Source organism: Euleptes europaea, chromosome 9 (assembly GCF_029931775.1).
Source record: "Euleptes europaea isolate rEulEur1 chromosome 9, rEulEur1.hap1, whole genome shotgun sequence".
Lineage (NCBI taxonomy): Eukaryota > Metazoa > Chordata > Lepidosauria > Squamata > Sphaerodactylidae > Euleptes > Euleptes europaea.
In genome coordinates, this window is record NC_079320.1 from 1,593,436 (window position 1) to 1,881,793 (window position 288,358).

Here is a 288,358-nt window from a genome sequence, read left to right on the forward strand (position 1 = left end):
GTAGACAACCTCTGCTTTTCCAGGGGTAGGGTTGCTAACTCTGGGTTGGGAAATTCCTGGAGATTTCAGAGGTGGGGGGACTGGAGAGGATGTGGTTTGGGGAGGGGATTAGGGTTGCCAGGTCCCTCTTCGCCACCGGCGGGAGATTTTGGGGGTGGCACCTGAGGGCGGGGTTTGGGGAGGGGAGGGACTTCAGGTGACCTGATCTCTATCGGCTGGAGATAAGTTGTAATAGCAGGAGATCTCCAGCTAGTGCCTGGAGGTTGGCAACCCTACAGGGGATGGACCTCAGTGGATTATAATGCCATAGAGTTTGTCCTCTGAAGCTGCCATTTTTCTCCAGAGGAACTGATCTCTGTCATCTGGAGATCCGTTGCAATTTCGGGCAATTTCCAGGCCTCTCTAGGAAGATTGCAACAACCCTATCAGTCTGAAAGCAGATTACGCAGCAAGGGATTTTGCACCCAGCCTTGCTAAAGCAGCGGGCACAGCCGGGCACGCATCCCGAGCCAGAACTGGGATTTTTCACAAGCAGCGACCTTCCGTAGAGGAAGACCAGTCCCCAAAGATTCTCTCCGTGCCGGCAATTAAAGGGAAAAGGTGGCTGGGGGTTGATCCGGGAGCCGGCACACGTCTGGCCTGGCCCGCCTGCCTGTTGGCCTTTTATGCCCACTGCCAATTACCTTGAAAGTGCATTCCTGAGCGGGAGGAGAAGGGAAAATTACAAGCAGGCCTCCCAAAGGCTTGAGACTCGCCAGCCCCTGCCCAGGGTACCCGGAGGCAAAGCTGCTTCCAATTACGGGCCCAGCCGGCGCGTCTCTCCCTTTTGACTGAAGCCTGGGCCACAGCATTGACAAATGACCGTCCTGGCCGGCTGCGGCTAATAATGCTGCTAATGAACATTTGTCAGGAACGAATAAACCTTCATGGAGGTGGCGGAGGAGGAGGAGGCGGGGGCAAGGGGAGGGGAGGCTTCCCCCACAGCTGCTAATGGCCCTAGCTTCTGCCACTCAAGGCACACTGGTTATTTCAATGTTGTTAATTAAAATAATGACATCCATTATGTACACAACCAAGGCAACCAGAGATATTACATTTCCAAAGTGATGGGGGCTGTTTGGGAATTCCTCTGTGACCCTCCCAGTGCAGCTTGGATGAACTCCTCTGATACAATTGTCATTGAGATAAGGGCCTATTGGCTAGCACCGGTACCATGCTGTCTCTCAAAGTCCCAAGGCAGATTTTTAGAAACCTTTAAAGGGAGGGATTATGCTACAGTGAGGGGAAAAAGTATTTGATACCCTGCTGAATTTGCCCGTTTGCCCTCTGACGAAGAAATGATGACCAGTCCATAATTTTAATGGTAGGTTTATTGTAGCTGTGAGAGACAGAATAACAACAGGAAAACCCCCAGAAACCCAGAAGACAAAAGTCAGAGATTGATGTGCTTTATAATGAGTGAAATAAGTATTTGATCCCTTTGCAAAAGATGACTTAGTACTTGGTGGCAAAACCCTTGTTGGCAATTACAGAGGTCAGACGTTTCTTGTAGGTGGCCACCAGGTTTGCACACATCTCAGGAGGTATTTTGTCCCACTCCTCTTTGCAGATCCTCTCCAAGTCAGTAAGATTTCGAGGCTGATGTGTAGCTACTCGAACCTTCAGCTCCCTCCACAGATTTTCGATGGGATTAAGGTCTGGAGACTGGCTAGGCTACTCCAGGACCTTAATGTGCTTCTTCTTGAGCCACTCCTTTGTTGCCTTGACCATGTGTTTTGGGTCATTGTCATGCTGGAATACCCATCCTCGACCCATTTTCAATGCCCTGGCTGAGGGAAGGAGGTGCTCACCCAAGATTTGATGATACATGGTCCCGTCCATCGTCCCTTCGATGCGGTGAAGGTGTCCTGTCCCCTTAGCAGAAAAACACCCCCAAAGCATAATATGTCCCCCTCCATGTTTGACGGTGGGGATAGTGTTCTTGGGGTCGTAGGCAGCATTCTTCCTCCTCCAAACACGGCGAGTTGAGTTGATGCCAAAGAGCTCGATTTTGGTCTCATCTGACCACAACACTCACCCAGTTCTCCTCTGGGTCATTCAGATGTGCACTGGCAAACCGCAGATGGGCCTGTACATGTGCTGTCTTGAGCAAGGGGACCTTGCGGGCTCTGCAAGATCTCAGTCCTTCACAGAGTAGTGTGTTACCAACTGTTTTCATGGTGACTATGGTCCCAGCTGCCCAGAGATCATTGGCAAGTTCCCCCTGTGTAGTTCTGGGCTGCTTCATCACCGTTCTCATGATCATTGCAACTCCACCAGATGAGATCTTGCATGGAGCCCCTGACCAAGGGAGGTTGACAGTTAGGGTTAGGGTTAGGGTTGTCACCTTCTCACCAAGCTGCTTGGCAATAGTCTCGTAGCCCAGTCCAGCCTTGTGCAGGTCTACAATCTTGTCCCTGTCATCCTTGGACAGCTCTTTGGTCTTGGTCATGGTGGCTAGTTTGGAATCTGATGGATTGATTGCTTCTGTCGACAGCAGAACCCTAACCCTAATCTGGCTGGTTGATAGGGGATCAAATACTTATTTCACTCATTATAATGCACAGCAAACGGGCAAATTTAGCAGGGGATCAAAAAGTTTTTTCCCTCACTGTACCTCAGGGGTCCCCAACATTTTTCAGACTGCAGGAATCTTTGGAGTTCTGACAGAGTCAGGGGTGCTATCACAAAATGGCTGCAGTGGGAGGTGGAGCCACACTCACACCCAGAGAAAGTACAAGTGCTGTGAAGAAGAGGAGTAACCTAAACAATACTCTGGAAAAGAGAAGCATGAGGCACAATAAAGCTAGCCCTGAGATGGCCGAGACCACGTTATTTTCAGTTGAACAGCCAATGAAATCTTCAATGGCCAATCAGAAGCCTTGCCGGGCAAGAGCCCCACCTGGTTTCACCCACTGCCTGAAAACACTTGGCAGGCATCAGAGGCCACCATAGTGCCCACAGGTGCCACATTGGGGACCCCTGTGCCAGACAGACATAAAATCATATACGCTTCCTTAAAATATGTTCAGGAAACAGGCAATCGGCTACATGAAAGGAAGGGATAGACTGACTTGGTTGACCAGTCTCATGTTTGGCTTGCCAGCAAGGACAGCATGTCCACCCATCTGCAAAGTTGAAGCTGCAGGTAAAGAACCCTTGAGATTTGGAAAAATAAATAAACAAATAAATTAAAATTGAGATCACTCAGAGAAGAATATTATTTTGTACCCTTGGACTATGTTTAGGGACTCTTAGGCAGCGACCAATTTTATAAAAACAGCTGTTTCGAGATTGTTTTTCCATTTCAATATGCAACTGGGCTCCGCGGCATGCACGTGGCTCAGTTGTGCACCAACCAAGAGACTGCGCATGCAGAACAGCCTTTCTCCTCTCCCCTCACCTTGAAGCGATGCTCTGAATGGGTGAGGAAGCTCTGAGGACACTTCCTATTCTTTGCGGTTGTAAGGGACCACTGGATTAAGCCAGCAGGTGAGAAGCACAAGGGCTGGAACTGGGGAATTCAGACTGTGACGTTACCTCCTTCAGAACGCCCAGGCTCATTACGACCCATGCCCAAATCTCCACATTCAAGATCCACATTCAGCTCTTAATTAACCTGGCTTGAGAAATTCCTGGAAATTTTGGAGGCAGTTGAAGGGAGGGAGCTCAGTGGAGATGTGATGCCACAGAGCAGGGGTGGGGAACCTTTTTCCTGCCAAGGGCCATTTGCACATTTATAACATCATTCCGGGGCCAGGCGTAGATCTCCCGGTGTGGGGGGGGAGAGGCTAGGGTTGCCAGGTCTCCGGCCACCAGCTGGAGGTTGGCAACCCCAGGGGAGGCCACGCAGAGAGGGCCTGGAGGGCTCCCCCTGTCCTCCCCCCCTCTCAGGCAGGAGGGCAGCCAGCGGTGGGCCAGAGCAAATGAGGCGCCAGGGTGGCACAGCCCGCGGTCGATCGGCAAGGGAGGAAGGAAGGAAAACAGAGAAAGAGGAAAAAGGAGAGAGGGAGAAAGAAATGGAAAGAGGGGGAGAAAGAAAAGGACAGAGGGAGGCAGACGAAGAAAGAGACAGAAAGAGAGGGAGAGAGAAAAGCCTTCCCCCCCCCCACACACACACACCCGCCGGCCCCACACAACCTGGCCCCAGGCTCCATGCCCTCCCTGCCCCAGAGTCCACAAAAGGCCCCCCGAAGCCCGATTGGCTCCTGTGCGCATGCTCTGCCGCCGGGAGCCGCGGGCCTCTTCCCCCCCCCCCCGCCGCTCAACAGCCGACAGGCAGCGAGAGGGGCTTACGGTGTGCCACGGCGTTCCTGCACGCTGTGGCTATAGGGGGCAACCTTGGGGGAAGCGTCCCTCCCCCTCCTCTCGCCGACCAACAGCTGTCAGTCGGCGAGAGGAGGTCCAAAGGGCGCCGCAGCAACCTCAGGGAGGGCCGCCCTATGCCGCATACGGGGCTGCATACGGCCCCCGGGCCTGAGGTTCCCCATCCCTGCCATAGAGTTTGCCCTGGGAAGCTGCCCTTTCCTCCAAGAGAATGGATCTCTATGGCCTGGAGATCAGTTGTTATCCCAGGAGAACTCCAGGCCCCATCTTGACACAGGCAACAGGGTTGCCAGCTCCAGGTTGGGAAATACCTGGAGAATTTTGGGGCAGAGCCTGAGGAGGGCGGGTTTGGGGAGGGGAGGGACTTCAATGCCATAGAGTCTAATTACCAAAGCGGCCATTTTCTCCAGGGGAACTGATCTCTATTGGCTGGAGATCAGTTGTAATAGCAGGATCTTAACTCGACTATTCAACAAGTTTAAAAGTCCATTGTCATCAAAATTACAGTAACAGAAAAACAAAACTTTGTTGATATATTATAACATTAAATTTAAATTGCGTTTGACCTCCCTCCACCTCCTTCCATCTAGAAATAAAATTATTTCTCTTTTGTAAATGGTTACTCATCTTACATATTATTGCATTCACTAATATATTAATTACTTAATAAACCAATTGTAACATAACATTTTGCCCTTATTATAAATTTAACATATGATAAAAAGCTATTTTTACTAATATGTATAAAAAGATAAGTTTAATGAATACCCTCTAAACGACCCCATTTGAAATTCAGTTTCACAATAAGTTTTCCATGCCCCCCCATTCTTCTGAAAATTGCGTATTATCTTTTTGATTCATTAAAGCTGTAAGTTTCAGCATTTCCATCAGGTCCATCATTTTCTGTATCCAGTCTTTTTTATCTGATATTTCAGTCAGTTTCCATTTAGCTGCATATGTTAATCTTGCTGCAGTAGTGGCATACATCAAAAATGATCTTTGGGTAATTATAGTGTCCAGTATCATACTTAATAACATCATTTCAGGTATCTTTGGGATATTATTCTGTAAAATCAGCCTCATTTCATTATATATCATGTCCCAGAATTTTTTAGCTTTTTCACAAGTCCACCACATGTGATGAAATGAACCAATTTCTTTTTTACACTTCCAACATTGTGGGGACATTGTTTTGTAAGTCTTTGCCAGTTTTTTCGGTGTCAGATACCAACAGTACATCATTTTGTAAATATTTTCTCTTAATGATTGAGAGAATATGGATTTCATATCTCAAGACCAAAGTCTTTCCCATTTATGTATATCGTGACCCAACATTTGTGCCCAATTAATCATAGTGGGTTTGATTCTTTCTTGCTCACAATAAAGTTCCAACAATAACTTGTAGATTTTCGATACTAAGTGTTCATTTGTATCCAATATAAGTTTTTGAAAGGTCGATTTATTTTTTGAAAATCCCACTTTTTGATCTTGAAGAAAAACCGATTTTATTTGATAATATTGGAACCAAGTTAGATTGTCTTTAACTTCTTCATGTTCTTTAAGTGAGCAGTGTACTCCTTCCCACTTTAAAAGATCTTGATAAGTAATAAATTGGGCTGGTCTTAATGGTTTCAACGTCAACATTTCTTGTGATGAAATCCATAATGGGGTTTTTGTTTCCAGCAAATGTTTATATCTGGACCATGTTTTAAATAAAGATGATTTAACCATGTGTTGCTGAAATGATGTGTGAGTCTTAATTTTACCATACCATCAATATCCATGCCATCCACTTCTATTGTCAAAACCCTCTAACGCGTACTGGACAATTCCATCCAATCTTTAAGCCATACCTATCTGAGCTTCTGACCAAGGTATGTGTGCTGCGTGCATTGGTGTTTGTAAAATGGTACTGGGTGTTGCTTCTAAAATAAGCATAAAATGGCCTCGGGCTGTGGGTGCAGGAGCTCTATCACTTCCTAGTCATGAATGATGGCTTCAGCGCTAGCCAATAGGATCCATTTCCATGACACCAGCACAGCCACGTTTCAGCAACTCAAACCACAGGAGTTTATTAGCAATTTGAAGCTCAATTACTATAGATATGAATATCTACAATAAGGATCTCCTAAGGTTGGCTTTCACAGTACAAAGCAACCCCTGGTAAAAGGGCCAATGGATCTAGGCCATGGTGCTTTGACAGAGGGGGAAACCCTTTCTTTTGACACAGTTTTTGTGATTTAAACAACACCGCCAAAGCTTCTATTTGCTCCATGGGGCAGTTTTAAAATAGTGTAGTGTTTCCTCCCACTAGTCGAAATAGAAAGTTCAGCGGGACTTAAAAATCTGGGAAATGGCATTGGAAGATATCAACCTTCCTTCCATGAGCCCCAAGCCATAGGGTTGCCAACTCTCAATTGGGAAATTCCTGGAGGTTAGGGGGTGGAGCCTGAGAAGAATGAAGTCTGGGGAAGGGAGGGAGATCAGCAAGGATGTGATGCTTTAGAGTCCCCCCTCTGACATTGCCGCTTCCTCCAGGGGAACCAATCTCTGTAGTCTGGAGATCAGCTGTAATGCCGGGAGAACTCCAGGCACCACCTGGAGATTGGCAACCCTCCCTAACCAAGGCCTCCATCTAATTTGGGTGCTGCTGTGGCTGTCATGTTTTTTAAAAGCCTGGAAAAGACCCTGGTCATGTCTGTCTTGGTTGAGCGGTTTGAGAGCATGGAGGACAAGATACTCCTACGAGGGAGCTTCAGAGGGCACACTCCAGAGTATACTAAGGAGTCTAGGAGAAACAAACATCCTAGAGTGACTTCACATCCCTGATGAGCTTCCTCTTCTCCCTGCCCTAAATATCCCAAAAAATTCCCAAATTGGAGTAGGCAAACCTACCCTGACTGGGTGGAAAGGCAGCATTAAAATAGTTTAAATAAAAACTGAGTAAGTAAAATAGTGATCCTTATGCAGAACAAGTTTCCTGGGAAGACTGGATTACTCTTAAACCGGTCTATCATTTCAATAAAGACCCCCCCCCAATCAGTACTGAGTTCCACAAGGCAACTTGCATGTCCCACTGCATGCTCCGGCCCCCACAGCCAAGTACCCACATGCTCTTGGACGCTGAGCCCTGCCTTGTCCAGAGAGGGTTAGAGCTGCCCTCCGTAGCAAGCGGGGTTTGGATTCCGGCTTGTTGCTGCCCTGGGCTACACAAACACCAGCGCATCTATAGCCACAAACACAAAAAATGACTTCCATATGTGGACACACTGCCACATCAGTGTGCCTTCTCTGCCAATGGCCATGACACTTGGGGAGGGGCTGTGACTCAGTGGCAGAGCATTTGCTTGGCATGCAGAAGGTCCCAGGTTCAATCCCCGCCATCTCCAGTTAAAGGGACCAGGCAAGTAGGTGACGTGAAAGACCCCTGCCTGAGACCCTGGAGAGCCGCAGCCGGTCTGAGCAGACAATACTGACTTTGATGGACCAAGGGTCTCATTCAGTATAAGGCAGTATAAGGCTGGGACTGTTACGCCAGACGAGGGAGGGGGAGATGGTAGCTGGGACCTGGATTCATTCACTCATAATGGCTGTGCTGCTTGAAAGCAGAGAGAGGCAGGAAGACAGAACAATACCTTGAAGGTACAGCCAATAAAAAGTTACAAGCCATGCCTAAGAACCTGGAAACAATATTGCACTCGGCCGTAACCCACAAATCTCGTATAAATCATGCCTTAAAAAACCAAGACGGGCACATGTTTTTCTTTAGGACAGTGCACTATCTCCAAAGTCTAAAACACAAAAATCAGGTAACTGCTATCTAAACAGAAGGGGGAGGTATTCGCCTTTCTTCTTGGAGGAGTGCAAGCCCCAAATACCAAGACGTTTGGGTCACCAAAAGAAACTGAAGCTCATGACAAGAAGCATCCCACATTCCTACTCTGGTAGAAGCATGGATGTTGCTGCTGGAAAACATGGGCATGTTTCCATTCTGTATGGGGGCAAAATGTACACACGGTTAAACCTGGGCTTTCTGCAAACCCCACAGTCTGTAGGGTTGCCAGCCTCCACATGGGGCCTGGAATTGTCCCAGAATCACAACTGATCTCCATGCTACAGCAATCAGTTCTCCTGGAGAAAATGGGGGCCTTGGAGGGTGGACTCTATGGGATTCTACCCCACTAAGTTCCCTCTCCGAAGCCCTCCATAAATACCAAATATATAAATGCTAAACAAACATGTTGGCTGGACCCCATGGGCCAGTTTTTCCCTTTGCCCTCTTGTTCATTCCAACAGGACTTGCGCTGGAGAACTTCCTGTTGGATGGTGGGCCACGTTGATCTACGGTAGTTCTAATTTAATGTTTTGTGCTGCTTGATAGTCAGGCATGCTGGTTTTTATGAAACGAAGCCTGTTTTGGATAAGGCTGGCCGTGGCTCCGAGAGCGACCTGAGAGGAAGCAGGTCGCTGGAGCAGTTGGTGAAGCCACATGGGGGTGGGGGGTATTGTCTTCCCTAGGATTGCTAGCAGCAGGTTAGGAAATTCCTGGCAATTTTGGGGTGGAGCCTGGGGACGGTGGGGTTTGGGGAAGGGAGGGACTTTGGTGGGGTATAATCAGCCATTTCCTCCAGGGAAACTGATCTCTGCCATCTGGAGAGCAGTTGCAATTCCGGGTAAATCTGGTTGGCCGTTTTGTGTACATACTGCTGGACTTGATGGGTAGGGTTGCCAGGTCCCTCTTCGCCTAGGATTCCCAGGTCCCTCTTTGCCACAAGCGGGAGGTTTTTGGGGTGGAGCCTGAGGAGGGTGGGGTTTGGGGAGGGGAGGGACTTCAATGTCATAGAGTCCAATTGTCAAAGTGGCCATTTTCTCCAGGTGAGCTGATCTCTATTGGCAGGAGATCAGTTGTAATAGCAGGAGATCTCCAGGTGGTATCTGGAGGGTGGCAACCCTACTCTTTGCCACTGGTGGGAGATTTGGGGGTGGAGCCTGAGGAGGGCACAGTTTGGAGAGGGGAGGGACTTCAATGCCATAGAGTCCAATTGCCAAAGCGGCCATTTTCTCATGGGGAACTGATCTCTATTACCTGGAGATCAGTTGTAATAGCAGGAGATCTCCAGCTATTACCTGGAGGTCAGCAACCCTGCTGATGGGCCTTGGTCTGATCCAGCAGGGCTTTTCTTATGCTCTTATGAGAGCTCCAGGCTGCATCCGGCAACTGTAGTCCTCCCTAGGGTTGCCAACCTCCAGGTACTAGCTGGATATCTCCTGCTGTTACAATTGATCTCCAGCTGATAGAGATCAGTTCCCCTGGAGAAAATGGACAGTTTGGCCATTGGACTCCATGGCATTGAAGTCCCTCCCCTCCCCAAACCCCGCCCTCTTCATGCTCTGTGCCAAAAACCTCCTGCCAGTGGCGAAGAGGGACCTGGGAACCCTAGTCCTCCCTGGCCTTTGGAGCGTCAGCCTTGCTGTAACCAGAGCAGGACGCACGGGCTCTCCCTTCCTCGCCCTGCCTCATCACCCCCTGAGTAGACTCTTCTCCTCTTGCCTCTTTCCGACCCACCGGAGCTCTTCTGCCCCGTCCGCCTGGCAAGGTGAACTAGGCAAGCTTGACCTGGCAGCTGCGGGGGTGGGTGGGGGTGCAGTCAAGTTTGCAGTTTCATGTCATGTGTGGCCGGGGCGGTTTTATGGAAGGAAAGTCTGACTCACTCCTTTCCCCATTTGGGGGGAAGGCGGGGAGGGGGCGCCCAGGTCTCCCTTTCATCCCCGGCATGGCTCATTATGGCTCTCCACGACGCTGCGTGGAACTTTCCTTGACGTGTCACTGTGGCTCGACCCCCTCTTGGAAGCCGCTGTGGTTCGCCAGGCCAAAGCAAACGCCCCGGGCCACTGATGCGAGGGGGAGAGTTACGAGCGGGCATGAGAGCCCTGGATGGAAACAATTGACGGGTTTTAAAAATTTCTCTGATTGGGGTTTTGTTCTCAAAAAAGAAAGAAAGAAAGAAAGAAAGAAAGAAAGAAAGAAAGAAAGAAAGAAAGAAAGAAAGAAAGAAAGAAAGAAAGAAAGAAAGAAAGAAAGAAAGAAAGAAAGAAAGAAAGAAAGAAAAGGAGTCAGTTGTTTTGACCCATGTTCATTATTCAGCTATTCAAAGAGCACTTCTTTCATTTTATTTGTTCAATTATTTGTACCCTGCCATTCCTCTTGGCTTGAGGCTGCTTGGAAGCACCAGGTAAGAATCTTCTTCACACCCACAGCTGACACGTTTGCCCTCTTGCGATAAAGCCATGGCATTTTTAAAAATGTGGACACAGTGAAGAGGGAGCCATTTCGGGCAGGGGGTCTTAGTAGGGCGTGGAGGAGCTCCAGGCAAGGGGGTGGAGAGGCAGAAATGGCACCAGGCAATGCCGCAGCGTCATTTCCAGCCAAAACACTGAAAGTGACATCACGGCATCACAGTGACACTCAAGGAATCCTGCAGAGCTCTACGGCAAAACCACAGAGGTCTGTAGGATTCCTAGAGCGTCACTGCATCACTTCTGTTTTCTGGCCAGAACTGACATCATGCTGTATACATGGCACCAGCTTTGCCCTCCCCTTCCCCTCCTGCTGCCAAGCTTAGTGGCAGCATGCCGTGGAATGCAATGGCAAGCCATTGCCTGTCGCCTGCGGGCACTTGGCAGCCCTAGAGCCAACCTTTGTAAGTTCCTGGTGAACACATGAACACATGAATCAGACTGAATACTGAATCAGGCCCTGGGTCCATCAAAGCCAGTATTGTCTACTCAGTCCAGCAGCGGCTCTCCAGGGTCGAAGGCACAGGGTCGAAGGCACCTACTTGCCTAGTCCCTTCAGCTGGAGATGCCAAGGATTTAAATTAGGACCTTCTGCATGCCAAGCCGATGCTCTACCACTGAGCCACAGCCCCTTCTCTCCTGGTCTGAACCTTGTGACTGCTGATGCTCAATCATCGCGAGGGAATGTCAGCAGGCTGGTCGTGTACAAAGCCTGCCCGCTCACTCATATTTTTGGCTCCCTAATAGTGGTACTACAGGGTGGGAAACCTTCGCTGTGAAGTGACCGTGTCCCTTTCTCGGTGGCAGGACATTCCAAGCAGTTGCTTCACAGGCTGACTTGCACATTAGTCCAAGCCGAGTTCACAGACGAGATGCTGATCAGTTTACGAGCATCCAGAGTCCCAAGTAGTTGCAAAAGAGATGCAATTTCACACGTCAAAAGACAATGTTGTGCCTCTTCTTTTCTGTTTGTTCATCTGTGCTCCCTGCTTGAGAACAATGACTCACAAATGCCAATTATATGCCATTTTTCTCCAAAATGAAAACCACAAGTGGCCACGGAAGCCGAAACTGTAGGCGTTTCATGTTTAAAAGGTTATTTTGCTTAAAAACACATAGCCTGTCCCAGCTGCTGCTCCTCTGTCCCCCCCCCCAGAGGGGAAGTGGGCACAGGGTCATAGGAGACAATAAACGGAGGTGGGAGGGGAAATAGAGACACACACACACTAGGGTTGCCAACCTCCAGGTATTTGCTGGAGATCTCCTGCTATTACAATTGATCTCCAGCCAATACAGATCAGTTCGCCTGAAGAAAATGGTCATTTTGGCCATGGGACTCTATATCATTGAAGTACCTCTCCTCCCCAAACACCGTCCTACTCATGCTCCGCCCACAAAACCTCCAGCCAATGGCAAAGATGGACCTGGCAGCCCTAACACACACACACACACACACACACACACACACAACTGTACTTTGCCCCCTTTCACTCCAAAGGTTTGAACTGTGCTGCAGCCGAAGGCAACTCAAGACTGAGTTCAATAAATGAAGCCAGGTCCTGACTGCATAATTCATTAAAGACAGGTGAAAAAGAATTTGTTTGAAGGTGACTGGGGACTTTTGGATTAATGGTAGGAGACACAGAAAGATGCAGGAGGCTGGCTACGTCAAAAAATACAATATTGCTCAAGGCCATGGGTGTCGGATGAGCGGTTTCATTTTAGCCAGTAACATCACTTCCAGCACTCACTGGCAGTGATGTCATCACATTGCAGGTAACACAGGAAGCTCTTGTACTGGAGTACAAACTCTATGGCTTCTACCATAGTTAATGCCCAACTACCACAGCATCCCATGGCTAGGGTGGCCCACTTCCAGGTACTAGCTGGGGATCTCCTGCTATTACAACTGATCTCAGGCCGATAAAGATCAGTTCACCTGGAGAAAATAGCCGCTTTGGTAATTGGACTCCATGGAATTGAAGTCCCTCCCCTCCCTAAACCCCACCCTCCTCAGGCTCCGCCCCAGGAATCTCCCACCAGTGGCAAAGAGGGACCTGGCAACCTTACCCATAGCACCAGTGATGTGATGACATCACTACCGGTGTGCACAGGAAATGGCGTTGCTGTGTTGCTGGTGATATTGCTGCAACTCCAGCCTAGGCCTCCCCTCACTGCCAGCAAGGCTCCTCCAACCCAGCTAGTTGCCAGGAGGGAGGAGGCATCCTTAGCCTGGGCCCACGGCCATTGCTGCAGAAGCTTGGGGTGGGCCTGGCTGGTGGCAGCGCAAGCCCAGGAGGGGAGGGCAGTTGCCTGGGGGGCCATCAGCCTCCTCCTCACTCTGCTTCCTAACGCAACAGGTTGGAGGGCTAGGCTGGAGACCCAGCCCTGAGGCAGAGGTACCAGCAGCGAGGAGGCCAGACAGGGTGGGAGGCTAACACCCTGTCCCCCGCCCCACCAAATGGCCACCTGAAGCAACTGCCTCAGTTGGCCTCAGTCTAACACTGGCCATGGCTTTGAGGAACCCTGGTTTCCAGGAAAACAGGTTGAACGTAAGAACAATAGGAATAGCCCTGCCGGATCAGACCCAGGCCCATCAAGTCCAGCAGTCTGTTCACACAGTGGCCAACCAGGGGCCTCTAGGAAGCCCACAAGCAAGACGACTGCAGCACCATCCTGCCTGTGTTCCACCGCACCTGATAGAATAGGCATACTCCTCTGATACTAAAGAGAATAGGTAGGCAGCATGACTAATATCCATTTTGACTAGAAGCCATGGATAGCCCTCTCCTCCATGAACATGCCCACTCCTCTCTTAATGCCTTCCAAGATGGCAGCCATCACCACATCCTGGGGCAGGGAAGTTGGCTTCTTATGAAAATAATTAGTAGCTTTGGAGTTGAGAGGGAAATCTGAGGAATTCCAAAAAGTGCTCCTCATGGTATGCCAGGAGAAATTTTGCTAATAAGAAGTATAGACTTGTGACCCCCTTTTTAACCGTTTCTATAGCACTAGGCCCCCAGGGTTGCTGGCGAGGGGACCTCCACTTCTGCTCCTGTAAATGGAGGAACTCCCACCCGTTTTCATGCTCCCCTCCCGCTTTCCCCCTCCTTAACTTTTCCCCTCATTTGCGGTTTGTTGTCAGTTCGGTTCCAGATCTCGTAAAAGAAATGCCTTCTCTTGAGAAACGGCAAATTACAACATACAAATTAGCATAACCCCGATGTCCTCTTACTCGCTCTGTCTTTCGACTTTAAGGTGTGTGTGTGGGGGGGAAGCCTCCTCTTAGAACATATGTGAAATTACTTGATCTCACCTCCCAGCCGCTGGTCTCCAGCCATGTTGTTGGGCCTTTGGTTAAATGCCTCATTTTATTTTATGGAAATATCATAATCTCACATTTATGGTGCGTGAGAGAGGGAATAAAAATGAAAACCCTACACAATGAATGGGGGGGAGCGGTTCAGACTGGGCCCCGCCCTTTGAAGTGCCTGGCTGTCTCATAGAGTCCAATGAACAGACAGCGAGGAGGAGGTTAAGGTCAAAAGCAAACAGTTCTTTATTTAGCTAAACACAGAGCTGGGTGAGAACCACAGATAAGGCACAGGGTTACTCACAAAGGAAGGTCAGCATCATTTATGCATTAGAATGGGGCAGGCCCATAGCTGCTTACTAGCAGATTGATATTCAAAAGCCCCAATACACATTAGGTGTCTACTCCACATTAATTAGCATAGCCTATAGATATTGCCCGAAGACGTCACTGAGCAAGTGCTTGATCTTGTGAGCTAGGAAACAGAAACTACATTCCTAAGGTTAGAGGTAATTCAAAGGCAGCTTTCTCTCTACTGGTGAGAGGCAGTACCGGGCACAGTGTATGATTTGTGGGCTCAAAGCCTTTGGATGACAACTTCCCTAAAGCTTCTGTGTGTGTGCATATGAGAACATAGAGTTTTATACCAGCCCTTATGGGCACTACACCTTGAGTTGCTGTCTCCAAGCAGTGAGATTCTGTCTTCTTCCAAATCCAGCGGTGTTAATCTTCAATTGGCCGGCCAGTGTGGTTGTCAGCCAAGAACTGGCAACCGGCAGGAGACACCGGGGGTGGAGACAACAAAATTGGCATCATGCCAACGTGCAAACCTGGAAGTGACTCCACTGAATTGGGGTGATGTGATGTCAATTCCGGGTTCATGCCAGAAGTAGGAATGCCAGCCTCCAGGGGATGCGCCAGAATCACAGCTTATCACCGGACTGCAGATGTCAGTTCCCCTGGAGAAAATGGATGCTTTGGAGGGTGGACTCTATGGCATTGTACCCCACTTAGGTCCCTGTCCTCCCCAGGCTTCATCCCCAACTTTCCAGGAGTTTCCCAACCTGGATCTGGCAACCCTACCTACTCCCCATCCCCCGCCGATGGCCAGGTGGGACCTGGAAACCCTAGAAGTGGCATCACGGCATTAGCACAATGCTAGTTCCTCCCCGATGTTGCTCTTGCTGCTTCGCCAAGCCACTGTGGGAGCAGTGGGGGCCGGGGCCAGAGGTCCCCCACTATTGTGGAAGATGTGGCCACCCTACCAACCAGGCAGAAAGTAGCTCAGTTCTTCTGTCAGATCACTCAGATTAGGATGTGAAGTGCCAGCAAATTCTAGATTCTGCCAGGTTCCGCTCTGGTGCAACCTGACTTGACATCCACCGACCTAGCACCCTTTGGGGGTGGCACTCAGTGAGTGTGCCCTGTCTTCAGGGCAAGGGTGCCCCCCCACGCGCAGGGCATTAGAAACTCCTTGCTGCACCTAAGCGAAGCTGGGCACATGCGGCCCGTCTCCAAGCTCTGTGCAGAAGCTGCACAGAGGACATTTCCGTTCTGTCATCGACTAATGACGAGGGGAAACCAACCGCAGGCCCCATTAACTGGTGTTAAACCAACAAGCATGCCAGGACGGGGAGGGGAGGGGGAGCCCAGCCTCCGGGTGGCACACGGCAGCCTCTCTATCCCATGCCTGCCCCCCAAGCGGCTTTGGTAAAATGTGCCCGTGCCTGGGTTTGGAGCTCACGGGTTCCAGCAATTAATTTAAAACCCATCCAAACTATTTCAGGACTCTTATTTTTACCCCAGATGCACAAAGTCCAAGGAGTCTGCTACCGGGGGTTACGAGAGTTCAGTCCGCTTGTGGCATGGCAGCCCGCCAGCGCCTAATCCCCGTGGTCCTCCGGCTCGCCAGACCAAGCCGACACCAGCCCGAAACACAAAGGTATGTTGTTAAGGCCTCCCCTAAGGGCAGCCCGCACACTTCATAATTCCACCCTTCAATTATACATGACAGAGAGTTAAAGACCAAGGAAATAATATAAAAACAAGCATCACAAACCTTTGCAAGCAGTGGAACATTCTGTAATTAACTTTTACGCACACGCGAGAACACTGGAGGCCTGGCTCTTTTGTGCCTGCCTTCTGTGTCCCCCGCCCCCCGCCCCTCTCAGGCAAGCACACTTTCTGAAACAAAACCGGGGGGGGGGGGATTAAAACAAATCCCTCTAACCCAACTGCGCCTGCAAATATTCGGATTTATTCTCCCAGGTCAGAATTTTTCACAATTAGCAGCTCAATTTGGCATGCTAGAGAGACAGGTGGGATTGTCCTAAGCGAACCACGGAAGGGCTTTGCTGGCAGGTAGCAGCACAGACCATGCCCCAAACCGTCTGCGAAGCGCAGCCTCTGCTCACCGGGATACAGAGGCACAAACCGGACATCGGCACGTCCGAAACCAGAAACGCCTGGGTCTCCCACTGCTAATGTCGGGCAAGATTTCCCAGGCCTGTTTCTTTAAACTGGAGATGCCGAGGATTGAACCGGGGACTTCCTGCATGCCACGCAGAGGTTCTTCCACTGAGCCACAGCCCCTCTTCCTTGGAAACGTGAGACCTGCAGGCCACCGACTGCCTTGCGAGTCACCCTGGAGAGCTCTGCAGCCCACCTCCTCACCAGAGCCCCTCGGGCCCTTTTTTCTTCAAGCTTACCGGTCAGCAGACAACAGCACAAGCTGCTCAATGAACATCATGAGAAGGACGCTAAAAGGTAACATCAAAGAAATCAGAATCAGTCTGTATAAACGAAAATAATTAAGTAGAAGTGCAATTATAAACAAGGTTGTTGCCACTTCTACTTGAGTTTATTATTTTCATTTACAAGGACTGATTCTGATTTCTTTGATGTTACCATTTAGCATCCTTCTCATGATGTTCATTGAGCAGTTTGTGCTGTTGTTTGTTGTGTGATACCAGTCAGCAAAGGCAGTGCTGCAGCTAGAAAGGCAAATTAATGAGTGAGTGAGTGAGTGAGTGAGTGAATCAGAAGCCCAGAGCAATTTCAGTTCCTGGAGGCCTGGTGCCTACATGCTGCTCTCTTCAGTGCAGCTGCTACTAGATGTGCTTCACCACCACCAACAAACAAAAGGGCATCTACAGGGCAGGAAAAGACTGAAATGGGAGCACAGCTAATTATGAGCTAAGCCCTAACTTCAGAGGAAGCCGGGTTCAGTCAGCTACTACGGTAATAAGCACTGAAGTTCCAAAGTGGGAAAGTTCTGACAGGAGGGGCTGGGGTTCAGTGGCCAAGCGTCTGCTTGGCGTGCAAAAGGTCCCAGGTTCAATCCCCGGCATCTCCAGTTGAAAGGGCCAGGTGGGAGGTGATGAGAAATCAAGGGACCATGGACATGGACATGGGGAAGGGGGTCGCTGCTTTTCCTCACACTTCTGCCAAAGATTTAAAGGACAAATTCTGAGCAAGTGGGTGTGGCCCAATTAGCTTCCAAAGCCTAGCTCCTCCTCCCACCCACCATTTCAGCGTCTGTTTTGGCCTCCCTCCTCGTCCACTTCCTCCACCCCACCTTTCCTTTGGGCCCCTTTTGAAAATTCTTCCCTATCGCTGCCACATAATAATTGTCTGCCAAGGTTTCAAAAACTTCATTTTATGACCTTTTATGGTGGTATGTTCCGGCGTCGGCTGCCACCCATCAGGAGCTTTGGGGATAAAGCTAATCTGGGGGAGGAGAGATACAAATATCGTGTGGTTTCATATTTTCAGTGAGGAACTTGCAAAAGGCCTTGCAAAACAAGGATCTGATGGGAAGGGGTCAAGGGCATGAGGTGTGGGAAAGCAAGAAGAGAAGCTGGTACTGGAGCAGCAGGGCTATCCATGACAAAATAAGCAATACTGAAACACATGGACCAATGTCACCCCCCATATATGTTCACCTAGAGACCCACACAGTGGAGACAGGAGGGCAAAGCCCCATAAATGCCTGTTTGCTTCCCTTGTAAACAGAATCAGATGCTTTCGCTCTCCACATATTGGCTGGGGGGGGAGTTGTAACCCTTTTCCTCCCCCCACTCTGGAAAATAAAACACCACCGGCATTCAGAAGGTTTAATAGCATTTCATTGGTAACCACACTGCAACTGCAATATTGCTTCGAAAACCTAGACAGGTGATATGGAAAACTCCCAGCCGCCTCCCTTTCCAAGAGCCAGGGCAGCTCTGAAATGGCTTTGGTCCCGGCTTCTGGTTTGTCTCACTTGCAGCAAAACTCAGTCCCACAAAAGAGCTCTTGAATATTGCCAGATACAAAACTGAACGTTGGCTTGTTCTCTCAGGAGGGAGGAAGCTTGTCCTTCGATAGATGGTCCTCAGCACCCATTTCTGGAGGCAGAATGAAGGCTGATGCAAGCAACCCCTTTGGCAAAGGAGGCACCGGGGGTGGGGGAACAGCTGAGTGCGTAGAGAAATGCTGAATCTGGGCAAAGCAACATTTACTGGGTTGCCCACAAGTGCCAAGGGACAAACTGAATGACTGGTATTCGTGGGGCTGTCTCCTAATTAAAGAAACGTTAGTCAACTGATCACACAAGCTCTAAATGACTTGCTCCACATGAATTTGGGAGGGAAGACAGCACAGAATAGCCTGATCTCATCAGATCTCAGAAACTAAGCAGGGTTGGTACTTGGATGGAAGACCACCAAGGAAGACTCTGCAGAGGAAGGCAACGGCAAACCCCCTCTGCTTCTCACTTGCCCTGAAAGCCGCTTACTGGGGCTGCCAGAAGTCAGAGGCAACTTGATTGCACTTAGGTACTTACACAGATTTGCATATGGCCAAAACAGAAGAGGGGGGAACATTTTGTTTCTTTTTAGATCTCATGCATAGCAAATTCCATCAGAGAAAATGCATTCTCCCCCATCCTTGTTTTGCATCCTTTCCAAACTCCGTGACTGGAGTTATGCAATGGAATTCCAATTGGGGGAGAGAAAGATTCTAAAGAGGGGGGCGATCTACACCCCTTCCTCACAATGCAAGGCTTGCAGCTGTCAAGGGCTTCTATGCATAGAACAAGGACCCCCTGCTGAGGTCCAAAGAAGGAATGGCGTGTGGATGGCAGCGTCAAATGTTCTCCCTCCGCCAGGCCCACTTTACACTTTGCGAGAGTCAACCGTCAACCGTTGGTGGCAAGCCAACAGCCAAGCCTGAACATGGAGAAGAAGGTGGAAAGGGAAGTCCGGGTTTGGTACACCAATTCAGCCGGGTCACCTGAGCAACATTTGATAGGGTATGGAGGGCCGATGAGGGCAGACCTTCTGCAAGGAAGCACAACCATTGCTTTTCCACGTTGCACTAGAGTTGTGGGAGGACGGGTCACCTCTGTGGGAAGGCACTGTGCAGCGGGCACGACAGGCGGGCCTGGCTCTTCTGGTGCCACTTATGGCTCGGGTGGGTGCTGGCTCAGCTGAAGGGCTTCACGAGTTTCATAGCTGCGTAGTTCTGCAGGGAAGGGAGGAAAAGGACAGCCAATGGATTAAGAGCAAATTCAGACAATCAGATGTGCCAACACTTTTCTCAGGGTGTCAGAGGCTGCATCCTTTGGATCTTGTGCTCTTGCTGTGAATGTACATGAAGCTGCCTTCTACTGAACCAGACCACTGGTCCATCAAGATCAGTATTGTCTGCTCAGACTGGCAGCTGCTCTCCAGGGTCTCAAGCAGAGGTCTTTTACATCACCTCCTGCCTGGTCCTTTTAAGTGGAGATTCTGGGGACTGAACCTGGGACATTCTGCTATGCAAGGTGGAGGCTCTTCCACTGAGCCACTGCCCCTCCCTGAATACATGATGCTGACCTATCCTGAATCAGACCATCGGTCCAGCAAGGTCAGTACTACCTACACAATTTGGCAGCAGCTCTCCAAGGTCTCAGGTGGAGGTCTTTCACATCACCTCCTGCCTGCTCCTTTTAAGTGGAGGCGCCAGGGACTGAACCCAGGACCTTCTGCTATGCACGGTGGAGGCCTCATCCTGCTCCTAGTGACATCACACCCAGGAAGCTGCCTTATACTGAATCAGTCCCTCGGTCCAGCTAGGTCAGTACTGCCTACTCAGACTGGCAGCAGCTCTCCAGGATCTCAGGCGGAGGCCTTTCTCCTCGCCTCCTGCCTGGTTCTTTAAACTGGAGGTGCCGGGGATTGAACCTGGGACCTCCTCATGCCACACAGAGGCTCTTCCACTGAGTCACAGCCCCTCCCTGAATACATGAAGCTGCCCTATACTTAATCAGACCCTTGGTCCATCAAGGTCAGTCCTGTCTACTCAGACTGGCAGCGGCTCTTCAGGGTCTCAGGCAGAGAGAGGTCTTTCACATCACCTCTGCTACCTGGTCCTTTTAACTGCATTCCAAGCAGATCCTCTACCACTGAGCCACTGTGCTGTAACTATCATTTGCAACCAGATCCTCCTGCATAGACAAGACAATCCAATTGTCAATGGCTACTATAGGACCACAAGAGCACAAGATCCAGTCATGTGTAGGTGCAACCCCCGACTGAATTGTGACACCAGAGTCTGATAAGAAAACTGCAAAAACAGTCACAACATTTATTTCACTGGCATTAAAACTTCATGACCAAAAGCTCTGAAGACATTTGGAGAGACTGGACTTTATTTATTGATTTATTTTGTGATTTTAATATGTAAGGCTGTTTTTAAATATGACTTGTAATGACCTTCTGTTGCATGACCCTTTGGGGAATTTTGAGTTACGTTTGTACAGGAATTGTAGTTGCCTCAACCTTTGTGTTGAGTGAACAAGTTGAGGAAGACTGCCAGGATCCCTGTGTTTTATGGACCAGCCTACGGAGAATAAACGGAGACTCGGTTCTAGACCCTTAACGCAAAGAAGAATGGCACGCTCACCAGAGTGGAAAACCAAACGCTGCTGAGTGATGATGGCCTTTCTGGTGGCCCTTTGTGCTCAGATTTATTATACATTTGCTATTTTACGTCCTAGAAATAAGCCTAATGGATCTGAAGAGGAACAGACATGCAGCACCAAGCAATTGAATTCCATGAGCAACCGAATGGCTAAAGTACCAGATACCTCCAATTTGGAAGAAACTAGCCGAGATGTCCTGATCCAAAGCAACTTTGATATATTAAATAGTTGCTCAGAAACAGAGAGAGAGAATAAACGGAGACTCTAAATTTTCAACTGGGTTTGAGTCCAGTAGCACCTTCGAGACCAACAAGATTTTTGGTCCTTTGGAGAGTCAAAGCTTTAGAGAGCCACAGCTCCCTCACGGGGAAAACTCTTGTTGGTCTCTAAAGTGCCATTGGTCTTTTGATCCGGGAAACAGCCCGGGCCACTGTCTTCCCACACATGCTATTACATTGGGAGGCTACATGCCGTGACCCAGTCACAACCCCCCCCCCAAAGCTATGTGTGGTACGGCTCTAAGAGAGAGAGCAGCTCTCTAGAGGCAGGTACCCAGAAGCCTGGAGAACAGGTTTGCCTATAATTACCCCCCTTTCCCCCCATGCATGAAGGGGACAAGTAAGTGCAGACTCTAGAGACATCTTGTCCTCAGCAGCTCAAAGGGGCTCTTGTTTCAATGCAAAGAACCCCTCCAACATTTTGCGACCTTACAAAATGCCTCTCTGCTGTTTTCTTGACCGCCTTAGTAGAGGCCAGAAGGTTATTTCAAGCCTCAGACAAGAGCAAGGGACCCGGATGGCACTGAGGGCTCATGGGTTCAGATCTACCCCCTCCCTCTTTCTCTCCCACTCCCACTCCCAAAGGGGATCAGTCACATAAGAGAAAGAAAATGCTCCTCGTGAAGCTCACAATCAAATCACGTTCATGTGTATGTTTCTGCTATTTGGAAAGAGCTGCATTTCAAATAGGGTTGCCAACATCTGGACTGGGCCAGGGGTTTTTTTGGGGGAGGGGCTGTGGCTCAGTGGCAGAGCATCGGCTTGGCATGCAGAAAGTCCCAGGCTCAATCCCCGGCATCTCCAGTGAAAGGGACTAGGCAAGTAGGTGATGTGAAAGACTCCTGCCTGAGACCCTGGAGATCTGCTGCAGGTCTGAGTAGGCAATACAGACTTTGATGGACCAAGGAAGGGTCTGATTCAGTAGAAGGCAGCTTCATGTGTTCATCTCCCAGAATTACAACTGATTTCCAGACAACAGGGTTCAGTTCCCCTGGAGGAAATGGCAGCTTCAGAGGGTGGGCTCTATAGCATTATACTCCTCTGAGGTCCCTCCCTTCCCCAAAGCCTCCCCTCCCCAGGTTCCACCTCCAAATCTCCAGGAATTTCCCAACACAGAGTTGGCAACCCTAATTCCAAACCCACATTGCGTGTGACAGAGGCTGAGCAAGCAGGCAGTTTCCTTCCAAACACTGTCAATTTAATTGGGACAAGCTGAGAGCAACAACTTGGTAGTGGGGCTTGTACATGTGTGTGTTACAAAGCAGCTTTGGCAGGAGAACCAGAGGGGGGAGCGGGAAGTGCGGCCCCCAGCAGCAGAATCCCCGGGCATTTGCACCGGCTTCCAGGCCGGCTTCCAGGTTGGGTGAGCAGCCAGGCCTCCAAAAAGCCCCATAAACCAAACCGGTGCAAACTGAAGCACGGCCTCACACCCCATTAGCAAGCCCCCTCGATGGAACATTATAACCTCCTAATTAATTTCCCACCATTTATCTTTCAGGGGGCTTCCTCCACAATAGTGTGGCTGTTATTTTGTAAGGTTTGTCTGGAGGGCAGGGCTGAGAGGGATTCTTCCATCTGGCAGAAAGAGGAAAGCCAACAAGGCTTAATCACCCAGGCCAGAAAGCAAGCAGCAAAAGGCAGAGGGGATTTGCAGCGAGAGATTCCTGCCTGGGGCTGTTGCACAAGTTAAGGGCTGCCCCACAGAAGCGACACAGCAGCGCTCCGGACTCAGCAGGTGATTTTCTCCAGGCCACCTGAGGCTGCCCCGCTGGTGGAGGTCTATCTCCACAGTGGCATGGAGAAAGTTGTTCCCCTCAGGGCATTTCATGTCCATCCCTCTGTGGGAGTGTGTGTGTGCGCGCGCATGTGCACATGTCTGTGGAGGTAGCCAGTGGAGGACATCTAGCCTGGAGCCCTTCACACCCTGAGACCGGGATTTGCCCCGGCTGAAGATGAGCCAGCAGGCCCAGGGGGCCCAGGCCCAGCACGTCAACCCCTCTTCGCCAGACAACTGCTCTGAACACAGGGCTTCAGTCTGGCCTTCTCATCGGTGCGTCTCTGTCCCGGCAGCCATGGCTTTCATGGACTTGCTCAACCAAGTCGTGGACTGCAGTCTGCCATGTCCTTGATAACTACCCCCACCCCCATTTTTGCACCCCCAGGAAGGCAACAAAGCCACTGGGGTTATCAAGCCCCCGGGGGCTGCCACACCTGGTGGGTGGGTCTAGGCTTGCCAGGCTGTGGCTGCAGCGTGCGATGCGTGCACACTTCCAGGTTTACCCGAAAGCGACGTGGATCCTCTAGCGATCTTGGCTAAAATTCTATGGTTTCCATAGAGCTTTATTGAAGATTGCCAGAGTGTCCGCGTCACTTTCAGCATCAGCTGGCTGGCGGGCAGCCCGGTGGATCTGCGGGATTTTACCCGCCACCACCGGGCACTTGGCAACCCTAGGTGGGCCAGACTGCATCTTGTCCCCCCTCCCCCACACCAGGCCAGTGAGCTACTGGATTGCAATAACGCTAAATAACCCCACATTTTCTAATTTTCCATCTGCAGTCATTCAGCAGCAAAACACCAAATTGTTTCTCGGGGCCCTGCCAAGGCTCTCTGCATTCAGGGGGATCCCTCTTCCTCAAAGCCACACTAATTTTCTTGCTTTTCGCCACCAACCAGCATTACTGCCAAAGAGTAATATGTAACAGAACAGCAAAAAGAGCCCAATTCCAGGGTGAGACATTCAAGTCAGCAACCCCAAAACTGGGAGGACAGGGCAGGAGGGAGAACCATCCAAATAAATGAAAGCCGAGAAGTTCCCTGAAATGCCTCCACCGCTGTTCAGAAGTATGAGTCAGAGACCCATCCTCCCATATGCTGAGCAAAATTTCACTTCTGGTTTGCCTGGATGGCTTCAGGGTTCATTCCACCATCAAAAGAGCCAGGGGGGAAAATCACCCCAGGCGACAAGTCCGTGCAAATTTTCTACCGTATTTTTCGCTCCATAGGACGCACCGCTCCATAAGACGCACCTAGTTTTTAGAGGAGGAAAACAAGAAAAAATCTTGTTTTCCTCCTCTAAAAACGCGGGCAGGGAGCGGGCGCGCCAAGCGCTCAGAGCGGGCGGGGAGGAGGCGGGCGGGCGCTCCAAGAGCTCAGAGCGAGCTGGGAGGAGCCGGGCAGGAGAGGCGCGCCAAGCGCTCAGAGCGGGCGGGGAGGAGGCGGGCGGGCGCGCCAAGCCGCCCCCCCTCCGCTTCCCAGCTGGGAGGCGAGCAAGCGCACAGAGCGGGCTGGGCGCGCTGGAACGGCGCGAGGCAGCTTTCCCCAGCTGCCTCCCAGCGCGCCCAGCCGGCTCTGTGCGCACATTCGCTTTATAAGACGCACCCACATTTCCCCTCACTTTTGAGAAGGAAAAAGGTGCGTCTTATGGAGCGAAAAATACGGTAGTTCCATGTAAACCTGGTCTAGGGAGAGACAAATAGTTGAAGCATGGCTATTCAAACGTTTTGTTGACAGCCACAAAACTGTAAAGCAAATAGTCACCTAAAGGACCCGGAGGCCTTTTATGCACAGCTGTTTCCCTCGCGGTCACCCCTCCGACGACGTCACGTCTTTGTTTGGATTATGTGTTGCGTTTCTGACCGTCAGAGGTTGCCTCCCTCTCCCCCTGCCTTTCCTCGCATTTTGCCTGCGTTTTCAAATTCGAGATAAAACAGGTTCCTGAAAACGAGGAGGGCAAAATGTGGAGAAATGCAGGGGGAGATCGAGGCGACTTCTGACAGTCGGAAATGGCCTGCATAATCAACACAAAGACCCGAATTTGTCGAAGGGGTGACCGTGAGGGAAACAGCCGTGCATCAAAGGCCGGAGTCTCCCTCACCAAGACTGATACAAGTACCTGGATGATCAGTGGCTTCTAAGAGATGGATCCACTAGATCCGTGTTCATAATTGTTCAGACACCCTGTTCATAATAGGGTTGCCAGGTCCCTCTTCGCAACAGGCAGGAGATTTTTGGGGCGGAGCCTGAGGAGGGCGGGGTTTGGGGAGGGGAGGGACTTCAAGGCCATAGAGTCCAATGGCCAAAGCGGCCATTTTTCTCCAGGTGATCTGATCTCTATCGGCTGGAGATCAGTTGAATTAGCAGGAGATCTCCTGCTACTCCCTGGCAGTTGGCAACCCTAGTTGGACTAGATGACCCTGGTGGTCCCTTCCAACTCTATGATTCTGTGATTCTTCTTAAAGCTCCCTTTGTCAGATATTTGGGGGTCTCTAAGGCGCTAGTGACTTGAATTTTGTACTTCTAGTGCAGACCAACGTGGCTGCCCACCTGAAAGAACCTATGGTGGTCCACCATGTTCCTAGCCCATGTGAGAAGCCCTCCTTTTATTGCCTCCCTGTAATGTATCTAGCTGGTGCAAGGACTATGCTGAACTACTGAAGTATTGAACTGCTGAACTGTTGAACTCAGCTGTGCTGAACTGTGTTGAGCTTGAGGCTCTGCTCCAGGCTCCACCGTCTGTTTCTCCTACTGGACGGTGGACTTCGGCTGTCCAAGCACGGACTGGGGTGGTGGTGGCTCCAGATGGTTGGGAACTGTATATAAGTAGGGGTGTTTTACAGTTAAGTCTGTTCTCTCTTCCCTGTTAACTGAATAAAGTGGTTGCTGCTGGAACTCTGTCTCCAGCCTTGTGTGTAACCTACGCATATATAATAATCCCCATGCTGGGAATCACTCCGGCCTCTCCTGGGAAATCTCCCTACCAGCCACTCACCTAAACTGATTCATTCCAGCAACGGCGCACGCTTGCTTGCCGGAGCTCAGCCTCATGGTTTCTGCCGTCTGGCTGCTTTGCCTCGTTGGGCTGGCCTGGAAAGCTCATCATTTGAGACAGACTGGATGATTCCAGCCATTAACAATCTGGGGGTGAATTCTTGGCCAACTAAGGTGCTTGGGGTGACAGGGGAATGATCATGCGGGGGGGACGGACCACAGTGCTATGTGGGGCACCAAAGTATGCAAGAAATCTCCCCCCCCCCAAGAGCCTTTGCCACCTCGTGGGCGCCTCACCCGGCCACTTCCTTCTCGCTCAGACAGCCCCAACAGAATTTGTTACGTGTGGGACAAACAAAAGCAGAGGGCTTTCCTTATCAGGCCAGAGCTTGCAGGAGATAATATATCGAACACACAGCATGAATTATTTCAGCACCTTAAATGAGCGCCTGGGAGCCTCATCCCGTACTGAGCTGGACGGCTGGGATTTGGATAGGAATCAGCCTGACTTTTGCAAATGGAATTTAAATTAGGAGTGGTGGTGGTGGAAACACTCCCAACCTGATTAACGAGGCTGCAGTTGCTTCCCCCCCCCCAACTTCCGTGCACCAGAATGGTGGGGGGGGGGCGGGATGCTCACTGCAAGCTCCGATAATAAACGCCGGATCTGTATGAATCCCTATAAACTATCCTGCTCCATATTTAAGCGATTAAAGCTTAACAGATTTTCCAGGATAATCTTCCATATACTTGGCACGATGATGGGACAACTTTCCATCCTGCAGCTCTCTCCTTCAGGCACTTCGGCTCCAATCCTAATGTTGAACTATCATGCTAGAAGGTTCTGCCTCCTTTCAAGCCACTTTAGGGTGGCTCTGCAGGATGCGGTTTTGGAGGGCATCTTCCGCCCCCCGCTTTCCGCACTCAGTACCTAGAGGAACAAAGCAGTCATCCGTGTGTTGACAGAAGGCCGTTTTCTCAAAATAAATAGCCATAGAGTTTTTTGTGCCTGAACCCCCCACCTCTACCCTCCCCCTTGGGGACTCTGACCACATTTTGAGCTTATGCTCCTAATCAGCAGCCACAGTGCTCAGACAACCCAGAACACGTTGGCTCCCCGCCACTGGCTAGCAGGTCACGTTCCTCAATCACCAAATTTTGCTTTGCAAGCATTTCCACTCAGCCACAGAAGCTTGTTGAGTGACCATGAGCCAGTCACACAATCTCAGCCGTCCCTACCTCACAGGGTTGTTTTGAGGATAACATGGAGGACAGGAGACCAAGGTAAGCCGCTTTAGATTCCCACTGGGTAGAAAGGTAGGGTATAAATGAAGCCAACGAATACATTACATAATTAAACTGTGGCTATTTCATCACCCAGACAATTGCTGCTGATTCTTACCGGGAAGGCGTAGATGAAGATCCCCAGGAACAGCAGAAGAATGAAGAGGAGGAGGACAATGAGGAAGACCCACTTGAATCTCCTCCACAGGATGTACTTCAGAGTCTTGTACGGAGAGGTAAACCACAAGAAAGAGGTCTCCGGGCGCCTGCAACCACAAAGGACCATGAGGAGACTGGATGCTAGACATCCCCAAGCGGTTCTGTGCCTTTGGACACAACAGACCAGGATTGACCGAAGGAGGGCAGAAACCTCTTTGCCTTCTGGTGGGAAAGAATGCCTGACAAACCCAAGTCCTGACAGCGTGGGCGATGTGGAAAGGTGGGACAGAAATTTTTTAAATCAATAGAGCCCGGGCCTCTGTGACCATACAGCTGAAATGATAGGGAAGCGGTTTTTTCTCCCAGGCGAATTTATCTGGCGTGCTCTTTAGCCCCCCCTAGAACCCTGGTTGCAGCAGGTAAAACAGGCTGGGGCTGAGAAGGAATCCCAACAACCCCAGGATAAGCGGTGCAGTGGCAGCCAGGGGCCCCCATGACGGCTTCCTCTCAGCGCTCTTCTCCCAAAGTCCTAAGCACACTTAGAGAGCGTACAAGAGACCCTCCCTTGAACCAGCCAGCAACCACAAACTCTTTGCCGTGGTCTGCACGAGCAGCAAATGAGAGGCGCTGCGAACACCCAGGACAGGCAGCCTTCCATGAGGACGGTTTTAGAGGGGAGCCATGCTGGACTACAATAGAAGAGCTAGATTTGAGTCCAGTAGCACCTTAGAGGCCAACAAGATTTTGGGGGTATGAGCTTTGAAGAGTGGTGTCTGACGAAGGGAGCTTTGACTCTCAAAAGCTCATACTTTGAAAATCTTGTTGGTCTCTAAGGTGCTGCTGGACCGTTGGTGAATGAAGCCGTCTCCGGAGCTGTGCCGTTTCCACCAGAGCCCGTTTCACTGGCTTCTACTTGTTTGCCCAGGGACAGATGGAGAGTTCAGATGAGCACTTTGGAGTCAACGGGACACGCTACGGCTGCCCAATATGCTCTTACTTGGGGTCTTCCAGCTTGGGGTTCATGTTCGGTTCGTCCCGACCCAGCCCAGCCGGCCTCTCATCCCATTCCTGCTCATTGACAATCTCCAGGGTCATTTCCAGCTTCCCCTGCATAAGACAGAAGAGCATGAGATGTGCAGGAGGACAGCAATGGAAAGGCCCAAACACTGACTGAGGAAAAGAATCGTTAAGGGGGTTCTCAGCTTTGTGCAGTCACTGGGGGTGGTGTGTAGGCCCAGGAAGAAACACACAATGCATAGTTAAATTGTGGAACTCTCTCATCATACCAGAACATGGAGTCATCTGCTGAAGCTGGAGGGTGAGCGATTTAAAACTGATAAAAGGAAGTCTTTCTTCACACAACACATAGTTAAATTGGCAGCCATCACCAGGTTGTGGTGATGGCTGCCAACTTGGAAGGCTTTAAGAGGGGAGTGGACATGTTTATGGAGGAGAGGGCTATCCAGGGCTACTAGTCAAAATAGATACTAGTCATGATCCACACCTATTCCTTCCAGTGTCAGTGGAGCAGGCCTACTATACGAGATGCATTGGAACACAGGCAGGGTAATGCTGATGCAGTCGTCTTGTTTGTGGGCTTCCTAGAGGCACCTGGTTGGCCACTGATAATTTTTCTAAACTCTCCGGTTTAGACACATCATCACCATGGGAGGGTGAGATTTGGTTTAAGAACATAACAAAAGCCCTGCTGGATCAGTCCAAGGCCCATCAAGTCCAGCAGTCTGTTCACACAGTGGCCAACCAGGTGCCTCTAGGAAGCCCACAAACAAGACAACTGCAGCAGAACCATCCTGTCTGTGTGCCATGGCACCTAATAGAATAGGCTCCTCTGATCCTGGAGAGATCAGGCTAGGCTGCAGGATTTTTTCTGCCAAGTCCCCACCTTAAGCATTTGGCCTGTGCCCATGGGATCTGCCACTCCTGGGGCTCATGCACTTGGGCACGGACAGGGTGCCTGAAAGAGTAACTGCCAAATGTAGAGGGTTTTTTTTGTCTTTCGAAAGCCATTCCCCTTACAAGAAAAAGGATGGGCAATTCTTTCTGCATACACCTTCTGGGGAAGAGATGAAGTTACTTCATGGCTGGATCCACCCAACCGGCCCCCGACCCCACCTCTCCACGGCCAAGGGCTTTGCCTCCAGAGACCCACCGCAATTATCTTTTTCTTGCCCTCTTCTGCCACGCACGGCCACCAGCCCTTCACAGTCTTCTGCTCAAAGAGAGAGACGAGTCTCGCTGGGTCATCCAGCATGTCCAAGGAGCATTTCTCAGCTGTCTTGGCAGGCTTCAGCATGCTGTTGAGATCCAGCTGGATTGAGCCTGCAGAGGAGGAGGAGGAAGAAGAAGAAGAAGGAGTTGTTTTTTATATGCCGACTTTCTCTACCACTTAAGGAAGAATCAAACCGGCTTACAATCACCTTCCCTTCCCTGCCCCATAATGGACACCCTGTGAGGTAGGTGGGGCTGAGAGAGTGTGACTAGCCCAAGGTCACCCAGCTGGCTTCATGTGTAGGAGTGGGGAAACCAACCCAATTCACCAAATTAGCATCTGCCGCTCATGTGGAGGAGTGGGGAATCAAACCCGGTTCTCCAGCACTCCAGTCCACCACTCCAAACCATCACTCTTAACCACTACACCACGCTGAAGTACAAACTAAGCAGGTTGACTGGATGAAGGCAACCACGGTCACTTGGCTGGATGGACCTGTATACAGTTGAAGCAAAGGTCCACAAACAGGAGGTCTGCGTTTGGGGACAGCTATCTTTGTGTGAAAGAAGACCAGCATAGAGTGTCCTCCCTCCTCCCACAGGTGGTAGGGGAGAGTGCCATCAAGTCGCAGCTGACCCCAGAGGGTTTTCAAGGCAAGAGATGATCAGAGGTGGTTTGACATTGCCTGCCTCTGCCTAGAAACCCTGGACTTCCTTGGTGGTCTCCCATCCAAGTACTAACCGAGGTCAACCCTGCTTGGCTTCTGAGATCTGACGAGATCAGGCTAGCCTGGGCCATCCAGGTCAGGGCATTGTGACCCTGATTGGTACAAAGTTTTATAAAGTAGTGACTTTTGTTTTTGTTTTAATGTACTTTATTTTATGTTTTATCTACATTTGTAAGCCACCTTGAGCTCCATAAGGAAGAAAGGTGGCTAATAAATATTTTCAATAAATAAAAACAAACAGCCTTACAAACAGATCTGCTCAGTCTCCTGCTACCCACCTGTTAATCATTTGTGGCTCAAATGAAAAAGAAAAACCAACTTTCAGAAACGTTGTTCAGGTCACCTGGAGGAAATCCTTGCTCACCGCAGGTGACCAAAGTCACTGCATAATTTGCAGACAAAAAGTATGGGATATGGCTTGTTTGGGGGCTCTCGGTGTTGTAGCAATCCAAACAGAGGGAGGGGCTGGGGCTGAGTGGTGGGAGAGAACCTGCTGGGCTGCAGGCAGCCAGCCCCTGGCTCAGTTCAGAGCACCACCACGTTAAAGAATTTTGGTCAGCAGAGCTTGGAAAGGCCTCCAGCGTGATGCGCAGAGACCACAAAGAAGAACAGTCTGTTCACCTTCCTCGTGTACCTGTGTTAGCTTTAACAAAAAGCACAAAGGGCTCTGCTTGAACCTGTTTCATGGGTGGGCGGCCAACAGGATGGAGGCCACCTAAAGAGCAGTTAGCAGGGTCTGCCAACAGAGCAAGATGGGCAGCACACAGAGAATCACCCCAGATCAGAGGGTGGTCTGCTGGACATGCATCCCATGGGCAGCCCTGGCACGCACACTAACCGAAATGGTACATCACTTAGCAAGTGTGTGTGTATGCGCGGGAGCTGTTGTTTTAGAGGAAGAGTGTCTGAGATGAAGGTCAAGGGCCACTATGCAAACTGAAAACTAACAAGCCTCATAGTTCTAGACAGCACACACACCCAAAGGTGCTGAAAGAACTCAAATGTGACATGGTCTGTCTGCTATCCACTACACGTTGCTTGTCACTGCAGTCAGCCTCAATGACGGATGAATGGAATGTTGGAATTTCAGACTGCTCATAGCGAGCAAGTAGATGGCTGTCATCTGAGTGACAGCCAGATGACAGCTGGTGTCACGTGACTGCTTATGACTTAGCAGTAAAGCTGGACTGAACTGGTTTAAGCAGGGTGAGATCTGACCACTGGGCAGCTAACTGTTGATTGGCTGCTGGTCAGGGCCAGAAATGTATATATGTTGTACAGAGCTTGTATATAGCGTGGGTTGTGGATTGTGGATGCCAAGCGGAGCACTCTGTCACTGTGAATAAAGAGCACTTATTTATACGTGCTGAGTCTGCTGTGTTCACTCGACTATTGAGCTGTATAGCGCTTCTAACGCCAATATGGAAAGTAGCCAACGCCATGTAAAAATAGAGGTGCGCACTACAATATTGTGCATGCTGCATATATAACAATTCCAAAGGTACACCTGTGCTGTAATACGAAATCATCCAAATAACAAATACAGCACGCTGGCTATACAACGAAAATTAATCTTGTTTACACAAAATGTGTTAAATAACACCAAGTCAATGACAATGAAAATACAGCTGAACTAGCTCCAAGAATAAACAAATAATGTGCAATTAACAAAGCAGAAACCAAGTTCAGGAGTCCAGGTCTTCCGTAACATACAATTTTCTCTTCTTAAACAATCCAATTGCAGGACAATGTTCCAATAGCAGGTCAATCTCAGGTAAAAAGAAAAAAGTGGATCATCAGTAAGAATCAAGATAGTAGTGCACTACTAAGATCAATCAGATGGAGATTCTGGATATAATTTAGACAGCAAAGCTTCATCCGTCTTGACTCCAGGTTGTGTCCCCACCACCCTGGGTGTGGGGCTGCCCTGTCTACCATTGTCTGTTACGGAAGACCTGGACTCCTGAACTTGGTTTCTGCTTTGTAAATTGTACATTATTTGTTTATTCTTGGAACTAGTTCAGCTGTATTTTCATTGTCATTGACTTGGTGTTATTTAACACATTTTGTGTAAACAAGATTAATTTTCGTTATATAGCCAGCGTGCTGTATTTGTTATTTGGTTTATATAACAATTCCAACATCCGAAATTGTTACATTTTACTGATTTGTTTAACTGTGTTATGCTTTTATTGAAATCTTATGTATAATGTTGACTGGACCAGTGATTGTTAGCTGCTCTGAGCCCGGTTTCGGCCGGGAGGAAAGCGGGTTAAAATATAATAAAATAAATAAATACATTCTACAGCAGGCGACGACCCACCAGCAGAACGTTATTGGAGCTGAAGGGGGAACATTTGCACCCCCTCCATCAAGATGCACAACACAGGAAGGCCCTCCACTCACCCAGGTAGTCATCAAAAGAAAACTTGTCGTTGTCCCACACCTGGAGGACCAGCTGGGGGGCCACTTTGTTCTCCGTCTTGTCCAAACTCCAGAAATGCTCCTTTATTGACACACAGAACAGAGGAAAAACTTCAGGGAGAAACCAGAATGTCATGATCTTTGCTGCCTCATCTGTCCCCTGAGCTCCCTCAAGACTGAAAGCAAAGGTAAATTCTGGAATGTCAGAAATCTGGAAGGTGAGACGCCAGTAGAGCATCTCCTCCCGTCTCCTTTACACTCCTAACCAAATAAGGGGGAATGATCATCTGCAAGGAAAAAAAGGGGGCGAGCCAAAAAAAAAATGAAGGCAAGAACACCCACAATAACTGGGGCAAGAGAATGATATTTTAATAAATCCTGTGAACCCCTACGCGTTTTGCACAAGCTTCTTCAGGGGGATCGTTCTCCATTTCTGTGGAAGCTATGAGACAGAGCAGGATTTGATCCTGGGTCTCCTCAGTACAAACCCACCTCTACACTCCATTCAAGCTTCTGAGAGCACAAGACCGAGAAGATGGTGCGTTTTTGTTCAATGCAAGAGCATCCTCTTCCTTGGGTGGGACTGACTTGGCCTGTTCCTTTCTCATGTGTGACCAATCTAGAGAATCCCAATAAAGACTTTCCAAAATGCAGCCTTCATTACTGGGGGGGGGGGGCGGCAGCGTGGGCGTTGGGGGCCGTCCCTCTGCAGCTGCCCCATGCCTCGAGGCACCGTTCCTGCCCCACCTCTGTGGAGCAGGTGTCTCCGTGGCCACGCAGTGTTTCAGTTTGAACTTCAGACCTGCGGGTTTTCTCTTTTTATAGCTGCAAGTAATGAATCTGGACTTCAAAAGGCATATGGCGAGATCAAAAATTGCCAGAGAGGAATGTGTCTCCCGGATCCAGAGCACAGCTTTTCATTCATTATTTCTACCTTTGCAGGGACCTTTTACAAGCTGTTTATTTTCTGATCCAGCTCTGGCAGACACGTGCGGGGTGGGGATAGGAATCAATATTGACACAGCAGAGGGGGCTTTCTCTGAGACGCTAACGGGGAGCCCGGGGCTTTCTGGGAAGGGACCTCCTGGCTGAATGCTCAGTGCACTGTTCTCGGGAAGTGGCTCGTGTAAAAGGTTAGTCAACCATAGCTGGGGTTTTATTGGCACAAGCGGATCACCCGACGTACCAAATTCTGAATTCTGCACTAAGGGAACACTTGAACACAAGCAGCCACCTGACACTGAATCAGACCCTTGGTCCATCAAAATCAGTCTTTTCTACTCAGGCTGGACCAAGGCCACCCAGTGAGTTTCCACAGCATAGCGGGGATTCAGACCTAGTTCTCCCAGGTCCTGGTCTGACCCTCTAAACACTATACAGGTAGAGTGTCCCTTATCCGGACATCCCATATCCAGACTGACCCAAAAATGGGACCCTTTGAGCCGAAATGCAGGCAGATCTGTGCTGCTGGCTTTCAATGTTTCCTCTCGCCCCCACAAAAAATAAAACATAGCGTACCCTGTGTTGTAGGTAGAGACCATAAGCCTGCCGTTGTTACTTTGTTGTTGCTCTTGTTTAACAGCTGATACAGGTATTCTGGTGAGACAGTTATACCTTTGCTTTCTGATGGTTCAATGTACACAACATTATTTAAAATATTGTTTAAAATTACACTCAGACTATGTGTATAAAGTGTATATAAAACATAAATTAATTTGGGTCCCATCCCCAAGATATGTCATTATGTATATGTAAAAATTCCAAAATATTCCAGTATACAGAAAGATCCGAAATATGGACCACTTCTGGTCCCAAGCAGTCTGGATAAGGGATACTCAACCTGTACCACACCAGCTCTCTTAAAGTCTGACTCGCCAAATTAAAAACTCTTTAGCCTGTTCCTCTCTCACACACGAAATTGGCCATATGTGGCAGTGCTCCTAAATGGGACGTGTGTGTATTAAGTGCCGTCAAGTCACTTCCGACTCATGGCAACCCTATGAATCAACGTCCTCCAAAATATACTATCTTTGACAGCCTTGCTCAGGTCTTGCAAATTGAAGGCTGTGGCTTTCTTTATAGAGTCAATCCATCTCTAGTTGGTCTTCCTCTTTTCCTGCTGCCTTCAACTTTATTATTGTCTTTTCCAGTGACTCCTGTCTTCTCATAATGTGACCAAAATATGACAGCCCCAGTTTAGTCATTTTTAGCTTCTAGGGTCAGTTCAGGCTTGATTTGATCTAGAACCCACTGATTTTATTTTGGCAGTCCACGGTATCCATAACACTCTCCTCCAACACCACATTTCGAAGGAATCTACTTTCTTCCTATCACCCTTCTTCATTGTCCAGCTTTCACACCCATACATAGTAATAGGGAATACGATGGCATGAATTAACCTGATCTTCATTGCCAGTGACACATTCTTACACTTGAGAATCTTTTCTAGCTCCTTCATGGCTGCCCTTCCCAGTCTCAATCTCCTTCTGATTTCTTGGCTGCAAGCCTCCCTTGTGGTTGATGACGTACAATATATTAAATTACTTTACACTATATTAATGTACAATACATACTGTACAATACATAGTGTATGTATTAAGTGCCGTCAAGTCGCTTCCGACTCATGGCAACCCTATGAATGAAAGTCCTCCAAAATGTCCTATATTTGACAGCCTTGCTCAGATCTTGCAAATTGAGGGCTGTGGCTTCCTTTATTGAGTCCATCCATCTCTGGTTGGGTCTTCCTCTTTTCCTGTTGCCCTCAACTTTTCCTAGCATGACTGTCTTTTCCAGTGACTCTTGTTGTCTCATGATGTGACCAAGATACGATAGCCTCAGTTTAGTCATTTTAGCTTCTAGGGTCAGTTCAGGCTTGATTTGATCTAGAACCCACTGATTTGTTTTTTGGCAGTCCACGGTATCCGTAACACTCTCCTCCAACACTACATTTCAAAGGAATCTATCAATACATAGGGTACAATATAGTAAATTACGGTACAATACATTGAGTTAGAAGCATACAAATGGACTTAAATTTTCGCAACGGAAATCCAAAGTAGCAGAATTTGCACGGGGGGAGGGGGTCACAGCAGTTCTACAGAAGTGTCACTTCAAGCACTGTTGAGAGACGTGGAAACCGGCGGCCCCCGTGTCTCAAGTCGCCGCGAGACTCACCTTCTTAGCCACGCAGCAGACCTGCTCGGTCGGGAGGTAGTCAAAGGGGAACACGAATCGCCAGTTGAAGTTCCCTTCGCCCCCCATTGACCTGTAATGGACATCTGTCTTCTGCTTGTTCTCCTCGTAGCCAACCAGCCACCTGCAAAAGGAACGGGCCACAAAACCACAGCCGCGTGAGTGACGAGGAGGGAAGTCGCCTGCAGAACACAGCAGGCCCGTCATTTGCACATTGCAATTCAGGGGTCTGGCACCGTCCAAAGGACCCAAAGGAAGCAAGAATAAGATCTCTTACGTTTAAGAGATCCAGCGTGGTGTAATGGTTAAAAGCGGAGGTTTGGAGCGGTCGACTCTGACCTGGAGAACCGGGTTTGATCCCCCACTCCTCCACATGAGTGGCAGAGGCTTATCTGGTGAACAGGGTTGGTTTCCCCACTCCTACACATAAAGCTAGCTGGGTGACCTTGGGCTAGTCTCAGCTCTCTTAAGAGCTCTCTCAGCCCCACCTACCTCACAGGGTGTCTGTTGTGGGGGGGGGAAGGGAAGGCGATTCAGTTCTCCAGATCAGAGTCCACCACTCCAAACCATCACTCTTAACCACTACACCACACTGGCTCTCCGCAGTGCGTACATGTCATGGAAATCAACCTCTGCAGGGAACATCCTTTGCAGAGAGGAATTCTCATAAGAGCAAAAGCAGTCCTCGGTCCCTTGAAGAGGCAGGGCCAAGCGCCCCTCTGTCTTCCACCAGGAAGTGTCCGGCCACCTACCCTTTCACGTAGATGTCACTCATCTTTTCGCCCGTGATGCTGAGGTCATCAAGGAGGACGTCTTTGGCATTCCAGATGATGCAGCGCAGGTAGAACCTGCAAGCCAGAGGCCAAGCGTGGGGTCAGGGTGTGGACCCAAAGACACGGGAGGGCAGGAGATGTGGAAGGTGGGTTGCCACCTCCCAACCTCTCCAGGCCCTGGCCCTTGTAAGGCCTCCGTTCCTGTCGTCTGCTCTCTCCCCTCCCCTATATACCTAGAGCCAGAGGAAGGTCTGCCACTCAGACCACGGCAGCGCCCGAAGCTAGGAAAGCTCAGCTGCCCCCTCCACTTATGTGTCTTTGCAGGACATTCTCCCACCAAGACCTGCTGACTCGAGCCCTTCCCATTCCCGGCCCTATTCTGAATGAGGCTAGGCTCGCCCTGAGCTCCTGACGTCACCTGAGCCCTGACGGATCATTCAGCAGATCAGCTGGGAGCTGGGATCACTTCATAGAACTTCCAAGTATAGAGGCAGTATACCTCTCTTTAAGTATTTGAAGTGCTATCGCTTAGAGTAGGGCAGGGAGCTGATCCTATTGACAGCAGAGGATAGGACTCACAATAATGGGCTTAAATAGCGGGAGGAAAGGTACCAGCTGGATATTAGGAAACATTTTTTTACAGTAAGAGTTGTTCGAACAGTGAAATCGTCTACCTGGGGAGGTGGTGAGCTCGCCCTCACTGTCAGTGTTTAAGCAGAGGCTGGACAAAGACTTGTTAGGGATGCTCTGGGCTGATCCTGCACTGAGCAGGGGGTTGGACTAGCTGGCCTGTACGGCCCCTTACAACTCTGTGATTCTATGGATGACAAATCCTGCCCATGGCTTTCCCCAGAGGCCTCTTTCTGGCCATTACTGGAAAATAACAGAATGATGGACTTTTGGCCTAAAGCTGCAGGGCAATTCTTGCACGGACGCTCGGGGGAGGGGGGACAAGACACGTTTTAGTTTAATTGCTGATGTTTTCTTAATTCAATGTCCGCCATTTAATTTCCTTTGTCAGTCACCCCCGGTGCGTTTTCAGTAGACAGGCAGGACAGAACTCTTATCAACCAATCAATGCAATGCGTCACCTCTTTGCTCTCCGCGGGGTCACGTTGAATGGTGGGCCAGGTGCACCAAGACATTTGGGGAAAAGGTCCACCCACAGCTGAAGCTTTCCCTGTAACAAGAGAAAGAAGGTGTGGGGCATATTTGGGATGCCAAAGCAGCCTCCTTTCCACGGCATCTGAAGGAATCCCTGAGCCTGCTTTTGAAGCCTAGCGCATGTGGGGCATTTCTCTCATCATTTACACCACTGGTTCCCAACCGGAGGTCCACGGACCCCCAGGGGTCCGCGAGAACTAAATTAAGGTCCACGAAACAAAGTTATAAACCCATAATAAATTAATCTTTTCAATTAAAAGTTTTCTATTATAAAAAAACATATTCAAATATTATTCTAAGTTTAATGTTTAACTAACAGTTATGATTAAAGTTTATTTTCAAATTCTTGGAATTTTTATTTTGAACCTTGGGGTCCCTGCATCGAACAAAAAAGTCCTAGTGGTCTCTGGTAAAAAAAAAGTTGGGAACCACTGATCTACACAGAGGAATCCTGGAGCTAGACGGCGCCGGGGGGTGGAGGGGCAACATCCCAAGATCTCCCATTCCAGCTCCTGTCTCTGGTGAGAAGTCCATGAAGCCAAAGGCAGCATACTGTAAGAGACTCCTGGGACAAGGAAGCCAAGGACTGGTGGGTACGTTTTCATTCCATCCTCCTGGCAGGGGTGCATATACAACCAGTCCCTTTGCACCCTCAGAACAAGCCTTTGTGGCTTGTGAACAGGGCTGCCAACCTCCAGGTGATGGCTGTAGATCTCTTGGGTTAGCAACTGATCTCCAGGCGACAGAGATCAGTCCACCTGGAGAAAATGGCCACTTTGGAAGGTGGACTCTATGGCATTATACTCCTTTGAAGTCCCTCCCCTCCGGAAACCCTCCCCTCCCCAGGCTCCACCCCTAAAATCTCCAGGTATTTCCCAACCCGGAGCTGGCAACTCTACTGGTGAAGCTGACCAAGCAATGTCTGTTCCCATAGTCTCCTGTTGCATTTGATGCCTGAGTAGGGACTGGATTCTGGGTCTCCCTGATCCAAGGGCTGTTGGCAGTGTAGGCTAAGTGCGCAGTGAAGAGCAGTCTCACTGATTGAAGTTAAAGTTGCTTTTATTGAAGGAACTACATTTAGGACAGGAAAGCTCAGAGACAGAGCCTCTAGCTGGCTATATAGCTAAGGAGGGAGAGAGAGGGTAGAATAGCTTCCGAGAAGAATGAGGAAATTGCCCCTAAGAATATCAGTCTAAGGACAGACAAGAGGTGTGGAAAATAGGTGGAAAGGTCTCTAATCCTACAGGCCTATCTAACTGACCACTTGCCCCGCTCCCTGCTGGGTCTTCTTCTCAGTTCCTTTGCACGCTAGACATAGCAACTCTTCCAACAAGGGCCACGCTTGGACAAGACAGCTCCCTCTCTAGCCATTCAAAGTATGAATAGAATCAGGAGCCCACCACCACCACCACTGACTCCTTCTGTCCTCAACACACTCCTGTATTTCTACCCCTAAGGTGTTTTCCAAACAGGGACTGGATTGTGTAGTTTCTCCATTATTGCTGTGGTTGTCGATACAGCATAACCACAACGATGCTTCCATGTGGCAGGTTTTCCCTGCAGTTTCCCTGCCCCCGACCCCTCAGCAGCAGCCATTCCTCCCATGCCACCAGGGCTTTTTAAGTTTTTTTATAAAAATTGGCAAGTGGATGTCAGTATATTGTTATAACAATATAACAATCTTGTGCATCAGGTTCTTTGAATTCCCAGCTTTGGTTATAAAAAAAAAAACTCTAGCCCCGTTCTTTGTGGAGATAAACCTTTCCCCTTATACATCCACAACAAAAGGTGCTGCAGATACACTGTTTAAATAAATGAAAGGTGGGAATTTAGAGAACCTGTTACATATATTGTTGTAACATTATACTGATATAACAATATTCGGTTGCCAATTTTTTAAAAAAAGTGATTTGCATTTTTAAAATCCGGCTTTGGTCCTGAGTCTAATGGTGCAACCACTACATAACACAGACTCTTTGGGCTTTTCCACACCCAGTTTTCACTCCACCTTGCCTTCTTAACCGCATCAATTTATCCCCTCCCATACACACAGTATCTTTGGGGGGGGATTTTCTCTCAAGTTCTTTCAGGCCACCATAAATGTGGTTTGAAAAACCACAGGAAAATCTGAAAAAGTCCAAGATAGCAGTGACCAGAAAAAGAATTCTGTGTGACAGGGAGAGGAAAGAACAATGCAGTTAAGAAGCCATGCGAGAACCAAAACCCAGTGCAGACAAATTCTCTCGTTCTTATTTTTTCCCTATGCAGGCAGACAGCAGATCACTAAACCAAACACCCATCTTCAGTTAATATCTATTGATCATATCCTGCAAGCAAGTCTGGAATGCACCGCACAACAACCCGGCAAGGTAGGTTTGGCCAGGACAACAGCCACACAGGAATTTGAGCCCCAGTTTTAAAAGCTAGATGCCAGGCCACAGGATCACAACGACAAGTCTGAAAATGCATAGGCAATCCTCAGTGAAATTTCAGGAGCCAGCGATTTCTGATTAGGGGGTGATATTTGGAGGATTAAGTTCCTTGTTCCTTGCTTGCAGAAACAAAACGGTCTGTCCAAATGAAGCTCATCATACAGAAGGTTTTCATCTGCATATTTGATCTGAGGTAGCAAACCATCACTTTCCTTAGGAACGAAATCAGTGTTTTTTGGTTGCTTGTTGAAGTGCAGAGGGGGTGTGGGGGGGCTCTGACGCGCGTGGGGCAGGAGATGCTTCTGCAGAGCCTGCGGCAGCTCCCATCCTTACCTGCTCAATGTCTGGCTGCAGTGGGCTGTACAGCCGCCTAGTCTCGATGTGCTCAGGCACCAGGCCTTGCTTCTGCAGGGCATACAAAGCCAGCCTCTCCTCCACGGGCCCCAGGTGCGGATTCGGCAATTGGCCATCCTCTGAAGCAAAGAGAAAAGCCATTACTGCCCAATGCTCTGCCCCAAGCCCAGTTTGGTATCCTGCGTGACCAGATGATGTACAGGTAGGATTTGTTGGAGGGTGGGGGAGAGATGGCAGCTGGATCCTCATCCAAATTTCATACCTGCCTCACCCTTCTCATTCAATGGCCATTTATGCCTGGCTGTTTCCTTGCGGCCCCCCTGCCGACTACTTCGGGGCTTTGCTTTTGATTATGCTTGCATTTTCCGACCATAAGAGTCTGCCTTACCAGGGAGGGAAGGGGCAATCTGAGGTCAGAGGAACAGCTATGGAGGGGGCAAAGGCCCCTTTCCCATGGTCCCAATCTAAATTCCTTCACCCTGGCTGGTAGCCTGGTAATAAGAATGTACTGAAGTTCCATTTGTGGCTCTTCTAGAAAAGAGGAGGAGGAGGAGGAGAAGAAGAAGGAGGAGAAGAAGAAGAAAAGCTGGGTTTTTATATGCCGACTTTCTCTACCACTTCAGGAAGAATCAAACCGGCTTACAATCACCTTCCCTTCCCTCCCCACAACAGACACCCTGTGAGGTAGGTGGGGCTGAGAGAGCACTAAGAGAACTGTGACTACCCCAAGGTCCCCCAGCTCGAGCGGGGCTGTGGCTCAGTGGTAGAGCATCTGCTTGGCATGCAGAAGCTCCCAGGTTCAATCCCCGGCATCTCCATTTAAAGAGACTAGGCAAGTAGGTGATGTGAAAGACCTCAGCCTAAGACCCTGGAGAGCCGCTGTCTGTCTGAGTAGACAATACCGACTTTGACGGACCTTGATGGTCTGATTCAGTATAAGGCAGCTTCATGTGTAGGAGGGGAGAAACCAGCCCAGTTCACCAGATTAGCCTCCGCCGCTCATGTGTAGGGAGTGGGGAATCAAACCTGGTTCTCCAGATCAGGCTCCACCGCTCCAAACCACCGCTCTTAACCACTATGCCACGCTGGCTTGGGAAGCAGAATTCCAATAAGTGGTGGAGGGTCTCCTTCCCAGACCAACTTGGGAGCCTTTTTCTACTTCTCCTGTGGGAGAATAGACAGCTGAGCTGTTACTAAGGGGACCCAGGGTTTGCCAACTCCAGGCTGTGAAGTTCCTGGAGATTTGGTGGTGGAGGCTGGGGAAGGGAGGAAGGGATCTCAGAGGGCATAAATGCCATAGACCCTACCACAGAAAAGAACAGCAGCCCCTTAAAGACTAACAACAATTCTAGCAGAGTATGAGCTTCTTCAGATACAGCTAGATTGTGAGTCCATCTGACCTCAAGTATTTACATTCTATTTACAAGCTATTGCCATTGGGTGTCTGAATTCACTCTTCTCTGCTTATTGATTGTAAGCCACTTTAGACTCCTTAAAGACTAAGTGTGAGGGTCTCTGTCTTTGTGTCTCTGCTTTCCATCACCTGCTGTGTTATCAGTGAACTCGTAAAAGCAGTTCACACCTTCTGGTCTCAGGCGCCAGGCCTGATGGCCCATGTATCTTCCCCCCCCCCGCTGTTCTTCCTGCCAGTACTCCCTCAGGCCGATGCGGCCTTGGAAGTGTGATAGCCGCCCAGACTTCCTGGGATCTGTCTGATGTTTTGTATTATGCCAAGCTTGTAACTTCCCATAACAATAAGTGTGAACCCCAGTGCCCCAGTGCCCTGGAGTCAATATATTCTGTAAACCCGTATAGCCCCTCACTTGCAACTTTCTACCTGTGCCTGTCTCATCTCCTGAAGGCTTCAATAAATCGATTGTTTCTGTATCAACGTCTGAGCAACTGATTTGGAGAAGCAAACTCAGAGAGGGGGATCTCTCACATTAAGTTGCAAGTCTTTGCCTCTCGGACTGCAGCTGTACCGCTTTGGACAGAATGTCAGCCGACGAGGACACCACCCCTAACCCCGATGCCCCCAAGGAACCGGACGAGCCGGAGAAGCCGGACCCTAAAGAGGAGGGAGCCAAGCCAAAGAAACCGAAGGGTCGCGCCCCCGACCAAGATCGGGACGGACGTCCCCGGGGGCTCACTTATTGGCTGGACTCTCCCAAGGGCTGGTCGCTCTCGCGGACTGCGGCGAAGGATCGCCGGTTGGCCTTCCCCAGCACGGGACTCGAAGGGGACCCGGCCCGCAAAGAGGCCCTCATGGAGGAAGAACGAAAACAGTGGCAGGAAGACCGCCGGGCTATGCAGGAGCAGATGGAGATCATGCAACGCGTAATGGGTGAGATGGCCACGACCCTAGATGCGCTGAAATTGCAACCTCCAGCCGGTGCTCCCCCAGACGGGGCGCCAGTAGTTCCGCCCGCAACCCCTGCCCCCCCGGCCCGTCGGGACCTGAAAGTCACGTATGACGGGTCGGGAGACCAGTTGACCTTTTTTATGGTCCAAGTAGACATTTTTATGCGGGAACAAGGCCGAACCTTCGTTTCTGAGGAGTCCCGGGTGCAGTACGTGGCTTCCTTACTGCAAGGGGAGGCGGCTGCCTGGATGGTGTTGCAGTATGAACTCCGCTCGCCGGTGCTGCGAACCCTGGACGAGTTCATGGTAGCACTCCGAAACCGTTTTGAGGACCCGACTCTAGGTGAGCGGGCTAAAGCCTCCCTGATGCAACTGCGCCAAGGGACTAAGTCGGTGGCGCAGTATGCAAGTGAGTTCCAGTCACTGGCTAGCCGAATTCTGGACTGGAGTGAGGCTACCTTGGTACAATGTTTCAGGGAGGGTCTCAACCCAGACCTCCAACATTGGGCCTTCATGCAAGGGAACCCCCCGGATGTGGAAGGTTGGGTTCGCCATGCTGCTGACATCGAGAATCGCAAACAACTCCTGAACTTGTCCAAGCAACGGATTGGGCGAGACCCCAGGCCCCGGGGTGACCGTGGCCGGGAACTCCGGCAAGGGGGTGGCGGGGTCCTCTCGGCCGCGGAACGCCGCAAGCGGTTCGAGGCCGGCGTCTGCCTGATCTGCGGGGGAAAGGGTCACTTTGCATCGCAATGCCCCTCTCGCTCAGGCCGTCCGACCCCTCCCCGCCAAACCCAGGCCGAGCCGACGAAACCGGCCGCCGACAGCCAGCCTCGCCGCAGAAGTGGACCACTGAGCCGGCGCTCCGGCGCACCCTCCGCTCTCCACGCACGTCCCCAGGATGGGGCATCCGACTCTACGGTCCCATCGGGGTCCCGGATTACAAATACCGTCTTTGATTCGGACGGCTCCCCGGAGGCCACTACCCCGTCCCCCTCTTCCAGCGAGGAGGAAGAGTGGGAACAGCCGGCAAAAAACGCCGTCGGTCTGCTGTAGAGGGGGCTCCGCAGCAGACCGTCCCTATCGTTGTGCAAGGAGCTCCACCGATGGTAAGCGCCCAAGAGGACAATGTATTTGTGCGTGTCCATCTGTCCCTACCCAAAGGGGGTCCCCCGTTAGAGGTCCCCGCGTTGGTCGACTCGGGGTGTGCCCGCACCATGATAAATGAGGAAACTGCCAAGAAGTTGGGTGTCCGGCGCAAGCGGCTTCCGGGACCTCTCCGTTTTTCCCAAATGGACGGGAGTGACTTTAAACGGGGCCCGGTGACCCACAGAACTGCAGCCGTGATTATGTCCGTGGGGGAACATTGGGAACGGTTGTATTTCACTATCGCCCCTATTGTAACCCCTGTGGTGTTAGGGATGAACTGGTTAAGGGGGCACAATCCCTCCATTGATTGGGTTAAACGGGTGCTTTCCTTCCCCGAAAACCCCTGTGGGTTGCATGACAAGGAACGGGTACTCAGGACTCCAGCCGCCGCACTGGTAGGGTCCCCCGCCCCAGTCTCTCCTCAATTACCCTCTGAGTACTCGCAATTTACTGATGTTTTTGATGTTAGAGAGTGCGACGAACTGCCTCCCCACAGAGAAACGGACTGTGCCATCGAGATTGTAGGGGAAGGCAAACTGTCTAAGGGAAAGGTTTACCCCATGAGCCCTAGTGAAAAGACAGTGTTGCGAGACTATCTGGATGTCAATCTGGCGAGGGGTTTCATACGCCCCTCCAAGGCTCCTTATTCAGCCCCAGCTTTCTTTGTAAAGAAAAAGACGGGAGATTTAAGACTGTGTATTGACTTTCGCAGACTGAACGCAGTCACCCAGTCTAATGCTTACCCCCTCCCTCTTATTCCTGACCTTCTAGCACAATTAAAGGAGGGCCGAATCTTCACCAAACTGGACTTGGTAGAAGCCTACCACCGCATTCGCATCAAAGAAGGAGACGAACCCAAAACGGCCTTTTCCAGTTGTTTTGGGATGTTTGAGTACCTAGTCATGCCGTTCGGACTTTCGGGGGCTCCGAGTGTCTTTATGCAATTAATTAATGAGGTTTTGCATGATTTGCTGTTTCGGGGGGTGGTGGTATTTCTCGATGACATCCTTATTTACTCTGAAACCATGGAAGACCATGTGCGCCTAGTGCGAGAGGTGCTCCAGCGGCTGCGGGAGCACAAACTGTATGCTAAGGTGTCCAAATGTGAATTCCACCAACCCTCCATTACATTTCTGGGGTATGTGATCTCCCACCAAGGGTTGGAAATGGACCCCGCCAAGGTCCAGGCAGTGCGGGACTGGGAACCCCCCACTACCCGCCGCCAACTTCAGCAGTTTTTGGGGTTTGCCAATTTTTACCGGAACTTCATTCCTAACTTTGCCCAAGTTGCGCTTCCCCTCACTGCCCTGTTGCGTACCAAGGACAAGGGGGCTAGCGCCGCGCTTCCCTCAGCCCGTTTGCAATGGTCCCCCCAATGCCAGCTAGCTTTTGAACGTTTGAAGCTACTTTTTTCATCCGAACCCGTTTTGGCTCACCCAGATTGCACCAAGCCTTTTGTGGTGCAAGTGGATGCCTCGGATGTAGCCATGGGCGGGGCCCTATTGCAGAGGGATGAGGGGGGAAGGTTGAGACCATGCGCCTACTTCTCCAAGAAGTTTTCCCAGTCTGAAATCAACTGGGCCATTTGGGAGAAGGAGGCAGCAGCGGTCAAACATGCCCTTACCATATGGCGACACTTCTTGGAAGGGGCCGAACTGCCATTCGAAGTGTGTACCGATCACAAGAATCTTGAGGCCCTCAAGGGGGCTAGAAAACTCAATGCCAAACAGGTTCGGTGGGCCCAATTTTTCGCTAAGTTCCGGTTCACTCTCAGACATGTCCCTGGCAAAGAAAATGCCCTAGCCGACGCTTTGTCACGACTTCCCCAGTATCGCAACGATTTCGATCGCCCAGTCGACTCCCTGTTCACTCCCGAGCAGCGAGGGGAAGTTCCTAGCTTAGCCGTCACCACCCGGTCCCAAGCCCGACCACCGGAGACCCCCCCTACACTCAAAGGCATCCCGGAAGCCTTCCAACAGCGACTCCGGGACGCCTCCTTGCAGGAGGAGGAGCATCATCTCCTCCCCACTGGTCTGGAACGTACCAACACTTGGTGGGTGCAAGGGGGGAAACTGTACGTCCCCTCCTCTCTTCGCAAGGAAGTATTGGGACTTGTACATGGTGCCAGGCTAGCGGGTCATTTTGGTTTCATAAAAACGCTTCACCTGGTTCGAAGACAATTCTGGTGGCCCGGTATGAGATCTGATGTAGAGTTGTATGTGCGCAGCTGCCCCACCTGCGCCACAGCCAAGAAACGGATGGGAAAACCCCCAGGGCTTCTCAAACCGCTTGAGAGCCCCTCCCGTCCCTGGGAAGTCATCGCCATGGATTTTATCACCGACCTACCTCCGAGTCGGGGAAAAACGGTTCTTTGGGTTATCACAGACCTCTTTTCCAAACAGGTTCACTTCGTTCCATGTGCAGGCCTTCCTTCAGCCCAGGGCTTAGCTAAACTGTTCATCACACACGTCCTCAGGCTACACTCGATCCCGAGGAAGGTCCTCTCCGACCGGGGGGTCCAGTTTGTTGCCAAATTCTGGCGGGCCTTCCTAAAGTTAATGGGAGTGGAAGAGCAGGGCCTTTCTTCCGCCTATCACCCCCAAACGGATGGTCAAACAGAACGAGTAAATGCGGTGGTAGAATGTTATTTGCGTTGCTATGTAAATTTCCACCAGGACGACTGGGTCGACCTGCTGCCATTTGCCGAATATGCGTATAACAATGCGCCTCATTCCTCTACCGGCTTTAGTCCCTTCCAAGTTATATACGGGACGGATTTCGGCCCTTTCGGTTCTGCCCCCGTCTCGCCAGAGCTCCAGTCTACCCCTGACCTTCAGGAGTGGATTCAGGTGGTTAAATCCACCTGGCCATGGTTGCTCAAAAATCTGGAAAGGGCAAAAAGCAAGTACAAGGAACAAGCAGACAAACACCGGTCTCCGGGATGGGAACTCAAGGTGGGGGAGCAAGTCTATCTGTCCACCAAAAACCTCCGCTCTCTTCGCCCCTGCAAAAAACTGAGCGACCGTTATGTGGGACCTTTCCCCATTACCAGAGTAATCAACGAGGTTACTGTGGAACTGGACCTCCCAAAAACTCTGAAAGGAGTCCATCCAGTCTTTCATATAAGCCTCCTCAAACCCTATGTGGCAGCCCCCCAGTTCCACCCCCCTCCCGCACACGAGATTCCTACCGTAGTAGGAGGGGACACCCATTTGGAAATATCCAAGGTTTTAGACTCCAAATGGAAGAAAGGGAAACTGTTTTACTTTGTTCGCTGGAAAAACCTTGGCTCCGCTCATGACGAATGGGTGGCCGCACCCCACATGGCGGCTCCTCGCTTAGTCCGGGAATTCCACCTTGCTTATCCCGATAAGCCTCGTCCTCTCGGGGACCCCGGGGGGGGGCCTTAAGGGGGGCAGAATGTGAGGGTCTCTGTCTTTGTGTCTCTGCTTTCCATCACCTGCTGTGTTATCAGTGAACTCGTAAAAGCAGTTCACACCTTCTGGTCTCAGGCGCCAGGCCTGATGGCCCATGTATCTTCCCCCCCCCCGCTGTTCTTCCTGCCAGTACTCCCTCAGGCCGATGCGGCCTTGGAAGTGTGATAGCCGCCCAGACTTCCTGGGATCTGTCTGATGTTTTGTATTATGCCAAGCTTGTAACTTCCCATAACAATAAGTGTGAACCCCAGTGCCCCAGTGCCCTGGAGTCAATATATTCTGTAAACCCGTATAGCCCCTCACTTGCAACTTTCTACCTGTGCCTGTCTCATCTCCTGAAGGCTTCAATAAATCGATTGTTTCTGTATCAACGTCTGAGCAACTGATTTGGAGAAGCAAACTCAGAGAGGGGGATCTCTCACACTAAGGTAGAGAAAAACAGGGGCATAAAAACCAACTCCGCTCTTCTTTTTTTTTTAAAAAAGAAACAAATATCCAGGAGCTTTGGCCTCTGGGAGTTCTGGTTCAAGGGCCCCCAGAGTTCTCAACTTATTTATTGGGTTCACCATATTTGTTTATGTGTTTCATTGAGTTATTTTATCATTTTAAATGTTCTTTTTCATTGTTCAAGCGTTCTGAGGTTTTTCTGTTCGTCACCTTGGGGACCCGGATTGGGTGGAAAGGCAGCATAAAAATGCTTTAAATAAATAAATACAATGAATAAAAATGAATAAAAAAATAAACTCATTCGAGGAAAATTGCAAGGCAACTGGAATAGGGGTGCAAGACTCTGCCCCCGCTATCTTCAGTTGTGTGGTTCTCGGAGAGCCGTTCGTTCGTTCGTTCATTTGATAACATTTTTAAGCCACTTTTCCACCCAATCAGGATTTACAAGGCAGCAAACATTAAAAACGTTAACACATTTAAGCAATTTAAATACAGTTGGTTTACTTAGCAAGTGAGGGTGTATGGACACCAAGGAAATGAAATATATCTTTTTTAACATCCCCCCCTCCCCGGCACACAACCAAAGTGGGGCTGATGAAACCAAGACCCCCGCACCAGGCGGCTTGTAAAAGGCCCTCTCTGGTCTTGGGCCTGCACAAATTCACTTCATACCCTGGCAGGTTCGGCTCCCAAACAGCTGCTTTCCAGATTCCCCCACCCCACACCCAAAGTTCAGCCCCAAGCTTTGATTGAAGAGATTTCTGCTAAGGTGGAAGAGGGGGAGAAGGACGAGGCGAGTCCAGGCGCACACCTGGAGGGCAGTAATGCCAGCCCGAAGGAAACGCACTGCTGCAGTTTGGAGACCTCAAATGTAGGAAGCCGTTGCCTTCTCCCGAGTCAGACCACTGGTCCAGCAGGATGGTGCCACAGCCTGGCAAACGCTCTCCACGGACTCAGCCAGAGGTCGCTGGATACCTTTGCACTGCAGATGCTGCAGACTGAAACTTGGACCAGCTGCATGCAAAGTTAGGGTTGCCAACTCTGGGTTGGGAAATTCCTGGGGATTTGGGGATGGAGCCTGGGGAGGGTGGGGACCTTAATGGAGCATAACACCATCGAGTCCCCCCTCCAAAGCAGCCATTTTCTCCAGGTGAACTGATCTCTGTCACCCGGAGATCAGTTGAAATAGTGGAAGATCTCCAGCCACCAGCTGGAGGTTGGCAACTCTAACGACACTACACAGGTGCTTTGTCTCATGTGAACTAGGGCTGTCAATTCGGTTCGGCCCGAACTGAAAATCAGCCGAATTTCCCTTGATTCGGCGGTTTTTAGTTCGGGAGGAACCGAACTCAAAACTGGCGGGCAACCGGGGGGGCCGAATTCAGCGAGTTCGTGAGTTCATGAATAAATTCGGCCAATTCGGGGCCGTCAGTAAGCAGCATAACCTTCAGTAAGCAGCATTCTCCTCCCCGGCCAATCGGTGGCCAAGCTGGGTCTTCTTCTGGCCAATCAGTCAGGATTGAGTACTGGAGGAATCAGCTGATGTGCGGCCAGCCGGGGAAAGAGAGAGAGAGAGGGAAATCCTCATGTGTGTGTGAGGGGGTGCTTGTGCACATTCGCTCCTTTCCGTGGCTGCAGGGGGCGCATTTTTTGGGGTACCGACCCCAAACTTTCAGGGGATATTCAGACAGGTTTTCTTAAGAGACCACCCAAGTTTTGTAAACATTGGGTCAGGGGGTCCCGAGATATGGGCTCCCCCCCTTTTTCTTTCCATGGCTGCAGAGGGCGCATTTTTGGGTGTGCCGACCCCAAACTTTCAGCGGAGCATCAGACAAGGCTTCTTAAGATACCCCCCAAGTTTTGTAAACATTGGGTCAGGGGCCCCCGAGATATGGGCTCCCCCCTTTTCCTCTCCCCCCTTTTCCATTTTCGTGGCTGCAGGGGGCGCTTTTTTGGGGGTGCAGCCCCCAAACTTTTATCATAGCTTCAGAGAATCCCTCTTAAGAGACCACCCAAGTTTTGTAAAGATGGGTTCAGTGGGGGCTGAAATATTGGCTCCCCCCTTTTCTCTTTCCGTGGCTGCAGGGGGCTGCAGGGGGCCGACCCCAGACTTTCAGCGGAGCTTCAGTCAAGGCTTTTTAAGAGACCACCCAAGTTTTGTAAACATTGGGTCAGGGCCCCCCGAGATATGGGCTTTCCCCTTTTCCCTATTGGGATGAATGGATCACCCTCGAGAGATGCATACATATGGATCTTATATTGGATACAAATGGAATCATATTGGATTACCCAGCCTCCCAGCCCCTCCTGCTGGAACAGAAGACAGCCACAGTAAGACCCCTTTGGGGGCTTTAATCTATATTTTTTCTTTTCTGTGTGTGTGTGTGGGGGGGAAAGCAGAGTCTGTGTGTGTGTGTGGGGAGGGAGCAGTTTCTGTGGGTGGGGGGGGAAGCCAAAGGGGGCTTTTGCCGGTTCTGCCTGGGGTGTGTGTTCCCCCTCCAGTCTCTCTCTCCCTGGTTTGAGGGGGGGCTTCATTTTTATTCTTCAGGTTTTTCCTCATTCATAAGATCAGTTAGGTTATTTTGATGCTTGCTCAAAACTGGTTTTCAAATGGTGACTTAAAGAATGCATCTGCCTGGTCCCAAGTCCAATGCAAAAGGAGAAATTCCACCCCCTCCTGCTCATTATGCATAGCTAGCTGCCTCTGTCCCTTTCCATGGTATGCAAACTCCCAGGTGTCAGGTGTTGCTTTGCACTGTTGCAAAGGTGTTGCATTGCGTGCTTGTGTTGCTTTGCAGTTGTATTGTTTTGCAAAATTCTTCACACCTGCCCCGCCCTTTGCATGTTTGCAAAGGTGTTGCTTTTCAGTTGTGTTGCTTTGCAAAGTTCTTAGCACCTGCCCGCCCTTGCTCTCATCAGCTGTTTGTCGGGGCCGGGAGCTTTGTGCGTGGGGGGCAAGCTCTGCTGAGAGATACACATTAAGGGTGGGGGGGACCCCTTTCAGGGCCCATATCTCAGCCCCCCCTGACCCAATCTTTACAAAACTTGGGGAGTCTTTCAATATACGTCCTTTGAAGCTCTGCTGAAAGTTTGGGACCTCTAAGCCCAAAAATGCCCCCCCCCAGAGCCGCGGAAAGGCGCGGTTGTGTTTTTAATGGCTTTATTCGGCCGAATTTTTTTTCCGAACTTTGAATTCCCGCCGACTTGAACGGATCCGAAGTGGGGAAGTTCGGACTTCGGCACGTAACGAACCCACAAGGGCCAAATTCGGCCGAATCCGAACTGTACCGATTTTTTTTTTTTTGACAGCCCTAATGTGAACACTACGCTACTCGTTTAAGTCTTCTCCCTGGTGTCTCATTGCAATCTCTTAGGGTTGCCAGCCTACAGGTGGGACCTGGAGATCTCCTGGAATTACAACTCATCTCCAGGCAGCATAGATCAGTTCCTCTGGAGGAAATGGCTGCTTTGGAGGGTGGGACTTTATGGCATTGTACCCCACTGAGCTCCCTGTCTTTCCAAGCTCTGCCCTCGTTGGGTTCCACCTTCAAATCTCCAGGACTGCATACCTATTCTCTCTAGTATCAGAGGAGCATGCCTATTATTTTGGGTGCGGTGGAACACAGGCAGGGTGGTGCTGCTGCAGTCGTCTTGTTTGGGGGCTTCCTAGAGGCACCTGGTTGGCCACCGTGTGAACAGACTGCTGGACTTGATGGGCCTTGGTCTGATCCAGCAGGGCCTTTCTTATGTTCTTATGGCTTTCCCAGCCCAGAGCTGGGAACCCTAGGGTTGGTTCTTGACGATGTGAGCTAACTGGGTGATCCCATGAGCCCCTTGTGTCCCTCTGAACATGTTGTATGAGATGGGGAACCAACTTTAAAAAGCAACCAAAGCCTACAATGAAAGCAAAACCTTCACTTCTCCAGGCAGGAGTCCAAACGGGCCCTTCCGCCACACTCCTCCCAGCGGTTGCACTTGGCCCTGCCTGCCTTGTTTGACCTGAGTCATCTCCATCTGTGTCATCACACCTCCCTCTACAGGCCAGAATCCACAAATACAAGCTCTGCCACTGACTCCACTCAGAGGCATGGGGGCGGGGGTCGAAATAAGGGCAGTCCAAACTGTGCCAAAGAGCTGGAAATATAGCACACCTCGTGTGGCATTCGACATCTGGAAAGGGATCTTGAGAGCCTCTGCCTTCACCTCCTTTGAAAATGTTTCAAGCCCCTGCTATTGCAGAGAAAAAATCTGCATGTAAGATCTTGCTCAAGTCATTGGAAAAGCCCCTGCCCTGGATGGCCCCAGGCTAGCCCGATCTCACCAGATCTTGAAAGCTAAGCAGGGTTGGCCCTGGTTAGGACTTGGATGGGAGACCACCAAGAAAGTCCAGGGTTGCTACGCAGAGGCTGGCAAGGGCAAACCACCTCTGAATGTCTCTTGCCTTGAAAATCACAGGAGGGGTTGCCGTAAACTTGCTGCGACTTAATGGGCTTATTCAGCATTTGAGGCAGTGGCACCCAACATGGCCTAAAAAGGGATCCAGCGAATTCATGGAAGAGGAGAACGTCTGTCTCGGAACTCAGCCATGATGTTTATGTGGGACCGCAGTGCTCAGAGGCAGTATTCCTCTGCATGCCAGTTGTCAGAGAGCAAACCATGGGGGAAAGATCCTGCCCTTCAGAAATGCCACCGGCTCCACATGCAGGGCCAGCTAGACAGGGGGAAAGTGGAGGCCTCCTCAATGGTGACTCATGAGTGCTCAGAGGCAGGGTTCAGATGTTGCAGGCTTTGGCACCAGGAAATGTTTTGGGACAAGCAGACCCTGTACAAAGGAGATGACACTTCAACTGAACATGGAAATATATTTCCAGAGGGGGAAAGCGAGGCCAGCCTCTGATTTTGAGACAACTCGCCATCCCAAGGAGTGGTGGGATAAATATTCTGGGTTATCTAAATGGGACAGGCTAGAGTTTGGCAATTAACATATAGGGGGAAATGGCAACCTTCTAAGCAGACCAAAGGATCAGAGAGGACAACGCAGATGCCGAGGCCCCTTGGAGAGGGAAACAAGATATGCTGTTCGTATGTCAATGCTACATGTTTGGAGCCAAGATGGAGGAGCCAGCCGTGCTTGGTGCTGAATGAGAACATTGACACAGCGGGCATTTTGGAAGGGGTGGAAGTGGGAAATCGAGTGGGATGTGAAGAGAAAGGGTGCAGAAGAAAATATCAGGGTGGTGCTCTGTTCATGTCACAGAACACAGAAGCCAAAGTGCATAAGAGGATTAAACTCACTCTCAGAACCACCATGGGTGGAGATGCCGGGCCAAAAAGGTAACTGGGGACCTCCTTATCTCCACACTAGAACTCTTGAGTATGATCTTGAGATGGGGAAGAAAATAAAGTGATCCAAGCAGGAAATGTTGTGCCAAGGCATAGCTTCAACCACCCCCACATTGAGTGGGCAAATGAATGTTCAGGATGTGACGAAGAGATAAAATGTGGAGGTCCCATAGATGACCATACCTTGGAACAGTTAGTCATAGATCCAGCTAGAGGAGAGGTGACTGTGGACATGATCCTAAGTTGTGCTCAGGACCTGGTGTGAGAGGTAAGCATTGCTGAACCAAGTGGAGACAAAGTGATTGTGTTCAGAAGTTATGTAAATGGAAGGTTTTCCCCAAAGCCCAGGATGGCCATGTTTGATTTCAAAAGAAGAAACAAGAGAGGTTCATGCAAAAAAAAGGAAAGACGGCCAAATCTCTTCAGGATGCTTGGAAGTCATTGAAAGCTACTGACTAGGTCAGACTGCAAAAGTCAAAGAGGAAACCAGTTGCGGTTAACCAGAAGAGTCAAACAAACCATAAAAGGCAAGACAGCTTTCTGTATAAAGCGGAAGTCTGGCCCAAACAAGGAAAATAAAAGGGAGAAAAAAAGCAGACAATAACAAATAAAGAAGAGCATTAAGATAAACAATCAAGTACTAGAAGGGCTGTCATGTAGAGGATGGTGCTGAGTTGTTTTCTGTTGCCCCAGAAGGTTGGATCAAAACCAACGGGTTGAAATTAAATCAAAAGAGTTTCCGGCTAAACATTAGGAAGAACTTTCTGACAGTTAGAGAGGTTCCTCAGTGGAACAGGCTTCCTCGGGAGGTGGTGGGATCTCCTTCTTTGGAGGTTTTTAAGCAGAGGCTAGATGGCCATTTGTCAGCAATGCCGATTCTGTGAACTCAGGCAGATCATGAGAGGGAGGGCAGGAAGAGTTGTGTCAGTGTTTGGCTCCCGTGGCCCTTTCTCACACGCCACAGGCCCTCTCTGAAAATCACTGGGGTACCACTGATCTGAATCAATGTTACATTTCTCAGAGTAATTCTCTGCAAACCATTGAAATAAAATACCATGAGCGCATGTGCATTTCACAGGTCAATAAGCCAGAGGTTTACCCAGGTCGGAGAGGCTGTAGGCTTGATCCCTGAAGATGATCCGGTCCGGCTTATAGATGGGTGTTTTGCAGTCGCGATGCAAGGCGAAGAGGTGGAGCAGCTGGGTGGGTCGCAGTTGATCCCTCCACTGGTTGGGACCGGAGCTGGGGGAAGAGAAGAGATTCTTGGGTGCCATTTTAAATCACTCAAGGCTGGTCATATTTGCACTGTTCTTATTCAACCCTCACTTACTGCAGAAGAACAAAAATGGCCATTTAGTCCGGATCAAAAAGACTCCCTAGCCTACATTGTTTTAGCATGTCCACAAAATATCTGGATAAAACAGCTAAAGTTTCTGAGAAAAGGAGACCGCATTATCTGTTGTCAAAGAGATGCAGCAACTTTTCTCTTTATAGTGTCAAGGAAAAATTTAATTTCATTTCCCCTTTTTAAACTAGAAGTGGTTGATGGATAGCCAGTGGCTGATAAACAGAGGGAAAGGATAAAATGCTTGTTGTGATATAAAAAGGAACCCTCTACAAACACCTTGCAACTGTCATCAACTCCTTGATATGACTGGGAGCTGAGCAGGAGAATGTCTCTTCGGATTGGGAGCAGAGCAGGGGAGGGCTGTCACTCCATTGTCTGCCCATCAGTTACCAGGCTCAATCCAAGGCATCGACTATCACGTACAAAGGCCCTCCGTGGCCTCAGACGCTCACATCTGCGAGATTATCTCTTTTCCTATGATCTGCCATGGCAGGTTTGCTCAGCCAAGCAAGGCCTTCTGCAGGTGCCAACCTGCAAATGGGCAAAATCAACCACTGCCCGTACACGTGCCTTCGCTGTTGTGGCCCCCACCTTGTGGAACGGCCTGCCTGAGGAGGTCAGGAAGGCTCCCACCTTCCTGCAAACTATTCAAAACTGAATTATTCAAAAGGGCTTTTTGCACAAGGCAAATAGAAGAGGAGGTGCAGGGGGGACATGATTGCTCTCTTTAAGTATCTGAAGGGTTGTCACTTAGAAGAGGGCAGGGAGCTGTTCCTGTTGGCAGAAGAGGATAGGACTCGCAATAAAGGGTTTAAATTGCAGAAGGGTATTGGCTGGATATTGGGGGAGGGGGGAATTGAGTTGTTTGACAGTGGAATCAGCTACCTTGGGAGGTGGGTGAGCTCCCCCTCACTGGCAGTCTTTAAGCAGAGGCTGGACAAACCCTTGTCAGGGATGCTCTAGGCTGATCCTGAATTGAGCAGGAGGTTGGACTAGATGGCCCCTTCAAACTCTATGATTCTATGACTACTGTAAGGAAATGGTCAGAAAGCTATGTTGGTAAAGGGACATGGCCTGTGGCCTGCACTACTCTATTGCAGCCGATCACTAGTATCTACACCACTTAATGTCTCATGCTGAAAACATCCTGCTTGGTTTCAGCTCCACTGGAGGATTCTGTTTGTTTTTAGATTTCTGTAGTCCACTCCAAACCCTCTTGAGCTGTTCATTAGCTGTCTCATAATGTTGACTGTATTTGGCTTACACTATGTAATCCGCCTTGAGTCCCAGCATGAAAGGCGGACTACAAATACCCTAACAAGAACAGTGACAATATCAACAACAACAATAACAATGTTAAAAGTAGCTGAGCCAAGGGGCAGCAATTACAGAGGGGACTACAGGCTCTCCCACCAGGTGCCTTTAGACTGGTTCTCATTGCCCCCCCCAACACAGGTGTGAGCCAAGCAGCCCCTGCAGGTAAAGTGTGTGCTGCCCCCCCAGCCCTGGAGCCTCTGCTAGCTACAGGCTGCCTTTGCCTGGCCACACCCTCCCCTGGGCAGAGCAACAGCAGTGAATTTTCAGGCACCAGACAAAACGTCGTTCCTCATCCTCTGGAACAGGCACCAGGCACCTTCCCGGTCCCCTGACTAAGATGCCTTAATGTTAACACGCTTGCCCCAGAGTACCTACATGCAGTAAGTCTGGGGCAGACCACAGCGGGCCCCAAATCTGGAAAGGAACCGATTCTCTAGATCAATGGTGGTCTGACCAATCTTCTCATCCTTGGACAAGAGGTCGTAGTCATAGAGAGAAATCTTCAGATCCTTCTCCAGGGGCAAAGTGCAAGTCAGCTCAAACATCCTGTGGAGAGAATGGAAAGCTTCAGTTGCTCTGGAAAGCAGCCAACACCATAATGGATGCAAGGAGAGAGACCTGATTAGCCACCATGGAGTTAGGGTTTGACTGCTGGATTGGGATCGCACACGAACACACAAATCAAAATCAGACCCACAGAGATCAGTACTGTCTACTCAGACAGGCAGCAGCTCTCCAGGGTCTCAGGCTGAGGTCTTTTACATCATCTGCTACCTGGATCTTTTCACTGAAGATGCTGGGGGCTGAACCTGGGACCTTTTGCATGCCAAGCAGATACTCTTCCACTGTGCCACAGCACCTCCCCCCAAAGTTTTTCTACTCAGGCTGGCAGCAACTCTCCAGGGTCTTAGGCAGAGATGTTTCACATCACTTACTCCCTGATCCTCTCCCCGCAAAGTTTAATTCAATGGTTGTTACTTGGTACCAATAAAAGAAACACATAATTAGTGGCTAATTTTTTTGCAGGCAGTAATTAAATGTAAAAAGAGTTAATTTGGGGGATTCTATTAGTGTGATGCTGCTTGTGGCCTTTTGACAGTTTAAGCAATATCATTTAAGTAAGGTACTCCCTGACCCTTCCTACTAGAGAGGCCAGGGATTGACCCTGGGACCTGCTACATGCCAAGCAGATGCTCTAGCCACAGCCCCTCCCCACGCTGGGAGATGGGGGAATGGTGGTGCTGGAAATTGCCATCAAGTCACAGCCAACTTATGGCAATCCTATAGGGTTTTCAAGGCAAGGGTCATTCTGAGGTGGTCTGCCATTGCCTGTCTCTGTGTAGTGACCCTGGAATTCCTTATTGGTCTCCCATCCATATACTAACCAGGGACAACCCTGCTTAGTTTCCCAGATCTGATGAGAAAAGAAATTGGTTTTTATATGCCAACTTTCTCTGTCTTTCAAGGAAAATGAAACCAGCTTACAATCACCTTCCCTTCCCCTCCCCACAACAGACACCCTGTGAGGTGGGTTTGGCCGAGAGACTGATAGTAGCCCAAGGAAACCCAGCTGGCTTCATGTGGAGGAGTGGGGAAACAAATCCAGTTCACCAAAGTAGAGTCCGCTGCTCATGTGGAGGAGGAGGGAATCAAACCCGGTTCTCCAGATTAGAGTCCACCACTCTTAACCACTAAACCATGCTGGCTACCCTGGGCTATCCAGGTCAGATCTAGAAGACCCGGGTTCAAATCCTCACTCTACTATGAAGTACAAGAAGAAGGTTGGTTTTTATATGCCGACTTTCTCTACCACTTAAGGAAGAATCAAACCGGCTTACAATCACCTTCCCTTCCCCTCCCCACAACAGACACCCTGTGGGGTAGGTGCAGCTGAGAGAGCTCTAAGAGAGCTGTGACTAGCCCAAGGTCACCCAGATGGCTTCATGTGGAGGAGTGGGGAAACAAATCCAGTTCACCAGATTAGCCTCCGAAGCTCAAGTAGAGGAGAGGGGAATCAAACCAGGTTCTCCAGATCAGAGTTCACTGCTCCAAACCACCGCTCTTAACCACTACCATGCTGGCTCTCTTGGTTGACCTTGGGCCAATCTGTCTTTCAGCTTATCCTAACCCACAGGACTGTTGTGAGGATAAAATGGACAAGGGCAGAACCATGTACGCCAGTCTGGACTCCTCCGGTAAAAGGCAGGATATGAATGTGACTGATAGCTGTCAAAATTCCACTTCCCCAAGCTCCATCAAGACAGCAAAGAGGAAAGGCTCCAATAAATCCTGGGCCAGGATGGTATGGGTTAAAGTTGCTCATTTTCTTTGGTTTCTGAAGGCAGGATTGAAAATGGTATTTTTAGAGGAAAGTTGGCATTTATTCATTGGCTATTGGGATTGGAGATTTCACACTAATCTGTGTGATTCCCTGGTATTTTGTTTCTTCATCACCCACACTATAATGATCACAGGATTGTGGTAATAACATAATCAGACTACTTTCTTGGCCCATGTGCTTTCCATACAAGAATTTGCAGAGTTTCATAAAAAGTTCAAAACACTTTCTGAACAGCTGGCTGTGCTGGAATTGAGCTGATGCATCGCTGGAGCAGACCACGGAACAGCCCGGGCTGGCAGACTCTGGCAGGGAGAGCCTCCACCAGAGCTCTCCAGAAGATGGGCAAAGCCCTTCCCACATGAAACGGGCAGCTCTGCCTTTCCAAAGGCGAGCACCATCCATTCTCAAGGCGTTTAGGCAAGAGAGTTACAGCAGCTCTAGGGAGCTAGAGGGGGTTCTGCCGGCAGCCCCAAACATTACATTCTCACCCACCTGCTTAGTCTTAGGAATATCTCTGTCCCCAGCGCGCACGCGCACACACACACACACACACACTAATGTCTGGAAGTTAAATGCCCTCTTACTTCCCAAAGACAGGCTCCAGAGTGCATGGGATATAATGATCCTGGTCACTGATAGATTTCTTCCCCACGGAAATCTTCACATAAGGGTCACACTGCAGAGGAGAAGAAAAGAGGGGCAGAGGAGGTGAGTTATCTACAACAGTCCCAACCACAAGCGCCATGGAAAGGTAAAAATGGCAGCCAAGCAGCAGGCTGATCTGGGGAGCCGGAGGGCTTTGAGCAGAGGGACAGACTGGGCCAGAGCGTTAAGAATTCCAGGATAAATATCAAATATAGTTTTTGTGGTAATCAAGGTAACAGAATGAGATTCCAAGCGCTCTGAGCTAGCAAACATCCGAGAACAGTTTAGACAAATATCTCTCAGGACTGGACAGCTTTCAATGGGACCCTCATTCAGAAACCATCTGCCCAGTCTAAGTACAGCTACCCCACCGGGGGTGGGTGGGGGTGTCTTACCTTTCCATTCGAGTCTTTCGGTTGGAGGTCAAAGGCCCGAATGATATAAACCCTGACGAGGCATTCCTGAGGGCCTCTGGCTGGAAGCTGATGGAACTGGCGAGGGGGGAGAGGCACCGTGGGATCATCGGGCAGAGGGTAGATCTTGAAGGAGCCCTGCAAAAAAAGGAGGGAAACCATTCTCTCATAAATGCCCTGGGAGTCTTTCCTGTTCCCCCAGAGAAAAGAGCAAGAGTCCCAGTAGCACCATCAAGACTAACAACATTTCTGGCAGGGTCTGAGCTTCTGTGAGCCACAGCTCACTTCTTCAGATACCACTACATTGTGAGTCCATCTGTCCTTACTGTAAGTATTTCCTGTTGGTAGAGTATTCTAAATACGCAGAGAAGGGTCAGACTCACTGATTAAAGATAAAGTTGCCTTTATTGAAGGAACTACATTTTAGAATAGGAAAGCTGAGAGACAGAGCCTCTAGCTGTCTATCTAGCTAAGGAGGGAGGGAAAGGGTAGAATGACTTCCAAGAAGGAGGAAATTGTCCCCTAAGAGTATCAGTCTAAGGACAGACAAGAGGAGTGGGGAAAGGGTGGAAAGGGTGGAAAGGTCTCTGGCCTTACAGCCCTAACTAGCTGACCACTTGCCCGCCTTCTGCTGGCTCTTCTTCTCAGTTCCTTTGCATGCTAGACATTGCAACTCTTCCAACATTTACATGCTGTTTACAAGCTATTGCCGTTGGGTGACTGAATTCACTCTTCTCTACTTACTGATTGTAAGCTGCTTTGAGACTCGTTAAAGGTAGAGAAAAAGCAGGGTATAAAAACCAACTCTACTCTTTTTATATAAATAAATATCCAGGAGCTTGGCCTCTGGGAGTTCTGGCTCAAGGCAGCCCAGGGTTCTCAACTTATTTCTTGGGGAGGGGGGGCACCATATTGCCAATGGAATTATCCAGCAAGAGAGAAAAATGGGATAATATCGTGGTCATTCACAATCGACTGCTTTTCAACACTGCCCCCGGAATCTGTTGTTTTGACATGGGAAATAAAATGCAATTGGGACCAAAATTCAGGGCAAATTCCAGAGAGCCTCTCTGGCCAGGCAAAATAACAGAATGCCACAAGACTCTTTGTTACTGAAATACAAGCCTCTCTCTCTCATTTTCACACACAAATACATAAATTCGCTCCCTGTTTAAAAAGCAAATTCCAGTTTTTAAAATTCAAGTTCTTAGCCTTCTATTTCAAAGTCTGGACTCTGAGCTGGGGATTTTTTGCACATCCTTTGGGGATTTGGGTTCTGTTGGGCCTTTGAGGGCTGATGGCCAGTACACCTCAGCTGACACCCAGCCGAACGGAAACCATCAGACCTCCCCATGAAAACTGCAGATACTGTGATGATTCTTGCAGGTTTTCCCCCTGAAGCAAATCGCAGCTCCCCAGGAGAGGCGCTATTTTGAAAGCAGCCTGGGGAAATAGAGTCCGACCCCCCTGGACCCAACTGAAATCTCTCCTTCCCGCTGCTTCGTGCCTTTTTTTACAGAACGAGGACGTCTTAGTCTCCCAGTTCACTTCTGCTTGGGCCCTCCAATGCTTCCACAGCCGGGTCAGCTCAAGGGCCCAGCAAGACATACCTTCTGAGCCTGCACCTGGGTTGCCAACCTCCAGGTGGCATAATCTAAGGAAATAAAACTTATGCTGAACAAACACTAGTTTAAACAAACAACAGCACCAATACAACTGATCTCCAGGCGACAGAGATCAGTTCTCCTGAAGAAAACGGCTGCTTTCAAAAGTGGGCTCTATGGCATTATACCCCACTGAAATCCTTCCTCTCACCAAACCCCGCCCTCTTCAGGCTCCACCCCTAAAATCTCCAGGTATTTCCCCACCCAGAGCTGGCAACCCTAGCCTGCACCACTGCCAGCCAGGTGTTGCCAAGTCGCTGTGCTAGTACCCAGCCACTGGGAGCACAGGCCCAGGAGGCGAAGCCAGTCACTTCCAGCTTGGCTGCAGAACTGGCCTGAACTCACAGCTTGTCTTCTCTTGGCTCAGGCCCTCAGGGGTGACTGTCGGTCTCCAGAGGGCTCCCACCTTCCAAGTCCTTCTTAACCTCATGAGTTCTACCTCGAAACCAGCCCTGCCTGGATTATACGTCAGTCTTCAACATGCATGCCTGAGCACAAAGTAGGGATGCCAGCAGCCTCCAGGTGGGACCTGGGGGATCCCCGGGAATTACAGCTCATCTCCGGACTACAGAGATCAGTTCCCCTGGAGAAAATGGATGCTTTGGAGGGTGGACTCTGGCATCGCACCCCACTGAGGTCCCTGTCCCCCCCAGGCCCCATCCCCAAATCTCCAAGAGTTTCCCAACCTGGATCTGGCAACCCTACTCTGCCATCTCCCATTGGTGGCCAAGGGGCGCCTGGCAACCCTAGTGCAAAGAACAGGAAAAAGCAGGCAGACCTTGAATTCTCCAACCACTGTGGGATCTTCATTGGCATCCTGTGTCTTGCCACGGTACAGCTTAAAGGTGTGGCAGAAATCAGAGAGACCCCCATAGTCTTCAACATTCTCCAACTCCGTTTCAAAGACCTAAGGGAGGGAGGAAGAGCACAAAAAGAGACAGCTTGCTCTCAGTAGCTCCCTGAAGAGTCCACATCTTCCGCCACCGCCCCCTCCCCCCAGCAGTGAGGTCTCAGTCCTCAGTGGCTAGCTGGCGCAAGGGACTTAACCCTGAATCCTCCCTCACCTGCTACCTGGTTCAAGCCCCATCATTCCAGACTCACGTTGACAACAGAGAGCCACTTGGAGCTGCTTTATACTGCGTCAGACCCACCATGGTCCATCCAGGTCAGTATTATCTACTCAGACTGGCAGTGGCTCCCCGGAGCCTCGAATAGGGGTCTTTCGCATCACCTCCTGCCTGGTCCTTTTCAACTGGAGATGCCGGGGACTGAACCTGGGACCTTCTGCATGCCAAGCAGAGGCTCTTCCGCTGAGCCACGGCCCCAGCCCCAAGCAACGGCTGCAAGCATTCAGCTCTCTCCACCCCATTACCTTCAGAGTGTCAAAGCCCTTCTCCAGGTAGGAGCCACATTTCTCCCTCTCGCCTGTGGAAGCGTAGAACTTGCTCCACCAGTCAATGAGTTCTTCTTCCTGGAGGGAGAGGAAGACATATTACCAATTATTGGTGGGAGGAATACCGTGAGGCAATCAGTGCTACTTGTCCAGTTCCCATACCGTTCAAAGGGGCTGAACTTCCCTGTGTGGTTTGTGTCTGGGAAAGGAACATGTAAGTCATTAAAAGCACAACCCCGCTTCCATCAGAAGAGCCAGAGGGCAGGGATTACAGCAGCTTTTGAAATCATGGGGTGCGTTTTTATAAATATTAGTTTTAGAAGAGTAACAACTCTAAAACTGATAGAAGCCAAGATGAAGCAGCAATTTGTAGCTCATGAAACATTCCTGAAAAATAAATATCTCATTTTAGAATCCCGCAAAATTCCCTCACACTGACCTCACTGAGAACTCATATTTATGGAATCTGGTCCGAAGCCAGCTTCTAGCCACTGTCTCAAAAAGGCATTTGCTATTTGTTTTGTTTTTTTAAAAAACAGAAATATTACATAAATTTCACTTTTTATAGAAACTAAGCCGTGCCTTTCAGCACTTGCCTCGTTCTGTCATTTTTTGCAAAAGCAGCATCCTATCCAAAGAGGCCGCATTGCGACATTCCACAGGTACCGAATTACAAAGAGAGCGCTGGCAGAAATTGGGACCGCTTCCCTCTGGTATCTTCTGCAGCCCCGTGACAAAGGAGAGGGTCAGCGGTTTCTGCTGCTTTGACTGATGTGACTGAGGGGAAAAATGTTTTTAAATAAAGCAAAACGACAGGGAAACCCACTGGAATGTTAATGGGACGGGGCATGAATTGTCCTGCATCAAAGTGCAAGAGTCACACAAAGCAAGAAGAGCCACACAGAAGAAGGGACGTGGGGGGGGGGGGCTGCCACTGCAACAGCCTTCCAGCACACAGCAGCATTTATACACCTAATTAGCACCTCCTCTGCAACAACGGTGCGTCGGGAGCTGTACAAAATATACAACCCACATAGCTCCTTTCCATAAAGCTTTAAAACCTCTGCTTGAGATAAAATGCTCTGTTTTTCACAATTCAGATCGGAAGCATAACCCAGAAATGTTGTTTTTTAAAAAAAGAATTATGAGACTCAGAGGAGCTCGTGTATTCTTCTGTATGAGTTGCTGTTCTGGCTGTGCCAAGACTCATGCAAAGGCAGAACAGGGAGCCTCCTGTAAAGATGGATAATTCTTGAGTCGTTCAATGGAGGTGGACTGTTAAAGTTCTCCTCCTCCTCCAACAGCTGCTGACTGAAAGGGGTTAGCCCAGAGCAGGGACTCATGCAGAGGGAAGCGCCCTGTGTGGCCAGGCTCTTCGACTGTGCAGGAGAAGTGGATGAATCCATTTCCCACAGCACACTAAAAATCCCTTTGCTGCACATGAGCACGCCCTGGCAGTTCTTGAACTGGATCGGGAAGCTCATGGGCAGCCAGTGAAGGGACCTTAGAACAGGGGTAACATGATCCTGATGGCCAGCCCCAGATAACAAACAGGCTGCTGCATTTTGCAATTCCTGGATGGTCTTCAAGGGCAGCCCCATCTAGACCATGTTACAGTAATCTAGCCTCGAGGTTACTGAAGCAAGGATCATAAGACTATAAGAAAGGCCATGCTGGATCAGACTAAAGGCCCATCAAGTCCAGCAGTCTGTTCACACAGTGGCCAACCAGGGGCCTCTAGGAAGCCCACAAACAAGACAACTGCAGCAGCACCATCCTGCCTGTGTTCCACCACACCTCATAGAATAGGCACGCTCCTCTGATCCTGGAGAGAACACATATGCATCATGATTAGTACCAATTTTTACTAGTAGCCATGGATACCCCTATTCTCGATGAATATGTCCACTCCCCTCTTAACGCCTTCCAAGTTGGCAGCCATCACCACATCCTGGGGCAGGGAGTTCCACAATTTAACTATATACCACACAGCCTACCATTTCAGTGGTTCCTGACAGATCTAAAAACAACAGAGAAGCATTCTCTTTAACCATTTGAAGATGAAGATCGTCCACAAGGGCCACCAGAGCCCTGTCTGACCCAAACCCGGGGCAAAGGTTGCCAGTTCTGGGCTGGGAAATTCCTGGCAGTCTCCGGGTGGAGCCTGGGAGGGCAGGGTTTGGGGAGGGGAGAGACCTCAATAGAATATAATGCCATAGTGTCCACCCTCCAAAGCAGCCATCCTCTCCAGGGGAACTGATCTCTGTAGTCTGGAGATCACTTGTAATTCCACGAGCTCTCCAGGCCCACCTGAAGGTTGGCAACCAGGTTCTTGAAGCTGGATTGAAAAGGCCAGGGTCAGAAACAAAGCCACCAGAACTCCAGGGCTCCTGTGCAATTCCCATCCATTTCAACATAGTTTGCAGGAAAGACTCCCGGTGGATGGGGTCCCGTGTCAAAGATCATGTTGAAATGAAGATTTATGCAAGGTTTCTGGTTTGTCCGTTGCAGGGCAGAGGGGCTCCACAGAATTGCCCCTCCAGTGCCCAGGTGCCCTCCTGGAGCCTGGCCTTGGTGACCCAACGAAGCCAGGGGAGGCCGCGCTGCTCCTGGGAGGCAACCGCAGGAATGCCTGCATGGAATCCCTGCCCTCGCGGACTCCTGGGGCCGGGTATTGACTGTCAGGCTTCAGAGGGAGATATCTGATCCCAGCGGCTCTTCCAGCAAAGAGTAACGTGAGAGGCCATAAAATATGTGCTAGGATTGGAGACCAGCAAACGCAGCAAATAGCCAATTACTCCAAATAGTTTACAGATTTCAGTTTGCATGTTTTCTGGCTCGTGTTTCCCACACGAACATGTCACTCGACGGGTTATTTATCTGACAAAAGGCCTGGCTGGATGGGAGATGGGAAAGCTTTGAGAATGGAGGACTGTAGATTTGTCTCTTCATGTTTGCTGGTAATTGGGACTTATATTTACTCCCTTTATTTCAATGGCTCTGTTGGGACATAGAGGGGAGGGGCTGTGGCTCAGTGGTAGAGCATCTGTTTGGCATGCAGAAGGTCCCAGGTTCAATCCCCGGCATCTCCATTTAAAGGGACTAGGCAAGTAGGTGACGTGAAAGACCTCTGCCTGAGACCCTGGAGAGGTGCTGCCGGACTGAGTAAACAATGCTGACTTTGATGGACCGAGGGCCTGATTCAGTATAAGGTAGCTTTATGTGATCCAACCATCCTCTCAATAACTTTTCTCCAGCCTAGGGTTGCCAACCTCCAGGTAGGGCCTGAAGATCTCCTAGAATTTCAACTGATCTCCCAACTACAGAGATCTGTTCCCCTGGAGAAAATGGCTGCTTTGGAAGGTAGACTCTATGGCATTGTACACCCACCCCAAATTCCACCCAACCTAAGCTCTATCCCCAAATCTCCAGGAATTCCCCAACCCAGAGTTGGCAACTCTGGTCTAGCCTCAGGAGCCTTCCTCAGATTTGAGGGGCTCTTCCTCCGGCAGAGTGGCAGCAAAGGGGGCACAACCCGCCCCAGTGATTTTTGTGAAGTCTGCTAAGCTGCAAGAAACGCAGAAGCCCCCTCAGTGGCAAAGCTCTGCCAATGCCAATGGCATCCTCCACCCCGCCTTGTGCCCAGAGCTTTGGCATGGAAAGGGATTTCCCCCCCCCCCAAAAAAAAAAGGGCTCGGGCAGCCTCTCCTGGCAGCCCTGTGCCAGGCTGGCGTGCTGACATACAGCCAGGTGTTCTTCATAATGGGACAGGTGCCCATCGGATCCTGCGGCCCTAATTGCCCAGCTGAGTAACTTGGTATTTGTGATTTTCCAGTGCACAAGCTGGAAGAGAAACTTTCCAATTAAACTTGGCTGGGAAACTTCCATTGTCCAAAGTTGCTTTCCATCTGTTCATTAAGCTGCCATCAACAGTGCCAGTGAGGCAGGACCAGCTCTTCCAGCAGCTGCTACACACTTGCTCTTGCGCTGGGTCCCTTCCCACCTGTTCTATCCACGTCCTGTTGGAAAGGAGAAGCAGACCCCGTGGTGGAGGCCTCTCCTCTGGAGCCTGGGGTTCCTCGAGAGGAGCCCCCTTCCATCCACAGTCCCCTCCCCAGTGAGCTCAGCACCACACCTGTTGGGTAGCCCACCTATCCTTCTCCCCTGAGCCTTTTTGACCCCGGCCCACTGAAGGCTTTTCTCTGCGAACTCTCTTGCCGACCCCTCCTCTGTTGTTCTGCTGCACTCTGGAGTGGTCCCCCTGCTCTCCAGCTCTGTGTGCTGACCCCTCCTCATCTTTCCAGCAGCACCTCCACACCCCTGACCAGAGCCACTGACTGAAACACCTTTGCATGGGCCAGTCACACACTCACAGCCCTGATGCTGCAATCGGACACTGCCAAAGAAGTCCAGAGTTGTACGTTGGAGGCAGGCAATGGCAAACCACCTCCCAGTGTCTCTTGCCTTGAAAACCCTACAAGGGGTCGCCAAAAGTCAGCTGTGATTTGAGGGGGGGGAATTATAATCTGCCTTTTTCACTGAGGCTCGAGATGGGTTGCACAGCATAAGTCAGTGCAGTAGGATAAGGCATCTAATAAGCAATGTATTAGGACTAGGGTTACCGAAAACGGAAACCAGCATAGAATATTACACGTGATGCAGAAAGCAGATACAGTGCAGGAAAATGGTGTCACGTCAGCAGAAAAGAAGAAGAAAAGGAAGAAGAAAGAAGAAGAAGTTGGTTTTTAATATGCCGACTTTCTCTACCACTTAAGGGAGACTCAAACCGGCTTACAATCACCTTCCCTTCCCCCTTCCCACAACAGATGCCCTGTGAGCTGTAGGTGGGGCTGAGAGAGTTCAGAGAGAACTGTGACTAGCCCCAGGTCACCCTGCTGGCTTCCTGTGGCGGAGTGGGGGAATCAAAACCCGGTTCTCCAGATCAAAGTCCACCGCTCCAAACCACCGTTCTTAACCACTACACCACACTGACTAGGCAATGACTAGGCTGGATCCGTATTTCCAAAGCCTGAAGCTGCAGCGCACTGACCGTAGTCCCAGGGTAGATAGGAAGCACTACCTGTAGCAAAGTCCCAATACCTCAGCGTGACACTTAGGGCCAAACTAGGTGTAACGGTGTCTTCATGGCTGCCCCAGATGCCCCCGCCATTTTAAAGACATTTAACAATGTGGCCAGGATTCAATCCCGATTGGGCCCACAGCACAACGCTCATCTCTCCCCCCCAACATCTTTTCAAGTGCCAAAATAGCCATGGGGGGAGTTCTGCTATTTCAACACTTGATAAGGTGTGGGGAGAAGAGCACAGTGCTGTGGGCCCGATCAGGGTCAAGCCCTCACATCATTTTTCAGTGACTGCAAAATGGTAGTGGCATCCTCGAGGTGGCTATGACGACTCCATTGGGTCTACTTTGGTGCTCAGAAAGGTTTGTGAACATGTGCACAGCCCCTTCACGTGCAACATGAACATGGCAATGCAGCTTCCCTTAGGGCGAGAAGTTGCTGGCATGAGAACGTGATACACAAAGAGGGCTACGAACTCCGGTCTTTGTGGGCTTTTTATGGACCAACACCACAACACCACCCCTTCCAGTTCAACGCCTGTACGGGACAGGCAGTGGCGCCCCAGGTCACGGACTGGGCTAGGAGGCTGTTCTTATGGCTTCCCATGCAAGATACTCTCAACAGGATCCAGTTCCCAACCCCCAGTTCGATCTGTCTCCCCTGCCCCAGCCTTCCCAGCCAGTCACCTAGGCTTCTCTGTGCAACCCATTCCGGGTCCCAAACCTGTCATCAGTTTTGCAGTTTCCCCCAGGAGGTCAGCAATTTTGCAAAAGCAGTCAATATTTGTAAGACGTGCATGGAGGGGGCTACCATTTACTCCCTCCCCCATTTCACTGCCCTTATTTTAAATTAAAGACTTGAAAGTTTGCTGTGGGGTTTTGAGGGGAGCAGTGGGGGGAAGGTTGCCAACCTCCAGGTCAAGCCTGGGAATCTCCTGGAATTACGACTGATCTCTGGACCACACAGATCAATTTCCCTGTAGAAAAATGTCTGCTTTGGAGGGCAGGCTCTAGGGCACTGTGCCCTGATGAGGTCCCTCCTCTCCCCAACCTCCGCTCTCCCCAAGCTCCACCCTTGAATCTCCAGGTATTCATCAGCTCAAAGTTGCCAACTTTGGGTTGGTGGGAGGCAGAATTTTTTAGTCTGACTAAAACAAACACACATTCCCTTTATTGAGCGGCGAAGAGTTAGGGAGTTTAGAGAAGTGTGTGTGTGGGTGGGGGGGTTCCTCCATTTCCAACTGATGGATATTACCAATGCTGGGACTGCTGTGAACTCCGCTTCTTCCTGACCTCTACTCGATCAAGACACACAACAGCTGTATTCTCAAGGGCCACTCTGGTTCACAGGCTCCTGCCAGGACCCTGAACAATCTGCCCCCTCATAGAGATGTTCTGCAATAAATTTAGGGTTCCCTGAAGACTTAAAGGCTTCACGGACAAATAATCCATGTCCTCAGAGGACACAGGCCATTCGTTCTGGGGAGCAGAGTATGAGAAGTGCTTCCCAAAGGATGCCCTCCAATGGCGGATAGAATCATAGAGTCATAGAGTTGGAAGGTACCATGAGGGTCATCTAGTCCAACCCCCTGAACAATGCAGGAAATTCACAACTACCTCCCCCCCCGACTCCCCCAGTGACTCCATGCTCAGAAGATGGCCAACGTGCCCTCCCTCATGATCTGCCTAAGGTCATAGAATCAGCATTGCTGACAGATGGCCATCTAGCCTCTGCTTAACAACCTCAAGGGAAGGAGAGCTCACCACCTCCCGAGGATAGCCAGCAGCCTTTCACCCCTCCCAGAAGCACGGAGATGCCCACTGTTGGAAACCAGTCATTAGGATAGATGGAGCCTGATTCAGATCCAGCAGGGCTCTTCTGATGTTCGTAATGTGCTCAAGGTAGCAACACAACACAAATGTGCTGACGATGCACACAGAGGATCCCTGCCCTTTTGGTTATAAGTGGGGGGAAATTAACCACACAATTACAATTTGGTAGAGGCAACACAGGACAGGAAAAGTTACGTTGTGTGCCAGATCTCTGAGCCCACAGGCCTCTTGCTGACCATTCTGGGCACATAGTTTTTATGTTCCTCATGAAGATAGTTTGAGAGGGTGGCTATATCGGTGTGCAGTAGAATAGCTAGATTCAAGCCCAATCGAACCAGCAAGATTTTCCGGACATGAATTTTCAAGAGTCAAAGCTTTCAGAAGGGAGCTTTAACTCTCAAACACTCATATCCCCAAAACCACATGTTCCTCATGTGATCCAATGCCCAATCTTGCCTCCCCCAAAGAGGGGATGGATTTCAGTCCCAACCAAAGAACTTGTCCAAGTGAATGGCTCCACATTCTCTACAACATGGCAAGGGATTTTGGGTCACCCCTAATGTGCAGCCTCAATATTTGATGTTTCCTTTTATGACAGGGGAAATTTCACAGACATAAACACAAGTTCAGTTTTATTGTGTGTGTGCGTGTTTTTCTCCTATTTCAATGTAACTTGAGATAATGTTTGGCCAACATTACCCAATTTCAGCTTGTGGTAATATTTTTCTTAAACAGACTTTGATTAATAAAAATTAAAATTAAGTGAATGAACCCAAGTAATTAGGTGAAAAACAAAGCAATACATACATGGAGACTGGCCCAAGAAGTTTGCGTGTTAATGAAAGGTGAGCTGGTCAAGCCGTCTGCAGGCTACAAATTGAAAGGATTGATTAATGATGGAGTTAGACAAACACAAACCCAACACAGAATGGCAAAAGCATGGGTCTTTTCAAGACATATACACAGCTTCGTTTATCTGAACAGCACGTCCCAAACTTATGGATAGCCTGAAGTTCAAATAACCGGGAGCCATTGATGACTTAGACCAAACTAGATGTTGAGTTTAGCTGCCTGGATTAGGACACATATAAAGCACATATAAAGCACAGTTTGTGCTTTTCACATCAAACAGGGCACGTGGGGCAGGGAGCAGAAATTGTTGTGGAATTTGTCTCCCAGCCCGGTTCTCTTCTGCCATCTCTCACCCCTTGCATCCTTTCCAGGTGAAAGCAGACACTCCAAGTGATGCATGAATCAGGCAGCTTTGTGAACAAACAACCAAGGGCTGTTTGGCCCATCCAGATGCTTTTACACAGTCTGAAGATAGCAATGCAAGAGCTACCCTATGAAAAATCTGGAGTTTCAGATTACAGAGGTTTGGCTCTATATTAATAAACACAGACAATGTAAAAGGCTTCCAGAGTTGTTCAACTAAAAGTGTTCCCAAGTTCATATCTTAATTCAGACAGCAGGTAACCTTTGGGGACACATCTCTCTCCCCCCCCTCCCCCCCATGCATGCTCTCTCTCTTTCTCTCTCTCTCTCTCTCTCTCTGCCTCAACTCCCTAATAGCATGGCATATGGAAAGTGGAATGAACAACAACCAAACCATTGCAGCTAGTGAACCACAACCAAACCATTCCAGCTCCAGTTTGCAAAGAGAAAGAAACCAGACGTGATTCTGACTGAGGAGCACTCAGTAGAGAAAGGCAATTTAATGTTCAGGAAAGGGGCCGTGGCGCAGTGGAAGAGCTCCTGCCTGGCATGTAGAAGGTCCCAGGTTCAATCCTTGGCATGTCCAGTGAAAAGCAGCAGCAGCAGAAGAAGAGTTGGTTTTGATATGCCGACTTTCTCTATCACTTAAGGAAGAAACAAACCGGCTTACAATCCCCTTCCCCTCCCCACAACAGACACCCTGTGAGGGAGGTAGGGCTGAGACAGCTGAAAGAGAGCTGTGACTAGCCCAAGCTCACCCAGCAGGCTTTGTGTGGAGGAGTGGGGAAACCAACCCGGTTCACCAGATTAGAGTCTGCCGATCCTGTGGAGGAGTGGGGGAATCAAACCCGGTTCTCTAGATCAGAGTCCACCGCTCCAAGCCACCGCTCTTAACCATGACACCATGCTGGCTCTCCAGGCAAAGCAGTAGGCAGGAGGTGATGATGTGAAAGACCTCTGCCTGAGACCCTGGACAGCCACTGTCAGTCTGAGCAGATGATGCTGACCTTAATGAACCAAAGGTCTGGTTTAGTGTAAGGCAGCTCCATGTGTGCTCAATATTGAAGGCGAAAGGGCACCCTCTCTACACTGAATCAGATAAATAGCAGAAGCGTAAATCCACCACAGGGTGATCTTCAGAGTATGACAACTGTGTCTGCGAGTACTTTGAGATGTTACAGCCATGGAGCAACCTCTGAATTCCACCCCAACTCACCCCGGCCCCTCCCTTCTACTTTCCTCCCACACATTGCAAGCTCCTAGGGGCAGGGTGCTGTCTTCTTTCTTTACTCTATAAAGCACTGTGCACTTGGGGGCACCATCGCTGAATGAGGAAATGTGGCGTTAGACCCAGAAAAGGCTCCACTGAGATCCCACAACTTGACTGAGCCTCATCATGGCATTCCAGCTAAAGCAGGTAGCCCAAAATAAACCCAAAGTCGTCTGGCAAAAAATTAAAAGCAGGGTGCCAAATGCCAACACATCCCAGCCTCGGGAGCGAGCGAGAGTCTTTTGGAGCCAGGGAAGAAGAGACAGCTGCTTCCTGCCCCCGTCAGCGAGCAAACTCACAGCCCATTTCTTGAGTCACCCGGCTTTGTGTACCCCTGAATAAATCTCGCTTCAAAAATCTCACATGTGAGTTTCTCATTGTGAAAACCAATCCCAGCTTATTTGCAGCCTAAACCCAGTTTTCTGGCCCTTCAGAACGTTCCCATAATCGCTCTCTCTGTCTCCTGGCAGCAGTTGCTTAGTGTGTGTGTGTGTGGGGGGGGGGGTGTTGTTGCGCGCACAGCTCTTGTGGCGCCAGTGGTGACAGGGTGCGGCAAGCACAGGCCCTGTTTGCCCCTGACGCTGCACCACATCTAAGCGGAATTCATCCTGCACTTTTCAACAGGGGCCCAGCAACAAGCTCTTCTGCAGCTTTGCTCCAAATTAGCTTAATGAGGAGCAGCCTGAAGGACGGGCAGCTGGGGGTCCAACCCCAACTGGCAGCCGCAAGCACGCCAGGGAAGGCCTGTGCTGGAATGCGAGGCAGCCAAGAGATGGGACAGAATGAAGCTGCTGGCGGCTCTGCCAAAGGTCTCCCAGGTGGCTTCCTGACTGGGACGATTCCCCACCACGCGTTTGCAACAGGGATGGAGCACCCAGATGAGGGTGTTTGCCAGGCTTTCCTCGGTTTCCCCTCATGCTCACCGCTCCCCCGCCCATGCACTGCTGGAGGGTTGCTGCCTTTTTAAGAAAAGATAATAGCTGAATCACTAGAGTATTCTGATGCCAGAGCAGCTACTAGCATTTTTTAAAAGGCTGATACTAGGCTGATACCTGCACACATAGTATATGAGAGACATATACTAGCCAGTATTACAACTAGAACCAATCTGACCAGATGTTTGAGTAACTGGTAATAGATTTTACAACCTACACACATGCCTGGTTGGGTTTGAACTGTTTCAAATGTATTTGTTTGTTTCCGTACATGTATGCAGGCTTAACATGTGTTTTAATTAACCACTGATGAAGGCCCAATAGGCCGAAACGCGTTTGGTATGTGGTTACAGAGATCAACCCTAGGAAATGCCATTGTGCTATTTTAATGTTTTTAAAGATTTTTAACCTTTACTTAGCGCTTCTAATAAATTATATTTTTAGTATTTATATTTTTAGTATTTCTACCCAACCTTGTGTGTGTGTGTATGTGTGTGTGTGTGTATATTTATTTATATTTTTATTTATTTATTTATTTCTACCCAACCTTGGGTACCCATCTCCAGATCAGAGTCCACCGCTCTAAACCACCGTCCTTAACCACTACACCACGCTGGCTCAAGGGGAGGGCAAGCCCCTTGCTCAGCTCTCGCAAGATTCTCACCAGCGTCTCTGGGGCTGGGCCAAGGATCATGGTGGCCTGTGGCACAGTCAAGACAGCAGCCTCCTCAGGCATAGAAAAAGGCCAGCATCTGCAGCATGAGTCTGTGAGAGTGACGGGCACCAGGAACCCTCCGGGTTCTGCTCGGTCAAGAGTGCCGGACTTTCTGCTCCCAGGCCCCACCCCCAATCTTCAGCAAGAGCAGCAGGGAACAGGAAACCCAGCTGGAAAACGCCCAGCCCAGAGACAGATTTGGATACAAACACCCACGGCACTGACATTTCCAGACCATGTGGCAGGTGGCTCAGTGGAAGGAAAATGGAAGTATTGGGGCAGTAGACCATGGTGCAATCGGAGAGGAAGAGACAGATTAGTGCAAGCAAGCCAAGCCACGTGCAGGAGCTGTCTCTTCCACCACTTCAACTCCCAGTTCTGCAAAGTCTCTCCCAAGCCACCCAGGCCTCCTCTTCTATTGCCATGGAGGTTGCCACCCTCCAGGTGGGGCCTGGAGATCCATTGGAATTACAACCGGTAGGGAAGAAACTTTCCCCCATAGAATCATAGAGTTGGAAGGGACCACCAGGGTCATCTAGTCCAACCTCCTTAAAAACCTGCTTGACTGAGGTTGTGTGCTGAGAATCAGCTGCAGAGACAACCAGGAGGGTCACCCCTTTCCTCCTGGAATTGCCCATATCAGCAAGCCACTCTGGCCCCTTGGCCCCTCCTGTGACCCTGCTCTATGCCTGGAGCCTCTTCCTAAGGGCCCGAAGGGAGAGGCAGGGAGTTCTCCCCCCAAAGGCACGAAAGCAGAACAGATTGTCCCCGCACCAGCTGATATGAGTAACGCTGGAGACATGGCAAGGAGACGGAGCCTTTCAACAGCAACACAGATACGCAGGACTGGATATACAAGTCCCCCAAGAAGGAGAAACACTTTCAGATTTGCTGGCAGAAGTTATTACTACAGAGAGAGAAGTTTGATTACTCCCCCTGCATGACTTCCACATCCTTCCACCCAACACCAAGCCCTCCAGCAGTTCTTTGCAACCACACCCCCATTCTACGCTGAATATCTCAGAGCCATTTTCACAGAGATTTCCGCTTCTAAGAGGCTGTGTCGTTTGATCAAGGATGACTTGGGCGCTCTGGATCAATGGTTCACAAAGCCCTTGGCCATCCCAACTATATTTCTGACCCCAAATACAAGCGTGACCACATTTCCTTTCCCCCTTTTGTTCGGTGGCACCATTACATGGACGGGAATGAGAGGCTCTTTGTCGTCGATCTCAATGAGGACATCATCTCTAGGGGTGAGGCTCACGTCATCTGCAACGTATAAAAAGTGAAAAGGCAAGGTGAAGGGGTGGCTTGGGTGTACAAACCAGGCATCAAGGCTTTTGGAAGAGTTGCAATGTCTAGCGTGCAAAGGAACTGAGAAGAAGACCCAGCAGGGAGTGGACAAGTGGTCAGCTAGTTAGGGCTGTAAGGTTAGAGACCTTTCCACCCTTTTTTCACACCTCTTGTCTGTCCTTAGACTGATATTCTCAGGGGACAATTTCCTCCTTCTTGGAAGTCATTCTACCCTTTCCCTCCCTCCTTAGCTAGGTAGGTAGCTAGAGGCTCTGTCTCTCAGCTTTTCTATCCTAACATGTAGTTCCCTTAATAAAGGCAACTTTTATCTTTAATCAGTGAGTCTGACCCTTCTCTGCATACTTAGCATGCTCTGCCAACAGAGGCTATCTTCGTCCCCAGTCCCATGACTGGTTTCTTCCAGCTGACTCCCCTCAGTAGACTTCCATTGGCCAGAGCCGCCTTGGAAATGTCTCTGCATGACTATTCAGCCCATCCCAAGGACTCTTCCTCCATCAGCAGGCTGAACCAAGTTTTGGACACGTGTTGTAGCACTCACAAGATAGGCTCAAGAGAAACAAGCCCTCCAACAGCCTGGATTAGCATCGAAAATGGTTGTGCAAATTGGTCTTGTAAAGAAAATGCCAGATTTGATGGACCACTGGTCTGACCCAGCAGGGCTCTTCTTACATTCTTAGCAACTGGAAATGGGGAAATTCCCCTGCAACAACATGGCTCACAAAGTAATGTCATAAATAAAACAATGCCATAAAACTCGCATGAAACCACTGCAGAATGACCACGCATGAGAATGTCAAAACAGATAAAAGGAAGTATTTCTTCACACAACGTACAGTTAAACTGTGGAACTCCCTGCCCCAGGATGTGGTTATGGCTGCCAACTTGGAAGGCTTTAAGAGGGGAGTGGACATGTTCATGGAGGAGAGGGCTGCTCATGGCCACTAGTCAATATGTCTACTAGTCATGATGCATACCCATTCTCTCTAGTATCAGAAGAGCAGGCCTATTAAGTTCTGTGGAACACAGACAGGATAATGCTGATGCAGTCATCTTGTTTGTGGGTTTCCTAGAGGCCCCATGGTTGGCCACTGTATGAACAGACTGCTGGACTTGATGGACCTTAGTCTGAGCCAGCATGGCCTTTCTTATGTTCTTAATGTCTGTGCATGTGCTCCACATGTCGGCGTCCCTTCATCACTGTCAGGACTGGTAACAGAAGAGCCACGTCACCTCCCATGGAGTGAGGAAACACAGAGACGCAGATGTGCCCATCCCAACCTGCTCATTTCTAGGCTGAAAGAATGCCTCCGCCTTACCTAGCTGTGTTGCAGCAATTTCCGCGTCCTCTGCATAGGGATCGCAGCAGAACTCCTCCAGAGAACGGATGGTACACTGGCCCACCACGGGCTTGCGGCCAAAGGGCCTGTTGTCAATTACCTTGATGACAATGGGAGGGCAGTACAGGTCTTCCCTGGGCAAGCGCTGAAAAGAGAAAGAGAAGAATCAGGGCAGAGAGAAGGTGGGGCTGAGAGAGTTCGGAGAGAACTGTGACTGGCCCAAGGTCACCCAACTAGCTTCATGTGGAGGAGTGGGGAAACCAACCCGGTTCACCAGATTAGAGTCTGCCGCTCATGTGAAGAAGTGGGGAATCGAACCCATTTCTCTAGATTAGAGTCTGCCACTCAAGCGCAGGAGTAGGGAATTGAACCCAGTTCTCCAGATTAGAGACTGCTGCTCATGTGGAGGAGTGGGAAATCAAACCTGATTCTTCAGATTAGAGTCCGCCACTCTTAACCACTACACCACAGGTCTACATATATGAAGGTGTTGTATGCCTGATGTATTTCCCCCATCTATTCTCTCTGAGACTGTAAGCCTTTGCCAAGCACTCGTCTCACCAAGGCCAAGTGCAGCGCTTGGTTTTGCAACAGCAGAAAGACCACATCAAGAGACCCAAAAGATAACAGAACTTTAATCCCTCTCTAGACAAGTGCAGATGAACCTTCTCAATCTGGAGTGGGGGCATCTTCCTAAGCAGAATCTGACCTGTGTTGGATAGGGAGTGGACCCCTTCAAACAGGAACAGAGATGGGGATGAAACTGTGAGATCAGCATCCAGTGTGGCAACAGTGGGCTCAAGGGTGGAAGGAAAGAGCAGGCAGGGGCAAGGATCTCTCACCACTTCCATGAAGAGAACGGATACGTCAAAGTTGGGGTTTTTCTTCAGGTTCCTGATGACGCAGGACTGGACCATCTGCCCACCACACTCCACCAGGAGACTGGGGGAAGTGACGCTGGAGAGCTGGTAGCTCTTCACGTTCCGGAGCCCCCAGGCCAAGATCTATACTTGGGAAGAATGTCAGAGGGTAGCCATATCGGTCTGCAGCAGAACAGCAAGATTTGAATCCAGGAGCACCCAGGAGACCAACAAGATTTGCGGGGTATAAGCTTTCAAGAGTCAGAGCTTTGACTCTCGAAAGCTTATAACCCAAAAATCTTGTTGGTCTCCTGGGAGCTACTGGACTCAAAAGCAGCAACTTGTAAAACACAATCACAGGGCAAACAAGAACCATGTTAAGGTCTTGACCACATGAAGCATGGTCAGCTTAGGCCTAGCTATTCATGGTTTGTTTTGCATGCAGGCCTAGTTGTGAAGGACTTTTATCTCCAAATGCTGAACAGAAGGAGCTGGAATCTTATTGTTTTGCATCTCCCAACTGAACTGGGCACCGATTCTCTCACCATCTGAACTCATGAATCTAAACCTTCCTGTCATCAGAACAGTGTTTTCCCAAGCTGGCCCTGCCATATATAAACATCACTTCTGCATACAGGAATGTTTTCTAGGTCTCCCAGTCGATAAAGTTCGTGTGCGGTCTCCTACACTCACCTCAATGGCTGTACGTTGAAGAACAGGTTTGATTCCTTGAGGGACCATATAGATGTTGGGTTCTCTCTGTGGCGGTGGGTACGGCAGATCCAAATCTGCAGACTGGAGCAGGGAGGGAGAGGGAAAAGCCAAAGAGGACGTTAATTTGCCTTTATTTGTCGAGATAAATCTAAGGTAAACTGCTTTGAAAAAGAAGCCTGTATTGGTGTTTGCTCCTCAGCCTCTCACAGGGGGAAAGATCACAGCAAAGCTGCTTCCATTCCCACCTCTCCCTCTCTAACTCTCTCTCCCTCCCCCCCTTTCTCCACTCCCCAGTTGAACATATGAAGATGCTTTATACTGAATCTGACCAAGGGCCCTTCAGTTTTGTCTATTCTGCCTGACAGCAGCTCTCAATCATAGAATCATAGAGTTGGGCCATACAGGCCATCTAGTCCAACCCCCTGCTTAATGCAGGATCAGCCTAGAGCAGCAGTTCCCAAACTGTGCTCCACAGAGCACTTGGTGGTCTGCGAAACATCTCCTAGTGCTCCATGAAGAGATTGGAAAGGAAAATACTACTGTCATTCGGTTTGGTATATAGGTGCTAGGTGAAAATTAGTGCTCCATGACAAATTTCTCTCCTGAAAACGTTTGGGAACCGCTGGCCTAGAGCATCCCAGACAAGTGCCTGTCCAGCCTCTGCTTAAAGACTGCCAGTGAGGGGGAGCTCAATGCCTCCCTAGGAAGTTGATTCCACTGTGGAACAACCATAAAAAAAAAATCCTAATCAGTGAGGGGGGGTGTCCTTTCCACTAGCTTTCTACTAGCTAAGATCCATTCCGTGGAGATGCTAAGGCTGTACCTTGGCCCTTCCACATGCAGGGACAGGAGCTCTACCACAGAGCCACGGTTCTTCCCAAGAGTGAATTTGGGTTCATCCTGACCTTGATCTCGTTTTTTGTTTGTTTTTTTGGTTTAGAGTCTCCAAAGCACAGCAAATCCCTCAGGGGAAATAAAAAGGCGCCCTTTAACCAAGGGCAGTTGGAAGCAATTTAGGAGGCAGTCAACTCTTGCCAAGCGAAAGTATTATTGCATTAAATTAAGCAGGCATATATATTTCAAACGTCGGATCAGGTCGTATTTATTTATAGACCCCTATGTGCGTGCATTTAATAAGTCTACAGAGGGAGGCTGCCCGGCAGTGGCATGCCAGAGGCCCTCGGAGCTAAGTGGCAATTTTCCTTGGTGGCTGCCAGGAGCTGCCAAATCAAAACAGCTTGTTGTGAGTGACAGGCTGCTCCGCCAGCTCCGCTCGGGGGTAATTAGAACCACAGGCGCATCTCTGGGTGGGGAACGACCGATCTGAAGGACAGAAGGCAGAGTTTGGGCAATACACTGGCTGCATGCAGTGCTGTCCCACAGAAGGCCCTTCAACGGCAGCCCTCCGGGGAAGCGAGGATGCTACTCTGGGCAGCAGCTGCTAGGCCTCTGCTGCAGCCCGGGCACAGTCCTGATCACCACTGATTGAGAAGGAGCCAGGGAAGCCATCAGAGCAGAATTATGAGGGTGACAGAGGGCCAGAGGAATGCTGTAGCAGTGCAAAGCACAGCCTGCGCCCATGCAGGTTGTTCACTCTTGGAAAGGGGATGCTCATGAACACATGAACACATGAAGCTGTCTTATCCTGAATCAGGCCCTTGGTCCATCAAAGTCAGTAATGTCTACTTAGACCGACAGCGGCTCTCCAGGGTCTCAGGCAGGGGTCTTTCACATCACCTACTTGCCTAGTCCCTTTAACTGGAGATGCCAGGGATTGAACCTGGGACCTTCTGCATGCCAAGCAGATGCTCTGCCACTGAGCCACGGCCCCTCCTGTAGGACTTCAGCACTTGTCTGACATCTCATTTAAACTGGGCTGCTAATGGGGTTGCCAGCACTTGCCCGCTGGCATTGCTGCCACTCCAAGCGGCAGTGGGAGAAATTTATTTTTTAAAGACTGTGTTGATGGCAGTGTGGTGTCCCTTCTGTGGGGGGGACCCAGAAGTGATGTCACATCGCTCTAGGAATCACTATGGTTTCCCAGATTCCTAGAGCTGTGTAACATCACTTCTGGGTTTTCCCAGATGTGATGTCACAGTGCCTGTGACACCAGTGCCCCCCATGTCCCTGCCCCCCAAGCTGCCATTGGTTGCCAGGCACAGCTTTTAATCACTTGTATTAAACTGTACTTTGGACTTTCTGAGCATCATTCACTGATGGGGAGTTTTATAAATCAAAAGGTGGGCTATACATATATGATTACCTGAAACATGAAACTAAACTGGTGTCTCTGGCATCGCCCCCCCCCCAAAAAAAAACTTTTTTACAGTAACACTTACAATCTGATACCATCTCACCAAGCGTTCACACACAGACACACACCATCAGTGGCAACTAATGATGCTGAGCATGAGTGGAGACACGCAACACACAAGCAGCACACCTAAGACCCATAAACACAACTTTCTGAGGTATGCTGGGAATCCTTTTCAAGGTATCAAAGCTCCACCTGTCCCAACCTTCCTCTTCTTCTCTGCTGCACCAACTTTGGAAAAAGACAAAAGGTAGAGCAGGATATGTTATCTTGTAAAGGTTTATCCCCCTGACCTGGATGGGCCAGGCTAGCCTAATCTCCTCAGATCTTGGAAGCTAAGCAGGATGGCCCTGGGTAGTATTTGGATGGGAGACTACCAAGGAAATCCATGGTTGCTGACTAGTACTCGGATGAGAGATCTCCAACTAATACCAGGGTCATGATGCAGAGGCAGGCAATGACAAACCACCTCCGTTAGTCTCTTGCCTTGAAAACGCTACTGGGTTGCCATAAGTCACCTGCGACTTGGCAGTACTTTCCACACTCAAAGGTTTATCCACAGAGGTGCTGTTTCTAGGTCTTTATGGGGGGCCGTTAGCACCTACAGTCTCCACAACACACACAGCACTGATGTTGGTCTCACCTGCCAGAAGTGTGTGTGGGGGTTGTGGGGTTAGCCTTTGGGTTAGGGCCCACAGGGGGAGCATTCCACAAAACTCCCCTGACTCACTACCTTTCCTTCCTGGTGACATTTCTCTCTCCCTCGCTCTCTGTGTATATGTACTTGCACACTTAAGTGAGCAATTCACTCCAACAAACGGGGACTGTGCTCATGAAAGCTGATATCACCATAAATAAGTCTGGTAACCTTGGAGAGCCAGCCCACAGGCTCTCTCTCTGAATTTATCACCTTGTAGCCACTTCCCTTCCTGACCTGGCTTGACCAGGCTAGCCTGATCTCATCAGATCTCAGAAGCTAAGCAGGATCGACCCTGGTTAGTACTTGGATGGGAGACCACCAAGGAAGACCTGGGTTGCTATGCAAAGGCAGGCAATGGCAAACCATCTCTGAATGTCTCTTGGCTTGACCTGGATGGCCCAGGCTAGCCCATTCTTCTCAGATCTTGGAAGCTAAGTAGGCTCTTTCCTGGTTAGTACTTGGATGGTTGACCACCAAGGAAGGCCAGGGTTGCTATGCAGAGGAAGCCGATGGCAAACTTCCTCTGTTGGTCTCTTGCCTTGAAAACCCCATGGGGTCACCATGAAACAGCTGTGACTTGACGTCCAAAAAAAAAAAGCCACCTTCCCTACACCCAGTTGTTTGCTAAAGTTCTAGGGATACAGGTGGCTCCTAATTGGGCACACCCTCGTAGCATGAAGAGAGGGGGACCCATCCTGATCATCCTAATCTTGCACACAGATGGTAACCTCTAGAGTGAGTCCAGGGCTAACTGTAGCGATATCCTTAGGGCATCAGCTTCGTCTTTGGGACAAAGGCCCCAACCCAATCAGATCTTTGCACAAAGAATGGAACACCCTGAATACAGTCCAAGATAGAAGTTGGAAGCCCACAGAGATGTTCAGCCACTGGTGTAATGAGCTCCTGGCATGCACACACAAACACACCCACAAGGTATTCATTTAGCCAGTTTTCCATTTCTATCTCAACCTTTCCCAAGGGCTTGGAGTGAGTAATAAGAGTTTTAAAAAATCAAACAAAACCCACATATTAAAAACCCAATTAAATTAGAATTCTCCTGCACGTGTGGAATCTTGGAGGCTGCCTCCCACTTCAAAGAGAGCCACTGGCCAGCTCCTGCAGAACGTCAGAGGCTGGGACTTTAGGGGAAGGTAAATCTGGGAAAAACAACTGTGTTTTCCAGGAGGTCAAGGACAAACTGATATCAGCCCAATTTTACTAGTGTGCACTACACAAACTGAACCCTTCAATGCTTGTGATTCACTCTGGACCTGTAGGATGGAGGAGGGCAGAAAATGAAACCTTTTAATCAACATTGCTCATTGATGAAACGTTTAGCAGATGTTTAAGTGTCCAGCACCATCAGGGAAGGGTCCCTGTGCCATCCCTGGCCTCTAGCAGTTTGGGGAGGAGGCATCATGGGGGTGCCAACACACAATTACTGCCACTGGTAGAAATCCTCTTCCACCCCACCCAACACCCCGCTGCCCTTTTTGAATCTGTTAATTGATTGACTGATTACAAGCCAGACAGTTAATCAGCTAAATGGTCATGAATAGGCTGATAGACATTACTAGTAATAAACAGAGCCAAGCTAGGATTATTCAGACCCCGCACAGATGACAGGTTTGCAGATGGGAAGGGGAAAGGGGTCAAATAATGGGGCTGGGGTAGGGTTGCCAGGTCCCTCTTCGCCATCGGCGGGAGATTTTGGGGGCAGAGCCTGAGGAGGGCAGGGTTTGGGGAGGGGAGGGACTTCAATGCTGTAGAGTCCAATTGCCAAAGCAGCCATTTTCTCCAGGGGAACTGATCTCTATTGGCTGGAGATCAGTTGTAATAGCGGGAGATCTTCTGCTATTTCCTGGAGGTTGGCAACCCTAGGCTGGGGGCTTAGAAGCAGAAGCAGGGAAGAGAAGTCGAGAAGCAGCTCTGTGGGTGCCTGAGAGACCACGCCCGGAAAAGAGGGCAGCTGGAACTCCCTTGGCCCCTTGTCAAGTGTCAGGGGGTACCAACAAGGCAAGGAAAAGAGAATCCTAAATGGAGTGTGAGCAAATGCAGAAAAGAGAGTCCTTTCTTAATCTGGAATTTTTTCCTCCATAACCTCATGCCTGAAAAGGAAAACCACCTATTGATTATTCCGATTGAGGGATACCAGTGAAATAAGATCCGCCAGAAAGCAAAGTCTCATGGGAAAGGCCTGTAAGGACAGCCCAGACAGATCAGACAGCAATTTATTTATTTTATTACATTTTTAACCTGCCCCCACCAGCCCAACGGCAATGCCCTTCTAGCCTGACATTGTGTTTTGCAGAGACTCCTGTCCTTTAACAGGCCCTCAGCATGTGATCTCCAGGGATATACTGCCTCTGTCCATGGAGGTTCTACACACAGCCATCACAGCCAAGAGCCGCTGAGAGTTCCCAGCGCCCTCTGGCATGTTTGCTCAGACCCCAGATAGTTGCAAAGCAGAGAGGAAAGCGGGACGGGGGAGCGGAAGTCGATTAAAATGAAAATGATACCCATTGGAGAAGCCCTTCATGATAGAAGCTGGCCATACACAGCTGGAGAGCGCCAGTCCCAACAGAGCCAGAAAGGAAGGGGGGAGAAAGCAAGTCAGGTCATTCAGAGAACAACATCTCAGCACATGCAGCGGTGTAGGAGCCACGGGCCCTCTCGCAGCCAGCGCACTTTGCAGCCGGACTGACCCTTTCACTCACCAGGAATGCTCCAGGGGGGAGGGAGGGGGGCTCTGATGTTGGGGAGGGGCAGCAGCAGTGAGGGAGGGGGCAGCTTGCCCAATAGTGCATGGCTAGCTCTGGCCCAGCCTCCCCGTTGACTGCTTGCACTTCCCTATGGAGCACCCCAGAATGGCCAGGTCAAAGTGGAGGGGATGGCCCCACCAGGCTGTGGCAGAGGCAGCGAGCTCTTGTTTGTTTATGCATTTGAAACATTTATTAGCTGATTTTCTTCCTTACAGAGCTCAAGGTGGCTTACAATATAGATGAAATACATACAATAAAATACATAAAACCTAGCGTGGCGTAGTGGTTAAGAGTAGTGGACTCTGATCTGGAGAACTGGGTTTGATTCCCCACTCCTCCACATGAGTGGCGGACGCTAATATGGAGAACCGGGTTTGATTCCCCACTCCTCCACACGAAGCCAGCTGGGTGACCTTGGGCTAGTCACAGCTCTTTTAGAGCTCTCTCAGCTCCACCTACCTCACAGGGTAGGGGAAGGGAAGGCAATTGTAAGCCGCTTTGATTCTTCCTTAAGTAGAGAAAGTTGGCATATAAAAACCAACTCTTCTTCTTCAAATTTTAAAATCACAATTCAGAACTGCTAGTAAACCTCACCAAATGCCATCCTCAATAAAAACCATCTTGACCTGCCTCCTAAAGATCAGAAGTGAGGGAGCCAGGCCCACCTTCCTGGGGAGGTTGTTTCATAATCGTGGGGCTGCCACTGAAAAGGCCCTCTCCCCTGTACCCACCAAGTTACTTTGATTGATGGGATAGTCGGGGGGGCTCAGCCTGTGGTCTTAATGCCCCTGTAGCTTCTGAAAGCTTGGCTTGATGGCCAAGGTTCTCCTTGCTCTGAAAATACTCAAGAAAAGATGCTGTCTCTCTTTTGTCTGCCACTCAGCCAGCCCTGTCCATGACTGCCTTCCTCTCACCACCAAACAGAGGGGCCTACGATTAAACGGAAGAACAAGGAAGAATCTTCCGCCCAAATTTCCACAGGGTTAGTAAGTCTTAGCTACGTAAATATCAGGGGTGCTTCCATGTCCTTTTCACTACTCGTCCTCAGGCAGTCCCCCGACATTGTAAACATCCAAACAGAAAGCTGTTCCTCTATCAAGACTCACCTCATCCAAAACAGTCGGCATCTCAGTCTGCAAAGTTTCCCCAATTGGTGCAAGGAGATGTGTGGAAAATGGGGAGGACAGAAAACAAGAGGGGGGGGGAATTGAGGAAGGTGGTTACTTTTATAGAATAGCATAAAGGACAACAGGTCACATCTGACATGGCATTTTGCACCTGCACTCAGCTTGATGGCTTGAAAAAGCACTGCCACCCAGTTCTTGAGTTCTAATGTACGATATGAGCTTCCGTTCTTTACAGCCGTCTATCATAGACATTTTGAAGAATACCAGATTAGCGGGCAAAGTGGCAAACCGGAAGGGATGGGACAGGCAGTGGTTGGTTGACTAGAGCTGTGTGTGGACCAAAGGTCCTTTCTGTGTCTCTCCAGAGGTCCTTATCCCCCCCCCACCTCCATCTTAGTTAAGGACAATAGAGAACCAGACATTCACAAGCTTAGCCCCACCTAGGGTTGCAGTGTGGGATGGGAGATGTCCTGCCCCCAGCAGGCCTTGCCCACTGGCACTCCAGTGGCCACAGGAAAAAGAAAAAAACAATATAAAAATCACAGTCAATGACAGCATGATATCACTTCAAAGGAAATCTGGAAGTGACTTCAGTCCTCTCTAGGAATTACGAAGAACTCTACGGTTTTATCACAGACTTTCTGGCAATTCCTAGAGGGGCATGACATCACTTCCAGGTTTTCCTAGAAGTGACATCATGAAGTCTCTGATGGCTGCCCCCCATGTCCCTGCCCCACCTGCAGCCACTGTTTAGCAATGACAGGAGGCAGGAAATGCACGGGTGCGCATGCACACAGACATACGTCCCTGGAAGTTCTGCACCGTCCCACTGCAGTTCCTGAGTATCACAACTGAGACAAGACTCTTACCTCAAAGCCAGGGATGTGGTGGATGGCCGGCTGGGAAAAGCAAAACACAGATATTTAGTTCACTGCCCTGGACTCATAAGCCCCAGTTCTCACCTACAAACGGTAACATGGTCTCCCCCAAAAGGCAACCCCATGGAAGTGTTCCCACACAGTAAGAAGTGTGAATTAAGCAGCACCCCAAACTACTCCAGTCACGCTCACTACACCAGTGCAATCGCTCTTCCAAAGTGGTTTGCTGTGGCATGGGGGAAATCACCTTTACTTCCACTCAGTCAATGTTTAGTGTGACCCCTAGGGCACCATTTGCATTAGGCTAAACTGGCCAGAAAAGATCTTGCCACCATGATGCATGCCCTGGGAACATCTAGATTAGATTACTGCAACACACTCTACATGGGGCTGCCCCTGAAAACTGTTCAGAAATTTCAATTGGTACAGAATGCTGCAGCCCAGATGTTGACTGGAGTGGGTTGTAGGGACCATATCAGTCCAAACTTGCCCATGTACCCTGGCTCTCAATTTGTTTCTGGGTACAATTTGTTTCTGGGTACAAGGTAATGGTGTTGGCCTTTGAAGCCCGATATGGTATGTGGCCAGAATACCTTAAGGACCGCCTATTCTCATTCACAACTACCCAACCACGATATTCATCTTTTGAAGCCCCTAGCTTTGGGTATCCCTGCCTTCTGAGCTAGGGCAGGTGGCCACTCAGGAGAGGGCCTTCTTGATCGTGGCACCTGAATGCTGGAACACTCTGCCCAGGGTGACTTGCCTGTCCCCTTCTGTTGCTGGCTTCCACCAGTGGTGCAGACTTTTTTGTTTTGTCTGGCATTCACTTAATGATCCTTCCTTCTTGCCCTACATTTCTAACTGATGCCTAATTTTCTATATGTGTGTATTTTAGTTCTGGTCTTTAACTCATTTTACAAAGTTTTTATACTAGTGTTTCTAGTTGTTTTCCTTGTGTGTGTGTTAAGTGCCGTCAAGTCATTTCCAACTTATGGCGCCTCTATGAATTAATAACCTCCAAAACGTCTTCTCGTTAACAGCTTTGCTCGGGTCTTGCAAACTGAGGGCCGTGGCTTCCTTGATGGAGTCAATCCATCTCATGCCTGGGTCTTCCTCTTTTCCTGCTGCTTTCAACTTTTCCTAGCATTATTGTCTCTTCCTGTGAGTGTTGTCTTCTCATAATGTGTCCAATGTGTTTGCCTTGGTGGCCCGGATTTGGCTAAAAGATGGAATATAAATCTTTTAAATAAATACATAAACTGTCACTCCATTAGTAGGAAATGGGTTGGTGGTGTTCCTACAGGGCACCCTTGATTGATCCCTCTACCCAATAAAGAATTTATTGGGCAGGCTTGCTATGATCTCCGGCTCAGTTCCCTGCCTGTAAACAGGAATATTACTGGTTCTTGTAGGTTATCCGGGCTGTGTGACCATGGTCTTGGTATTTTCTTTCCTGACGTTTCGCCCACAGCTGTGGCAGGCATCTTCAGAGGAGTAACACTGAAGGACAGTGTCTCTCAGTGTCAAGTGTGTAGGAAGAGCAATATATAGTCAGAAGGGGGTTGGGTTTGAGCTGAGTCATTGTCCTGCAAAGTACTGAAGGTAATGTGCTAATCATTGTTCTGTAAGTATCAAGATAATGTGCTAATGAGGGTGTGGTATGTTAATGTGGAACCATTGTATCCTGAAGTGATCTGTTAACATGTGGAATCCAAGGCTAATCCGCATGGCTATTGTGGACTGTAGTCTTTGTTAGTCTGGAGGTTTTCAGGACAGGAAGCCAAGCCTTATTCATTCTTAAACTCTCTTCTTTTCTGTTAAAGTTGTGCTGATGTTTATGAATTTCAATGGCTTCTCTGTGCAATCTGACAAAATAGTTGGTAGAATTGTCCAGTCTTTCAGTGTCTTGGAATAAGACCCTGTGTCCTGTTTGTGTCAGTCCATGTTCAGCCACTGCTGATTTCTCAGGTTGGCCAAATCTGAAGTATCTTTCATGTTCTTTTATCCTTGTTTGTATGCTGCGTTTTGTGGTCCCGATGTAAACTTGTCCACAGCTGCAAGGTATACGATATACTCCTGCAGAGGTGAGGGGGTCTCTTTTGTCTTTTGCTGATCGTAGTATCTGTTGTATTTTCTTGGTGGGTTTAAACACTGTTTGTAGGTTATGTTTTTTTAAACGTTTCTCCATCCTATCAGTGACTCCTTTAATAAATGGCAAGAATACCTTTCCTATGGGAGACTGTTTTTCCTGAGTTTTCTGATTTTTGTTTGGTTTAATGGCCCTTCTGATTTCATTTCTGGAATAGTTTGCTAGCAGTGCGTGATTTAGATGATTAATTTCTTCCTTGAGAAACTGTGGTTCACAGATCCGTCTTGCACGGTCCATTAATGTTTTGATTATTCCTCTTTTCTGTCAGGGGTGGTGGTTGGAGTTTTTGTGTAAGTAGCGATCTGTGTGAGTTGGTTTCCGGTAGACCTTGTGACCTAATTGAAAGTTTGTTTTACGGATGACAAGGGTATCAAGAAATGGGAGTTTACCCTCAATTTGTTTTTCCATGGTAAACTGAATGTTTGGATGGATATTATTGAGATGGTTTAGAAAGTCCATTAATTTTTCTTCACCATGGCTCCAAATAGTAAATGTATCATCCACGAACCTGAACCAGACTGTAGGTTTGTAAGGTAGGGCTGTCGATTTGGTTCGTCCCAAACCGAAAAACAGCCGAATTTCCCGATTTGGCGGTTTTCAGTTCGGATGGAATTGAACTGAAAAAAGGCAGGAAAACGACGCCCCGAATTCAGCAAATTTGGGGCATTGCCGAATAAATTCGGCAGGTTCGGTGTTCCTGCCTTTTTTCAGTCCCCCCGCGCGCCTTCAGGGGGCTTCCCAGGAGAAAGGGGATAGCAGCTATGGAGGAAAGATGAAGCCAGGACACGGGGAGGTCTACACACACCCTCCCTCCTCCTCGCCAGGAATGAATACAGCAGGCTGCGCGGTGCTCACTCGGACCTTCCGGGGCACAGTCTGTCTGTGATCGTGCTGATATGCAAATCCAGAGCTTCCCATGCTTGCGCCTTTCCGTGATTCTGCCCAAAATTGCCTGTGCTTTCTGAATGTTTCCCCCACATAATGGCTAGAAATCTTCAGAGCTCAGATTCTCACACAGCAACGAATGCCAGCTTATGCCCATGCTCAGAAACCACGCAGCTGCCTTGAAAGTTCACCGTCGAGGGCTGAGCATAGTATGCTACTGTTGTCTGCTCAGCCAGTGCAACTGTTTGCTGCAACTTAATTCCCCCCCCCCCCCGCCCAGGCTGCCGCCAAGATGTCAAAACTGGCCCGGCTGCCAGCCGTTTCCTTCTTGCCGCAAAGACCAGACCAGAGTTGCCTTTCCCAGCCAGGTACTGTTCTCGGCCCTTGCCAACTTCAACAAAGCAAGTGTGCCAGCTGGCAGGGGCTGCCCACAGAGGCAGCAGCCTCGCCTTTCCACCGCAAGGACTCCAAACGCACCTCCCAGTGGCAGCAGAGCCCCTCCTGGCTGCCTGACACGGAGCTGGATGTGCAGCCATCTCCCCACCCCCACCCCCGGCCAACTAATGGAGACATCATCCTAATGGGAATGGACCCAGGAGCTGGAGTGCCCCCTCCCACACATACATCACAGGGGGAGGTGGAAGTCAGCCAAAAAGGTTCCTGTTTCCTCTGGAAGCAGCTCCTTCCCGTGTTGTGGGGGGGGGGGGTTCATTCATTTCCCCATCTCCTAAACCTGACCATGGCCAAGGTACAGCCGCCGCCGGGCAAAGCAGCCTCTGAACTCTATTGAGGGAGGGTGAGAGGCAAGAAATTATGGGAGGGGAGCAATGGCCTCTAGCAATGGCCCTTCCAGCTAGAGTTGCCAGCCTCCAGATGGGTACTGGAGATCTCCCGGAATTCCAACTGATCAGCAGACTACAGAGATCAGGTCCCCTGCAGAAAAATGGCAGCTTCAAAGGGCAAGATCTATGGCAGGGGTATCAAACATAGGACCCACAGGCCAGATCCGGCCCCATGAGAGTTCTTATTCAGCCCGTCAGCCAGCCAAGGTGCCCCCCCCTTCAATCTGAGCTGGCAAGGCATGGCCCAGCCCGATCAAGTGACATTTGTGTCATATCTGGCCCTCGTAACAATTGAGTTTGATACCCCTGGTCTATGGCATTACTTCTCTGCCAAGTTCCTTCCTTTCTCCAAACTCTGCCCTATCCAGGATCTGCCGGCAAATCTCCAGGAATTTCCCAACCCAAAGTCGGCAACCCTATGAGTTCCAGTAGATGTGAGAAGATTCCGGGCTCCGTGATAGATCTCCTGCTTTGCCTACAGAAAGCCCGTTTCCAGCTGGAGGATCTCACACACCAGATGAGGAGGAATACCTTTCTCATCCTGAGCCCCTGAAGACCTACCGTCAGTCCCCTGGTCTGGGAGGCCCCCTTCCCCACACCTGTCTGCACACTTCCCCTTCTTTCACTTCCTACTTGTCCTTCTCAAGCCATGAACCGCCCCTTTGCCCAGGGACTCACCTTCTCCCTCTGAATGAGCTCAAATGCTGCCAGCAGCTCCCCTGTGTTCTGGTTGCCCCTGAGGATGGGATACCAGGACAACCTTGGCGTGCAGTCCAGGCTCGGCTTGCAGATGCAGCGGCCCATGAATTCATCAGCACCCTGGGCAGAGGGACAGACACCCCACCTGAGTGCATTTGACTCATTCTGTCTTCATGAAACGGGTTTCCCACTGACTGAGCCCCCAGACAGGATAAGCAAAGCAACGAACAAGATAATGATCGAATACAGCAAAACAAAGACCCATACTACACATTACTGTTTTAAAGAGCTGAGTCCAGGTTCCCCAGATCCAAGTCATGTTCACCCCAGCCAGATAGGGAAAGAAAGAAAGAAAGAAAGAAAGAAAGAAAGAAAGAAAGAAAGAAAGAAAGAAAGAAAGAAAGAAAGAAAGAAAGAAAGAAAGAAAGAAAGAAAGAAAGAAAGAAAGAAAGAAAGAAAGAAAGAAAGAAAGAAAGAAAGAAAGAAAGAAAGAAAGAAAGAAAGAAAGAACCCAAATGGGATTGGAACGGTGGCACAGGGAGAGAAAGGGCTCCTTTTGCCTCTTCACCAAGTCATTTTCTGGCATGGAAACCATGTGTATGTGTGCGTGTGGGGGGTGTTATTTCTCCAATGTTGCTGCTCCATGTGCACAGATACCCAATGGGGCGGGCCTCTTTTTTTCTTATTCTGTCAAGCACCTTGATGATGGCTATAGAAACAAACAACTGGGATGTATGTTCATTTCCAAACTACTGCAAAAAATTATCTGCAAAAGTTCCCATCTGTTGCACCTCTCTGTGGCGACAGTGGTGGCTGAAGAGCATTGTCTGCGCATGCATATATGCTTTTTTTAAAACTGAGGGGAAATCCTCCTCTTTATTCATTTTAGATTTTTCTGCAGACTTAGGGGGTCCCCTAAGTTTGCAGAAACATCTGTTGGGGGTCAGATTGCCCCCATCTGTGGATTTAGATATCTGCAGGCAAGGGGCACAATTGGGAATTAGATATATAGATGATGAGTGAATGAATGCTGCTCATTACCTTCAGGGAATTCTGGACAAATCCCCATGGGAACAAATATGAGATGAATTGAGCCCAAACATATATAATTCCACCTCTGCGTATGATTCAGAGAGACTATATATACTCACCCATACATATACATGCATGCACAGAATTCTTATAGCTTTAAATGCACTATATAAAAATTATAATTAAGGACCACCCTTTATTGTGATTAGCTGTCCCTTTACCTGCCTACTGGGAGCATCCATACTTACGTAGGTGTCCTGGTCATAGATCTCAACCACAACACAAGGAGGGGAGCTGGCAACACTCTGGGGATCCCCGAAGATCTCGATCTCATAGAAGATGAGTGTCTGGTCCCAGGTGGGGTTCAGCGTATTCTTTTCCACCACCGTCTTTTGGCTTTGGTGAAGGAAGGAGACGATGGCGTAGGGATCTGCAAACCAAGTGAGACAGTGAAGCCAAAAGACTCGGTTTCTGCTAACCTTCTATTATAGCTCAGGGATCCTCTGAAATTGGTTGAGATTCCTGCCTCAGGAAGCATAGAACCTCCAAGAACTGTTTGTCTTCTCTTTCACACCTGGGACCACCTCTCTGCCAATATCACAGAATCGTAGAGTTGGAAGGGGCCATACAGGCCATTTAGTCCAACCCCCTGCTCAATGCAAGATCAGCCTAGAGCATCCCTGACGAGTGTCCGTACAGCCACTGCTCCTCAGCAAGTGCATCAAATGTGCGAGCATCACCAGTCCACACAACTAAGAACCCTAGCACTGCCTCTTTCTTGAGGAGCTGATCTGGTCCAGGGAACCAAGGCAAAACATGGCCTAGTGAAATTATGGTGCCACATTTCAGGCTACCGGCTTGCTGCACCGGTTCCCAATGCCTTGCCCTCCATCCTCAACTCATCCTGTGCTCAACTGCTTCACTGCTGATGACCAAAGGCAACGATCATCAGGAGTCTCCTCAGTTTTACCCACAAGGCTGCAGAGCAGCTTGTCCCTGGGCATCAACTGCATGTGTGGTGTGGACATGTGTGTGTTAAGTGCCGTCAAGTCGCTTCCGACTCACGGCGGCCCTATGAATCAATGTCCTCCAAAATGTCCTATCTTTAACAGCCTTGCTCAGGTCTTGCAAATTGAGGGCTGACCTTCCTTTATAGAATCAATCCATCTCTTGTTGGGTCTCCCTCTTTTCCTGCTGCCTTCATAGTGTGTGTACACAGTGACCTCTTTTTTAGGACATGATGAGGGAGAACTAGAAAAGTCTCTTTTGAAAAGGTCTCTCCCACCTCTCAGATTCTGTGGCTCTCTTCGAGGATCCAAGAACTGACCACAGCATCCCCAAAGAGTTTTTGCCATCCCTGAGTCCAGTAATACAAGGGCTGCCCAATTTGTACCAGTGGCGCTTCAGTGTACACCGTTTGAAAAATGACATTAATCTTTTAGCATATGTGGAATTTGAGAGGAATTTGTTTTATACCCCGCTTTTCTCTACCTTTAAGGATTCTCAAAGTGGCTTACAATGACATTCCCTTCCCTTCTCCACAACAGACACCTTGTGAGGTAGGTGGGGCTGGAAGAGTTTGGAGAGAACTGTGACTGGCCCAAGGTCTCCCAGCAGGCTTCATGTGGAGGAGTGGGGAATCAAACTCAGTTCACCTGATTAGAGTCCACTATGGACGCTACTTAACCACTGTGCCACCCTGACTCTCAAGTAAGGCAGCACAGAGTGGCTGAACATTGGGGTGTGCCCTACATTACATTAGAGGTGCATAGGTGTTACCTTCTTAATGAACAGGGTGCCTCTCTTTGTCTAACCTGGAGCTTCTCTCTGACTCTGCCCCTTCTCTTCCTGCACCCTTTGTGTTCTCTCTTTTCCTTGTGGACCTGGAAGCAGCTTGTGTCTACAGGTAGAAGTTGTGTATGTACCTCCTGCAGAAGTTACGCCATCATACTTGCAGCCATGTGATGCCAGAGTATCTGGCCCATTTGGGATAGGGAACAGTATTCTGTAGATTAGGCTTCGCTCTCTCCTTTCCACGGCAGCACGGATAGGAATCAAATCTATCTCAATAAATGCAAGCTATACCTTTTTTCAATTTACTTGCTTGGAGCTGATTTACCGCACGGGATATAACCACGCTTCTATGACTGTGCAACTTTGCTATACTAACTAACGCATATCTCCAACAGAATTAGCAGCGTCAGCAGAAGCCAGATGCGTGGTGTGAGATTGGAAAGGTGCTCTTCTACGGGCTGGGTGGAGAGAACCAGACAAGGTTGCTACCCATTCCTGTGCCATAGTGCAGAGTTATGTGGGGCTCCCCTCCCCACAAACCTGGCATCTCAGCTAATGCAGATTTTTAATGAGCTAGACTGTTTGCGATATGATCGGCTAGGGCAGGCAGACCTCCTGCTAGGAAGAACATCTCACGCTTGGCTGTTTGGAGGCTTTGTTTTTTTTTAAATTCCAAGCAAGAGGAAGGTTGAATGCACTGCCATAAACAGAAGTTCAAGGCCGTCAAAAAGCCCCTTTGTTTCAGCTTTGTATCCAGACCAGGTTTTATTTTTATAACCGCAGAAAGCCTCCTTCAAGCTTCCCCTTTATGCTGTGTTCAGCCAACGGCAAATCACAATTCCACATAGTATACGTCTCTCGCCTCTGTTGTCATTGGCCAGCATCCACCCAAAGAGAGCAACTCCCATTCGGCCTGGCCAATCAGGAGGGGTGAGATCACCCTTCTTGGAGACGGTTTGAATTCAGGGCAGAACAGAGGAAGAGGTGAAAGAACAGACACGTCATGGGAGCAGAAGACAGAACAGATCCTGCTGGACGGGGAGGAAGTGGGGGAATCTTTTCTGGATCCCACCTCAGGATCAGGGGCAGAACAGCTTCCTAGCAGATGGAATCCAAGAGCAGAACGAACGGGCTGTGAGGAAGGGCCCGTGGCAGACCTCAAGGTCTTGACGAAACAAGCCATGCCCATGACGACTTCCACACGAGTCCAACGGAAAGTAGAGTTAGGACAAAGGGGACGTTGCCAGAGAGAGATTAAAGAGACGCGAATGGTTTCCCCCCTCGTTTATGATTGCTGCCTGAAAGGGTTTCGTTCCACTTGGTCGGCTGGTTCAGAATTTCTGGATTAGTCTTGGAGAGGGGAGAACCTCCTCCTCCTCCTCCCCCCTTCCTCTGCCCATTGCACGCATCAAGCAGAACACGGCGTCCAGAGGAGGCTCAGGCCTTCTAAACCCCAGGGCCAGGCTCCGGCAAGACCTGCAGCTGGCAATTGATGGCTGCCAATTTGGAATCATGGGATTAGGGTTGTCACTTCTGGCCTGGAAAATACCTGGAGATTTGGGGGCAGAGCCTGGGTAGGGCAGAGTTTGGGGAGAGCAGTGGGGGTGTGATGCCACAGAATTTGCTCTCCTCGGTGCCCTCTTCCTCCAGGGAGCTGGTCGCTCTTGTCTGAGGATCTCCAAGCCCCACATTGCCGTTGGGAACCATATGAGGTATTGGCTGCTGGAGCGTTTGGAGTATGGCCTCCAAGCCTGGGTGCAAGCTCATATATATTAATTCATGAGCACATGAAGCTGCCTTATACTGAATCAGACCTTTTAGTCCATCAAGGTCAGTACTGTCTGCTCAGACTGGCAGCTGCTCTCCAGGGTCTCAGGCAGAGGTCTTTCCCATTACCTACTACCTGATCCTTTAAATGGAGATGCCAGAGATTGAACCTGGGACTTCCTGAATGCAAAGCAGATGCTCTACCACTGAGCCATGGCCCCTCCACAGCAGAGTTTGCTGAGTTCCCCCTCTGGTCTCGTTCACATTCACCATCCCAGAGGAGAAACCTTCCGTTTTCTGTTCCCTCTAATGGGAATGAGAGTGTGGGAAACACCCGCCTGGCCAAGCACGGAATGAGTCCTTCTTCCCCTGCCCAGGCAAAGAAGCCTGCACAACCCCACCTTGGAAAGGCCGTGCCTATTTGGCTGCCAGGGAAGCGTTGCTTGGTGTGGGCTGGCCTCTTAAGAACATAAGAAAAGCCATGCTGGATCAGACCAAGGCCCATTGAGACCAGCAGTCTGTTCACACAGTGGCCAACCAGGTGCCTCTAGGAAGCCCACAAACAAGACAACAGCAGCAGCATCCTGCCTGTGTTCCACGGAAGATAATAGGCCTGCTCCTCTGATCCTGGAGAGAATAGGTATGCATCCTGACTAGTATCCATTTAGACTAGTAGCCATGGATAGCTCACTCCTCCATGAACATGTCCACTCCCCTCTTAAAGCCTTCCAAGTGGGCAGCCATTATCACATCCTGGGGCAGGGAGATGCACATTTTAACTATGTGTTGTGTGAAGAAAGACTTCCTTTTATCAGTTTTGAATCTTTCACCCTCCACCTTCAGCAGATGACCCCATGCTCTGGTATTGGAGCAGCTCCTCTATCTGTCCTGCCAGAGGGGTCTTTTGAGACCTGCAGGTCTGGTGTTTCAGAAGGCCAAACCACCCTGAGTCCATCTCCCTACAGTTCAGTAAGAACAAGGACCCCCCTGCACCCTCTGCCCTCACTGGAGGGTTTCTTGCCCAGCAATCGGCTGTGAGGCAGCCCCGAGAACCCGAGGGCCGTGCAGCATCTGCGGGAACCTTGTGCTTAGCAGGCATCGGCTGAGGCTAGAGGGGAATCTGTGCCATTCTTTTGAGAAAGGTGATACTAACTGCATTTGAGTACAGATGTCAAAGGAAGGGGGTGACAAGACCCATTCCACCACCCCTAGGGTTTCCTAGGGGTTCTACTTAGTTATGCCATTATTGGTCTTGTACTGCATTAGAAGGATACCTTCCCACTGGGTCAGTCTGGATGTCCTCAGGAGAATCTGAGGGGTGGCAGCTAGTTACCAGGATATTTTCCAGGGAACTCTTGCTCTCAGGGAGATTCCCAGCAAGGAAAGAGGCTGCTCCCTGTTAGCCAAATTGCTCAGTTATGAATGATTATATGGGGAATAGCAAATTAATAACTGGCAAAGGCGTAACTAAACAGGATCTAACCTATGTATACCAGAGTCCGTTCCATGACCCCAAAATAAGGCGGAGGTGATGGGTTTTGTTTTAAAAGGGTTTTACTCAATTATATGCATGCACACAAGCAAAACAGACTTTCACAACATACATACAGAGCCTAGAGAATAAAGGTAGTAAAAGCAGAACGTTTGCCAATTTGAAAATGGGGCGATAGTCACCTGATCCTGAAGACGACGTCCTGGGCTCCGTGTAGCAGAGAGGAGTGAAAGGGGACAGGGGGTTCCCGTGACTTGACCAGCAAGGCAGGAGGGGTGCGTGGTCAGGCATCGCTACCCAAACCAACAGAGTAATAGTAAAAGGAGCTTGAAGAAGAAGAAGCCCCCGAGCGTGGTCTGGCTTCCTCAGTTAAACTCTTTCTGGGGTGGGGGTTAATTAGATTACCCCCTTGTGGTTCCCGGAGGAAACAAAGACCTTGATGGTCGGCTGAGAGGTGGGGCAGGGGCAATTTAGACAGGCTACACCTAAACCATTGACTAAGCACATTCCGGGAGGGTCAGTAGATGGGACCATCTGGTCCGAGACAAAGATTCGCACGCGGGAGGTGCGATCTCGTGCTGCTGTTATCTCGGAGGCTTCCAATGAGCCATTAAGTATGCAGGTGGAGGGTGGGGTGGGCTGCCTGCGTGTCTGGTCGTTCCTTACGAAATGACAGCTGCTGGAGACTCGGTCTGGGCACAGAGAAAATGGATTCCCTCTGGTTCTTCCTGAGAGGCTTCTCTGCCCATGGTTCTTCCTTGTCTGGGACAGCTGGGACACCTGTCTGTTTGGTTACCATGTAGTCCAGGAGATGGCAACCGTTTGGCTTCACCCCCTTCCTACTGTAACAGGTGGGATGACAAGAGCCATTCCCCCACCCCCACCTCCCTCTTTCGTACCCTCCCAGTTGGTGCATGAAGTGGGCTGGTTTTGCTGGCTGGCCACTTGAAGGAGGAAGCTTGGCCTGCCTCTCTCTACAGGCCAGATTAGATAAACCAGGGAAGGTACACATCTAGAGGTGCTTTCCACTTCAAGGGAAAGAAACATCAACAGCACAGAAGGAAGATACAGATCTCTCGAGATGCAGTGGTGGTGGTGGAGGAGGAGGAGGAAGAGTTGGTTTTTATACCCTGCTTTTCTCTACCTTTAAGGAGTCTCAAAGCAGCTTACAAACACTTTCCCTTCCCCTCCTCACAACAGGTACCTTGTGAGGTAGGTGAGGCTGAGCAAGTTCGGAGAAAACTGTGACTGGCCTGAGGTCACCCAGCAGGCTTCATGTGGTGGAGTGGGGAATCGAACCCGGTTCTCCAGATTTGAGTCTGCCGCTCTTAACTGCTATGCCACGCTGGCTCTCCACACCATGGTGTCTCAGGTTCAAGGCCAACCTGCTGTGTGTCCCCAGGCAGCTGAGGGTGTGCAGTTCCCTTCAATGCAACAAGAGGTGCCAGCAAATTCCTGCACACTGGAGGCAGGATTGCCCCTAGCAACAGGAAAAGCTGGACTCCACCCCATCAATCCCCTGATGACCATCCCAGGGCCTGACCTTGCTACAGGGCAAACAGCTCAGCCACTTGACCTCAAAACTAGAATTCCTCTTGCGGCCTTGCCAAGCTTTGCAAACAGTTCCTGCCCAGAGTTAGCTGAGAATCTGCAAATCATTTTCTACGCAGAGCAACAGCAGCATCTCAGACCCGATGAATGATATTTCCCGGTAAACCGAAAACACCACGTCCGGGAACGCTGCCATCGACTCCTTTGTGCAGACAAAAGTATTGTTCTTGTGCTCAGTGTCCCAGGTTGGGAGCCATAAAGCACATTTGCTTACAATTTGCCATCCTCCTGAGAAGTCCAAGTGTGTGTGTTTCTTTAAAAAAATCAGCAAGAGGAAAAATTCATTTCCCAGTCTGAGAAGACTAGAACATCGAGAGACGTGATGGGTGGATGTTTCATGAATTAGCTTCTCAGTGGGTTTTAGAGAAAAAACAAACAGTACGCACATGTCAGCGCTCCTTTTGAAAAGAAAAGCACCCTCTTGGGAGCCCATTCATGGAAGACTATACTTTACGTCTGTTTTGGACCACTGGACTCATGCAAATGGGTGGGTGTAGGCCCATCACCATTCAAGAAAACAACTCCACAACTAAGCACCCAACTAAGCCAGCATGGCGTAGTGGTTAAGCGCGGTGGTTTGGAGTGGTGGACTCTGTTCTGGAGAACTGGGTTTGATTCCCCACTCCTCCACATGAGTGGCAGAGGCTAATCTGGTGAACTGGATTTGTTTCCCCACTCCTACACACAAAGCCAGCTGGGTGATCTTGAACTAGTCACAGCTTAGAGCTTTCTCAGCTGCACCTACCTCACAGGGTGTCTGTTGTGGGGAGGGGAAGGGAAGGAGATTGCAAGCCGGTTTGATTCTTCCTTAAGTCGTGCAGAAAGTCAGCAAATAAAAGCCAACTCTTCTTCTTCCAACTAAGTGTACATATTTTTTCAAGTTGCCCAGAATTAACAGAAATTCAATGTTACCAATTTTAAAGCTTTTTAAAGAGTTTTAAAAATGGTCAGCTCAAGCGTTATTTGCAAACAAGCAACTTTAAAAAGGATTTCTCTGTGGTGTAAATAGTTTCTTGGGTCAAACAAATGCCATAACTGCCTGGCAGTTGCTTTTGGTGTGGAAGAGGGGAGCTTTGGGCACTAGATACAGCATTGGGCGGAGTGGGTGAGACAAAGGTCCGCCTTCTATGTGCCTGTCGGTTGCTGTCCTGGGGAGGTCACGAGCCAATTCCTGGCCCCAGACGCAAAGAGAGGGACATTTGAGATGTCCATTCCCCCTTTCCCTTTGGAAAAGCCAGTTCCAAACAAAACAGTATCCCAATAGGTGCCATGCAGTGAATGAGCCATAGCTCAGCGGTAGAGCCTCTGCCTGACATGCAGAAGGTCCCAGGTTTAATCCCCAGCATCTCCAGTTAAAAGGATCAGGTGGCAGGTGATGAACACATGAAGCTGCCTTATACTGAACCAGAACATTTGTCCATCAAGGTCAGTATCGCCTACTCAGACTGGCAGCAGCTCTCCAGGGTTTACCCAGCACCTATTACGGCATAAAAATGCTTAAAATAAATAATTTAGTAAAAAATGCTAACTGATCATTCCACCGAAAATGCCAGGGATTGAACCTAGGACTTTCTGCATGCCGAAACCATGGCCCCTCCCCTGCGAAAGACCCTGGAGAGCCGCTGCCAGTCTGAGCTGACAACACTAATGGTGATGGACCAAGGGTCTGAGGGTGTGAGTCAGTATAAAAGGCAGCTTCACGTGTCCTTCACATGCAGGCTCTGGGCCTGTCCTGTTGGGGAAGCGGAAGACCGGGATGTTCAGCCAACTCCGCCTTCAGAGCTCCTCAGAGTCAGAAGTTCAGAATGCAAAGCAGGATGGAAAGACTCCCTCCGCGTTTCCCCAGAAGGTAGCCCCTTGCTTGGCTGCCAGGCAGAGCAGAGTCACGGGCCACCTGCTCCGCTTGTCACGCTCTGACGAGACCTGCTTCACTCCTTTGGCAGAACTTCCTGAAGGCTGCAGTTTGAGGGGGAGAACAGCAACGCCACGCCTGTCGTGTCAGACTGAAGCCAGAGGAGACCAGAGTTGCATCTGATGCTGGGATACACACGGCCGCTGACCGGTAGAACGGTAGAAAGCGGCCAGTGCAGGCTCACCTGAAAAGCTGTCTTTGTCCATGGCCATCAGCTCCCTTGCTTGATAGATGTAGCAGCGCAGATGGTACCGGCTCCCGTCTGCAACAAGAAAAACAGAGGAGGAAACTCACCTAGCACAGTCGTCCCTGTGGTCCTGAGATCAGTTCTAATTCCAGGGGATCTCCAGGCCCCACCAGGAGGCTGGCAACCCTAGCGAGGGCCTTATTCTGCTCAAGCCGTAGGCACATGGAGCTAAGCTTCGCCAGGTTTCTCTCACAGCTGCAGGTTATCAGAGGTCCCCATCTCGCTAATCTGTCTTGGCTTTTCAGGTCCATTTTGCTGTTTCTTGCTCAAGCACGAAAGCAAGACAGCCATGGAATCCCCCACACACACACACACACACACGCCACCCTTGAAAAGTGATTTGCAACAAAACCAGCACCTTACACGACACTCAGGACCAAAGTGTGGGAGAGGCCAGGGGCTAGAACTCAGGGTTGCCAGGCCCTGTCCATTTTCATCCTGCCCACCCCTCTCCCAAGGAGCTCAGGGAAGCATAAGTGGGGTCCCCCCATTACTAGCCTATAAGGCCAAAAGCCCACCCAGGGCCATCCAGGAGGGGAGGGGCTGTGGGTCATCGGAAAAGCCTCTGCTTGGAATGCAGAAGCTCCCAGGTTCAATCCCTGGCATCTCCACTTTAAAAAGGGTCAGGTAATAGGTGATGTGAAAGACCTCTGCCTGAGACCCTAGAGAATTGCAGCCAGTCTGAGTAGACAATACTGACCTGGATGGACCAAGGGTCTGGTTCAGGATAAGGGAGCTTCATGTGTGTTCAGTGTGTGATCAGTGAGCTTCATGGTTGAGCAAAAACTTGAACCCAAGTCTCTCCTCATCCAATTCTGCTGCTCTGTACCCCACTGGCTGTCAGCTGTTCTCTTTCTAGGGTTATTTAGCTTTCTTGTGCAGAGAAGAAAACACCCAGGCTCCCAGCAGAGGGTCACTTACAGTCAAATATGCAGGAAATGGTCGGACGATTCACACCAAAGTTGAGCGTGGATACTGATTTGCCATCATCATTCTTGTCATCCGTCACTCCACCCTAGGAGTACAGAAGAGGGCAACCAAGATGATGAGGGAATTGGAGCGCCTTCCCTATAAGGAAAGGCTGAAGTATGCAGGCCTTCTCAGTTTAGAAAAGAGATGACTAAAGGGGGACATGATAGAGGTTTATAAAATTATGCACAGGGTGGAGACCGTTGACAAAGAGAACTTTTTATCCCTCTCCCAAAATGCTAGAACTCGAGGGCATCCAATGAAGCTGAAGGGCAGTAGATTCAGGACGAGCAAAAGGAAATACTTCTTTACACAGAGCGAGTGATTAAAATGTGGAATTTGCTGCCAGAGGACGGGATTATCAAAAAGCCCAGGTTACCCAAAACATTTCACCCAGAGATCTCACTTATTCTTCTTCTGAGACTTCCAGCCAGAGAAATCTGAGTTGCTTGTCACAGGAGTGCATATTTATAGAAAAATTATCAATCTTATCTGTCTCTAAATCTGATCTGTTATAATCATGTGATGTATCTAGATATCTGATTGGTTATAACTAAATATGAGATCAGCAAGATAAGTGCAAATAAGCGAATCAGCATGGGCATATGAGAAATATCTGATATAGCAAGATAAGAAGGCCAATCTCAGCCAGCCAGAAGAGCCAGCGTAGTGTAGTGGTTAAGAGTGGTGGTTTGGAGCAGTGGACTCTGATCTGGAGAACCGGCTTTGATTCCCCGCTCCTCCACATGAGCGGCGGACACTAATCTGGTGAACCAGGTTGGTTTCCCCACTCCTCCACATGAAGCCAGCTGGGTGACCTTGGGCTAGTCACAGCTCTCCCTGAACTCTCTCAGCCCCACCTACCTCATAGGGTGTCTGCTGTGGGGAGGGGAAGGGAAAGTGATTGTAACCTAGTTTGATTCTTCCTTAAGTGGCAGAGAAAGTCAGCATATAAAAACCAACTCTTCTTCTTCTTCTTAACTTCTATTAAAAAGCAATTGATCTAACTTTTTTCTGTAACTGTTTCAACTAATTGCCCAACATGAAGGTAGCTCTAAACAACAGAGTTCATTGACAATTGAAAAGTGTGTTAACTCTCAGTCAGTTTGCAAACTGAGCAAGAAAAGAGGAGTGATATCATTTTATTGCCACACCTTTGGGGACAAACACACATTGCCCCCTTCCTCCGGCTGGATCTTCCTGAGCTAGGCACATGGGAGGGACACCTTTTCAGGGGAACTCTTAAGGACATTGTACACTGGGATTTTGTGGTAGGTTATTATTATAGTATTTCAAACTGCCTGAAATGCTGTCACACTACAGCCTCCATATTTCAAATTGTTTTTGAACCAGACCTTATATCTAGGATTGTCTACAATTCTCTGTATCTATTTGGTACCTTTGGGTAGGTAAATAAAGACAAAATTGGTTCAGCTCTTGTCTTTCTCCCTCTCTTTCTCCATCTGGATGAAAACTGACCCTATGCCTGTATACGGTGGTGGAAAGTGCGTTCAACTTGCAGCCAACCTATGGTGACCCCATAGCATTTTCTAGGCAAGAGATGAACGGAGGCGGGTTGCCCTTGCCAGCCTCTGCATAGCAACCCTGGACCTCCCTGTTAGTCTCCCATCCAAATCCTAACCAGGGCCAACCCTGCTTAGCTTCCAAGATCTGACACGATCGGGCCAGCCTGGAATGTTCAGGGCAGGGTATGCCTGCATACACCGATGCCTAAAAGACCTCTGGATCCTACAGTCTGGGATTTCACATGTGGGTATGTCTCGACATAGATCTCCTTTTTGGGAATGCCTCGTTACTGTGTATGACCTTCAAACATCTGGACAGCCTGACAGCCCCAGAAATCTAAAGCATCTCTGCAAGAAAATTATCCTCCATATGCAACCTAATCAATTGCACATTTACTTGGAAGTAAGTTCCACTGGCCAGAGCTGGATCTGAACAGGCTCTTTGTCCAACCCAGCAGGGCTCTTCTTTCATTCCCACAGCTAGACAGTAAAGTTGGTTGTGAAAGGACTCAAAACTCTCACTGCCCACAAAACTTGGCCTTTAGGCCTTTAGCTAGTTATGTTCCAAAAGATGCTGAAAGCATTTCCCAAAGCCCTTGGCCAATAACATTCATAGAGTAGAACTTCTGTGAATGGGGCACCACAAACCCCAAAGGAAAAGGAGACTCAAGCACTTGCAAGAGGCTTGATACCAAAGACTTCCATCACCTCTTCAGTGGAGCAGCTAGGCTAAAAGCAGAGCCATGCATTCCAAATTAATGTGGAACCCATCTTTCAGTATTTCCAATTATCAGATGTCTGGAGATGGCTTGGAAACAGAATCCAGGATGGATTTTCCAGACACCTGGGGGAGCTGCCTGGTCCCAGGAACGTGTCAGAACCTCAGGTGGTCCAGGGAGTCCTCCAGAAACCACATCAGGAATAGCAATTACCTTCATATTGCTGTGCAGGAAAACCTGCAGATTGCAGCCCCATCCATTTAAAATAATTAGGTCATGTGGATGTTTTAAAAGCAAGTCTCCCAAGTTTCCTTTATCCCCTCTTCCTTTCCCCTCTCTGTATCCTGCTTGTGTCAGTCCCTATACCTTTTCTCTGGCTGCATTTGCTTAAAGGAAGACCAGGAGTCAGGTGAACAGTTCAACCATGGTTTCTATAGTCTCTCCAAAAGCAATGGGTGTGGGCACTGGGCCAGGAAGATTTCTGGGGAGATCAGCCATGCAAAAGCATAACAGTGTCTGGATTTGCCCAAACACACCCATACAATCTACATAAGAACCCATCAAGTCCAGCAGTCTGTTCACACAGTGGCCAACCAGGTGCCTCTAGCAAGCCCACAAGCAAGGCAACTGCAGCAGCACCATCCTGCCTGTGTTCCACAGCACCTAAGATAATAGGCATGTTCCTCTGATCCTGAAGAGAATAGGTATGCATCATGACTAGTGGCCATGGATAGCCCTATCCTCCATGAACATGTCCACTCCACTCTTAGGTAAAGGTAGTCCCCTGTGAAAGCACCAGGACATTGCTGACCCATGGGGTGACTGACGTCCCCTCCCGATGTTTTTTAGGCAGACTATTTTACAGGGTGGTTTGCCAGTACCTTCCCCAGTTGTCTACATTTTACCCCCAGCAAGCTGGGTACTCATTTTACAACCTCGGAAGTGTTGGAAAATCTGCCCTTCTGGGACGGTGTCACTTGCCTGCACATTGAGAGGGGGAATTAACCACAGAGTCAGATAGATAGACAGGACAGGGGGAGGTCATCTCTAGTTACACCTTGCCCTCATTTCCTGCCCCTTTGATGTTTAGAGGATGTATTGTCAGGGAAACTCCCCCCCCCCTCTCTCTCTCTCTTCCCTTTTGCCCTTCATCCAAGCAAGATCTTAGAGCAGGGCGCTCTGTATCGACCTTCCCACCCCAAAGATGGAGAGGAAGGCAGATACCTTTTTTTATACCTAGAGAACTAGCAAGGTAGATTAGGATAGAGTACCCTTGTTTGTCCTTTCCTATCCAAGTTGTATTTCCACAATAAATGTATCTTTAGTTTACTTAGAGCAAATGACTGCTCCTTTTTATTTCCACACACGCACGCATGGCTGAGCTTCTGCTGAACGCTAAGCTTGAGGCACTCTGCTAAATACAGGAATATCTCCACAGCAGATATTCCAACAGGAAGGATGGAAGGCTGAGTCAACCTTGAGCCGGCTACCTGAAACAGACTTCCGTCGGGATCAAACTCAGGTCGCGAGCAGAGCTTTTGACTGCAGTACTGCAGCTTACCACTCTGCGCCACAGGGCTCTCTACTCTCCTCTTAAAGACTTCCAAATCTATTATTTGGGGCCTCCCCACCACCACCACCGCTGGCCTTTCTGCAGCTGTTCTCTGATGCTTCATGCTGAATTTCAAGAACTGAAGCTTAAGGATAGAATCTGGGTTCATGGACAATCCATACAGACAGTCGTTGTTCATCAGCCATCATATCAAGAGACGTCTGATGTCCCACTAATGAATCAAGCAACAGACTGTCAGACCCAGTTCCTACCACATCAATGATCCTGCATTGAGCAGGGGGCTGGACTAGATGGCCTGCATGGCCCCTTCCAACTCTATGGTTCAATGATTCTAAGCCTCCCTCCCATCACCAAAGCACGTCCTGCCCTGGGCCTGACACACTGCAAATTCAATGCTACTATGATTCGCCTGAGATTTGAGCTAATAAGCAGCTCAGGGGTGAGACTTGTAATCTTAATTCATTAATGAGCAATAATAATGACTAGAATTTTTCAAAAAAAAATCAAATTAAGTAATTTGATTCAACAGCTGAACAAGCAGCTCAAGTTCTGAATAAGCGAGGTTGCCATGGTAAGATTGCCACTCTTTGACATGACTGGGAATGAGACATAAGCTCAGAATTCAGGCCTGGCCCCTGAGGTCAAGCTGCTCTTTCCCTGAAGCGCTGGAAAAGGCCACTCTCCAGAAACCGTAAAATCTGGCAGAATCGTTTCAAGAAGTATTCAGCAAATAGCCAAGGAACCACAAAGAAGGAACCCAGTAATCCCAATTTATGAGACCTCTGGAGATGATCCAGGATGACCTACTGCACTTGAGCATTCAGAGCTGGCTCCAGGTCTTCAGAGAGTCAGTACTGTGCCACAGGGTCTACTCCATGAGCCAGGCTGCAGGCCCATCACCTGCCCAGGTATGCTCAGTGCACACGGAAGAGAGCAACTGGGTCAGGGCCTGGAAGAGCTCTGCCTTCCCCCCTGGACAAGGCTGCCTTCATCTTGCAAAGCTCTCAAGTGTGAAGCTGCCTGGATCTTGAGAGGATGCCTTCGTTAGGACTGACTAGTCTTGATAATACAGGCTGAAAATTTTTGAGTCACACAGAATTTTTTGCCAACAGCTTCCAGAAGAACTTTAAATAGAGGGAAGTGGGTATGAAACAGGCATGGAGGTCTTGCTTGCAGACCCGAGCTCAATGTATGAAAAAGGAAGAGGACAAACAGAAACCGATGGAGAACCACCTGCCGCAGAAGTCTCACTGGTAGTGTTGCCAGCTCTGGGTTGAGCAATTCCTGGAGGTTTTATGGATAGAGCCTGGGGGAAGGCGGGGTTTGGGGAGGGGAGGGGAGGGACTTCAGTGGGGTGCGATTCTCCAGCCAAGATCTCGGGAGCCTCAGAGTCTTCCCTTGGGGAATGGAAGTGCTCTCTTCCCCCACGGCCCGTGGCCCTTCTGCTCCCTCATAGCAACGGCTCCCTCCTTCCGCATTTCCCACAGGCTTTGCATCTGATGTTGCAGAGGCTCTGCTTCCATGTACCCCATACCAATGACCCCTCCACTCACCAAGGAGACTCCCTGTTGTCTCCACCCTCTCTCCACTCAGCACACTCACAATCCACTGCTAAAGATGGGACAGGTGGACTTGGTGGATTATTGGTCTGACCCACCAAGGACCTCAAGAGGTTTCATACTCCCTTACCTGAAGGCTGAAGGTAGGGCTGAGAATGTATACAGGATAATCTAGGCATCTCTAGACCAGGAAAATGTCTTGAAAAGCCAAGGTTTAAGAGTTTATAACTCAGATTTTGCAAAGTTTACCTTGCTTGATGAAGAGTCATGGCCTTGCATTAACCTCTAAGGTGTTCTAGTAGCTCTGTAGCAGCCCTAATTGCCCAGATTAGCCTGATTTAGTTTAAGCTCAGAAGCTAAGCAGGCTTGGTACTTGGATGGGAGACCACCAAAGAAGAGTGGGGCTGCTATGCACAAGAAGGCAATAGCAAACCACCTCTGCCCCTCTCTTGCCCTGAAAACCCCACGTGGTGGAACTTTATGGGGTCACCGTGAGTTGGTTGTGACTCAATGGCCCACTTTAGTTTACATTGTAGGTCAATTTTAACTAACTAGCTGGAAACAGATGCCAGTGGAAGAGGAAGGGAATGCCTTTGGCTTCCAAGGACTCTCGACCCTCAGCCAAGGATTTTTGGGGTGCCGGGAGGGCTGCCGGGAATGGGGGAGGCAAGAAGATCCACTCATCAACTCCTTCTGTGAGCTTTTCTGTAGAATCCTCCCCACAGAAAAATCAGAATTCTTTCTGGCAGCTGAAGATGTTTTATAGTGTGTTTGTGCGCAAGTTTAAATATGTGATAAACTGTGAATTTGTTTTTAGTTTTTCCAAAGGGACTTTGATTTGAAATGAAAGACGGGGGGAAGACCGATGAACATACAGAGTGACTCCAAAATAGAAATAATAACATCAAACTGGCCAAAACAAAGAATGGTCCTGAGATATGCCTGCCAAGGGGACAGGCAGGGAGGCAGAGGGCCAAACTAAAAGGGTTCCCAGGCCTGAACCTAGAAACAGTGGGGCTTTAGGGCAGGTCATAGCAATGGGGAGATTTGTGCAATGCAGTGATGTCACTTCTGGGTAGTAGGTAGTAGAGAACTGATTCTCATATTGGAGAATAAAGTGATGTCATTGCGTTGAGTGACGGTCTAGGAATTTACCCAATCTCTATGGTAAAAACCATTGATTGGGGGAATTCCTAGAGAGTCGATCAACACGGTAATGTTCACGGTAATGAAACCCTGGAAGTGTCATTGCTGAATTGCACAACATCAGTCCCCACACACACACACACTTCCCCCTCCCGCACCACTTGGCTGAGTGCGAGTGGGGGATGGGGAGCATGGGTGAGGGTTTAGCCACCACTAGCGGGCAAGAGGCAACCCTACAAACTACAGGGTATTTTTTTAAATAACTTGCTTTTCTCTCAGCCACATTGCAGTGGTGGGGAACATCACTTTTGGAGCTTGTGGGAGCCCGATTTGGAGGGGGACCTGGCTTGCTTTAAAAGTATCATGTAGTTTGGCTCTCAACTGGTCTCCTTCAAACTGGGCACCTCCCGCCCAAAGTTGAAGAGTGATAACTCTGCGCATGCAGAAACTTCAACTGCAAAGGCCAGCAACAGGCCCCTACTTAAGACAGTGGACCAAGGTTAGGCTAAATGAGCGAAGGAATGACACCCCAGCAAAACAGGGGTCCCGCAGCAGCCTCCACATTGGGATGGAGCCTCCAGCGCTTGAGCAAGAAGCTTCTTGGCCTGTGTGCTGGTGCCCGCTTGGGGTAATAGAACGAGGAAAGAAGCTGCTGTGACCAGGACGGTCCCACCCTGCTCACTGCCTGATAGAAGAAGAAGAATTGGTTTTTATACCCCGATTTTCTCTACCTTTTAAGGAGTCTCAAAGTGGTTTACAATCCCCTTCCCTTCCCCTCCTCACAACAGACACCCTGTGAGGCAGGTGGGGCTGAGAGAGTTCGGAGAGAACTGTGACTGGCCCAAGGTCACCCAGCTGGCTTCATGTGTAGGAATGGGGAAACCAACCAGGTTCTCCAGATTAGAGTCCGCCGCTCTTAACTACTACGCCATGCTGGCTCTCATCCCGACTTGGCCTGGCTACAGATCCTTCCAGCTCAACTGTCTCCGGTTACCAGCACCAAGTTGGGAAATTCCTGGAGATTTTGAGCTGGAACCTGGAGACAGCAGGGTTTCGGGAGGGGAGGGGCCTCAGCAGGTATAACGGCATAGAACCCACCTTCCAAAGCAGCCATTTCCTCCAGGGCAACTGATCTCTGTCATAAGGAGATAGCTGGAATTCCAGGAGATCTCCAGGCCCTACCTGGAGGCTGGCAACTCTGATGGACTCTGGTGTTGTTTGTGAACTTTTCTACCCATGCATTTCTGCCTGTCCCTCCGTTTGCTTCTCAGGGCAGGCAAAAATGTGAAGACAGCCCTGGAGTGAGCTCAGGCAAGCGGTCATTGCAGCCCTGGCTGCCAGTGGGTGAGCCTACGCACACCATTAGGATCGCCACAGCCAGGATCCCACCCAAGTGGTCCCTGTGGCACTGCCAGCCTGTGGGGACCACTCGGCTCAGCTGGCTCCCAGCCGACAGGGGGGGCGCGCCAGGGCAGCAGCCCAGCAGGAACTGTCCCGGAACATTGCAGGGCCGGTCCGCTCCTCGGAGCGTGTCGTTAAGATGATACGGCGGGGAAACTTGGCCCGTTCTCAAGGTGAATGAGAATATACAGAAATTATTATTTTTTAAAAACCCCACATGACTAAATGTTATATATTAACTTGTTTAAAACTTAGTCCAAATGTCAAAAAGAAGGGAAGGACAAAATTTAGCATAAAGGAAAATCCAGAGGCTGGGGTAGTGGGGGGGGAGTATAATGGAGCCTTTGTGTTGGAGCCTTTGGTTCCCATTAGCTCCCTGAAAAGCCAAGAGATTATGAAATCCAATGTCTTAAGAAAGCCAGCATATTAGTTAAGAAAATAAATGGGGGGGGGGAGAGGCTGGAGGCAGGGGGGAGGCGGGGGCTGCGGGGCTTCTTGCCAGTCTCCTGCCTCACAGAAGCCTTCGTTTCAGTGGTGTTTCAATGGCTTGAGGACAGCCTGGGCAGGAGGGGGCAGCTGCCCTGCATGAGATCATCTGGATGGGGATGGCTGCCAGGACACCCAGGCCCAAACCAAGAACCTCATGGCTGATGTGGGGGGAGGGCTGGTCTAGGGAGTCACCAACATCCAGGTAAGTTAGGGTTGCCAACCTCCGGGTACTAGCTGGAGATCTCCTGCTATTACAACTGATCTCCAGTCGATAGAGATCAGGTCACCTGGAGAAAATGGCCGCTTTGGCAACTGGACTCTTTGGCATTGAAGTCCCTCCCCTCCCCAAACCCCACCTTCCTAAGGCTCCGCCCCAAAAACCTCCCACCAGGAGTGAAGAGGGACCTGACAACCCTAAGGTAAGGCCTGGAGTTCTCCAAGGGGTCCCATTCCTCTAGTGGGGCAGGAGATTCCCTGGCCCACCATTCCCATTGGAGAAAAATTTGGCTCGCCCCTGACCACTGCCATTGGCCGAACGCATCACTTCCTATAGCTGCACCATTACTGACCAGGTCTGAGTTGAACCCCATGGGAGCACACAATGGTTGTACCTTGCTTGGGTTGATAAAATACCTTGAACTGTCCCAGAGTTGGGCCTTCTGCCCTTCTGCTCCCTGTACTTCAGGGCCCAGCCCTAGATCTAGATTTGGTGTCCCTCTCAGTCCCCCAGTTCAGTCCAGGAGCCAGGACAGGAAAGAACCCATTCTAAGTCTGGATTTGGGTCCGGCCACACGCAGCCTCAGCTTCCTAGAGGCACCTAGTTGGCCACTGTGTGGACAGACTGCTGGACTTTATGGTCCTTGGTCTGATCTAGCATAGCCTTTCTTATGTTCTTATGACACTGAAATGAAACTTATTTCAAGAGAATGTCACCTCTCGCCATTTGCACAAGAGTAAAAGAGGGGCACTCATAATGCATTTGGATCGTCCCTAGACAAAACTCACAGAGGGGAGCAGAAACATTACCCACAGGTTTCTGTTCACACCAAGCCAATCAAAGTTCAGAAGCGGGGGGGGGGGGGGGACAAGGGCAGCTTCTCCTCCCTTTCCATGTATTCAGTCTATAAACATTCCTACTGTCTGTCATGGGCTGAAATTCACCTTGAATGGGATTTCGTTCAAAGTAGAGAAAGGTTGCATGAGAAGACTGAGAGGTGATTTGATAACCATCTTCAAGTACTTGAAGGGCTGTCATATGGAGGACGGTGCCAAGTTGTTTTCTGTTGCCCCAGAAGGTCGGACCAGAACCAACGGGTTGAAATTAAATCAAAAGAGTTTCCGTCTATTAGGAAGAATTTTCTAACAATTAGAGAGGTCCCTCAGTGGAAAAGGCTTCCTCGGGAGGTGGTGGTGGGTTCTCCTTCCCTGGAGGTTTTTAAGAAGAGGGTAGATGGCCATCTGTCAGCAATGCTGATTCTATGATCTTAGGCAGATCATGAAAGGGAGGGCATCTTGGCCATCTTCTGGGCATGGAGTAGGGGGTCACTGGGGGTGTGTGGGGGGGAGGTAGTTGTGAATTCCCTGCATTGTGCAAGAAGTTGGACTAGATGACCCTGGTGGTCCCTTCCAGCACTATGATTCTATGGTGCTGTGGCAGGTCATGGTGACGTCCCCCTTCAATTTTTCAGCTTCCCCTTGACTGCCCTCTTTGCATTCATTCTGAAAATACGGGGGGGGGGGTGTTATCGGAAAATGCAAGAAGGACAACACACCAAGGTGGGCACCTACCAGGGCGCCCTCCAACGCGAAGACAGCAGCTGCTCCTGTCTGCTCCAGGGGCTCCATCCGACGCCTCCAACGGCAGCGGCGGAAAGAGTCGGTTTTGCGGCATTTCAGGTGGAACTTCCAGCCAAAGAGGGAGGCGTACTCCCAGCCGCCCCCTTCCAGCTCCTCCTGTCGGTGCTACAAGAAAGGAAGGAAGGGAAGCGGGCTCATTTTCATAGATATTTCTCAAGCTGATCTTGTATCGAAATAAATGGAACTGGGTCAATAAAAAGGAGCAGCATCCCATACGGGGAGGGGGAACCCCATTTGTGGAGATAGGGGATCTATCCATTTCCTGAAAACCTATCAAAGAAGAAGCACATCTATCATCTCCATAAATTTGTTCTGCAATCACTCATTTCTTTATAGATGCAGGTGAATGCCCTGCATCTATACTACCCTGCTAGTTGGTAGGAGTAGGATAAAATTCAAGTCCAGTAGCACCTTAAAGAACAAAAAATTATTTTCCAGAGTATAATCTTTTGTGAGTCAAAGAAGGGAGCTTTGACGAAGTGTGCTTTGACTCATGAAAGCTTATATCCTGGGAAATTGTGTTGGTCTTTAAGATGCTACTAGACTCGAATTTTTCTCATTTCTTTATGCTTAGCTCTAAATCTACCTTGGTGAGGGCCACAGGCATATACAGCTTCGAAAGGAGATAGATTTATGGAGGAGAGGCCTATTAGTGGCTACTAGCCATGTTCACTAAAGGGAACCTCCACATTCAGAGGCAGTCAATCTCTGAATACCAGTGCCAGGAGGCAACATCACTGGAAGGCCTTGGCCTCTATGCCCTATTCCTGGACCTTCAAAGGAACTAGTTGGCCACTAGGATGCTGTACTAGATGGACCCTCACTGGTCTGATCCAGTGGGTCTCTTCTGACGTTTTTATCAGGGGAAGGCCTCAGCCTCTATGCCTTGTTGGTCTAGAGAAACTGGTTGGCCACTGTGTAAGATGGGATGCTGGACTAGATAGACCACTAGTCTGATCCAGCAGGGCTCTTCTTATGTTCTCAGTGCACACATGAACCACACATAAAGCTTCTTTATACTGAAGCAGGCCCTTTGTCCATCAAGGCCAGTACTGTCTACTCAGAGTGGCAACACCTCTCCAGGGTCTCAGGTTGAGGTCTTCCTCATTACTTAATACCTGATGTTTTAATTGGAGATGCCTGAGATTGTACCTGGGACCTTCTGCATGCCAAGCAGAGGCTCTGCCATGGAGCCATCACCCTTCCCCCAAGTTTAAACTGTTTGTGATGCTCCCTAAATAATAGGGTTGTCAACCTCCAGGTACTGGCTGGAGTTCTCCCGCTGTTACAACTGATCTCCAGCCGATAGAGTTCAGTTCACCTGGAGAAAATGGCCACTTTGGCAATTGGACTCTATGGCAAGGGTTGCCATGTCCCTCTTCGCAACCGGTGGGAGATTTTGGGGTGGAGCTTGAAGAGGGCGGGGTTTGGGGAGGGGAGGGACTTCAATGCCATATAGTTCAATTGCCAAAGCAGCCATTTTTATCCAGGTGATCTGATCTCTATTGGCTGGAGATCAGTTGAATTAGCAGGAGATACCTGGCAGTCGGCCACCTTATCTATGGTATTGAATTCCCTCCCCAAGCCCCGCCCCCCTCAGTCTCCACCCAAAACCTCCCGCCGGTGTCAAAGAGGGACCTGGCAACCCTACTACTTATTTATTTTATACTTACATATATATTTTTAAAGCAGCATTTGGGGGTGTGTGGATGGTTAGTCTTGACTGATCTGAACACAGTCAACTTACTAAACCCAGTATTTTCAGATTGCTGGGAATGTCCTATAAATTTCCATTTTGGAAAAAAAAATGCTTGCAAGAGAAGTGATCCAGAAATTGCTGACATTACTCAATGCAAAGGACAACGTGCCAGGGGAGTTTCCCCAGAGGGACGAGACAAAAGGAATGGGGATCTCAGAGAAGGGGCCATCCTTGTCCACACCTTCTTTAAGAAAAATATGCTGCTCTGTGAGCTTCTCTCATTCCAGTGGACCATCCTCCTCGAGATCTCCTCTGGCTATTGATGGCAGCCAGGCCCACCGAACCACGGACGCCTCCCCCTCACCACCACAGGGAAGGCCTTGTGTTCACAGTTCATCTGAGGTGCACGCCACGGGCCAAGCCCTTCTCGGGTCACCAGCCCAGCAGTGACTCAACATGCCTCCTACCCACAACACCTGGTATTTTCCTTGGCCGCCTCTGGGCAACTCCAGGCCCCGTTCGCTCAGGAAGCGCTGAAGTAATTGCACAGAGGAATATGGCGTTAATAGCCACAGGCCCAATCCATCTGAAACAACTCCTGGGCGAGAATTCAAAGAAGAAAACCCTGGTGGATTGTGCCCAACCTTGCTTTCCATGGCCGATGGTTTCAAAATGGTGGAATTTGTCCACCAACATCTAGACGAAAATTGGAGGGCTTGCTGCCAGATTCTTTGGGTTTAATCCTGAGCATTTCCGTTCGTTTTATTTTTATCCTGCTATCCCTCCAAGGGGAAGGGAATGCGGCATGGTGTAGCCGGAGCTTGTGAGATCTCAGAAGTTAAGCCAGGTCGGTACTTGGAAGGGAGACCACTGAGGAAGACTCAGCAGAAGAAGAAGGCAATGGCAAACCACCCCTGCTTCTCAGTTGCCTTGAAAGCCCCTTGCTGGGGTTGCCTTAAATCAGCTGCAACTTGACGGCACTTTACACACGCACAGAGTCCATCCTGAGAATCATATTCTTTAAGAGCAAAAGCATTGAGCCTTAACCACTTTGAAGAAAACCTTGAAAACAAATTGGTGAAACCTCAGAAGTGGAGAAGAGGCATGAAAAAAGTTAAGCAAAAAACCGCCAGTCTTCAGCCAGTGATGTTTCATTCCTCTGTGCACAGAATTTCCAGGAGTGCCGGAAGCAGAATAAATTATATCTGATCGCTAATTATATGCAAAACATTTTAATCTTCAACCCAGAGCTCAACTTTTCTTCCCCGCTCCCCCGCGGAAGAGGCCTTCGAAGAGAAATTAATGTTGCTGGGCAATGAATTCACCTCAGCAGGCCTCCTTCTCCAGAGAGGCCTCTGAGGGCCAAACAAGATGGCAGACACACAAACATGCCAGCCAATGTCCATGGGACCATATAGAAGGGCTAGCAGGGGGTCTATTTTCAGTGTCCAAAATCATACTCGCTCAAGCGAGGGGGGCCAAATCCTCCCTTACCTGACATGGGAGGACACCAAACTTCTTTCTTCCCCATCCTACTTTTGTTCCAGAAGTTAGCAAGATGGAGAGAAAGTGCCTTAAGCAATGAGTTGTGGGGAAGTTAGGCATAGGCGCTGCTTCCCTCACAGGTTTGATTCCAATTATTTATTTATTTTATTTAAAACATTTATTAGCCACCTTTCTTCCTTATGGAGCTCAAGGTGGCTTACGATATAAATAAAACACATACAATACAGTACATAAAAATACATAAAACCAAATTTTAAAATCACAGTTCGGGACTGCTATAATCAAGTGCAGTCCTAAATAAAACCGACTTCAGCTGCTTCCTAAAGATTGAAAGTGAGGGGGCCAGGCGCACCTCCCTGGGGAGTTTGTTCCAAAGTCATGGGGCAACCACAGAAAAGGCCCTCTCTTATGTGCCCGCCATCCATCCAACCCCTGCTTTACACAGGAACAAAGCAGGCACAGGAAAAGATGGCTGCCTCCACAGTCCCTGCTTTGACTCTCAGTTTGTACCATAGTTGCCAACCTCCAGGTGGTCCCTGGATATTTCCCAGAATTACAATTGGTCTCCAGGCTACATAAATCAGTTTCCCTAAAGAAAACAGTTGCTTTGGAGGGTGGACTCAATGGCGTTGTACCCTGCTGAGGTCCTTCCCCTCCCCAGGTTCCACTCCCAAATCTCCAGGAGTTGGCAACCTTAGTTTGTACCCTGACGGTGCTGGGGCTCCAATCTGACCCAAACGTTTTGCCCTTCCTCCCTAGATGAGTTGGCACAAATTAGGCTAGGCAGTGCTTGGTAAAAAGCACCCTCCATGTTCTCAGAGGCTCGCCGCTCTACAGTCAGTTGATATGGGAGAGGTACAAGCCACAGGTGTATTACAGGGTGCTGGAGCCAAGCTCTGCGAAGCAAGGCCTCCATTGACGGATGTCCTGTCATGCCCAGCAAGATGTCCACTGTTCTGCCTTAGCCGCTGTCAGAAAACAGAAGGAAACCAGAAAGGCAACTGCTGTACTAGCATCCCCTCCCCAACAGCTCTCTTTCTACTGACAGGTTTAAGTCTTAAGTTATATCAAAGTCCAGCAGCACATTACTGAAGAAGAAGAGTTGGTTTTTATATGCCAACTTTCTCTACCACTTAAGGGAGAATCAAACTGGCTTACAATCACCTTCCCCTCCCCACAACAAACACCCTGTGAGGTAGGTGGGGCTGAGAGAGCTCTATCAGAGCTGTGACTAGCCCAAGGCCACCCAGCTGGCTTCATATGTAGCAGTGGGGAAACAAATCCAGTTCACCAGATTAGCGTCCACCACTCATGTGGAGGAGTGGGGAATCAAACCCAGCTCTCCAGATCAGAGTCCATCGCTCCAAAACATCACTCTTAACCACTACAAGATCAACAAATTTCAGGGCATATGCTTTCTAGAGGCAAAACTCTCTTCGTCGAATACGGGTAGGAATAGGGATCTCGGAGATTTTTTATCTTAGTAGAAGATGGAAGGGATGCTGTCAATAATGCTTGTAAAGGATGCAAAGGTACAATTGTAATCAGCTTGATTAGAGTGGAGGGGAAATGCTTGGGGGCAGAAAACTGGCAACTGTAGTAAGATAAGAATCCCTTGTCCCTATTCAGCTCTAGGGGGCCCATTGTTCTGAATTTGTGAATTAACTCAAGTTCAGCAGTCTCACATTGCTATTTCCCCTTGAAATTATTTTTGCTTGAGGACACCCTTCTCACCTTGGCTGGGATACAAGGACTCAGAGATCTCCATTCCTACTCATACTAGTGTTGACTCTTGGGAGCCAGAGTGGTGTAGTGGTTAAGAGCAGTGGTTTGGAGCAGTGGACTCTGATCTGGAGAATCGGGTTTGATTCCCCACTCCTCCACATGAGCGGCTGACGCTAATCTGGTGAACTGGGTTGGTTTCCCCATTCCTCCACATGAAGCCAGCTGGGTGACCTTGGGCCAGTCACAGTTCTATGAAAAGCTCTCTCAGCCCCACCTATCTCACAGGGTGTCTCAGCCCCACCTATCTCACAGGGGAAGGGAAGGTGATTGTAAGCTGGTTTGATTCTTTCTTAAGTGGTAGAGAATGTCAGCATATAAAAACCAACTCTTCTTCTTCTCGAAAGGCTACACCCAGAAAATCCTGTTGGTCTTTAAGGTGCTACTGATCCTGAATCTTGTTCTACTGCAGACCAACACGGCTACCCTCTGAAACTAAGGGTGAAAATGCATGGTCGCTTTAGCCTCCTTTATTCCCTGTTTCAGCCAGGATCGAACTCATGCGTTTTCGCCAAACGTGCATTTGATCCTGGCTGAAACAGGGAATAAAGGAGGCTAAAGCAACCATGCGTTTTCGCCCTAAGACTTAAGCGTTTCTCTCTTGAAAGCTGCTTGATGGGACCCGTCCAGCATCTGCAGGCCAAGGGAGACACCTAGAGGAGAGCCAAGCCTTGCCGAGGAAACTCGGGCATCCGGCCCCATCAGTGGCTCAGCTTTGCCTCCAAGTGTCGGCAAGAGTCTTTGACTTCTGGGGCATTTTGCAGTTGTTTTTCCAAGGGACACCTTTTTCATGCAAAGCAGCTACAGGTAGAAAAGAGGGAAGGGAAGACAAGCTGTTTGAACTCATTCCTCACCAGCTGAAATGCTCCCCCCAGACCTCAGGGAGAAAAGCAGCTAGGGGGACATTCATTTGTTTATTTGCTGCAATCAAGTTTTGATTTTTATCAAAAGGCAGTTTACAGTGTAACAAAACAGGGGTCCGGTGGGGCATCTTCAACATCTTCAGAGATGGGTTTTCTGGGCCAAACTAAACGTGGCGGAGAACTTGTGGCTGCTGTGAGTTCGCCTTCGCCATTTTAAAGTGATTTGAAAATGAGACCGCAACATTTTCAAATACTTTAAAATGGAGACGGCAAACTTGCAGCAGCCACGAGTTCTCCGCCACGTTTAGTTTGGCTCTAGTCACAACCAGCAAGATAACGACTTGGCTACCTCAGCACCTTAGGTTTTTCCATCATAAAAAGATTAGCAGATTAAAGTCCATGAAATTATTCCACAGATTCGAGAATACTGGGAGTGGGATTGAAGAATGCCTTCCGGCCACCTCCCCCTCAGCTCCTACCTCACTCACCTGCAGTTATTTTTGCAGGTGAGTAAAGAAAGACCCCAGCCACAGAACAACAAGAGATTCAAAACAGATAAAAGGAAGTATTTTTCCACGCAATGTATAGTTAAATTGTGGAACTCCCTGCCCCAGGATGTGGTGATGGCTGACAACTTGGAAGGCTTTAAGAGGGGAGTGGACATATTCATGGAGAATAGGGCTATCCATGGCTACTACTAGTCAAAGTGGATACCAGTCATGATGCATACCTATTCTCTCCAGGATCAGAGGAACATGCCTATTACATTAGGTGCTGTGGAGCACAGGCAGGACAATGCTGCTGCAGTCGTCTTGCTTGTGGGCTTCCTAGAGGCCCTGGTTGGCCACTGTGTGAACAGACTGCTGGATTTAATGGGCCTTGGTATGATCCAGCAGAGCTTTTCTGATGTTTTTATATCATTTGGTCCTTCCATTAATAATGTTGTGCTAGGTGCTGTACAGAGCCATAAGTGAGCCTGGCCCTGTAAGCATCACTAGCCACATTGGATAGACAAGATAAGGAGGGCTGAGAAGTTAGAGATAAGCAGGTGAGCGGAAAGAGATGAAGAAGGCACTCAAAGCCTCATGGGGACCAGAGGCCTTTCCAAGAGGGACTGAATTCTCAATATTTATCTAACACAGCGTGCCAGGTACGGTACAGAAGACAAGGGTGGCACAGTCCTTCCCCAGAGGAATGCTAGTCTAAAACTGCAGATTTTTTTTTATTTTAACATTTTATTTATGAGATTAGGGTGATACAAAAGGAAAAAATAAGGGAAGGGTAAGACATTAAGTAAAAAAACAACAACAATGTAATATATAGAAACAGTATAACAATTTCCGTTGAAAGTAAACTCATCGTATTTGAAATATTAATCATTTGTAGAACACTATATCTGAACAGAAAAATACATGTTGAAATGTAGAAATCATTCAAATTGTCTATCTATTACACATTGAAAATATAACATAGTAAAACTGCAAATTTTTTTTTTTTTTAAGAGCTTTCCAGGGATGCAAAAGAGGAGGCAGAGGCCCTGCGGGTCACTCATCCGTTCCTTTCTGTCCCGCAATGGTCACTGGTCAAACACATTTTTTGCAGGCAGGGCTGGGCAGCAGTTCTGCAGCAAGCCCAGAATATCAGACAATGTTCTTACGAAGGCACCGAAGCCACCTCCCGAAAAATCTCAAATAATCTTTTTTTCTTAGTTACTAGCCATTTGGGTGCCAAGCATATAGGGGGCTGTAGTGCCCAGTGGTTCCTGCTCCCTCCCCATCATTTACCAATTGAGAATACTTTATGGAAGATGCAGAAAGAATTATTCCATACAGGAGATGGTACACAAAATGGGCAGTGCTTAGGAACCATCCGTATTTTTGTATTTTGTTAGTTTTAAGTTTCAAATTTGGGATTTCATTCTTTTAAATTTAGTTTTTTGGCTAATTTTACTGTTGATTATATTATTGTATCTGTATGTTACCCGCCCTGAGCCGGGCTTCGGCTGAGGAGGTTGGGCTATAAATCACAAAATAAACAAATAAACTCACTGTGCACAATTTACACATGGCTCTGGAATCATTGGTTTGTTTGTTTTGCAAGCGGCAACATGCACAAAGGCATCCACTAACTGATGTCTAGGATAAGCCCTTTAGTGGGACAACCGTGACGGATACTAAACCTGGTGAGGGTCACCAGCTTGCTCCCTGCTTTTAAATAACAATTAAGTGCTGTCAAGTTGCAGCTGACCCTTGCATTTTCAAGGCATCACAAAAGCCTCTGAAGACGAGCCTTTACTTACTTTATTTGCAGTTCGTCTTTTTTGCTGAATCCAGCTTCCCTGGAAGCGGGAAAACGAGTGCACGAGCAACCATCACACCATTACCACACATGAATCTTGAGACAAGATGGAAGGAATCCAATTTGTACCTGCCAGTTTCTCAGGCAGCCGCACACTCACCTTTTTCAAAGCCTCCATCTGTGTGAGGTCTCTCCTGCGTAGCCTAACCCACCGCCTGCGTCGGTTCGTGTGGTACATCTTCTCAGCCGGCACCCAGGCCTTCGGCTTACGGTCTGGAGGGATGGTGATGCCGTACTCCCAGCCTCAGAGACGAGAGAGGAAAGCAAGGACGTGCTCAGCTTTTTCGCATTTCACTGTCACGGTGGCTCTCTTGACCCCCCAAGAAACTAAAAATGTGATGTGAAGTCCACAGGTCTGGCCGTATTTTGAAACTTGACTCCAGCGCTTCACAATTCAAAATGTACACACTCAATGAAATTAATCCTCAAGCCTCGCCGAGAACATTTATGGCCTTTAAAAATCTAACTCCGACATTTTATTCCCTGTTTTTTCTGGAATTACGAGAGCCAACTGCATCCATTATGGGAATATGGCAAAATAAAAGCCTATAAAGGGGAACTGGGAGAATTCAAATTTTAACAGCAAACTTGACTAACTTCTGAGCTCACTTCAGTGGAGAGTTTCATACTGCCTCTCAAGAGATAAAGCAAATGAGTCAACATCCAGAGGATGCCGTGATGGCCACAGGCAGAGATGGCTTTTAAAGGAGATTAGACAGGTTCATGAAGGAGAGGTCTATCAGTGGCCACTAGCCACAGTGACTAAAGGGAATTTCCACGTTCAGAGACAGTTAACCTCTGAATCCCAGTGCCAAGAGGAAAAATCAGGGGGAGGCCTCAGTCTCTATGCCCTGTTGTTGGCCCTCCAGAGGAATTGGCTGGCCACTGTGTGAGACAGGATGATGGACAAGATGGACCACTGGTCTGATCCAACAGGGCTCTTCTGATGTTCTTATGTTCAGCATCCCCAGGAAGATCAGGAGCTCTTGCCTCCAAACATCCGAGGCTGGTTTATATGGAGTCAGCACCATTTTCTCTGACAAGGCAAGTCTCAGCACTCTCTTCTCTGACAAGGCAAGTCTCAGGTATACAAGCATCTGCTACCTGAAGGCCACCAGTGGAGATGCTGGCAGGTCCATGAATGGAGCTCCCAGTGGCTTCTTTAAAATCAAGCTTACGGGAGCCTAGCACCAATCACAAACGCCCCATAAGGAAAAGGATGTTGTGACGGGCCCTGGCCACGTGGCAAAGCCTCTGCTTGGCATGCAGGATGTCCCAGGTTCAATCCCCAGCATCTCCAGTCAAGGACCAGCCAGGAGGTGATGTGAAAGACCTTTCCCAGCCTGATACCCTGGAGAGCTGCTGCCAGTCTGAGCAGACAATACTGACCTTGATGGGCCAAGGGTCTGACTCAGTATAAGGCAGCTCCATGAGTTCAAGCCTTCCCCACTGCACTGTTTCCTGCTCTGAATCAGCCCAGTGCAGCTTCTGTTTGTGACAATGGAGCAACTGTAGATCTCTTGGTGAAGGGACTTGTATCATTGTCCCAGTGGAACAAATAGCTGCTCTCCACAGGGGCATTTCAGATCATGTAAACAGTGCAGGCAGGAAGACTTCCCCCAACTGCAACAGAGTACTGACTGCATTCAGAAGGGGTGCAGGGGGCACTCCTAATTTTTAAAGGGAAAAATGCTGGAATACCCATTCATGGAACCATGCCTAGTTTGGCCCTGAGCACCCCTAACAGGACACTCCAAGGATGGAACCCACCTGGGACTTCATGTGTGCAAGCAGGAACTTTACCCCTGAGCCACAACCCATCCCAATAGCAATTATTCTTCCCAAGTGGAGTCACTTCTCTTTAAGGCCCAGACATGTGCCCATGTAAATAAGGGTTGTTGTTTCTAGTGGATGGCCTTCACAGATCCCAAAGGAAAAACAGCAACCCATAAATGTACATGAGAGAAACCCTGGTACCCTTTACTGGGGTAAATAGGGGTTATTGTTTCCAAATAATTACCCTGAGACACCAGCCTAACTTTGTTATGAGAACAAGCACAGAGATCCACTATAGGGATCTGGTGGATTAAGAAGGCTGAGTGGATCTAGCGTACTAAGAAGACTGAGTGATGAAACTGGGCTTGGTTGGGGAGCAGATGTCACTTTGGATGGAGGGCAGAGTAAAGGGGGTTTAAGGAAAATCTGGAGCGAGGCCAACTCTGAACCCTATTGCCTTGTTTATTGGATTGGATTGACTTCTTCTGCATAATCAGCCTTGAGTCCCAGTGAGAAAGCTGGACTATAAAGAACATAAATCAAATAACTACCTCTCTCATCGACTGCTCTGTTGAGGTCGGTGTCCCATTCCAGATCTTCCCATTTCCACCCCGGTGGACATTCAGTTTCATCTTTGGGCAGCACCTTCTCCCCATTCTGGAAGAGAAGCAGAGATTCCAATGAAATTCACACCTGCTCAGAGGAACAACATGTGCAAGAGAGAGAGATGGATGGATTTCATCACTGTGTCCAATAGCCGAAGGATGATCCTTTTGCAGACTGACCCAGATGTTCAATGGGGCAGCCCCAGACCATCACTCAGGGGTCTGCAAACCCAGGGAACTCCCCAGATTTGGAGAAAATCTGAATTTAGAGAACTAATTTTGGAGTGACCCCCCCCCCCTCCAAGAAAACCTTACCGGGTGCATAAAGCAAGCCACCAAAACCCAGGGAGCATTTTGGGCTGCCACCCAGAGAGGGTATGGACATCTGCAGTAGGCAGGCAGCAGTGGCCAAGGCCAGGAGGAGGAGCAGAAGCAGGCAGTGGCCAGCTGGGCAATGGGGCATGCGGATGGAAATGGGGCATGCAGAGAAGAGTTGGAGCTGGTGGCAAGAATCGCCATCACCCACAGGTCCTCACAGAGATATGCACCCCGCTTTCTGTTTGCTAATCTAAACAATGCCATTCCTATGGAAACATTCAAAGAGAGGTGTCCTTACCACGTCCATATAGGCCTCAGCCATGTGGATCCACTGACCCCCTGGAAGGCGCACTTGATTCTCAAACACTTCCTCCACAAAGCTTGTGTGCCCAGCGTCTGTGTCGTACAGCAGCCTGTGATGAGGGGGAGGGGGGGAAACAAAAGGATTCAGAGAGGACTCAATTTTCCCGATTTTAGAACAAAAAAGCCCGCTAGAGCTAGAGCTGTTGCCATTCCAAACCCAGGTTGTTTCACACAATACTTTGCTTGTCAACAAAATAATCTTTGGTCTACCTGAGGCCTGCCTCCATGGTAAGAAACATAATGAGCAAACCTGGTAGCCATATTTGCAGGAACGTTGTTTCCAGCATATGCACTCTGCTGAGTCCCACATTATTCTTCTCTAGACAAGGAGAAGTTGGAACTGCTCGTGTGAAAATATACGTTTCGTGCAACCCGACAGATAAGATTTGCAAAAGTGCTGAAAAGGATTTCATCTCTCTCCACCCCCTCCCTGCTCTGACTAGCTTAGAAAATTCCATCACCATTAATTTGATGTACTTTTTCCCAGACTTCTTGGCATGCAGTTTTTAAACTCTTGGGCCTCTTTCTTCATGGTCAGGATCCTGAGGGATCTTTAGAGCCCCATGAAGAAACAGAGCTGATGAGAATGGAGCACCAGAAACTGGTGGATGCACCAAGGGCATGAGAGAGGTTGTCATGGCAGAAATAATAATCTACAGACCATGTCTTGTTTTTCCTAATGTCAGTGAACTGGGAGGTTGAGACCTTGCCCTAAGATCACATCTATTTATTCGTTCCCCAGAGTAGAAGCAACAAGAGAAAAGGTTCTGCTTGACACCGAGAAGTCCACAGAGATACAGCAATGCTGATTCTATGAACTTAGGAAGTTCATGAGAGGGAGGGCACCTTGGCCATCTTCTGGGCATGGAGTAGGGGTCACTGGGGGTGTGGTGGGGAGGTAGTTGTGAAATTCCTGCATTGTGCTAGATGACCCGGTGTCAGCTATATAACTCTTCATTGCATTGTTTTGTATGGTAGAAGTTTGGGTGAAAAGTATTATTTTAAATTAATTTGTCCTGCAAACTCTGCTCCTGATTGAGCCCCATAGAACCTCCAGCCACAAAGGAAGGAGGGCAGCCCCCCAAGATATCGTGGTTGGGCACTCACGTCTTTTCGGGGCTGACAAACCACTCCCCGGCCCAAGCCCAGCCAGCGCAAGGCCTGAAACTCTCCTTTGGCAACTTGATCCTGCCTGTGACGTCAGAATACTTGGGGTAGGTCAGGCCAGTGGTGCCCCAGTTTCCAACCAACGCCAGCTTGGTTTGATTTTCATACTGAGAAAGAAAAGACAGAAAGGTGTTCAAGCAAGAAAAGGGTGAAGCATATCTACCAAACACAAAGATGCATCACCCACGGAAGCCCCATATTAATCATTGCAATTTTTTAAAAAAGCAACGTCTATTCATTGATTATTTATAGCCCGCTTTGTCTCTAAATCTCAGGGCAGATTACAAAATATAAAACAATGCAGTCAAAAGGCATAAGACAACCCATACACAATTGGATAGAACTGGGATTGCAAATTAAGAAAGCAATTCTGTGGAGAAATGCCCTTCCTCTAGAGATCACATTTATATTCCAATAATGGTATCGGTACCCTAAATATTGCCAGTTGGCTAGAAGTTCATACTTGACAAAAGAGGAAATGTATGTGTGTGTGGGGGGGGGGTGAATGATCAAAGCCAAAACACAGAACATTGCATTATTTACAGATACAAATGGCTCTGGCTGGAATAAGACAAAAGGTTTACAGTCTAAAACAGGACTGTCAAACTCAATTGTTACGAGGGCTGGATATGACATAAACGTCACCTGGTCGGGCCGTGCCACTCCTTGCCAGCCCAGCTCGAGAGTTGGAGGGGGGCTGCCTCAGCTGGCTCGCGGGCCAGATAACAGCTCTCAAGGGGCCAGATCTGGCCCATGGGACTTATGTTTGACACTCCTGATCTAAAACCTGTACAAGATTGTCACACCTAAAGATCAGAGACTGGGAAACCCAAAAGGCTAGATTGCATTTTCTTCCCATTGGGGCAGGAAGATCAGCACTGACACCCAGAGAGGGACAGACTCCCAAAGGGAGATTATGAATTCCCAGGACATGAGGAAGAAGCTCTCGTATGCTATTTTGAACGCCCAAAACCTGATTTCTGTACACGAACCTCGCCTATTCGGTCCCACTTTCCAAAGAGCAGTAAAGGGGAGGGGCAGCAATGGAAACTGACCATCCCTAAAGGATGCAAGTAAGTATCGAAGTGCTATAGATCATCTCCGTACTTGCTTGTAAGAAAGAAGTGGGAGACGCAGCAACTGGGCAGTGCTTCTAAACTGCCACGCAGAATGCTAGATGTGCAAGTCAGTCCAGCAGGAGATGCACTTTCGGATTTGTGGGTGGCAATGGTTGCCACCCAGATAAAAGCTGATACTCCCAGGAGTAAGAAAATGGGTTGCCTCCGTGTGTGGAGACGGGGGACAGCTACAGGGCTTTTCTGAGCTCCCAGAACCTGGGGGAACAGGGCTTGCAAGAACAAAAAACACCCTCGTGAACATTTCTGTTTTATATAATCCATAGAAGAAAACTTGGCTCACCGTTTCCGCAAACACGGACAGTCTCCCCTCTGCTGACTTGTTGAATTCTTTCTCGTCCACACCTAGCCCAAGCCACAGCCGGACACGGATCTGGGCCGGGATCTTGGGCCCCATCAGTTCTTCCAGAGGATTCTAGAGCAAAATTGGAGGAAACAGATCAATTGTTACTTCCGAGCCCAGCACTCTTTCAAGTAACTTTGGTTCAGGATGAAGAGGTGGGCAGTGGCTGTTTCAAGGCACTTGTGAAAATATGCCAGGGTGCGAAAGAAATTCTTAAGTCCGTTTGGCCATTGTTGCCTACATGACCAGGCCAGGGTCTGGACCTTCCTTTGTCTTCTCGGCTTGCATTAATTGCCCTACTAATGGTTTTATGGCCTCTTTTTCCAGCTTGGAAACTAGAAGGAATTGAGAAGCGGGGGAGAGAACCAGTTCTTCCTTCAAACCAGACTATCAGTCAGGGAAGTTTGACCCTTAACCTCTGAGCATTCACAGAGTGTAACCTCAGCGTTCATAAAGCAATGTCAGACTCTCTGATGCTGATATTTGGGTGAAGTGTCACTACGTCCCAATCATCATCTGACATCCTTCGTTTCCTCCACCACGATCGAAGGGGCGGAGCAAACTCTTTGTCCAGTGAAAGACAGACAAGAATGTCCTGCAAATCCAGCAGAAATTGGTAAAGAAGCTTTCCCAGAATCAGCATACCCTGAAGCGGGGGAGCTGCTGAGGCCCAGGTCTTCTGGCGGGGCTCACTGTCTCTGCCCACACACCTCCCCTGCTACCCACCGGCAGGGTAGTTGCACAAGCACTCTGCCATCCATGCTCTCAGCCATATGTGCTGCCCAGCATGGTCAGGGCAGAGGTGTGTGGGTGGTGCAGGCATCTGTAAGTGCAGGTGGTGAGAGGGCTTGTGAAGGGGTGGGAGAAGGATGTGCAAGCATGTGGGTCGGAGGGTGGGAAGACAAGCATAGGGGGGGGGGCTGGTGGTAGGCAGAGGAGAGGAGGGGGTCCCTGGGCAGAGAGTGCCCAGGGACCCCCAAAATCTTGAAATAGCCCTGCCTGGGATCTTTTTTTCCTCCTCCTCCTCCTCCTTTTTTTTTACAAGTCTTGAAATGCAATAAATAAATACACAACTTCCAGAATTGGTGGCGATGGAACTTACTTTCAAGAATATGGTCTGGAGCTTCCCACAGTTCTTCCCACAGCAATTGGGCCCATTCCGAGAGAAGAGCACCTCACGAGCAGGCAGCCGGCTGTAAGCTATCCGCCGGTCGCCCTGCAGCATCCAGATGACAATGTCCGGCAGGCTGTTCTGAGGCTGGAAAAGAGGATTGTGCCTCAGAGCGGCAAGCACAGAGTGCCAAGTGCAGGCCGGGGGGCACAGCCAGCCCCCCCCCACCCCGGGGCTCTCTCTGAGCAGCAGAGCAGACAGAAGGAAGGTGAATATCTAATTATTTACAGTATTTGCGCCTTGTCTTTCTCCCCAGCAGGGACACAAAGTGCTTACATCATTCTCTTCTCATCTCCTCCCTTTTATCCTCACAACCGCCCTGTGGGGTAGGTTAGGCTGAAAGTGTGTGCCTGGCCCAAGGTCATCCAGCAAGCTTCCACAGCACAGAGGGGATTCAAACTGTTGGATTGTGAGGGCTTTATTATGCCCAAATCCCTGTTAAATTAGCAGAGTGCACAAGGCTGTTGTGCGCAGAGAAGCCCATCCAAACCTCTGTGTGTGCCAGGAACAAAATTGCTAGGAGCCTTTTGTCTATTTAACTAATATACTTCATTTATTGTAGGAAATCCATTTCTGGATAGGATAAAGTATAGTTGCCTATCTATTCTAACTAACTAGGATGGAGAGAGATCCAGGACATGCGTCCTTCCCTCATGGTGGCAAGATGGAGAAGAGTGCCAGTGTGTGTAAGGAGGTGGGGAAGAAACAGGAAGGAAGGAAGTTTCCCTAAGAGTAGCAATCTACACATCAAAGGGATAAGTCAGAGCAATAGAGAAAGGATGCCCCAGTGTCTTGTCCCCCTCTGGAGTCTGAGGTTAAGAGACAGCGCAAAGTCCTTCACTTCCAACACAAACCTGGGTCTCCCGACACACTAAGACGGGAAGCTATTGCTATCAAATCAAAGGCTGAGAGAAAACTAACATTTTTAGGTGTACACCTAAGATTCTGAATAGTACGCCTACCTACATCTTAAGAATGTCAGGCATGAATTAGATAAACTTCTGCACCACACAGAAACACTCGTCAGAGAATCAGGATTACCTGCAGCTCCGTTAGGCGTGCAAACATCAGCAAAATAGCATAGGACAGCCCAGTTGCAAAGCAAACACAGTTCGAGCTTATGTCTGCGGCCAATCCGGTCACACAAGCAATCCATGATTGCCTTAGAGCAGCGATGCTTGGGAAGACGGCAATGGAAAAAATATTGTGATCCAAGAGGAGTGTATCATGGGTTGATGTACGCTTATCCGGAAACACTGTTAATTCTGTACCAGATTGTGTGAACAACTGACCAAGTGGCAAGACCCATGATTTGGGTTAAGAGTCTATATCAAGCCATACAAAATATTAGATAAAAATACCTTATATTTCCGGGTGCATTTCTGGATGTGTTTTTAATTAGTTTCGGTATTTATGACCACTGAGGAAGGCTTAATCAGGCCAAAACGCATATGGTCCAGTATTGGTCTTTTATAGTGTATGTATATCAACTGGGTATAAGAATTTTGTAACTGATAATTTATACATAGCCTGCAATTCAGGCCCTGTGTTTTTAACCATTTTATAGTGTACACCTTGTAATAAATATTATTTTGTTATACTTTATAGTTTCTAGCTCAACCTTTGAAGCTCCTTCTATATATCTGGTTGAATCATAGAGTTGGAAGGGACCACCAGGGTCATCTAGTCCAACCCCCTGCACAATGCAGGAAATCCACAACTACCTCCCCCCCCCACACACACACACACACACAGTGACCCCTACTCCATGCCCAGAAGATGGCAACAAAAAAAACCTAGGATCCATGGCCAATCTGGCCTGGAGGAAAATTGCTTCCTGACCCCAAAGTGGCAATCGGCATTTCCCTGGGCATGTAAGGAAGGGCCGCGAGAGCCACACACTGACACAACCCTTCCAGCCACCACCCCCCTCCACGATCTGCCTAAGTTCACAGAATCAACACTGCTGACAGATGGCCATCTAGCCTCTGTTTAAAAACCTCCAAACCTATCTATCTGCCTATTGTAGAATCACAGCCCTACTTCTTCATCCTGACAGAGAAGACACAGAGCCTTGCAGCTAGAAACTGGGGGGAGCAGGAAGAGACAGAGCCCTCTCGTATTCCCCAAACAGCAGACCTGTGGGCTTCCTTCCCATTTGTGGGGGTTCCTTTCCCTCCCTCTGGGCACGTTGGTAGCAGGCTGCCTGCGAGTGGCAGAAGGCAGCTCCCTGCCAAGGAGAAAGGGCAGCCAAGTCCTCCGCCCTTGGCAACGGAGGGCATCCTCGCCTGCCAGGGCAGCCTCTTGAGGACCAAATGTTCTCTTTTCAAAGCTGTGGGCTGGGCTGCCACCAGGCAGAAACCGCCACCACTCTGAGCTTCCGACACGGCCAGCTCACCGAGTTCACCGCAAGCATCTGAACTGGGCAGATGGCTCCCGCCACAGTATCTCCCGGCTGGGAGACCTCCTTTCTCTGAAGCAGTGGCTCCCAACCTTTTTTTGACCAGGGACCACTAGGACTTTTTTGTTCGGTGCAGGGACCCCAAGGTTCAAAATAAAAATTCCGGGAATTTGAAAATAAACTTTAATCATAACTGTTAGTTAAACATTAAACTTAGAATTATATTTGAATATATATATTTTATAATAGAGAACTTTTAATTGAAAATATTAATTTATTATGGGTTTATAACTTTGTTTCGCGGACCTTAATTTAGTTCTCGCGGACCCCTGGGGGTCCATGGACCCCTGATTGGGAACCAGTGCTCTGAAGGGACAGAACACCAACTCCCTTGCCTGGGTCTGGCTGGCAGGATCACCCCCATCCCCCTCGTGTCCACACCTATTTCAGTTATCTAGAAAAATTTCTTATCCTGCTTAACAGCCACATAAATTCCACACAAACACAAAAGTGGCTGACATTCATATGTTTGTTATTTATTTAAAACATTTATTATCTGCCTTTTTTCCTTACAGAGCTCAAAGCGGCTTGCAATATAGGAAAAATGCATAAAATAAAAAACAAAATCCATTAAAAATCAAAATTTAATAACCACAATTTAAGACTGTCACCAAATTAATTAAATGCCGTCCTAAATGAAACCATCTACAGCTGCCTACTAAAGATTGAAAGTGAGGGGACCATGCACACCTCCTTGGGGAGGTTGCGGGGCCGCCACCGAAAAGGCCTCCTCTCTTGTGTGCCTACCAAACGAGCTTCTTTGATCCATGGGACAGACAAGAGGGCCTCTCCCTGTGATCTTCATAGATAAGATCCATTTGAAAACAACATGAACCTCGCATTGGAGGGAGGGCTTGCCCAGTGAATTTCTCAAGCCCACTCTGAGTGAGGCCCAGTTCACTTCCTGAGCCCAAGCCCGGCTCGGAATGGGCTTGCTCTGCAGCGACCCCTTCCTCACACTGGCTCCTTCCCTTTCCACCCAAACTGCCCGCTGGCATTGGAGGGGGCCAACAGTAGGTCTCCATGAGGAACTCCACTAGATATGGTGCCATGGCTGCACCCTGGGCTACAGGAACCATGGGAAATGTAGTCCCCATGATTCCCGTTGACCATGGATGCTGCCACAATGCAAATGGAGTCCAATGCAGATCCCACCTCCAGGGCCCCCCAACCACTATCCAACCACTATCATGTAAATTTGGGTGACGGAGAAAGGGAAGGAATGCAGAAGGAGATGAGATAGGATAGCCCACCAGGATCCCAGTCATCTGCAGGAACTCAGAATCGGCCCCTAAATGAAAGGATTTCATTCTGAGCATTCAACAAACACCAAATTGCCAGGCGTTCTATACACAGGGGGGTGGGCTCCTGCTAATGTACACTTCTGTCTAGCTCCTGAGCTGATTTTCTCCCAAGGCCTGGCCCTTCCTCCATCCCAACTTTGGATGCCAGCTCTGGGTTGGGAACTACCTGGAGATTTTGGGGGTTGAGCCTGGGGAAGGTGGGGTTTGGGGAGGGACCTCAGCAGGGTAGAATGCCATACAGCCCCACCCTCCAAAGCAGCCGTTTTCTCTTGGTAAACTACTCTTGAACACATGAAGCTGCCTTACACTGAATCAGACCCCTCCCCTTGGTCCATCAAAGTCAGTATTGTCTACTCAGACCGGCAGCAGCTCTCCAGGGTCTCAGTCAGAGGTCTTTCCCGTCACCTACTTGCCTAGTCCTTTTAACTCGAGATGCCAGGGATTGAACCTGGGGCCTTCTGCATGCCAAGCAGAGGCTCTACCACTAAGCCATGGTCCTTCTTGATCATCTAGAGATCAACTGTAATAGCGGGAGTTTGGCAGGTGCTACCTGGAGGTTGGCAACCCTAATCCAAACCAATGTTTGCAAGACAGGCTGTAAACGTACCTCCTCTGCCATGGATTTCAGCCTGGAGAGCCAATCTTCGGCCTGATCCAGGACTATCTGCAAGTCAGAGTCTTCATGCTTTAACCTCGAGGCCGCCTGGGAAATCTGCTTCAGGCTGGTGGTGCGGAAGCGGTAGAGGTACTTGTCCAAGTGTGTGCTGGCCGGCTTCTGGGTGACGTCTGCCAGTGGCTGGCTGTGGGAGACAACGGCAGAGGGGAAGCCACAGATTGAACCCGCAGCCCGTGTTTGTCACGACCAGCGAAGGAAGGCTGGTGCAAACGGTTGCTTAAGGAAGGTAGGGGCTCTTTTCTGCCCTGCCCACCTAAACCTCCCAGATTTTCTGGGCCAGCCCAGGAGAAATCTTGTACGGGCCCTCACTGGGACTACCAACTCCCATTTGGGAAATTTCTGGAGATTTGGGTGGAGTGGGGTTTGGAGAAGAGAGGAACTCAGTGAGGTATAATGCCATACAGTCCACCCTCCAAAGCCATTTTCTCCAGGGGAACTGATCTTGGTAGCCTGGAGGTAGGGTTGCCCAGTCCTTCTTCACCACCAGCGGGAGGTTTTTTGGGACGAAGCCTGAGGAGGGCGGCGTTTGGGGAGGGGCTTCAATGCCATAGAGTCCAGTTGCCAAAGCGGCCAATTTCTCCAGGTGAACTGAACTCTATCGGCTGGAGATCAGTTGTAATAGCAGGAGATCTCCAGCTAGTGCCTGGAGGTTGGCAGCCCTAACTGATGTCCATGCAGGAAGCAGGTGGATACAAGCAAGCACATTTCAGCCTTCCTGCACTTGACATCCTGCACTTGAGTCTCATCCCTTGACCAGCGAGCTCATCCCGAATCCACACGCAGGCCAGAAGGGGTTATACTCAGTGAGGTGGGGAAGGTGAAGGAACAGCATTTGTTTCCCAGCCCTGAAATATATTCTTAAGGGGCAAAACAAAACAAAAGCTCCACAGGCTGCCATCCTGAGGAAACTTTCCTGGGAGTAAAGCCCTGAGGATGAAAATGAGAGTCGCTTCTGCACGGACCTACTCAGGATCACCCTTGCTTTTGCTCAAAGGCACTTTGTTGTCCCGGCACAAGTTCAAGGGCTGAGTCTCTAGCAAAGAAAACGGGTGCTCGGACTCAGCCCTGGAGAGCCCTAGCCAATAAGGTTTCTTGGCTAGAGCTCCTCCTCCAAGTGAAGTCTATCTGACTAGGGTTGCCAAGTCCACCTATGAACCCGAACCACACTTAAGCTCCAGCGTTATTCCCAGGGGTCCTGCTTTCCCTTCCCCTCCTCCAGCCACTGCTGTTTGACTCTGCAAGGAAGCAAAGAGAGAAGGGGAGGGGGGTGGAGAAGCCTCCAGTCCCGGCCTGCTCAAACCACCAGTTTGGAAAGCTCCCGCATTGACATTTCCCCACTGTTTAATTGAATTTTTCTTGGAGGGAGCCTCACCTCGGGGAAACTCAAGTCCTGGGACTCGCCCCAGGTCACGTATGGCACACACAGAAGCCTTGCCATATTTATGGCTTTGGGAATATCTTTGACATTCTCCAAACCAGCACACCGTAAGGGGGAGGCCGGGGGAGGAGACCGAAACTGCTCCTTCTGGGGGCTTCAAAGGAAACAAACAGGGTTGAAAGAACGTCCTTTGAGCAGCGGCCCGTGCTCACTTTTTCTCATACAGTGGCCAGTGCAGTCTGGCACGTGCGCGCCCGTGGCTATGTTCCCTCACCTTAGGCGAAGTCACGCTTTCTGCTCCTTAACACTCACAGCCAGACTGGCAAGAAGGTAAGGAAAGAGGGGGCAGTTTCCCCCTCTACCCATATGCGAGTGGTAGACGGAGAGGCAAATCTCATCTGTCTTAGCAATATCAGTCCCAAACCGAGAAGAACCAGGGAGGAGCCAGACTGACCAGCCCGGAAATGTGCATTCACCACCAGCACCACGGACAGGGAGGCAACTAATTGGGGCAGGAGGGTGCCAATGCATGAGTGGCATGGGAGGAGACAGGCCTCAGGGCACTCCGCCAGCTGCCCAACCAGGGGCCCTTTCCCCACTCCCGAGGACTTCCAGAGGCAGCAACAGGAAGCTCAGTTTCCTTGATATGAGTCAGTACCGCAGCCACTTATGATCAGGGGACTTAGAGCAACGGCCCTACGAGGAGCGGTTAAGACGCTTAGGGCTGTTTAGCTTGGAAAGAAGACGGTTAAGGGGAGACAGGATAGAGGTCTACAAAATTATGCATGGTATGGAGAGAGGGGACAGGGAGAAGCTTTTCTCCCTCTCTCATAATACTAGAAGGCGGAGTCATCTGCTGAAGCTAGAGATTCAAAACGGATAAAAGGAAGTATTTCTTCACACAATGCACAGTTAAATTGTGCCTGCCCCAGGATGTGGTGATGGCTGCCAACTTGGAAGGCTTTAAGAGGAGAGTGGACATGTTCATGGAGGAGAGGACTATCCAGGGCTACTAGTCAAAATGGCTACAAGTCATGATGCATACCTAGTCATCAGAGGACCATGCTGAATATATTAGGTGCTTTGGGACACAGGCAGGACAATGCTGCTGCCGCCGTCTTGTTTGGGGGCTTCCTAGAGGCCCCTGGTTGGCCACGGTGTGAACAGACTGCTGGACTTGATGGACCTTGGTCTGATCCAGCAGGGCCTTTCTTATGCTCCTGTTGGCTTTGCTGACAAATCTACCAGCAGGACATCCAGAGCAGCAGAGAGACACGCTTCAGCAGCCAGCAGGTCCCCAGAGAAACAAGGACAGTCCCCCAACTAGGGATGCCAACCTCCAGCTGGAGCCTGGAGTTCCCTTGGAATGGCAACTAATCCTGGAGATCATCTCCCCTGGAGAAAATGGCAGCTTCAGAAGGCAGACTTTATGGTATACCATAGATCCAAGGTGAAATCCCTCCCCAAATTCCTCCATCCACAGGCTCCACCCCCAAATGTCCAGAAATATCCTAGGCCAGAGTTGGCAACCCTACTCCCAGCCTAGGCCTTCTCCCCAGTTCCACAGCGACCTCCATCTGGAACCTGCCAGTTTTCTCTAGAGTCACACTAGACAAGAAGCCAGGAGGGGGCTGTGTTTGGGCCTCCCCCGTATGTTTCATAAGGGGGAAACCAGCCACACCATGCCCAGCTCAGATCAGGACCGACGACGGTGCCAGGGAAGATAAAGGAAAGAAGGAAGGAACAACACACAACAACAAACTTGGAAGCGCCTGCCTGGATGCCCTTCCTGGATGCACCTGACCTGCCCCTGTGTGGACAGACTACTGGACTTGATGGACCTCGGTCTGATCCAGCAGGGCCTTTCTCATGTTCTTACGGTCTCAGACATAAGGAGACCTAAGACCCACAAGCCACATAGTGTGTGTTTATGTGTGTGTAAAGTGCCGTCAAGTCGCAGCCAACTTATGGCGACCCCCTTTTTGTGGTTTTCATGGCAAGAGACTAACAGAGGTGGTTTGCCAGTGCCTTCCTCTGCACAGCAACCCTGGACTTCCTTGGTGGTCTCCCACCCAAATGCTAACCAGGGCTGACCCTGCTTAGCTTCTGAGATCTGACGAGATCAGGCTAGCCTGGGCCATCCAGGTCAGGGCAGCCACATAGTAGCTGGCACTAATTTCCCATGGCCCCCATTGTGGATGTTTGAGGCCCCGATGTGGGCACAGAGAACCCGCACTGCCTGGAACTGCGTGAAAAGATCCAACTACTCCCTTGCAACATGGAGCGAAAGCTGTTCATCTACAATCTTCTAGTTCAATCTTAAGCCCTTTTACTGGGCAGTAAGCCCACCAAATGCCAATGAGACCGTCTGCCATGCTTGGGCTTCCCATTTGCTTGACAGAACCAAAATGTCTTTCCCCTGAGGTAAATCTTTTGCTGTGGGGATATTACTTTCCCCCGGTGTGTGATTCTCCCGCCCTTCACCCTCAGAGCCTCAACAATGATGAGTTCGCTACTCATCCAAGCCCTTTTGGAGTCGCCTCGGCTTCAGCCTACAAAAGGAGAATTAATCCTGGATTTACTTCACAGGGTTGTTGCGGGGGAGATCAAGATGGAGATTTCTCAGGCACTTTGAACATGAGATGTTATGCAACCAGTTAATGGCAGCGAGGGCCGGGACCACGAGCCGGAGGCCGCTCCACCTCCCGAGCGAGGAGCCGGCCTCCGTAGACGGCCTGTCAGAACAGCTCAGCCCAAAGGACAATGAGGCCCATTCAGGTAGGCCGGGGCCTACAGAGTGGAAATTTATGACCTGCCTCAAATATCACCTTTTCAACTCCGTGCCTTGGCTCGGCAACCTTCACAGCGAGCTCTCGCCAATGGATGACATTCTTCAGCACCGGGGCCCCCATCCAACCCAAACAAACGCTCTCGTAATAAACCCACAGAAAGACTCGCGGCCTCAGATGACTATACCTGCAGTCCACGATGACCTCATCAATCAAGCGGGCAACCAGGGTGTCCAGGTCAATGGCCGAGCACTTGGTTTTCAGGGCATGGTGGACCAGCTCCAAATTCGCTTCCTACACAGAGCACAACACCCACACGCAGCTTTACTTGCCCGGTCCCTCCGTAGTTTCAGCCCCACAGCGGGCTCAATCAGAACAGCAAAAGTTCATCTGAAGTCCAATCCTGTTTCCACCCTGGGTTCAGGGGCCAAAAAGAGCTTTGCTCTCTTGTAAATGCAGCCTATGGGACATTGTGTAGGGCTTTCTTTCCAGTCCTCCCCCAATGCTGCATAACTCCAGGAATGCTTCGTATAGTAAAACTATGACACAGAGAAGCTGAGGCCAGAGATCCTGAGGCCTCCCATCTGGCCGCAAGGAATCTGCAGCAAAGCCATTCATAGAATCCAGGCTGCGGCCAGACACGTGAGTTAGCACAAGTTGTGATTCCTGCCCCCACTACCCCTCAACACGCCAGAATAGACTCACTCACCAGCCGATCTGCAGCCCCGAAGAGAAGGTTCTGGACGTCGGTCCTATGGCTGATGTCTTCCCAATAGGAGGACAGCACAACCACGGGCTTCACGTTGCCCCACGGCAGGTAGTAATACTGGCAGCCTGTCAGGGAGACACGGAAGCATCTTCAACCAAGCCTATGACCAAAACGCATTGACTAGGTCCAACGTTTTGATGTCTTGCAAAGGACATTTCTGCACCCAAACGTCCTGTGCTTTAGCTCCAGAATTGGGGTTGGTGCCTGTGGAGGAGATAATTTTGGGAGGGATTTCACCTCAAATCTATGGTATACCATAGAGCCTGCCCTCCAAAGCTGCCATTTTCTTCAGGGGAGCTGACCTCTGTGGTCCGGAGATCAGTTGTAATTCTGGAAGAACCACAGGCCCCAACTGGAGCCTGGCAAACCCAAGCCAATCAAAGGTAGCTGTATGGGGGGGGGATGAAAATCTACTCCCACTGCATAGGGTTGGTTAATCCTTCAACCATGGATGAATACCACCAACTGATCTGCCACCATGATACCAAGCTGTCCCCCACCAACTGCACTTACTAGGGGGGGGGGGGAACCTGTGGCTTCGGTTGTTGCCAACTCCACAAGATGGGAGTCCAACCTGACACAACCCGCAATAGCCAGGCAGTCAACACTGTGAATGGCAAACGACACAAACCTATGGTCAAATGTGGACCGAAAATGATTAAAATCTGACCTGTGAGAAAATACTAAATCTGTCCTTGTGGAGAAATGTCCTGAACATGCAATGCCATTCTTTGTACTGGTGGAAATCCCTGCCCTTTATTGTTCTGCAGTTTGCACTGTGTGTTGTGATTTTATTTGGAAATCTCATCAGATAATATTTTGGTGAGAGAGAGGACAGACAAACCTTCATGCAATTCTATCTCCAAGCAAAGATACCGGGCAAGGACATGGCAGAAAAAGAATATCCTCTAAGGCAGGGGTCCCCAACCTCTTTGAGCCTGTGGGTACTTTTGGAATTCAGACATAGAGTGGTGGGCGTGGCCACAAAATGGCTGCCACAAAATGGATTCAGCTGGAGGTGGAACTAGCCACGAAATGGTTGTCGCAGTAGGCGGAGCCAGTCACAAAACGGCTGCTGCAGTTTACATTCAGTCTTACTGTGAAGATCCTTGTGTTGGAGTGACAGCTGCTGCCAAAGCAACGTTTTTAAAAATCAGCAAAGCCAATCAAATCTCCAATGGCCAATAGATCCATCTACTCTGCCCACTTACTAAAAGCACTTGGCGGGCACCAAAAATGGTGTTGGCAGGGGCCAAGGTTGGGGGCCCCTGCTTTAAGGGGTTAGTCAAGATGGCTCATGGAGCCACCTTTATGAGTCTTTAAAGGTATACTGGACCCAAAATGTCGGTCTTTACCTTCTTTAAAAAAAGATGTTCTTATACTCCTATTTTAACTTTTGGTACAACATCCTGAATTGAGGAGAAGCAGGGTCCTTTTTCAAAGAAAGATATGAAAGAAGAAGCCGGGCAGGCCTCAGGCAAAGACTTAATACAAGCCAGAAATCCTGCCGGAGAACAGGCAGGCCGAGCAAAATCCATTCAACGCCAGCCTCACCCCTCTCCTCTCCTTACCGTCAAACACAGCCCTGCTGAACTGCGTGGTGGAGGCCAATGGCAGGCAGGTGCCGTCAAACTTGTTCCCGTAGTTGCCGATGCTGACCTCAAACTGGATGGCATCGTCCACGTCCTGCAACATGGTGGCCGAATAGAAGGCAGCAAAGAGGCAGAACTTCCTCCTTCGCAGGTACTTCTGCCATGCAGAGAAGATGGGGCGGGGGGAGAGAATGTTATTCATTTATTTAAACATTTATAATTCGCTTTTCCTTGGAGTTCAAGGCAGCTTATAATAATTCTGGAAGACCTGCCAGTCTGGGCAGGAGGAAGCTTAATAAAATGGTTCCCATCTATTAGGTAACCCACCACTAGCAGGCTCATTATCAGCTTTGTAGAAGACACATCTGTAGGGTGTTCAAGGGAAGTGATGTGCAGAGGTGGTTTGCCATTGCCTGCCTCTGCATAACAACCCCGTGGTCTGCCATCCACGTACTAACCAGGGCCAACCCTGCTTAGCTTCCAAAAACTGATGAGATCAGGCTAGATCAGGCCATCTCGGTTTACCATTGCCTGCCTCCACATAGCAACCCAAGGCTTCCTTGGTGGTCTCCCATCCAAATACTAACCAGGGACGATCCTGCTTAGCTTCCAAGATCTGACGAGATCAGGCTAGCCTGGGCCATCCAGGTCAAGGATACTGGTGCTAATGGACCCAAATCCAGCTGATCTACTGCAGACCAACATGGCTACCCTCTGAGATCATCCTCAGGGATGAAAGAAGAATGTGGGAGGCATTACGGACTCCAGAGGCAACAGTTAAGAACATAAGAACATAAGAAAGGCCCTGCTGGATCAGACCAAGGCCCATCAAGTCCAGCAGTCTGTTCACACAGTGGCCAACCAGGTTGCCTACAGTAGTCCACAGCTTCTCCACCCCACTGGCTCTGCCTCCAGCAGGTTGACTGGACTTCTCCTCGGTATGGCTTGCAATCCAAAAAACTAGTTTGACCAGAGCCTGGCAGGACATAAGTAGGCAGTGCAGGCGATGGCAGCCGAACACCACCGCCACCTTCCGGTCTCTAGTCTAAAGGGATATCATCTGCAAACTGACGTCGAGAGTCAAGAATGGAGAAGGACAATTGTGAGTGCCAAAGGAAAGGCTGTTGGACAGGCCCGTTACCTCCACCCGTAGAATGTCATCAGCAGGGATGTCCTCCACCTTCTGTTCAACATGATCCACCAACTTGGTCTCCAGTTCTACCAGCAGCCTCCCCCGATAGGCAACCCCCTCTCCCTTTGGGACAACAAAAGAGATGGTCCTGTTAGGGGACCCTCCGCATATTATGTACTTTGGGGGGGGGGGGGCAGGGTCTTTCAACTTCAGAGCTCTGTCTGCAGCCTGTGCTTCCCACATACCCAGTTCAAACAAAAAGCCTTGCAGCTGCTGAATGAGGGACTCACATGAGCCGAGAGCCAAGATGGTGGCACATTTCTCAGCTCCTGTTTCTGGCCAATCAAGGCCACCATCTTAGTTCAGCAGTTGGATAGGATTAACAGATTAGGCTAAATATAGACCAATTATGTTTATTACATACATTTTGATGAGAACACAGATTTGAGGGCAGGGGCACCCTACCCTTCCTCTGAAAATTCTCAAGGAACACTCAACACCCACAAATGCTCATTCATCACCCCTTTCCTCTTATGCTTCTAATATATAGGACAGAGACAGTGGAATGAACCCTCCCCCCTGTACTCTTTATGCCATCCATAACCAAGTTATCTATCCCAAAGGGTCATCAGGACAGCACGAAGGGGTCTCCACTCAGAGCAATGGTTTCCCACCCGCCCACCCACCCCCCACACACACACTGCTTCCTCTTCTCCATTTTATCCTCAGAACAACCCCAGCTGTGGTCAGTCCCCTGGGTCACAAATGGCCCTTCAAAGAGGGTCATTTCACCTTGCCCATGTTGAGCTCCTCATAGGGGTCAGGGAATCCAGTGAACTCTCTTGGGCTGCCGTAGAGGTTGATGTAACACGGCCCAAAGGTTGGCAAGAAACCCAACCCGTCGTCAACTGAAGGGAACACCAGAGAGAGAGACAGACAGAGAGAACATTATCTTGAGACTGTGGAGGTAGTTTGTCAACATGCAGGCAGGAAATCCATGCAAGGCTCTTCTATGCCCCCCAAGAAGATTCTCCCAGTGGCTCTCCATGAGTCCAGAGGTCCCTCCAGATGTCTCAGGACACATACCCCCCCACACACACACACACCCAAATCAGTCCCAAACCAGTCACTTGAGGGACTTCATGCTGTACAGGGGAAACAATTAATAAATGTGATCTGAAATGTGAGCTGTCAACTTTCAAATACTAATTACCAGATCATGTTCTTATCAAAAGTAATCAGCTATTACATCACTTGCTATTGATCAATTGCTGAAAGTTTTAAAACAATGCTATTTCATAGCACCCATCCTAATATTAAATGCCACAGTGGGCTTGACAACCATCATATCTTCTGGGTTCTTCTCAGGGTTCGTCAATGTGAAGGACAGAGGGAAGTCAGTTTGCACAACGCTGAAGTGCGATCTCAGTCATACTGGTGGCGGATAGCGCTGTCAAGTTGCAGCCGACTTAAGGAGACCCTGTAGGGTTTTCAAGGCAAGAGAGGAATACAGGTGGTTTGCCATTGCCTACCTCTGTATAACAACCCTTGACTTCCTTGGAGGTCTCCCATCTAAATTCTAACCAGGGCTGACCCTGCTCAGCTTCTGAATTCTCATGAGATTGGTCTAACTTGGACTGTCCAGGTCAAGACTGACAGACTGGTGGTTGCCCCTGGGCCAGACATGCAGTCGCAGACAACTTATGGTGACCTTGTAGGGTTTTCAAGGAGAGATACAGAGGTGGTTTGCCATTGCCTGCCTCTGTGTAGCAACCCTGGACTTTCTTGGTGGTCTCCCATCCAAGTACTAACCAAGGCACACCCTGCTTAACTTCTGAGATCTGATGAGGTTGAGCTAGTTTGGGCCATCAAGGCCAGGGCAAGTCACACTGGCAGTTCACAAAGGAATTTGTGAAGTCCAACCCTGCCTTTCATGTGAAACCTAGAACATGCCCCCAGAATCCTCCACAATGCACAGACAGGCAATGTGGGAAGTGTTCCCTGAAGGAAGAATGCTTTGTTATTGATAATGCCAAATAAAAATATCTTTGGCAACAGCTATCAAGTTATGCAAAACAGCAGGGGAACTCTAAATGCTGTTTTAATGGTTTTTGGCTGATTTATCCTGTGAGCGTTGCCAGCAGAGATAAAGCAACAAAGGAATTTTTTTAATTACATACAATCTAAACATATCATCCAACAGATATGAACCAATGAATTCAAATATCATTTGGAGTCAAATTACAGACATTCCATTTTCAAAGCCTGTTTGGAAAACTTTTGAGTAGTCACAGAATATCTGTAGAATATTTGTCAACAATATTCACCAAAGATAATTTTGAGGTGACTTTCCAAGAACAAATTTATTTCAGCTCTGTCCGTGGGGATTCAGCCTGGTCACCACCGCCCTGCTGTGGCCAAAAGAGGAAAGTTCAGAGAGACCAGCAAGGAAATCTCTTTGTCCCAGTGGGCCAGAGTGAGTCAAGTGACACTCCTTGACACCCATAAAAGCTTCCAGGTCAGGCTCATTGGTCAGGCTGAGCTTCTAGGTCAGGCCTTTGCCCGTTGCAAAATGTCTGCTTGCATGCATCCTAGAAAGAATGCAGTTTCCTCATCATAAATGTCACATGAATACACAAAGCTACTAGAGTTAGGGCCAGGTTCCACTTCTGCACTGGACAATCCGGTATCTGTGCTTTCTGTACGGGAAATAAATTGAGAAAATAAATTGAGACGATATTGGACATATAAATGGTTTGTTTGGCATTCCCTCAATGATCCCTCCTTCCTAACCAAGGTTTTTATTTTGTGTGTATTTTAACTGTTTTGTATGTATTTTAAGGGAAGGTGGCACGGTATCGCTTGATCTTGTCGGATCTGGGAAGCTAAGCAGGGTCGGTACTTGGAAGGGAGATCACCAAGGAAGACTCTGCAGAGGAAGGCAATGGCAGACCCCCTCAGCTTCTCACTTGCCTTGAAAGCCCCTTGCTGAGGTTGCCATAAGTTAGTTGTGACTTGACAGCACTTTACACACACACATGCATTTTAACTCTGTTTTTTTAACTGTTTTAAAAATTAATGATGTATGTTTGGGTGGGGGTTGATTTTAATGGTTTTATAATATAATTTTAATATTTGTGTACAAATCTATGGTGAGACCACACTTGGAATACTGTGTACAGTTCTGGTCACCACACCTAAAAAAAAGATATTGCAGAGCTTGAGAAAATGCAGCAAAGAGTAACCAAGATGACTGGGGAGCTAGAGCAACTGCCCTATGAGGAGCAGTTAAAACACTTAGGTCCGTTTAGCTTAGAAAGAAGGCAGTTAAGGGGAGACATGACGGGTAAAGGTAAAGGTCCCCTGTGCAAGCACCAGGTCATTCCTGAACCATGGGGTGAAGTCTCGTCCCAACGTTTTATAGGCAGACTTTGTTTACGGGGTGGTTTGCCAGTGCCTTCCCCAGTCATCTCCCCTTTACCCCCAGCAAGCTGGGGACTCATGCTAGAGGTCTATAAAAGTATGCATGGTATGCAGAGAGTGGACAGGGCGAAGTTTTTATCCCTCTCTCATAATACCAGAATGTGGGATCATCTGCTGAAGCTGGAGGGTGAGAGATTCAAAACAGATAAAAGGAAGTATAGTTAAATTGTGGAACTCCCTGCCCCAGGATGTGGGGATGGCTGCCAATTTGGAAGGTTTTAAGAGGGGAGTGGACATGTTCATGGAGGAGAGGGGTATCCGTGGCTACTAGTCAAAATGAATACTAGTCATGATGCATACCTAGTCTCTCCAGGATCAGAGGAGCAGGCCTATTATATTAGGTGCTGTGGAACACAGGCAAGACAATACTGATGCAGTCGCCTTATTTATGGGCTTCATGGGGGCTCCTAGTTGGCCACTGTGTGAACAGACTGCTGGACTTGATGGGCCTTGGTCTGATCCAGCATGGCTTTTCTTATGTTCTTATATTATAAACTGTTAGTCGCTTTGGAAGCCCTTATAAAGGCAGAAAGGTGGGCTACAGATTTTGTAAATACATGAATAAATAAATTAAGCAGCCCGAAGTGCTGGAGCGGCAAATCCAGGAGAGTCCCTTTCTTTTCTCCCTATTTGTTCCTTCCTCTCCTCTCTGTCTGCCACCCTTACACGCAAACAAAGACTCTAACCCAGCTAAGAAAAAGCACCCTGCGAGAGCCAGAACCAGTTCGTCAGTGAATCACGTGCACCAATCACCCAGAGACCTTTCCTTCCCAGGAACACCCTTTGCATGGTGTGCAAACAAGGAGGTGAAGTGAAGCTTCGTCTCCCAGCTGGATCACTCAGACAAGCCAGTTGTCAGCCACACACTGGTCTACATTTTTAACAGGCACCAAATAATAACGCTGGGAAGAGGGGAAGGAGTTGTCACTGTGTGTGCAAGTGAGAGGGAGGGTCGCAGCATGCTAAAGAACCTACTGTTGCTTGCTTTGAAAGGCTTCGCAAGGGCGGGAGACTCATCTGAGGCAGAAAGAAGCAGGAGAAAGAGTTAAAGCAGAAACTCCTGGTCCCCAGGGCATAGGCAGAGCGTCAGCCCAGCTTGGGGACAACACAGGAGAAGAGGATAAAAAGAAAGTCTTGACTTCCAGTGACGCTTGAAGCCTCGTGCTCCAAGGCTGGACCAAATAACTCACATGACCACTACATGTATTGCATGGCCGCTGTTTACTGCAGGTATTTGTCACATGGGGCTTTTCCACATTCTCCTTTTCCTCGCTTCTAAGTTCCTGTTTCTTTGGAAGAAAGTTCCACGTGTTTTTGCTCCCTCCAGTGGTCGATTCAATAGCAAACAGGTTTATGTTCAGCACATCTCCCTGCAGATTTAAACTGCAGGTTTTAACGCTGGACATATACCTCTGTGATATTGAATCGACTACTAGAGGGAGCAAAACATGTGCAGAACAGGAATCCCACCTCCCAAAAAGAAATAGGAACTTACAAGGCAGGAAATGAAGAATGTGGGAAAACCCATGGAAACACACCAATCTCTAGAGATGACAAAACCCTCCCATGTGACCAAATTTCTACTAGTTGGATGGATTGTTAACAATTCAGGAAAATTCTCAAGCTCTAAGAAGACCAGGCAAGACACAGCAGGGAGAAGTTAGACAGGATCTAAAAGGGGGCACAAAGAGTCTACATTGCCCACACCCCCAGACGGTTAGCTCCTGAACTGTGCTTCCATTTCTCCTTTGCTTTTCCTTCCAAAAGGAGGTTCTTCCCAATATGCCATCAGATCACTCAATGGTATTTATGGTGTTACCAACTGGGCACAGTGAGAAGGTGGGGGTAAAAAGGTAGAGGGTGAGGGTGGTAGCAAAAGAGATGAGGAATGGGGGGAGAGAGCACAGCAGAAGAAATTCTCAACTACAAACATGGAGAGTGCAACTGCAAATGTCCACAGAGGATCTGCAATTATTTTGCAAGGGGCAGATCAAGCACAAAGGTGGGAGAAACTACCTGAAATGGATCTACCAGCAAAGGAAACTCATACATTAAAACATTTGATGTTAGAAACAAGGGGGGGAGATAAAGGGGTTTGGAGAAATTGTCTCTTCAGGAACAATATGGCACAGTAAATCCCACCTCAGTCATATATAGGGTTGCCAGCTCCCTCTTGTGAAATAGATGGAGATTTGGGGGTGAGGCCTGGGAAGGGCAGGGTTTGGCAAAGGCAGGGGCCTCAGCAGGGTGTAATGCCATTGAGTCCACCCCTCCAAAGCAGCCATTATCTCCCTGGGAACTCATCTCTGTTGTCAGGAGATCAGCTGTAATTCTGGGAGATCTCCAGGCAGCACCTGGAGATTGGCAACCCTATGACAGCAAGGGGCCAGTGTGGGCCAAGAGTGGCCCAGTGCAGAGAAGTGGGGCTGGGTTCACATTCAAGCCCTTAAAAACAGCCAGTGCTGGTAAAGCTTTCATGGGGGGACGGGAGGTTAAAGGGGACAGGAGAAAGTTGCCCTCCTCTCCCCGACCCCAGAAAAGCTTCCTGGTCAGGCTTTTTGAGGGTCTGAGAAACAAGCTCTTGCTGGCCTCAATATTGCCCCAGCCTCAGTTTCTGAGGCACCAGACACTGATGGCAGCCATACCTTCCAGCTCCCCTCCAGGGGCTGAGATCCGAGACATGCACAGGTAGCTGCTGCCCACAACGTCATTGTGAGTGACGCGGTCCCTGAAACGAAAACAAGCATTTTTATTTACGTTTTTCAATCACTGCATCATCGACCGTTATCCTTTCCTTGAACGAAAACCAGGGCTTCCCTCTCTCTTGCAGCACTTTCTGCAGAAAATTCTCTAGACCCTTTGCAGATCTCATGCCTCAAGAACCGTTCTAAACGGTGATGTTGCGACTAGAGCTTTTGGGGTGGTGAGAAAAAGCTACAACTGCTGAATTCTCCTTCTGCAAAAGTGCACAACCCTCACATGGACAGCCCCAGGCTGGCCTGACCTCATCAGATCTCAGAAGCTCAGCATGGTCGTCGGCACTGGTCAATATTTGGATGGGAGACCACCAAGGAAGTCCAGGGTCGCAGAGGCAGGCAATGGCAAACCACCTCTGAACGTCTCAAAAAGAGTTGGTTTTTATATGCCAACTTTCTCTACCACTTAGGGAAGAATAAAAGCGGCTTACAATCGCCTTCTCTTCCCCTCCCCACAACAGACACCCTGTGAGGTCGGTGGGGCTGAAAGAGCTCTAAGAGAGCTGTGACTAGCCCAAGGTCACCCAGCTGGCTTCAAATGTAGGTTTGGGGAAACTAACCCGGTTCACCAGATTAGAGTCCGCTGCCCATGTGGAGTGGGGAGTCAAACCCGGTTCTCCAGATTAGAGTCCACCACTCCAAAACACCACTCTTAACCACTACACCACACTGGCTTGAAAACCCTACGGGGTTGCCGTAAGTCAGCTGTGACTTGACAGTACTTTACATGCACACACGAGCAAATGTGCATCAGATCTCACAAAGAGTTCTAGCCCTGAGAAGGCGGGTTGGGCACTCTTCTCCTGGGCCTTATGCAGCAGCCAGACACGGAGCAACTCAGGAGGGGCCTCACTTCCCACCTCTCCTGTTCAGGTCAAGAAAAGCAGCACCTGCTTTGTTTCAACTTCTTTCGAAGGGCCAGCATCAGGGCCAGCAAAAAAACAGACCCAGTTCTCCTTCCTTTTTTTTTTTTATATAAATTTTTATTGGTTTTTATAATAGAAATTTTCCATAATAACTAAGAGTATATAAACATTACAAAGAGAAAAAAGAAAAATAAAGAAAATGTCACTGACTTCCCCATCACCTCTGACTGCCTCTTAATAAAGTATTATATCCCATCGTAATATGATCTGATCATAATTATTCTTAGACTCATTTAAATTTCATATAACATACTCTATTGATATAAATGGTTGTAACTCTTAATATTAATAGTGTCATCTAGATCAGATTAAAAGGTATTCTTCCATTTTCCCCAGTTTTAATTCATATTCACAATATTTCATCCAAGCCTCCCATTCCCCCATAAATCGGGCATTGTCTTTTTGATTTAAAATGGCTGTAAATTTTGCCATTTCCACCAGTTCAAACATTTTCATAATCCAGTCTTTTTTCCCAGGAATATCTGCCCAGTTCTCCTTCCGAGACCTATTTGCATCTCACAGCATGAAGCCTTTGAACACATGAAGCTGCCTTATACTGAATCGGACCCCTGGTCCATCGAAGTCAGTATTGTTTGCTCAGACCAGCAGCAGCTCTCCAGGGTCTCAGGCAGAGGTCTTTCACATCACCTACTTGCTCGGTCCCTTTAACTGGAGATGCCGGGGATTGAACCTAGGACCTTCTGCATGCCAAGCAGATGCTCCACCACTGAGCCACAGCTTTGCTTTCAGCTCCTGCCATCCACAACACCATTCCAACTCACCAGTCAATGACCCGGATCCTCATCTTCTCACACATGGAAGGAAACTACAGAGAGGGGAGAAAAGTCAGCGGAAGCTGCTTAGAGCAGAGAACTGATGGAAGAGGCTCTAGAGTAGGGATTGTCAGTGTGGTGCCCCTGGGTGCCAAGACTCCCACAAACACCTTTTCTGGTACCCACCTAGTGTTTTCAGAAAGTGGGCAGACCCAGGTGGGCCTTTTGCCCAGCAGGGCTACTGATTGGCTGTGCAGATTTTTAAAAATGTTGCTTTGGCAGCAGCTGCTACCCCAGCACAAGCATCTTCCTCATGTGAGTGAAGATAAGCTGTGGCAGCCTCTTTTGTGGCTGTGGCCACCACATTGAGTCAGAAGTAGAAAGGTGCCCGCAGGTTCAAAAAAGCTGGGCAACTCTGCTCCAGAGGAAGCCTCTCCCTTTTGCTCACCATAGCTGGTACAGTGATGCTTTGATTCCACTGAGGGTTGGCAGTCTTCTCCAGGATCTTGCTGCAGAGCTGAAGAAGAGAAGGCACAGTGTCAGGACATCCGCTTGGTCACTGACCATCACCCCTCGTGGAAGTATTAAATACAGAGACTAAATTCAGAGAGAGAGGTTCAGAAGTCAACGGCACCTCAAAGGCACAAGGCCCTTGGCCAAAAGCCACACACACCGTTGCCTCCAGTAAAGACAGTTCTCACCTGGCCCTCGCTAGCTTGGTGTAGTGGTTAAGACTGGTGGTTTGGAGCAGCGGACTCTAATCTGGAGAACTGGGTTTGATTCCCCACTCCTCCACATGAGCGGTAGACGTTAATCTGGTGAACAGGGTTTGATTCCCCACTCCTCCACATGAAGCCAGCTGGGTGACCTTGGGCTAGTCACAGCTCTCTTAAAGCTCTCTCAGCCTCACCTACCTCGCAAGGTATCTGTTGTGGGGAGGGGAAGGGAAGGTGATTGCAAGCTAGTTTGATTCTTTTGTAAATGGAAGAGAAAGTCGGCATATAAAAACTAATCCTCCTCCTCCCCCTCCATGACTGCAGCTCTCCAAGATCTGCGGCCTTTCCCAGCCCCTCCTCCTTTAACTAGAAGTGCCAGGGCTGGAACCTGGGACCTTCTGCATGCAAACCAGGTGCCAGAAGCCAACCACATGACAGAAGCCAACCAGCTGACTGATGACACCCATTAACCAGTTCCTCAGCCTTTGTAAATGAGACACGGGCTTGCTCTCCTGCCCCGGCTTTTCCTGAACAAGATCTAGCTTACCGTTTTGCCAGCAAAGGTCACTTCCACAAAAGGATCCACCAGATTCTTCTTGCTGCTCTCAAACCCAAAGATCTGCTTGACACCGTCTAGGATGGCATCATCCACTGGAACAGAACAGAAACCAGAAGGCAGTGAGCGAAAGATGCCTCCGGGGCTTTCTGCAGATGAGGAGCCACGGGAAAGCCTTTGGGCCAAACACGCTCCGCCATCCTTGACCCCTGACTTCAGATTTGCATGAGGCTTCCCCTTGACTCTTCTGCTGTGCTAACAGAAAATGGATCTTGCAGGAAACTGAACTGGGGGCTAGGAGTTATTGGGGGTGTGTGTGACAGAAGCTAAACACTCCTGACCATGTGTGTCAGGAGTTCCCTCTTTTTGTCCAAAGTTATTATTGTACAGTTGAATCTTTTTTTAAAAAAAATGTAATTTGTTATTGGTGTAAATCATCTCCAATTTTTCATTATGCTTTCCATTCTTGCCTTGAAATGTGGGCTATTTTATTTATTATTTATTTAAAGGATTTTTGTGCCGCCTTTCCACTCAATAAAGGTCCCCAAGGCGGCACACATAAATAACACTAAAACATTTAAACAATTACAAAGAGCATTTAAAAACATAAACAAACCTATTTTTTCAACCAGAAAGTGAACTAAGGTCTCCAAAGGGTGATCTTTAATTTCTTTAAAAATCTTCTTTAGGTTTATACCAAGTACATCACATCGTGATGTTCTTCCGCTGACAATCCAGAGGGCCTCATCCATCCCCGGCTTGGTTCCCGACATTTGGCCCCGTGTGCTTCCATCCTCCCCCTCCGACATACTCACTCTGGGGCAGGTCTTCGGCTCTGTAGATTTTGAGGGAGAAGTGAGCCCCCCTGAGGCACACCCCTGTCGGCCGGAGAACGTTGCCCTCAATGTCTTCTTTATCTTCGGCACCTTCCTTTTTCTCCATCTGCAATGCAGGTAAAAAGGGGACACTAAGAGGAGAGAAGCCTTGGAAACAATCATTGACTCCTTGTGCTGGCCAATTGCCGTAACAATAAAATGTAAACGTAAAATGTAATGTAATCATTGACTCCCGTTCAACTTATTGGGACTTGAGCAAAGGATTGTGCCCGAACAAGATATAGGAGTGGTGAAAAAAGGAACTCTCCCTGAAAGCAGAAAAGAGCCAGAGTCCAGGAGCAACTCAACGAGTGGACATATTCATGGAGGATAGGGCTATCCATGGCTACTAGTAAAAATGGATACCTGTCATGATGTATACCTATTCTTTCCAGGATCAGAGGAGCAGGCCTTATATATTAGGTGCTGTGGAACACAGGCAGGGTAAAATCGCTGCAGTTGCCTTGCTTGTGGGCTTTCTAGAGGCCCCTGGTTGGCCACAGTGTGAATCGACTGCTGGACTTGATGGGCCTTGGTCTGATCCAGCAGGGCCTTTCTTATGTTCTTACAAACAACATTTATGGCAGAGTATGAACTTTCATGAGCCACAGCTCCCTTCTTCAGATATCCTACCAGAAATTCTGTTGGCCTTCCAGGTGCTCCTGGACTCCGGCTCTTTTCTACTGCTACAGACAGACGAACACGGCTGCCCATCATGATCTCTATCCCTGGAAGGACATCCAGGGACAGGCCAAAAACTCCCCAGACACAAGCCACATTGCAACAGGAGTCTCGGCACACCTGTCACCTGTGAGAGCTAGTCTGATGAAGTGGTTAGAGCGAAGGCAAGGAAACAAATAATGCAGAGGACAACAGATGCTTCAAATAAAAGCATTTTTTAAAATTAGTAGGAAAAATTATACATAGGACAATTCACAGAGCATGTGCAGAGTGTGATATCCAATTACACCTTAATATTGAGTAAATTACATAAACAACAATGTAATTGTAAATGATGCGTCGTGTTAATATGTTTTTAGATTTCTGGTTGGTTCTACAACCCTGATCCTACTGAATTGTTTATCAAACGCCCCATTTTGTTGATTGTAGTGACTCTTCTTTGTCATCTGCCTTGAGTCCCAGTGAGAAAGGTGGACTATAAATAGCATAAATTAATTAAATCTTTAAAACCCAACTTTTTGAAAACCAGCATACCTAGTTATTGGGCTAAGTGGGTTCCAGGGTCACAATAAATGGGTTTTTTTTTTTGAAGCACAGCAAGACGCTTTCTCTCTCTCTCTCCCTCTCTCTTTCTCTTTCAGCTGCCACAGCCTAACCCCAAATATTCCCTCTAGAATTTATCCCATCAGGTTCCTTCCTGAAAGTAACATGACTTGAGTGCTCCCTCCCCTGCCCTCAATGAAGCTGGAAAAGTTAGGAGCAGAGAATCTGACGCAGGCCCAAGAAAATCTCCTCCTGTGATGACCCAAGCCCCATACTTACAGGCGCTTCATCGCCAGGACCCAGGACGGACAGGCTGACCTTCAAGTAGCCTTTAGCTCCAGCCGAAAAATCTTCCGGGTCTGAAAGCAGCAGCCACTTGCGGAGGAAGGAATGCTCTGAAATAATCGTTCAATAGAAGCAAGTAGAAAATCACACGTATATTGAAGAGCTCAGCTGCCCTTTTGGAGCAACCTTTACCTTCCCAAGCAGAACTGGGGGCCAAAACAATTAAAGCTGCAGCTACACATCTGCAGGGCAGAGAGCAACCGGGGGCCCCAGTATGGGGAAGAAGGGGGTGTCCACCCATTAAACAGGGTTGCCAACTCCAGGGTGAGGAAATCCCTGGAGATTTGGAGGTGGAGAGGGCAGGGAGGGACCTCGGTGGGGTCTACTGCCACAGAGCCCACCCTCCAAAGCAGTCATTTTCTCCAGGGGAACACTGATCCCTGTAGATCAGTCGTAATTCCAGGAGATCGCCAGGCTACAAGTGGAGGTTGGCAACTCCACCAGTAACTGAAGACAATTTTTTTCCCCTGTCATGACTCCTGAGACAGCAATTGTGGGATGACACTGCGGGAATGCACAGGGAGAGGTAGTTGTGAATTTCCTGCATTGTGAAAGGGGTTGGACTAGATGACCCTGGAGGTCCCTTCCAACTCTATGATTCTATGATTCCTCTCAAGGGGAAGAGCTGCCCAACCCCTCTCTTCTGCTGTTAAGGGCACCGCAGTCTGCCTTTGCATCTGGATTCTGTACCCTCCCCGCCCCCAGCAATAATTTCTCCCCACACGTGGCTCTGGCAACCGGACTGTCCCTCAAGCACTACGACATTATAACTGTCTTTTTAAATGTCCTTCTCCTCCCACCTCAAAGTCTGCACACATACACCCTTTTAACATTCTCTATTAAAATGTTTGGTAATTTCTGCTCTTGACAGAAGCAGCAAAATGCAACATTCCCAGGATTTCCCTGTGCTACCTCACCCATATTAGTTAATCTATTTACAGTCATTTGACCAGCAACTTTAAAATATTTTTAAAACTTTCAAACTATCAATACAGAACCAAGACTGCAACCCACCCTGAGCCTGGCTTTGGCCAGGGAGGGAGGGCTAGAAATTGCAAAAGAAATTAACAAATAAAATGTTGTTACACCAACCAGAGATCTCCGCACTCTACTGGCTACATAACAAAGCTTTGCCACTGTGTAAGAAATACTTCCTTTATTGACTCAATAAAGGAAGCCACAGCCTTCAATTTGCAAGATCTGAGCAAGGCTGTCAAAGATAGGACATTTTGGAGGACTTTCATTCATAGGGTCGCCATGAGTCGGAAGCAACTTGACGGCACTTAACACACACAAGAAATACTAGCATCATTGTCCTCTGGTAAAAAATTAACAATAAAATCATCCGAGTCTCTAAAAACTCTAGTCAACAAGGGTAAAATCAGCCTATTTCTGACATCCCGATAAAATTTACCATACAGTAAGATATGGACAATTCTCTCAATTACATCACAGTTACAAGGGGCACAGGCCGGCCTCCAAAGGTAAACGCTGGAATCTCCCACTAAGTAGAACCGACATTACCTCAACCATATTTATTCCAAGATTATTTCACTCACTGGGTTCAGCGTAAATTGTCCCAACATCCATCTGCAAAATTCAACCACAAACAAACAAGCATTCATGAAATCTTTTGTTGGGGCTTCATAAATCTGCAGGGATGCTCATCAACAGCCCTGAATCTAGGGTTTCCAACTCTGTTGGGAAATTCCTGGATATTTTGGGGGTGGAGCCTGGGGAAAGCAGGGTTTGGGGAGGGGAGAGACCTCAGCAAAATGTAATGCCACAGAGTCCACCCTCCAAAGCAGCCATTTCCTCCAGGGGAACAGACCTCTGTCGTCTGGAGATCAGTTGTAATTCTAGATCTCCGGGTCCACCTGGAGGTTGGCAATCCTATCAACACCAGACCCTCCATTAGGCACCACATCCATCTCCCTTCCCACCCACCTAACAAAAGGATCCCATCCCCTGGAAGGTTTTTGCAGAAGGCACCAGCAGCCGTGAGACGGGGAACTGACTACTAGCAAAGGCCCAGAGGGCAGGTTGAGAAGCCACCTTGCCTGTCCTCCACACAGAACTCACGGGAGGAAAGGGGAAGTGCCTTCTCTCCTTTCCTGCAGGGCTTATTGCAGGAGGCAGAATCGCTGCAAAAGACCAGCACACGACAAAGAGAAGTTGGCTGGCCAAAAAGCCCGGCAGATACGTGGATCCCTTTCCCTAATCACACGATGAAATGAAGGCCACCCTTACCCGGAATTCTCCAATAACAGAGTCGGTCCGAAGAGAACAGGAATCAACAACCTGAAACACAGAACCAGAATTCAGCAGAGCAACCACTCATAAGATTTCTATTCAAAATGACAATGCTCCTTTTAGTGTGGGTCTTTTGGGGCACATGGATTTTCATGCTTATGCACACTGCAACCTCAAGCACACAGTTTACTCCTCTGTGGCATCTCTCCCTGGGCCCATCTGTTGGCCGCTGCAGTTTAGATATGGCAATAATCTACCAAGGTGCAGATGCAAAGTTCTGCTGTCACTGATCCTCTGCTCCTGAGCTCCTAGACCAAGCATAGCTTTGGAAGGGTATCCTCCCAGCAGGAGAGCCAGCGTGATATGGTGGTTAAGAGTGGTGGTTTGGAGCAGTGGACTCTAATCTGGAGAAACAGGTTTGATTCCCCCCTCCTCCACAAGAGCTGCGGAGGCGAATCTGAAGAACTGGGTTTGATTCCCCACTCCTCCACATGAGCAGTGGATGCTAATCTCGTGAACCAGGTTGGTTTCCCCATTCCTACACATGAAGCCAGCTGGGTGACCTTGGGCTTGTCACACTCTCTCAGCCTCACCAACCTAACAGGGTGTCTTTTGTGGGGAGAAGACAGGAAAGTGATTGTAAGCCAGTTTGATTCTTCCTTAAGTGGTAGAGAAAGTTGGCATATAAAAACCAACTCTTCTTCTTCCCAAATAATTTTGTTGTGACAATACTGGCCTACAAAATGACTTCAGACTGAACACATGAAGCTGCCTTATACTTAATTGGCCCATCGGCCCATCAAGGCCAGTTTTGTCTACTCAGACTGGCGGCGGCTCTCCAGGGTCTCAGGCAGAGAGAGGTCTTTCACATCACCTACCACCTGGTCCTTCTTTCACCTGGAGATACCAGGGGCTGAACCTGGGACTTTCCGCGTGCCAAGCAGAGGCTCCACCACTGAGCCATGGCCCCTGCCCATACTTCAACTTGCAATTCAGATTCGTAATAACAAGGTTTCCTCTCTCACACTGATTTTGGAAATCAGGGATTCCAGGCAATGGAAACATGGTAGAGAACAAACTGTTCAACGTCCGGAGAGCAATGCAAGACTACAGAACCCAATGTGCAGAGCTCATCCTCCAAGCCTGTGGGCCATCAGTGCAGGAACAGCTTTGCCCCAGAAAATTTTCTCCTCTCTGGATATTAGCAGTAAATATTACCCACTTTCAATCCTGAGATGCTCAGGAGAAAAGTGAGAATATAGACATTTAAAATAATTATTATCTGAATAAGCAAAATATTAATTAACAGAATCCACACATAACAGTAACTGACTTGCTGAAGAATTTAGTAAATTTCATATTAGCTTTGTTGACGTCTTTATCCAATCAAAAAAGTCAGGTTTTGGACATATTTTCCAATATCTGGAAACTATTTTTAGAAATGTATGCTTATATTTATTATTATGGTTATCATTTATTGTTTATTATATTATACATATATTTTTCTTTTTTTTCCCCAATGTAATTGCATTTGTTGTTATATGCTTCTTTTTTTCAGTCCTTTTAATTTTCAAAGATAAAAAAATTAAGTCAGGCTTTGAATTTTGGTGCCACATTTAAAATCTTGATTTTTTTAATGTTGGTTTTGAAGTCGAATGCGAACGTCACATCAAAATTTCACAAGGTGAATTTTGACATTTTTGCAACAGGTCTCCCCTTCTCCATTTTCTCCCCTTCTCCATTTTATCCTCATTAACAACCCTGTGAGGTAGGCTATGATGAGAATGTGCGACTGGCCCAAAGTTACCCAGCAAGCATCCATAGCTTGAGTGGGGATTTGAACCCAGGTCTTCCAGATCCTAGTCCTACACTCTTGACCATTACACCCCACTGGCTGCCACATGAGCCCCTATGAACTATGCTCCATGAATCAAGGAATGTGGCACGTGCACACATACCATCCCAAACTCACCGTGATGAAAATGGGTTCATCGAACAGCTCCATGGGAGACTCAAACACGTTGAAGAAAAAGGTCTGTGGAACAGGAAAAGGCACAAGGATGCATCCAGGTAACCAAGACAAACTGCCCCTCTGCCTAGCTTGCAAGCATTCTGCAGGCCACATAAGACCACCCGGTCCTTCAGACTTCTCGTTTAGAAAATCATGTGATTTCCTGCCATTTAAGTGCCAGGTATTTTAAAAGCTGCATTGTCTCCTAAGAACTGATTGTTTGGGGAAGTGGGAAATGACTTTTTGAAATAAGTAAACTAACAGAGCACGGGGGGAGCAGCACAGTTCCAAACTGCGGATGGGTTTCTGAAAAGGGTGGGGTCTGAAGATGGGATGGGATGGTTTTTGATTGTCAAATGGACCATTCGGTGCTGCAGAGGAGGAGATCTGAGCTGCAGGTTTCTCCAACACAAGGGCAGCATTACATCCAACGACACACAGCAGCAACACTAAATGCATTTCTCTTTCTGTGCTTCCACCTCTTCCTCACCTCATCAAAAAGCGGGCCGCTCCCTTTCTGGATCCTGGTTCTCTTGGTTTGTCCCGCAGCCGTGACCTTCACTACGGGCTTGATGTTGACTCCAGGAAGCTGCCGCCCTTCAATGATTCGCACCCTGATCTAGAAGTGCACAGAAGAGGAAAAATAGGTTGCCATCATACTAATTCTTATCCAAACCTTCAAGATGCCTGGAAAATGTTGCTCTTGTGAACAGAATCAACTAACCAGGTATGCACGGGCATTATTTCAATGTGTATAAGCTAATATGCCCTGACCAAGATGGCCCAGGCTAGCCCAATCCTAACAGATCTCAGAAGTTAAGCAGGGTCAGCCCTGGTTAGTATTTGGATGGGAGACCACCAAGGAAGTCCAGGGTTGCTGTGCGGAGGCAGGCAATGGCAAACTGCCTCTGAATGTCTCTTGCCTTGACCTGGATAGGCCAGGCTAGCCCAATCTGTTCTGATCCCGGAAACTTAGCAGGACTCGCCCTGGTTAGTACAGGGGTAGAACAGAGGTAGGCAATGGCAAACCACCACTTGCCCGTCTCTTGCCCGTGAGGGGGGGTCACCATAAATTGGTTGCCACTTGACAGTATTTTCCACCAGCTATGGCAGAATGCATTTTAATTTAGCCAGAATTAGGTAGTTAGGCTTAGAATACAGCCATACAAGGGGCTTGGTGCGGGCCCCTCTTTTAAATTCCCTGCCAAAGGGCCAGAAGGTCAGGCCAGAAGACAGCAGCTTTCATGTATTCTGATACCGAGGGAGCGATTTGTCCCAGGGAAACAGAGCTGAATGATGCTCCTAAAGCTGGCTGTGATTGCTGGTCACCTGGAAGTCCTGAGGTTTGTTGGACAGCAACTTTTTGGAAGCGCTTCTTCTCCTCTTGGTCCCATGAACCAGGTGCAAAGGAGGTTTCTTGGGGAAGGAGGGCTGATCTGGTGCTACAGGCCCCGTAGGAGGCTCCGCTTCATCTCCTGTCCCCAGGTGATCGTCCCCCTCTTCCTCCCCGGCTGTGTCTGGATTACGAGAAAAGGAAACAGTCTTTATGTCAGACTGACTGAGCAAGAAATTGCCTTCAGCCCTACACCAGGCCTGAGAGGGTGAAGCATTTGGCTTGCCAACCTCCAGGAACCTCCTGGAATTACAACTGATCTCCAGACAACAGAGATCACCTGCCGTGGAGAAAATAGATGCTTTGGAGGGTAGATACTAGGCCACTGTACCCTACTGAGGTCCTTCACCTCCCCAAAACACACCCTCCCCAGGCTCCACACCCACAATCTCCAGGTATTTCCCCAAAGCAGAATTCTGGACCTGGGAGAGCCTTCAGACTGATGCAGAATACAGCAATTCCCGCTAGCAGCAGAAAGGGCACAGGGACTTCCATGGGGGTGGCACCCAGGCCAAAGGTAAGGAAAGGATCCCACTCACCTGTGACAGTCTCCAGCTCCACAGGAGTTGGGTTTGGCTCAAAGGGGGCGGCAGGTGGGAAGAAAGGAGCTGCCCCTGGAGGAGGCAAGTAGGAGACTTGGAGGATAAGAGAGGCCTGAGAAGGAGAGAAGAAGCTGTAAGGAAGGCAAGGGGGAGGGGGGGCCTGGAGGGAACAAACTGGCCTTTGCATGGCTAACAATTATTCATTGGTTTAGAAAAATCGCAGGGCAGCTTACACAGTCGGACTTTGTTTTGCATTTCTGCAGTCTTATGGTGCAAGGGGTTACTTGTAATGCCACTGGGAAGATCTCCTACACTAGCCCACAAGTGAAGCGAATGGATCTGGTTCACTCAGCACCGGTATGACCCAGGGAATGTTCTGAGCTCGGGCAAACAGCTCACACAGGTCTATCCTCTGCTCGAAAAATGCAAACCCGCCAAACAATTTAAGCACAACCATTTTCATGGAAGGCACTAGAAGTGCTTCCACAGTTGTTTGCAAACTTCCCTTAAGCCGAAGCAAATGCCTGTGATTCACATAGAAAACATAAAAACATAGAGCCGGAAGGGACCTCAAGGGTCATCTAGTCCAACTACTCCCCCCCCCCCGCTCCCCCAGTGACCCCTGCTCTATGCCAAGAGGGGGGGGGAAACCTCCAGGATCCCTGGCCAATCTTTCCTGGAGAAAATTCCTTCCTGGCCTCAAAGTGGTGATAATTTTAAAAGGTAAAGGGTGACGTCACATCACAACATTTACTAGGCAGACTGTGGCTGTTACCACACCAAGCACAGGGTGGTTTGCCATTGCCTTCACCAGTTGTCTACAAAAGGCTTGTAATTTAAGAATCCACCACAAGGTGGCAGTGCTTGACCACTCATGCCAAAGTCTGGGGGGACGGAACCTCCCATTCAAGGGAGATCAGATTTGCTGCAACCATTATTGCAGACAGAAGTAACAAAAAGGGCAAGAGTCCAGTAGCACCTTAAAGACTAACAAAAATATTTTCTGGTAGGGTAGGAGCTTTCGTGAGCCACAGCTCACGAAAGCTCCTACCCTACCAGAAAATATTTTTGTTAGTCTTTAAGGTGCTACTGGACTCTTGCCCTTTTTGACTACTGCAACCAGACTTAACACGGCTACCCACTGAGAAGTAACCAAGGTTTACACCCGGGCTCCCCGGGAGATTCTGCATCCCTAAGGAAAGAGCAGTCTGGCTGCCCAGCAGGAAGGTGGCAACATCTTCTTCCCTGACTTTGGAAATTCTTGAGAAAAACTTGCCCACGCTTTCTATCAGGAATGTCCTGAGTCACTTGCAGCTAAGGTTGCCAACCTCCAGGTGAGGCCTGCAGACTTCCCAGAATTACAGCTGAATTCAAGACTGCTGGAGAAAATGGCTGCTTTAGAGGTCAGGCTCTGTGGCATCATACCCCACTGAGGTCCCTGTCCTCCCCAGGCTCCATTCCCAAATCTCCAGGAATAACCCAAGTGGCAGCTGTCAGGATACCTGAGCTGCACCTCTGGAAGCACATTCAGCTCCTTCCTTGGGGAGGGAAGGCTTAAAATCCTCCCTTGCTCTCATTCTCAATTTTTCCCCTCCCCAACATGCACCCACATTTTAAAATTGAAAGGATCAGCCAACTTAGAACTTCCAGCACCCATCTTTTTGGGACCTAGAAGGAATGCTTGCGGAAATGCGGGGGTGGGGGGCATGGCTCGGGGCACCTGCGTGGCCTGCAGCGGGTCCCCAGGTTCAATCCCCAGCATCTCTAGTTCAAGGAGTTCAGGTTGTCTGTCTTGGGAAAGCCCTTTTCCTGCCCTTGACAACCTGGAAAGCCATCGAAATAGAGGATCTGGGTCCGATTTGGGATACATATAAGTGCTTAGGGACTGTGGTCTGTAGTAAAGCTTGCTGTCAGTAGGATCCTACTATGTATCTTTGGCATCATTCAGTGTCTCATATTAATACTTATGTTTGCTTCAGTTCTGTTTTTTAGATTTCTGGTTGTTTCTACAATCCACATCCTATTTGCATTGATTTATTGGATGTCTCATCCTGTTGACTGCGTTGACTTCCTCCGTGTAACCTGCCTTCAGTCCCAGAGAGAAAAGCAGACTTTAAATAATGTAAATAAATAAAATACATAAATTTTGTCACAGAGGGATGGCAGTGAGGCTGCGATGCACACGGGAAGTAACTGGCACACTGTCTCTCCCCCCCCCCTTGGGGAAACAAGAAACTTAGCTGAACACCAGAAGTTTGAAGTGAACCAGACTGATCCAGAGCCCAGCTTTGGGCAAGAGAGGACCTCTCAGCCAGGCGTCACTCCCCAGCCAGGCCTCCATGCCCTTCTCGGCTGTCTCGGCTGGAGGGTGAGAAATTCAAAACTGATAAAAGGAAGTATTTCTTCATACAACGCACAGTTAAATTGTGGAACTCCCTGCCCCAGGATGTGGTGATGGCTGCCAACTTGGAAGGCTATAAGAGGGGACTGGACATGTTCATGGAGGAGAGGGCTGTTAATGGCTACTAGTAAAAATGGATACTAGTCATGATGCATGCCTATTCTCTCTGGGATCAGAGGAGCATGCCTATTATATGAAGTGCTGTGGAGCACAGGCAGGGTGGTGCTGCTGCAGTCGTCTTGTTTGTGGGCTCCCTAGAGGCCCCTGGTTGGCCACTGTACGAACAGACTGCTGGACTTGATGGGTCTTGGTCTGATCCAGCAGGGCTTTTCTTATGTTCTCTCCAGGATCAGAGGAGCATGCCTATTACATTAGGTGCTGTGTAACACAGGCAGGATGCTGCTGCTGCAGTGGTCTGGTTTGTGGGCTTCCTAGAGGCCCCTGGTTGGCCTCTGTGTGAACAGACTGCAGGACTTGATGGGCCTGGGTCTGATCCAGCAGGGCCTTTCTTATGTTCTTATGTCCTTCAACCAGCCAACATGACTGCCAGGGCCACCCTCTTCCAGGACACGGAGCCTGCCAGGGCAGCCCCACTGCTTCACCAAAGGAGCGCGCCAGTGGGTCCCGGGCTAGCTCGGGTCCAGCCAGAGCAGGACAGTGGGGTCAGGCGTGGGACACCACTTCGGATTTCAGCGGAAGGGCAAGGGTCACAGCAAAAGCCTGTGCTTGGGTATATTCCAGACTAAAAGGGAAAAAGAAGCAGTGCCTGTTAAGCACACGCGTTGCGTTCCTTTCCTCCTTTTGATATATGGGATCTTTTTCTGCATTTTTGTTTTTGGACTTCTGGGGTGCATCCTTACCCCACGGGCCCATTTTACCCGCAGCGTGTAAATCCGTGACACGCATTGCATTTTGCATTTGTGAGCAAGATGGCCAAACCTCCAGGTGGGGCCTGGAGATCTCCCAGAATTACAGCTGATCTTCAGATGACAGACATCAGTTCCCCTGGAGAAAATGGCTGCTCTGGAGGTTGGACTCTATATAGGGTTGCCAGCTCTGGGTTGGGAAACCCCCGGAGATTTTGGAAGTGGAGCCTGGAGAGGGCGGGGTTTGGGGAGGGGACTTCAAGGGGGTATAAGGCCATGGAGTCCACCTTCCAAAGCAGCCATTTTTTCCAAGGGAACTGATCTTGGTGGTCTGGAGATCAATTGTAATATCTCCAGATGCCACCTAGAGGGTGGCAACCCTAGCTCTACAACGTTATACCCAGCTGAGGCCCATCCCCTCCCCACCCTCTACAGGCTCCACCCCCAAATCTTCAGGAGTTTTCCAAGCCAAGTTGGCAACCCTATTTGTGAGGAGCACTCCAACTTGCTGCTTCTCTTCCCAGCCTCAGCAGCTTTCCCTGTGAGCCAGCCAAAAGAAGAATAGCCCTGCAAAATCTCAGGGACCGAGAAAGAACAAGTTGTAGGGCTGCCAACCTCCAGGTGGGGCCTGGAGTTCTCCCAGAACTACAAGTCATCTCCATACCACATAAAATAATTGTCATGGGGAAAAGGACAGTATCAGAGGGCAGACCCTTTGGTAGGCCATAGATTTGAATCAAAGAATCATAGAGTTGGAAGGGACCACCAGGGTCATCTAGTCTAACCTCCTGCACAATGCAGGATTGTGCAGGGTGAAATCCCTCCCCAGATTGTCCCCTCCACAGGCAATGACCCCAGCTGTCCAGGAATTTCCCAGGCCAGAATTGGCCAGTCATGATGGCAGAGCACGTTCTTGTTCGTAGAGACCGATTTCCATTTCTGGGACTCCTGGGTTCCGTTGGTCAAAGAGATCCCGAAAGGGGGGGGAGCCGTGGTGGAACAAAGCCAAGCCGGAAGGAACTCCCCACCCAGCGAGAGAGCCGAAGTAGGAAGCCCTCCAGTTCCCCCCCCCCCACAAAAACATCCTCCCCTCTGAGTCAGGTATACAATGACTTCCCTTTCTCCAACACCATCAGTCAAAGGACAATCCGCTGGGGAACTTATTGCACACCCTGCGGCGACTGGCGGGGAAGAGGGCGGTCCCGTCTGCTCTCTACCAAAAGTGGAAGTGGACGTTTGGACTCATCTATGCCACAGCCGTTGAAATGGTTTTGCTTCCCCTAAGGAGGCCCGCCGCCCCGTGCAAAGAGCCTCCAGGGGAGGACTTTGGGAGCTGTGAAGGGGCCGCAGTCTTGAGCCGCCTACGTCAATGGCGAAGGAGGATCATCCCATGCTTTGCCTGTGCAAATGTCTTGGTATGAAAGACAAGCCCCACTCCCTCCCAGGCAGGGGCAAATAACTTCAAGGGACGGGCAATTCATCTCAGGACGATGGTTCAGAGTAGGGTTGCCAGCCTCCAGGTGGGACCTGGGGATCCCCCGGAATCACAGCTTTTCTCCAGGATACAGAGAGCAGTTTCCCTGAAGGAAATGGGTGCTTTGGAGGGTGGACTCTAGGGCTGCCAGGAAGCTGGAAACCCTACCCCCCACCCCCGCCAGTGGCCGGGGGGACCTCGCAACCCTAGTCAAGAGAAGGCCTAAATACCCCCTCCCTCCGGTGCCCTTTACCAAAACAGGGCTAGCAAAGGCCTCTGTGGGCTTGAGACTTTGGAGTTCCCCTGTCCCCTGTCCCTGTCCCCTAGCTGAGCCGGTTCCAGTTGCCAAACTCTGTCAAAGGCAGGCCTGCGCTCAGGAAAGCTGTCCCTTCCTCCCTTTAAAAAGGTAAAGGTGTCCCCTGTGCGAAGCACCAGGTCATTCCTGACCCGTGGGGTGACGTCACGTCACGACGTTTCCTAGGCAGACTTTTGTTTACGGGGTGGTTTGCCCGTGCCTTCCCCGGTCGTCTTCTACTTCCTCCCTTTAGGAATCCTTTTAAGCCAAATAAGTTGGAGAATTGGTAGAACCACGCAAGATGGCACACAAGCAAAAAACCTAAGAACCATCAACTCATCTTTAAAAAAAACATCACGAATTATCAATATTAGAAACAAACCACAGTACGGTGGCCAACCTCCAGGTAGCGGCTGGAGATCTCCTGGGATTACAGCTCATCTCCAGACTACAGAGATCAGTTCCCCTGGAGAAAGTGGCTGCCTGTGGACGGTGGACTCCACCGCACTGTACCCCGCTAAAGTCCTTTCCTTCCCCAACCCCCACCTTTCCTAGACTCTACCCCCAAATCTCCAGGAATTTCCCAACATGGAATTGGCAACCCTAAAGCAGGAGCCTAAAAGCAGCACTGGGGACCCAAAAAGATATTCATAAAACATGTATTAGCTGCCTTTGTACCTTGAGGAACTCAAGGCAGCTTGCTAAACAACACTTATAAAGAACACATTAAAACCCACAATTTAAAATCTCAGTTAGGACTGCCAATAATTAAAATGTACATCAGTCAGATGCAGTGCTAAATAAATATGTCTTCAGCTACCTCCTAAAGACTGGAAGTGAGGGGGCCAGGCGCACCACCCTGGGCAGGCAGTTCCATAATCCAGGGGCTGCCACCGAAAAGGCCCTGTCTTGTATGCCCCCCAGATGAGCTCCTTTAATGGGTGGGACAGTTACCACAACTAGCAAACACATGACCACACCCCTGAGGCATGCTCACTCATCCTCTGCATGAACACACATGAAGCTGCCTTATACCGAATCAGACCCTCGGTCCATCAAAGTCGGTATTGTCTACTCAGTATTGTCTACTCAGACCAGCAGCGGCTCTCCATGGTCTCGGGCAGAGATCTTTCACATCAGCCTGTTCCCTTTAACTGGAAATGCCAGGGATCGAACCTGGGACCTTCTGCACGCCAAGCAGATGCTCTGCCACTGAGCCACAGCCCCTCCCCATGGTACCCTAGGGCCACCGCGCATAGTGGCAGGCCACCTGTCCCAAATCCCAGGCTGTGGACCACCAAGAGCCTGGCTAACCCCCCACCCCCAGCAAGTCACTTACCCCCGTGCTCTGCCTCTTGGCATCCAGCAGAGGTGCATTGAAGCTGGAGGCGAGGTGTGGAGAGACAAAGACGTCTCGAAGGGGCACGTGGGCTTCGCCCAAAAACCTTGAGGGAGAAAGAGGACCTGTTACTTAAGGAGTGTGAAGTTCACATTGAGCACAGGGTCCATATTTAGGTGAGGTGTGGAAATCTGAAATGAAAATTTTAAATCTTTGGAAATGTTAGGGATGCCAGCAGCCTCCAGGTGGGACCTGGGGATCCCCCGGAATTACAGCTCATCTCCAGACTGCAGAGATCAGTCCCCCTGGAGGAAACGGATGCTTTGGAGGGTGGGGCTCTGTGGCATTGTACCCCACTGAGGTCCCTGTCCTCCCCAGGCGCCTTCCCCAAATCTCTAGGAGTTTCCCAACCTGGATCTGGCAACACTAATCCCCATCCCCTGCTGGTGGACCTGGCAAACCTAGAAAGTGTTCATATCACGATTTAAATCCAGCTGAGGACCTCTACGAACACAAGCGGGGGCAATTTTCACTGCCCCCCTATGCTGTTCCAAGGGTCTTCCTGGGCCACTGGGGGCTGCAGCAGAAATGGGGAGGCAGAAAAGTGGCATTTCATTCTGTCCACCGAAATTACTGCTGGACCAAGCCCATGGCTGAAACTACTGATTTTAAGGGATACTTCTCAACACCAACACCACCCACTCACCCAGATCGGAAGTCTTATCATTAATCAGCAAGCCAACAGCACCAGATATTAACTGGCCTTCCTCGTGAATCTCAGAGAGGGGCCTGGGCCAGAAGACCCCCCCCCCCGACCTCTCAAGATGAGTGATTCAAGATGCTGCTTGGTTTTAAAAGAGGGGGCTTCTGAAGCATCTGCCTCCCTGGAGGAAAAGGCTTCCACCTTGTAAGTCTTTTCTCTAACCCATACATGTGTGGCACCGGCCCCATTTGTTCCACAGCACGGGGAATGCTTTCTGCACCTGCTCAGAAACACACTCTTTAGAATTCCTCCCCACCCCATGCTGTAGGATTAAGCCCAACTCTGCAAACATCATTCAAGCAGGACAAGACCTGGTTCCAGGATAACCATTCTCCTCCTGCCCAGATCTACACAGAAAGTAAGCTGCTCATCGTAGGGTTGGCAGCTCCTGGTTGGGCAATTCCTGAAGATTTGGGGGGAAGGGCCTGGGGGAGGGGAGGCATCTCCGCCTGGTATAAATGCCGAGTATCCAACACAGCCTTCCAACATTCGACATTCCAAAATGCACTGCATCTAAACATAGAGGCTCCACTTTTAGCATATAGCCGCTGACTGCCTGCCTCCCCCTGTGAACTTCTCTAGGCCTTTTTAAAGCTCTTGGCCAGCTCAGCAAGTCCTGGCCGCCCTGGGCATCCTTGCGTGGGGCACGGGCCCCTCTGTGAGACCAAGCAGGCAGAGAGGTGTTTAGCGGCAGATCGATACAGGGGCATCTGTCCAGACGGCACCAATTCCTCTAAGCATTTCTTCTGCGGCAGAGTTCACAAATGCCTGCCCGTTTGGACACAGCCTCCCTGTTTTACCCAGGGTTGCCAACCTCCAGGTGGTGGCTGGAAAGCTCCCAGAATTACAACTGATCTCCAGGCTACAGAGATCAATTCCCCTGAAGAAAATGGCAGCTTTGGAGGGTGGGCTTTATGGCATGACACCACGCTGAGGTCCTTTCCCTTCCCATGTCGCAAAATGCTGAGAAGTCACTTCCAGGTGATCAGCCAGAAGTGGGGTTGCCAGCTCTGGGTTGGGAAATACCTGGAGATTTTGGGGGTGAAGCCTGAGGGGGGTGGAGTTTGGGGAGGGGAGGGTCTTCAATACCGTAGAGTCCAATTGCCCAAGCGGCCATTTTCTCCAGGGGAACTGACCTCGGTTGCCTGGAGATCAGTTGTAATAGCGGGAGATCTCCAGCCACCCCTGGAGGTTGGCAACCCTAGGAAGTGACATCACAACCCCCACAATGCTCTAGGAATTCCCCAATCTCTATGGTAAAGACCATAGAGATTGTCACGATGAGTGATGTTCACGTTTTTCTCTCCCACACACACACACACACTTCCTGCTGCTCACTTTATTGAGCCTAGCCAATGGAAGGGGGAGGCAGCTGTCCCTACCCCCCCAAAAAGGGCATCTGGTAAACCAAGTAATGCAGGACGGTGCAGCACAAGCCGTCTTTGCAGATCCAGACATCATGTTGAAGGGCCAAGATGGTTTTTCTAAGATGCCTTTAGCTAAAAAAGCAAATATTTGCTTTGAGTTCCAGCTAGCACAGGGCAGCCACGACAGTGTGAATGAACACAGCGGAGCAGAGCTCTGAAGCTGGTGGTGGCAGTGGGGTGGTGGCACTACAGTTACCAACTCCAGGTTGGGAAATTCCTGGAGATCTTGGGGTTGAAGATCGGGGAGGGGAGGGACCTCAGAGGGGCGCAGTGCCATAGAGTCCGCCTTTCAAAGCAGCCATTTCTCCAGGGGAACTGCAGTCTAGAGAGCAGTTCTAATTCCGGGAGATCTCCAGGCACCACCTGGAGGTTGACAACCTTACCTTACCAAGTCTTTCTGGTGTGAGAAAAAGGGGGTGCATTATGGGTTTCCTCTCACTATTTTCCTCTGCAACATATTGGCTGACATCAAGTAGGGTTGCCAACTCCAGCTTGGGAAATCCCTGGCGAGATGAGGGCAGTGGCTGAAGAGGGTGGAATTTGGGGAGGGGAGGGAGCTCAGCAGGGCTGTGATGCCACCGAGCCCACCCTCCGAAGCTGCCCTTTCCTCCAGGGAAAGTGATCTTTGCAGTCTGGAGATCAGATGTAAATGCCTGGACAACTCCAGGCCCCACCTGGCAGTTGGCACCCCCACGCTTTTATGCCATCAGGGGCCTGCTCGCCTTGTTTGTGCTCCCGCAGACTGACGCAGCTGCCTGCCTGGAAGCCAATCCCTGCTTTCATCCTGAAAATCTTTACCCCACGTTAGAATATGATGCAGAAGGCTGATAAGAAAAGAAAGGAAGTTTGGTTCCTAATCCTGTTCCCTGGGGAGAAGCAGAACTTGCCAGGGAACCACAATGGCTCTAGTTGGGGGCTGTGAAATAGCCTGGGGGCTTAATCCAATTTAAAAATAGGAAGGGAAAAAATAGCCTTCCAGACACCTTCTTGGCTCTGGAAGCATCTCTCCACACCCTGCAATCGGATCCCCTTCTCAGAGGGGGCTGCTTCTGGAGGGTCCAACTTGGGACACTTCCTGTCTCCATTTCCCGGCATTGTCTGCACGGGAGGAGCAGTCATTCTGCCCTCTAAGTTCCCATTTCGGCTCTTTTGGTTCCTGACCTCACACACTTTATTAAGTACTCTGACACGGCGTCTCCCAGGCAAGGTTATCAAACCACACACAAGGATTTTGGCTGCCTCCCAGAGAACAACAACTAAGAGCCTTAAGTCAAAGAGTTAGAGAAATTTAAATCAATAGACCCACACATGTGCATACATATATATTCCGCCTCCTTGGCCTTGTCCAAAAAACACTTCTTTTCCAGACTGAATATCCTACTGAGAATTCCTCCTTCCAAACTGGCTTTTCAGTTCCATTCTTGATTGCTACCTATTTTTCATAGAATCATACAGTTGGAAGGTACCACGAGGATCATCTAGACCAACCCCCTGCACAATGCAGGAAATTCACACTACCTCCCCCCACACCCCCAGTGACCCCCCTACTCCATGCCCAGAAGAGGGCCAAGGTGCCCTCCCTCTCATGATCTGCCTAAGTTCACAGAATCAGCCTTGCTGACAGATGGCCATCTAGCCTCTGCCCTAAAACCTCCAGGGAAGCTCACCACCTCCCGAGGAAGCCTGTTCCGCTGAGGAACAACTCTGTTAGAAAGTTCTTCTTCTGCTTGGTCTTCATGAATTAAATCTTTTTTAAAAAAAAAGTTCTTCTTAATGTTTAGACAGAAGCTCTTTTGCTTTAATTTCAACCAGGTGGTTCTGGTCCGACCTTCTGAGGCAACAGAAAACAACTCAGCACCCTCCTCTATATGACAGCCCTTCGTGTTCTTGAAGAAGACCTCTCAGTCTTCTCCTCTCCAGGCTAAACATCTTTTGCAGGTAACACTCATGAACATTCGGTGACTTCAAAGCCGCTTAGCCAATGGGTGGGAAACGGCCCTCCCAGGCAACAGGCAGATCTTTCTCTAGACCGTGGCATGCTCACCTCAGGAAGTTAATGTGCACGGACCACAACGGTCCCACTCAGCCAGGCGGCAGCACTCTTACTGTCTGTACTAAAGAGAACAGGAGAACTGGAACCGGGCACCCAGTTCTTGATATCACGGACAGGCCTGGATCTGCCCTAAATTCTCCAGGCAGGAGGTGATGGGAAAGACCCTTTTCTGCCTGCCAGTCTGAGCAGAGTCGGATTCAGTAGAAGGCAGCTTCATGCGTCATGTGTCAGTTCTGCAGGCATCTGAGCATAGCCATCAAGTTGCTGGGGGGGGGGAGGTTATTGCTCCCATTTATGTACTATAGAGCCCCCCCCCCTTTCCATCACAGAAGTCCAGACAGCCTCCAAAGGGCTCCATGCAGGTCTCCCATCCAGACACTGATGAGATGTCAGTCAAGTGCCGGCATCCCAAGCCTTCAAATCAGGACCAACTTGTGGTACGGCTGCCAGGGATTCATCTGGGATGTGTGGAAGCTGACGTTCTGGACCGACGCTTGTTCTTGTGGTCAGCAGAGGCGGCCTGCTGCAGAGACCACCCAAGGAACCTCTTGAGGGCAGTGACACACCGCCCACTTTCCTGCATGTCCAGACCACCATGACGGCAATGCTCAGAAAAATGCCAGCAACGCCAGGAAAGCATGTAAGCCAAGAGTTCTCCACCGGCAGCCTTGGCAAAGTCGCAAGGAAATGGGCTCCAGTCCTCCCTGAGTGGCAGCTGCTCAGAGCCTCCCACAGTCAGGGTCGCTTTCTCTCCCTTTCCTAGAATTGTGTCCACGTCTCTCAACAAAATAAAGATCCCTTTCAGCCACCGCCTCCACTGCCAACTCGACCAGCAGGGCACCAGAAGCAACAGGCATTTCCCCGCTTCCCTCGCGAGGAATGCCTGAAGCATGCACACACAGGCCAGGAGTAGGAGGTTTGATGTTTGCATGGGCCGGGCACGGCTGCAAAGGTCACAGGCGGCACTACAGAATCCAGGCAGGGAAATGAGCCTGCAGGGGAGGGGGCCGTGGCTCAGTGGAAGAGACTCTGCTTGCCATGCAGAAGGTCCCAGGTTCAATCCCCAGCATCTCCAGTTGAAAAGATCAGGGGGCAGATGATGTGGAAGACCTCCACTTGAAACCCAGGAGAGCCGCTGCTCATCTGAGTAGAGAATACTGACCTTGATGGACCCTCAAGGATCCAATTCAGTGCAAGGCAGCTTTATGTGTTCGTGTATTATAAGGGAGGGGCCATGGATCAGTAGGAGAGCCTCTGCTTGGCACGCAGAAGATCCCAGATTCAATCCTCAGCATCTCCAGTTAGAATATCTGACAGTAGGTGATGTGGAAGAGACTCTGAGACCCTGGAGAGCTGCTTCTGGTTTGAGTAAATGGGGACCTGGATGGACCTGTGGTGTGATTCAGCATAAGGCAGCTACATGTGTGTATTCATGTTCAAGCAAACAGGGCACTAGGAACTGGGAAGCCGCTTCTACCTCCTGCCAAACTACAGCAAAGTCACCCACAGCGCAGCAGAAAGAAGCACAAGGGTCACAGAATCACAGAGTTGGAAGGGATCACCAGGGTCATCTAGTCCAACCCCCTGCACAATGCAGGAAATTTGCAACTACCTCCCCCACACACACCTACAGTGACTCCAACTCCATGCCCAGAAGATGGCGCAAAAAAAAAACACCTCCAGGATCCCTGGCCAATCTGGCCTGGAAGAAAAGTGCTTCCAGACCCCAAAGTGGCGATCGGCACTACCCTGGGCATGCAAGAAGGGGCCATGAGAGCCAAATACCGATGCAAACCTTCCTGCCCTCCCTCTCATGATCTCCCTAAGGTCATAGGATCAGCACTGGTGACAGAAGACCATCCAGCTTCTGCTTAAAAACCTCCAAAGAAGGAGCGCCCACCCCCTCCCGGGGAAGCCTGTTTAACTGAGGAACCACTCTGACTGTCAGAAAGTTCTTCCTAATGTTTAGCCAGAAGCTCTTTTGATTAATTTCCGCCCGCTGGTTCTGGTCAATCGCGGGCCTTGGGGCTGTGGGGAGATCTCCTACCTGTTTCTTCCCATGGTCTCATGGTCTTTGACCACCACATGCAGCTCAGCAGTCTGGTCCAAGGGGGTGCCTTTCAGATCCCATTCAAAGCCCTGCGGAGAGGAAGGGAAGGGAGTTGGAGACGGCTGCAGGGCTCTGCTCTACTGACTCTGCGGTGAGAGAGATGCTCAGAATCTCATCTCGCACATGTTCCACACAGTGTAGAGTTGCCAACCTCCAGGAGGGCCCTGGAGATCTCTGGGAATGCCAACTGATCTCTGGACAACAGAGATCTGCTCCCCTGGAGAAAAATGGCTGCTATGGAAGGTGGACTCTGTGGCATTATACCCCACTTGAAGTCCCTCCTCTCCCCAGACTCTCCCCTCCTCCAGGCTCCATCCCTCAATCTCCAGAAGTTTACCAACTGGAGTCAGGAACCCTGCAATATCAGCTAGGTCTGAGCCCAGGGCCTTCTGGGGCTGAGCAGGATCTTCTCCCCAGGGGAGGGAGAAAAATTTCCATCCCATTCTCCTTGCTCCTTGCTGCCCCCAGCCTTCGCATTCCCAGTCTGCCCAAAGCTGGAAGCCTCTTTCACAAGGTCTTCCAACCTGGGGGTGTCTCTGCTGCCAACTTCCCTGTGCTCACTGTGGTTGTACCCACACAGCAGCCACGCATGCCACACACAGGTTGCAGCTGGGGGCACACTGCCCAAGCCATTCCCTCTCCAAGCATCTAGCTAGAGTTGTTGATGGCCATGTAGATAGGGTTGCCAACCTCCAGGTGGGCCCTGGAAATCTCCATCTTACAACTGATCTCCAGATGACCATCCCCTGGAGAAAATGGCCATTTTTGAGGGTGGGCTCTATGGCATTATACCCCACTTGAGGTCCCTCCCCAAACCCTGCCCTCCCCAGGCTCCCCCCTCCCCCCCCCCAGCCTCCAGGAGTTTCCCAACCAGGAGTTGACCATACATGTGAAGTGGGCAGCCTTCAGGAGTTGTGGATGAACCCTGGACTCCAGCTTCTGGGGGCACCTCTTGAAGCCCCTGCACCCCTGTGGTCCAGAAGGCCAAAACTCCCTTTTCTTGCCAATTCGTAAAGGCCAGGACTGAGCAGCTTCTCTTTCCATAGCTGCCTTTGGCCAGTCGGGTTGCCAACTCCAGAATGGGAAATTCTTGGAGATTTGGGAGCAGAACCTTAGGACGACAGGGTTTTGGTAGGGCCTCAGTGGTATATAATGCAATACAGTCCACCCCCCAAAGCAGCCATTTTCTCCAGGGGAACTGATTTCTGTTGGTGGGGGATCAGTTTTAATTCTGGGCAATCACCAGGCCTTACCTGGAGGTTGGCAACTCTATTGGCCACCCCCAGTCCCATCTGTCCCACTGTCTACATCCATCTCTGGGCCAGTAGCCCCTCTTCTCAGCATGGCTTGATGTTCTCTCTCTGCAGTGCCCTCTGCCCAAGCCTGAGAAATAGGGTTGCCAGGTCCCTCTTCGACGTTGGTGAAAGGTTTTTGGGGCAGAGCCTGAGGAGGGTGGGGTTTGGGGAGGGGAGGGACTTCAATGCCATAGAGTCCAATTGCCAAAGCGGCCATTTTCTCTAGGTGATCTGATCTCCATCGTCTGGAGATCAGTTGTAACAGTGGGAGATCTCCAGCCATCACCTAGGGGTTGGCAACCCTACTGAGAAAGCAGAACTTGTTCAGGAAGTAGCTGTCATACAGTGAGAATAAACACATTCTGTACATCTCAGAGACACATCAGTGCTCACTCTTTGCTAATCTTGAAATAGGTTCCAGGGCCAACCCTTCATGAATTTTGGCTCAAATAAGGCCCAGGAAAATACCACTTGGACACACCATGAGAGAAGGTCAACTGGCTCACCTCGTTCCACACGGGGTTGACGTTGTTCTTAATCACTTTGGTTTTCTTCTTCACCCCTGGAAAAGATCACAGCAGGGTCAGGAAGTCCTGGAAGCGGCACAACGCGGGGCTCAAACAAATATCTCGGTGCCTTTTTGGTTAGTCTCAGAGTTCATTTTTCGCAATCTACAGCCCAGTTCCTGCTACAAGGGAAGAGAGAGCCCCTCCCATCCTATTCAGCCAGACAGAGCCAAGGAGGCTGAACGTAAGAAGAGCCCTACTGGGAATCAGACCAAAGGCCCAGCAAGTCCAGCAGTCTGTTTGCACGGTGGCCAACCAGCTGCCTCTAGGAAGCCCACAAGCAGGATGACTGCCACAGCATCATCGGGTTCTAGTATTACGGGAGAGGGAGAAAAGCTCCCATGGGACTCGTGGCCGATATCTTAGCAGGGGTTCCAGATCAGGTCGTCAGGTTTCGGGCTTTTCCTGAAAGCCTCCAGTGCATCATGTTAAAGCCTCAGGGTCATACCTCACCCTTGAAGATTTCTTCTGAGCGTACCTGTTTGTGCGTACCTGCAGCCATTGTATACAGAGACTGGAGGCAGGGTTGCCAACTCTTGGTCAGGAAATTCCTGGATATTTGAGGGGGACCTTAATGGGGTATAATGCCATGGAGTCCACCCTCCAAAGCAGCCATTTTCTGCAGGGGGACTGATCTCTGCAGCCCCAAGAACAGTTGTAATTCTGGAAGATCACCAGGACCCACCTGGAGGTTGGGAACTACAACTGGAGATGGGAGGCTACAATTCAGCCCTCACACTTCAACTCCATTTGTGTGGGTAGTGAATGGCCCTCTTTTCCAAGCGGCACACGACTCTAACTACCTGCATTCACCGGCACTGGGTGACACTTCCCAGGGGCATGTGGAAATGGTACCACAGGTATTCAATGTGACATCACCATGTGGGATGTGTAAGATTTTAATTAATTTAATTCTAGCATATTGGAAAAATGTTATTTTTCTATTATATTTGTAAGCTGTGGTTATTTATATAAGTCAGTAGAAAATAGTCCTGTCTAACTTAAACTGAACAAAGCAGGTGATTTTTCGTACCTAGCACAGGATATCACCAAATAACAGATGAGATCATATGCATGTGACCACAAAAAATGAGATCAGAGTTAGGGTGGATTTGAAAGGAGGAGATATTCAAATCCTCTTAGAACAAAGAACTCTGGAAAAGTATAAATATGAGGACTAGGCGGAGTCTGTTAGGAGACTTTCACTTTTGAACCTGAAAAGGGCTGAAATGTCTTCCTCTTTTGCCTGGCAAAATAAAAAAAGCTTTTTTCTCCCTTTGCTTCTTAAACCTGGCGTCGTCTCTACTTTGTGATAATAAATCTGGTCACAGAGGAGAGTGTATATTTACATCCAACAGGTTTATGGCACCCCAGATGGGACATCTGGTTGTCAACTGCTCACAGATGTGTGGTGTCGAAGTTTTGTAGGACAGGTGCACCCGGCGATTTCGCTGGTCCTCAAGCTTGGCAGACACAGCATCTGGGGATGAGTGCAATTGCAGAGTCCCACTTTTAAACCGACCCAGGAGAAGCAACGGGCTGGAGGTAAGGAACCGCGGAAAGGAATTACGGGACCCTAAATGGTGGGGCAGTTCTTAGAGGTAAGCCCTTCTAAGAGGAGAAGGCAGAAGCAACGCCACCAATGGATAAGGGGCTCAGTGGGACGCCACTGAGTTGGAATGGTAACGGGGGCTGTAACAGAGGGTTCAGCCAATGGTATATTATCAATGAAAAAAAGCAGTCGCAAGAGCAGGGATTGTAAAATCCTGTGCTGATCCAGAATTTTTCCAGTTGCCTCCAGGGCACTGGAAGAGGTAAATGCCTAGAAAAGGGGAACGTATTTTTGTGTTTTGTTTTGTCCAGCGTGATTTATTATATGTCCTCTCTTTCTGTGAAGTATTTTATTAAGGGTTATGTGATTATTTGACAAATGTTAACGTGTTTATTTTTTATGGGGCCAGCCTGGGATAATGGACGGCGTCGGCCAAAAAGGAGTTTCCCTCCTCCCTTCATTCTCTTTCTTTTCCTTTTAGAGTTGGAGTGTAAAAAAAGAAACTGTGTTGCCAAAAGGAAATCAAATTGTTTGAGTAGTCTGGTTTTGTTGTGTGTGTTGTTGTTGTTTTCTGTTGAAAATCTGTTCTTTGTTGGGAGAAAAGTAATCTGGCTGTCTTCTTTCTGAGAAAGAGACTGGAAGAGAAAAAAATCCCCCATGCCCCTCCTTTCTCCGCTTTAAAGTGTTTCTTTAAACCTTCTTGCTTTTCTGTTCTTTTTTTTTCTCTAGGTTTTTTTATCAGACTGGTCGTAAATCAAGGCAGCAATACTATTTTGTTAACAGAAGATCCTTTCTTTCTCTGAAGTTTAAAATGTGAAACAAAATTAAAAAAAAAAAAAAGGAATTTTAAGTTAACTCTGACTGAACCAGCCCTCTTGCTGAACGCAGGAGGAGGGGCCAAGTCAGAGTGTTTGGAATTTGAAAAGCAGAGTCTTGTGAACTGTATCAAACTTATAAAAAAAAAAAAAACAGACTGGAAATGCTTACAAGGTGGAAAGGCAATGTGTATTAATATGAGGGAATAAGTAAGTTATGAGAAAGTTAGAGCATGTTTTGAGTGTGTTGTGAAGGGGCAAGTGTTTTGGCTTAAGAGGGCTGAGGAAAGGTGTTATATATGGTTGGGAAAGACTTTAAGAAAGGAAAGCAGAAGGGTTTATAAAGAGAGAGGATAGTTATGGTTATTCAATGAAATGGATATTGGTGATGCTGGGTGCCTGTTTTCTCCAGGGACGGAGAAATCATGTTAATATATTAAGTGTTTTAAAACACAGTCAAATTAAAGCCAAGGTATTATTGAAGGCTTTCACGGTCAAAGTTCATTGGTTCTCATAGGTTATCTAGGCTGTGTAACCGTGGTCTTGGAATTTTCTTTCCTGACGTTTCGCCAGCAACTGTGGCAGGCATCTTCAGAGGAGTAACACTGAAGGACAGTGTCTTTTTATTTTATGTTTTCCTGTTTTTATGTTGTTATAACATAAGGGTGGCATCATTAAAAAAAAAAAAAGGTTTAAAATGTATTCAAATCAGGGTAAAAAGGAAGGCTTTTTTTTAGCCTTAATAGCTTTAGGTACTATTTATTTTGCGCTAATAAAAATATATATATATATATTATTTGTAAACGAATGCTGTAAGTGCAAGATGACAATGCAGGCCAGTTGAACATTTCACCCATATAGGTAACCTTTGACTGGGAGTGTAAATGCCAGTTAAAATTACCAGTAGTACAGCAGTTGCTGACAAATGGGAGACAACATCCCTATTCTGGCATTGCCAAAGCCAGGTAGAAAAAGAAAGAGAAGAGGATGGAAATTAGTTGAGGATTTAAAGGAAATTAATGAGATTGTTCAACATGGGTATCCAGTGGTGTCAAATCCTCACACTTTCCTGTACATCCCATCAGGACACCATGTATGGTTTAGTGTGACAAATTTGAAAAATGCCTTTTTAGCATTCCACTGGATGCCAACTCTAAGGACCTGTTTCTCCTGGGGTGAAACAGAGAGGCTGGTGTTGGAGGGAGCGATCTCATTGCTGAATTTCTTAGGACAGAAAGAATATAGGGTCTCAAAAGAAAAACTCCAAATAGTCCAAAGGGAAGTAATTTATTTGGGACACAAAATAACACAGGGAAGACTATTTATCGCATGCCACTCCCTCAAACTAAGAAACAGCTAAGGTCCTTCTTGGGAATATTGAAATTTTGTCGTTAGTGGATAAAAGAGTATAGTAAACTAACCAGAGACTTTATAAAAATATGCCATGATGAGGAACCAGAAGTATTGTAGTGAAAACCTGAAAATGCACATAAGTAAAAAGAGCTGAAGCAAGCTTTGATGACAGCACCAGCCCTGGGTATCCCTGACCTGCAAAAAAAGAGGGTTGCATGGCGGGGGTCCTTACACAAACTTGTGGGCTAACTGAAAGACCTGTGGCTTATTTATCAAAACAGCTGGATCCAGTGGCACAAAAGTGGCCTCCATGCTTGAGGGCAGTAGCTGCAACTGCCCTGGCTGTGAAGGAAGCAAAGAAATTGACTATTGAACATCCAATCAGAGTGTTTTGCCCTCATGCAGTGACTATTTTGTTACAACAGAAAGGAGCCAAGTGGCTTACAAAAATCCTGCTAGTCTGCTGCCTGTAACAACTGACCTGGAGGAACATCATGACTGTCTACAGACTGTAGATATGTGCACCATGGCACGGGTGGATGAGCCTATCCACAACGCAGATCTCGAGATTTGGATTGATGGATCTTCTCAAGTGGTGAGTGGAAAAAGGCAGAGTGAATACAGCCTGGTGACTGAGTGCAAAGTGCTTGAAGCAAAGCCATTACCAGCGTCATTTTCAGCACAAGCAGCCGAATTATATGCATTGAACCAGGCCTTACTTAAAACAGCAGGTAAGACTGTGAACATTTATACTGACAGCAAAGATGCTTTTGGAGTTGTACAAGCATATAAATACATCTGAAAAGAACGAGAAGTCCTGACAGCTAGTGGGGAGCTGTAAAGCATGGAAATTTAATTTTACAGGTTTTGGACAATATTTAGTTACAGGTGACAATAACATCAAACTGGACATACCAAGGAGGCCAAAGGAAATTGCAGAGCTGATGAAATGGCAAAAGTGACTACATCAAAATCAACATCCTGTGATATGGTAATAACTTTAACCCCAGTTTTTACACTACCACCTACAGGGCCCTGCACTGAAGAAAAAAAGGAACTGGATGGCAAAAGTAGGGACTACAGAAACAAGAGGGGGGTGGTTGAAAAAAAAAGCCTAAGGGTACACATCACACACATCCTCACACAATTACACTAGAATAGTCATCTGGGGAACAGGGTTAACAGAAATATTCTTGCAATCATACAATGGAAAGGGCATCTATCAGAAAACAAAACACATAGCAAAAGCATGTAACATATCAAAGGGTATATGTAGACAGAGGGGGTTATTTGTTAGGGAAGTTATAAAACAGTTCTAAAAAAAAAAAAAAAGTGAAAATAAAATATAGTTTTTACATGGCTTGGCGACCCCAGTTATCAGGGACAGTAAAAAAAAAATGAATCAGACCCTAAAAAAGAGATGTTAATTAAAATTTATGTAAAAAAAACTAATTTAAAATGGTCAGATGTATTGCCTATCACACTGACACGCATCCGTATATTAGCCCGGGGGCCACACAAATTGTTGCCCTTTGAAGCTCTGTATGAATGTCTCTTTTAGCATTTTTAGAATCAAAAAACACCCAATAAAGAAGTTGGAAACAGATATATGAAAAACTATATAAAAACTTTAAGTGCAGCTTTGAAGGAAACCCAAAAACTGGCTTGTGTTGTACAACCTCTCCCCCTAAACTCTGTTGTCCATTCTTTTTTTAATAGGAGACTGGGTGTTTGTAAAATCTTAAAAGCATACTACTCTCCAGCTCAGGTAGACGGGTCCGTTCCAAATTCTTTTCACCACAGATGTCGCAGTGAAAGTAAATGGAAAGGGAGGCTGGGTCCATTAGTCCAAATGCAAGAAAGTGCTACCACCGTGTGAGGTCGAGACCAGAAGGGCAATAGATGACGTCGTGGCAGCCAACGCCATAGCTACTGGAGAGAGTCCATGCGCAAGAGGCTCGAAGTGGTTGGTCGAACCTGCAGGCGAACTCAATTTTTATTCAAAAATCAACAAGACTTATGATTGAAAACTTGGAAACCAGAGCACAATTGTTAGCTAAAGAACAAGAGTAGATGTTTGAGACTCTTTTAGAAAGCCATTTTGATGTATTATTTGGTCCTTTGGGTTAAAAAAAGTGGCTAGGGAAACATTGTGTCTACATTATAGTTTTAAAATTGCAAGTTAATATAATAGAATGATCAAGATTCAAAATAATTTTGATTTTAATCATGAGGGGGGACTGTGGGATGTGTAAGATTTTAATTAATTTAATTCTAGCATATTGGAAAAATGTTATTTTTCTATTATATTTGTAAGCTGTGGTTATTTATATAAGTCAGTAGAAAATAGTCCTGTCTAACTTAAACTGAACAAAGCAGGTGATTTTTCGTACCTAGCACAGGATATCACCAAATAACAGATGAGATCATATGCATGTGACCACAAAAAATGAGATCAGAGTTAGGGTGGATTTGAAAGGAGGAGATATTCAAATCCTCTTAGAACAAAGAACTCTGGAAAAGTATAAATATGAGGACTAGGCGGAGTCTGTTAGGAGACTTTCACTTTTGAACCTGAAAAGGGCTGAAATGTCTTCCTCTTTTGCCTGGCAAAATAAAAAAAGCTTTTTTCTCCCTTTGCTTCTTAAACCTGGCGTCGTCTCTACTTTGTGATAATAAATCTGGTCACAGAGGAGAGTGTATATTTACATCCAACAACCAGGCCCTGCCCCACGACATCACAGGCTCCAACTCACAAGTTTGGGATGCTGGAGACCTGGGCACCTCAGACCCAAAGGACCTTAGAACAGAGTTCCCAACACCAGGCTGGGAAATCCCTGGATATTTGGAGGTGGAGCCTGGTGAGGGACTTCTGCTGGATATAAAGCAATACAGTCCAGCACCAAAAGCAGCCATTTTCTCCAGGGGCACTGATCTCTGCCACCTGGAGATCAGTTGTAATGCTGGGAGATCTCCAGGCCCTAGCTGGAGGTTGGCAACCTTGTTCTACCATCAAGGAACGGGCCATGTGAAGAAAAGCAAGACAGAGGAAGAGGCCTCAAATAAACCGGGGGGTGGGGTACAGAGAAGAAGGGCAGGGCGTATCTCAACCATTCCAACAATCAATCATGGCAGAAAACGGTATCCTCCAAAGATCTAACATGAAGGGGTTTCAGCCATGCTGAGAAGATCCCAGCTGCCTTCCAGCATCCATGAACAATCTCCTTTATGCGACTGCTGGGCGAAATGTCTGTCAAACAGATCCTCACCATGTGCTTTCTGATGCATACCCAAAGTTTATACACACACACCCCAAAAAAATAAAATAAACCAGCCCAGCTTTCAAATCTCTAGACAGCATCTATTAAAACCACCCTTGACTTGCAAAATACAAGAGAAGCCAAAACCAGTGAAACAACCAAGCAAGCAATAACAGCCTTCCTACATCCTCTTCATGGCTGCAGGGTTGAGCTCCACTCCCTGGTACCCAGGGGCCATTTAAGACAGTGATATTCAGACAACCACCCCTATGGAAGGCCTGAGAGTAAGACTCCCAACTCCAGGTTGGGAAATTCCTGCAGACTTGGAGGTGGTGTAGGGTTGTCGACCTCCAGGTGGTGCCTAGACATCTCCAAGAATAACAACTGACCTCCAGGCAACAGAGATCAGAAATGAGATCCCCTGGAGAAAATGGCTGTTTTGGAGGGTGCAGTATATGGCATTATACCCCACTGAGATCCTTCTCTCCCCCAATTTCCCAACCTGGAGCTGGCAATCCTAGGGTAGTGGGGTGGGGTTTGGGAAGGGGAGGGATCTCAGCAAGGTATAAATGCCATAGAGCCCCACCCTCCAAAGCAGCCATTTTCTCCAGAGGAACGCATCTCTGTCATCCAGAGATCAATTGCAATGCCAGGAGATCCCCGGGTCCCACTGAGAGGTTGGCAACCCTACCTGAGCGTGGCGATGCACCCACCAACCCCCTCCCCATTCAGATATTTAATCTCTCATCACACTCAACAGAGAGGGATGAAACTTGTTGGACTCAGGTAGCACAGCATCTCGGCAGTCTGGACACAATGTGGTTCGTCACAGAATGGAAAAGGAACAGGAGGAAGCATCAGAACAATAGGAAGGCCCCGAATGCCTCCATGAAGGTCTGTCCGGCAAACTGGGCTGCCTGCTGCTTGCTCACTCAGCCCAGTGCCAAGCAAAAAAGTTACTATATATGGTCACTCAACGTCCTTTACCCTGGAGACTCACAGAATAGCCACACGCACGCACACACACACACAAGAGGAAGGAATTGCTGGAATCCAAAAGACGCAGCCCCAGTATATGGTCCTGCCCAATAACAGCCTTCAACTGGAAGAGGAGAGGAGAGCTCAAATGCATTTTTCTACACAACATTTCCAAAGAAGTTTAATCCCACTTTCCTTACTCTGAAGATCAGTTGTGATTCCAGGATATTTGTGGGCCCCACTGGGAGGTCGGCAAACCTACTCAAGCTTCTTTCTAAGGCCAAGAGATTCACACATTCTTGTTACCTTCTCCTGGCTTTAAAGCAAACTCAGAGGCTCCAATGGCGCCTGTTCATCAAGGGAAATTACAGTCTGGGCTTATCTCTCTCAACATAATCAGGCTTTGGGTTTTGCAGAACAGAGCAACCAAGATGATTTGGAGATTGGAGCCCCTTCCCTATGAGGAAAGACTGAAGAGTCTGGGACTTTTCAGTTTAGAAAAGGAGACAACTAAGGGGGGTACATAATAGAGGTTTCTAGAATTATGCACTTTACACACCTGGTCTGCTGCAACAAAATACAAAAAGAAGTCTTGTGGCACCAAAAAGACTAACAGATTGGTTGTAGGATAAACATTTGTTTGAGCCCACAAAAGATTGTGCTATGATTTGTCCATCTTTAAGGTGCTGCGAGATTTCTTTTTTGCTGTTGGCACTATATCCTGATCCCTCAAAGGTCAACTCGAACGTTAAAGCTCGCCAGTGATTGTCAGGCATTGAGAGAAATCATGGCAAAATGAAGAACTTACAGATCACCTCTGGGAATGCTGCATTTTCAAAAATCTGATGAACATTTTTCCAATCAGTCACCATGCCAATTCCAAATTAAGGAAAGAGGAAATTACATAGAGCATTGCACATTATGAAGAAGTTCCCAGGAGCTAGATCATGCTTTCATGCAGCAATTATGTCTGTCGTAGCTACTCGGGTATTTGATTGCAGTGTGATCATTAAAGAAAGAACAAGAAGAGAGAACAGCCTTGCTGGATCAAAGACTATTCCTGTAGCCAAAAGAAATGAAAAGTCTCGATGGATGACTGATAAAACTCTTAACACGGCTAAAGATAGATGGGAAGCAAACATAAAAGGTGACAGAAACAGAATCAAGTCTAAATGCAGCGTTCCAGCAACTGGCACGTAGATAAAAGAGAACTATTATAACAACCAGTATAAAGAAATAGAAGAGAACAACAAAAAAGGAAGAACAACAGATCAGTTCCACAAGATCCAAGAAATCAATGGGAAATTTAAAGCATACAATCCCTTTTGAAGAAGAACCTACAGTTTGAGAAAGTGAAGTGAAAGCTGCACTGAGAGCAATTGGGAAAAAGAAGTCTCCAGGAATAGATGGCATATCAGTAGAGTTAATCAAAGCCACAAAAATGGAATCTATTAAAATCTTAGCAAGAATATGCCAACAAATATGGAAAACAAAATAATGGCCCACAGACTGGAAATGCTCAATTTACATTCTAATTTCAAAAAAAAGGAGACACCAAAGACTGCAGCAACTATCAGACCATGGCATTAATGTCTCACACAAGTAAAGTGATGCTCAAAGTCTTACAACAAACACTTTTATTATTTATGGAACAAGAAATGCCAGATTTTCAAGCTGGATTCAGAAAAGAAAGAGGCACTGGAGACCATATTGCAAATTTACACTGGCTACTGGAGCATACGAGAGAATTTCAGAAGAAAATCAGCTTGTGTTTCATAGACTACAGCAAAGCTTTTGAACGTATGGATCATGAAAAGCTATGGCTGGTCTTAAGGAAAATGGGTGTGCCACACCATCAGATTGCTTTGATGTGCAACCTGTACTCTGGACAAGAGGCTACTATTAGGACAGAATATGGAGAAACAGAATGGTTTCCAGTTGGCAAAGTTGTCAAACAAGGAAGTATTTTATCTCCCTACTTCTTCAATCTATATGCAACGCATATCATAAGGAAAGATGGGTTAGATTTAGATGAAGGTGGGACGAAAATTGTGGGGAGGAACATTAACAATTTGAAATATGCCGATGATACCATGAAACTGGCAGGAAACTGTGAAGGCTTGAAATGTTTTCTGATGAAGGTTACTGCAGAAAGGGCCAAAGCAGGACTACAGCTGATCATCAAGAAGACAAAAGTAATGACTACAGGGGAATTACATAACTTTAAGATTGACGATGAAGAAAGTGAAACTGTTAAAGATGTTTTATTCCTTGGCTCCATCATCAACCAAAAGGGAGACTGCAACCAAGAAATCAGAAGGAGATTGAGACTGGAAAGGGCAGCCATAAAGAAACAAGAAAAGATCCTGGACTGACCAGGTCAGGGTAGAAAAGTCAATAATGCTAGGAAAAGTTGAAGGCGGCAGAAAAAAAGGAAGACCCAACCTGAGATGGATTGACTCCATCAAGGAAGCCACGGCCCTCAGCATGCACAACCTGAGCAAGGCTGTCAACGAGAGGACGTTTTGGAGATCATTGATTCATAGGGTCGCCATGAGTCAGAAGCAACTTGGTGGCACCTAACACTCACCCATCCACCCACACACACACACACACACCAAGTGTATTGTCCTCCAACTTCATCAAGTGCCCCTGAATCATAGTACGTTGGGGAAAAGAGAAAAAAGCTCTCTTTCTCTCTCTACTCTCTTCACTTTGTACATAATTTTTATAAACCTCTATCTTGTCCCCCCTCCTTTTCCAAACTGAAAACTCCCAAACTCTTTAGCCTTTCTTCATAAGAACGATACTCCAGCCCCTTAACCATCTTGGCTGCCCTCTTCTGCCTTTCCCCAGCTCTGCAGGGTCCTTTTTGAGATACGGTGACCAAAACAGCACACTGTCTTCGAAATGAGGACGCACCGTAGACCTGAACTTCGATGGTACAATTTTGGCCGTTTCGTTTTCAAGAAGGGCAAGCACTCATCTCTAGAGACTCTGGACGCTGCATGGGAAGCTGCAGCCGGCCCCCGGCAGGCCCAGAGCCCCACGTTCCATTTCCACTCTGGGTGGGTTTATTGCCCTAAACAGCTGCCCTGGAATGGGTGCGTCTCCCTTCGTCTCCAGGCACCCCGGAAAAAGCACAAGCAGCTGAGACTTCAGGGGAAACAACCACTATTTAGAGCAGGGGTGGGGAACGTCAGGCTCGGGGGCCGTATAAGGCCCGCGAAATCATTTGGTCTGGCCCTTCATGGGTCCTGGCAGATCTCTCGCTCAGAGGGATGATGCCCTGCCTGAATCTCTTGGGCCCAGCTGGGGACACCAGAGCTCAAAAACGAGTCGCTCTCTGCGGCAGACACTCGGAGCCGTCTTCGGTCATGCCTCTTGACCAAATATAGCAGGCTAATTTTTGAGTTGATAATTTTGTATGGCCCACGAATGCTGTTATAAATATCCAGATGGCCCTTGGCAGAAAAAAGGTCTCCCACCCCTGATTTAGAGCCAAGAGTGTGCCATACGCAAGACGGCACTGTGGGGTAGAAGCCGGGGGTGGGGGGAGTTTACAGGGAAGGGGGAGAAGCTGCAGAGAAGGGGAGGGCAGGCTGATGCCAAAGGAAGCCCAGGGAAAGTCTGCAGAAGTGGGACTTAATGCGGGGGGGGGGGAAGCAACTTGGTTGGCTAGGCAGCCCCAGGGTCTTGAGAGCCAGTGTGTTGTAGCAGAAAGAGTGGTGAACTAGGACCCTGAGTGACCTGGGTTCGAATCCTTGCTTCCACCATTGAAGCTTGCTGAGTGACTTTGGGCCCATCACAATCTCTCAGCCTGGCCCACCTCTAGGGTTGCCAACTGCCAGGTAGTAGCAGGAGATCTCCTGCTAATTCAACTGATCTCCAGCCGATAGAGATCAGATCACCTGGAGAAAAATGGCCGCTTTGGCAATTGAACTCTATGGCATTGAAGTCCCTCCCCAAACCCCGCCCTCTTCAGGCTGCACCCCCAAAATCTCCCGCCAGTTGCGAAGAGGGACCTGGCAACCCTACCCACCTCACAGGGCTGTTGTTGTGAGAAAACGGAGGCAGGAAGAACAATGTTCTAAGCCGCTTTTGAGTCCCAACTGGGGAGAAAAGCGGGATATAAATAAACATATGTCTCTTCGGAGATAGTGTTGTGCCGGAAGAGAAACTGAATGAATGCTGTGGATCTTAGACAAGGGGGTGAGCTGAGCAGGGGCCAAGGACCCCCACCACCCCACCCTGATTTGCCAAGAAGGGCAGTTGGCTTGTTCTTCTAAAGAAAGTTCCTGCGCATGGTGGGAGAAAGCAACAGAAATAGCCCCGGAGGATTTCTCTTCCAACACCCATGTGTGCCCCACCCACAGCGGGAGGCTGCAGAGGCCTCTGCGTAGTACAAGAACCTCCGCATGTCCACTGATGTTGAACTGGAGGGGGGAGTCTAACAAGGGTGGCAAGTTGACCAGCTGAAGAGAACTTGCCCTCGAGGCCAATCCACCCCCAGGTGAGTGAAGCACAGACGTCACTGGGGGGGGGGCAGAAAGGGAGGCACCTTTGCAGGACTTCTGGTGGGCTGGAACACAGCTGCTGCCTTTGCTACTTCATGGGGATTCCTTGGAATGGAGAAGAAGCTCTCGTAGGAAGAGCTTCTTCAAGGGGGGTTGGGGGTCGTCCAGGGAGAGGAAACAGGCGGAAAGGAAGGAGAGAAAGGAACAGACATCTTCCAAAAGGGGGAAGGGGCTCGCGAACTGCCTTATACTGAATCACACCCTTGGTCCATCAGAGCCAGGACTGTCTAAGACTGGCTACAGGCCTCTGGGGTTTTAGGCAGACGTCTTACCCATCGCCTACTGCCAAGTTCTTTTAAACTGGAGATGCCAGGGATTGAACCCAGGACCTTCTGCATGCAAAGCCACTGAGCCACGGCCCCTCCCCAAACATGAACATGCACGAAGCTGCCTTCTGCTGAATCAGACCATCCAGGTCAGTGTTGTCTACTCAGACTGGCAGCGGCTCTCTAAGGTCTCAGGCAGAGGTCTTCTGCATCACCTCCTGCCAGCTTTTCCAAACCAGACCTTCTGCAAGCCAAGCGTTGGTTTACCACTGAGCCATGGCCCCTCTCCACAACAACAACCAACACAAAGAAGGACTTTCAAAAAGTTTTTCTTTCTTTCTTTCTTTCTTTCTTTCTTTCTTTCTTTCTTTCTTTCTTTCTTTCTTTCTTTCTTCCCCTCTAGCATAATCTGGTCAGCAACTTGGCTCACAGTGGAGGGAGCCACCCACAGCACCCCTGGATGAGTCACTGGGAAAAACTCCTCAGAGCAGACCAGAAGCAGGTCTCCCAAATAGGATCTTATTGGGGGGGGGGGGGAAGCACAGTTAAAGGGGTTGTGGCACCAGCGGGCATCTGCTCGGCCTGGATGAAGCAGTGTGGGCAGACGGGAGCCCATGAAAACACCAAAGCCTGCTGTTCCTGTGGCCAACTCTGGGTTGGGAAATTCCTGGAGATTTGGGGGTAGACCCTTAGGGGAGCGGGGATTTAAAAAAAAATTTTTTTTGCCACCAAGTCACAGCTGATTTATGGGGACCCCTCATGGGGTTTTCAAGGCAAGAGATGCTCAGAGGTGGTTTGCCATTGCCTGCCTCCAACTCACGACCCGGGACTTCTTTGGCGACTCCCATCTGAATAATAACCAGGGCCGACCCTTCCCAGCTTCTGAGATCTGGCAGGATCAGGCTAGCCCGGGGCTATCCAGGGCAGGGCAGAGATGGGGGGGCCCGAAGCCCTAGAGTCTACCTGCCAATACTGTCAGGGTCTCCCAGGTCTGGAGATGAGCTGTAATCCTGGGAGGTCTCCAGGAGCCACCTGGGGGCGGGCGACCCTAAGGGAGATCCCGAACCCCCCTCCTCCCCCGAGCTGGGTGCAGACGCCCTTTCTGGGGCCGAGCGCGGACCCCCCGCCCCCGGGGCTGGGCTCACCTCGGAAGGTCAGGCTGGCCTGCGGGTCGCTGGGCTTGTCGCCCTTCTCGCCGCCGGGCAGGCTGCAGGCGCGCTGGAGCCGGCAGCGCAGCATGCCTCCCTCCCTCCCTCCGTCCGTCCCTCGCCCGCCGTCCCTGGCCGCCCCTCCGGACAGCAGCCCGGCTCCCGCCGCGCCCCCGCCCGCCCGCCCCGCGCCGCCTCCGGACGCAGCATCAGGACCAGCGGCCGGAGCCTGCAGGGGCGCGGCGCGCCGCCAGGGGGCGCCCAGTTCGCGGCGCCCCAAGGGGTCCAAGCGCCGCGGAGCCGTCCTTCGGGCGCGCCGGCCTCCCTCGCGGGGCTGTTGGGAGGCTCGAATGGAACCGCTTTCCATTCGATCGTCAACTTAATTTACACCTGTCTCCTAATTTCTTTTTTTTGTTATTTTTTTTATTTTAATGTATTCATAAAAGGCGTTCCATTTATCGTTGTTTGGTTTTTGAATATCTTTTTGTAGTGTTTCTGTTAAATGGGCCATTGTAATATTGAGCTCTACAAGGGGGGAGGACTATGCATTTTTTTTACGAATACTTTTTTTTTCTTTTCTTCTGTTAATGAAAAATATTGTTTAATCGAAAGGGTGTTTTTTTTTTGTCTGTTTGTTTTTTCCCTTTTCTTTTTTCCTGTATCCCCACTTAATACTGAAAACCAATAAAAACATTTTTTTTTAAAAAAAGGATGGAACCGCTTTTCCCGTTGCGGGCGACCTGCGCCCCTTGGAGGAAGGGAGGCGACCTGGTGCTTTGCAAGAAGGCGGCGGGGGGATGGGGATGGGGATGGGGGGGGTGCGAGAAGAGCCGGCCCCGTTGGCCGCTTGCGCCACCCGTCTATGAAAACGGAATGCCAGGGCCGGGCAGGTGGTCCCCGCCCCCGAGGGGCTTGCAAGCCAGCGTCTAAAGGGGGGGATGGGGGGGCTGGAAGTGGACGCACGCAGGTCCCGGGCCGCAGGCTTGGTTGCAGCTGCCAAGAAAAAGTGGGGAGAGAAGTTCCAGAATGGTCCTGGGACCAGCTTGTCAGCCTCGATCCAGGTGTAGAGAAATAAACTGGAAGCACCTCTTGCTGTTCCTCGTCTAAACAGATCACGGTGGGCAGCTGTGTTAGTCTGTCGCTAGCGATCGAAAAGAAAAAGAGTCCAGCCGCGCCTTAAAGACTCACAAAATGTACGGCAGGTATCCGAAGAAGTATGCTGTGGCTCACAAGAGCTCACACCCTGCCAGAAATGTTGTGTCTTTAAGGTGCTGCTGGACTCTGGCTACTTTCTATTGCTCACCTAAATAGCTATATCGAACAGGCTTTTTAAAAAGGCATTTTAGGTTGGGGGGCAGGCTCTCAGCTGGGCCCCACAGATTCCAGTGCCGATCACCATTGGTCAAACCAAACTCCCCTCTGGCGCCAGATCCTGTCTCCAGGAGTAGCCGGCCAAGGCCACAGAAATCTCACACGCAGCCCTACCCTGCTGTGTTGGCCCGGCACATGTGAATGGAGGCCTCTGGACAAGGGGTGGGGCTCCATTCTTAGCAGTTACAGCCGATTTCATATGTTTATTATTCTCAAAACCTAAATCTGTTCTAGGTAAAAGGTAAAGGTCCCCTGTGCAAGCAACCGGATCATTCCTGACCCATGGGGTGACGTCACATCCCGATGTTTCCAAGGCAGACTTTGTTTGCAGGGTGGTTTGCCAGTGCCTTCCCCAGTCATCTTCCCTTTACCCCCAGCAAGATGGGTACTCATTTTACTGACCTTGGAAGGATGGAAGGCTGAGTCAACCTTGAGCCGGCTGCCTGAAACCGACTTCTGCTGGGATCAAACTCAGGTTGTGAGCAGAGTTTGGACTGCAGTTTACCACTCTGCGCCACGGGGCTCTTCCAAATCTGTTTTAAAACCACTTAAATATAGTATGTGTCTCAGTATCTGGTTGCAGAGAGTTCCGCAGGCTCTTTGTGCATTAAGTTATGAAGTACTTTTTGTCATACGCACACACACACCTGGCAGCCAATCAGTTCCTACCAAGGACTCCAGAGTCTGCAGTTTTCATAGAAAATGGATAAATACCTTTGTATTCCCCTCCCTCCACACACACACAGGTTTGTGATTTGAGCCCCGAGGTGCAGAGTGGTAAGCTGCAGTACTGCAGTCCAAGCTCTGCTCACAACCTGAGTTCAATCCCAACGGACGTTGGTTTCAGGTAGCCCGCTCAAGGTTAACTCAGCCTCCCATCCTTCCGAGGTTGGTGAAATGAGGACCCATCTTGCTGGGGGTAAAGGGGAGATGACTGGGGAAGGCACTGGCAAACCACCCCGTAAACAAAGTCTGCCTAGGAAACGTCGGATGTGACGTCACCCCACGGGTCAGGAACGACCGGGTGCTTGCATGGGGGACCTTTACCTTTTACTTTTTAAATGCCTGCACTGCCTCAATTTGCATGTGCAAAGGGCAAATCCTGAATTCCCACTCTGGCTCAGCCACTCCCTCTTCAGTGTGAGGAAATTTAGCGCCCCGTGCCTGGTCCTTCTAGTTTTCAGCTTCTTGTCCCCCACCCATGAGCACCCAGAACATGAAAGAGTCTGGTACAGCTCAGGAAAGGAAGGCAGTGTGCACGTTCAGAAGAGGATGCCAAAAATTAGATAGGCAAGCAACATTATCAGGCACATCCAGAAACCACTGTGCCGAGTGGTTTTCTGGATGTGCCTGATAGTGTCACTTGCCTTTCTAATTTTGCCTTGTTTGGGTTTCCAGCATTGCCCGAAACTACAGCTCAAATGGAATTAGGTGACTGACGGGAGGGGGGGGGTTGGGCCATAATCCATGGGAGGAGTGTAGCCTCGGTTGCCTTCCCCTCTTTGCCCCAACCTAGGGTCTGAAGTCCCATCATAAGGTTTTCAAGGTAAAGGTTGGTCAGAAGTGGTTTACCAGTGCGCAGTACTAACCAGGGTTAGCCGTAGTGGCTAACTGTTGTCTGCCATTGTCTACGAAAGATCCTCCACCAGTGTCACTTTCCACTACTGCTGCTGCCCAGTAGCTCCTCTGCCCCCATCCCCATTGGAACTGCCTGTTCTCTTCTGTGGATGTGGCCACTGATCTCTTAAGTGGGTGGATGCATCTTCGTCTGGTGTCTCAGCTGAGACCATTCCGTCTTGAGTGACTCTGCTAGGAATGTATGTGCTGAGTATGTTTAGCCTGAAGAGGAGAAGACTGAGAGGGGATATTATAATGATCTTCAAGTACTTGAAGGGCTGTCACATAGAGGACGGTGGCGAGTTGTTTCTGTTGCCCCAGAAGGTTGGACCAGAACCAACAGGTTAAAATTAAATCAAAAGAGTTTCCATCTAAACATTAAGAAAAACTTTCTAACAGGGCAGTTTCTCAGTGGCTTCCTCAGGAGGTGGGGAGCACTCCTTCCCTGGAAGTGTTTAAGCAGAGGCTAGATGGCCATCTGTCAGCAATGCTGATTCTATGACCTTAGGCAGATGACGAGAGGGAGGGCATCTTGGCCATCTTCTGGGCATGGAGTAGGGGTCACTGGGGGTGTCGGGGGGGAGGTAGTTGTGAATTTCCTGCATTGTCCAGGGGGTTGGACTAGATGACTCTGGTGGTCCCTTCCAACTCTATGATTCTATGATTCTATGAATTTAGTCTAGACCCCTTACGGTATTGCTCTCAGCTTCCCTGACACACACAAACCCCCTCACCACATTAAGGTGTGCATCCAAAATTTTGAAGGACATTGATTCATAGGGTCACCATGAGTTGGAAGCAACTTGATGGCATTTAACACAGAGACAGACACACACACACACACATACATACACAGGGTCTGAAGTCCCCCCTGTAAGGGTGATGCTTCTGCCAGTCACCAGCTGCCAGACCAAAGGACCATCCAGTCCAGAGAGATACGGGAGAGTTTGTCCTCACTCCAGGGCACCTCAGCAATAGGCCTGGGGGAGGGGGTAAAACTTTTAAACATGCTGAACATCTTAAGGGGCTACATCTGGGCCCCTGCCTGCTTCCGAGGCCTCCAACAGACTCTGGCTCTGGCTGTGTTCAGCACTGGCACCAGAACCAGGAAGAGCCAGAATCCAGCCCTCTAGAGAGCCAGCGTGGTGTAGTGGTTAAAAGCGGTGGTTTGGAGCGGTGGACTCTATTCAGGAGAACCAGGTTCAATTCTCCACTCCTCCACAGGAGCAGCGGAGGTTAATCTGGTGAACCGGGTTGGTTTCCTCACTCCTACGCACGAAGCCTGCTGGGTGAGCTTGGGCTAGTCACAGCTCTCTTAGAGCCCACCTACCTCACAGGGAGTCTGTTGTGGGGAGAGGAAGGGAAGGTGATTGTAAGATGGTTTGATTCTTCTGTAAGTGGTAGAGAAAGTTGGCACATAAAAACCAACCCTTCTTCTTCTTCTAGTGGCCAGGTGTCCCAGGCAACTACATATGACCAGGATTTTGGTATGAAAACGTCCCATTAGGCTTCATAAGGAAAGAAATGTGTTAAAAAGATGTTGTGTTATATTACTGCAAAGTGTATAGCATACCTTGACTGTATAAGCTCAAGGCTTACTTGCTATGCTGTAGAATCCAAACTCAGATTCTGCTTCTATAGTCATATAATACAGCTGTCACAGCTGAAGGTCACAGCTTCAGGTGTGCTCATCTGAGTAAGCAAAACATACTGCTTGACAAGGAATGATAGACAAGGTCATATCTACTGACTACTGCAGATGGCAGCCAAGTACATAGTACTGCTTATGCATAAGGCCTACTGACTAACTACTGACTACGTTACGGTTTATTTAGCCAAAGGATTCTAGAACCAAAGTTGACTGGAAATATTCCAGCACATCTACAAGATAACGGCTCTACAAAATATATAAATAGAGACCTTTCTCTGACTACAGGTTAGAGAGGTTCCTGATGGTCTAAACTTATTGACCTATGGACTTCCTCCATCTACCAAAGATGTAAAACCTTGGCAGCCTAATTCTTGTGTGAATTAGGAACAATTATTTATACTTGTCTCTAAGTCTGGAGAACTCTCACAGAGAGAGATATTATACCACACAATCTGTCTTTCTGAGACTGATTGTCTGGAATAACTGTCTGTGCAATGCTTCATTCTAAATATGTGATGAAGACCCTTCATCTAAGGATTGTAAGGGTATTGATCTTACCATATGGTGTCACTGAGAACTTATGGAAGCCATTGGCCTAATATAAGTCCTCACAAGATCTGTCTTATGTACAGACTTCCCAGTTCTGACAGACAAGATGTAAATGCAGCTTTAAGAAGCCCACTACCAGAGCATATTCCAGGGATTTCTCTACACAAGGAGGAAGCACTGAATATACTCTGCAGTCAGTTCTAAGACTAAGGTCTCACAAAGAACTGTCTGACATACACATGCATCACAGCCAACAATGCCTAACACATAGAATTACTCCAATTGGAATACATATAATTGGAATACATGGATGGAGATCCATGGAGCCTTAAGCTCTTAAACTGAACTATACTCGGTACTCTCTAAGATTGGCACTGCCAGAGAGATTGTAGAATAGAGTTTATACTCTACACATAATGTAAAGCTTTACACATAGCTTCAAATACTGATTAATTACAGTATAGCCAAAGCCTTATAGGTGGCTCTTAGCTGTACAGCAATGCTTACAGCAAAGCATACTCAAAGATGGCTTTCACATAGCCTTTTTCAATCTGAACATGGGCTTCAGACCCATAAACCTCAAACATATAGAGACTCTGTGGTCTCATGCCTTCAGTCACAAACAGACTGCTGGGAGAGCTATAGTATCAGCTCTAACATGAAACTATGGAACCAAAGAGATCCCTCCTACCTTTACAATTACTAAAGGCATTGAAATAACAGAGTAATACTTAAAGAATATCTGAAGGAAATCTAACTATTCTAAGTGAACTTATAGAAACCTTACAGAAGCTCTGCAATGACATGACTGGGTAAAGTATGTCTTATATTTGAATAAATTGAAGTGAGATACTTATTCAATGCACTATTTTACAAGATTTCTGTAAACAGTATTATTTCCTGAATGAAATATATACTTGGGAAACTCTCATATAGTCATAGAGATTGTTGATATTGCTAATATTGCTTGCATACATAAGATAGCATTTATAAAAATGCATATATACTATTGAACTAAACAATATAGTTTTTATTTCTGTAACCATTTACATGCATATATTTTATGTGAAATAAATAGTATTTTACTCATGTATTCTTTTCATATTTTTACTGAAGCATTTCAAAAGAAAGTTATCTCGAAAGAGGTGGAAAGTATTGATTCTTGCCTAGTGGGTAACAGGCTGAATAAGATTACATATCCCTTTTCAGGAAGGGGTCGATTCTAAGAGCTTGGTTACTTAAACGGCACAAACCGCTACACAGGGACCACTGGTGGAGGTCAGACTGAAAAACCTGCAAATGAGCTAGCCCCATCTTGTCAGATCTCAGAAGCTAGTACTTGGATGGGAAGTTGAAGAGACCTCTGAACGTCTCTTGCCTTGAAAACCCTACGGCGTTGTCATAAGTCAGTGGCGACTTGAAGGCACTTTCCACCACCAGCAGCTCTCTCAGTCTGTTTAGCAAAACAAAACAGAAGTCCAGGAGCCCCTTAAAGACCAACCACATTTATTTTCAATATGAGCTTTCACCGCTCACTTCTTCAGCTACGTGGAAGTCAAACAAGGAACACTTCATATGGGGAAGATTCAAGGGAGGGGGGGAGTTAAAGCCGAGAGCAAATTCCATCATGAATCATTTAAAAATTGGCCCAGCTCTGCTACAGGGCCACTAAAGCTACAACCCGAAGGCAAAAAAATCAACACGAAGGGAAATCACACGTTACCTTTGCAGCAAGTAGGTATAGTTTCCGAGCGTGTGTGGGGAGGATAATTTTCAAATGGCAAATAGTGAAATTAGAAAGGGTTGTGAAACCCTTGCCTGTCTCGAGCCATTTTACAGCTTCACTGGCTATGCAGGCCCATCCAAAGATAATGGCCCCATCTGTAAAGGGTGCTTCTGCCTGAGACCCAGCCAACTCCTGGGGCCATTCTGACCTCGGCCTTCTTTGCAAATATACAAGCATATTTGAGCAAACAGCCCCCCCCCCTCAAGCCACCATCCAATGTGCGATGCCTGCATCATATTCCCAGACAGTGGCTGCTGCCCCTCCCTCGCCACAACGCTGCATCCCAGTTTAGCTAATTCCAGTTAAAATCTCAGCTTGCTCCTTTCCAAACTGCCTTCAGTTTCTCTTCTGCTTTCTCTTTTTCAAAGGGACAAACCGCCTGCTTCTCTCTCACACACAAAGACACACCACTCCCCCTATAGCACATGGTCCACCTTTACACTAAAATCACCTGCTCAAGAAGCAATCGATGGAAGGGCAAATCCAGAATAGAACAACACAGAGAAGGCATTTCAGCCCTAGGGTTGCCAACTCTGGGTTGGGAAATTCCTGGAGATTTGTGAGTGGAGCCTGGGGAAGGTTGGGTTTTGGGAGAGGAGGGACCTCAAAGGGGTATAATGCCATAGAGCCCCACCCTCCAAAAATGGCCATTTCTCCAGGGAAACTGATCTCTGTTGGCTGGAGATCAATTGTAGTTGTGAGAGATCTCCAGAAGCCACCTGGAGGTTGGCAACCCTATCTAGCACACATGTCCTTCACAAACTCCAATAGAAGGAAAAACAAGCCAGGTACAGAGGAATACTCACCTTGCCAGGAGTTCTTCCAAACATTAGACAGGCTGATAGGAAGCAAGACAGGGTCAAAGCCCCCAGAAGAATCTGGCCCAAATATGATCCAGTATCCCCCATCCCCAGGGAGGACCAGGTCTTGCAAACTGAGGGCTGTGGCCTCCTCGACTGAGTAAAACCATCTCTTGTTGGGTCTTCCTCTTTTCCTGCTGCCTTCAACTTCTCCTAGCATTATTGTCTTTTCCAGTGAGTGGATTTGGGGTGGCTGGGGGAGGTCCAGAGCTACAGAAGCGCGCACACCCCGTGACCCAAAGTCATATGCTGCACAAGACCCCCGTTGAAATGAAAGGTGGTTAGGGTTACCATTGTTTCGATGAAGATAGTATAAGATGACCGCCTGCTGGGTTTATGTTTTCTGTTAGTTATGGGGAGAATCCCCCCCAGTTCTGCAGATGACAATGCTTTCTGGTGGTGACATGAAAATCTTAGCCTTAACAGCTCAAGAATTCTCAAAACATGCTCAAGAGGATGCTCAGTCAGCCCCCCCCCCCAAGAAAAGCTCTAACCTTGCTGGGGAAATGCATTCTATTGCTTAAGTGCTCTGAAAGTTAGGGATTTTTTTCCTGCTGGCTCCTTAGACATGGTTTCAAGGGTAGAGAAAAAGGACCAGCTCCCAACTCGGGAAGAAAACACTGGACTGATCACTTCCCATCTGCAGTTCTTCACCAACACCATGGCCCTTGAGGAGGGTTGCCAGCTGCAAGTCAGGAAATTCCTGGAGATTTGAAGGCAGAGTCTGGTGAGGGCCAGCAAGGATGTGATGCCATAGAAGCCACCCTCCAAAGCTGCCACTTTCCACAGGGGAACTGACCTCTGTAGCCTGGAGATCAGTTGGATCTGATGCCAAACTAATCTCATATCTTTGGTTCTTGTAGGTTATCCGGGCTGTGTAACCGTGGTCTTGGTATTTTCTTTCCTGACGTTTCGCCAGCAGCTGTCCTTCAGTGTTACTCCTCTGAAGATGCCTGCCACAGCTGCTGGCGAAACGTCAGGAAAGAAAATACCAAGACCACGGTTACACAGCCCGGATAACCTACAAGAACCAATGAACTCTGACCGTGAAAGCCTTTGACCATAATCTCATATCTTTTTTTGAAAGAGTGACAAGTATGGTAGATGAAGGGAATGCTGTAGATGTAGTGTACCTTGATTTCAGTAAAGCCTTTGATAAAGTCCCCCATGATCTTCTTGAAACAAAGCTAGTAAAATGTGGGCTGGACACTGCTACTGTTAGGTGGTTTGGTAATTGGTTGACCAACCGAACCCAAAGGGTGCTCATTAATGGCACAACTTCATCCTGGAGAGGAGTGACCAGTGGGGTGCCAAAGGGGTCTGTCCTGGGACTGGTACTATTTAATATTTTAATAAATAACTTGGATGATGGAATACAGGATATGCTAATCACATTTGTAGATGACATCAAGTTGGTAGGGGTAGTTAACACCCCAGAGGATAGGGTCAGCGTTCACAATGACCTTGATAGACTGGAGAGCTGGCCCATAAGCAATAAAATGGATTTCAGTAGGAAGAAGTGTAAGGTACTTCACCTAGGCAGAAACAACATAAGGCACAGGTATAGGATGGGGGAGAGTTGGCTTGACAACAGTACATGTGAAAGCGATCTGGGAGTCTTTGTAGACCACAAACTGAACATGAGTCAACAGTGTGATATGGCGACTAAGAAGGCCAATGCAATTCTGGGCTGCATCAATAGGAGCATTGTATCTAGATCAAGGGAAGTAATACTACCACTGTATTCTGCATTGGTCAGACCTCACTTGGAATACTGTGTCCAGTTTTGGGCTCCACAATTTAAAAAGGATGTTGACAAGTTGGAGCGTGTCCAGAGGAGGGCGACCAGAATAGTCAAAGGTCTGGAATCCATGCCCTATGAGGAGAGACTTAGGGAGTTGGGTTTGTTTAGTTTGGAGAAGAGAAGGTTGAGGGGAGACATGATAGCCATGTTTAAATATCTGAAGGGATGTCATGTTGATGAGGGAACTAGCTTGTTCTCTGTTGCTCCAGAGACTAAAACACGGAGTAATGGATTTAAACTAGTAGAAAAGCGATTCCACCTAAACATTAGGAAGAACTTTCTGACGGTGAGGGCTGTTCGATGGTGGAATGCGCTGCCTCGGAGGGTGGTGAAGTCCCCGTCTTTGGAGGTCTTTAAGCAGAGGCTGGATGGCCATCTGTCGGGAGTGCTTTGATTGTGGGATCCTGCATGGTGGTGGGAGGGTTGGGGTCACTGGGGATGTGTGTGGGGGGTAGTTGTTAATTTCCTGCATTGGGCAGGGGGTTGGACTAGATGATCCTGGTGGTCCCTTCCAACTCTATGATTCTATGGAATTCCATGGTAACTCCAAGGCCCACCTGGAGGTTGGCAACCCTACAAGTTAGGCCACACTTAGGCGCCACATGGCCCAGTGCCCTGCACACCATTCCAGCCCCACCTCAAACAGGTGCTTAGGCTGGCAGACAAGATGCTGCTGGGTGGCGAGGGGGTGCTCTATAAATAGAGTTTGAGGGCAGAGGTTACAGTTCCCAGCTGCCGTTTGGAGCATAAGAAATGGGCTGGGTTCCATTGCTGGTCCATCCTGGCTCACTGTTGACTACTGGGCCCCAGGCAGAGAAGGGTCTTTCCCAGCACCTGTTCCCAGACATCCTTCAATCGGACAGGACTCAGAAGGTGCCAGAAAGCAGAGCTCATGCCTTACTGCTGAGCCACAGCCCTTCCCCAAATGCAACAGGCACAACGGACAGCTGTTGAACCCATGAAGCTGCCTTAGGCTGAGCCCGACCCTTGGTTCTTCCAGCTCAATATTGTCTGCTCTCACTGGCAGCAAAGCCTCAAGATCTTTCCTAACACCTGCGACTGGAGATGTGCCAGGGACTGGCCCTGGTACCTCCTGCATGCAAAGCAGGGGCTCTGGCAGTCAGCTACAGGCCCTTACTCTTTGCTGTGCCTTCCACAGCTCATGGTGCCAAATGAACCATGTTGAAAATCCTGGTGCTTATTCTTTTGAGGGGGGTGGGTTATAGGACAAGTGTAGGGATGGCAGCCTCCATGTGGGGACTGGGAATCTCCTGGAATTAGTCCCCCTGGATAAAATGGATGCTTTGGAGGGGTGGACTCCGTGGCATTGTACCCCACTGAGGCCCCTGTCCTCCCCAGGCTCCACCCCCAAATCTCCAGGAGTTGCCCAGACTCTACTCTGCCATCCCCTGCTGGTGGCCAGGGGGGACCTGGCAACCCTAAAGCATGGATAGCAGCTGTGCAGGAGTCCCAGTCCACCGACCCAGAGGGTCCGCTGGAAGTCAGTGGCTCCTGACTGGAGAGCAGGAAGCCACACTAAGGTATTCTCCCAACATGTAACATCAGCTGGTCCCTCTTTGGCTCATCTTCATAGGGTTGCCAGATCTGGGTTGGGAAATTCCTGGAGTTTTGATGGGAGAGGGGAGGGACCTTGTCCAGGTACTACTGATGAGAGAAACAAGTGAGGTGAGGGGAGAGACAAAGAGCAGCAACAGAGATCCTCTCTTTGCAGCAGCCAAAAAGAGAACCGAGGGAGCAGCGCCCCTAGTCCCCCTGGTCATGTGACAGTTTTGGTGGGAAAGCCCCAGAGGGAGGAGAGGCGCTCTTCGTCTACTAGAAGTATGCGGAAATCTTTTCTGCAGCCTGAGCACCCCCAGACACCCCCCCATGTGGGACTGCACAGAAGCCACAAGGCTGAATCAGCACTGATCTCCAGACTAGAGAGATCAGCTCCTTTTGGAAAAATGGCTGCCCAAGAGGGTGGGACCCTGCGGCACTGTACCCCACTGAGGTCCCTCCCCTACCTAGGCTCTGCTCTCAAGCCTCCTGGAATTTCCCCACCCAGAGTTGGCAACCCTAAGGCCATGCCTAATTTGGGCCTCAAGGTGTTTGAAATGTTGGTGGGATTGTATGTCCAGTGGCTCTTTTTCTTTCTGACCCTGAGTCCTGGTCCAGCATGCAGGATCTGGCCATGGGGTTTCCTTTCTCACAAAGAAACACAGAGGTGTGGCTCCTTCTGTCCTTAGGGTTGCCAGGTCCCTCCTCACCACCGGCGGGAGGTTTGGGGGCGGAGCCTGAGGAGGGCTGGGTTTGGGGAGGAACTTCAATGTCATAGAGTCCAATTGCCAAAGCGGCCACTTTCTCCAGGTGAACTGATCTCTATCGGCTGGAGATCAGTTGTAGTAGCGGGAGATTTCCAGCTAGTACCTGGAGGTTGGCAACCCTATCTATCCTGTAAGTGGTCTGGCACTGCAGTAGGGTTGCCAACATCCAGCCAGGGCCTAGTGATCTCTTGGAATTACAGCTCATCTCCAGACCACAGAGATCAGTTCCCCTGGAGAAAACAGCTGCTTTGGAGAGTGGACTCTGGGGCATTCTGCCCTGCTGAGGTCCCACACTGCCCTTCCCAGGCTCTGCCCCCAAATCGCCAGAAATTTCTCAACCCAGAGTTGGCAACCCTAGTCTGAATGGATTTATTTAAAATCCTCACCCTAGCAAAGTTCACACCACTCTTAGGGGCAAAGTCTTCAGCTCTCCCTGCAAGGCAAAGTGGAGAATACACTTTGGAAACCCCCCCCTTCAGAGTGGGACAATGAACTGAATAAAAAGCTCAAGCCACACCTCTCCGGGGATTTGGCATGTTTATATTGATTGCTTGCCTGGCATTTTGCAGTCTGCAAATAAAAGCAGCGGAGATCAGAATTCCCTTTGGCTTTCATCTGCTGATGGGATGAAGGAAAGAGCCAAGCGTCTCCCCCAAAGTCCCCTCTGAGGTTTTAGAGTACTGCACCCCACCCCCCAGGCCCTTCTTGCCTTGGTGGCTCCCCTAGCTGAAAACTCATCTTGCCTCTTCTTACCTTCAAATACCACGGAGCAATAAGCATCGCTAATGTCCGTGTCTGGAGTCTGGACGTTCTGCGCATGGAGGACGAAAACCCGCAACATTCTGCCTGGCTGCGGAGGGGCAGCCCTCCCTGCCTCCGGTCCGGCTCTCTGGACAGTCTCCCTCCGGCTCCTGAGCCAGATGAGCCGGACTTGGCACACTGCTCCAGTGACGGGCGAGTAGCTCTTAAAGGGGAACCAACCCACGGCCAGTGAGAAAGCTCTTTGGAATAAAGAGCTGCTGGAGGGTCCATTATCCCATCACACACTCGTGCATTTGGGCAGGTTCAAATCCTTCAGTGGCTGAGTTCTAACACCAAGAATCATTACGATGGGTAGCAGTGTTAGTCATTCACTAGCAATAGAAAAGAGCAAGAGTCCTGTAGCACCTTAAAGCATGGGTTCTCAACAAGGGGGGAGGAATTCCCCCCTGGGGGGGATTTTAGGGTTTCAGGGGGGGATTTGGTCCATTGTGATATCCTATAGATTATGTACACTTTGTAAAACTGTAGTTTGTTTTTTTGAGTTAGGCTATCTTGGGAAGGGGGGGATTATATTCTGAACAATGGTGAAAGAGGGGAATGCAGCAAAAAAGGTTGAGAACCACTGCCTTAAAGACTAACAAAATTTCTGGCAGGGTAGGAGCTTTCGTAAGCTCACTACTTTAGATACCAAGAATCGTTCTAACCGTGTTGTCAGTGATAGCACCTCTCTGCACTGAACATCTTTTGTTCCTGTGAATATCAAAAACATTTTTTCTCCCAAAAGGGTAATTCGGGTTCACTTTACACCTTGAACAATGAGTCTCTGCCCTTCTAATCTTAACCAGAACAAATTCAACAGGCAACAGAACTGTAAACAAGGAATGTCTGAGCCATTGAGATCGAACCCAGTCGGTGTGTGGCTCTCATACTCGAGAAGAGCTCTTTCCAGTATCAATATCCAGTATATATTCATACTTGGAATGTGTTTTGTACTGCTATTTATGCTACATTTATAAATACACTACATCAAATGACACTGAGATGGGACCTGCAGGCTTTATGGCTCCCATAGAGGTAACCCTGTCCTGATCTATGAAATTTCATGCTACAGTGACAGTATGGAGTTCAGACATGCATACGTTACCTAAAGATGGCAACATAAAGCAAAAATTGGCACATGTAAACAGCCAGTTTACAGCAAAGAGGGCACAGAGAGGCCAGGGTAGGGTAGCCCGCTATTGTGAAAGACCTCCTGCCCTGGAGCTCTGGTTGCCCGTCACCACTTGGTAGGAAAGGAAAATGGGGGAGGGGCGGGAATAGGTGTTTTGCCAATACCACATCACTTCCAGCAGGAACTGAGAAATGACATCATTGTGCCAGAGCAAGGCTCTAGGATTTCACCAAAACTCTATGGTAAAACCAAATTCACGCTAGAAGTGATACTATGACATCACTGTGATTTGCACTTGTAGTTAGAAGTCCAAGCTCCAAAACAGAAGGGCAAATCCGGAAAGCACCAGCCAGGTCTCAGTCCAAGGTCAGTGGTAAATCCAAGAAACAAAGTCCAAATCCAGTCCAAACTCTAAGGTGTAGAAGAACAGCAGGTTCACAAGGGTTGAGGACAAGTTGTTTCCACGCTGGTTCACCCAGAGTTCACTTCTGCATAGGTTCTTGGACTCACGTTTGCCCCGTCTTGACTCGGTTGTTCCTTGGAGTTCTGCATGAGTTTTCCGTCCATTAGAGATGACCTTGCGGCCAGCCCTCACAATGTCCGGGTCGTCCCATTCCTCTGTTATCCTGACTCTTCCTTCCCCCCTGAGCTCAGCCTGGCAGAAGGCAAAGCACTGGACACAAAATTTTTCTTTCTCTCACAGCCAATCACAAAGCAGTGTGTAAAGAGGTGGGGATTCAAATGCTTCTTGCTTCCTGAGCAAAAGAAAGGCTTTTTAAAACCAAGGCTTGGATTTCTCCCCGCCCTTTGCCCCCCCCCTTGACGGAGAATCCCCTCTGCCGTACTCCACTTGCCATTTGAATGCCCCCTTCCAGGTTGGCCACTAACCCCCCCGGCCACCCTGCGCCAACCTTCCCTCATTCTCCTCTGTGCTCTCTCTTGCCTTCCATGACAGTCCCATCAGAAGCTTTTGAGATACACTGCCCCTGGCCACACAAAAGCTCCATTAAGCTGGGTCTCTCACTGTTGTTTCGACAGGTCGGTTTTTAAGATTAATAAGAAATTGCACATTGAATTGTCCCTATGACAACATGCCAGAATCCTCTGATGAGGGTCATTGAGTCATCTAGACAGACAACCAGCAATATTTTGAAGTCTAATTCTTTCACTAACAGATCTCTATCTATGCCCAAAAAATTTAAAAAATTTGCCCAGCCAATTAGATGTCCAACGGCCAATCAGAAGCCCCATTTGGCGACAGTCCCACCTGGCTCTGCTCACCTTCTAGGAACACTTGGTGGGTATTGCTGGGCACCATGGCACCATACTAAGGACCCCTGCTCTAGCCCAACACTCTAACCACTACATTACCATGGCTGTCAAATATTTTAGATGGGGACTAAGAGAGAGTAGAGATTGGTTTGCCTAAGGCAACCGAGTGTGAATGTGGTGGGATGAGAACTGGGTATCTTGCAAAACACCATGAGATGCAAGAACTATGAGGTTCCTATTTAAAACTCAAACATAACCAAGATAAGCACATAGTGATTGGTCACAACAGAAACAACTGGTGACCGTATTCAAGCTTCACAAATAAAAAGTCACAGACAGCTCTAATTGCATTTCATAGTCCTTTAATTCTACTATTTACATTTTTCTCTACAATTGTGTGTGTGCATGCTGGGATCCACTCTGGCCACAATCCGTACGGTCCTCACTTCCTCGTGGCTGCTTTTTTTAAGACCACGTAACACGTGGAGCTCCACTCATGCATCGTTTAATCCATGTCAAAGTCAAACTAAGAAGCTACTCTAATACCTTGTGGAAATAATAACCATGTCATCCTGCGAATGTGTCCACAGACACTTTCCACACCTTTTCCAATAATTTAGAGCGGATGTATCTATACAACCCAAATACAGCAACTGCGTTTTCCACATTTTTGCCCTGGGACATCTAAATAATGAAACTGCTCAAAGGAATGTCTGCATACACTGATCACGTCTTGTTTTGAAACAAGGCTCTGAGTTTCTGTGGGAAGCGCATCAACACAGCATGTGTACTGTGGAAAGATTCTGTTGCATCTCATAAGAACATAAGAAAGGCCCTGCTGGATCAGACCAAGGCCCATCAAGCCCAAAGAGCGGAAGAATCAGTCATGGAAGGGGAGGCCAAGGGCTGGGCTACCTCCCCCAGTCTCTCCCCTTGGCTGGCTTTTCCCCCTCTCTCTGAACTCTAGCTCTTTGCAGATGCCTCTGCTGGCTGCTGTGACTGACGGCCCCTTTAACCTTACTGTGACTTACCTGCTATGGTGAAACTATGGTAACATTACCACCAGCCCTCCAGGGCAGAGGCCCACCAGGAAATGTCCCAGTGAGAGAAAAGGCCAGTGCGCCCAAATGAAAGTTTAGAGATCCTGTGAAATTTCAGTTGGTTAGGATTCTGCAGATCACCCTCTGTGGATTTTGGGGGAAAACGTCAAAACGGAGCTCTAGCAAAATATCTTTCCCCCAACATTTCAGTTATGCAGGGAGGGGGGTGTCATGGATGAGAAATCATTTGTCTTAGGAAAAAGACACCCCTATCTGGGCTCCATCATAAAATGCCTCAACTTACACCCAGGAAAGGAGGCAGTGGAGCAAAACTCTACGGTTGGAGACAGATCACGATGGGGAGCTATGTTAGTCTGTCACTAGCAACAGAAAAAAGCAAGAGTCCAGTAGCACCTTAAAGACTAACAAAATTTCCTGCAGGGTATGAGATTCCGTGAGCCTCAGCTGCGGCTCACGAAATCTCCTACCCTGCCGGAAATTTTGTTAGTCTTTAAGGTGCTACTGGACTCTTGCTTTTTTCTAACACTGTAAGGATGGATAACTCAGGTTTTGTGGCAATTGGGGAGCCGAGCCCAATCTGCCTGGGTACTCCCCGCTGGCTTGGTCTTCGCCTCTGACCCCCCACCAAGCCGTGCTCAGGTTGACGCCCAAACTGTCCTCCTTTGCATAGTTCCAAGATTTGCTTTGGGTTCCCTGGCTGCCTCGATGCTTAGGATTCGCCCCAGAAGCATCACCTCTCTGGACCTCTGCTGACAGGTGATTATGAGCCTCTGGGCTTGCTCAGGTTGACACCCAAACTGTCCTCCTTTGCATAGTTCCCTGGCTGCCTTGATGCTTAGGATTCGCCCCGGATCACCTCTCTGGACCTCAGCTGAGAGGTGATTATGAGCCTCTGGGCTTGCTCTCCAGCCCCCCCCCACTTCTCTTTTCTGAGCGACGTTTACTGCACAAATGGGGGGGTTGGGCGTACTAGTGCTTTGTGCAGCATTCTTGTTTGCAGGCCACTTTTAAAAAAACATCATTTCTGCACGCAAGATAAGGTCATGATGATAACTGATTTATTGGACTTCATGGAGATTTGGGGAGGGGAGGGGGCGCGTAATGCTGAGACTGCCTGCGAAGACTTCTTCTGCGCTGCCTCTTCCTGTGCCCAGTCTGACGTTCAACACCCTAGTCAAAGGGGAGGAATATATCCTCTACTCCGGCCCAATAAACTGGACACTGCAAACCTGACACCGGCAGCAGCAAAGCTGCCTCTCTCTCTGCTCTTCCTCAGCCGGGAGAAATCCTGTTCCAATGTATTAACATTGTATTCCAGATCAAAATGTTTCCTGAAACATACTTACATGTGTGGAGAGCTGGAACTACCCTCGGCAGCGTCTACCTTTCTTGGGCTATCAAGAATGCAAGTGAGCAAGAATCCCATTTTTAACGTCCTCCAAAAATATGTCAAGACCGCGACAAGAGAGATTCTCTCCATCTATGTAAAAATCAGGGTCTGTGTGCAAAATAGCAGGGTGCTCGATCACCGCACCCCCGAGAGTGCTGATGAACTGCCCCAGCTCAAGGTTCACCATGGTGCGCACCCGGTTCACTGTGCGAGATCCGGCCTTGCCGAACCCACGCCTCCGTAGCAGGACGTTGGACCACAGTATCCGGACTTGGGGGAAAAGTTCCTTCACTAGCACCAGTTCCTTTTTGATGGTACAACTTAACTCAGCCCCACGGCTGCACTCCAAGTCATTCTCACCCAGATGAACGATCAGCACATCCGGGGCCTGATTCTCAGCTGCCAGGTTCTGTATGGTGGGCACAAGCTGAGTCCAGCTCAGGTCTTCCTTACCGTGCCACTCCAGAATGAAGCCCTCCTCCAGGCCCAGCTGAGAGCCCGCTTCGCTGCTGGATGCTTGCTTCTCAGCAGCGATGACCACGGACTGCCCACAAATCCACACTCGCTGCTTAGAGGCTTCTTTGGGATTTCCTGCAGAGTGATAAAGAGTGGAGGAAAAAGCCAGAAGGTTACTTTGTGCCAAACCCTCATGCTTCTGGAATCACCCAACCACACATGTGTATGCCACAGGGTGCCTGAGCTTGCAAGGCTGCGTGCCACCCCATACCCTGCAAAAGCATGGCGACTGGGTGAAAGCTAAGCGGGTAAGAACCCCTTTGCTTCACTGGAGTCAGTGAAGCAGGTAAGGACCCCTTTGCTTCACTCTGCAGAGACTTCCTTGGAGGTCTCCCTTCCAAGTACCGACCTAGCCTAGCTCCCAAGATTTCATGAGAGCCGGCTATACCATAACATTTTCCCTCCTAACATCTGTCTATATGGAATGTTTGATGAAGGAACTGAACTTTCAACCCCAGTGTCACCCCTTTCTCTGTGTTCCCAAGAAGGACCAGAAGAGAACGTCTAACACACAACATTCACACATCCACCAATTACTCACCTGAGCAATGACAAAGAACACTTCCATCTACCAGTTCCTGCTCCAGATCTTCCTTCTCCATCTTGCAGCCTCTAGACATTCCTGGCTGGGGATTTGGACTGTACGTATGGGAATATTCTGCCTTACTTCTCATGGGCTGGGAACTGTCAGCGTCCTCTCCTGCAATGCAAATCAAAATAAAGAATACAATAAAGTACCCCATATTACTCTTTAGCTTCTGTCCAAAAGCAAGGTTCAAGGGAATGTTTATCACAGGACAATCTCCCTCCACATAGACAGCTCCCCACCCCACACACACTCATCAGGAAAAAAACCCATCAACAATTATTCACCTGGGCAAGGAGGGATGCTTCCATCTACCAGCTCCTGCTCCACATCTTCCTTCTCAGTCTTGCAGCTTCCAGACGCTCCTGGCAGGGGACTTGGACTGGCCATACAGGTGTTTTCTGCCTTGCTGCTCACAGGCTGGGAGCTGACAGCGTCCTCTCCTTGAAGGCAAATCAAAATAGTGAAATAAAGAACAGAAGAATTCCATTGCAGCATTCAGTTCAACATGAATAAAGACAGTGAACCTGATTAATGCTGTTACCTACAGATTAGAATTACAGGTGTGCTGCCTCCACACCTGTAAGGTCTACTGAGCGCTAGAAAACACCAAGGCCATTTACACATGGCCGTCTTGTCTCCCTTTTCTCCTGCGAATGTAGCACGCATGGTTGGCGCCCGGCTGTGGGATCGACCCACCCATTTCTGGGATGTCAGCAGGTTTTAAAAGTCCTGCGTTGTCCCGATTTAAATGGGTGTCTCGCTACAGCCACCCCCAGCACCAGCAGGTGTTTCAGCCCATCTCAGTGCAGCCTGCTGGTTGCCGGGTGGAGGTTTGCAGTGGCTGGAAGTGTGCAGCCCTGGCACCAGAAGGAGGTGCTGCCACCAATGGCGCTGGAAGGAGTTGCTGCTGCCACTTTGCCTCTGAGGTGGGCTGAGACACCAGCTGGTGCTGGGGGGGCACAGAGAAGGGCGCAGGAGTGGGTGGGGGGAGAGGGGGGGAGAGATGCATTGAAGCGGGTCAGTGCCTTTTGAGTGACTAAGCTCTTAGAATTGACCCCTTCCTGAGAAGTGGTATGTTATCTTATTCAGCTAGTCACCTACTAAGCAGGACTCAACTACTTTACTCACTTAAAAAAGCAAGTCTTTTTACTGATGTACTTCCAGTAAGTATGTGTATATGCAAGTTACAAAGTCTTAATGTTCAGTAATAATGTATGGTTACAATGTATACTGTAAAGCAAGCAAGTTCTACATACTATTCAGTTTTAAAATCCAACACTTAAAATATAACAGTCAAATAAGTCTGATTTAGTTCAAAGTATCTAATTCACACTCTAGAATAATATATTTGTAAAGCCATACATACCAACAGCCTCTTCTTGAGACCCTCTGAGAGAGGTCTCAAGTACTAGCCTTTCTGTGCCTGTACTTATACTGTTTCAGTCACCTTATGGATGTGAAACCATTTCTCAAGGTATGTGAAACTGTCTCTCAATGTAAGTGAAACTGTCCTTCAATCAAGAAACAGTTTTACTGCACATGCTCAGTAGCTTCCTATTCCATTCCCTTATTTGGACTTCCTCTTTCAGGAGACTATTTTGCTAACTATAAACAGTTTTAAGCTTTATCATCACTCTATATATTCAATTTTAGTATCATTCTCATCTACAGGAAAATACATTTCATTTGAACCCATTCATTAGGTTCTAGCATCTAGCATTCATGTTTAAATCATAAAACACAATTATAGTTTACATAACAACATTATCAGTATCACATGAGTAGATAGAGAGCATATCTGCATGTGAAGTCATTGGAATCTGACATTCAGCTTCTGCTTTTCAATAACTATATAGGACATGAGAAACCGATTCTTATTCCAGCAGTTATATAGGACATGGGAAATCATTTCTCATTCCAGCAGTCATATAAGTCATGAGAAACCGTTTCTCATCTGGGAAGGTCTTTGGTAATAATAGAATAGAATGTTGCTGGAAAATTACTGAAGCCTCTGATAGAGTAATAGAAGCAGAAGCCTCTTGCATAGAATATTCTGCTTCCTCTTAAAAGGAAATTAAACCTCTTTATATATCTTTTGCAGCTTGTATGTGTAGTTGTGTTATATTCTGAATAATTCTGCATATGTACAACATAAATACCATTTTCACGTGCTCCAATATGTCAAAGCCTGTAACAGCATGGATCCGGGAGGCAGAAAGGAGCTGCTGCCACTGCCCCATTTGTTTGTCCCTGTCCCCATGCGTTCAGTTTTTTGAACGCGGGGTGATAAAACGTGAGACAGGACAGGGACAAACCAATTAGATTACAGCCATGCATAAATGGCCCGAGAGATGGTCCTGGATCTCTTGAACTTTTTATAAGGAGGAAGGCATATGATTAAACGGGTGAATGCAAACCCCCATATTACTCTTTAGATTAGGTCCAAAAGCAGGACCTCAAGGAAATATTTATCACAGAATAATCTCCCTCCACATAGACAGCTATAGTTACCCCCCACACACACACTAATCACACAAAAAAACCATCAGCAATTACTCATGAGGCAGATCAATTGCTGTGGTAAGTGGCTATGTTTCTAGATCTTGTATTTCACTAAAAATACATTATCTTGCTTAACCAGCCACTTCAAGCAATGACACAACTTTGAATTGTGTTAGAATTCCTTTTTATTGTTAATGCTTCAATACTATTAACAGAAAAGTAAACAAAACCCACTAATATATATGGAATATATGAAAATTAGATTACATGATTCTAACAAACTATCACAGATCTGAAATACAGTAAAAATTACAATGAAAAATGCAATCAAATTACATACCCTTCAATGTGTCATACCAGGAATAATTCTCAGACAGACAGCACGCAAGCATGCCTGGCAAAGAATTCCCGACCTCTTACAATCTTAAGTGCCTTTATATACTCTTCCAGAGGTTACTTGTTATGAGAACAAATGAGAATTGTTTTGAGAATCAGTAAGAAATTGTTCCTCTTCTGGATGCACACCTTAACGTGGTGAGGGGGTTTGTGAGTGTCAGGGAAGCTGAGAGCAATACCGTAAGGGGTCTAGACTCTATCAAGAGACTAAACTCCTAGCAGAATCACTCAAGACGGAATGGTCACAGCTGAGACACCAGACGAAGATGCATCCACCCCCTTAAGGGATCAATGGCCACATCCGCAGAAGAGAACAGGCAGTTCCAATGGGGATGGGGGTAGAGGAATCCCTGAAGGTTAGCTACTGGGCAGCAGCAGTAGTGGAAGGTGACACTGGCGGAAGATCTTTCGTAGACAACGGCAGTGCCACTACGGCTAACTCTGGTTAGTACTGCGCAGAAGAAGGCACTGGTAAACCACTTCTGACCAACCTTTACCTTGAAAAACCTATGATGAGACAATCCAAAATGAAAAAAGACATCGTGCTGGAAGATGGGACCCCCAGGTCAGATGGCACTCAATCTGCTACTGGGGTAGAGCAGAGGACAAGTACGAATAGTGTTGTTCTTAATGATGCGATTGGCCTAAAGCCGAAAGGACGTTCAGTGGTTGACATGAATAGATGCAAAAGGAAAGTCCGAAGCTGTTCGACGCATATAATAGGAACATGGAATGTGAGAAGCATGAATCAGGGTAAGCTTGAAATTGTTAAACAAGAAATGGAACGTATGGACATTTCAGTCCTGGGAGTAAGTGAATTAAAGTGGACTGGATTAGGACATTTTCAATCAGAAAATTACAAAGTGTTTTATTCAGGGAATGACAAAAAGTGAAGAAACGGAGTTGCTTTAATAGTGAGGCAAGATGTAGCAAAGGCAGTCAGGAGCTATAATGCAAAGTCTGACCGAATAATATCAATCAGACTTCAGGGAAAGCCGATCAACATAAGCATCCTTCAAGTTTATGCCCCAACTACAGATGCTGATGAGGAAGAAACTGAAAGTTTTTATGCCAGTGTTCAGGAAGAAATTGATCACACACCTAAACAAGATATGCTGATAATCATAGGTGATTGGAACACAAAAGTAGGAAACAAAGCAGAATCAAATGTTGTTGGCAGATTTGGGCTAGGAGCACGGAATGAAGCAGGAGAATGCCTCGTAGAATTCTGTGAAGACAACAATCTGTTCATTGCAAACACATGTTTCAGGCAACCAAATAGACGATTGTATACATAGACATCACCAGACGGCCAGTATAGAAATCAAATAGATTATATAATTGGAAGCAGAAGATGGAGAAGCTCTATTCTCTCGGCCAAAACAAGACCAGGAGCCGACTGCGGTACAGATCATGAATTGGTAATATCGAAAATCAAGATAAAGCTTAAGAAAAACACCAAAAAATTCATAGCACCAAAATACAATCTAAGCAATATTCCGGAAGAGTTTAAAGACCATGTAAGGAACAGATTTGCATTACTAAATTCAAGTGAATGTAAACCTGAAGAACTATGGGTGGAAACTAGAGATATTATCAAGGAAGAATGTGCGAAGACTATTCCTGTAGCCAAAAGAAAAGAAAAACCTCGATGGATGTCTGAGGAAACTCTTAAAATTGCCAGAGACAGACGAGAAGCAAAAGTAGAAGGTGACAGAAATAGAATCAAAAGTCTAAGTGCAACGTTCCAGCGACTAGCACGTAGAAACAAAGAGACCTATTATAATAACCAGTGTAACGAAATAGAAGAGAACAACAAAAAAGGAAGAACAAGAGATCTGTTCCACAAGATCCAAGAAATCAAAGGGAAATTTAAAGCACGGTTAGGCATGCTGAAAGATCAGCATGGAAATACATCAACTGAACAGGACAAAATAAAGAAAATGTGAGAACAATACACTGAAGAACTATACAGAAAAGATGAAAGGATAACAGATTCCTTCCAAGAAGAATCTTTTGAAGAAGAACCTACAGTTTTAGAAAGGGAAGTGAAAGCTGCACTGAGAGGAATTGGGAGAAACAAATCACCAAGAGCAATAGAGCTATTCCAAGCCACAGAAACGGAGTCCATCAAATCTTGACAAGAATATGCCAACAGATATGGAAAACAAAACAATGGCCCACAGACTGGAAACAATCCATTTACATTCCAATTCCCAAGAAAGGAGACATCAAAGATTGCAACAAACTATCGGGCCATTGCATTAATTTCTCATGCAAGTAAAGTGATGCTCAAAATCTTACAGCAAAGGCTGTTACCATATATGGAACGAGAAATGCCTGATGTTCAAGCTGGTTTCAGAAAAGGAAGAGGCACTAGAGATCATATTGCAAATATACGCTGGTTACTAGAGCGTACGAGAGAATTTCAGAAGAAAATCAGCTTGTGTTTCATAGATTACAGCAAAGCTTTTGACTGTGTGGATCATGAAAAGCTATGGCTGGTTTTAAAGGAAATGGGTGTGCCACTACATCTGATCGTTTTGATGCGCAACCTGTACTCTGGACAAGAGGCCACAGGTAGAACAGAATATGGAGAAACGGAATGGTTTCCAATTGGCAAAGGTGTCAGACAAGGATGTATTTTATCTCCCTATCTCTTCAATCTATATGCAGAACATATAAATAGGAAAGCTGGATTAGATTTAGGTGGAGTGAAAATTGGAGGGAGGAACATTAATAATTTGAGATATGCTGATGACACTACATTATTGTAGAAAATAGTGAAGATTTGAAACAACTACTGCTGAAAGTTAAAAGAGAAAGTGCCAAAGCAGGACTACAGCTGAACATCAAGAAAACAAAAGTAATGACTACAGGAGAATTACACAACTTTAAGGTTGACAACGAGGAAATTGAAATTGTTCAAGACTTTCTATTCCTTGGCTCCACCATCAACCAAAAGGGAGACTGCAGCCAAGAAATTAGGAGATTGAGACTGGGAAGGGCAGCCATGAAGGAGCTAGAAAAGATTTTGAAGTGTAAGGATGTGACTCTGGCCACCAAGACTAGATTAATTCATGCCATCATATTCCCTATTACTATGTATGGGTGTGAAAGCTGGACAGTGAAGAAAGCTGATAGGAAGAAAATAGATTCCTTTGAAATGTGGTGTTGGAGGAGAGTGTTACGGATTCCGTGGACTGCCAAAAAAACAAATCAGTGGGTTATAGATCAAATCAAGCCTGAACTGACCCTAGAAGCTAAAATGACTAAACTGCGGCTATCGTATTTTGGTCACATCATGAGACGACAAGAGTCACTGGAAAAGACTGTCATGATAGGAAAAGTTGAGGGCAGCAGGAAAAGAGGAAGACCCAACAAGAGATGGATTGACTCAATAAAGGAAGCCACAGCCTTCAGTTTGCAAGATCTGAGCAAGGCTGTCAAAGACAGGACATTTTGGAGGACTTTCATTCATAGGGTCGTCATGAGTCGGAAGCGACTTGACGGCACTTAACACACACACAAGAAATTGTTATGAGAATCTTGCAAAATCGTTGTGAGAATTCTGCAATATTCTCAGTCATCAAAAGACACAACATGTACTGAAGCGGGTCAGTGAGTTTCAGTTGACTATGCTCTTAGAATCGACCCCTTCCTAAGAAGTGGTATGTTATCTTATTCAGTTAGTCACCTACTAAGCAGGACTCAACTTATTTACTCACAAAAGTAAGTCTTTTTATTTAATAGCTTCAATGTAATAAATGTGTATATGCAAGTATTACAAAGTCTTAAAAGCAGTAACAATGTATACAATAAAGCAAGCAAGTTCTACATACTATTTAGTTTTAAAATCCAATACTTAAAATGTAATAGTTAAGAAGTCTGATTTAGTTAAAAATATCTGATTCACACTATCTAGAATATATAAGTAAATCTATACACACCCAAAGCCAATCTCTTCTGAGATTCTCTTAGTCCAAAGACTTAGAGAGATCTAAAGTTCTAGCCTTTCCCTGCCTATATTTATACTGCCCAAAATCACCTTTTTTCCGATTTGGTATGATTTTTACAGCTGGATTGTATTTTTACTGCTGGATCTATTTTTTCTGCACATGCTCTGTAGCTGCAAGCTTCCCTGCAGACTACCATATAAGGATTTCCTCTTCCAGCAGCTGAACATTGCTGTTTCTTAGACAGTCAGTTTTGGGTCTTATTATATCTCTATAATGATTAATTTTACCAGCATTCTCATCTCCTGAGGAATACGATAAAAATGAATATATTCTTAACCTCCTTCACAATCCTTTCATATTAAACCTAAAAACCCAATATAATATTATACAATACCATTATGTAACATTTTAGACAGCTGTTGCTGATTAGATTATATAACATTTCATAAAAATACAACTGGATAGATACATAAGTGTAGATATCCGAAAGCGTAAGCAAATATCTTAATCTACACCTGTTTGAGATAAATATCTAAAAGCTGGAAAAATCCAAGTATAAAGGAGTAGATATCTAAAAAGTGTAATTATCCAAGGGCAAAGATATCCACAAGCAGAAATATCCAAGACAGTCCTTGAAAAGAGTTTCTTGGCAAAACATGTCTAGGCTTTTCCAATTTTAAATGAAAGACAAGCCTCTAAAGGCTTTTCATGAAAATATGGTTCATGAAAATATGGTTTTACAATTAATAATTCTGCATATGTACAACACTAATACACAGTTCTTATGTCCTAATATGTCAAAGCCTGTAACAGTACCAATAAGAAGACATTTTCCTTAACAAACATCTTTCCCTAACCTTGATCTCATCAGACAAATATATGACATAAGAAATAACACCCAAACATAGATATCAATATACTTTCTCAAAATAAGTTCCCGATATTCACATTTCCCTCTTCAAGGCTTATTGACCACAAAAACAAATAAAGTTGTTATTGGACTTGCTTGTTCTGCACTTGTTCTGCACTTAAAAGCAAGCGAAACCACAAAGCAAATAAATGTATTTTTCTCTGCATTCTGTACTATCATCAACCTTGACAACCTTGTTTTGGCTATATTCCCAGACATAGTGGTGGTATGTAACACCTAGCTTCTTTAAATGAAACCAAGTCCTCAGTGCCAGATCAATTGCATACGAGGGTACAAAGATGATTTGCCTCGTTATGTTTGGGGCAAGAAAAAGAACAAGGAAGTGATAAGTCCACTGTGAGGGAGGTAGTTGTGAGTTTCCTGCACTGAGCAGGGGGTTGGACTAGATAACCCTGGTGGTCCCTTCCAACTCTATGATTCTATGAGTTAGTTCTTGAGCAATTAGAAAAAGCACGGGTTCCTCAAGAACAAGTCACGTCAGACTAACCTTATCTTCTTTGTTGAGAGTTACTACTTTGCCGGATCAGAAGAATGCTATGAACAGAAGTTTATCTTTATTTCAGTAAGGCTTTTGAAAAGGTTCCACATGATTTTCTTGTTGACAAGTTGGTAAAATGCAGTTAGGAAACTGGACAAAACGTTACAAAATGAAGTTCAACAGAGATAAATGTAAAGTTCTGCATTTAGGTAGGAAAATACAAATGCATAATTATAGGAGACTTGTCTTAGCAGTAGTGTGTGCGAAAGGATCTTGGGGTCTTAGTAGACCAAACACTGAACATGAGTCAGCAGTGTGATGTGGTGGCTAAAAAGGCAAATGCGATCTTGGGCTGATTTAACAGAAGTATAGTGTCCAGATCAAGTGAAGTGAGGGTATCGCTTTACTCTGCTCGGGACAGACCTCACCTAGAGTATTGTGTTTAGTTTTGGGCCCCGAAATTTAAGAAGAATGTAGACAAGCTGGAATGTGACAAGATGGAAGATCAAGCACTATGTGGAAAAGTTGAAGGAGCTGGGTATATTTAGCTGGAGAGAACAAGACTGAGAGGTAATATGATAACCATCTTCAAGTACTTAGAGGATGGTGCTGGGTTGTGTTCTGTTGCCCCAGAAGGTCAGATCAGAACCAGCAAGTTAAAATTAAATCAAAAGAGTTTCCGGCTAAACATCCTTCCTTGGAGGTTTTTAAGCAGAGGCTAGAAGGCCACCTGACAGCAATGCTGATTCTGTGAATTTGGCAAATCATGAGAGGGAGGGCAGGAAGGGAAGAGCTGGTGCTCTGCTCTTGTGGCCTTTCTCATATTTTCAGGGCAAAGCTGATCACCACTTTGGGATAAGGAACAAATTTTCCTCCAGGCCTCATTGGCTCAGGGAACTTGGAGGGTTTTTGTCTTCCTCTGGGCATCGAGCAGGGGTCACTGAGTGAGTGGGGAGGGGGAGGTAGCTGTAAATTTTCTGCAGTGTGCAATGGGTTGGATTAGATGACCCTAGGGGTTACTTCCAGCTCTATGTTTCTATGATTGAATGGGTGAGTAGAACCCCCACATGCATATCCCTCCACATCTACAGCTCACCCCCCACACACACTCACATAAACAAAACCCATCAACAGTTACTCACCTAGGCAAGGAGGAACACATCCAACCACCCACTTCTGCTCCATAGCCAGGTTCTCAGTCTTGCAGGTTCCAGACATTCCTGGCTGGGGACTTACACTGGCCACACGAGAATTCTCTGCCTTGCTGCTCTTGGACTGGGAGCTCACAGCATCCTCTCCTAGAAGGCAAATCAAAATAGCGAAATAAAGAACAGAAGAATTCCTTTGCAGCATTCAGTTCAACATGAATCAAGACAGTGAACCTGATTAACACGGTTACCTGAAGATCAGAATTACAGGAATGCTGTCTCCACAGCTGTAATCTGCAGGACCGCCTCTCCTGGTATACCCCCCCCCCCGAAGGGCCCTAAGATTGTCCAATAAAATCTAATGGTGGTCCCTGGCCCTAAGAGCGTGCAGCTGTCCTCGACAACAGCCAGGGCGTTCTCAGCCCTGGCTCCGGCCTGGTAGAATGCTCTGCCTGGTAACATTGGGCCATGAGGGATCTGAAAGTTTTCTGTAGGGCCTGCAAAACAGAGCTTTTCCACCAGGCTTATAACTGAGGATAGCCACCTATAATAGCTCATATTATTTATACCCTCTTACTGGCCTCCCCTCCCCCTCCTTCCCTTGAATGGGAACTACACATTAAGAAGGCTGTCACCTACGCTGTCCCTATAGTGTTCTTTTTAGTCTTGATGCATCATCAAGTTAGGTTTTAGAATTTAATTGTGGATTTTATCTTGGATATATATTGGTTGCTGCTTTTAAAAGGATGTTACCCGCCCTGAGCCAGTTTGCTGGGGAGGGCAGGTTATAAATCTAAAAAAATAAAAACAAACAAACAAATAAATGTCTACTGAAGGCTAAAAAAACTCCAAAAGACTGGCCTGCATCTCTGTTAGGCATTTTATAAAATAGAAGGCAAATGATTAACGGGGTGAGTGCCAACCCCTGTATCACTCTTTAGCTTCTGTCCAAAAGCAGGGCCTCAAGGGAATGTTTCTCACAGAACACTCTCCCTCCACACAGACAGCTATGGAGTTCCCCCACACACACACACAAATCACAAAAAAAACCATCAACAATTACTCACCTGGGCAGGGAGAGACACTTCCATCTACCACCTCCAGCTCCAGATCTTCCTCGTCGGTCTTGCAGCTTCCACCTGTTTCTGGCTCGGGACTTGGATGGGCCACACCAGAATTTTCTGCCTTGCTGCTCACAGGCTGGGGGCTCACAGTAGCCTCTCCCGTGTCTGTCCGCATACTGGATGCTTCCTCAGAAGACGAGACCACTTCCTCTGCCTGTGCTGAAACCTCCTGACTCAAGGAGCCAAGGCCAGGGAGAGCTGATGGACAGGCAGGTGGAGATAAGCTCATGCCTTTGTTGAGTCTACTGCCTGCTGCCTGGCTATACCGGAGCACGCTAAAACTTATCCCGTTCTTTATATCTTCCAAAAATATGTCAAGGCCAGCGTCAGACAGGGTTCCCTTATCAGTAAACAACTCAGGGTTGTGGGACGAAATTCTAGGGTGTTTAATCACACCACCCCCAACGTAACTGACAGACTGGCCCACAGCAGTGTTCACTTTCCTGAGCACTCTGTTTTCATCTGTGGCTCTTGCCAGGTCAAGTGCATTTTCCCATGGCATTATGTCCGACCAGATAACTTTGAAACTGGGGAAAAGTTTCCTAAGAAGCTGCAGAACTCTTTTTATTGTTTTAATTAGAAAATGAATGTGTAGGGTGGATGCTAAATCATTCTCTCCAAGATGGATGATCAACACATCTGGGGCCCAAAGATAAGATGCCAGATGTTGTAAGAAGGGAATGAACCCGACCCACGTCAACCCCGGCCTTCCATGCCATTCCAGAATGACGCTCTCCTCCAGGCCCAGCTGGGAGCCTCTGCTGGCGGAGGCCGCCCGCTCTCGGGCTAAGGATACCACACTGCCCCCACAAATCCAGACGCGGGGATTAACAGCCCATCCAGGAGATCCTGCAGAAAATTGAAGGAAGAACAACAACCCAGAAACTGAGTCAATTCAAGGAGATGAACCTTCTGAACTAGGTACTGAGAAGAGAGCATGAGTTTTTTTTTGGGGGGGGGGCATTTTCTGGGCTTGGAGTAGGAGTCACTAGGGGTGTGGAGGGAGAGGTGAATTTCTTGCATTGTGCAGGCCCTTGGATTAGATAAGCCTGGTGGTCCCTTCCAGTTCTATGTTTCTATGATTAAATGGGTGAGTAAAACCCCCACATGCATATCCCTCCACATCTGCAGCTCCCCCCCCCACACAAAAAACCCACCAACAGTTACTCACCTGGGCAAGGAGGAACACATCCAACCACCCACTTCTGCTCCATATCCAGGTTCTCAGTCTTGCAGGTTCTAGACATTCTTGGCTGGGAATTTGCACTGGCCACACCAGAATTCTCTGCCTTGCTGCTCTTGGGCTGGAAGTTCACATCGGCCTCTCCTGGAAGGCAAATCAAAATAGTAGAAAAAAGAACAGAATAATTCCTTTGCAGCATTCAGTTCAACAGGAATCAAGACAGTGAACCTGATTAACACTGTTACCTGCAGATTAGAATTACGGGTATGATGTCTCCACACCTGTAATGTCTACTGAGGGCTAAAAAATCCCAAAAGACTGGCCTGGATCTCTGTTACGCATTTTATAAAAGAGAAGACAAATTATTAAAGGGGTGAGTGCAAACCCCTGTATCACTCTTTAGCTTCTGTCCAAAAGTAGGGTGTCAAGGGAATGTTTCTCACAGAACACTCTCCCTCCACACAGACAGCTACAGTTCCCCCCCCCCACACACACACACAAATCACAAAAAAACCCATCAACAATTACTCACCTGGGCAGGGAGAGACACTTCCATCTACCACCTCCTGCTCCAGATCTTGCTCGTCATTCTTGCAGCTTCCAGCCACACCAGAATTTTCTGCCTTGCTGCTCACAGTCTGGGGGCTCACAGCAGTCTCTCCAGTGTCGGTCCACACACTGGATGCTTCCTCAGAAGACGAGACTGCTTCCTCTGCCTGTGGTGAAATCTCCTGACTCACGGAGCCAAGGCCAGGGAGAGCTGCTCGAGAGGCAGGTGGAGATAAGCTCATGCCTTTGCTGCGTCTACTGCCTGCTGCCTGGCTAGACCGGAGCACATTAAAACGAATCCCGCTCTTTATATCTTCCAGAAATACATCAAGGCCAGCGTCAGACAGGGTTCTGTTATCAGTAAACCACTCAGGGTCTTTGAACGAAATTCTAGGGTGTTCAATCACAGAACCCCCATTGCCTCTGACAGACTGGCCCACAGCAGTGTTCATTTGCCTGAGCGCCCCGCTTTTATCTGTGGCTGTTGCCAGGTCAGGTATGTTTCCCCACGGCATTACGTCCGACCAGATCACTTTGACATTGGGGAAAAGTTCCTTAAGCAGCAGCAGTTCTCTTTTTACTGTTTTAATTAGAAACTTAATGTTTAGGGTGTACTCTAAATCATTCTCTCCGAGATGGATGATCAACACATCTGGGGCCCAAAGATAAGATGCCAGATCTTGTAAGAGGGGAATGAACCCGACCCACGTCAAGCCTGGCCTTCCATGCCACTCCAGGACGATGCACTCCTCCAGGCCCAGCTGGGAGCCTTTGCTGGTGGAGGCCGCCCGTTCTTGGGCTAACACTACCACACCATGTCCACAAATCCAGACGTGGGGCTTAGCAGCTCGTCCAGGAGAACCTGCAGAAAATTGAAGGAAGAACAACAACCCAGAAAGTGAGTCCGTTCAAGGAGATGAATCTTCTAAACTAGGTACTGAGAAGACAGCATGAGATTTTTTTTTTTTTTGGCCATCTTCTGGGCATGGAGTAGGGGTGACTGGGGGTGGGGGGGGAGGTGAATTTTTTGCATTGTGCAGGGGGTTGGACTATATGTGCCTCAGGGATCTGTCTTGGGCCCTGTGTTGTTCAATATCTTTATAAATGATTTGGATGAAGGAATAGAGGGGATGCTTATTAAATTTGTAGATGATACTAAATTGGGAGGGGTAGCAAATACGGTAGAAGACACAGCCAGGATACAGGATGATGTTGACAGGCTGGAGAATTGGGCTAAAACCAATAAAATGTATTTCAACAGAGATAAATGTGAAGTTTTGCATTTAGGTAGGGAAAAATCAAATGCATAATTATAGGATGGGGGAGACTTGTCTTAGCAGTAGTGTGTGTGAAAAAGATCTTGGGTTCTTAGTAGACCAAACACTGAACACGAGACAGCGGTGTGATGTGGTACCTAAAAAAGCTGGTATTGCTTTACTCTGCTCTGGTTAGACCCCACCTAGAGTATTGTGTTCAGTTTTGGGCACCACAATTTCAGAAAGATGTAGACACGCTGGAACGTGTCCAGAGAAGAGCAACAAAGATGGTGAGGGGTCTGGAGACCAAGTCCTATGAGGAAAGGTTGAAGGAGCTGGGTATGTTTAGCCTGAAGAGGAGAAGACTGAGAGGGGACATGATAACCATCTTCAAGTACTTAAAGGGCTGTCATATAGAGGATGGTGCCGAGTTGTTTTCTGTTGCCCCAGAAGGTCGGACCAGAACCAACAGGTTGAAATTAAATCAAAAGAGTTTCCATCTAGACAATAGGAAGAAATTTCTAACGGTTAGAGCGGTTCCTTAGACGAACAGGCTAACTTGGGAGGTAGTAAGTGCTCCTTCCCTGGAGGTTTTTAAGTGGAGGCTAGATGGTCATCTGTCAGCAATGCTGATTCTATGACCTTATGCAGTGGGGTGCCACAGGGGTCTGTCCTGGGACCAGTACTATTTAATATTTTTATAAATGACTTGGATGATGGAATAGAGGACATGTTAATCACATTTGCAGATGACACCAAATTAGGAGGGGTAGTTAATACCCCAGAGGACAGAGTCAGAGTTCAGAATGACCTTGATAGACTGGAGAGCTGGCCCATAAGCAATAAAATGGATTTCAATAGGGAGAAGTGTAAGGTTCTTCACCTAGGTAGAAACAACATAAGGCACAGGTACAGGATAGGAGAGAGTTGACTTGACAACAGTACATGTGAAAGCGATCTGGGAGTCTTAGTGGACCACAAACTGAACATGAGTCAACAGTGTTATATGGCAACTAAGAACTTTCTGACAGTGAGGGCTGTTTGACGGTGGAATGCGCTGCCTCAGAGGGTGGTAGAGTCCCCGTCTTTGGAGGTCTTTAAGCAGAGGTTGGATGGCCATCTGTCAGGAGTGCTTTGATTGTGGGATCCTGCAAGGCAAGTGGTTGGACAGGATGGCCTTTGTGATTTCTTCCAACCTTGTGTGATTTTTTGGGGGGGGAGGTAGTTGTGAATTTCCTGCATTGTGAAAGGGGTTGGACTAGATGACCCTGGTGGTCCCTTCCAACTCTATGATTCTATGAGAGGCAGTTCATGAGAGGGAGGACATCTTGACCATCTTCTGGGCACGGAGTTGGGGTTACTGGGGGTGTGTGGGAGAGGTAGTTGTGAGTTTCCTGCATTGTGCAGGGAGTTGGACTAGATGACCCTGATGGTCCCTTCCAACTCTATGGTTCTATGACCCTGGTGGTCCCTTCCAACTCTATGATTCTATGTTTCTCCACCTGTGAATGCAAAGCAGAGCATCTATTGTGCCCTCAAAGGTCTGTATCAGGCATGCCAGAAAGGGAAGATAAGAGCTGAAGAACTTTTCCCATTGAGTCCATCTGGATAAAGCTCCTAAGCCCAATTCTACCCCTTTCTTAGAACGTTTTTCTCCTTACGCCTCCATGAGGCATTCCTGTTCCCCCATGATTACTCACCTGGGCAAGGATGAACGCTCCCAACTACCAGCCTCTGCTCCTCATCTTGGTTCTTGGTCTTGCAGGTTCCAGACGTTCCTGGCTGGGGACTTGGACTAGCCACACTGGAGTTTTCTGCCTTGTTGCTCACAGGCTGGGAGCTCACAGTCGCTTCTCCTGAGTTCATCTGCATACTGGATGCTTCCTCAGAAGACGAGACTGTCTCATCCACCTCTGTTGCAACCTCCTGTCTCAAACATTCAAGGCCAGCAACTGGGGAGGCAGGTGGAGGTATGTGCATACTTTCCTTGATTCCACCGCCTGCTGCTTCACTCGAGTGGAGCACATGAGCAAGAATCCCATTCTTTATATCTTCCAAAAATATGTCAAGGCCAGAAGGAGACAGATTAGCTTCATCAATATACAACTCAGGGTCTTCGGATGAAATTCTAGGGTGTTTAATCATGGCACCCCCACAGCTTTTGACACACTTCACTATCTCAGTGTTCATTCTTCTCCGTTTGAAATATCCTTTCTCTCCACACCAGATGCCCTGTGGGATGATCTCTGACCAAATCACTCTGACTTGGGGGAAAAGTTTTGTAAGCAAGAATAACTCGGCTTTCACATTGTTGAGGAACTCAAGCTTCACGGCACCTGCTAAAGCCTTCTCCCCCAAATGAATGATCAACACATCCGGGGCCTGATGGCAAGCTACTCGATTCTGCAAGAAAGGCCTGAGCTGGAGCCACTTCAGGTCGTCCTGCCCATGCCACTCCACAGTGACGCTCTGCTCCAGGCCGAGGTGCGAACCTGCTGCTGTGCTGGACACCCGCTTCTGGGCTGAGACGACCACGGATTCTCCACATATCCATACTCGAGGCTTAGAGTCAGGTCTGACACTTCCTGCAGAAGAATTAGGGGAGGGAAATGTGATAGTAAATCAAGAGTGACTATCATAAGCTCAAGAGTAAGAGTCAGGTAGCTGTAAGAATGCAAATGAATCATTGTTTCTGAAGGCAAAGTGCTGTACCCCCGCCCCTACTCACAACATAACCTGCTCAGGCACACCAAAAGAAGTGAAGCTAAGGTAACTCCTTTGCTGCCTTCACTATAGCCTTGATTGGCTCAGGGAACATGGGAGGGTTTTTGCCTTCCTCTGGGCATCGAGCAGGGGTCACTGAGTGAGTAGGGAGGGGGAGGTAGCTATAGATTTCCTGCACTGTGCAGGGAGTTGGACTAGATGACCCTAGGGGTCACTTCCAGCTCTATGTTTCTATTATTGAATGGGTAAGTAAAAGCCCCACATGTATATCCTGCCATATCTACAGCTCACCCCCCACACACACTCACATAAACAAAACCCATCAACAGTTACTCACCTGGGCAAGGAGGAACACATCCAACCACCCACTTCTGCTCCATAGCCAGGTTCTCAGTCTTGCAGGTTCCAGACATTCCTGGCTGGGGACTTACACTGGCCACACCAGAATTCTCTGCCTTGCTGCTCTTGGGCTGGGAGCTCACATCGGCCTCTCCTGGAAGGCAAATCAAAATAAGAAGGGGGAAAACCAGAAGAATTCCTTTGCAGCATTCAGTTCAACATAAATCAAGGCGGTGAACCTGATAAACACTGTTACCTGCAGATCAGAATTACAGGTATGATGTCTCCACACCTGTAATGTCTACTGAGAGTTAGAATACACCTGTCTCTCTGTTAAGCATTTTATAAGGGAGAAGGCAAACGATTAAACGGGTAAGTTCAAACTTCCACATTACTCTTTAGTTTCTGTCCAAAAGCTGGACCCCAAGGGAATGTTTATCACAGAACACTGTCTCTCCACACATACAACCCCTCCCCCAAATACAAATTACCAGAAAACCCATCAACCATTACTCGCCTGGGCAAGGAGGGACACTTCCATCTACCAGCTCCTGCTCCACATCTTCCTTCTCAGTCTTGCAGCTTCCAGACGCTCCTAGATGGGGACTTGGACTGGCCACACCAGAATTTTTTGCCTTGCTGCTCTTGGGCTGGGAGTTCACAGCATCCTCTCCTGGAAGGCAAATCAAAATAGTGAAATGAAGGAAGAATTCCTTTGCAGCATTCAATTCAACATGAATCAAGACAGTGAACCTGATTAACACAGTTACCTGCAGATCAGAATTATAGGTATGCTGTCTCCACACCAGTAATGTGTGGAAAACAAGTCATGAAGGAAGGGAGTTGCACCCTACGATAGGCATAGTGGTGGTATGTAACACCTCGCTTCTTTAAATGAAACCAAGTCCTCAGAGCCAGATTAATTGCATACGAGGGTACTAAAGGAATTTGCTGATATAATTTCAGAGCCTCTGCCATTATTTTTTGGAGAACAGGTGAGGCACCAGAAGACTGGAGGTGCGCAAATGCTGTCCCCAACTACAAGAAGACGAAAAAGGAGGATCCAGGTAACTACTGACCCATCAGCTTGACGTCTATACCTGGAAATGTTTTAGAACAAATCATCAGTCAGTCAGTTCTTGAGCATTTAGAAAACACAGCTGTGATTACTAAGAGTCAGCACAGGTTCCTCAAGAACAAGTCACATCAGACTAACCTTATCTTTTTTGAGAGAGTTACTACTTTGCTGGATCAGAACAATGCTATGAACAGAAGTTTATCTTTATTTCAGTAAGGATTTTGATAAGGTTCCACGTGATATTCTTGTTGACAAGTTGGCAAAATGCAGTTTGGAAACTGGACTAAAAGTAACAATATGAAGTTCAACAGAGATAAATGTAAAGTTCTGCATTTAGGTAGGAAAAATCAAATGCATAATTATAGGACGGGGGAGACTTGTCTTAACAGTAGTGTGTGCGAAAGGATCTTGGGGTCTTAGTAGACCAAACACTGAACAGAGTCAGCAGTGTGATGCGGTAGTTAAAAAGGCAAATGCAATCTTGGGCTGTATCAACAGAAGTATAGTGTCCAGATCTCGCAAAGTGTGTTCAGTTTGGGGCACTACCATTTAAGAAGGAAGTAGACAAGATGGAATGTGACCAGAGGAGGAAAACAAAAAGCTAATGCAATCTTGGGCTGTATCAACAGAAGTATAATGTCCAGATCACGCGAAGTGATGGTATCGCTTTGCTCTGGTTAGACCCCACCTAGAATATTGTGTTCAGTTTTGGGCACCACAATTTCAGAAAGATGTAGACATGCTGGAAAGTGTCCAGAGGAGAGCAACAAAGATGGTGAGGGGTCTGGAGACCAAGTCCTATGAGGAAAGGTTGAAGGGCCTGGGTATGTTTAGCTTAGAGAGAAGACTGAGAGGTGATATAACCATCTTCAAGTACTTGAAGGGCTGTCATATAGAGGATGGTGCCCAGTTGTTTTCTGTTGCCTCAAAAAGTTGGACCAGAACTAAAAGGATGAAATTAAATCAAAAGAGTTTCCGTCTAAACAGTAGGAAGAACTTTCTGCCTGTTCCTCAGTGGAATAGGCTTCCTCAGGAGGGGTGGGCTCTCCTTCCTTGGAGGTTTTTTAAGCACAGACTAGAAGGCCACCTGTCAGCAATGCTGAGTCTGTGAACTAAGGCAGGTCATGAGAGGGAGGGCAGGAAGGTTTGCATCAGGGTTTGGCTGTTGTGGCCCTTTCTTGCATGCCCAGGGTAGTGCCGATCGCCACTTTGGGTTCAGGAAGCAATTTCCTTCCAGGACCATAGCTGATGCTCAGGGACACACAGAAGAAGGTGGTTCTTCAAATACGTGGGGGTAGGGCTGTTGATTCGGTTCAGCCCGAACTGAAAATCAGCCGAATTTCCCCTGATTCGGTGGTTTTTAGTTCGGGAGGAACCGAACTCAAAACTGGCGGGCAACCGGGGGGGGCCGAATTCAGCGAGTTTGGGAGTTCGCGAATAAATTCGGCAAATTCGGGGCCGTCAGTAAGCAGCATAACCGTCAGTAAACAGCATTCTCCTCCCCCGGCCAATCGGTGGCCAAGCTGGGTCTTCTTCTGGCCAATCAGTCAGGACTGAGTACTGGAGGAATTAGCTGATGTGCGGCCCGGCCAGGGAGAGAGAGAGAGAGAGAGCGAAATCCTCGTGTGTGTGTGGGGGGGTGCTTGTGCACATTCGCTCCTTTCTGTGGCTGCAGGGGGCGTATTTTTTGGGGTACAGACACAAAACTTTCACTGGAGCTTCAGATGAAGCTTCTTAAGATACCCCCCAAGTTTTGTAAACATTGGGTCAGGGGGTCCCGAGATATGGGCTCCCCCCTTTTTCTTTCCATGGCTGCAGGGGGCGCATTTTTGGGGGTACAGACCCCAAACATTCAGTGGAGCTTCAGATGAAGCTTCTTAAGATACCCCCCAAGTTTTGTAAACATTGGGTCAGGGGTCTCGAGATATGGGCTCTCCCCCTTTTCCCTCCCCCCCTTTCCATTTATGTGGCTGCAGGGGGCGCTTTTTTGGGGATATAGCCCCCAAACTTTTAGCATAGCTTCAGACAATTATTCTTAAGATACTACCCAAGTTTTGTAAAGATGGGTTCAGTGGGGGCAGAAATATCGCCTCCCCCCTTTTCTCTTTCCATGGCTGCAGGGGGCGCATTTTTGGGGGTGCAGATCCCAAACTTTGAGCGGAGTTTCAGACCAATGTTCTTAAGATACCCCCCCCCCCAAGTTTTGTGAACATTGGGTCAGGGGGTCCCGAGATATGGGCTTTCCCCTTTCCCCTTTTCCCTATTGGGATGAATGGATCAGCCGATCCTGTGCATCTTCTCCAGAGCAAAACGTCCCGTGCCTAATTGGAATAATCTTGGATTACAAGTCCTCTTCAGCCCCTCTTGATGGAACAGAAGACAGCCACAGTAAGACCCCTTTGGGGGCTTTAATCTATAATTTTTCTCCTGTGTATGTGTGTGTGTGTGTGTGTGTGTGGGGGGAAAGCAGAGTCTGTGTGTGTGTGGGGAGGGAGCAGTTTCTGTGGGTGGGTGGGAAGCCAAAGGGGGCTTTCGTCGGTTCTGCCTGAGGTGTGTGTTCCCCCTCGAGTCTCTCGCTCCCTGGTTTGAGGGGGGAGATTTCAGTTGTGTGTTGCAAAGGTGTTGTTTAACAAGGTTGTGTTGTTTTGCAGTTGTTTTGCAGTTGCTTTGCAAATTTCTCAGCTGTTGTCGGGGCTGGGAGCTTTGTGCGTGGACGGCAAGCTCTGCTGAGAGATGCACATTAAGGGTGGGGGGGACCCCTTTCAGGGCCCATATCTCAGCCCCCCCTGACCCAATCTTTACAAAACTTGGGGAGTCTTTCAATAAACGTCCTTTGAAGCTCTGCCGAAAGTTTGGGACCTCTAACCCCAAAAAGGCCCCCCCCAGAGCCGCGGAAAGGCGCGATTGTGTTTTTAATGGCTTTATTCGGCCGAATTTTTTTCCAAACTTTAAATTTCCGCCGAATTGAACGGATCCGAAGTGGGGGAGTTCGGACTTCGGTATATCCCGAATCTAAACGGGCTGAATTCGGCCGAATCCGAACTATACCGAATTTTTTTTAATTCAACAGCCCTACGTGGGGGTCCCAGGGAGTGAAGGGCTTTAGAGGTCATAACCAGCACCCTGAATTGAACTTGGAAACAGACCAGCAGCCAATGTCGCTGTTTCAAAATGGGCAACGTGACGTTCCCGGCAGCTCACCCCTGACAATAGTTGTGGTGCTGCATTCTGGACCCGTGGTAGTTTCCAGGTTGTCTTCGAAGGCAGCCCAACATAGAGCATGTTGCAGTAATCCAATAGTGAGGTTACAGAAGCATGGGTCAGCGTGGCTAGATAAGGCTGAGTCTAGGAGACGAGTTGGCAAATCAGATGCAGCTGATGGAAGGCCTGCCTGGCCACCAGGGCAGCCTGCTTTTCAAAGAGCAAGGCAGGGTTCGTGGGCACCCCCAAGCTGTACCCCTGCTCTGAAAAAGGCATCCCCTCTCCACCTAGGACCAGTGGATCCTGCCCCTCTAGAATTATATCCGCCTTCCCGATCAGCACCACCTCTGTCTTGTCTGGATTAACTTCCGTTTTTTTCCACCTTAGCCACCTGACTGCTGGGTCAAAGCACAGGTTTGGAAGCAAGACAGAGGCATCTGGAGGCTCACATAATGAAATACAGAGCCGAGTGTCATCTGCATATTCATAGACTCATAGGATCATAGAGTTGGAAGGGGCCAGACAGGCCACCTAGTCCAACCCCGTGTTCAATGCAGGATCAAACTAGAGCATCCCTGACAAGTGTTTGTTCAGCCGCTGCTTAAAGACTGTCAGTGAGGGGGAGCTCACCCACCTCCCTAGGTAGCTGATTCCACTGTCAAACAACTCTTACTGTAAAAAATGTTTTCCTAATATCCAGCTAGTACCTTTCCGCCTGCAATTTAAACCCATACTTGCGAGTCCTATCCTCTGATGCCAACAGGAACAGCTCCTTGCCCTCCCCTAACTGACAGCCCTTCTCCTGGAGAGAATAGGTATGCATCATGACTAGTAGCCATTTTGACTAGTAGCCATCGATAACCCTATCCTCCATGAAAATGACCACTCCTCTCTTAAAGCCTTCCAAGTTGGCAGCCGTCACCACATCCTTGGGCAGGGAGTTCCACAATTTGACAGCGCATTGTGTGAAGACTTCCTTTAGTCTGTTTTGAATCTCTCACCCTCCAGCTCCAGGAGATGACCCCACAATCTGGTATTATGAGAGAGGGAGAAAAGCTTCTCTCTGTCCACTCTCTCCATACCATGCATAATTTAGAGACCTCTATCGTGTCTTCCCTTAACCGCCTTTTTCCCAAGCTACCAAGAAAACTTTGACACGAACTAGTGACAGCCCATCCCTTTCGTTATCTCCCCAAGCAGGCCTTGAAGGAAATCTCACAAGCAGCAGTGTCTACCAGCACATAAATAACACTGCCAAACCAAACAATAAACTCACACACTCACCTAAATGCAAATGAAAGCTTCCAAATGTGAATTGCTGCCGCACCGCCTGCATCTTTTCTCTTCTGTGCACACAAGCAGCTGGCTGGGAGCTCAGGGCAGCCCCTCCCACGTAGCCCTGAATTTGTGATGCTTCCTCGGAAAACGGCGCTGCTGGTTCCCCTTGTCTTGCAGTCTCCCGGCTCACAGAACCAAGGCCAGCAGGAGGAGCCAAAGGGGCCAACCGAGGTACGTGCCAGCCTTCATGGAAACCCCCACCGGCCGCTCCGCTCAACTGGGGCACGTGAGCACAAATCCCGTTCTTTATATTTTCTAAGAATAGGTCAAGGCCAAGGGGAGACAATCCGCCTGTGTGTACTTTCAACGCATGGGATCTGTTTGACGTTTCTACGTGCTTGATCACTGCGCCCCCAAAGCATTTCCCCACAGCCAAGTTCACATCCTGCAGCACCTTTTTAAATCCCACCGCACGGTGGATTTTCTGTGGAAGCATCTCCGACCATATCAGTCTGACCTTGGGGAAGACTTCTTTAAGAGAAAACACTTCGATTTGTATTGTTCTACATAACAAACGCCATGGTGTGCACAGTAACTCCTTTTCACCCAGATGAACGAGCAACACATCCGGGGCCTGACGGTGGGCTGCCAGATTCAGCAAGAAGGGCACCAGCTGAGTCCAGGTCATGCCCTCCTGCCCGTGCCACTCCACAGCAACCCCCTGCTGCAGCCCGTCCCAGCCTCCAAAGTGACTCTTTTGCAAGGCCCATTTCTGGACAGAGGCGACCAGAGAGTCCCCACAAATCCATACTCGAGGCTTAGTGACTTGCTCACGAGTCCCTGCGGAGAAATAAAGGGAGGGAAAAATTAAATTCATACGGGAAACTCAAGCTTCTGAACCAGGCACGGAGAGGCATAGAATCATGAGATCGTAGAACTGAAAGAGACCACCAGGGTCATCTAATCCAACCCCCTGCACAATGCAGGAAATTCACAACTACCTCCCTTCCACACACCCTGTGACCCCCCTATTCCACACCCAGAAGATGGCAATAAAATAAAATAAACCCCTCCAGGATCCCTGGCCCATCTAGCCTGGAGGACAATTTCATCCAATGCATGTGACTCACTGCCTACGAAATTAATACAGAGCACCGCCCTGTGCCCTCAAAAGACCAGGCTTGGGCAAAGCAAAATAGTGACAAAAAGAAGTGCACAATTCCTTCTCGGCATTGGATGGCCCAGGATAGCCCGATCCTGTCAGTTGCTGGAAGCTAAGCAGGGTTGGTCCTGGTTAGTACTTGGATGGGAGACCACCGAGGAAATCCTGGGTTGCAAGACAGAGGCAGGCAATGGCAAACCATCTCTAAGAGGTCACCATGAGTCGGCTGCGTCTTGACGGCACTTTCCACCACCACTCAATTCAACATTAATCGAGACAGTGAACTTGCAGATCAGAATTATAGGTACGCAGTCTCCACACCTGTAATGTCTACTGAAAGCTAGAAAACACAAAGAGACTGTCCTGTATCTCTGTTAAGCATTTTATAATAAGAAGCAGGAGAAAAGTTGGTTTTTATATGCTGATTTTCTCTACCTTTTAAGGAGTCTCAAACCGGCTTACAATCGCCTTCTCTTCCCTTCCCCACAACAGACACCTTGTGAGGTAGGTGAGGCTGACAGAGTTCAGAGAGATCTGTGAGTAGCCCCAGGTCACCCAACTAGCTTCAGTTGGAGGAGTGGGGAATCAAACCGGGGTCACCAGACTAGAATCCACTGCACAAGTGGAGGAGTGGGGAATCAAACATGTGAAAGAGATCTGGGAGTCTTAGTGGACCACAAACTGAACATGAGTCAACAGTGTGATATGGTGGCTAAGAAGGCCAATGCAATTCTAGGCTGCATCAATAGGAGTATTGTGTCTAGATCAGGGGAAGTAATACTACCACTGTATTCTGCATTGGTCAGACCTCACTTGGAATACTGTGTCCAGTTTTGGGCTCCACAATTTAAGAAGGATGTTGTGAGCTCTAGCCCTGCGATGAACCCATAAACAGATTTCAGCAGACAGCAAATCCATGAAAGCAGTTTTATTGGTTAAATAGACAGGTTTCAGAAGCCATATTCAAAAGGATACCAGTAAGGGTTGAAGGCAAGGCACACAGCATATATGGGAGAGCTAAGGAGATAACCAGTTGCCCAAGCGACCCCCCCCCCCCATAACAGGCAGGAAGGAACACTTGGCTATTCCCACACTATGGGAATCTATGAAGACAAAACAAGGAGCTTGGACTGGCCTTGGATAGAGTAGCAAAACAGCATCTGGAAGCACCACCACACCCCCTCCTTATGGCCCGCTCTTGACAGATGTTGACAAGTTGGAGCATGTCCAGAGGAGGGCGACCAGAATGGTCAGAGGTCTGGAATTCATGCCCTATAAAGAGAGACATAGGGAGTTCGGGTTTTTTAGTTTGGAGAAGAGAAGGTTGAGGGGAGACATGATAGCCATGTTTAAATATTTGAAGGGATGTCATGTTGATGAGGGAACTAGCTTGTTCTCTGTTGCTCCAGAGACTAGGACACGGAGTAATGGATTGAAACTAACAGAAAAGCGATTCCACCTAAACATTAGGAAGAACTTTCTGACGGTGAGGGCTGTTCAATGGTGGAATGCACTGCCTCGGAGGGTGGTGGAGTCCCCGTCTTTGGAGGTCTTTAAGCAGAGGCTGGATGGCCATCTGTTAGGAATGCTTTGATTGTAGGATCCTGCATGGCGGGGCAAGAATTGGGGGGGGAGGTAGTTGTTAATTTCCTGCATTGTGCAGGGGGTTGGACTAGATGACCCTGGTGGTCCCTTCCAACTCTATGATTCTATGAACCTGGTTCTCCAGATTGGAGTCCGCCAGAGTGGTGTAGTGGTTAAGAATGGTGGTTTAGAGCGGTGGACTCTGATCTGGAGAAAAAACATGTTGCACTTACCTGTAACTGTTGTTCATCGAGTGGTCTTCTGTGCAGGCACACATGGGACTGCGCAGGAGCGCAGGCCAGCCATGGATTTTTTAGCTTACAGCTTCAGCTAGATAGCACTAGGAGTGCACCCCTCCCCCCTACGACTCAGGAGTGCAGTTTTACCACCCAAACAGTCACCTAATCAAGGGGGGAAGGGGGCGCTCCTACCTCAGTTCTCCCACCTGCCGCCGCGAAGCCCACCCATAAAGCAGTTAGTCCCACAGCGGGGTAGGCGGGTGGGATGTGTGCCTGCACAGAAGACCACTCGATGAACAACAGTTACAGGTAAGTGCAACACTGTTTTTCATCTTCGTGGTTCTGTGCAGTCTCACATGGGAGAGTAGCAAGACCGCCTAGTAGAGGGTTTGCGAGAAAACAGCAAAATATCAGACACCCTGGTTGGCCATTGGATTACCCTCGGATTCTCCAAGCGGTCAAGCGCAGGGAGTGCACTTGTTGGTGTCTGAATGGGTCGTTCACTAGCAGGTCCTCCATCGGAGGGAGGGTCAGTACCGTATATACCCATGTATAAGCCGACCCGCGTATAAGCCAAGGTGCCTAATTTCTCCCCAAAAATGGGGAAAAATTAGGCACCCGCATATAAGCTGAGGGTCGGCTTATAACCCCTCCCCCCCGCAGGCTTACCTGACAGGGCTCCCGGCAAAGGTGGCGGGCCCCCTGCAGGAGGCTTCCCCCGGCCCTTCCAAGGCGGGGGGCGCCCGGGGGCGGCGGCCACAGGAGGCTTCCCCCGGCCCTTCCAGGGCAGGGGGAGCCAGGCGAGCCCGGGGGCGGCGGCCGCAGGAGGCTTCCCCTGGCCCTTCCAGGGCGGGGGGAGCCGGGGGCGCCCGGTGGCGGGGGTCACAGGAGGCCCCGGCCCTTCCAAGGCGGGGGGTGCCCGGGGGCCGTGGCCGAGGAGGCTTCCCCCGGCCCTTCCAGGTCAGGGGGAGCCGGGCGAGCCCGGGGGCGGCGGCCGCAGGAGGCTTCCCCCGGCCCTTCCAGGGCGGGGGGAGCCAGGGGCGCCCGGTGGCGGCGGCCACAGGAGGCCCCGGCCCTTCCAAGGCGGGGGGCGCCCGGGGGCGGTGGCCGCAGCAGGCTTCCCCCGACCCTTCCAGGGCAGGGGGAGCCGGGGGAGCCCGGGGGCGGCGGCCACAGGAGGCTTCCCCCGCCCCTTCCAGGGCGGGGGGAGCCGGGGGAGCCCGGCGGCGGCGGCCGCAGGAGGCTTCCCCCGGCGGCAGTGGCCGCAAGAGGCCCTCACAGGGCGCTCCTGTCCGGGGGAAGCCGCATGGGCCCGGCGGTGGCGGCGATGGCGGTAAGTTGCCCCCTCCCCCCTCCCTCCTCCCCCCTCCCCTCCCCTACCGTATTGACCCGCGTATAAGCCGAGGCCGGCTTTTTCAGCCCTTTTTTTGGGCTGAAAAACTCGGCTTATACGCGAGTATATACGGTATGTTCCCCTTGGGGAGGGTCATCAGGGTTGCAAACCATGGGTGCCTTGACCAGAATGGGGCGAGCAAAATGTAATCTGTTTTGTCTGCTTGATTTTTGAGATGACCCTGCCCAACAGGGGGAAGGGGAGAAATAGGTAAGCAAACATTCCGGTCCATTTCAATTGGAACATATCTCCTCTGGAACCCTCCCATACACCTGCCCTGGAGCAGAAGACCCCACATACAGTAATTGCCCTTGTAGCAAAAAGATCTATGTCGGGAACACCCCACTTGGTGAAAAGCAGAGCGAGGTATGTCTGGTTGAGGGTCCATTCATGGTCGTCGATCCTCCGCCTGCTGAGGGCATCTGCAACCACATTGTCTGTCCTGCAATGTGAATAGGCTGAAGAACAGTGGTGTCTAAGAGCTACAGAGGTAGCCATCGCCTTGCTCAATACGTCTGCCACGTGCAATTGTTGGCGCCCGAGACTAAGTCCCTCTGTCTGGATAATCTTAGCCAAGGACTTTTTGTCTGACTCCAGCAAGTCCATCTACTGGAACATCTTGTCCCATAAGTAATATTGGTAACGGCCCATTATTGCAAGGAAATTACAGATCTTTAACGCCAGGGCCATAAATGAGTAGAGCTTACCAAGTCTAACTTCCTCCCCTCCTTATCCTGTGGGGAGGAATGAGAGGATGATCTAAATCGACTTGGGAGGGCCTCGACAATCATTGAATTCGCCACTGGTTGTTGGCTTAAAAATTCACAGCCCTCTCACTTAATTCTATACAGGGACTCAGCTTTACGGGGGGAAGCCAGGGTGGAAGCTGGCTTAATCCAATTAGACGGTATTATATCGAGGATGCTTTGGACCATAGGGAGGGCTACAGGTCCACCATCCCCCTTATTTAAGATGTCAGACACTGCATCGACAGGCTCAATATCAGTAACACCATAGTCCAAGTCTAGGGCCTTAGCAGTTCTTAGGATCTGATCCACGAAAGCGTGAACACTCTCTGGAGGGGAGGATGCCTTGGGGTCCTGGATGGCATCTTCAGGAGATGGGAAAGATGAATCAGAGTCACCCTCCAAATCGAGCCCCAGCTCCTCCACTGACTCAGAAGCGACATCGGGTGTGGGGGAGCGATGCCATCCTGATGACAATGGCTCAGGTCTTTGAGGTTGAGCAGAAGGATCCTGCAGTGTCGATGTTCCCCAGGGCTGATGGGAATCATCCTTCAAAGTAGAGGCTTGCGTGCCGTAGGAATGGTCCCCTCTATGGTAAGACCTCGAGGTGGGCGGGTACCTCTGAGGAGAGGGGGAACGGCAACAACACGCACACTCATACCCATAATAATAATAAGTCCTTGCCTCCCTCCTCCTCGGGCTATAGGATTGCCCTGGGGAGTGCCTAAACTCCCTCCCCCGATGGGAGGGCGTATGGGGCAGGATGAGGAGTTTGTCCTCAGATGATCTGGAAGTACCCTCCCTCCAGGAAGGGGAGGGCATTCTGGGGCGACGAGAGGGATCCTGGGATGGCGATCGACGCCGGGAAGAGCCCCTTGATCCCGCGACCACTCGATGCCGAGAGTGCATCGATGCCGGGGGCCGCCGGCGAGGCGATCTCCCCTGCTATGGGGAGAATTGCGGTGGTGGAGAAAGGCCTGGGGTGATCATTTGACCCTAAATCACGGCCTCGACGATCCGTCGACTCCAGAGTTTTCCCATTAGGGGCAGGTTGAGTCGGCTGCGAGTGTGGGCTTGCTGTATGTGCCGGCCCCACTGCAGCTCTTCGTTGCGGCAATGCAGACTGGGAACGATCCCACCCGACATCTGAGGAGGTCAGGGCTAACGGGGACAGCTGCCTGGGCTTTTTCTTCGGTCTGTGGTCCGACTTTTCTCCTGACTTGTGTGGTCTCTTGTCCGGTTTATTTGGGGCGGCAAGGCAGAAGCCCTTGCCCCTGCGTCTTCTACAGCCTGGGCCGATTTTGAGGGGCAAGGCACTGAGACCACAGAAGCCGGCTTCTCTCCCCCAGAAGAGGTGGAAGGCTGGGGTTCTAGAGCCCGTTTCCACAGGGCGGCTTTTAATCGGAGCTCCCTGGTCTGGCGAGCCTTCGGGGTAAGACGGGCAAAAGACGAGCAAGAGGAAGTCAAATGTCCTTCCCCAAAGCACATTAAACATTCTTTATGTGAGTCATTTTTACCCATTTTGGTATGGCAAGTGGCACAGTTCTTAAAGAGGGCCCCCGAATACTTATCTTTATTTTTAACTTTTTTAATGCTATCCATGTCTCCACAGGAATAAGAACGACTCTGAGGAGAATCACCAAGCTGAAGAAAGAAGCTCCTCTTTCCGCAGCAGCAGGTGGGAGAACTGAGGTAGGAGCGCCCCCTTCCCCCTCGATCAGGTGACTGTTTGGGTGGGAAACCGCAGCCCTGAGTCGTAGAGGGAGGGGTGCGCTCCTAGTGCTATCTAGCTGAAGCTGTAAGCTGAAAAAATCTTTCCGTGGCTGGCCTGCGCTGCAGCGCAGTCCCATGTGGGACTGCACAGAAGCCACGAAGATGAACCGGGTTTGATTCCCCTCTCCTCCACATGAGCGGCCGGGATGCTACTCTGGTGAACTGGATTTGTTTCCCCACTCCTACACACGAAGCCAGCCGGGTGATCTTGGGCTAGTTACAGCTCTCTTAGAGCTCTCTCAGTCCCACCTACCTCGCAGGATGTCTGTTGTGGGGAGGGGAAGGGAAGGTGATAGTAAGCCAGTTTGATTCTTCCTTAAGTGGCAGAGAAAGTCAGCATATAAAAACCAACTCTTCCTCTTCTACACCACACTGGGAGAAGGCAAGTGGTTAAAGGGGTGAGTGCAAACGCTCATATTACTCTTTAGCTTCTATTCAAAAGCAGGACTTCAAGGGAATGTTTATCACAGAACAATCTCCCTCCACATAGACAGCTACACCTCGCCTCCCCCACCCCACACACATATCGCAATTAAACCCATCAACAATTACTTGCCTGTGCAAGGAGGGACGCTTCCATCAACCCGCTCCTGCTCCACGTCTTGCTTCTTGGCCTTGCAGCTTCCAGATGTTCTTGGCTGGGGACTTGGACGGGCCACACCACAGTTTTCTGCCTTGCTGCTCACAGCAGCCTGTCCTCTGTTCTTCTGCATATTTGCAGCGGGAGCAGATCGAGGCGCAGGTGGACGTAAGTTTATCCTTTTGTTGTTTTGACCACTTGCTTCCCTGCTGGGCTGGAGCACCTGAGCAACAATCCCGTTCTTTATATCTTCCAAAAACATGTCAAGGCCAGCATTAGACAGATTTGCTTTATCAATATACAGCTCAAGGTCTTCCGATGACCTTCCAGGGTGTTTAATAATGCCCCCCCCAAACAGTTTGAGACACTTTCCCAAAGTAGAGTTTACTTGTGCCCGATTCATAACTCTTTCTTCTCCATGCCAGGTTCCCAAGGGCATCATCTCTGACCACAACACTTTGACTGTGGCAAAACTCTTTCTAAGCAGAAAGAATTGTTTTTTCACTCTAGTAAGCGAGCCACATTCCAAAGCACCCGCTAAATCATCCTCCCCCAGATGAATGATCAACACATCTGGGGGCTGCCTCTGAGTTGCCAGGTTCTGTAGAAATGGCAGGAGCTCATCCCACTTCAAGCCTTCCTGTCCGTACCATTCCAGGATGACGCTCTCGTCCAGGCCCAGCTGGGAGCCGATGGTGGTGGAGGCCGCCCGTTCTTGGGCTGCAGCTACCACACCATGCCCACAAATCCAGATGCGGGGCTTAGCAGCCTGTCCAGGAGATCCTGCAGAAAATGGAAGGGAAAAGAACAACCCAGAAAGTGAGTCCGTGCAAGGAGATGAACCTTCTGAATTAGGTACTGAGAAGACAGCACGTAATTTTCCTCCTGTGAATGCAAAGCCAAGCGTCACTCATGCCCTAAAAGCTCCGTCTCAGGCATGCCAGAAAGGGAACATTTCTCCCCCTTTGATTCCACCTGGATAAAGCTCCTGAGACTGATTCTACTCTTTTCTTACAAGCAGAGGTTCACCACAGAACATTCTTCCCCTAGACCACCACTATACGGCCCCATCCCCCAACAATTACTCACTTGAGCAAGGAGGAGCGCTTCCAGCCACCTGCTTCTGCTCCCCAACTTGGTTCTCGGTCTTGCAAGTTCCAGACATTCCTGGCTGGGGACTTGGAATAGCCCCACCGGAGTTTACTGAGTCCGTGCAAGGAGATGAACCTTTCTGGGCGGAGACTACCAGAGAGTCTCCACAGATATGTACTCGAGGATTAGAGACTTGCCCAGGACTGACTGCAGATAATTGAAAGGGGAAAAAAAGACTCAGAAGGTTATAATCTGCAGGTTTTCAGCCTGCACATGATTCACAACCTGTCAGTGCAAAGCAGTGCATCACCCAGTGCCCTCAAAAAGGGACTTCTCAGCAATGCCAGAACATGAAAGGTAAGAACTTGAGAACCGCTTCCCTGCATTTGATTCAACATTGATCAGGAGAGTAAAACTGGTCGCCAGGGACACCTGGAAATCAGAGGTACACTGTCCTACAGTGTTACTCCTCTGAAGATGCCTGCCACAGCTGCTGGCGAAACGTCAGGAAAGAAAATACCAAGACCACGGTCACACAGCCCAGATAACCTACAAGAACCAATGAACGTGAAAGCCTTCGCCAATATTCAGAGGTACGCTGTTTTTAAATCTGGGAAGTCTGTTCCCAGCTATGCGGGGAGTATTCTGGGCCACACCAAACCTGCATTTGTAGGCATCCCTAGCCCAGGATGTGGTGATGGCTCCAACTTTGAAGGCTTTAAGAGGGGAGTGGACATGTTCATGGAGGAGAGGGCTATCCATGGCTACTAGTCTAAATGGATGCTAGCCACAATGCATACTTATTGTCTCCAGGATAAGAGGAGCATGCCTATTATAATAGGGGCTGTGGAATGCAGGCAGGGTAAATGCTGCTGCAGTTGTCTTGTCTGTGGGCTTCCTAGAGGCACCTGGTTGGCCTCTGTGTGAACAGACTGCTGGACTTGATGGACCTTGGTCTGATCCAGCATGGCCTTTCTTTTCAAGTCAAGTCAAGTCAAGAACTTTATTAGCATAATAACGTCATAAATTACATACAAGTCAGTGGTCAAAAACATATCTCCTCCTAGTAGCATAATAGAGAAATTTTGCTACCGATTCAATTGTATTCCTATTCTGTGTTACAATAAGTTTGCGGACTTTGGCAGAATCCGATTGCCCCTCAAGCAATTGCAAAATAGACTGTAGAAGAGTGTCAAGAAGCTGAGGTCCCTCCGTTTCTTGGGGTTCATGATTTCCTTGGTTCAGGCCTGGAGGCCTATGATTTTGTGATATTGTGAACAGTAAAATAGTTTCCTTTTGAAAACTGCTTGCTGACCCAGGGTTAATTAAAAGGAACGTCGCTGTTCAATAAATTCAAACATTTTAAAAGTTAACATTTTATTAAAACACAACTTTATTAAACAACAACATTATAAACATTTAATTGTAAGGAATTGGATTGATTTTGGAATAAATTGGCCACAGCTTGGAATTGGCAAACAGCTGCGACCCTTGTGGCGCAACATGCGTGATGTGTCAAGTGCCCAGGCCGTGTCCACCACGGCCATGAAGTAACCTCCGCCCACAGCGCTCCCGCTGTGGGCAACTGGGATGGCAGTACCAGGATGACACCAGGACGAACGCCACTGGGTGTTATCCCCCACCACTTGGGAAGAGGCGGACACCTGCCCTTCCGCCAGGGCATGTCCCTGAAGCCTCTCCCAAAACCCCTGGGATAGGGTTCCCAAAACCAGGGAAGCGACCAATTCCTATGGAGCTTCCCCCCCAAAATGACACATCCACATGCTAAACCGCCCCAAGCTGTGACTATAAGCACAATAAACCTTAGGGAGGGAGGGTGGGTTCACAAAGAAAACGGAGTGAGCTGTGGGCGGGCCCGTTCCCCTGTTATATACTGAGGGGGCGAGGCTAGCCACGCCCCCACCCAGCTCCCGCCTTCCGCCCCCATTGGCTGGAGCCCCTCCTTGCCCCAGCCAATGAGAAGGCTGTATCCAGGCAGATCAGGTCCGGCACGAGCCTCCGTGCGCGCGCAAACGCACATGTTGGCCGGCCGGACCCAATCTCCCTCCCCTTCCACCGCGATCGCTCCTTCCTCCCCCCGGGGCAGCAGACATGGCTCCCAAGAAGGCGGGAACCCTATCTTGCTGACCCAGGGTTAATTAAAAGGAACGTCGCTGTTCAATAAATTCAAACATTTTAAAAGTTAACATTTTATTAAAACACAACTTTATTAAACAACAACATTATAAACATTTAATTGTAAGGAATTGGATTGATTTTGGAATAAATTGGCCACAGCTTGGAATTGGCAAACAGCTGCGACCCTTGTGGCGCAGCATGCGTGATGTGTCAAGTGCCCAGGCCGTGTCCACCACGGCCATGAAGTAACCTCCGCCCACAGCGCTCCCGCTGTGGGCAACTGGGATGGCAGTACCAGGATGACACCAGGACGAATGCCACTGGGTGTTATCCCCCACCACTTGGGAAGAGGCGGACACCTGCCCTTCCGCCAGGGCATGTCCCTGAAGCCTCTCCCAAAACCCCTGGGATAGGGTTCCCAAAACCAGGGAAGCGACCAATTCCTATGGAGCTTCCCCCCCCAAAATGACACATCCACATGCTAAACCGCAACAAGCTGCAAGGAGACCGAACTCACTCACGGGCCCCTGCAGCCGCAGGGAAGCCGAACTCAACTCTTGGACCCGAACTCAACTCTCGGACCCTTGCAGCTTCCGCCACACTTCACAGCTGAAGCCAATTCCTTAAGCCTCCCCGAACATTGTGCAGCCAGAGGTCCATGCCCCAGCTGGTGAGGTGCACGCCATCCCGGCGATAAAGTGACGCTATGCGGAAAGAAATGTCCCACTGTCGTATGATCACTCCGCCTAGTCTAATCACTTCCTTCCCAACAGCGTTGGTGACTTTCCTCCTTGCCACGTCTACCCTTTGCACATTGTGGGCACCTCTCCAGCACCTCCTTTCTAGGAGATCCGACCAGCAGATCACCGTTGCTGGGCATAACGATGCCAACGTCGAGAGATCACGACAAATCTCAGTAGCAAGGTCTTTGCCTCGAGTATGTACTAAGTCGTTCTCCCCCAGTTGGAGGACCAGTGCATGGGGAGCTCCAAACCTTTCAAGCAAGTGATGAAGGACCGGCATCAGCGAACGCCAACGCATGCCTCGTTGGCCGAACCATCGCACCCGGACTGCTTGCTCCAGCCCCAAATGCTGTCCCCATCCAGATGCAGCCGCATAACGTCCATTCCAGAAAACGATGCTGTGGCCCACGACCCACACAGTCCGCCACGGTCCTAAAACTCGGAGCACAATTAAAAGAAAACGCGGTCAGGCCTGACATAAGACTTATACGATGCAGAACGCCATCGGCCGATGGCTTGTATCTGGCTGACAGCCATGCCCTCCCCAGCCGCTTGTGTGGCTGCTCCTATACGAAAGGACTGGCCACTAAAATCAGACGTGGGGAAGCCCATGGAGCTGACCGAAGCCTTAAAAACACTGATAAATTGATAGCGGGTCAGCGGTGTGCAATCAGCATGTATCAATAAGCATCCTTTTATGTGTGGCCGTATAGCTAGAAACCTTTTTAAAGCTCTGACAGGGCAAGGCCGGACAGTGGTGGCCTTGTGCAGCCGGACACTCGTCCCTTTTCCAACCTGGTCAGTCTTGGACCGACGAATCACGATCGTCAGTGCTGAGTTGTGAAGGCATATGTCCCCCAAAAGTAAAGCCCTGCTGGTCAAATCATGACGGGATTGAGCCACGAGTTCACTAAGTCGGAACGCCCCAAAGAAGGCTAAAGAAAATGCCGCTTCAAATAAGGTGGCCTCATAACGAGAAGTGCACAAGGATGGCTGTAGCCGTACAATCCTTTTTAGCATATCCAAAATGACTGGCCTCCTGACGTCCCTGATGGACGGTGCCTCGCGTTGCCAGCCCTTGACAGCCTTTCTGGCTCGAAAGGATGCACAAGGATCTTTGAAACCATGTGCTTTCGAAAAGAAGGAGATAGCCGCCATGTGAACTCCGATAGTCCTAGCAGCGTAACCAATGTCTTTTAAATGGGCTAAGTAACGTAGAGCCAAAGTTTCTGTGACAGGCCACAGACCATCCTGACCCATAATGGACAAAAAACTCTCAAAGTGGTGCACGGCTCTATCATATGCCCGAATGGTGGCAGGGGCCATTGAGCTCTGAATGCCGGTCATAATGACGTTTCCCCAAGAGCCCATAGCTCTGCTGGAAAAGGTTGTGGGAGCCGGTCCGCTTCTGGTGCCAAGAGACGGAATCTGTCCATCTGAAAACGAGACAGAGCATCCGCTAAGCAATTGTCTAGGCCTGGGACATGTTGGGCTGTCATAGAAATGTTATTGGCCAAAGATGTTAATACAAGGAAGCGCACAAGGCGCATGACCCTGACTGATCTGGATGTTTGCCTGTTAACCACCCTGACCACAGCCTGGTTGTCGCACCAGAAGCGAACCCTTGCATTCTTAAAACGGTCAGCCCAGATGTAAACGGCAACCATGATGGGGAATAATTCTAAGAATGTCAAATCCCGGCATACGCCCGACCCCTGCCAACCCACAGGCCAACGCTGTGCGCACCACTGTCCATTAAAATAAACCCCAAAACCGATGCTGCCTGCAGCATCAGACTGGACCTGCAAATCCTGTCCTAAATCAAGGCTGTGTTGCCAGAGGGATATGCCATTGTATTGCTCAAGAAACTGAAGCCACGTTTGTATATCCTCTTTCATGCCCCTGGAAACCCTGATACGATGGTGTGGAGCTCTAACGTCCCTTGTGGCTTGGTTAAAGCGAGCACAGAAAGCCCTGCCCGGGGAGATAACCCGGCAAGCAAAATTTAGATGGCCGATAAGAGACTGTAACTCTTTCAAGGTGCACTTTGTTTTATTAGCAACTAAAGATAGCAAAGCCCTTAAAGCCAGGAGTTTTTCTTCAGGCAAGCTGGAAGTCCCATTGATGGTATCGATCTGAATGCCCAGAAATGTAAGGACTGGTGAGGGGCCCTCTGTCTTTTCTGCTGCTAGTGGCACCCCTAATTCCTCAGCCAGAGTGGCAAATGCTGTCAGAAGGTTGCCACATAAGGGATCGTTACGAGGTCCGATAAATAAAAAATCATCTAAATAATGAGTTACTGTGGACGACCCTGTACGCCAACGTATTGCCCATTCCAAAAAGGTACTGAAGGCTTCGAATGCAGCACATGCTACAGAGCAGCCCATTGGCATGGCCTTATCTACGTAGAAGGACCCCCCAAATTTAAAACCAAGTAAACAAAAATCTTCCGGGTGTACTGGAAGTAACCTAAAGGCTGATTGAATGTCACATTTTGCTAACAAAGCTGAATGCCCACAAGATCTTACCAAACCCAACGCATGATCAAATGAGGAATATTTTACTGTTGACAGCTCGGGTGGAATCCCATCGTTAACAGATAGCCCCTTTGGGTAAGACAGGTGATGTATCAGCCTAAACTCCCCAGGTGTCTTTTTGGGCACTACTCCCAGAGGAGATACTCTCAGGTTGGGGATAGGTGGGGACGCAAAGGGGCCTGCAATTCTGCCCAGGTCTAACTCTTTGTTGATTTTTTGAGCTACTACATCAGGCATATCTATGACCGATTTTAAGTTGCCCGATGACATAGGTGGTCTAGCGTTAAAGAAAGGAATGCGGAAACCCACCGAGAAGCCCTTTAACAGATATAAAGCTCCTGCCCTATTTGGATAATGAGCCAACAAAGATCTTAACTTATCCAGTTTAATTGGTGTGCAGGCCAGACCCTGTAGACGCCCGCGTCTACTTGGTAGCAGAGGTGTTGGTATTGGTGGAACTGCTATCTTTCTTGCTACCTGAAGGGCCTGACCTGCCACCCCGAAAGGGCTGACGACCAGAAGTGCCGCCCCGTGGGCAGGTGGAACGGGGATGGGGGCCAAAGCACACCTCACAGGAGTGGTCATATCTGCATGCTTTTCGTTGACATTTTCCCATCCCATAATCCCAGCAGATACGTCTATCGGGATCCCTACGAGGTTTGGTAGGCCATGCTGCTCTGTTGACCTCGACTCTGGGCTTCATAATACATGGACCCACTTTGAGTAGCCATAAATTGCTATTGATGAGGTCCCAGCGAGTCCTCTGGTTCTTAGACGCCCGTTTACGGAAGGCTTCGTCGTACTCCAAGGCAGCAGAATCACCTGCCAAAGACCTAGCCTTGAGCACATTACTCTGATAATTTAAGAGGTGCCATGCCCTTTCAGGATAAGAAGAAGCAATGACACTCGCAAAAATGGTAAAACCAGCCAGCCACCGATCAAATGACCTGTCCCCAAAACCTGCCTTTTCTTTTCGCTTATCTTTTGAGGATGGCCGGGACTTTCGGCCCTCTTCCTCCTCTAGCTTTATGAGGGAGAAGACATTAATATAATAGCCATTGAGAATATCCTCCCTCAATCTCCTGGGAAGGTGAATACCAGGAGGATCCTTGTCATCTTTAAATGCAGGAGGGAGGATGAAACCCCTGTTAAGTGGCATAGGGTCCCACGTCTCCCTGGCCTCCCCTTGACTTGGCTGTTTTGGTTGCTTCTTCAGACGCCTTAATGCCCAAGGAGGTAAACCAGGCACAGATGCAGCTGAAAGCCAATAATCATCTGCCCCATCGAGTGAGTCGGTAGAAGTAGAAGACTCACCGTCGGAAGAGGAAGAAGACGAGTCTACAGTTCGCCTCCGTTTTTGTCCTCCGCCTGCACCGTTTGCTAACAGCTTTCCCGCCTCTCTTGGGACGTCTCTGTTCAGGACTACTCGAGGATGAGCTAGAATGATCAGAAGAAGGAGAGTCCCTGCCACCCCTAGTGCGCTTTTCTGGGCGACCCCTATAAGTGTTGAGGCCACTGGGGCCAGGCACAGCATCGTCCTCCATTTGACATGCATTCCACTCATTTATCTTATTAGAAAGCTGTTGAACAGCATAAGAAAGGTCCCGTAAGCCAGTGGCGTTTGATTGAGCTTGTGTTTTTGACCTAGCCATTTGGCTTGTGGCTTTGGCCCTTCGAGTAGTGCTCCCAGTACGAGGAGATTGGACTGTGCTAGCTCTGGTTGTGCCTGTACCAGTGGCCCTAGTGCTTATGCATCTGGTTTGAGTGTGAGGCGGCATCTCATTTGTTGTAGCAGGACCAGCACGGCGTCTAGTAGAAGCTAATGCGGCCCAAGAGCGTCTAGCCGTCCCGGACCTCCCCCTAGTCATTGGGATAGAGCCGCGTTGTTCACCAGTAGCCTTGCGTTTTGGAGCCATGTTAAATTGCAGCTGTATACAACCACTCTGAGTCAGAAGTTATAGGGGATAATGTATGAAAAGAAACAACAAGCTGTCAGCAGATTTAATTACAGATCACTAAGATAGCAAGTAGGATGTAAATGCAGCCGTATATGCTTGAATGCCAAGACTGCAATGCAGCAGGTATGATAATTACAGATCACTGAGATAGCAAACAGAATGTAAATTCAGCTGTATATGCTTGAATGCCAAGGCTTTAATGCAGCAGGTATGATAGTATAGCCTGAATCCGCCTCCAATAGGAGGAGCGGTGACCCTCAACTGCCTCCAATAGGAGGAGCAGATAGTTAAACCTACCCCAAATAATCAACGGGGGGGGGGGGTAAAATAAATGCGCGATAACAGACGTGTGGCTAATTGCAAGATTGCCAGGCAGCCACTCCAACTACTTAAAAATGGGGGGGGGGGTAGTGGTGCTTACAGCAAAGAAAGCACAATAAGCTGTGAGAAATCCCGCCTGTTGTTGCCTCAGGCGCGCTGGGCCAGCGGCCCAGAAAGCTCCAGCCAGCCCCCCCTTGACCCCGCCTCCCTTCGCTGTCCTCCCGTCTCTCAAAATGTCTATCTGGGCTTGTCCGCTCGATTTAAAGGTCTCTCTGTGCTTGTCCTCTCCCGTGCCAACTTGCCTCCACTTTTGGCGATAAGTTCTCTCTCGGCTTGTCCGCTCAGTAACACCACAGCACTGTGCTCCAATGCCAACCGTTCCGTTTCACAAAGAAAACGGAGTGAGCTGTGGGCGGGCCCGTTCCCCTGTTATATACTGAGGGGGCGAGGCTAGCCACGCCCCCACCCAGCTCCCGCCTTCCGCCCCCATTGGCTGGCGCCCCTCCTTGCCCCAGCCAATGAGAAGGCTGTATCCAGGCAGATCAGGTCCGGCACGAGCCTCCGTGCGCGCGCAAACGCACATGTTGGCCGGCCGGACCCGATCTCCCTCCCCTTCCACCGCGATCGCTCCTTCCTCCCCCCGGGGCAGCAAATATGGCTCCCGAGAAGGCGGGAACCCTATCTTCTGTGGAGGGAGTAAGGTAAGCCCCAGCTGATGCTCGTTAAAGCCTTCTCTCCCCTTTCTGGAATGCAAGGCCGTGCATTGCCATAGTAACTAATCGGTCAGCCATCATGACGATGTCCAGGTGCAGGTAGTTCTGCAGGCTTCCTCACCTGAAAACATCTCTTAGTGAGTCAGTATTCTGACCAAGCAATTAATTAACAGCTAATTGCTTTTGTTTTCTCAATTGGCCTCTATGAGCTCATGCCACTGAGAAAACGAATATAAGGACAAACCAGCCCTAAGCAAACTATGCTCGTTGGGGGCACAGCAAGAAGGCTGTGCAGGCGGCATCACAACCCATTTGATTTTGGCCTTTGAGGGGGAAACTCTGGTCAAGCTGACCTTTTGGAGAAACCTTTGGACAACCTTTTGAAACTCTTGAATGCTGGAAGCATCTTTGGAACTTGGTAACTATAAACCTGATACAAGAAACCTTTGTTAATCCTTTGGAATGTATTAGTTAGCTATGCTAAATGGTTTATTACTTTATTGCCTATCACTTCATGAAACCCTTTTTCTTTCCTGTAAACCAGCATAAATCTTATAAATAAATTGTTAGCCTTTAAATGGATTGTGTCTTTTGATTTTGGGATTCCAAGCCTAAATCTGAAGTCCCTTGTGTGTGTGTGAAACCACCTACCAAAAAGCTAAGACAGTTTTGGGAAGCGTGAACAATCCTAGCTAGGTCTCACCCTGGCAGGAAAAGTGTCACACTAAATTTGGAGCTTGGCTGGAGTTACCCTGGACTCCTTGCCTGGAGGCTTGCCTTTTGATCCAGGGTTGGTGGCAGCTATCCATTAATCTTGGGGTTGAAGCCCTGAGTTTAATGTTTTGTCTCTTTGGGAAACTTTTGACCAAACCAAAGCAGCCTCCAACTGGTGGAGACTGTTTGGAGCTCTTTGACAAAGAGTAACTCGAAGATCATTATAAAATTTACAGTATAATAAAACATGTTCATTATCCTCTATCTTGTTCATCCCACATGGGCACAATCTTTCTGTATAAGGGATTTTCTCAAATCTCCCGTATAGCACCCTAGAGGGGTGAACATTAAAACAAACGAGCATATATGCCCTACGTAAGGGCGGGTCGGTCAGGCAAGAAAAATATTCGGGAAGCACGGACTCGGGTGAAAAACCGCAAAGCATTGGGGAGCAGCGACCAGAAGCAAGGCTTTTCAGTTCTTGTAACTCAATATCAATAAGCCTCTGTTTAATCAACTCAAAGGCACTGTTTTCTGAAAGCATGGCCAAGTCATTTATATTAAGGCCTATGGCTGTAATTTTCTTATCAATGTTGAGCAGCCATTCAGAACAGCGAGCATAAGTGATACCAGGCTGTTAGAATCACATCTAAAGTGAAGACGTAGCCAAAATTTAATCGTTATCAGTCAGGCCTTGGTTATTAACCGTTTCTGCTTCAATTCCAAACATATAGCTGCATAGGATACACAAAATGGAACCCCTAAAATTTTCCTCAGAAACTTTGCTTGCACCCTCTCAAGAAGTGCACTAAAAGCAGAAATCCAAATTGGGGCACCATATAATAGTCTGGCGCAGATTTTTGCATTGAATACCTTGAGTACAGAAGGTATATACTGATTCCCTTTAGTAAAAAAGAAACTAGAAATTGCTAGGGCTGTACCTTTTATAGTTTTTACCGATTCCTTGACGTGAGTGGCCCAGCTGGAATTATGTTTAAAATAGATGCCGAGGTATTTAAAGCTTCTGACTTGTTCTATACATCTGTCTTGGAAAATCTATTTATTGGGTTTCCAGTTTTTCCTAAAGACCATAATTTTCGATTTTTCAAAGTTTAAAGAGAGTTTATTTCTAGAGCAATAAGATAGGAAATGGTTTATTGCTCTATTCAGGCCAATTTTCAATAACGAGAGTAGAACTGCATCGTTAGCATATAAAAGTAGGGCCACATGCTTATTTCCTATTTTTGGATAGTGGCCATCTATTTCACTCAGAGAGGGAGCCAGGTCATTTAAAAAAAGATTAAATAAGGTGGGGGCCAGAATGCACCCTTGCTTCACACCTATTGACATTGGAATCTTGGGGGTTAGCTCGCCCGCATGGGAACATCTAATCTGGCAAGTAGTTCCAGAATGCAAGTTTTTTATCAGAAGTAGAAGACGTTTGTCAATCCCCATATCTTTTAGCTTTTTTCATAGGATACCTCGAGATACAGAATCGAGGCTCCCTTTAAGTCTAGAAAGGCAGCATGTAATTTAGGCCCCTTCCCCTTTTTATATTTGTCTATAAGATAGTTTAAGATAACACAATGATCTAATGTTGATTTGCCCTGGCAAAAGCCAATCTATTCCATTCCCAAGATTTGTTGTTCTACCATCCAGGATTTAAGCTCGTACGCTAGGTGGCTGGCATATAGCTTCCCAATAGAAGATAAAAGGCTAATTGGCCTATAATTGGATCTGGAGTCTGGGGATCGCCTTTCTTAAAGATGGGGACTATTATGGCATTTCTCCAGTCATCTGGGATTACCCCAGTTCTATCAATAACCGTAAACAGGGCAACTAAAAAGGGAATCCACCAGTGTGGGAAAGTTTTGATAGCATCAGCCGGAATCACATCTGGACCAGAATGGCCTTTTTAATGTTCTTATATCCATGGCTACTAGTAAAAATGGCTACTAGTCATGATGCATACCTACTGTCTCCAGGATCAGAGGAGCCGGCCTATTAGATGAGGCGCTGTGGAACTCAGGTGGGATAATGCTCCCGCAGTCTTGTCTGTGGGCTTCCTAGAGGAACCTGATTGGCCACTGTGTGAACAGGCTGCTGGACTTGATGGGCCTTGGTCTGATCCAGCAGGGTTTCATGTACTTTTGTCAAAACTATGACCCAGTTGTGCAGTGCCAGCAGGGGCCTACAAGAATCATGGGCGGGATTTCTCCCAGCCCACACGACCCCCGCATAACCACTGCTGTGGTGGTGGCGCCCCCCCATTCCACCTATCCACAGCTTGACTGCAGGGGCTCCCCCCCCATCCCCATGGGGGCGACTCCCCCTCAGCCCATCCAACTCAGCTGAGCTGCAGCAGCTCCCTCACTTGTGTGCTCAGTGGTGGCATCGACTCCTTCCCCCCACCCCAGTTGCCCACCAAGCTGCCTAGGAGCACTGTCTCAGTGGATGGGGGGGAGTGGGAGCTCTCACTCTTCTTCCCTGCTGGCCTCCTCACTGTGCACCTGCCTGTGTTGAAAGAACAGTTCTCTGCACTTGCACACACAGGAACCTGTTCTCTATTGTTCTGAAATCCTTTGGGGGGGATTTTCTTGCAAGCCTGGGGGCTCCTCCAAGCTTGCAGGAAAATCTCCCTTCCATTAATGTGGCCCCAGTCAGCAGATTTAACTATCTTAAGCATACAGATATGGGGCCACACTTGACTATAAGAATATATGGTGATGCTAACGACAACGATATAACGATAGTAATGCAGGACATTCCTATTGCAGAACATTCCAGCTCCTTACCGGAACAAGGACGGATGTTTCCAGGTACCAGCACCTGCTCTGTACCTTGGCTCGCTGCTTTGCTGTTTGGAACAATGTCTTGCTGGGAGCTGGGAACCACCAGGCATTTGCTCTCTGTCTCACAACTCGCAGCAGTGCCTTGGTTGGGGCCAGGATCTGACACATGCAGGCTCTCTGCCTCGCCCTCTCCAGCAGCGCCTTCGCTCAGGCTATGACTTGCCACGCCTTCGTTGTCTGACTTGCTGCTCGCAGCAGTGCCTTGCTGGGAGCACACACCCGCCACCCCTTGGTTCTCTGCCTTGCCACTGTCAGCGGTGCCTGGATGGGGGGCAAGGCCTATCCCACTGTCATTCACTGCCTTGTCGCTCGATGCAATGCCTCGCTGGGCCCCCGGATCCACCGCACATTCGTTTTCTTCCTCACCGCTTGCAACAGTGCCCAGCTGTACACCTGGACTCACCATAGGTTTGTTCTTTGCAGTGCGGCACAAAGAGGTTTCTTCCTCAGGGAATGCACCTGCCTTGGGTTGGCTCTTTGCCTTGTCTTCCTTGGGGCACAGACCTGCCCCTTCTTTGCTCTTGGCCTTGTCGCTCAGAGAGGTGTCTTTCTTGTCTTTACCCTTTGCCTTGGTGCGCTTCGCAGGGTCTATGTGGGGACCCAGCCCCCCCGCTCTTTTGACAGTTGCCTTGCTGCCAGCAGAGGCCCTAGGCTTGGGGCCGGGACTTCCCACACTTTGGCTCTTGGCCTTCTTCCCGGTGGCAGTATTAACGTTCTGGGGGTTTCGATCTCTTCCACTTGTGCTCGCTTGTGTGGTCGATGCTTCTTTGGAATCTAAGACAGCTGTAATTACCTGTGTCGCAACCCGCTGGATCATGGAGAGCAGGTCGGAGGACACAGTGGACATGCCTGACACCCCAGCAGCAAGCTCTGCAGAGCTCCCTCCTTGGCTGAGTCCTCGCCCTGTCGCTCCTTGGCCCTGAAGCTGTGCCATGGCCTGAAGGACACTTTTTTCTGTGAGAGAAGCCAGGGCCAAGCGTTCCGGCTTTTCATGCAACCGTCCTTCTGGCTCCCGCTCCTCGTGTGTCTGCTCTTGGCTTCCTGCCTCATCCGCAGACAGCTTCTGGCGTGGAGTGCCCTTCTTCATCCACCCCGAATCTTCACATGCCTTTTCCCGACAGACTGAGCTACTAGAGGTCCTCTTCCGTTCATCATTCCCTTTTTGGGAACAAGGCGCTGTGGCATGTCGTCCCTCTGTAGGCATAACAAGGGTATGAAAAAAACACAAGTGGTTAGCCTCACCCTGAGTTTAACTGTGCAAAGATACCTCGAATTGCTCCAACCAGTGGGCTTAGACAAAAGTATTCATGGGGCCGAACTGCCAGTCGCCTGCTCGCTCCATAGAGAGATTCACGTCTGTATGGGATGCCATAAGGGTATGTGGGCATACCACAACACAATAAATATGCAGCATACCACAGTTTATTAAACATGAGGGTCTAAAGCTTTAAAGACAGTAACCAGCGTAAATTCTGAATGTGGCCTGGAAGTAAACAGGTAACCAGGGCAATTGTATATTTTCCAAATGACCGACCGCTAACAGGAGTTTTGCTGCCACACTTTGTACCAACTGAACCCACTAAGGCCTTTCCAAAGGTGGTCCCATGCAGACCACGTTTAAGAAGTGACAGCAGCATGGAACAGCATGATTAGGTTGGTGGTGGAAAGTGCCGTCAAGTCACAGCTGACCTATGGCAACCCTTGGTGGGGTTTTCAATGCAGAAGGCATTCTATGGTGGTGTCCCATTGCCTGCCACCACGTGGGCTGAGAGAGTTCTCAGAGAACTGAGACTGGCCCAAGGTCACCCATCAGGCTTCGTGTGGAGGAGTGGGGAATCCAACCTGGTTCTCCAGATTACAGTCCACCGCTCTTAAACACTATGCTACGGTGGATCTGGTGACTAAGTTAGAAGAGTCTAAATAAGGAGCCAGTTTATGAGTTAGATGGAACAAACGGGCAATCCTAGGGACAGCACCGAACAGGGGGTCACTGGGTGTATGCGTGTGTGTGGGGAGTGTAGTTGTGAATTTCCTGCATTATGCAGGGGGTTGGACTAGATGACCCTGCTGGTCCCCTCCAACTCTATGATTCTATGTATCAGCTATTGCTGATGGAGCTAGCAATATCAACAGGAACTGACTGCCTTTATACAACTGTAGCCGGAGATCATCAACCAAACCCACTATGCTCTTTTAGTCCCAAATCCCAACGTGAAGCCAGACTGAAAGGGGCCAAAGGCACCCCTTGTAAGAGGGCATTTTAATGGTCTTCCTCACAAGGACTTTCACCGTCCTCCCCAGCATGGTTTTAATTGCCACAACAGACAAGGATCAAGTGCGCAGGAAGTGGCTTTCTCCATCCCAAGCCTCTCTGTCAACACCACTCAGGGAAACCAACCTGAAATTCCCCACAGGGCTCTGACAAGAGGCTGCCCCCAATCCCCTTTCCCCTTTTGATCTACCATCTAATTCAGAAGCAGAATTGCCACAGATGATCTCCAGAGCAGAGCAGAGACTGGTGAGCCCAGGCGACTTTGGCCCCAAGTCACCTTAAATCATTTCACCGAATGAGATTCAACCAATGCAATGGAAAATAACCCCCCTTTGCCACTCTTCCTGCCGCCTCATTGCCCCCCAATGGGCTCCACAGCATGCTCTGTCTGATTTGGCACGAGCTAGATGCCCGTGGCACTCTACCCATCTTCCCAACCATTTCGTAGGACCCAGTTCCCGGGTAAGCCATGGGGCTGTGGCCCACTTCAATGTGTGGAGAGTGCCAAGGAGAGACCTTGCCAACAGAACACCCTGCAAATCTTCATTCCATGTTGATACAAGAGCACCCACAGAGTCTCAGCCATTTTGTGGTTCGCTCTCTCTCTCTTGTGCCAGCCGTTTTGTCCTTGTGCCCACTACCCTGTGTCAGAATACCAAAGGTGACCACAGGATCAAAATGTTTGGGGACCCTTAGAGACAAAGCTGGCTGAGTAAACAAGCTCCAGAATTTCAGCTCAGAAGTCATATCCATCTTGTTACCTGTAGATCTAGTTGAGTTTCCCGATCCTCTCTCCTTGCTAGAAGAATGCCAAAACCATCCACTGGAATTCAGATATTGCCGTGGAGACCTTGACCGCCGCCAGGAACTTGGAAAGCGCTTGGGACTTCGACTGCTTGATCGACTTCTACTGCGATACCGAGGGCTCCTTGACCGCGACGGTGTTCGATGCCTGGCATGGCTAGAGCTTGAGTGTCTTGAACATGTTGGACTCGGACTGACTGAACGTTGCCTTGACTGACGCCTCTCCTGCCTGCCATCTTTGCGTCTGTGAAATGGATCAATACCAAGATTTTCTCAAACTCATTTGTTATGAAAGAAATAACATCAGTCTTCAAATGGAAACAAAAAGGAAGAGAAGATTCATCTGACATGACTTGTTCTTGAGAAAGCTGTTCTGGCTCTTAGTAATCACAGCCATCCTTTCTAAACACTCATGGACTGACTGTTTATTTGTTCTAAAACTTTTCCAGGTATAGATGTCAAGTTGAAGGGTCGGTAGTTACCACGATCCTCCTTTTTCCCCTTCTTGAAGACAGGAGCAACATTTGCTTGCCTCCAATCTTCTGGCACCTCACCTGTTCAACCCAGATAATGGACAAAGGCTCAGAAATTACATCTTCTTAGTTGTTTATAAATTAATCCAGCCTCAGTCATCTCCACAATCTCCTTGTGCACCAGAAACCTTACCTCACAGCAGCAAACCCAAAGCAAATTCACTCGCTACCTGTAGAACACCTGCAAACTGTGCGTGTGTGTAAAGTGCCTTCAAGTCGCAGCCGACTTATGGCAACCCCTTTTTGGGGTTTTCATGGCAAGAGACTATCAGAGGTGGCTTGCCAGTGCCTTCCTCTGCACAGAAACCCTAGTAATCCTTGGTGGTCTTCCATCCAAATACTAACCAGGGCTGACCCTGCTTAGCTTCTGTGATCTGACGAGATCAGGCTAGCCTGCAAAGTAAAAGGAAGCTTTATAGTTCAAAACACACCGAAATCCCAAAAAACTTATGAGGCTGTTTGCACCCCCTCAGAAACTGCTGAAAGTTAAAAGAGAAAGTGCCAAAGCAGGACTACAGCTGAACACCAAGAAAACAAAAGTAATGACTACAGGAGAATTACACAACTTTAAGGTTGACAATGAGGAAATTGAAATTGTTCAAGACTTTCTATTCCTTGGCTCCACCATCAACCAAAAGGGAGACTGCAGCCATGAAATCAGAAGGAGATTGAGACTGGGAAGGGCAGCCGTGAAGGAGCTAGAAGAGATTTTGAAGTGTAAGGATGTGTCACTGGCCACCAAGACTAGATTAATTCATGCCATCGTATTCCCTATTACTATGTATGGGTGTGAAAGCTGGAAAGTGAAGAAAGCTGATAGGAAGAAAATAGATTCCTTTGAAATGTGGTGTTGGAGGAGAGTGTTACGGATTCCGTGGACTGCCAAAAAAAACAAATCAGTGGGTTATAGATCAAATCAAGCCTGAACTGACCCTAGAAGCTAAAATGACTAAACTGAGGCTATTGTATTTTGGTCACGTCATCAGACAACAAGAGTCACTGGAAAAGACAGTCATGCTAGGAAAAGTTGAGGGCAGCAGGAAAACGAGCCTTGGTTACTTACAGTGAAGGCTCCTTCTGCTCTGGGAGACGAAGGACATCTTCAGCTCGGGTTCTTGTGCTTGCTTATCTGGGAGGCAGGAAACAAAACTCCGGATCTTCCTGTGTCCTGGAGGAAGTAGCCCCTCCCTTCTCCTATTACTCCAGTTTTCTAGAGCTTTGACTGTAATAATCCTGCTATAACTTTTTTTTTTAACAGGAAGACCAGACTATAATGACAAGGAAAAACGATTAAACGGGGCAAAATGCCAACTTTACAACATAATAAAACAAACAACGAGTAGAAAGGTCTACTATCTCTGTGTTGTGTCAATTTTATTTTATTTTTTGGATGAGGAAAGGTACTGTTAATGTGTATTGTAATGTTTTTTGGTGAAGGAAGTACTGATGCTCCTAATTGGGAGGGGAAGATGGCCTTCATCTCCCAGAGCAGAAGGAGCTTTCATGGTAAGTAACCAAGGCTCGTTCTCGCTCTGAGAGACAAGGCCATCTTCAGCTTGGGACGTATAAGAGCTTATTAACCTGGGTGGGTGCGATTAAACCTCCTTCACACACTGCAGTACCTTTTTTCCAAAGGTAGTGTCCGCAGAGGACAGCAGATCTAACTTGTAGTGCCGAATAAAGGTAGAAGTTGACAACCAAGTGGCCGCTCTGCAAATCACTTCTACTGAAACACTCCGGGCGAAGGCAGCTGAGGTGGCCGCACTTCTGACGAAATGGGCTGTGATGTTCGTGGGAACTGACAGGCCGGAGGCCTTATAGGCTTGAACGATGCAGCTTTTTATGTTGTTGCTGATGGCAGCTCTGGACATCGCCTTCCCTTTATTTGGAGCTGTTAGAGTGACGAACAATGAATCTGAAAGCCTAATGTGTTGAGTACGTTTTGTGTAAATCTTTAACGCCCTTCTAAGATCTAGGGAATGCCAAGATTTTTCTCTTGGAGAAGTCGGATCTGGGTGAAAGGTTGGGAGGACGATGTCCTGTTCTCTGTGGAATCTTGTGTTCACCTTCGGTATGAAGGAAGGGTCTGGCTGTAGTACTACCCTATTTTTATGGAACACGCAAAGATGAGGGGTGATGGACAATGCCCCCAGTTCGGAAACCCTTCGGGCAGAGGTTATTGCCATTAAGAAGAGTACTTTTAACCTGAGCCACTTCAGATCTACTGTTCTGAGGGGCTTGAATGGTGACTTAGTAAGGGCCGTAAAGACTGTGTGTATCTTCCAAGTCGGAAATCGATGCGACACTGGAGGCGAGGTTGATTTAACCCCTCGAAGGAAGGCTTTTATGTGAGGATGGTTTAGAAGTGGGTATCCAGATACCCGGGGTACCAGAGTAGCGATGGCCGCTAGTTGCCTCCTCATGGTGGTACACTTTAGACCGAGCTTATGGCCTTCTTCAAGAAAGGCTAAGATACCCGAGACCTTAGGTTTAAGAGGGTCTACAGATCTGTTCCTACACCAGGAATGGAAGACCTCCCGCGCGGCATTATAAATGCGGATGGTAGACGGTCAGCGTGAGGCTAGAATGGTGGTTATAATGTCTGGGGTATAACCCAAGGTTAGAAGCCTCCTCCTTTCAATGGCCAGATGGTCATCCTGAACCACTGAGGATCCGGGTGACAGACTGGCCCCTGTAGAAGCAGGTCGTGATGTTCGGGAAGACGCCATGGATCCCTGAAAGGGCTGGATACCATGGGCATCTTGGCCAATCCGGAGCCAACAGCAATACTGTGGCCTTCAGGAATTGTACACGGCGTATGACTCTTGGGATTAGGGGCAGGGGGGGAAGGCGTAAAGGAGTCCTGATGGCCATGGGGACAACAGGGCATCTGTCGCTTCTGCGGCTGGATGTTTGTAGCGGGTGAAAAACCGTGGGAGTTGGTGATTTGTGTTGGAGGCAAACAGATCCACTACGGGAGTCCCGAATTTTTGGGTCATTAGGAGGAATACCGCCGAATTGAGCTTCTACTCCGCTCCGTCAATTTGTTGGCGACTGAGCCAATCGGCCTGCACGTTTAGGATCCCCCGTATATGCTCCGCTGTCAATGATTGGAGATGATGTTCTGCCCAGGTGAGAATCATCGAGGCTTGCTTGTGAAGGGTGGACGAACGTGACCCGCCCTGTTTGTTGAGATGGGCTTTCGTGGCCAAGTTGTCCGTTCTTATTAAGAGATGTCTCTTCTCTATCTGAGGGGCGAAGTGTAGGAGCGCCCTCCAGACTGCTTTCATTTCGAGGAGATTGATACTTAGATTCTTTTGTGATTGACTCCAAAGCCCCTGAGCCGGTTGGCTCTGGAAGGTGGCTCCCCATCCCGACAAGCTGACGTCGGTAAATAGTTGTTCGGGGGGATTGCGAATGTATGGAAGACCCTTGCAGATTGTTGGTGACTGTCCACCATGCTAGCGTTAGGCGAGTTGACTTGGGGAGAATGAGGTTTCTATCCCTTTTCTTCATGATGTCTTGTTGGAACTGCAGTAGAAACCACTGAAGCGGCCTGGCATGGAAGCGTGCCCAGGGCACCACAGGAATGCAGGAGATCATGTGCCCATTCAGCTTCGCGAGGGTCATCAGTTTGGCCGAAGAAGACCTTATGACCTTTTTGGTCAAGGCTGCGATCTTGAGAGCCTTGTCCAAGGGCAGAAATAGAGAATTTTGAGTGGTGTCTATTAGCACCCCCAGGTGTAGTAGTTTCTGAATAGGTTCCAGGTGACTCTTTTTCTGATTGACCAGGAAACCGTGGTTTTGTAGGGTCTGTAGGACAAGGGTAGTATGTGTTACACTCAGTTCTCTGGATGGCGTACATATGAGAATGTCGTCCAGGTATGGGTGTACCCGGACTCCCTGAGCTCGGACCAAGGCTACTAGGGCCACCAGGATCTTGGTGAAGACCCTTGGGGCAGAGGAAAGCCCGAAGGGCATGGCTCGAAATTGGAAATGAAGGTCCTGGAAGGAGAACCTTAGGAATTTTCGGTGGGTTGGATGTGCAGATAGGCCTCGGTAAGATCTATCGAGGTAAGGTAAGCGCGGAGACGTAGAGCCTCTTTGATGGACTTCAGGGTCTCCATCCTGAATCGCCTCTTGATGACATATCTGTTGAGGAACTTGAGGTCCAGGATGGCCCTCCAGTCCCCATTCCTTTTGGGGACTGTGAAGAAGATGGAGTAAATTCCACAGGAGCGTTCTGACGGCTCTACGGGCTCGATGGCCCGGATGTCTAAGAGGTGATCTACCGCCTCCGCAGTGCGTAGGCGTTTTGTTCTGGATAGAGGTCGATGAAGGGATGTTATGCGGTCCGGAGGAGAACGTGCAAACTCTATTTGATACCCGTGATTGATGACTTGTATCATTCACGAGTCCGACTGGACGTCTGGCCAAAGGGCAGCAAAGTGCGTGAGACGTCCTCCCACTGGGAGAGTGTTGGCGTCAATGCTTGGCTCCCTGGAGGGAATTGAAATTTTGCCTATTGGAGTTGGACTGTGAGAATCTGGGCCACGAGAAACGGGGCCCCCTCCGAAAGGAGCCCCTGGCTTGCGACCACTGGCCCCTTCTCTGGTCAGTGAGAAGCTATGGAGTGTATGGGAGGATCTGAAAAACCCAGAAGAGCCCCTGTTATCTCTGCGAAAGCTCTTGGGTAAAGCCTTTTTCTTGTCCTTCGTTTCTATGAGAATGGAATCAAGCTGGTCCCCGAAGGGTTTGTCTCCCTGGTAGGGAAAACCCATCAGTTCTGCTTTGGAATGGGTATCTGCCTGCCAGGGTCGGAGCCAAAGAGCCCTCCTGGCGGCTGCCTGGGTGGCTATAGCCCTGGCCGAAAAAGAAAGGGTGTCTAGAGAAGAAAGCAAGAAAGGTAACCGCCTTGAGGACTCTGGAAACCCCCTCCAGTGCTTTCCTGTTGTCCTTGAGAATAAGCTGGTTAAGTTTTCTTGTCAAGACTATGGTGGCCCTAGAAATAAGAGCCAAAGTAATTTATGCACTAATTGCCAGGGTAGATGCCTCATGTGCTCTTTTAATTGCCAATTCCGCCTTCCTTTCTAGGGGGTCTTTAATGGGCCCCATGCTGTCTCTGGCTACCACGTCATATGAGTGAAGCGCCACAACAGGAGCCTCCACCAGGGGAATCTGAAGCATCTGTGCTGAGGGCTTAGATAAAGTGTAGAACTTTTCTGAAACCACAGTGGCCTGTTTGGACGCCAATGGCTTATCCCACTCAGCTTTAATGAGCGTGGAGAAATAATCTGGAACCGGAATAGTTCTAGCGGGGGCATTTTGCCTATGAAAAAACTCTTTGGCCCCTCTGAGTTTATCTAGATCTTGAGGCTCTGAGGCCTCTGCCAGATCCAGGGCTGCCAGGGATTTTGAGAGGAGAGATTGAAATTCCTCTTGGGGAAAAAGCCAGAGTTGTTTTTCCTCGGTAGGGGGGGTTTCTTTGCCTGAAGAAAACTCGCCCTCCTCTATTTCTTCATCAGAAGATTCTGGGGACATAGAAACATTAGTTTTGGAAGGTGGAGGTGCTTTTCTGGTGGCTTTGGTTGGCCAGGGAGTATCCTCCCTCCCCTTGCATATAGGGTTAACCTGAACGTCGCTAGCAGTGCCTTCCTCTCGAGTAGGCCCATCCCCTTGCAAGGAAGGTGAAGGCGAGGTTTGCAGAGCCTGCAGCCCTTCCACGAAAATGCTCCGCACCAACTGTACTAGTTCTGATTTTAGGGCTAAAAGTCCCCCTTCTCCCCCGCCCATCGCGCTGCTCTGTACGTTACCGAGAGGTGCCATCGGGTCTCTGACCGTCATAGTCTCTCCCTCGCGATCTGCATTCTGCGTCAGTGTTTTGTGCGCTGGGGTAACGGCTGCCATTAGCTCCCTCTTGCGAGCTGTTGTGCCTGCCGGCGGTGTCCCGCGCGCCTCGACAGTGTCTTGGCGCGAATCTGCAGCCGCCGGAGCCGCGGAGGCCAGGGAAGGCTCTGGACGGGACAGGCTGATCGGCCAAAGCCGATGCAATAGCCTGGGGCGCTTTAGTAATGGGGCTAGAAGCCGCACCACTTGTCTTCTTCTGTGTCAGGCTAGGAGCCTCGCTTTGTCTTCTCTTTCTCTATGCCAGGCTAGAAGCCGTGTCAGTGGTGTCCTTATTTTTCTTAGAGCTCTTATCTAGTTTGTCTAAGGCTTTGTGTTTCGTCCCTGAAGGGGAAAGTGAAACTCCGCTACAGGACAGCTCGCCAGGCTGCCATTAGCTGTGGTAAGTAATCCTGGCACTAGATCCTGAGACGAAATGTAATCATCACCTCAGGCCTCCGCCATATTGTTTGGGCGGGAAAATATTTCACCTAGGCGAAGCTTGCAGCAAAACTAATTTCTGCGCAGGCAGAGACAGATACAGAACAATAAGGACACCAAAGAACAAGAAACAAGACAAAAATCACAATTTTAGATATCAGGCTAGTTCTATTTCTTATCTTGCAGCAGGGAGAAAAAATGAACGCTGCTCTCCCGTCAAAGGCAGGAGACAAAACTGGAGTAATAGAAGGGAGGGGTTGCTTCCTCCAGGACACAGGAAGGTCCGCAGTTTTGTTTCCTGCCTCCCAGATAAGCAAACACAAGAACCCGAGCTGAAGATGGCCTTGTCTCTCAGAGCGAGAAGAGGAAGACCCAACAAGAGATGGATTGACTCAATAAAAGGAAGCCAGAGCCTTCAATTTGCAAGATCTGAGCAAGGCTGTCAAAGATAGGACATTTTGGAGGACTTTCATTCATAGGGTCGCCATGAGTCGGAAGCGACTTGACATCACTAAACACATACACACACACACAAAGGAAAGAAAAGGCTTTTCACTGTCAACTTGTCCTGTGATACCTAGGGCTCCTTGACCGCGATCGTGTTCGATGCCTGGCATGGCTAGAGCTTGAGCGTCTTGACCGTTTCGGGCTGGGACTGGCTGAACGTTGGCTTGACTGACGCCTTTCCTTTCTGTTGTCTCTGCGTCTGTGAAACAGGCAGATACCATGATTTTCTCAAACTTGTTTATTATAAAAGAAATAACCTAATCAGTCTTCAGATGGAAACAAGGATTCTCCCTCCAGGGAAATAAAGCTAGGAATTTAGGGGTGTTAACATACAAAGTTAGAGGGAAAGGGTGGTATATTACTTTGCTGCAGACCCAAACTTTAGCCCCTCAGATGAGCCCATAGGACTGCTGCTACGGCATCCAATCACCTTTGAGAAGGGCGGTTTAGATGCTGTATGGAACCAGAGGAAGACACGAGTTGAGTTCTGCCTCAGGGAGACAGGGCAGGGGCAGCTAAGGTCAGGTTCAGGAAAAAGAGCACACGGAACGATCGGTAGCTCTGCCTGGTACCTGTGTGGCATAGGGGTTTAACTCTATCCTGGCAGAGAAGAGTGCTTGGTAGTTCGGCCTCCCTCTGGTGACGAGCAGACCCTGAACAATTTAGTCTGACTCTGGGCAAAGGGCAGGCTGGTGTGGGTGGAATCCCGTGTGCGGGAGAGGATCCGACCTAGTGGCTAGTCTATGAAAGTCTGTTTGTGACTGAAAGCATTGCAGAAAAGTCTGACTACTCTCTGAAGTCACAACCAGTTTAAATTTTTGTGCCTCAGCCAGGTTTCTCCTTGGTGTGCCTGGAGACCTCTGCTGCTGGTTTGTTCCTTTAAAACCAACCTGTAAATAAATACATATTCTTAGGGGTTTGTATATTGATCCAGCCTCAGTCATCTCCACAATCTCCTTGTGCACTCCAAAACTTACCTCACAGCAGCAAACCCAAAGCTTATATACTCGCTACCTGTAGAACACCTGCAAACTGAGGGGAAGCTTGATAGTTCAAAATGAACCAAGATCCCAAAAACCTTAGGAAGCTGTGTGCATCCCCTCAGAAGGAAAAAAGGCTAGTCACAGTCAACATGTCCTGTAATACCTAGGGCTCCTCGACCGCGACCGATGCCTGGCATGGCTAGAGCTTGAGTGTCTTGAACGTGGCGGGCTCAAACTGACTGAATGTTGTCTTGATTGATGCCTCTCCTTTCTGTTGTCTTTGCGTCTGTGAAACAGGCAGATACCAAGATTTTCTCAAACTCGTTTATTATGAAAGAAATAACCTCATCAGTCTAATGGAAACAAGGTTTCTCCCTCCAGGGAAATAAAGCCAGAGTTAACAGACCGTTAGAGGGAAAGGGTGGTATATTACTCTGCTGCAGACCTAAACTTTAGCCCCTCAGATGAGCCCATAGGACTGCTGCTCCGGCATCCAATCACCTTTGAGAAGGGTGGTTTAGATGCTGTATGGAACCAGGGGAAGACTGGAGTTCTGCCTCAGGGAGAGAGCGGCAGGAACAGCTCTTGTCAGGCTCAGGAAAAGGAGCACACGGAGTGTTCGGTAGCTCTGCCTGGTACCTGTGTGGCATAGTGGTTTAGCTCTATCCTGGCAGAGAAGAGAGTGCTCGATGGTTTGGCCTCCCTCTGGTGACGAGCAGACCTTGCACAATTTAGTCTGACTCTGGGCAAAGGGCAGGTTGGTGTGGGTGGAATCCCGTGTGTGGGAGAGGATTCAACCTAGTGGTTAGTCAATGAAAGTCTGTTTGTGACTGACAGCATTGCAGAAAAGTCTGACTACTCTCTGAAGTCACAACCAGTTTAAATTTCTATGCCTCAGCCAGGTTTCTCGGTCTGCCTGGAGACCTCTGCTGCTGGTTTGTTCCTTTAAAACCAACCTGTAAATAAATACATATTCTTAGGGGTTTATATATTAATCCAGCCTCAGTCATCTCCACAATCTCCTTGTGCACCCCAAAACTTACCTCACAGCAGCAAACCCAAAGCTTATATACTCGCTACCTGTAGAACACCTGCAAACTGAGGGGAAGCTTGATAGTTCAAAATGAACCGAGATCCCAAAAACCTTAGGAAGCTGTGTGCATCCCCTCAGAAGGAAAAAATGCTAATCACAGTCGACATGTCCTGTAATACCTAGGGCTCCTCGACTGATGCCTGGCATGGCTAGAGCTTGAGCGTCTTGAACATGTCGGGCTCAAACTGACTGAACGTTGTCTTGATTGATGCCTCTCCTGTCTGTTGTCTTTGCATCTGTGAAACAGGCAGATAGCAAGATTTTCTCAAACTCGTTTATTATGAAAGAAATAACTTCATCAGTCTTCTGATGGAAGCTAGATTTCTCCCGCCAGGGAACAAAAGCCAGAGTTTAGGGAAGTTAACATACAAAGTTAGAGGGGAAGGGAGGTATAATAGAATCAAATGAGACGAATGAAATGGTTTTGATAGAGACACGCGAATTTCATGTAATCGGACCTTCACAAGATAGCCACACCCCTCGAATCTCTCAGATGTGGGTTGTATGAGGCAATCTTTCTGAAAGTTCTTCGGCAAGAATCACGGAAATTGTATTTTATGTTTTAATCTTAAAATAGATAGGATAAAGAATACGTGGGAGCATGATTTCCTTTACATATGCCAGTGTTTTCGTATCCTTGTGATTCTTTCACATTTACTCATTTCACTTGACACCCGGAATAAATAATCTTCTGGTGACTCTTTAGGAGGAGCACTCCTAAACCAAACCTATAGAGTTTGGTTATTGAAGAATATCAGATTAGGACAAGAGAGACTATGGTCAATCACTACTCAGTTAAAAGTTCACTGTGGGCCAATCGCTCAGCAATTCTCCCTAGACATGCTATCATTATACATAATTTTTTAAGAAGCCAAACTAAACACGATCCTGATTCCATCCGTTCTCACAGCAACTTGGAGCTGAATACTCCAATTCACTTCGAAGGAGAAGATAAAGAAGAGTTGGTTTTTATATGCCGATTTTCTCTACCACTTAAGGGAGAATCAAACCAGCTTACAATCACTTTCCCTTCCCCTCCCCACAACAGACACCCTGTGAGGTAGGTGGGGCTGAGAGAGTGTGACTTGCCCAAGGTCACCGAGCTCGTTTGATATTTAAGAGTGGGGAAACAAATCCAGTTCACCAGATTAGCCTCCACCACTCATGTGGAGGAGTGGGGAATCAAACCCGGTTCTCCAGATCAGGCTCCACTGCTCCAAACCACCACTCTTAACCACTACACCACACTGGCTCTCATGCATTTAATTTTATTAATTTAAGTTATTTCTCATTTGCATTTTTCACGGAGAGTCAATCCGTCTCAGGCTTATTCTCCAGGAAACTCTTTTACGAGTAAGCGGCATCCTGCTAGATTCAGCCACCTAGGACTTGGTGAGATCAATGTCTATTGGAACTATCAGATTCCTACACCCAATCCGGCTCACATTTTCTAGGGATGCCCCAAAATCTAATGCTTCTGACAAGAAGTTATATCCAGGATTAATCTTGCATTATCTGCTAAACTGTGCCTTAAAGCTAGTAGTCCTATCCTAAGCTATATACCAGCTTTAAGGGCACTCCCCAAGCATCACATGTTATGGCGGACTTGGCTGCCCAGCAATGTCTCTCACAGCACTGGAAATCTCATATTCCTCCTTCTGTGGATGAGCGTGGATCAGTGAGATCTTTGTGTAAGCAAGAGAAACACAGAAAACAGATGCAGCTCTTTCTTCCTCTTTTCCCCTTTCACCTTGTTGATGGGATGTATTGGGGGAAACGGTGGGGGCTTCTTACATTTTCCCGCTCCTTATATTCACCATTCCACGTGGAAAACCAGTCAAAAATCTTAAGAAGAATAGTTGGTTTTTATATGCCGACTTTCTCTGCCACTTAAGGAAGAATCAAACCGGCTTACAATCACCTTCTCTTCTTCTCCCTGCAACAGACACCCTGTGAGGTAGGTGAGGCTGAGAGAAAATGACTTGCCCAAGGTCACCCAGCTGGCTTCGTGTGGAGGAGTGTGGAAACAAATCTAGTTCATCAGATTAGCCTCCATGGCTCATGTGGAGGAGTGGGGAATCAAACCTGGTTCTCCAGATCAGACTCCACCGCTCCAAACCACTGTTCTTAACCACTACACCACGCTGGTGTAGTGGTTAAGGAAGGGATGTGATTCTGACAGAGGCAGTAAACCCTACACTTTTTTTGTATTCATACTAGATTCTAGTCCAGCAGCCCTTTAGAGACCAACAGGATTTTTGGGCTATAAGCCCACTGAGCCTTAGACGAGAGTAGCAAAGCGATCCTACACAGGTCTTCTCGGAATCTCGCTTCAGTCTGATCAGTGGCGCTTACTCCCCAGGAAAGCAACCTCAGGATGGCACTGCGCGGGATTGAACTGGAAAATCTCCCTTTTGCACGCCTCGACTCCCCTGGGGTGGAAGTGTCCTTCCTGGATACCCCCCCGGCCTAAAAGACACCCCCAAAATCCCCAGATTTCCCCCCTTTGCAGACAGCCCCCCCTTTTGAGTTCAGGATGGCAGTACAAAGGGTTGCACCGGAAGATCTCCCTTTGCACTCCTCAACTCCCCGGGGGCAGCGGCAACCCTCCTGGATCAACCCCCCAGCCAGAAAGACGCCCTCCAAATTTTCCCCTTTGCAGCCTCCCCCACCCCCGTTTTGCATTGAGTTCAGGATGCCACTGCACGGGTTTGTGCTGGAAGATCTCCCTTTGCACTCCTCCTCAACTTGCAGGGGCTCCATTGAAATACAGTACAGCACAAAAAAGTTGCAAAGAAAAAGCGGAATGGATTTTCCATTGAAGTCTCTGGGTCCAAATAGACTACTCTGGGACTGGAATGACAGGTTGCAGAGTGGAATGACAACCTCCAGGTAGCAGAAGTGTTCCATGAGTTGGAAACGACTTGAGGGCACTTAACACACACACACACACACACACACACACACACACACACAGTAATCACTCTGTGTCTTCTATGAATTTCATATCTCTGGTACCTGGCACTACATTTTATGGTATTTATTTATTTATTTGGTACACATGGCCCGGCCCAACCTATTGACATTTATGTCATATCCGGCCCTCGAACCAAATGAGTTTGACACCCCTGGTCTAGCTAGTCTACTCCAGACCAACACGGCTACCCTCTGAAAATGAATGGTATTCGTGCTGGTGCTGTTCCTAGAACGTGTAAGAGTAACTTTAAATGCAAAATAATACAACTGATAAAGTTGTATTTTCATACAGATGATGCTTTTCAGCTGTGACAGATGAAGCCCAAGAGGGGGAGCCACAGAGGACACGTGCTGTGGGTTCGATGCCATGGCCAAGCCTCAATGAACCAACGTCCTGAAAGGAACCAGCTGCCCTTCCCAGACGTAAACAATACATGCTCAGTACTGTCTTTACCACAGAACCACACATTGATTCACTAGAATGCAATTATAAGAGAAGATAAAATACACTTTCACCTTAATTGCTGTCAAGGAAAGTCAATCATGGTATAAAAATTACCTTTTGAGTGAAGAAGGGGCTTCAGGAGTCCACTCTGGATGTCTGTTTCAAGAATATAAATGTCAGTAATTCATCCAAATCAAATCGCTCTAGCTAGAGGCAATCAAGCCTGAATTCTCCTTAAAATGACCAATCTGAGGCTGTCAAGACTTTAAAAAGGAAATGCTGCCTTTTATGGTTCCCTTGACATTGCTATTTAGCCATGCTGGCATCCACTTGGACGTCTACAATACTTTCTAGAGGAGATCCTATCGTAGTGTTTTTAAATAACCTTTGAACATCCTGGATGATATTGTCGAAGGCTTTCACGGTCAGAGTTCATTGGTTCTTGTAGGTTATCCAGGCTGTGTGACGTGGTCCTGGATGGTGTTTGGACTTCCTTTACATTGCCTTCCATTTCTTTTTATGCTAATCTGCTCATTTTGAGGACTTTCTTCTTCAAACATTGAATGTTGAATTTTCCTAATCAATTTTCCACTTTAGGAAAGATGATACTATTCTACGCACTGTCCCCAAGAGTTTAAGCGTCATTCACATCTCTAGTTAGATGATGGGCCTTCTTCACTATTAAACTCAACAATCTTATTCTTTCCTTTAAAAATCAGGACTAAATTTCAACTATTTGGCAGATCCATGGATTTTTTACTGCTCCAAGGTTTGTTCTCGTCTCATACCTTTATTCTTAACATCATGTCGCTATACAACCTCAGCCCACCTTTCCTAACCACTTTCCCACTGGCATATTTCTGAGTCTTTTGCACAAAGGTTTAAATGAAAGTCCTTACTTCTGGAGCAGCCAATGACAGTTCTCAATGTGGAGAATGGTATTCTGATGGTGCATCCAGTCCTGCAAGAGAGAAAGACAGCCACAAATGAAAGAGGGCACCCAGACTGAAGTCAACTCGCAACAAATGCTGCCTTTGCATTAACTCAGGGCTGTCCAGATTACAGAATGTAAACTGCAGACGGGACAGCGCTGGAACACTAATGAACGTACCTGCCAGTACCCAGTAAGATCCACTCCCCGAGTAGACTTTCCCCCTCCCACTGTGACTCAGCAAGCCACCCCAAATTGTGTGGCTAGGAAGCTGCAGCGCCTCAGGTGTGGGACAGGATGGAAAGTGGGAGGTCTGCAGAAAGAGGGAGGAACCGGAACAAACCGCGGTACCGCCTTCACAAGACAGAAGTGCTCATAAGAACATAAGAAAAGCCATGCTGGATCAGATCAAGGTCCAGCAGTCTGTTCACACAGTGGCCAACCTGGTGCCTCTTGGAAGCCCACAAGCAAGGCGACTGCAGCAGCATTTTCCTGCCTGTGTTTCGCAGCACCTCATAGAATGGGCCTGCTCCTCTGATCCTAAAGAGAATAGGTATGCATCATGACTAGTATCCATTTTTACTAGTAGCCATGGATAGCCCTCTCCTCTATGAACATGCCCACTCCCCTCTTAAAGCCTTCCAAGTTGGCAGCCATCACCACATCCTGGGGCAGGGAATTCCACAACTTAACTCTGCGTTGTGTGAAGAAATACTTCCTTTTATCAGCTTTGAATCTCTCACCCTCCAGCTTCAGCAGATGAACCCGTGTTCTAGTATTATGAGAGAGGGAGAAAACCTTCTCCCTATCAACTCTCTCCATATTATGCATAATTTTATAGACCTCTATCATGTCTCCCCTTAAGCGCCTGGATCAGACAAATAAGGGTCCATCTGGTTCAGCATCACGTCAACACATGAAGCTGCCTTATACTGAATCAGACCCTTGGTCCATCCAAGTCAGTATTGTCTACTCAGACCAGCAGCGGCTCTCCAGGGTCTCAGGCAGAGGTCTTTCATATCGCTTCCTTGCTTAGTACCTTTAACTGGAGATGCCAGGGATTGAACTGGAGACCTTCTGCACATCAAGCAGATGCTCTACCGCTGAGCCACAGCCCCTCCCATCTCACACAGTGGCCAACCAGTTCCTCTGCAGGGCCAACAACAGGGCACAGAATCCAAAGCCTCCCTCTTCCCCCAATGTTGCCTCCCAGCACTGGGATTCAGAGGTTTATTGCCTCTGAATGTGGAGGTTCCCGATAATCACCATGGCTAGTAGCCACTGAGAGACCTCTCTTCCATGAATAAGAACATAAGAACATAAGAAAGGCCCTGCTGGATCAGACCAAGGCTCATCAAGTCCAGCAGTCTGTTCACACAGCTGCCAACCAGGTGCCTCTAGGAAGCCACTAACAAGACAAGTGCAAGCCACTAACAAGACAAGTACAAGCCACTAACAACACAAGTGCAAGCCACTAACAAGACGAGAATCTGTCTAAACCCTTATTAATGCTATCTACGCCTCATCAATCAGGGCCAGCCCAGAACTGTTTGTTCCAGAGTTTTATTGTATTGGTTATTTAACGTGGTAATTTGCATTTTGGTAACTGTTGTGACCTGATTTGGGTCACTTAGCAGATAAACGTAGCACACAAGCACCATAAATAAACAACTGTTGCATGATGCCCAAACTAAACTAAGTTATATCCACTACTTGGTTGTTACATCCTAGTGCCAGACCTAAAAATAATCCACAAATTTACACCCAAGCAAAACAAGTCCAGAATATATCATGTACAAGTGTATGATTGAGGGTGGGGGGTAACTCACCATCTTATCTTTACAATCTTCATTACACAGAGAACAAACGTGTGGAAACATTCTAGGAGTCACGGCATTGTAATCGTTCATCTCTGAAGGGCTAGGCAGTTTGCTGATCTTCAGCTGATCTGTGTGCGAAAAAGAGGGAAGCCAAGAGGCTTTCACCACACCAAAAGGGGACCTAATAGGGTCTTTGGCCTCCTTCCGAAAATTATTCTGGCCACCTGCAGCTTGACATGGAAGATTAGGAGGACCAGCCCTGGGTGTGAGCTCAAAGATGTTGTGCCTACATACAGTCTCAACTTCTACAGGAGCAAAAGGGGGCGGGCGCTGGTTCGTAGCTGCCTTATTAATGACGGGCGGGACAAGAGGAGGCTTTGCAGGCTGAGGAGTAGGTTGCACCGCTGGTGGATTCGCAGGTGGGACTGTTGCCTTTACCCTGAGTTCTGCTGAAGGTGCTTTTGGGGCAGGATCCACAGGGGGGAAGGCCTGGGGATTTCGGGTACTTGTCTGAGACCCCAGCTGTCGTATCAGTTCTTTACTGGGGTTCTTTGGACTGCTAATTAGACTGGAGGGAGCAGAAGGCACAGAAGCAGGCTGATGGGTTTGAAATCCTTCCGTGCTCTCCTCCGCCACGAACGTTGAGGTTTTCCCTTCCAGGGGGCCTTCATTATACCCATACTTGCTTTTATGCCCATAATCAATCACTGTTGTCTGTACTGTGGTACCACAACCATCAGCATGTGAAAGGGTTTCTTTTTCAGTACTCTTAGAAGGTACCTTAGGAGCCAGTTTGGGCTTTCGGATAGCTTGCAACAGGAAAGGGATGTTGTCAGGTGTCAGCTGGTCATCTGGGTACTGACTAAGTTTCTCCAAGTCTTCAATGGACAAGCCAAAGCTTGCTTTTTCGGTGCTCTTAGAAGGTACAGCAGACACCTTAAAAGCTGGTTTGGGCTTTCGGATAGCTTGCAACAGGAAAGGGATATTTTCAGGTGTCAGCTGATCATCTGGGTACTGACTAAGTTTCTCCAAGTCTTCACTGGATACACCAAACCTTGCTTTCAGGATGCTCTCAGAAGGTACAGAGGGTACCTTAGGAGCCAGTTTGGGCTTTCGGATAGCTTGCAACAGGAAAGGGATATTTTCAGGTGTCAGTTGGTCGTCTGGGTACTGACTAAGTTTCTCCAAGTCTTCATTGGATAAGCCAAATCTTGCCAAGAGGTCCAGATAAGAGGGCTTCAGGGAATGGCCCTGAACGCTTGTGTTACCATCCACAGCCCTTCCTGAAGCTGACTGGCTTCGGGTATTTTTTTCAGTAGGAAATGGACTATTCCAATGGGGAGAACGGCCACCTCTCTTCTGCGCTTGATCCATATTTATCCTTTCCTTGTCTTGGTTCCCTCGGTGTTGAGTGGCCTAAACATCTGCACTTGAAAATCCTGCCCTAATTTCCCTTCCCATCAATCACTGGAGTAGAGGACCACGAGAGGTTTGTCCTTGAAGACCAGTTGGTCCTGGCACTAGAACTGGAAACAGCTCACATGAGATTGGGTCTCCTTGGTCCTGGAGTCATCTTTCCCCCAGGGAAAAACATGGCAGCATTCAGAAGCACATTAAACACGGCCTAAGAGAACGACAGAATTCTGTGAAGCGAACGAAGACCCAGTGCTGTCTTAATAGGAATACAAGCTGAAAGGAGGAGGGGTCCCAGCAGGCGGGCTCTCGCAACGCCAAAGTTCAGAGAATCCACGACCAGCACACTTTCTTTCCAGGAATACTGCAAAGCTGGAAATTAGACCACAAATATCAGACAACATTGACTTGAAACACACTCTGTTAAGAAAATTCAATCTATAGGCAAGCTGTTTGGGGGGAAAACACATAAACAGTTTCTTTTTCTTAATTCAACAAACTAATAATTGTAGCCAAGGGCTTCATTTATTTTGTCCATTTGCCAAACCCATGGTCCTTAAATCAACAAGATAACTGACACAAATATTTAGGTATTATGGATTTTTAACCTAAACAGAAAAGCTTATAATTCACTCATCAATGACAACCATAAAAACTATGGTGTGAAGATGAAAAGCACTGCAACTTTATTCACGTCTACCTAAGTACTAGGAGCCCCGTGGCGCAGAGTGGTAAGCTGCAGTACTGCAGTCCAAGCTCTGCTCACAACCTGAGCAACTTCCCAACTTAAGTTGGTTTCAGGTAGCTGGCTCACGGCTGACTCAGCCTTCCATCCTTCCGAGGTCGGTAAAACGAGCACCCAGCTTGCTGGGGGTAAAGGGAAGACGACTGGGGAAGGCATTGGCAAACCACCCCGCAAACAAAAGTCTGCCTAGTAAACGTTGGGACGTGACGTCACCCCATGGGTCAGGAGTGACCCGGTGCTTGCACAGGGGACCTTGACCTTTGACCTAAGTGCTGACGGCAGTTTAATGACAAAGCCGCTAGGGGAAACTATTCATCTGTTTTTAACCCAAGGCATGTTGACATAGCAGCAACAAGGCAAGAGCCTGCTGGATCGGACCAGCGAGGGTCCATCCAGTCCACCATCCTGTTTTACACGCTAGCCAAGCGGCTGCTCTGGAGGGCCGTCAACAGGGCACAGAGGTCCAAGCCTTCCCCCAGAGGCTTCCTCCCGACACTGGGATTCAGAGTTTTACTGCCTCTGAATGGGGGTGGGTGGGTTTCCTTTTAGTCGCCATGGCTAGTCGCCGCTAACAGACCTGTCTTCTGTAAATTTCTCTAACCCCCTTTTAAAGACATTGATGCCTGTGGCCGTTACCACATCCTCCAGCAGCCAATTCATTCAATCATATATTTGCATCCTCAATCTATTTCCCTTCGACTTCAATGGATGCCCTCCTACTCTGAAAGAGACAGAAACAGTTCTTTCTGTCCACTCCCCATGCGCCAGTTTATAAACCTTCTATCATGTCCTCCTTTGGTCGCCTCCCAGATTCTTCAACCTTTCTTTATAGGAAAGGTTCTCCAACCCCTTGGCGATCTTGCTTGACGCCTTCCAATCCTTTTCCCAGTTCTAGAATGTGCTTTTTGAGATATTGTGACCAGATGTGTACACAGTATTCAAAATGAGGCTGCACCATAGGTATTTTAATACCGGGCATTCGTTTTCAACCCTTCCTAATAATTTCCAGCAGGGTGTCTGACTTTTTCACCACGACCACACTCTGAGGTGGCATTTTCATTGTGCTGTCCACTATAACCCCAAGACACTTTCCCCCTTCTCAGTTTCCGCACGTTCACACAAGTTTTGCGTGTAGCGAAAGCTGTGTTGGGTTTTTTTTGTCCCACCGCGCATCACGTTACGCTTTCCTACACTGAACTTCATCTGCCGTGTCGTCCCCCACCCACTCAACTAAGAGAGATCACTGAACCACAATGGAAATGGACCACCAGGGCCATCGAGTCCAACCCCCTGCACAATGCAGGGGATTCACAACTGCCTCCCCCCCCCCAGTGGCCCCTACTCCACGCCCAGAAGACGCCCCCCAAAACCTGCAGGACCCCTGGCCAGTCGGGCCTGGAGGGAAATGGCTTCCCGACCCCCCAGTGGCGCTCGCTCGCTCGCCCCCCCCAAAGTCCCGACCACTGCCACCATCTGCCTCCCTCCCCCTCCCATCCCCCGCTGTCTTCTGACCCCCTCCCCGTGAGGTAGGCCGGGCGGAGAGCCCGTGACCCGCCACCCCGGCAGGGCTCCTCAGGGACCGCTCACACACACACACACACACACCCCGCACGCAGAAAGCCAGCGCCGCGGCCGAGCGGGCGGGATTTGCCCCTCCCCAGTCGCAGAGTGGGCCCACCAACCCCCCCCCCTTCCTTCCTTCCTTCCTTCCTTCCTTCCTTTCGGCCGCCTCACAACACCCCTGCAGGGCTCCAGGAGGGGGGGCGGCCGGGAGTGCCATGGAGACCCCCTCCCCCCCCCCTCCTCCCTCATCCGCACGGCGGTCCGTTTACCTCACTCGGTCCCCTCAGCCCACCGGGGAAACGAGCGGAGCGGCACAACCGCCTTGCGCATGCGCTCGGTGGGAGGGCTCGACGACGGGCGCCTCGCTCCCAGGCGCATGCGCGCGCGGGTTGGCCCGGCCGGAGGCAGGAAGGGCGGGGCGCGTGGCCGTGCGCGACTTCCGGCTACTGAGCGACAGGGGAGCGGAGGGGCTTCCGCTTGCAGCCGCCCGCCTGGCGTGCGACACACACACACACACCCCTTTTCGTGCAGGGAAGGCTTCGGGTTGCACAGAGCTCTTCGTCGGAGTCCGAGCCCGCAAGGGAGGAGAGGGCGCTGCAGCACAGGCGGCCTTCAGGTTGCCAACCTCCTGCTGTTAGAACAGATCTCCAGCCGAAAGAGATCAGTTCCCCTGCCATTGGACGCTATGGCATTGAAGTCCCACCCCCGTCCTCCTCAAGCTCCGCCCCCGTCCTCCTCAAGCTCCGCCCCGAAAACCTCCCGTTGTGAAGAGGCACCTGGCGACCTTGGGGGGGCATAGCTCGAACAGCAGAGTAGTGGTCAAGCGTGTCAGGCTAGGACCTAGCCCATCCCCACTACAGGGCCTTATGAAAAGGGAGAATGCCACCCCCCCCAGCCAACCACAGAAGCTCAAGAGTCACACTGTCAGAAGGAATAAAGGCATTTACAAAGAAAGGATGTAGAATCAAGTTCACAAAGTGCAGGGATGATGCCAGTACTGAGGAAGGGGGCTCAATAAACATGGGCACACACAAGACAGCAGACACGTGGCATGGGAGGAAATGGATGGAATGGAGGGGGACAGACTTCCCTAAGTTATAGGGCAAGTAGGTATGATACTACAAAGCGGTCTTTCTGTCTGGAGAACCCGGTTGGTTTCCCCACTCCTGCACATGAAGCCAGCTGGGTAACCTTGGGCTAGTCACAGCTCTCTTAGAGCTCTCTCAGCCCCACCTACCTCACAGGGTGACTGTTGTGGGGAGGGAAAAGGAAGGTGGATTGCTGGTTTAATTCTTCCTTAAGTGGTAGAGAAAGTCATCATATAAAAACCAACTCTTTCTTTCTTTCAAAAAAAGGTTGGGGGGAGGGAGGTCCCCATGATACAACAAGGGCAGTTCTGGAAACGGACCCAGCTCGAATAAGAACATAAGAAAGGCCCTGCTGGATCAGACCCAGGCCCATCAAGCCCAGCAGTCTGTTCACACAGTGGCCAACCAGGGGCCTCTAGGAAGCCCCCAAACAAGACTTTGACTGCAGCAGCACCCTCCTGCCTGTGTTCCACCGCACCCAATATAATAGGCATGCTCCTCTAATACCAGAGCAGTGATGGCGAACCTTTTAGAGACTGAGTGCCAAAACTGCAACCCAAAACCCACTTATTTATCGCCAAGTGCCAATACGGCAATTTAACCTGAATACTGAGGTTTTAGTTTAGAAAAAACAACTCATACATTCACATATTTTGCGTTAAAAGAAAAACACAACAACAGAGCTTTCAATGATACAAACAACTTTTTATTGAAAGGTAAAAGTTTGCATTTGGCATGCATCTCTCCAGGACTCGTCCTCTGCTCAGCCACCAGACATTATTGTACATAAGTAAACAATTATACTGTGCCTGAACCTCCTCAAGAAGTGCTTGAAACTGTCGACCATTCAGAGCACAAGCCATGATGTAATTCACCATTTTTGTGACATCTTTGAGGACATCATATTGTCGAAGGCTTTCACGGTCAGAGTTCATTGGTTCTTGTAGGTTATCCGGGCTGTGTAACCATGGTCTTGGAATTTTCTTTCTTTCTTGGAAAGAAAATTCCAAGACCACGGTTACACAGCCCAGATAACCTACAAGAACCAATTTGAGGACATCGTCAATTTTTTTGAACAATTAATGTGATTTTTGCTGTTGTGTGCATGCTGATAATTTGTCTACCCTTGGCTCATACTTTGTAAGTTTGAGAGCAACACATGCAGCACTCAGGTCATCTGTTAGCCTGCTTCTGGTGTCAGATTTGATATAATTCAAAGCTGAAAACAGCTGCTCACAAGAATAAGATGATCCAAACAAAGTAAGGAAAGCAATCCCAAGTGCTTTCATTGACTTAAAATTATTTGGCAGAGAATTCCACACTTTAAGGATTCATTTTCAGAACTAACTGTGCTGCCCTTTGGCAGCCCTTATATCTTCTCAAGTGTTTCACGCAGGTCATAGAATTTATTTTTCCAGATAAGAGGTTTCTTGAAATTCTATTAGCTCCATTTCCAGATTTTCTAAATCTAACCAGTGTAGGCAGGAAAGATCAAGTTCTTCAAATTTGGCTTTATCTGGAGAAGTAAGAAAACACAGGGTTGTCTCCATCTTACGGAACTGTAAAAATCTGTTACTAAAATTCACCTTTGCAGCTGCTACAATGTTGGAAAATTCCTTGTAGATTTCCTGATGGCTTGTAGGATTGTCTGCAAATGTTGTAGAATTTTCTAAATGCTTTTTTAGATGGGCGGGAACCCCCCCAGCTCAGCTGAGAGGGGTGTGTGGCAAAGTGCTTGGCCACAGCCTCCCCCGTCCAAACAACACGGGCAGGAACCCCGACAAACAGCTGAGAGGGGGGCATGGCAAGGTGCTCAGCCACAGCCTCCCGGTCCAAACTGAAGACAGGCTGGGCCCCGACAAACAGCTGAGCTGCGGCCACAGCTCAGCTGAGAGGGAGGGTGCCAGCGCAGGCTTGGGGAACATGGGGAGAAGGAGCACCGCCCGTGCTGCCCTCACCACGGCAACATGGCACAGCCCTAGGCAGACGCGATGGGTCCGCGCGTGCCCTCATTTTTGCAGCTTGTACTTTTAGAGTTGCCTTAAGTTTATTTTAGGGAGCAGAGCTGTTTAAATATCAATGTTTATATGTAAAGCATGTATATGCTCCTCCTCCTCCCCTACCCCAGCAAAAAAACCAAATAGGCTGGAAAAAGGATCGTCTCCCGTGCTGAAAGAGCTGCACTGGCTGCCCATTAGTTTCTGGGCACGAAGCAGTGTTGGTTCTTACTTTAAAAGACCTTTGCTGGGGTAGGGCAGTGTCACGGTCTCTGACATAATTATGGTATTTTGTGTACATGTGAATTAATTCCATGTAGAGCTTGAACACAACATATAAACTGAACCACAAACTGCAGAGGTTTGTGTAATGAAAAGCCTGGCAACAGCTTGCAAAATGCAAATGTCCTTAGAACAGGCTGCCTGAATTCTTTCAAGAGCTAACTAACTTACCCTGGTCTTGTCCTAGAAGGGAGAAGAACAGAGTCATTCTTCACTATCTGCCAGAAAGGTGTATCTGAAATTATCCTTCCTGATTCAGCTGCCAGCTGCTCATATCTCAAGAGCAGAAAAGTCCTGCTATCCTCAAACCTTGAGAAGGTCTACTCAAAGACCTCAAGGCTATAAGTGCAGTAAGCTTCTTGTTTTCTATAACCTTGCTGAAGGCTATGTTTCCTACTGAGCAGATGGTTACATGTTACAATGTGAGCAATAATTGGGTTTTATGATTTATATACTGTAGTTATATATTGTATTGTAGATTTCTAAACAGTCTCATTTAATGCGTATTGTACTGAAGATGAGAATGGTATGAAAATTGAGTGTATGGAGTGATCATGGAGCTCAGAAATGATTGTTTATACTTTAAGTAAAATAGACTGAAAGGAAAGGAAGCCCATATTTGGTCATGGGGAGAAGCTAATAACCTGAACTGTGACAGACTAACACAGCTACCCACTGTGAATTTACTACTAAGAGATTCCTATTTAAAACTCAAACATAACCAAGATAAGCACATAGTGATTGGTCACAACAGAAACAACTGGGGACCGTATTCAAGCTTCACAAATAAAAAGTCACTGACAGCACTAATTGCATTTTATAGTCCTTTAATTCTACTATTCACATTTTTTCTCTACAATTGTGTGTGTGCATGCAGGGATCCACTCTGGCCACAATCCGTACGGTCCTCACTTCCTCGGGCTGCTTTTTTCAGACCACGTAACACGTGGAGCTCCACTCATGCATCGTTTACTCTAATACCTTGTGGAAATAATAACCATGTCATCCTGCGAAAGTGTCCACAGACACTTTCCACACCTTTTCCAATAATTTAGAGCGGATGTGGCTATACAACCCAAATACATCAACTGCGTTTTCCACATTTTTGGCCTCGGACATCAAAATAATGAAACTGCTCAAAGGAATGTCTGCATACGCTGATCACGTCTCTTGTTTTGAAACAAGGCTCTGAGTTTCTGTGGGAAGAGCATCAACACAGCATGTTTACTGTGGAAAGGTTCTGTTGCATCTCAATGCCTTCCGACCTGAGCAGGATACTGTGAAAAGATGAATGAATGTACAAGACTGCTGCACGATAGAGAAATAGGTCCCAGATATATTGGGTGACTCTCTGCAATGTCAATGACCCAATAATCAGAAGGATGACTTTAAATGAAGATCCCTCTAATTGTACCATAATTAGGTATCAGGAACCTCAGTTTGGGGACAGCTTTGAGGACAGAATAGGCTCCAGTTAGGCCACAAAAGCTTATGCTAGAATTTAAAAAGTATCCATCTTTAAAATGCTACAAGTCTCCAATTTATTTTTGCTGCAACAGACTAATATAATTACTTATCTGGAATTATCACCAATTTGGGGATTCTATGTATCAAGGAAGTCAACACAAATTGAGGACACAGCCATTGGAGAAAGTACAGTGCTGAGTCCTTCTTACACCAGTCTTCTCCAGAGGTAAGGACTTCCCTCCATTTCTGCCTGTCTAGCCTTGTCTGCTTCACCCAACACAAGAGACATGATGTCCCCTCATTACTGCAGCTCCAGGTCTGTTGCAGGGGCTGCTGGGAAATGTAGTCTTGTTTGAAATAGAAGTCAGATTCTTCCGTACACTTCAGAAATCCAGTGATGCCTTGAAGACTGACAGTGTTTATTCCGGAATGAGCTTTCATGAGTCAGAGCTCACATTCTCAGAAGAAGTGGAAGAAAAAACATCTCCTTCACTTTTATGAAGAGAATTACCCCCCCCCCACCATTTCACAACACACACACACACATTTTTTATGAATCTCAGAAATCCCTGTAAGACTGAGATGTTCCACCAGGCCTATGGTTGAAGGCAGCAATAGTTTCCATCACAGCTGGCCTCCCTTCCCCCCCCCTTATCTAGTTAAACGAGATCTTCAAAATAAATTTGGGGGTCCTGACCGCCTTTACTCTGGACTGGCCACGGACCACTGTGCCCATGAAGTGGCCGCAGTCGGATTTTAGAGTTGATTTTAGTGTTAAGGGTTTTAACGTGCTAAATTGTTACTATTTATTTATAATGTGTAATGTGTTTTTATGATGTAACCCGCTCTGAGCCCATCTTGGACGGGATAAAGTGGCATATAGATCCAAAATAAATAAAATAAACAAGGGGATGGGGGAAAGGGGGGATGGAAGTCAGAGGAACCCGGTATCACAAATCAGGTGTGGCTCTCTATGCTGGAGGCTTGACCAGTTCACGCAAAACAGATGATGTCTGGGGCTTCAAGCCTCTCTCTCATACCGCAGTGAAGGTGAACAAAAGAGCAATCTAGTCGGGTGAGCAAGAAAAACAGAGTTTCACTTACTGTAACTGTTATTCATCTGGTGGATCTTCTATGCAGGCACACATGGGACTGCGCAGGCGCAGGCCTGCCACGGATAAGATTTGTCAGCTTCTACAAAAATCGAGAATGAGAGTGCTCCCCCTCCCCTTGGGGCACGTAACCTTCCCGCCCAAATGGTCACGTGACCCATGGGGAGGGAGCACTCTCCCCTCCAGTTCTCCAACCTGCCGCCACGGAACCAATAACCACGTGTATTGCGGAGAGGTCCCACAGCGGGGAAGGAGGGAGGGATGTGTGCCTGCATAGAAGATCCACCAGTTGAACAACAGTTACAGTAAGTGAAACTGTTTTTCATCTGTGTGGCTTCTATGCAGTCCCACATTGGGAGAGTAGCAAGCTCGCTTACCAGGATGGTAGGTGTGGGACAGTCACTGAAACAATGACTGCAAGACGGCACGTCCCACTGCTGCCTCTCTGGATGAATCCTTGTCGACCACATAGTGCTTCATGAAAGAAGGGGTAGACCACATCGCTGCTCGACAGATGTCCCAGAGGTCGATTTTAGACGAAAAGGCGACGGAGGCAGCGTAAGCTCTTGTGGAGTGTGCCTTGATCTTGTCTGGGCAGTCATCTCTGTCTCTCTCTCTGGAAGTGACCCAGGGGCCTCTGTATCTGTTGTTTGTCAATATGTTTACGTTTGTTAAGTACTGTCATATATGTTAAATATTGCTTTCTCCTTTGCTTCATATTCTTTTTGTAAGTTCAATAAAACTGAATGGTTTACTGCTCATATGGTTTGAATGCTGTTTAAGAATGACTGTGTAAGAATGCTACTCTGTATGAAAGGTTCTTTTATATCCAAATCTTTCTGGGTTGCTTTTTGGTAAGTGAAGCAGGCAGAGAGGGCCATGCACAACGAACTAGAAGGTGGGGGGCACACAACAGATTCCCGCCACAGTGACGACGTTCCGAAGTGGCAGGGGCAAGGAACTTGGCCGGTTGAATGATAGACTTGGCCGTCTTGGGTGACCAAAGGGAGGTTTTGTTGCGCTTAGACGTACCTTCAGGGTCCAACCGAGTGTCCCGACGAGGAAGTTTCTTCTCGGGCTCCATGGAAGTTGATGCTTCAGGGCCCGCCGGCCTTTTAGAAGTGCCTTCTCCGGTGTCCGGACGAAGTGACTCCATGTAGAGATGAGATTTCAAACGATCAGTACATGCCTTCAGTGCTCTGAGGGTGAGTTTCGCACAACTCTTACAAGTGGAAGGAATGTGCCCTTCCCCCAGGCAAAGGAGGCAATCCTTGTGGCAGTCAGACTTCGACATTTTAGTGCCACAGAAACGACATTGCTTGAAAAGCGGAGCCTTCTTAGACTCCATTGTAGTAGAAGCTACAGACACGTTCTCTCTCCGTGGCGGCAGAAAGAGAACTGGAGGGGAGAGTGCTCCCTCCCCCTGGGTCATGTGACGGTTTGGGCGGGAAGGCTACATGCCCCAAGGAGAGGGTGAGCACTCTCATTCTCGATTTTGCTAGAAGCTGACAAATCTTATCCGTGGCTGGCCTGCGCCTGCGCAGTCCCAGTGTGGGACTGCATAGAAGCCACGCAGATGAAATTGATTGTTTTAATTAGACAGAATTTCCAACCTTATTTTCAAGTTAGCCCCTAAAATGCTCCCCCTCATTTCACCAAAAAAAAAACCCACATTTTTTATAAACCTCAGAAAACGTTGCCTTTTAAAGTCCCCCCATCCCATTGGAGCACAGATAAATGAAGGGGGGGGGTGCTTGAAGGTATCGGCTTGCTTTCACTTCTGAATGCAGCTCCACCACCAGGAAGAAGGGACACTCCCTCTCTCCCCTCCCTCAGGCAGTTCTGGTGGTTTGTGTGGTTTGACCAGGAAGCAAGGGCATTTACTTCCAGGTCAGCACGTATGAGGTCCGAGCTGCAATCCTCAGCACAGCATACTCTCTAGAGAGGCAGTAGCTTTGGGCTTGCTTTAAAACAATGGGTTTCTGTCCTAGCCAGCTGGGCTAAGCTGCAGCTGCCAGAGCAGCCCAAAGAGCGGAAGAATCAGTCATGGAAGGGGAGGCCAAGGGCTGGGCTACCTCTCCCAGACTCTCCCCTTGGCTGGCTTTTTTCCCTCTCTCTGAACTCTGGCTCTTTGCAGATGCCTCTGCTGGCTGCTGTGACTGACGGCCCCTTTAACCTTACTGTGACTTCCCTGCTATGGTGAAACTATGGTAACATTACCACCAGCCCTCCAGGGCAGAGGCCCACCAGGAAATGTCCCAGTGAGAGAAAAGGCCAGTGCGCCCCTGGGGAGGGGGTTTGGAGCAGACTGTTTGCATTATTCTGACGACACCCCACTCGATGATATCTCTTTATCCAAATTGTCGGGTGAAGGTGCAGAGATCCTGTGAAAGTTCAGTATGTTAGGATTCTGCAGATCACCCTCTGTGGATTTTGGGGGGAAAAGTCAAAATGGAGCTCTCACAAAATATCTTTCCTCCAACATTTCAGTTATGCAGGGAGGGGGGTGTCATGGATGAGAAATCATTTGCCTTAGGAAAAAGACACCCCTATCTGGGCTCCATCATATAATGCCTCAAGTTACACCCAGGAAAGGAGGCAGTGGAGCAAAACTCTGTAAGGTGTGAGACAGATCACGATGGGTAGCTGTGTTAGCCTGTCACTAGCAACAGAAAAAAGCAAGAGTCCAGTAGCACCTTAAAGACTAACAAAATTTCCTGCAGGGTATGAGCTTCCGTGAGCCTCAGCTGTGGCTCACGAAATCTCCTACCCTGCCGGAAATTTTGTTAGTCTTTAAGGTGCTACTGGACTCTTGCTTTTTTCTAACACTGTAAGGATGGATAACTCAGGTTTTGTGGGAACTGGGGAGCCGAGCCCAATCTGCCTGGGTACTCCCCGCTGGCTTGGTCTCTGCCTCTGACCCCCCACCCCCCAGCAAGCAGTGCTCAGGTTGACACCCAAACTGTCCTCCTTTGCATAGTTCCAAGATTTGCTTTGGGTTCCCTGGCTGCCTCGATGCTTAGGATTCACCCCGGAAGAATCACCTCTCTGGACCTCTGCTGACAGGTGATTATGAGCCTCTGGGTTTGCTCAGGTTGACATCCAAACTGTCCTCCTTTGCATAGTTCCCTGGCTGCCTTGATGCTCAGGATTCGCCCCGGAAGAATCACCTCTCTGGACCTCAGCTGAGAGGTGATTATGAGCCTCTGGGCTTGCTCTCCAGCCCCCCCCCCCACTTCTCTTTTCTGAGTGACGTTTACTGCACAAATGGGGGGGTTGGGCGTTCTAGTGCTTTGTGCAGCATTCTTGTTTGCAGGCCATTTTTTAAAAAAACATCATTTCTGCACGCAAGATAAGGTCATGATGATAACTGATTTATTGGACTTCATGGAGATTTGGGGAGGGGGCGCGTAATGCTGAGACTGCCTGCGAAGACTTCTTCGGCGCTGCCTCTTCCTGTGCCCAGTCTGACATCCAACACCCCAGTCAAAGGGGAGGGATATACCCTCTACTCTGGCCCAACAAACTGGACACTGCAAACCTGACACCGGCAGCCGGAAAGCTGCCTCTTTCTCTGCCTCTTCCTCAGCCGGGAAAAATCCTGTTCCAATGTATTAACATTGTATTCCAGATCAAAATGTTTCCTGAAACATACTTACATGTGTGGAGAACTGGAACTAACCTCGGCAGCGACCTTTCTTGCGCTATCAAGAATGCAAGTGAGCAAGAATCCCATTTTTAATGTCCTCCAAAAATATGTCAAGACCACGACAAGAGAGATTTTCTCCATCTATATAAAAATCAGGGTCTGTGTGCAAAATGGCAGGGTGCTCGATCGCCGCACCCCCGAGAGTGCTGATGAACTGCCCCAGCTCAAGGTTCACCATGGTGCGCGCCCGGTTCACTGTGCGGGATCCGGCCTTGCCGAACCCACGCCTCCGTAGCAGGACGTTGGACCACAGTATCCGGACTTGGGGGAAAAGTTCCTTCACTAGTACCAGTTCCTTTTTGATGGTACAACTTAACTCAGCCCCACGGCTGCACTCCAAGTCATTCTCACCCAGATGAACGATCAGCACATCCGGGGCCTGATTCTCAGCTGCCAGGTTCTGTAAGGTGGGCACAAGCTGAGTCCAGCTCAGGTCTTCCTGCCCGTGCCACTCCAGAATGAAGCCCTCCTCCAGGCCCAGCTGAGAGCCCGCTTCACTGCTGGATGCCTGCTTCTCAGCAGCGATGACCACGGACTGCCCACAAATCCACACTCGCTGCTTAGAGGCTTCTTTGGGATTTCCTGTAGAGTGTTAAAGAGAGGAGGAAAAAGCCAGATGGTAACTCTCTGCCAAACCCTCATGCTTCTGAATCACCCAACCACACACATGTATGCCACAGGGTGCCTGTGTTTGCAAGGCTGAGTTAACCACTTTGCTTCACTCTGCAGAGGCTTCCTGGAGGTCTCCCATCCAAGGACTGACCTAGCTTAGCTCCCAAGATTTCATGAGAGCCGGCTATACCATAACATTTTCCCTCTTACCATCTGTCTATATGGAATGTTTGATGAAGGAACTGAACTTTCAACCCCAGTGTCACCCCTTTCTCTGTGTTCCCAAGAAGGACCAGAAGAGAACGTCTAACACACAACATTCACACATCCACCAATTACTCACCTGAGCAATGAGAAAGAACACTTCCATCTACCAGTTCCTGCTCCAGATCTTCCTTCTCTATCTTGCAGCTTCTAGACATTCCTGGCTGGGGATTTGGACTGTACGTATGGGAATATTCTGCCTTACTTCTCATGGGCTGGGAACTGTCAGCGTCCTCTCCTGGAATGCAAATCAAAATAAAGAATACAATAAAGTACCCCATATTACTCTTTAGCTTCTGTCCAAAAGCAAGGTCTCAAGGGAATATTTATCACAGGACAATCTCCCTCCACATAGACAGCTCCTCTCCCCCCCCCACACACACACATCAGGGAAAAAAAAACCATCAACAATTATTCACCTGGGCAAGGAGGGATGCTTCCATCTACCAGATCCTGCTCCACATCTTCCTTCTCAGTCGTGCAGCTTCCAGACATTCCTGGCAGAGGACTTGGACTGGCCATATGGGAATTTTCTGCCTTGCTGATCACAGCGTCCTCTCCTTGAAGGCAAATCAAAATAGTAAAATAAAGAAGAATTCCATTGCAGCATTCAGTTCAACATGAATAAAGACAGTGAACCTGATTAATGCTGTTACCTACGGATTAGAATTACAGGTGTGCTGCCTCCACACCTGTAAGGTCTATTGAGCGCTAGAAAACACTAAGGCCATTTACACATGGCCGTCTTGTCTCCCTTTTCTCCTGCGAATGCAGCACGCATGGTTGGCACCCGGCTGTGGGATCGACCCACCCATTTCTGGGACGTCCGCAGGTTTTAAAAGTCCTGCGTTGTCCCAATTGAAATGGGTGTTTAGCTACAACCGTGGGAGTCTACTGGTGTGTTTCAGAACATTTGTAAACTCCCGCGGCTGCAGCAACCACCTGGCCCCGGTGGCAGTGGCAGCTCCTTCCCCTCCCCTCTGATCCACGCCCCTCTCTCCTCTTCTCCCATGTCCTCCTCTGCCCCCCCCCCAGCAGGTGTTTCAGCCCATTTCAGTGCAGCCTATAGCCTGCTGCCTGGAGCCCTGCCATCAGAGGGGAAGCGGCGGCCCCTTCCGGCGCCAAGGCTGCACACTTCCAGCCACCGCAGCCTCTACCCGGCAAAAGGTTGCCAGGTGAAGGTTTGCAGTGGCTGGAAGTGTGCAGCCCTGGTGCAGGAAGGAATGGCAGGGCTCCAAGCAGCAGGCTGCAGGCTGCTTTGAGGTGGGCTGAGACACGGGCTGGTGCTGGGCGGGGGAAGGGCGGAGAAGAGCACAGGAGAATGTGGGGGTGAAGCGGGTCAGTGCGTTTCAGATGACTATACTCTTAGAATCAACCACTTCCTGAGAAGTGGTATGTTATCTTATTCAGTTAGTCACCCACTAAGCAGGACTCAACTACTTTACTCACATAAAAATGAGTCTTTTTATTTAATTGCTTCAATGTAATTTAATGTATAGATTTGTATATGCAAGTATTAAATAGTCTTAAAATTCAGTAACAATGTATACTACAAAGCAAGCAAGTTCTACATACTATTCAGTTTTAAAATCCAATACTTATAACAGTTAACAGTCTGATTTAGTTCAAAAATTCTGATTCACAATATCTAGAATACTATATTTAAATCCATACATACCCAATAGATAATGTTCTGAGACCCTCTGAGAGGTCTGAGATTCAAGCCCTTCTGTGCCTTTATTTATACTGTTTAAGTCACCTTCAATGGGCTTGAACCTTGAGCTCGAGCAGGATACAGTTGTACTGCAGACGCTCTGTGGCTTCCCTTTAAGACTACCATATAAGGACTTCCTCTTCCACCAAGCTATTTTGCTAAACTTTAAACAGTCAGTTTTGAGTTATGTTATCTCTATATATTTTTAATTTTACCATCATTCTCATCTCTTGGATAATACGAATAAAATGAACCTATTTATAAGTTTCTACCATCATTTACCATCATTCTCATCTCTTGGATAATACGAATAAAATGAACCTATTTATAAGTTTCTACCATCATTTTATCATATTAAACCCAATATAATGTTACAGTACATTAGTCAGCAAAATACAAGGTTGTAGGACAGACGTTTGTGGTGATGTCCTTTTAGTACAGGAATACAAGTGGAATTCCTGCATGACACTTCAAGGATGGAACACTAACAGTATTCTAGGTCCTTCAAGGATAAAGGACAAGCATTGATCTAGCTGACATTTAAGTCTTTCAAGGATAAGGTACAAGCATTGTTCTGGCTTGTCGCATTTGTCCTACTACTCGGTCTCCCCCTTCAAAACTTGATGGTTAATTCTGTCACAAGTTGGTCTACCTCTTCTCCATTTCTATCAATTCTCCTCCAGTCTATGAGAGAAATATCCAAAGCATATTGTCAGAGTCCTGCCTGGGATCTGACCTGGTTTTGTTCTATTATCAAATGTCAGAGTCCTGACTAGGGTCTGACCTGGTTCTAATGCCTTGTGTCGCCTTGTTTCTATTCACGTGTATTTTAGTTGTGTCAGGCCTTTCAGAACCGGCTCTTGACATGAGTTAGGCCTATTGCTGGTCAAGTGTCTTTCTTTGGTTTCCCTGTACTGTGCAAGCAGCTCACCCGCCCATCTTCCCTCCATGCTTCGACCTTGAGCCTCTAGCGGGTCTCTCTGTATTATGGTTGGGGTCCTCCCCTCCTTCCTGCCAGGCACAGCTATCTTTTGATTCCCAGGCCGCTACGCCTTGCACCTGGGATGGTGTTATGCTTAAAGTTATGCTTTGTAGTTATGCTCGCCATTAGCAGCTTTGATCCCGTGTGTACTGCTCATGCTGTGTACCTTCAAGCCTCTCAATAAACATTTACTTGCTTCTGAATTACCTGTCTGAGCAAGTGACTTATTGGGACTGCTGAGAACAGCTGAAGAACCTCACACATATGGAGTAATCCAACGGAATCTAATGTTCCACTTAAGTAGACGTGCTCTTAAATCATCAAATTGCTTTCTTTTCTGAATCACAGCTGGTGGGAAGTCTGCTAAAACCAAGATGTCTTTCCCTTCGTATTGGAGACGGCGTTCTCTTTGTAAACGGAAAATTTCGTGTCTTGTCTTTTGATGAGTAAATTTGACTAGGATATCTCTTGAAGTCTGGTATCTTTTGGGAATATGCAGTTAATTCTAAAAATCTTTTCTACTTGAAGTAATTCTTCCTTCAAATTGTATGTGTCTTGCAATAGGTGTTGTAGTTCTGATTTAAGGTCCACTAGGCCAAATGTTTCTCCAAAACCTCTAAATTTTAGATTCTGTTCACGGTTAATTATGTCTTGGTGATCAAATCTCTCTTCTGCAATAGTGTTTGTCTTCGTGCAAATTTAAAGTGACAGCCTGTTGTACTAATTCTTCTATCTTGTTTTGTTGACTCTGGAGCGATTTGATCTCCTTAGTATTGTCATCAATCTTCTTCTCTATTCTTGCTAGGGATGCCTAAATGGAGTCCAGTAGCTTCTAGTGACATTCTTGTAAGCTTTGCTGCAATGACTCATAGCTTTTTTTGGCTCTCTTCCTGTTTTTTCGCGTTTTCTTCACTTTATCATCACGTTCTTAAGCTCATCCATTTGAGTGTCTTTGTCTTCAGAATTTTCCCCTTTCGTTTTTTTGTTCTTTGGCATTTCTGTTTGAGGTATAAAATTCTGTACATTTGAGGAGAAAGTTTGAATTGCTGTCTTCCGTCTCACTTCCTCCTCCTTGGGTACCTCTTGTTGCCCAGAAGTTGATGGCAGGTTCTGCTTCTTCAATTGAGCTGGGTTCTTTTTCATATTAATAACTGATAATCATTTAAACTCTTTTTACCAATTACTCACATTTTGCTGTTCTTTATGTCAATTCTAATATTAATTAAAAATTCATCAACTTTTGCTTTATACATAACTACACAATCTAGACAATCGATTAATAGACAATATAAACTGATATACTGATTTGATTATCTCTGAAGTGAAATTAGTATTATTATTGAATTAATTAGATTAATAAATGTTTTTTAATACTGCCAACCCCGTAGTTATTTGTTAATATTTATTAGTTAGTATTTAGGTCTAAGTGCTTTGTTAAATAGGTAGAAATAATTTCCAAAGCAGGCTCAATAAATATTAGTGGCGCTGGGTAACATTTAATTGCAAAGGGCTACTTTTGTCAGAATCCACCAGATGTCGCTGTCGTTCTCTCTGGCGAAGTCGTCTCTGGCACTCCCAGTGTCTGCTCTTCTTGGAGGAAACCAGAAGCTAATGGGGTCTCTTTGGGCACAAAGCCAAATTTGTCCCATTTAACATTAGCGCTCTCTTCCCAAACTCTTCTACGGGTGAGTTCAAAGGATCAATTTGGTGCCGCATGCTCTTACAGGCAAGGAGCTTTACTGGTTGTCCCTCTCCCGCTCGAGCCTTTCTTTCCTGCCGTCCCATCTCTCGGTGGCTGGGAAATTGAAAGTATTCTGCGACTTGAACTCCACAGCCAAATTTCCCTCCACTCACAACTCTTCTCTCCAAAGAAAGCAAGAGTCCTTTTCTTATGAGACTCTTATATGGCCTTATATTCCCCTCTGGTTCATTTACTTAGCTGCTGTCTGCCGTCCCGCTTTTCCGATCTCGGCTCGACTCTCCAATTTCATATTCTCGACCCTCCACCGCCCTTTTCTTGTTTGCCGTACATTTTTCTCTGTTGAGTCTTATTGGGCTTATCCTGGGCGCGTTCCCGGTGTCGAGCAGTGCAGGTTCGAGGGGAAAGAAGGGGTAGATTGGAAAGGAAGGGGGTGGGGAATGGGGGGCACGAGTCGGCTCAGGCTTCTTCGCGGCGCCCAAGACACTTGGACCTCGATGAGTGGGGGCTCAGAACAAATTTCTTTCGCCCCCGGGGAGTCCCCTTGCTTTGACACCCCTCCAGTCGGAGGGTGCTGGAGCGGCTTGGAATCTCCGTGCCACTCCTCACTCGGAACCCGCCAGAAGTGCCTCTATGAGTCAGTTCTTGAGCATTTAGAAAACATGGCTGTGATTGCTAAGAGTAAGCATGGGTTTCTCAAGAACAAGTCATATGAGAATAACCTTATCTCCTTTTTTGAGTTACTACTTTGCTGGATCAGAGCAATGCTACGAACATAAGTTTATTTTTATTTCAGTAAGGCTTTCAATAAGGTTCCACATGATATTCTTGTTGACAAGTTGGTAAAATGCGGTTTGGAAACGACTAAAAGTAACAAATGAAGTTCAACAGAGATAAATGTAAAGTTCTGCATTTAGGTAGGAAAGATCAAATGCATAATTATAGGATGGGGGAGACTTGTCTTAGCAGTAGCGTATGCGAAAAGGATCTTGGGGTCTTAGTAGACCAAACTCTGAACATGAGTCAGCAGTGTGATGCGGTGGCTAAAAAAGCAAATGCGATGTTGGGCTGTATCAACAGAAGTATAGTGTACAGATCACACGAAGTGAGGGTATCGCTTTACTCTGCTCTGGTTAGACCTCACCTAGAGTATTGTGTTTAGTTTTGGGCACCGAAATTTAAGAAGGATGTAGACAAGCTGGAATGTGACAAGATAAAGAAACAAAGATGGTGAGGGGTCTGGAGATCAAGTACTATGTGGAAAAGTTGAAGAAGCTGGGTATGTTTAGCCTGGAGAGGAGAAGACTGAGAGGTGATATGATAACCATCTTCAAGTACTTAGAGGATGGTGCCGAGTTGTGTTCTGTTGCTCCAGAAGGTCAGACCAGAACCAGCGAGTTAAAATTAAATCACAAGTTTCCGGCTAAACAACCTTCCTTGGAGGTTTTTAAGCAGAGGCTAGATGGCCACCTGATAGCAATGCTGATTCAGTGAATTTGGCAGATCATGAGAGGGAGGGAAGAGCTGGTGCTCTGCTCTTGTGGCCTTCCTCATATTTCCAGGGCAATGCTGATTACCACTTTGGGATAAGGAATGAATTTTCCTCAAGGCCTGATTGACTCAGGGAACTTGGAGGTTTTTTGCCTTCCTCTGGGCACTGAGCAGGGGTCACTCAGTGAGTGGGGAGGTAGCTGTAAATTTCCTGCATTGTGCAGGGGGTTGGACCAGATGACCCTAGGGGTCCCTTCCAGCTCTAAGTTTCTATGTGAGTAAAGCCCCCACATGCATAACCCTCCACATCTACAGCTCCCTCCACGTAAACAAAACCCATCAAAATTATTCACCTGGGCAAATAGGAACACATCCAACCGCCCCCTCCTGCTCAATAACCAGGCTCTCAGTCTCGCAGGTTCCAGACATTCCTGGCTGGGGACTTGGACTGGCCGCACGAAAATTTTCTCTCTTGCTGCTCTCGGGCTGGGAGTTCACAGCATTCTCTCCTGGAAGGCAAATCAAAATAGTGAAATAAAGAACAGAGGAATTCCTTTGCAGCATTCAGTTCAACATGAACCAAGACAGTAAACGTGATTAACACAAATACCTGCAGATCAGAATTACAGATATGCTGTCACCACACCTGTAAAGTCTACTGAGGGCTAAAAAAAAACCCAAAGACTGGCCTGGATCTCTGTTATGCATTTTATAAAAGAGAAGGGAAATTATTAAAGGGGTGAGTGCAAACCCCCATATCAATCTTTAGCTGCCTTCTGTCCAAAAGCAGGGCCTCAAGGGAATGTTTCTCACAGAACACTCTCCCTCCACATAGACAGCTACAGTTTCCCCCCCCACACACACACAAATCACAAAAAAACCCATCAACAATTACTCACCTGAGCAGGGAGGCACACTTCCATCAACCACCTCATCTTCCTTCTCAGTCTTGCAGCTTCCAGACGCTCCTAGCTGGGGACTTGGACTGGCCGCACCAGAATTTTCTCCCTTGCTGCTCTTGGGCTGGGAGCTCACAGTGGCCTCTCCTGGAAGGCAAATCAAAATAGTACAAAAAAGAACAAAAGAATTCCTTTGCAGCATTCAGTTCAACATGAATCAAGACAGTGAACTGATTACCACTTTGGGATAAGGAATGAATTTTCCTCAAGGCCTGATTGACTCAGGGAACTTGGGAGTTTTTTTGCCTTCCTCTGGGCACTGAGCAGGGGTCACTCAGTGAGTGGGGAGGTAGCTGTAAATTTCCTGCATTGTGCAGGGGGTTGGACCAGATGACCCTAGGGGTCCCTTCCAGCTCTAAGTTTCTATGTGAGTAAAGCCCCCACATGCATAACCCTCCACATCTACAGCTCCCTCCACGTAAACAAAACCCATCAAAATTATTCACCTGGGCAAATAGGAACACATCCAACCGCCCCCTCCTGCTCAATAACCAGGCTCTCAGTCTTGCAGGTTCCAGACATTCCTGGCTGGGGACTTGGACTGGCTGCACGAAAATTTTCTCTCTTGCTGCTCTCGGGCTGGGAGTTCACAGCATTCTCTCCTGGAAGGCAAATCAAAATAGTGAAATAAAGAACAGAGGAATTCCTTTGCAGCATTCAGTTCAACATGAACCAAGACAGTAAACGTGATTAACACAAATACCTGCAGATCAGAATTACAGGTATGCTGTCTCCACACCTGTAATGTCTACTGAGGGCTAAAAAACCCAAGAGACTGGCTGGGATCTCCGTTATGCATTTTATAAAGGAGAAGGCAAATGATTAAAGGGGCGAGTGCAAACCCCCATATCACTCTTTAGCTTCTGTCCAAAAGCAGGACCTCAAGGAAATGTTTCTTTCAGAACAATCTCCCTCTACACAGCCAGCTACAGCTCACCCCCCCCCCATCACTACAAATCAACAATTACTCACCTAGGCAGGGAGGGACACTTCCATCTACCAGCTCCTGCTTCAGATCTTCCTTCTCAGTCTTGCAGCTTCCAGGCGTTCCTTGCTGGGGACTTGGACAGGCCATACCGGAGTTTTCTGCCTTGCCACTCACAGGCTGGGGGCACACAGCAGCCTCTACCGTGTTGGTCCGCATACTGGATGCTTCCACAGAAGTCGAGACCGCTTCCTCTGCCTGTGCTGAAATCTCCTGACTCACAGAGCCAAGGCCAGGGAGAGCTGTTTGAGAGGCAGGTGGAGATAAGCTCATGCCTTTGTTGAGTCTACCGCCTGTTGCCTGGCTAGACTGGAGCACGTTAAAACGAATCCCGTTCGTTATATCTTCCAGAAATATGTCAAGGCCAGCATCAGACAGGGTTCCATTATCAGTAAACAACTCAGGGTTTTGGAACGAAATTCTAGGGTGTTCAATCACAGCACCCCCATCGTCTTTGACAGACTGGCCCACAGCAGTGTTTGCTTTCTTGAGCACCCTGTGTTTGTCTGTGGCTCTAGCCCCAGATATGTTTCCCCACGGCATTATGTCCGACCAGATCACTTTGACATTGGGGAAAAGTTCCTTAAGCAGCAGCAGTTCTCTTTTTACTGTTTTAATTAGAAAGTCAACATATATGGTGTACTTTAAATCATTCTCTCCAAGATGGATGATCAAAACATCTGGGGCCCAATGATAAAATGCCAGATCTTCTAAGACGGGAATGAACTCAACCCACGTCAAGCCCGGCCTTCCATGCCACTCCAGGACGACTCTCTCCTCCAGGCCCAGCTGGGAGCCTTTGCTAGTGGAGGCCGCCCGTTCTTGGGCTAAGGCTATCACACCATGCCCATAAATCCAGACGTGGGGCTTAGCAGTCCATCCAGGAGATCCTGCAGAAAATGGAAGGGAAAAGAACAACTCAGAAAGTGAGTCTGTTCAAGGAGATGAACCTTCTGAAGTACGTACTGAGAAGAGAACATGAGATTTATTTTTTGGGGCCATCTTCTGGGCATGGAGTAGGGGTCACTGGGGGTGTGGAGTGGGAAATGAATTTCTTCCATTGTGCAGGGGGTTGGACTAGATGACCCTGGTGGTCCCTTCCAGTTCTATGTTTCTATGATTAAATGGGAGAGTAAAGCCCCCACTTGCATATCACTCCATATCTAGAGCTCCCCACATACAAACAAAACCCAACAACAGTTACTCACCTGGGCAAGGAAGAACACATCCAACCACCCACTTCTGCTCCTTATCCAGGTTCTCAGTCTTGCAGGTTCCAGACATTCCTGGATGGGGACTTGG

At 48.6% G+C, this 288,358-nt stretch overlaps 1 protein-coding gene across 1 annotated transcript; it reads right to left on the reverse strand.

Annotated features, from left to right (window-relative positions):
* Window positions 1–19,378: 19,378 nt before the first annotated feature.
* Window positions 19,379–197,674, reverse strand: DYSF (dysferlin). The gene is made up of 54 exons (XM_056855187.1): window positions 197,587–197,674; window positions 170,863–170,918; window positions 168,999–169,090; window positions 162,709–162,814; window positions 156,331–156,445; window positions 155,728–155,915; window positions 154,889–155,017; window positions 154,360–154,422; window positions 152,385–152,435; window positions 151,694–151,724; window positions 150,069–150,184; window positions 148,506–148,632; window positions 147,682–147,785; window positions 146,867–146,935; window positions 146,428–146,471; window positions 144,609–144,691; window positions 139,273–139,388; window positions 138,490–138,603; window positions 137,328–137,505; window positions 135,697–135,821; window positions 135,175–135,281; window positions 130,752–130,944; window positions 126,311–126,466; window positions 125,149–125,280; window positions 123,670–123,836; window positions 122,498–122,612; window positions 121,828–121,933; window positions 119,601–119,743; window positions 111,224–111,397; window positions 100,975–101,068; window positions 99,991–100,068; window positions 91,479–91,660; window positions 90,178–90,318; window positions 85,615–85,644; window positions 84,725–84,751; window positions 77,822–77,923; window positions 77,111–77,272; window positions 76,248–76,413; window positions 74,813–74,886; window positions 62,544–62,642; window positions 61,950–62,078; window positions 59,490–59,645; window positions 59,034–59,125; window positions 56,484–56,654; window positions 54,543–54,685; window positions 40,686–40,825; window positions 37,848–37,936; window positions 36,736–36,831; window positions 35,966–36,107; window positions 32,774–32,873; window positions 29,581–29,750; window positions 28,408–28,517; window positions 27,370–27,517; window positions 19,379–19,480 (listed from the first exon to the last, which is right to left on the reverse strand). Exons 1-54 carry the CDS (start codon window positions 197,672–197,674, stop codon window positions 19,442–19,444), a joined length of 6,168 nt encoding a protein of 2,055 aa, XP_056711165.1. The 3' UTR covers window positions 19,379–19,441.
* Window positions 197,675–288,358: the final 90,684 nt, after the last annotated feature.

Bases quoted from the DNA above. Each gene is read 5' to 3' on its own strand.
- DYSF (XM_056855187.1), bottom strand. From the start codon at position 197,674: ATGTTGCGGGTTTTCGTCCTCCATGCGCAGAACGTCCAGACTCCAGAC. The intron at 156,446-162,708 runs GTAAGTGACTTG...TCTCCTTCTCAG, and splicing joins CCAAGAGGCAGAGCACGGGG to GCCTCTCTTATCCTCCAAGT. The intron at 144,692-146,427 runs GTGAGTTGGAAT...TTTTCGTTTCAG, and splicing joins AGGATCCGGGTCATTGACTG to GGACCGCGTCACTCACAATG.